The sequence below is a fragment of the Tetrao urogallus genome (assembly GCF_951394365.1).
Source record: "Tetrao urogallus genome assembly, chromosome: 4".
In the NCBI taxonomy this organism is placed as follows: Eukaryota; Metazoa; Chordata; class Aves; order Galliformes; family Phasianidae; genus Tetrao; species Tetrao urogallus.
The window spans coordinates 38,300,121-38,588,478 of NC_136817.1; the positions used below are offsets into that span (position 1 = coordinate 38,300,121).

At 39.2% G+C, this 288,358-nt stretch overlaps 4 protein-coding genes across 9 annotated transcripts; 3 read left to right on the forward strand and 1 right to left on the reverse strand.

Moving 5' to 3' along the window:
* Positions 1-430: 430 nt before the first annotated feature.
* Positions 431-3,577, forward strand: PLA2G12A (phospholipase A2 group XIIA; the record flags this gene model as incomplete). The annotated part of the gene is made up of 4 exons (XM_079534764.1): positions 431-647; positions 1,241-1,317; positions 2,002-2,167; positions 3,459-3,577. The coding sequence occupies 4 exons, from the start codon at positions 431-433 to the stop codon at positions 3,575-3,577; spliced, it is 579 nt and encodes a 192-aa protein (XP_079390890.1).
* Positions 3,578-9,261: 5,684 nt separating this feature from the next.
* Positions 9,262-18,491, forward strand: CASP6 (caspase 6; the record flags this gene model as incomplete). Of its 2 annotated transcripts, XM_079534419.1 has the most annotated exons (8): positions 9,262-9,292; positions 11,175-11,216; positions 12,443-12,485; positions 14,516-14,662; positions 15,106-15,182; positions 15,621-15,796; positions 17,469-17,625; positions 18,253-18,491. In XM_079534419.1, 8 exons carry the CDS (start codon positions 9,262-9,264, stop codon positions 18,489-18,491), a joined length of 912 nt encoding a protein of 303 aa, XP_079390545.1. The 2 variants fall into 2 exon arrangements, with proteins under 2 accessions (XP_079390545.1, XP_079390546.1); XM_079534420.1 differs by lacking the exon at positions 14,516-14,662.
* A 1,725-nt stretch (positions 18,492-20,216) lies between these two features.
* MCUB (mitochondrial calcium uniporter dominant negative subunit beta) lies at positions 20,217-48,900 on the reverse strand (the record flags this gene model as incomplete). The annotated part of the gene is made up of 8 exons (XM_079534574.1): positions 20,217-20,294; positions 21,149-21,265; positions 22,479-22,682; positions 23,522-23,682; positions 23,884-23,988; positions 27,431-27,601; positions 28,177-28,252; positions 48,589-48,900. 8 exons carry the CDS (start codon positions 48,898-48,900, stop codon positions 20,217-20,219), a joined length of 1,224 nt encoding a protein of 407 aa, XP_079390700.1.
* An 18,112-nt stretch (positions 48,901-67,012) lies between these two features.
* Positions 67,013-176,502, forward strand: PDLIM5 (PDZ and LIM domain 5; the record flags this gene model as incomplete). Of its 5 annotated transcripts, none has more annotated exons than XM_079535116.1 (12): positions 67,013-67,108; positions 100,311-100,462; positions 124,928-124,970; positions 126,092-126,507; positions 130,710-130,882; positions 132,468-132,504; positions 151,490-151,665; positions 164,647-164,821; positions 170,622-170,802; positions 171,820-171,940; positions 175,626-175,741; positions 176,413-176,502. In XM_079535116.1, 12 exons carry the CDS (start codon positions 67,013-67,015, stop codon positions 176,500-176,502), a joined length of 1,776 nt encoding a protein of 591 aa, XP_079391242.1. The 5 variants fall into 5 exon arrangements, with proteins under 5 accessions (XP_079391242.1, XP_079391243.1, XP_079391244.1 ...); XM_079535117.1 differs by having other exon boundaries at positions 126,392-126,507; XM_079535118.1 differs by lacking the exons at positions 151,490-151,665; positions 164,647-164,821; positions 170,622-170,802; ... (1 more) ...; positions 175,626-175,741; positions 176,413-176,502 and adding exons at positions 130,398-130,415; positions 133,135-133,317.
* Positions 176,503-288,358: the final 111,856 nt, after the last annotated feature.

A 288,358-nucleotide genomic window follows, 5' to 3' on the forward strand; every position in this document is an offset into this window, starting at 1 on the left:
ACTCCCGCGTGGTTCCACCCTGCCTCGCCTAAGAAGCGCAGAACGCGTTGTTAGAGCAGGGGACTCACAGGGTACCAGTCAGCAGCACAACACTAGGCTTTCGACGCTGAACAAAAGTCCTCCTGCACCGCTCTAATTGCGGCCGCACCGCGCACGCTTGGTGCTGTTACCTAGAAGCGAGTCGCTCGCACGTGGAAAAGCCCCGGAGCAACTCCGCTCCCAGCACCCCACGCGGCGACGCCGGGCCACAAACAGATTCCAGCCGCGCTCCCGCAGCAGGCCACGCCCTGCCCTCAGTCCTGCCCACCGTCGGGGCAGCGCCCACGGGGCCGATGGCGGCGGGCCGGGCCGGGCCGTGCGCGCGAGGCGTTGCGGCCGCGCGGTGGTGGCTTAGCGAGCGCCCGGCGGGGCGGGGTGCTGCTCGGCGGGCATGGCCCGCGCCCTGCTGCTGCTGCTGCTGCTGGCGGGTGCCTGGGTAGGCCCGCGGCCGCCGGCGGCCTGGAGCCAGGAGGCGCCGCAGACCCCGGACTGGAGAATGACGCTGAAAACCATCCGGAACGGCGTGCACAAGATCGACGTGTACCTCAACGCGGCGCTTGACCTGCTGGGCGGCGAGGACGGCCTCTGCCAGTACAAATGCAGCGACGGTGAGACGAGCGGGAGGGCGAGCGGGGACCCCTCCGGCAGCTGTCTGTAGCTCCGAGAGCGGGCTTCGCCGTGCTGCCCTGCCCCGCTCCAGGAGCGGCGGCCTTACCCGCTTCCAGCGGCGTCTGCGGGGAGCCGGTAGCCGGCGGGCTGGCAGGCTGAGCCCGAGCAGCGCCGTGCTTCCTGCCAGGGAGTTGCAAAGGTTAAGCTGAAAACATCAGAGTAGTGTTCTTGATTGCATATAAAGTACCTTAGAGTAAGTTCATTAATTTTTCAAAGAACCTCTGTTTTTTTTTAAGTGTAATCCTATGTGTGATGTATTAGTTTCAGATATTCGAGGCTTTTCTTTTTTTAACTTGAAATCTAAAGTAAATATTTGCTCAGGTGCCTTCTCATTGTTTTATTATTTCTTTATTATTATTTATAATGTGCTTAGTTCTTTCAATTTGATAAGAGTTGCAGACATTCAGGTGCTTATATCAGATGTGCAGCTGGTGCTGTCTCAGGCCCATCAGAATGCCTGCGCTGAGTTTTGACAGTGCTAAAAATCTGGAAAAAAAAAACTTTTTGAAGCACTAGAACCTATCTTTTTCAGGATCAAAGCCCTTTCCTCGCTATGGATATAAGCCTTCGCCACCAAGTGGTTGTGGATCACCTCTATTTGGAGTTCAGGTAAGTCCATTTGGGGGTTTGTGTGTGTGTGTGTGTGTGTGTGTGTGTGTGTGTGTGTGTGTGGTTTTTCATATGCTGATTTTTTCCTTGATCTGGTTGGTGTTTTTCCTCTCACTTTCTAAGGATGAGACAGCACTTGTGTGCTATGTCCCTGCTTTTGTTAGCTTGGGCAATGCTTTGGCAATAATGTGTGGGCAAGGAGCTGGGAGGGGATGCAGTTGAGACAGACTCGGAAGCCAAAGGGATGTTCCCTACCATGTAATATCACTCTCAGCAATAGAACTGTTGTGGATAGAGAAGGGGCAGAGAGGGAGTGTTTCTGAGGGATAGGCTGGGCACGAGGGGTTGGTGAGTGATTGCTTTTGCATGGCTTATTTTGAGTGGCTTTTCCCTTTTCTGCTCACTTATTAAACTTCTGTCTGGAACTGTGCGTTTTCTTGTTTTTGACCTGCCTGTTGTCTACCCTGAGAGGGGCAGGGGTTAAGCAGGCAACTATGTGGGTATTTGCCTGCTAGCTGGGGTCAAACCAGCACAGCTTAGTGAACAGCAAACGATAGAGATAAGTGAATGACAGCTGCTGATTACTTTAGTTTTTGTTTTCTAACTTTTATACTCTATCATGTTCATAGACTCTTTCTTTTCTCTTATACATTACTCATGGTGCATGTGGGATTTTCCCTACAGTTTGACATTGGTATCCCTTTGATGACAAAGTGCTGCAATCACCACGATAGATGTTATGATACTTGTGGCAATAAAAAAAATGACTGTGATGAGCAATTTCAGTCCTGCCTCTCCAAAATTTGCAGAGATGTGCAGAAAACACTTGGTATATCAGAGAATGTACAGGGTAAGTCTGATAAATGCCTTTTTTTTTTTTTTTTTTTTTTTTTTTTGGCCCCTAAGTTTTACTAAGCTTGTCTGGCAAAGAATCTTTTTGCTGCACAATAATGCTACATTTCCATAAACTGTTGCTGTTGTTGTTCTTTCCTTCTGTATGCAGCCAAGATGCAGCTGAGCAATTACACAGCATAGGAAAATTACTAGAGTTAAAACTAACCTTGAGCTGAAAAAATAAGGCTTCCCTTCTAGGATTATCAAAACACACTATAATTGTTGCATTTGCAGTAGTGTAGCTGAATGTTGACTGTTGTGCTGACTGATTTCTAGAGGTCTACTACATATAAACAGTAGGAAAATACTCAATTGTTTCCTTTTGTGAAATGAAGTATTAAAATAATATATTATTATGGTAGAATACTATCCCTTAGTGCATATATTTTAGATTTTTTCCGAACAGTCTATAATCCTGTGATTGCATTTCTTCTGTTTATTGGCCCGCATCTGATCAATACATGACATAACCACACTTAATTTAGACAATGGTTCTTTTTCAATAAAGAGTCCCACTGAAAACAATCAGTTTTTAGAATAAGCCTGTGTTTGAACTTCTCAGATTCACGTAACTGCGAAGAGGTCATCATATTTCTGTATTTCTGCTTTGTCAGAACTGGTGAATATTTATTTACTCATTTCTGTTGAGCTCCTATTAAAGGAGCTTTGCATAAATATGGCTGTTTATGAGGGTGGATAGTGATTAGACAAGGGGGAGGTTTAGGTTAGATATTAGGAGGAAGTTTTTCACACAGAGGGCGGTGACATACTGGAACAGGTTTCCCAAGGAGGCTGTGGATGCCCCATCCCTAGAGGCATTTAAGGTCAGGCTGGATGTGGCTCTAGGCAGCCTAGTCTGGTGGTTGGTAACCCTGCCCCATGGCAGGGTTTGAAACTTGATAATCATTGTGGTCCCTTTCAACCCAGGCCATTCTATGGTTCCGTGATAAATTGGGAAAGTAAAAGGTATAACAGTTCTTTCATCTTTCCAAGACTGAGTGATGCTTTTAACACCAACAACATTCCATAGCCAGTGAATCAGCTTGAGTGTTGTGACTGGTACGTGAAAAATCTTTAATCACAATTTAGCTGATTCTATATCAGTTTATTCTTTTCTTTTGACAGTCTGTTTGCAATGCTCAGAAAAGATTGCTTTTCAAAATCCTTCTCAGTTTGCCAGAGTCATGCCTATTAGTTTTGTATTCTATCTAAAGAGTACTTCTAACTGAATGTCTCTTTGCTTGCAGCTTGTGAATCAATCGTTCAGCTGTTGTTTGATGCAGTTATACACTTAGGATGTAAGCCATACCTTGACAGCCAGAGAGCTTCATGTATGTGTCGCTATGAGGATAAGACAGATCTCTGAAAGGTGTGAATGTCCAGCAGTTAGGAATGAAGTAAAACAACTGGAATGAAACAAATGTTTTACGCTTCTCAGGCCTGACACAAATGCTCTTTTTTTTAAAAAAAGAGACTATCACGAAGTCATCCATAAAAGAGAAGGACCAGTTCATGAAGAATAGGTGCATGAAGACCAGCTTCAGCCCCATCACCCAGATCTCGATGAAGAGGTAGGCTGACTTATCAAAGACTCAAAGACAGAGTCAACAGCCAGATGGAAGTCGCCACTGTATTCCAGGTCTACTCAAAGTTCAGCTCTTTGGGGCAACTCTCCTCATTGCCGACCACCCGCCAGATGAGTCTGATGGCTTTGAAGATGGGCAGGATATTGCCCAGATAGATGTCCCTGAAGCTGAGCTCCTTCAGTACCTTCCCTGTCATCTTGGTCTGGAGCAGCTTCTCAAACTCTGCCTTAATCTTATTCATCACCCAGTTTCTGACTGGGGCCATGCCCCTGAGCTTCCTGAAGAGGAATATGGCATTGAGGAGGTGGCACATCTCATTGCTGGAGGTGGGATCTGGAGAGGGGGTTCTGGCTGCTGTGGTAGCATAGTGCTGGGCTCCAGGCCTGTGGTGAGAGCTGAGGCAGCCAGCACTGATGCCAGCACTGGCTCTGGGGCTGCCTAGCTGCCTGGTATATATGAGGCCATCTTCAGCTCTGGCCATTCTGGGAGGCTCCAGCAAAGAAGCAGGTAGACAGAACCAAGACAGGATGTCATACACCAGCAGCATCATTGCCTCAAGTGCACCAAGCCTCACAGTTGAGAAATGTCTCTGCTTGAGGGGAGATCTTGTCCCTGCAGCCCAGTGCCACACAGGAGAGCTTGAAAAGCTGTTTATGCTGCTCACCAGTTATGGGGTAATATAAATGACTCACAGTCATGCTTTGTTTTTAGGCGCGTGCTCAGTTGGCACTCAGCTGTTGAACCAGGTGCCTTCTATCCATTCTTTCAGCCTCCCAGTTTGAGACAGATTTGTGGTCGTTAAGCTGTGTTAGAGTGTTACCAGTACTGTCCTTCATTGTCTTTCTGTGCAAGGCCTTATGTACAAGGCCAGGCTGAAGGAGGAAGTTGAGAGAAAGAAAGAAGGGGTGGGGGGAGCACACCATCACATGAGTGCTGTCCCTGCGGTGGCAGGAGGGGGTCTGGAGGTTTTCAGGAAATGTGTAGATGCAGCACTTAGGGACATGGTTTAGTGGGCAAGGTGGTGGTGGGTTGATGGTTGGACTAGATGATCTTGGATGCCTTTTCCAACCTTAATGACTTACATTAAACACTGACATGAATGTGTTGGTTTGAAAGTCACTACACTATTCTTCCTTGCGTTTAGAAAATAGAAAAAAAAGTGTTAAGTCTTCCTTACACTACACTTCCTTTACACTACAAATTGGAAAGTGAACTTAGACTCTCGTAGTGTATGTACATTTAGGGTATGGTACTGTAAAACACAAATGCTATTTTCAATTATAAAAAAAAAAAAGGAAACTGCATGGGGGGAAATCAGAGGTGCAGAAGGGTTGAATCTCGGATTATTTCTAATATAGGCCAAGTGCTAGGTTTCCACGCAGCTGATGTATCTGATAGATAACAATAAGTAAGAGAGTTCTGCAGTTAAAATAGCACCTTGAATAGCCCTTCACTTTGAGACCTTCAGATCTCTCTGATGTACTCTGTCCTGTGGTTTGTTTTAAAACAAAGAAAAAAGCCCTAAGCAAGATATATATGTGCACTATATATTTCTAACTGATCGAGTAATTAACTTCTTCAGCACTCTTCAGATAGGTATGTTGATCCTTTTAAGGATTGACTCCTAAAGTGAACAGTTTGTGACCTAAGGATATACTTTTGATTTGACAGAATGCTGGAATGTGGTTGTAATGTTACATAAGTTTAGAAAGGATTCAAGTCTTTATTTTTCAAATTAAACAATGCATTGTGTATTATATGTGTGGAAAGGATATATTGTTCAAAGAGGTTGATCTATATTTTTCTCATGGCACAACTTAGCTACTGTATACATCTTTGCTTTCATTTAGTCCATTCTGATTGAAAACTGGAAGATTCCACAGGTAGGGTCAGTGAGCCCAACAAACCTTTTTATTTAAAATGCCCTCTGTGATGCTGACAGAAATTTGAGCCTTTATTTCTGTCACCTTTTCCCATGACCTCTGTGAGGCTGACGGACATCTGAGCCTTTATTTCTGTCATCTCTTCCATACTGCTCTAGCTGAAATCATCTGATGTCTGAATTATTTGGGGTTTGCCCTCTGTACTGATCTTCTGTTGCTGGTCTCCAGTTGTCAGACCTCAGTTGACTTTTGCTTTGAATCATGTCCTGCTGCCATGATTTGCCTTAGAAATCCACAGAATATGACTGAAAATCAAAGTACTGCATCCATGAGCAGGGAAAATAAACTATGCAGAAAGTTTAAAGTTCACTTAACTCACAGATTACAATGCCATTTCTCTTCTGGAAGTATTTTATATGTTTTTGCTTTACTATTTTTTTGTGTTTTTTTTTTTTTTTTTCCACTGAAGCTTATGGTACATGACACAATATAAGTGTCTTATACAATAAAATTCCTGCCAAAGTACCTTGGCCATGCTTCCTGATTTTATTTTCCTATTTGTGGATATTAAATAACACGGCAAGACACGGCTGCCAAGTTTTACAAAACTATGTCTGAACAACTTGTGGTGCCTTTAAATACAAGGAGATTTTGTCACAGAATTGAAGTGACTCTGTAGTACCCTGATTGTTTAAAATTAAAACATTGATGCAGTGAGTCCAATACAGTGTCATAATTTAGTAAGGTAATTCAAGTAAAAGTGAGCTTCAATTATATGCTTAAATGGACATAGAAGAAAAATTTTCACTGTTGGAAAGCACTGTGTTTTGTTCCTTAATGTATTTACCTGTAAATGCACTGTGAAAACATTTCATAGCTTCCCTCGAACCATTTTTAATACTAAAAAGAGCCTTAATGTTGCTAAATAACACAAATGACACTTTGGTAGTTGTGGAAGCATTTATCTTCTTCCAGAGAGCCTTTGCCTAAGTTTTGTCCGTAGCACGAATTCTTGCTTGTAGTTCCCTGCAAATTATACCAAACGCATCTTACAATGCTAATTCCTAAACTACGATCCTAAAATGAATCAGGGATATTGCACTCTGGATTAGCAGTGTCATTTAACATACTGAGACCTAAACTACCTGCTTAGGGCTACATAACAGATTGCTGCTACAGAGCCCCAGGCTGGGCTCTGCACTTGCTCCTTCATACAGAATTACTGTAGCCAAAAAGTGTAAGGGGCAGCTCCAATAGCAGCTGAGAGAACTACAATTTGCAATAAATAAATAAATCTGGCTAGTAAGAATCTGTTTTACAGCATGAGAAAGGTGCTGAAGTCTGGTAGTTGTATTTTGTTTTGTCTGAATAAACAAAAAGAATTTAAACAATTTTATCTTGATCTCGCTGGCTGCTAGTAGGTTCAGGACAGCGAGTCCAAACATGGGAAAAACAAGTGAAGGCAGTGAGAAATACTCATTGATCCATCACCCAAAAGGAAGCCACCGTGTCCAAAATTCCTTATTTGTAAACAAACGTGTAAAACAAGTCAGACCGGATAAAATACTGAAAATCCCTATCTAGAGCCACCTCCTCTTGTGCCTATAGCAGTGCTGCTCTCTGAGAGCTGCCTCACATGTCAGTACGCCCCAGAGCCCACCAAGCAATGGGCCAGATACACAGTTCAGACCCGTCCTCGTTACAAACCTGCAGAGCTTAGGTACAGAAGGATGGGTTTTTTGGGCACTGGCTTCCATTTATACATGATACAGAATCATAGAATCACCAAGGTTGGAAAAGATCTCCAAGATCATCCAGTCCAACCATCCACCTACCACCAACACTTCCCCACTAAACCATGTCCCTCAGTATGACATCTACACGGTTCATGAACACCTCCAGTGACAGTGACTCAACCACCTCCCTCAACAGTCCGTTCCAGCACCTAACCACATTTTCAGGGAAGAAATTTTTTTTAACCATAACAACATTCAACCTGAATCTTGCCTGGCACAACTTGAGGACGTTCCCTCTCACCCCATTCCTAGTTATGCAGGAGAAGCAGCTAACCCTCACATCACCACAACCTCTTTTTCAGGTAGTTGTAGAGAGTAATAAAGTCTCCCCTGAGCCTCCTCCAGACTGAACAATCCAAGTTCCCTTAGCTGCTTCCTATAACACCTATGCTCCAGACCCATCACAGCTTCACTGCCCTTTTCTGGATACACTCCATGACCTTGATATCTTGTATTGAGGGGTCCAAAACTGAACACAGTACTTGAGGTGCAGCCTCACCAGTGCTGAGAACAGAGAGAGAATCATCTTCCTGCTTCTGCTGGCAATGCTAAGTTCTGATATAAGCCACTGGCCTTCTTGGCCACCTGGGCACACTGCTGGGTCATGCTGAGTCAAGCGCTCGGGTCCATTTCTCCTACAGCCTTCCAGCCACTCTGCCCCAAGCCTGAAGCGCTGCCTGGGGCTGTTGCAACCAAAGTGACACTGACCGGATACTTGGTCTTGTTGAATTTCATCCCACTTACCTCAGCTCAGCAAACCACTGTACTTTGTAGAGCCTTCTTACCCCCAGGCAGACTGACACTTACTCCCAGCTTGGTGTCATCTGCGAACTTACTGTGGGTGCACAGGTCATCAGTCAAGATACTGACCAGGACGGGCCCCAATGTTGACCCCTGGGGGACACCACTCGACAGCTGGATTCAACTCCATTCACCACCACTCTGTGGGCTCTGCCTTCCACTCAGTTCTTTACCCAGAGCAAAGAGAGTACCTGTCCAAGCCACAGGCTGCCAGCTTCTCCAGGAGAATACTGTTGGAGAGTGCCAAAGGCTTTGCTAAAGTCTGAGGAGACTAAGTCGACAGTCTTTCCCTCATCCACCTCATCATCAATCATAGAAGAACATGTTGATCAAACAGTACCTGCCTTCTGTGAACCCATGCTGGTCAGGCCTCATTCCCGTTGTCTTGCACACGCTGCGTGATCTTGTCAAGATGATCTGCTCCATAACCTTTCCTGGCACCGAGGTCAAGCTGGCAGGCTTGTAGTTCCTCAGATCTCTTAAGGACCCTTCCTGTAGCTGGGAGTCACATTGGCAAGCCACCAATCCTCTGCGAGCTCTTCGGTTGACCATGAAAAGGCAGAGGCTGCCCACACACAAGGCCATTCTCTGGGTGCTCTCCCCAGCACCTGAGCTCTGGTCACAGGCTCACCAAAGAGTACTCATGCAGTAACAGACCGAGGTTGCAAATCTGCGAGCTTTCAACTCTGTCAGGCCTTCATTCACGCGAATGTGGGTAACAGAAGCCTTACAGCAGGGGAAACCGTGCACGCCTGTCCCGCCTGGCAGAGCCCTGAGCCTCGCCTGAGCAGCACCGCAGCGCCTCACCGGTCGCAAGGCGCCGCCACTCCGGCGCTGGGCCACGCGAAAGCGCTCCTCTGAGCGCCCTCGGGGCGCATTGGGACGGCCCGCGGCCTGCGCTGCTCCCGCCCCGTTTCCTCCGGAGGCAGCGTGGAGGAGGCGGGCCGGGCCGACACAAGGCGGGCGCGGAGCCGGGCTCTCGACATGTCGGGCGCGGAGCGGCGGCGGGCAGCAGGTAGGCGGGCGGCTGTTAGCGGCCGGCACGCTCCCTGCCCCACGGGTCTCTGCGGGCTGAGGGCAGCGGCGAGACGGAGCCCCGGGCCAGTCCCGGGGAGCGGAGCCGCGGGGTCGCTGTTGCGCTTTGAGGGGGGGGGAACTTGGCCTCCTCCGTCTGCGAAACAAAGGGGTGGGGGGTGGGGGAAGAGGCGGAAACACCGATTTGCATGGGGACCCGGAACGAAAGTACTGGAAGTCCAGGTTACTGCTGGAGATAAGTGCGCTGTCGGTGCAGGGGCGGGAGGGAGCGCAGATGTGGCTGTCAAGGCTGAAACCCTGCCGCTGAGAGGCGCCGGCACCGCTGCGGTCGGTGTTCTTACCGTAAAGCTGATAGATGACTCGGAACCTGCCGCCAAAGCACCCGGTAGTTCAAAATGTAACTACTGCGAACATAAACGAAATTAGTTTCTAAGTCAGTGTTCACTTTCAGAGGAGATGAGCCATATACTGAAAGACTTCTGAAATCTGGACTGCTAAGGTGCAAATGTTGACACCTATAATTTAACTGAGGTGAAACTAGAATGCTTGATATGGTAGAAGCCACGTGCAGGCCGAACAGCTGCAGCAGACGTGGGCTTGGGCCCCTCAGGCTGAAGGGTCCAACGTTTTCTTCTGTGTTGCCCCTTCGTTGAGAGTACTCCCAGTGTCCAGGCACTCAAAGAGGCACTAACATCATCTGACATTGAATGTTTTAAATTTGTAGCCCCTGGCATTCTCTTTTTCAAGCAAGCCTGGCTTCGGTAAAGTGTACTATTTTCCTTGGTGGTAGTTGTATGTTTTTGTTCCCCAGGATCCTGTTAGGCATACACGTGCGTTTCTTGTGCTGTTGGTATTTTCTGAGTATCGTGTCCTTTGGCCTATTAGAAATGTTATGAGATTAAAATACATCCAAAGAACACGTAGCCAGATCTCACTGTGTAGCTCAGTGCATAGCTGAGTTTTAATTCCTTTAAAACAATCCATCTTCACAAGATAAAAGACAAGACAATTCCCCCTTTGAGAACAGTCAATTCTTAGCCTGTGTAAAACAAGCAGACAGTTTGTCATACACCACTTTTTTTGTTTACCTGAATGAAGCTACTGTGGCAGTGAAAAGCTCAAGGCTGGAAACATGCTAAACAGATTTAAAAGAACAAGTAAAACATCTTTCCCAGGTCTCCCTTGGCTCAGGCATTCCATAGTTTTTGTATCTACATGACAGCGTATTCTGTACAAAAGTCTGACTTTAACCTTTTAAAAGTCTGTTGAAGGTTTTGGAAGTGTTTCCTTCCTCCCCCTCTCTTTTAAGTTGAGGCAAAAGTATCAGGTAGGTCTCAGGTACACAGCAAAAAGTGTAAATTTAAACATACAGATCTCTGGCTCATATTATAAACAAAATCACAGGCACAGGTGTTGCCACTACATTCTGTCTGCGCTCATTTTCAACACTTCTGTCATTAGTCTGAGCTGCATGTTGTTTTATGCAAACTGAAATAGCTTTTTATCCATCGCAAGAGGTCACAAGTGATATTTGCAGGACACAAGGCTTGAAAGCATGATCAATATTTACAGATGGGAAGTTTGTGTGTAAATAGCAACACTTTAAAGGCTATGACTTCCTTTAAGCTGTCTCTCAGTCTCCCTTGCTAAGTTCAACATAAGGGCTTGTAAAGTCAGCTCTAGAGCTCCAAGCTTACTCTAGTGTCTTTATGAACATCTCAGTCAATACACACATGCTAATTCATTTTGCTAAAGGCTTTAGTCAGAAGTGAAAAACAAGGACAAAAACTAGGAAAATCATGTATACAAAATAATTTTTAAAATATATGTATATGTGACCATGTCTTTTGTTTTGATTGCAGGCCGTGTCCAGTTGGACAGCAAACCTACATCAACCACCACAGGTACAATACAGCATATAGTTTTCATAATGTGGTTGTTAGTCTCTAGTGATAGTAGTAGAATGATATGATAAGAAGAGCCCACTGAGATGTTTAAGAAAAAATCTAGGTATTTTGGCCTGGCCATCTGCCAAACTTTTAGTTTTGCACCCTCCCAAGATAAGCAGATTCCCAGTTGTTTCCACAATGTTACCTTCATGTGCATTCTGTTACTGGTGATACTTAATTTAGCAGAAGGTATAAATCTTGCATATTTTCAATTGTTACTAACACATATGATTATACTACCTTCTGAGCTCTGCTGAGGCTGCACCTTGAGTGCTGTGTTCAGTTTTGGTCTCCTCATTACAAGAAAGACATCGAGACCATGGAGTGTGTCCAGAGAAGGGCAGTGAAGCTGTAAGAGTGTTCAGTCTGAAGAAGAGGAAGCTCAGGGGAGACCATATCACTCTCTAAAACTGAAAAGAGGTTGTGGTGAGACAGGGGTTAGCCTCTCTCCTGCTTAGCTAGTGATATGATGAGAGGGAATGGCCTCAAGCTGCACGAGGGGACGTTCAGGTTGGATATTAGGAAAACTTTCTTCTCCAAAAGAGCAGCCAGGTGCTGGAACAGGCTGCCCAGGGAGGTGGTTGAGTCACTGTTCCTGGAGGTGATCAAAAAACATTTAGATGTGGTACTAAGAGACATGGTTTAGTAGGGCAATATTGGTGGTAGGTAGGCAGTTGGACTGGATGATCTTGGAGACCTTTTCCAGCCTTGGTGATTTTATGATTCTGTGATTCATAAGCTGCACCCAACCTCAGAGATTGCTCAGTTTTGCATTAGCAGCACTACTGAAGTTAAAAACAAAGTGTATTTTTAGATAATGTAAACTCCTAATTATTGAGCCAAAGAGACTGTTTAAATATAGACTACTAACTCCTTATGTATTCCGAGATCATGATTTATGTATTTAAGTAGCTACAGATAGCTAGCTAAATAAAAAATGTGCACATCTTGACCACCTAAAATTCATATTGTTAGAATCAAAATTTTAAGAACAGCCTCCAAATGTTTGGGGTACAAATGCTAATGAAGTTGTTAAACTGCATGCCTACTTAGCTGATGTGTGAATGAGTTCAATTTGGTTCATCTTTCACACTAATAGCTAAACTTTATGGTTGGATGCACAAGTTCAAACTTTTCCCTTTGAAGATTTGGTGACTAAATCACTTTTTTCTCTCTAACAGATGGAAATCAGAACATCACAGAAGTGGATGCATTTGATATAAGGTACAGTTCTGATGGCAACGATGGAGAGATGGCCTGCTGTGGTCAGCTGACATTTTCCTGGCTTTCATTAGGAATGCATCTGCATTACTCAATCACCCTCCCCATTTACACAACATGTTTTTAGTTCTAGCAACATCAGGTGTAGAACTATCCTTCTTATGATGAAGGCATGCAGAAGGGATTCTTAGGAATGCATTCATGTTATGTTAGGCAATGTGCAGAAAGAATGATAAAAGTACCATCACAATCTATGGACAGTTGGGCAGAACAATAGTGTGTAACACAAGAATATAGTCCTCTATAGAGAGAATGTAGAGATAATGAGATAGTGGTTCCATTAATTTTTCTTGCTCCATCATGCAACATTGTGTAGCCCTGGAAAAGGTAAACTATCTGTCTGGTAGCTTTCTTTGCCTTGTTTACTCAGTGAATACAGCTGAGCAGAGGAAGAATTATGTAGGAGACCATCCTTTAATGGTCCTTTCATGGATCCAAGGATATAAGCCACATATAAATACAAAGGAACAAAAATTACCAGAATCTGAACAAGCTCTGGCACTGACACAGGTGAAATATCAGTCATAATTAAACAGCTAAAGTTGAGCATTTTTGCATTTTATCATGTTAAGTACTCCAAGTGGGGAGAGTGTGATAAAGCATCCCACTTATTTTTCTGACCAGTTTTCCTGGTCAGAGCAGGACTAGCAGATCTAGCACTTCAGAAATCCCCAGCTGGGGATCAGCTGTCCAGAATTCCTGCTCCTTGTTTGAATTCTGCAGGCATTATGAACAGATGTTTTAAGGAGCTGCTCATAGTAAAGTGGAGCAGCACAAATACTTAAACATTTTGGTTGCTTTGTAGTGAAATGAAAACAGAAAAAACACATTTTGGAGTAAACTGTAATCTTTTAAGTAACTTCTGTAAGTGAGTACTCTGAACTTTTTCTAGGAATTGCACCAATACTGAGCATTCTGCAGCAGGAAAAGAAAACAAAACAGTAACATGCCAAATACAGCAGCTCTGCCTACTGACAGTTCTAGGGCAGCATGACCTGGACTGTCATTCTGTAAATCTACAGCACAGGCCTTTTCTCTTGTGAGGAACTATCATCAGAAATATTTTAGCCTCTGTTCCCTGCACCGATGCCTCTATCAACTGAAGCAGCACGATTTGTCTCCCTAGATACAGCCATGCCAAAGCCTGGAAAGGACCCTTTAGGTCTAAGTGTACAGATCACAGCGTGTTAATGCAGACCTCTGTGCTGTGTTTGCTTATAACACAATAAAAGAAACAGAATGCTACTCCAAACATACAAATGCTCTACACATTTGTTGCCTTGATATTTAAAATTTCTCTACTTAGAAGCTGGGTCGGCCATTTGTGCTCTTGCCAATAGTCCCTTGGTTGTAGGGCTCTGTTGGTTGGTTGCTAAACACCAGTCAACAGTTGTACCATCATAGCTTTCATTTTAATCTGTAAATAATACAAACTTCTTGACTTCTCGTAAACAGTATGTATACTACCTCATCAACCAGTATATGGAATATAGGCTGCTGTTTATGATGTGACACTCAGCTCAATTAGAAGAATTGGAAGCAAATTTCACACAGTTAGACTTCCAAATAAATACATATGCACCATATAGCTCTGCTAAAATAATATTTAGCTAAACATGTAACATGGAGAATTGGAGCCAAATCTGAAGTGCACTTCTGTCTGCCTCAATGTGTTATTAATGTGACAGCCTCCTGGAAACAGAAAATACAAATATAGAGAAACCTTTCAACACTCCCTGACAGATCCTTGTCCCCAGCCTAAGCGTGGTTTTACTGAACTGTTTAACATGTCCAAGCTTTCAAAAAATACTTAATGATTTAGGTTCTTTCTAAAATATCACACATTTTAAAGTCTTTTGAAATTGGGATTCTCAGTCTCTAGTCAATTACAACAGTCTCAGCTAGTAGGAATACAGGAAAGGAATTCAATTAGCAACTAACTCATACAGAAAGTTTTCTATCTCTGGCAACAGACAAACGTTTGACCCTGCAGAGCAGTACAAAATGAACCATCAGAGAAGAGGAGTTGCGTTAATCTTCAATCACGAGCACTTTTTTTGGCATTTAAGGCTGCCAGATAGACGTGGGACTTTGGCAGACAGAAACAATCTGAAACGCAGGTAAGAAACTTGGTTTTTCCCCCAAAGCTTAAAAAAAACTGAACTTCAGAAATTGATCTCAAATAAGCAGCTACCTAGCTCTTACGTTTAAGTACAGAAGAAAATATTTTGCAAACAAAAGTGTCTGTGCAATCTCAACAAAGAAAGACATAATTAAAAAAACTTCAAGGGACATTCCTGTATGTCACAGAAACTGCTGGCACAAGTCATACGAGTGCAGCAAGTCCAGACCTCTCTTAGGCCAAAGTCTTCAAAGTAACTTGAATTAGATACTACATATGCACTGGACACCAGTTGGAGTCCAATATCATTTTGAGTTATTTTCATAAACAATGCATAAACATGAATATTAACTGTCTCATAGTGAAAGCTATTGAGTTGGTAGTAATTGATATATAATTTGAGAAAATGTTTTTACTAATATGTTTGTGTTTTAACAATAGTTTGACAGACCTTGGATTTGAAGTCAGAATTTTTGACGATCTGAAAGCAGAAGATGTGCTGCAGGAAGTTTATGAAGGTAGGAGACCATATATTAGTTATGTCTAACTACTGATAGCAGAATTTCTAGACTTACGTTTTCTGTTCTCTATGCTCAGCTAACTTAAAATCTAATTTTCATCCACACTGTTCAACATAAAAAGGGTTTAAGGGTTAAACTTCAGATATTTTTTATTGCAATGTAAGTAAATCTGTGCTGAGAGCTAATGAAGTTGCTGAAAGAAGTTAGCATTCAGCTGGGAGAAGTTAGTAAAATTCTTTTCTTTTTTTACTTTCAGTGGCTTGAGCCATCCTTAATCACTGTGCCTTCAGATCTCTGCAGTCTTATGCTATTTGAAAATACAGTTCACTTGAAAAATAACTGATCTGAGATGAAATTATATGATTCAAATATGCCATGTTTTTTTTGAAAGCGAAGATCACTGTTTAGCTATCTAAAGCGCACTTGATATTTCAGCCTCTCTGGATGACTACAGCAATGCTGACTGCTTTGTTTGTGTGTTCTTGAGTCATGGTGAGAATGATCATGTCTATGCATATGATGCCCAAATCAAAATTGAGACGATCACAAACATGTTCAGAGGAGATAAGTGCCAGAGTCTGGTAGGAAAGCCGAAGATATTTATAATTCAGGTAAGATGTTGTCAGTGTACATTTAATGGCAGAGAAGAAAGTATCACTAGTTTTTGGAGAAATTTGTGCACAGCTTCAGCTCAGTTCCTCCCATTCATACCTCTCATCCATAGGTTAGGCTGAAATAAGTTATCTAATTTTCTTACATTCACTGTTTTCCACCAGGCAAGTTCCTTCACTTGATCATTGAATGACTTGATTATGTTTCTTGTTTTTTGTTGTTGTTTTTATTTCTTTCCACGACCAGTGCTCATCATAGAATTGTTAAGGTTGGAAAAGACCTCTAGTCCATCTGTTTAATTGGCATCTCTAAAAAAAATAAAGTATCATATTAAGGCTTTATTGTCACAAAAATACTGATGGTGCTAAGCGGTCAAACAAAACCCATACAATAACTTCCTATTTCACTCCTTGATTCAAAGGATAATGCAAGCTGGAAAGAATCCCAGGTCTGTGTCCAGCTTCTTGTTTGAAGCAGTTGGACATGGGGTCAATCCAAATTTTTAAGGGCCCATTTTTATGTTACAATTAGTAAACTCAAACAACAAGTTGACTTTTAGTAGACTATAATTCTAGTAGTTATATAGTAATTCTAAGAACTACCTCTTTTCAAATGAAAGGTGACTTAGGCACAAGGCTGCTACAAGTGTCAGCATACTGTTAATTTATTTTTCATTAGGATTTATTCAGCTTTTTTTTTTTTTTTTTAAATCAGACCAAAGATGTAAAAATATTTAAGTATTTCAATTTTGTAATACAAGTTATACTTGGAAATATTAATAAGATACTTATCAAAGAAGCAAATTGCATGAGTTCAGTTCAGGAACGGAGTTCTTTTTCAGCAGAAAGAACAATCAGTATAACACCTTTGGAAATCACAGAGTAAACAGCAAAGACAGAACTTCATCGTGGCAAAGGAAAGGAAATTTTCATATTTCTCCCTTTTGTGATAGCTCTTAAGTAACGCCTGTTGCCTACTTTGTAACTTTTTAAGTGTGCTCTTACTTTCTTTTTCTCCACCTACACTTTCTGCAACACAGACAATCCTCACCTTATTTAATGGCTTATCTTAAAATAATAAATAAATAATTCAGCAACATAATATAACAGCATTTTACAATGGCTGTGCTTCAGAGCATTTATTCCTTGCTGCACTGTCAGGTTTAGGGAGCTATCCTTTCTCTTTCCCTAGCTGGTAAGACTGCATTCGGAGTCTTGTGCCCAGTTCTGAACTCCCCACTACACAAGACACAGACTTAGTGGAATGAGTCTAGTGCACGGCTGTGAAAATTATTAAGGAATCAGAACATCTTTCATATGAGGAGATCTCTTCAATTGTGCATAATGGGTACAAATTAAACATATAGAGCATCTCAGCATGAGAAAACACTTTTTTACTGTGTAGGTGAGCAAATACTGAAAGATATCACACAACTTTGGAGACAGAAGCCAACTGGACATACTCGTGAGCAACCTGCTTTAGCTGACCCTGAGTTTTTATTGGATTTCATCACCAATATTTTAATTGATAGAGAACTACATGGATCTTTATGAATCTACAATTGTAGGTTAGCGTAGAATGCAACACGAGTCCCCTCTGTTTAAAAGTATCGTGGTAACACAGATCAACTTCACAGAGGTGAAAATATAATCATCCTTCTCTCCCCAACAGGCATGTCGAGGTGATAAACATGATGACCCAGTTCTCGTTCAGGATTTAGTAGACAGCAAAGATGAAACCACTATTAACCAGACTGAAGTGGATGCAGCTGGTGTCTATACCCTGCCGGCTGGTGCAGACTTTATTATGTGCTATTCTGTGGCACAAGGTAGAATTCTGTTTTATGTCTGTGTGTCTGATATTTCACTCTAACAAGCTTGAACACTTCCTCATTTTGCAGTCAAAATAATGAGTACAGTTCCACATCATCTGTTTTGCTCCCTGTTAAGTGACATCTGGGAAAGAGCCCCATATGTTAGGAAAAAAAGTAAAAACAACTAAAAACAAATATTCAAAATTGCAGTTAATTTGCCAAACAGAATCATTCTCTTTATAATTTTATTGCTGAGCTGTGTGCTAACAGCAGGCATTCCCCTTTTCTCCTGGACTGTGATATTCTACAGGCTTATCTATTCCCCTATACTATGTGGCTGTACTAACCAGTCCGTCATCTGTCTTGTCCTCAGTCCCATCTGCTGCCATGCAAATTGCAGATACAGTCCTGTGGACAATATGCTACCAGTTCCTAAACTGTATTCCTTTTGGCTAGACTGAGTAAGCGATATCAAAATCCTTCTGTCATTTCCAGTGAGACTGGATAACTTGACATGGTAAGATTTACATTCAGTAGTAATTCCATTAAGTGAAGCTAACCAGGATTTACTGTTGTGAATGTTTTTCAGTGGGAGTGGCTACTTACAACTGAGTATAATTTTATTTTCCTGTTCTACAATAGGTTACTTTTCTCACCGTGAAACTGTAAACGGCTCCTGGTACATTCAAGATTTGTGTGAGGCTCTCAGGAAGCACGGCTCTTCCTTGGAGTTCACAGAACTCCTTACTGTCGTTAACCGAAAAGTTTCTCATCGCAAAGTGGATATGTGCAGAGATATAAATGCTATAGGAAAAAAACAGATTCCTTGTTTTGCTTCAATGTTGACGAAAAAACTGTATTTCCACCCAAAATCTAAGTAGGTTGCTACTTAATAATGACATTCTTTAATGCTCACTGCAGAAGTGAGAAAACTACCATCATCAGATCAGGAGATTAATACTCTAAAAACACCGTGATCAAACCTTATAGTTTGTATATGCAATAGTTTCAAAAATCTTAAGGCAAATTTAAAGCTAATATTGCAGCTCTGTTCATCTCAGGGAATTTGGAAGAAGTTTACTGGTGCTAGATTAGTAACAGGTGCTCAGATTTTATTGAAATTAACTTTTAAGGAAAAAGAAAAAATTTTGCTCAATTTATCTGTTTAGTTATGGCACACTTTTTACTATTTTCAAAACTTTTTAAACACTGTATTAGGTTAGCTTCTCTTGCTCCAAGAGTACGGTTTACAGGAAATATACTTGTAAGGCATCTTTTTATATCTGTGTACAACAGTATCCACCATCTAATTTTTATGCATTTATTGAGGGTGGGTGGTTTTTTTCCTCTCAACACTAAAAACGTACTTAATTCCTTGAGTACAGTTATAGTTCTAATGCACATAAAGGACTTCTTGTGCTGGCGCATAATTTTCATTTGTGGCACAATTAAAGCTTATGGTGCTTTGCATCCTCAGAGGGAAAGAAAGCAGTAGTGAAATAAGGCAGCAAATATCTTGCTTTGGAAAAGCATGATTTTGGGTACAAACATGCTCTATGACAGGGGTAAGCTTATCTACTACACATCACTAAAGCAAATGATTTATATGGTTCAAGTTCACTTGCCACTCTTCTAGGTATCTTTAGGCAGCTCTGAAATATACAATATAAGCAAACCTTGGCACTTCAGAGGTACTGGTGTTGGACCAGACTCTGCCTCCTCTGGGCTCGAGAGATCAGCTGTGCACTGTCATTTTGTATACAGAACTGATAGTATACTTGTCATCATAGGATGTTTCAGGTTGCTACTGTAGCATTAGTAATTGCAATACTTAATAGAAACAATTTTTTAAAAAATTAGTTTTTACATTATTGGTACATAATGCTTAACTCTGGTAGACAGTGGAGAACTCACACTAAGGAAAGTTAATTCACTTTTCTGGGTAAAAAATAATTGACTTACTGGCTCTACTTTAGTTATATCCTTTCATATATTGTGTTCTGAGTCACAGATATTAAGTCTTAATATGGCTACTTTGAAGCTTTGAGTAAATCATGTATTTGTGAATGTTTTTGTAAGTCCTTTCAATAAAATGCAACAACTTTACAGTAAAATGAGTTTGATGTATGTGCTATTTTTTGAGAAACATTGTCTAAAAATAGCTTACTTTTGATGAAAATCTAACCTCCACCAAGGGTGTTATACCAACAAAATGAGCACACAGAGCTAAGGAAAAGGAAAGAACAATTTCAGGGAAAAAAATCCATAATACTTGATGCAGGAGTTAATTACTTGCTAACTGTCTGAAAATGACAACCCCCACTTTAAAGAACATTCCTGAACATCACTTTACCTGGAAGCAGAATGCTTCCATTTTACAAATATGAACTGACAAATACCTGAAGAACTTTGCTTCAGCAGTTTCTTTATAAGACCAAAATCTAAAGCAAAAAACAAACCCAAAGCCATCAAGTAATCAAATCATTTTTATAAATATTTATTGTAACTTTCAAAATTATAGTGGTCAAAAATAGCAAGTTTCTGTATAGTAATTAAATGTTCCTATCAACTCTGAAAGGACAATTCTAACATACACCAAAACAAAGTCAGTCCTTGTTAGTAATTTCCTGGATTGGAAGTCTGAGGTGCAGAGCCTGGCGCAACCGCTTCAAAGATTCTTCTGCCTGCAGTGGGAGAAAGAATGAGTTCATCTTATGCGGCCCTTCATTTTTGCCTTTCTCAGAAGACACTGGTCTCATACAAAAAAGCAGACTACTCAAATGGAGGATGCTCAGCTTTACAGTCCTACTCAGGCCATTCAGTTTCCAGAGAGCAGAAACTGAAACCACTTTCCCACACCCTCTCCAACACACAATCCAAAGTATTATTTTCTTGAAATTGCACTTAAAAAAAAAATCATTCTCACAAGCTATTGAAAAAGCAACAAACTCTAGCCTATGCATGTCCAGCCCACAGGCCACACGCAGCCCTGCTCAGCCCAGCCCACCCTGCAGCTGCACGCTGTGCATTAATGCATTACCATGGCTGTGGCTCTGCCCCACTGAGCAGCCCCAGGCTCACACCCATTGCTAAGCACCAACTGAACCTCGTGTGTGCCATCAGCAATGTATGGGCTGAAACCAGGGCATGGGGAGGGTGCAGTGCAGTGCCGACTCAAGTGATGGCAAATACACTTACGGGTTGCAATACATTGGCTAAATGCAGTTCTCTATTAAAATAGCTGGAAATGTAACAAACATGGGGAGAAGGGGCAGTAGGGCAGTCTAGTGCTCAAAACCTAACTTACGTGTTTGAAATTTAACTTGTGAAAGTCTCCTTCTCTGATGAACTACTGAAGTAGTTTACATGTCAAAAGCAAACACCGTATGCTTATTTTAAAAGTGCAAACTGGTTAATAAGCAATATGCCATTCTGAATGTAAGTAACAAACTCTGAGGTCAGTTTTCCAATAGCTGAGAGTTTACTGAAAAAGTAAAGCCAGAGAAGACCACCCCATTTCAGGATTGTATTTAAATACCTCTGCAAGTTCTTCTTTTAGCTTGTTGTATTGGTCCACATTAAAATGCTGGGCTTTGGATTTCCGGTAGAAGTAGTGAAGGAGCTGCCTGTCTTTGGCAGCAGGGTAAATGTAGTCCTAGCGAAGAAAGAAAGGCACGTATTTGAGGTTAGTGAGAAAAAGGAGTCAGAGAAATTCAGCCTGTTTCACAATTACTTATCTAGTTCCACAGGCATGTACACACATGAGCACAAATACACAAATACAAAATGCTGTTAAGAGACTACACACACAAGTATGCTCTTATTTGTCATAGGGGCCCTCTTAGACACATGCTAGAAATCATTTTTGTAGTCTCTAAAGTAATTTTCTATAATAAGGACACAGCTTGAACCTCATGACTGAAGCCACCTGAGTAAATGGACATGACTTTCCAAGGATTCAGAGAAAGTTCAATTACTGTTTTTTCAAAGAGTTACTTGAAAGTCTCAAGCATTCATGCCAACACTGCTGTTCTAAAAAGACAAGCAGTAATCTGTATAAAGAGATTTATGTGTATCTGGATACATAAAGTAGGAATACCTCTGCCCTTGTTAAAAATCAGTGAGAAGGAATAAAACTAATAAAACTAATAAAACATTCAAAGCCAGTTGTTCCTAAAAACAGACATGTCTCCCCTTTTCACAAATGGAACCTAATATCTCATGAGGTCTGTGGATTCACCAGTATTATGGAAGGAAGCAGTAGCTACTCTTCCACATAACTTCTTAGTAAACAAAGAGTTTTTCCACTACAAATGTTGGACATCAAGATGTCTATTTCGAGAGTAAAGTACAGAACTAAAAAATGAAAAAGAAGCATTCTTCAAAATTTTACAGGATTTCAGGACTAGTCTGCATTATGCAGCTCAGTTAACATCTGGGTGTATTTATTTATGTTATTGTTCAGTGGTTTGCTTCCTGGACACTTGTAAAGCAGTGTTCATTAATTGGTATAGAATTACTAGTTGCTCTCCCTTTACAGCAATGAGCCAGGTACAATTTACTATTCAAGATGATCTACAAAAATTAAAATAAAATGACAGATTTCATTCATCACTTCTCATATCCTGGCTGATGGAGTTTTACAGGTAGTAGTTCTGCTCAGAAGCTGGTTGATAGTGCAGGTGTAACAGTACCTCGCCTGATAACATAAGGCATTTTTATCCAATCCTATCAGAAATCAATCTCAACTCCCTCAATCTGATAGCAAGGTTACTTAATAAATTACATTTTAATCAGAATTCAAGCACTAGGATTTTCAGTTTCTCTACTCCTTCATTTCAGTATTCCAGACAGGAGGGGGAAATCACCTGTTTAGTAAGGACAAAGTAGGCATAGAAAGCCATGGCACTCCCATAGGTGATGAAGTATGTGACCGGCTCCATGATGTCCCACGAATAGACCCACCACGTGAGCCATGCCAATGCTCCACCTTGCACTGACATCAAAGCTAAACCAACCCATAGAAGCCTGGAGGTCTTTGCATCAGCACTGTCCATAATTCTGGCTTTCATCTAGGGTGAAGAAATAAACACAGGAACTTGTTCAAACAAACATTAGTTGAGGAGCTCATCAGTTGCACTGCGTTTATTCCTGCTGGGCTGGATCCTTTCTCAATGCTCTCCTCTTACACACTTACCTTGTGAAGAAAGAAAAGGACTGAAATCCAAGGGCAAACAGATCTCCTGGCTACTGAGCACCAATGTTAATTTTCCCTTCCCACTTCTTGAGATTTACATCTGCTGGATTTCTATTTATCATTAAAAGCAGGTCTTGTTAACACTGAGGCTGGTCCTCACATGTAGCAGGTCCGAAGTCAAGGAAGAGTTTGCTCATCCTATCAGACTCCTGCTTCCTTCCTTCAAGCTGAGTTACCTTAACCTGCCCCAGATCAACATGTATAACTTCATTTCTTAGATTACAGCAACCATTAGTCCCTACAATCTGCCTTTTGACTTGGGACACAGGAAACTGCCACAGATAATTTTTAAGCTCACTGTTGGTTTTTTGTTTTTTGTTTTTTGTTTTCCCCTTTAATAGGTATTCGGAACTCATACAGCCACAGGTGATTAAGTGGGTGTTCAATCCCAATACCAGCCATGCTAAGGCTTGTTCCTGACAGTCTTCTCCAGATGTTGCAGCTTTTAACTAGCTAACATGCACTGCAGGAGAGAAAAAGAACTGAATTGGAAGTTATTTGAACTGTATTTGAATTGACTTTGTTTGCATGACAAAGTACACACTCTATGCATCCATCTGATCATTTTCTATCACAAGACTTACTCCTGTTATGAGGAAATGCTTTTGCACTTAAAAACAGAACAACAACAAAACCACCTCCCTCCCTTCCAACCTGTTCAAGAGGCATCAGCTGTTCTTTCAGGTGGTCCAGTTTCTGTAGCAATTCTCTCTCTTTCTTGATCTGGTGATCTTCTAAATGCAGAGCCACAAACAGTCTGTGAACCAAGGATCTGATATCTTCCATTTCAGTAGCATGCTCACTACTCAGCTTATCTGAAGAGAAAGTGTTTATCATTTCAAAATATTTCAAGAATCTACCCTTCACTGTTCTCTTCCCAGACCTACACCCATGAAAGCAAGACCATCCAATGGTACAAAACCAAAGAGAATTTCTTTTCTCCAGAGAGGTTCCAATTGTCTGAGACATGCCTTTCACTAGATTAAGCCAGACAGTCAGTGCTATTAGGCTCTTACCTTTTACAGGAGTTGACACACTGTACGTTGTGTTGTTGATAACAAGCTTAAAATCATTCATCAGTAAGACCTCCATCAAGGTTGCATCAGAGACCTTGCTACCATCTGCAGAATAAGATTTAAGATCTAGACAGATCATTCTAATCATAAAGAATCTTAAGCGTTAGTGAATCTTTATTAATGTTTGGAAGGGAACTTTGGAAGGGTACTTTTAGTAAATCCTGTAACTGATGCTAAACATTAAAGAGGAACTCAGTGCATAGACTTGAATGCTTTCTCTACCAGCATCATGTGGGCAATCCTCTCAGCTTCATTAGGATTTACTATTATTCTTACTACTATTTCACTATGTTGTCTCCAGTGCTTTTCTCCAATGATTGGCTAAAATTGGAAATTGGCCTGGTTTGGACAGATTTGCATTTCAAGGCAGAAATAGCATTAAAAGAGCTTAGCCACACAGAATCTGGCTCTATACAGGCTTAGCAGACTGCTCCTCTGTGTTGCATACATTTCTCAAACTTAATTTCACCATGCTCTTCTATATTAGCATCTGCATTGGATGCATATTTACATGGATAAAGGACAATATGACTGAAAATCTTGAAAATTCACACATCACAATTATGGCCTTGGAGCATGCACATGAATGTGAAAATATTTTATTCCCCCAGGCATCTCTCACTCTGACAATAATTAAAGTTTATATAGTTGATCATAAAGAAAGAGCCTGCAAGCGTTTCTCATAAGAGACTTTTAAATCCCTGCTCGAGAGAATGTTCCCATGAATCAAAAGGAATGGGCATTTTTGAGTAAGCTTCAGAAAACCAGGCTTGGGGCTTATTTCTAAGAGTTTCAGCAGATGTAAAAATCAGGCCTGTGAATACAAAATTGGTTAGAAGTGTAATAATATTGTCTTCACTACAAGCAGGCTATGATTATGACTAGAATTGACCAATTGGAACTGTAGGGTAGCAGAAAAAATCCATAAATTGTGATGGAAAGACTTGAATTTTGGTTTTGCCACCTACACACCAGTTTGCATCTGCATTTAAACCTACAATAAAGACTTTCTGGAAATTGAAACACCTTCAGAGAGGCGTTACATTCAATTAAAGATTTATGTATTTCCTTAAACAAGTTGTTATAATCAACAGGAACAAGTCTTGTCAGTAGCATTTTTCATATTTTTATTATAGTAAGTATGAACAATACTTGCAATCATTCTGTTTTAATGCCAGTTCTGACTGAGTTAAGATAGCTAGACAAACTGTCCAGTACAAGGCAGACCAGGAGCCACAGAGGCATTAGTATAAAACACTCTAGAGGACCCTTTCCTACTTCTCTCCTATGAAAAAGACTTGCAGGAACTCTACTCCACCAACACCACAGAGTACAAGCCAAGAAAAATATACTGTTCACACCTATTTGCAATGACTATATACTGCAGACAAGGGAAAAACTGAAATCTGCTATCAGGAAAGCTATTGTAGAAGTTTTCTTCCTGCTTTTATACTTCTTCCCTACATTCCCTACTATTTTCTTTTGCAAGAGGTTCTTTCCTGCCTGCTAAGAGGAAACACTGCTGGGACATGAAGGGTCCAAGAGCCAGCAACAAGCCACTCCACATTAGCTGTTTGATCTGGGCTTCACTCCCTGTACATACAGAGGGTGTCTTTGCCAGCCTCTGCGAAGGGGTGCGCAGTAGCAGAAAACAGAAGCTTTATTCTTGAGCGCAATGATCGGACTACTCACCTCACGTGGGTAGGTAAGTAGAACTGGAAGGATTTCAGTTCAGAATTTGAAATGTTAATGTGCCATCCAAATGTTTCTTCCTTCTTCTCTTTTTATAAAGTGTTGTAATAGAACATCAAACGTCATTCGTATGTAAATTAAGGTGACATTTATAAAACGACATTTAAGCAAAAAATGTTCCAAAAAGAAGTGCCACACAGGTTCTTTGTTCTGGATCTGATACACTGCAGATTCATTAACCTATCCAAACCTTTCATTAGCTGAAAAGTTGGAAAGTTTGAGGAGAAGAGTTTGTTTCGTTTTAGAAAATTCCATGCAGACTTTCAGAAAAGTTTACTTTTCCTCCTACGCTTAAGCACAGGTATTTAAAGGTGAACAAAGGGCCACTTTTTGTCTATAGGCATTTTGCCAGACTAACTCTACTGAAAATGAAAGTGAGTCATCAGATAGAGAACTAACATTTTCCATTAAGGCTGAGTTTCATTTAGTGGCTAAATGACACTGAAAAGTATCTCCATTAAATCATACCTTCATAATTTCTCATTAATAATACATTCTTAAATTCAACTCACAATACTTGACCAATAGTTTCTCTTTACAGTATCAGTTTCCTAATGAATTAATCATCTAAGCTGTTCTCTACCCTTACAATTGCCTGGCACCTGAGAATACAGAGTAGAGAATCAAGATATTTTTAATCAAAACAGACAGCATTTGTATTCCAAAGTTGGAGTTTAAAGAGATGACACTAGGTGAAAAGAGCCCAAATTTCTTTACAGTTTGGAATCCGGTGTTCATCTATACCGAAAACGCTAGACTTTTAGGTTTCTCGCAGAAATCATCTTGTATTTCACAAAAGTCTGAAGTTTGCCCTGAAGCAGAATTGTGTAGTTAACATACAAGCTTTTGCAGACCTAACACAGAAGAATGGGGCTCAGCAGTGAATCGCAAATACTTAATTCATGGGTGCTCTTTTGCAGAGATAGCAGTACTGAGAGATACTGTAGGAGAACGTTCTTTGTTAGCCCTGCCTTATCTATCCCACGGAAGAACCATTTTTACTGTGAACTTCCATTGTTAAGGGGAAGCTACTGGCAATGATGATTTGCCACAGTGCTGTCTGAAAATATGGGAGAATCCTACAGAATTATCTTTTCTAGAGACGTTTCTACCTTTGCTGCCCAGTAGACACAGTATTCAAAAAGAACAGCACAAGACCACCCTGCCAGGAAAATCAACTCACACAACTTCCTGCATACAGAAAGCTCATGCACTGTGATCCACACAGATTATATCTCTCCAGAATTTCAGAAAGCTGCCCTTTATCACTGCATGCTTTTTCTGTTTGCTTAGCTCCCAATATGTTTTCCACATGAATTCATATTTGCATTAAGGCAAGCATTCTTCCAGCTTCAGAAAAAACAGAACAACTGACAGACATCTGGAAGAACCAGACTGGTTGCCTTTCAGAATGATCACAGAGGACAAGGATGGAAAAAGATGAAGAAAACCAGAAGAGACATTTATTCAAAAACAGCATGATGAATAGAAGCTATTTGAAAGAGATAACAGAGGAGTCTACTGGGAAGGTTACAGTAGTATGCCCAACTCTGCATTTTACATCAGCTCAAGAGGACTCAGATACTGAATGTGAAACCCAAAAAACATCAGAAGCATTAATCTCAACAGTAACAAAGCAAAATCTGATGCAGGTTTTCAATCATGCTTCAGAGGGGAAGTACAGATGATTTGAACAGGAATTAATTCATTCTGAAGACAGACAAATGTAAGATACCTATTGCAAAGACTTCTGCTTTCACAATTCCTTTATCTTCTCTCTGTACATCCTGCAGAAACGCCCCCACTGTGGCTACCACTGGTTTAACCGCAAACTGGCAGCGTTCTCTTCTTGTAGGCAATGTCAGAGTTATCATGGGAAGACCATGCCTGTAATTAATAGTTACTTCTGGGAAACGAAGAAAAAAATGAAATGAGTGAAAAAGCTGTATTATAAGTTGCAGTTTAAGTTAAAGCTATTTTTAAAGCATGGGATAAATAAAGATCACCACATGGTACATATCCTTAATGAATACAGTGCTTTATCTTCTGGGACATGCTGCTTCATGGCAACCTAAAGCTCCACAGGAAGAAGAGGGGCAGTGCTGAGCTCTGTTCTCTGGTGACAGCAACAGAGCCCAAGGAAACAGCCTGTAACTATGTCAGGGGACAGTTAGGGCTGCCCAGGGCAGTGGTCATGGTGCCAGGTTGCCAGAGTTCAAGAAGCATTTGGACAATGCTCCAGTCAAAGGGTTTGACTTTTGGGTAGTCCTGTGTGGAGCCAGAATTGGACTCCATGATCACTTTGGATCTCTTCCAGCTCAGGGTATTTTATGCTTTATTCTATGCATGTGACACACAATGAACTTGGTCTCGCAGCAGAAGCTGCATCACCCAGCTGAGTTAGGCACTGGCCTGCCTGCTCTCAGCTGACAGTGTTGTGCCTCCTGCTCAGAGAAACTGGCTGACAGTAGATAGCCTTACCGTCAGAGGGCACCAGCATGCTGTAGCAGGCTCCTTCCCGCCGTGCCCAGGTCCCAGCGTGCCTCCAGAGCTGCACCTGCAGCACAGACATGGGAAAATCATTCTAGCAAGGTGAGAATACAAGTTAGCTCATCACAGGCAGCACCAGCTACGCGGATCTATTTCTGTACCATATGACAGGCAAGATGTGCTTCTGAAAAAGCCCTTTCCTTACCAACTCTTATCTAAAAGGCAGAACCATCTTTCCGGAAAGCATGAATGCTGTCAAAGGTATAAGTGACCTATAATTAAACTTTTTGTGCAGCACAGTTTAAATAACTCAGGAAAAAAAAGGGAAGGAAAGAAAGGGGAAAAAATAGTGTTTCTGAAGTGCTTCGTGCAACTCTCTCCTGAAGGCACAGGAGCTCTGCAACACTCAGCTTGTAACAAGACCCAAAACTACATGCATCACTTCACTGCAGTCTCACTGCTGAATCACAAACAGAACATACTCAGTTGTATCAAATAAAACAAGAGCCAGTGCAGCCTGATGGCACTCTTTGCTTCATTACACACCACTAACCACAGTCTAAGCTTTGGCATTCAGGGCATTAAAAAGCAATGCTAACAAGGCAGCTTGCCAAAGCTTGCCAGGCAAAAAGCATTCCCTCTCCAACAGCTGCTGGTGCACTGGGAGAGGTGACCAGGACAAGTTGTTTCCCAGAACAGGTTCAGATGTAACACAGCACAGCACCCTGCAGGCCAAAGCAAGCCCTGCAAGCCAAAGCCCTGTGAAAAAGCACGGAAGGCAAGCTGCAAAGGCAGGACCCACCTGCCTGTAATCCTTATGGGATATATTGATTTGTAAAGAATCCCAGGCTCTACTATTTGAACAGGAGTATCTCCTATTAGGATGAATACAGAATTTATCTGTAAGAAACAAATCTATCACACACTGTGTGATTCAAAGGCACTGACTCCACCCTGGGTTTCTGCCTGGAACAAGCACTGCTTAGGATTTAAAGATAAAAATAAATCACTCTGGGAACGTCCAACACTAAGAAGCTTGTAAATTATAAGCTTCAGGCACCAGAGGCAGTCAGAAACCTACACAACAGCAAAATGCCTAAGCATGCCAGCATTATTAAGCACACAAGCAGCAGCAGTCCCAGAGAGACAAAAAGCTGACAACGCGTACTGTGACTTGCTCACGCCCTCACCTGAGCAAAAGGCTTTCCCTGTAACAGAGCACATGTGTACACACCTACTAGACTCCACCTACAGCGGGCAATTACACACACACACAGAAACATACATAAGGAAACAACATTCAAAATGTGATCTGTTTTTCAGAGAAGATCCTGAAACACACAGAACTGCCACGTGTGATCTTAACAGCTTCCCTTACAACTGTAAATATGTTACTTGTTTGTTCTAATAGATATTTTTTAAAAAGTCACAGTGCAGTAGAGTATAACTGAGTTCCCAACAAGCTCTTTCTACGCAAGAATAACTTGGCAAGGTGAGGGGCTGAGCAATCCTTCTCTGTGCATCTCCAGGTTTGTACCTCATGTTTCAGTGAAGCCACTAAGCCATGAGTTTGCCCCCTACAGCAAAACCACCGTCCCCTTCTCAGTCTGGAACAGCTGCCACTGGAACAGAAATGAAGACAGCCACCACCATAGCTGGAAAGGAAGGCTTGCGCAGGGCAGGGAAAGACCAGAATAGCAATATCACCTTCCTGTTTTAAAATAAATAAATAAACTCTAAAGAAAACAAAAACACACTGCCTAGCTACATAACATTTTCTGGCAGTATCTGTTCTGGCAAGCAATCTTTTAGGGTGTTGTCTGACTGCCTGCTGCAAACTGAAGCTCAAATTTGTGTGTGATGAGTTTGATATGAAAGCCAGCACCATCATCGCTGCAGGAGGCAGCAGGAAAACCTCTCATCTTCCTCTGCACCATGTACGCAAATACAAATCGTAACTCCTGCTCTGTGGAAAATTACAAAGTAGGTAGGGAAGGTAAGAATTTTATTTATATATATATATATATATATGTATATATATATATATATATATATTTCCTTATGAAAAAGTTACCTTGAAATTCTACCAAAAAAAAAAAAAAAAAAAATCACCAGCAGACTCTCTAAGAACACAGAGAGCACCAATGGCTTTATTTCATTTTGGCTTGCCATTCCAAAAGATTATAAAAATAATCTGAATCAAAATGCAGCTGGCCATATTTGAAACCATTTTGACGTGGCTTACAGAAGCGTCAGATGATACAGCAGTTTTGTTATTTCAACAGCAAAGACAGTGTGCTATCCCACAGCTGCCCACTCAGCTGTACTTTCCAGCGCAGGGCTTGCTGTGCCCTTGTGGTCCCAGCAGCACCTCAGCAAAGCTCATCTGTCTTTCTAGTGTCAACACAATGTCAATAGTGCCTCAAGACAAACTCATGAGTGGCCTTTACAAAAAAATACAATGCTACAGTCCCCAGTATCCTCACTTCCTCCTCTCTAAGGTAACAGTAGGAAAATGAAATTAAAAAAACACTGTAATGCAATATGCCACTAAGCATCAGGTTTTTGCCTTTATCTTAAATACGCCGCACTAAATCACAGTAACTAAAAGGCATCTTGCAGCAAGCTCTCCAACAGGCATACTACTGAAACCTACTGACATGTTCCATATTGACTGGTATGGTTTCTGGTTTTTTTTTTTTGGTGTTGGTTTTTGTGTGCATGTTTTTGTTTTGCATTTTGTTTTAAACCTGCAATAAACACAGCCAATGTCCACTTCAGTCTGATTTTTTAAGAGAAGCAAACCAAGCAATCAACTAATTATAGAATAACAAGCTACAATGTGAGAGTCAACTATCCCCAGACATTTCAGAAAGGCTGAAAACCAAAGGAAACACAGTATTTCCTTTTACTATTTTCGTAAACCTTCTTCCCTTTCCCTTCCTACTGAGGAAGGAGACCTAGAAGTCTTTTTGCATCCAAAGTATCAGAAATCTTCCATCTTCATCCAGTTTCAGTCGAGTCTAGCCGTCCAAAAAGCACTATTGTTCCCAACCTACCTCCTTTGGAACAGAAGGAAGGATATAACACCTAGAACTAAGGTTGCAAACCCAAGAGGCTAACATTTGAAGAGAAAGGGATTGTAGCATGGAGAATGTGCTTGTGTTTTATCAAAAACAAAAGCAAATCTACTCTGAGAGCTGCGCCATCTGCTCTCTAACAACACACAGTGAAAAGAGCGGTCTGTCAGCACAGACGGGACTTTTCATTTCGCCCACTGAGTGCATCTTAGCTCTTGTGCTGTGCTTTCTTGATAGAAACCCCAACCCAAAAAACGCTGCAGTATTTGACTTTAAGGATAACAAGAGAGACTTTGTTTTAAAAAATACACTTATAATGTATCTTATTAGATAAGAAAATGGACTAGCTGAATCTTCTCCTACAAAGGTTCAAGAAAGTGCACATCTTAATGCATACAGCTGCTTTCATATCTCTCAGAAACATGCTTCTATTCATCTCTAGGGGAAATAGTAATTCTTCAAATTGCCAGTCAGGAAGAATCTTGTTTATATTGCAGAGATAACAGAAGAGAAATAACAGGGTGCAAAGTCAGATTAATATGATTGCAGCTTTATCACAGTTTTAGCCAACTCCTGTTTTCTTCTTAAAGCACTTCTCAGATTGAAAGCATTGGGCAGCTTGCAACACATAGGAAAAAAAAGACACTATTCAGAAAACAGAACTGCTTGTCAACACTTCCATTTAGAATGGACTCCTCTGCTTGGAATATAACTAGCCGCACCCGTGCCCTAAACCATAAAAAGCAGGGGTTATCTTAATTTATCTAAAAGAGGCACTTTGCAAAATGTATGAATATTGTTTTCTCAGACTTTTCTTTATTTTAACGATGCCTTAAGGCATTTGAAGCTTGGCTGAGCAAAAGTAAAGTACTTGGGAAATCAGATTGATGCCAGGCTTAAAATTAGCACCTGGCAGAGGTAAGAAGGTGAATTAGAAGCACCAGCAGCAGAGGAGTTCCCAGGGATGTTCCTCATGCCTGATTTTCATTAACTTTGCTTGCAGGTAATGCACTGCCAATCAGCTCTGCCAAGCAGACCATAAAAGAGAAGCAGCTGCTGAGGAAGAAAGGAAAGCTGACAGCTCAACAGCATCGCTGTTGCCTCTTCACCATCTCTCCAGCAAGTTTTCATCTCATCTCCACTGCAGGCACAACCAGTTCCTGCCTACAGAGTAGGTACTTAGCCTTATGTCCACGTCTGCCTTGGCCCCAGCATAATTCCAGGGGCAAGTAGCTGCATGCTACACTACTAAAAAAATTTCTCCTTTTTACCTGCAGCAACATTTGTCTAGATAATTATTGAAACACAACAGACCATTAAAAAAATGCCTTTATAATAAACATCCATACCTCTGTTCCTTCATTTCTTGTTAAAGATCTGCCATAGAACTTGCCCAAGCATTTCAGAAATAGAGTTTTGCACAGGCAACTGTGAACGTGTACTTTTCCAAAGGGAGAACAGTTTTCTTTTGATTAGTTGATGGAAAACTGGTTGGAACGGACAGTCTGATCTCAGTATGCTTTTTAACCAATGAAATCAATGGCATAATAAGGCAAGTAAGCAGATGGCTAATTGCTTTCCTTCCAAGAGATTCTGATGGGAAACATCAAAAATATTTTTGAGGCAAACACTCTAAGAACATCCACAGCCAGTAACCAGAGAACTTAAAAACATAATTTTATAGAAACTGCAACAGGTTTTGTCAAAACAACCAGCACCAGCTGCAATATGTAGAGTTACCCAGCCCACCCACCTGTCTTTACTCTGTATTATAAGGCTGATCATTTATTTAACTTTTCTATTGAGCAGGCAATGAGAATGGAAAAACTGAACTTTTCCAGTACAGCTTCCCAAAGGCTTTTTCTAACCTTTGTTATCATAAAAGAAGCAAGTAAGCCCAGCACAGGAAGATGAAAGCCCCCGTGTGCTCTGAATGGTCTGGCACCTGTGCTGGGATGTGCCCACTGAGCTTTTCCCAGAGCAAACTTGCATGTGTGCTTGCTTGCTGCTCATCCAGCACCTTTCAGATCCATTTCTTCTTCCTCTATTCCTATGTTAATTCCCACAGACAGGATGCCATCCAGAGGGATCTAGAGAGGTTTGAGCAGTGGGCCCAGGTGAACCTCATGAGGTTCAACAAATCGAAATGCAAGATCCTGCATTTGGGTCGAGGGAATACCAACACAATACAAGCTGGAGATGAAATAATTGAACACAGCCTGCTGAAAAAGACCTGGGGGTAATGGCAGATGGCAAGCTGGACATGAGCCAGCAATGTGCCCTCACAGCCCAGAAAGCCTACCATATCCTGAGCTGCATCAAAAGAAGCGTGGCCAGCAGGGTGAGGGAGCTGATCAGATTCTATACCGTCACTTCACAGAATCACAGAACAGCCCAGGTTGGAAGGGACCTCAAGGATCATGAATCTCGATGCTATGAATAATTTTTTTCACTCTTTCAAGAGTCCTTGTAGCTTCTTTAAATAGGATTCAGATGTGGCCACTACATATATCCATGTTCTATGTGCCTCACAGGACATCTGCATCCTTCACTTCCAGATAGATCACCTTATTTTTGTTGACATATAATTATTATGATTTTTGAACATATTCAAGTGACATCACCATAGTGTTGAGATGTAGGGATTACACCTCTACATTTTACCAGTAATTGTATTTTGCTCTACAGGCTTATGATGCCCAAACATCAGTAGGTAGGAGCATCTTTCATAGCCTCCTAAAACACACGGCATCACTGAATTCACAGTTACTTTTGTACTGTCACTTCACAGAATCACAGAACAGCCCGGGTTGGAAGGGACCTCAAAGATCATGAATCTCCAACCCCCCTTCCACATGCAGGGCCACCAACCTCCCCATTTAATACTAGACCAGACTGCCCAGGCCCCATCCATTCTGGCCTTGAACACCTCCAGCGATGGAGCATCCACAGCCTCTCTGGGCAGCCTGTTCCAGCACCTCACCACTCTCATAGTAAAGAACTTGGTGACACTTAATAAAAGAACTTAGTCACACTTCAGTGACATCTTGTTTACGAATAAGACAAGTACAATTTAGTAAGTATTACAAACCATTATATTGGTAGCTCCATTAGGCCCTTGCTGGCTCCTCTTTTGGTTTTGTGAATCATTACGACGTAAAATGGACTATGATGTCTTTTGCACAGACTTCTTGTTTAGAAAGAACATGAATTTTCATGAGTTTTACAAAAAGAATTTGCTCCAAGATGATAAATCACAGATGAAATGCAACAGAGATAATAGCAAAAGGTTTCATACAGCACAAGCATAGTAAGTGCTGAAGGATTCCCCGCAATCAGAAGAAACTGCTTATTTTCTTCTCAATCAAGTTGGCCTCTCATTTCCTACTTTCATTGTATCATGTATGATTATCTGCTTCCTTACAAAACTGCCTATCAGGCAGACTCCAGCTTTTGTCAAATGGTGATAGCTGAATTTCTTTTCTCTCTGCTTTCAAATCCTAAGCTGCCAGCTCCAGGCAGTTTTCAGGCAAATCAGTAAGCAGCATTTTAAAAAAGTCGCTTGCTTTTTGTTTCATAATTAGGGCATTCATACTGCCCTACAAGTAACGCTCACGTGTAGGCAAAGTGGAGTCAGAAGTTTCCAAGAAAATCATTTACTGCCTTTAAAGGACTCAGAGACTATTTCTTCCATGGAAAGGCAGGCAACATCAAATGCCTTCCCTTGGCCTAAACTAGACAGCCCTGAAAGCTACATGGACTGTGCTCCTATAGCTGATCAACTCCTAATTCATTGCAAAATTTTCTTCTAGTAAGGAACAGGAACACCATTTTGGGTTAATCCAATAGTATCTACTTCTGTTTTACTGACAATGTTTATTTGTCAACCTCGCAATCAGCCCCAGGATGCATTCCAGCATCCCAAAGCCCATAGCAAGAAAAAGACCTTGTGTGTTGCCTCAGGTAACAAGCTGGAAGCAAGCAGAAGCCATGGGGCAGCAAGTCCTTGCCAGTTAGGCAGAGGCTGAATCCCAGTAGGAAGCCCCACTGTTTTTCCTTGCTCCTTCCTGCTAGATTTCCAGTAGCTTTACACAGGAGCTTATTAGTTGAGAATCATAATAAGCACGATTAAGAGATAACATGAGATATCCAGAGACAAAAACGTTCATTCGTACCAGCCAAGAACACAAAGACATTCACACTGGGGGAGTGACCATGTATCCCAGTGCCACCAAAGCCCACCTGACCAGTGTGGTCAACCAGTAACAAACAAACTGGCAAGTGAAAGAAAATGATGTCAGCGCAGAATCACAAAGATTTCTGCTTGCCATCTGTTCTGTTTCTCCAGCATGCTGCTGCACTGAATAAAAAAGACAGGGCTTCTTTTTTGCCTATGAGATTAAAAAACAGGAATAATGGCTAATAAGGCTTTCCTTGTTTCATAAATTAAACAACACAAGTTTGCCTCTCTGAAAACAGCCACCAGAAGGAAGGCAGAAGCTGATGGATTTAAATGCCCAGCGCTGCCTGTGCCCAGCCAGCAGGGAGCCAGTGAGGTGCTCATGCACATAGGAATACAGCTCTTCCTCCCTTCCCAGGCCACCAGCAACCAGCATGAAGCCTCCTCAAATGGTCCAGAATCACATGCTTGGGTTTGAGATGGCTCCTCAGAACAGCACCTTTGTGACAGAGGGGTGCACACCATACCTATCCCACTGCAAATCTCTTAGCTTTTGCAGTAAGGTGAAACATTGCCATATGTTATTGCATAGAACTCAAATGACAGTTCTCCTCTACTAGAAATAGCTCATCATTCCTTGTATCTCTGAAAACGCACTACACCAGGACATTTAATGTGGATTTTGCAAACTCTGGCAGCTTGATGTCTTTGTCATGCAGTAGTTGTTTTGTCTCACAACTGTCACTGCAGTAAGCATACGTACCAAAGATACGCAGCAACTTAGCTTTAGATTCACTTTCACAGCCTTCGTCTATTTTGCTAAAGGCAGAAAAAAGCTGCAACAAGTGGAAGTGACAAGCAGAGCACACAGGATTAGCTCAGCACTCAGCTCCCCTCCTGTGGCTGCACAGACCAGGCCCACTCCCCTGTCTGACATTGGGTTTTCCTTCCCAATGAGTTGATGAAGTACAGCTAAAAGAGTAAGCTGTCCTGTAAACTTGAGATTCAAGCTGACTATAATACTGCCATTGAGATGAGTGTGGGGATATTGCCAGGCTTGTAAATGCACATTTGCCTGCAGGCACCTAGCACAGCATGATTCACTTTCTGCATGTCCTTCACAACAGATTCAAATAACGCTGACTGTGACTGTTACAAGATGAAGCCAGACTCAATACATTGATGTGGTCACCCTAAAAGGACAAGATTTTTCATTCTAAATATTTATTGGATTGCTGTCTAGCATAGCTCTATGTCCATCCAGTAAAAAATTCCCACGCTCTCCTTGGGGAAAGCATTTAATAGCCAAGAGCATTTCACTCTTGGAGTCACATATGGAATATCCAAGGTCTCCTTCTCACTTCACCCTTATCCCCAGCCACATGCGCAGTTCCTTTCTGTTTTCTATGCTCTTACCTCTTACGCTTGTTGATTTATGAACTTCTGTAGTTACTGCGTAGGCCAGTTACGTGTATTTAATCCTTACTTTTTTTTCCTAATAAATTAAACTCTACAGCTTTTAACCATTGATACTGCACGTGATTTCTCTTCAATGATCAGCGTCTTTGAAGTAATAGGAAACCTGAAGACAAACACAGTATTTCCCTCATTGTACTATACCAACACCGCAGCTCAAGCAGCAACTTGGTTTTCCAGTAGCTCTCACCAAACATTCAGTGTGTTCTGTACCAGGAATTGGACCTTAACTGCCTCCGCTCAAGAAGCAGGCCCCTTTGCAGCCATATCCTGGAGAAACACGATCCCTGCATGCTTTATCACGCTGGGATACTGAGGAGTGAAGAAAAATGAGACCAGGAGCAGCCTGCTGCAGGTAAATAATTAACTATCAGAACAGTGCCAACCTAATTCCCAGCTTGCTTCTCCTCTCCTACGCTTCAGCATGACACCTTGATGTCTGAATCTGGTAGCACAATGTACTCAGTAGCGCAGGCTGGAAGCAAACAGCTCCTACTAGCAGACTACTTTCTTTAAAACTCTTTGGAGGAGACAGAGGGGTGACATTTCCCAGCTATGGATTAAGTGTTCTCTGGCTGGTTATAGACAAGCTGTTGGCCAAATCAGGTCCCTGTGGCCATAGCAGAAAAGGTCAGCAGAAGGCAGCCCTGAATTCTGGTACCTCCCAGCCCTGGTGCTGTTTGCTCCAGAGAATTGCCAGCCCTCCCCTGTCGCTCATGTGCAGTGACAACCCATAGTTACACTGCTTCCGTCAGAAGAATTGTTTTGGTTTTGATTTCTAAATGAGAATTTCACAAACTGCTATTTCATCAGAGCAATGCCAGGATGGCCCCCCAGCAGATGCCTCCAGGTTCACAGCAAGCCATGGATCTTCTCAGCCCAACAGCTGTTGAAGCGCTGTATTCCCTGGATAGCATGGGACTCGCTCTCCAGGCAACTTACGAACATGAGTAAATTTACTCCAGCACTGGTAGCAAAACAGGCCGTTATGTAGCATTTGGCAGCAGGGGAGAAAAAGTGATGCCCCATTTCTTTTTCCTTCAGAGCTCCCAAACCAGGACTAATACCAGTTGTTTGGATTTACCAATTTGAGGACTTTGACTGGGAAATCCCTGCCATGGGAAATGCAGGACCCCAGCACCAGCAAAGTGCCTCTCACAGGAACAGAGCAACTGGGACCAACTCACACCACCTGCTGCTCTGCTGTGATGAGGATCAGCACTGGAGGGGAGCAGCCTTCCTCACAAACACACAGCATGAGAATTCTTGTAAGCCTTTCCCACATTATAACATCTGCACTGTCTTGAGAAAACAGCATGTTGGACAACCTGCAGTAGCCTGCAGTTAACACCTTTATAACTCAGAAGAGCTTTTCTGGAGTACAAAAGATCTGACTTTTTCAAGCATGGCTTACTGACAATCTAGCAAATGAGCAAAAAAGTATCTAATTAGCAATAAGAGAGCCATGTTTGCAAAGTGCTTATCCTGGAAGAAAATACAAGGGAAAGAACAGTCACAGTCTCTGACACCAAAATATTTTGCTGCAATGTGCTTTTGCTGTCTGCCAGTTCCACGAGGGAAGATCTGATAAGGTTTAATGAACGCACTGAAAATCTCTTCATTCACTTGTTCTGTGGGCATGAAGGGCGCAAAGAGACACACCAGTTTCTCCTTGCTTTCCTCATGTCTGTATTTTCCTTTCATGCAGAATAACACTATTTAAGTTAAGAATCTGCCTTCTTCTGCATCTACATTCACATCTGAAGCCTCTGAAGCAATCTGCTAAATGCTCATTTTTAAGCAGAGGCATTAATGCTACAAAACAATTATTTAATCTAAATGGGATATCCTAAACATCTCTGCATTTGTAATTGTAAAAAGGCCAGAGTACGTGCCACACTGAGCAAAGTGCACCAAGTCAGTAACAACACAAACTACTCACTAAATATTGATAGTTTGAGATAAACACCAAAGTCCAGCAGCTCTGTTTCCACCATCTCCTCTGAATAAGCACCTTTGTTCGACATTTCCCTTCCTCTGCACATGTGTTGCTGGGGCTCAATCATAGTTTCTAGAACTCGCACATGAGATTTTCCTGCTGGCTTCCCCTGGAGCACTGTGCTGCTCTGACAGCAGATCCTGACCCTCTGAAGACTGGAAAAGGTGCTATGTATTTTCCTTAAAGCTCAAATCCTTGAGTCAAGGGATGACACAGAGGTCAGAGCTTCTTCCAAAACCTAGGAGCTACTAGGAAAACCACAAAGGCCAACAGCAGTACCTAAGGGCTTGAATTCCAAGTGTTGCACAGCATCCAAAACTATTAGCACATGAATGATCAACATCAGTCTTCAGTCTTTTTGTTCAAGATTGTTCATAACTTCTGATAGCATCTATTTTATTATGTTATTGCATGTAGCTACCTGCAGCACTGCAGTTGGAAATATTCATAACTTGCACAAAAGCTTCTGTAATACATAAAGAGAACTACAAATTACTGATGGTTAATGCCAAGGTAGACCAGAAACACTATAATGGTTTGTGGTGGAGTGCATACTCGTAAGATCGGCCCCCCAACAAGCCCAGAGTGTATTCGTATTTGAAAGGCAGCAAAACCACATTTTTCATCAGCTGGCGTAGGGAATCCCTGACAACAGTAGCATCCCTGCTCACCAGAGGAGTGACAGCCATTGCAGAAGGCAAGGCAACTGTCACACAAGGAAACAAGCTTTTTGAAGTGCAGAAGAATGGCACTATTGTAACAGCTTGCCCAGATTAAAGCCTTATCAGGGTGTGGTCTATATCAGATTATTCTTGTCATATATATATGACATATATACTTTCACTGTCATGAAGGATAGCTTGGGGTCAGCACTCTCAAGAGCATGGATGGCTCAACAGCTGCAATTCACTTGCACAAGGCCTGGGCTCTTTCAAATGACGCAGCTCACTCACTCACCTTTCTAGGATGCCTACAGTCATAAGCACTGCAAGACTAAGCCTGAAACTACACAGCTCTCTCTAGGCCACAATACCCAGTTTTAATACAGCAGAAAGACTGATTACAAATACTAAGCATGCACGCTTTGCTTCTGGCTAAAGATGACAGACCTAAATAGGAACTACACTTTCATATCCTATAGCATGTCAGACTTTATGGCTTCAGATACAGATTGCTCTCATTTCAGATGACTACAATAAAGAACATCAGAGCACACTCTCATAACTAACATTACAATGAGAAAAAAAGTTATGGGAATCTCATTGCAAAAATCTCATGTGTCCTCATATTAAGGTGAGGCTAGCTCCAGCTTTGGAGGAAAAGGAAGGAAAAGACATCATCTTCTTCAAAATAAACTGCTTTTGCTTGAAAGCCATTGCAACTAGCTGAGAAACTGTACCAGCTGGATTGACTGCAAGTAAAAGATGCTGCCATGGTGCCAGTGCCTGGGAACGTGCCCTGGCAGGAATCTTTCGAGATTTTTATTAGGCCTCTCTCAGTTTTGAGAAGAATAAGCCAAGCTGTGAGTCATTCTGCAGCAGGTCATCTCCCAGATCAAAGCCCCCAAGGGTCCACCCATTCTGAACCTTTCCAGTTCCTTGTGCTGCACCCCTTAGCGAGGCTTATGTTTTGAGATACTGAAATGAGAACACTACAGCTTCCAAAAGTTTTCCAAACCAACCAAAGTTACACTGCCAAAATGTATGCCACAAGTGTAAGCGCTGTGACAGCTGAATAGTCTACAAGTCATTTTAGAAGCAGCCTTTGAGAAAGCATGAAGAAGAATCCAGGATACAGCTGGCAGCATACACAGTTAAACAAGAATGGCTGAACTAAAAGAAAACTCGTATCTAGGTTCCATGAGGATTTAACAACAGGGTTTGGTTACCGCACACAAAAGTTCCTCACAAAAGAGCTTCAATACTTGACTCAGTTTTTCCTGTTTGAGCACGCACTGAAGTGAAACCAGAAGAGAGGCACTTTACCTCCCCTCTGGTACGAGAAAAAAACAGATGGCTCAAGATCACGAGTCTCTGTGTCTCAATCCTCTCACAACTCAGACCCAGATTTCCTGCTTTTCATTACCAATATTAGCACAACACTGCTCTTAAGAACCCACTATTATTGACATTGCATTTTTACAACAGGTGTGTTTCTTCCATCAGGCTTCTATTTTTGCACTCGTTTTCATTTTACTGTTTGCAAACTCCTCTTTCAGCTTCTTTTGTTCTCTAGGGCACGGCAGAGATAGGATTTGCAGAAAAGGAAACTGAGCTACCCTGTAGCTAAAAGCACATTTGCCGTCTTCTCAAACATTTTTAGATACTCTAACACATCTTATACTGTGATTAATTTAAAAATTTGCTATTCACCTGTACAGCTGAGGCTAGCCCAAACCTCTGCCCCATTCCCTAAGAAACACTTCTGCACACAGCCTCTGGTCCACCCACCTACTAACCCACCACTGCAACAAAAGGACACAACAAACTCCCCCTCTGCCCCATAGCTGCAGCCCTCAGATACCCCCCTGCTGTAAGGCCAGGTTTATGCCAGCTATGGGAGAGGCAAGGTGTGGAACATGAGAGCCACCGAGGGCCCTAGGAGAGCAAGTGCTCAGGGGCTATTTAAACCCATTGGTAAAGGTGAGGTTTTTTTGGTTGGTTTTTTTTTTTTTTTTTTTTTTTTTTTTTGTTTTTTTCTAAATAAAGAAATAAATAGAAGTCTGTCTTCCACAGATTGCACTATGGGATATGGCATTGCTCTGCTGAGGGGCTGATTCAAAAAGCAAGAAAAGAATATCAAGTAAGAGAGAGTTTGCAAGAGAAGGTAAGAGGATGAGACAGGTCATAAGAAAAAAAAATATATATAGAAAACTTGAACAATGCCATAGCAACATTGCCCTGTGAACATCACAGCATAAAGATGTCAGCCCAACAGGTGACTGCACCTTCCATGGAGAATATTAGTCTTTTGCACAGCAGAACACTCTGCCCCAAGCCTATTTCCTCATGATATATTATATTTGATTTGCCAGGAAGAAGAGCAATGTAATCTCTCCTCATACATGAGACACTTAAAGATGCTTTTGTAATCTTTAATCAACCTCATGGTCTCTTTCTCTACAGTTAAGCAATAACAGAGAGATAGCAGGAAGATGAAACTGTTTCATTGCTCTGCAATGCAGGTAACATTTCATACAAGAAAACACCTCCTTTCCACCTGACTAGAAAGTGAAGGCTGAAGTAATTTTGATCTGAAATGACCAAAGTGCAAATGACAAGATAATTACTTCAAAATTGCTTATCTGAAATTGAGAAAAAAAAGGTTACAATCTTGTCTGTGTATAATGTATTCAATTTTTCTGTCCTTCTGAAGATGCACTGTCTGCTCATTGTGATAAGCGCAGCTTCTAAAAGTGCAAGTTTTCTGTTTTCAAAGCAAACATTTCCTTTTTCATCTGAAGGAGCACTACACATTCCCTCCCCAGCAGCAGGAGGTTGTGCATCACCACACTGGCACAAAGCTCTCTGTTTACCCATGCACTGTCTGCTGACACTTCACACAGCCACGCACAGCACGAGATCAGTCAGCCAGGCATGGATGAAGAACTGGTTCATGGACCAAAAAGAAAAGATACAATATTTAGCAGGCCAACCAATGTTCATTTTTAATTTCTATTCTCTTCTTCAGCTATTGTGTTATAACAGACATAGCCACTCTAATATGAGAGATTTACCTTACAAGTGATGAACTCGACCTTCAGAATCTAAATCCATACTTCCCCAACCCCTGGGGATCATGGACGTCATGTCACACATTCCTTGTGAGCCATCTATCCTCACAGTGAACAGACCACAAATTCCTCATCTACTCAGTCAGCTACAAATGGCACACAGCAGCACATTTATAGAGCAAGTCGATTCTCCCACACTGCAGGAATTAAGGAGCAGCCAGTCTGGCAGACACAAAACACTCTGTGGATGGCATGAAAGAATACCTGCACCTTGAGGTGCAGTGTCAAGATGATCCAGGACATATGAGTCAGACGAGGATGGAAAAAGTCACAGCAAGTGGCAGGCCTGGGAGCGGTCCTCTGCCCATCCTCCCTGCTCCAGTTCAGAGAGCAAATGGCTTAATTGTTTGTTGGGCTCATCGCTTTAGCTTAGGACACTTAGCTTAGGAGACAGCCTGTCTCTTCCTTTCATCTTCCTGGAAAAGAGAAAGGCATCATACCCCAGAGCCAGAGCTGGTGTTAAATGCCCTTAACAGAAAAATCCTGTAATCAACACTGTATCGCAACAAGGCCCAGAAGTGACTGCAGAACACCTGCAGGCCCAGAAGAGCTCATTGCCTTCTCATCTGGCTGCTTTAACTGTGCTGCCAACCAGCAACCCAATGAGAAATTTGCCGCCGACTTGCAAGTATGCAGCCAGGGTGGAAAAGATCCTGGAGAAATCAACTCCAGCTACAGCAATTCAATTCACTTTCCTATAGCTCATTCCCCTTCAGGTGGAGGAAGACAGTGGAATAAATAAATAAATAAATAAATAAATAAATAAATAAATAAATAAATAAATGGATTTATGTTTAACTACATGCTGAGAACAGGTGTACTGCCTGCTTTCTCTCTAGAGCCAAAAGTCTTACAGGAAGGCCTTCAGAAGGTAAAATCTTTACCACAAAACAAACAAACAAACCAACCAAAAGAAACATCAATCCCTTTCATTCTTCTCCCACCCCTTCAGACATAAGTTATTAGGAGCTTTAAACATTTTACCTTTAAGCTTCAAAACAAGATTTTAACACATAAAAAGAACATCCAAAGAAAAGAAAAAAAAGCATTATTAGAAGAGACTAATGTTCTTAAGACACACACTACCTACATTTGTAAACAGCACTAAGTATTAGAGCTCAAGCAGTGATCTGTGGTAAATCTTCAGAGCATCCAAGGCATTTGCAGAGCAATTTTCTCAGACATTCTCTAGAGGTTCAGTATTAATCAGCCTTTTCACAGGTACAAAAAAGAGCCTCATACAGAGCATTGGAAGGAACAGAGCCTGACTGAGATTTTCCTCATCCCATAAAGCACAAAAATGTACTCACACTTACAGCACTGTTTGGATTATCACAGCACCGCTCAAAATGAAATTGCGGCATAATTTCCTGTTACCTCCTTTACAGTGACAGTGAGCCTCATACAGGTACCACTTCATGGCATGACTCCTCTTATCCCCATTTTAAATTGGAAAAAAAAAACAAACCAAACAAACAAAAAAAAAACAACAAAAAAAAAAACACCAAACACCCAAAACATAAAAACAAACGTTGTCAGAAGGGCTACTAATAGGGAGGTACCTACATATGCACTTCCCGTTGCCTGCTAGATATAAGTAGAGTCACTTATTTCCAAACTTCTCAGAAGCACAGCCTATCACTTTGCTATCACATGAGGATGTTCTTCACAATGTATGGCAAAATAATGAACAGCTAGAGCATGCTTAGAAGTACAAAGGATGATGAATTTCCATGATACAGACACATACCTCCAGTATGTACCTCCTATATATCTATCTCCAACATCTCTCTCCAAAAGCACATTTATCAGAGCAAATGCAGCCGTCTCCCAGTTGCTAGACATGGAAAGAGTAAGAGCAGAAAGCATCCAGCTGCCATCCCCAGTGCCATTCTTTTTTTCTGGCATAGATGCAGTGTCCAAAGGCAATGAAATGAACTAGCTGAGATAGGCACACTTCCTGCAGTAGATGACTACGATCTTTTCAACGGTGAAGACATTTGTAAGTTAATATATGGAAGAGTGAACAGCACTTCCATAGACAGTTCCGGGGTGTGCATGGCATTGGTGACATCCTCCAGTAAAAACACAAGGTTTCTGAATTAGAAAACAAGGTTTGGATCATTAAGCAAACTTACATTGTAAGAAGCAGAAAGAAAAGAGGGCGAAGCTCACTGAATGGTCACAATTTCCAGCTCTCAGCTTCAATTATACCTCATTTTCCAAAGGACCTATGAAGACTGCAAATATATAGCAGGGACAAAGCATGCTTAAGAGGAATACTCAACCACCCAAAACACTCAATGGAAACTCACTTCTGTAGCTGCTGTGATTGCTACTTTGGTGGGGCATCTTGGAAGGAGGCAAAAGTTAAAACATAGCAGGGAAAAAAAAACTGAATTATCCTGTGGCTATTCAGGCACATCTAGATTGATACTCCCCAGACTGTCTAAAACCAAAGGATAAACTGGAAATGAGTAATGCTAAAAGTGGTACAGCAGTCTGGAAGAAAACAAGAGTAACTAGACATCATTAACAGGAAGGACAAAACAAAGTTAGGGCCAGCCTGAAGCATGGTGTAGCCAACAGCTTGTCAGCTGAGAGCATTAAAAGAAACATTTTTGACAGATATGGATGATACTGGGAAGGACAAAACCAAAAATACTCACTGCCCTGCTTTCTGCAGGTAACCAAACCCGTGGTTCCCCAACTGGCTGCAATTTGCAACCAGGAAAAATCCTTTCCTCAGTAACAAGCATACATCATTCCCTAAAACAGAAAGAAAACAAAAACTTTTCACAGGCATATTTGCAAACCCACCTTTCAGCTTACACACAACCTTTATTGTGCAGATATGCAACTTAAGGGAATCCCACACATAAAAGCAGGACATTCTCTGAATTAATGATGTTAAACAGAACTAATGCTTCATAAAACAAACAAAGAGTTTTCCCATTTCAGTTCCTTACTCTCAGTACAAGCCATGCCCCTTGCAGGAGACACTGTCACTACACCAGCAACTCCACAATGCACAGAAACAATTTTGCTAAAGGGGACCGTGCAACTGCAAGGGATCCTGATTTTAAAAAGCTACAGGAAATAGCATAACTGAGGCTTCCATGCCAATAGCAGCTGAAATCCCCAGTGCTGCAGGCAGCCTTATACAGATCTCTGCTGCATGAACTAAACCAGGAATCTCATGTATATGAATGGCTGTAAAAAGCAAATCCATTTTAGCTTCTCCACAGTGCCAAATCTGGTATCTAACTAGATTGCGTTAATTTTTTTTTTTTTAAATCAGCCCTTTAAGTGATCTCTGGCTCAGACTGTTTATGAACAGCCAAGAAAAAAGTGAGCTGAAAATTGCCAGTTTGTGTTAAAACGTCTGTTCTCCATCATGATAGAAAAAGAAGAACTCTTCCTCACAAAGAACAGCAGAAGCAGAGCATTTCTCTGAGCACAGAGTTAACACGTGCAAGGCAAGAGGAAGTGAAATAGCTGGCAGCTCTGAAGTTTCAGCACAAACCAAATAGCTGTGGCATTACAAATCCGGGACTCTAACAAAGTGAACCACATCCTTCTGGAAATAAAATTCTGTGTAGCAATAATAAGGCCTGCCCAAAAAACACAACACACTTCACTTTGTCTGAAAAACTACATGTCTATGTAAATGCTGAACACTTCTCAGAACAAAAAAGTCATGCAATACAAATCAACTCCTATAACTTAAAAACCAACTTGATAAAATTAAGTATGATTTCTATAAACTTTATACTGAAAGCATAGCGGCCTTAATCAGAGCCATCAAAGAAGGCTAGGATTTCGGCTAACAGCTGAGCTGAAAAGCTGACAGTTGAGGATCCTGTTCATGATGGCAATTGCTGTTTCACAGAAAAATTTCAGCAAAAATTAGGCATCCCAGGGTGGCTGATTTACCCCCCGGGTAACTTATTTATTAGTAAGAAGCACAGCATACAAACAGATGTTGTGCTCACACATCTGCTCACCAACACAGTAACTCACAAGCACCTCCATGGTATGTGACAACCCTACATAGCCACCAAAATATCACCTCCAGCTTGCCAATGGAAGCCTATGGTCAGTGCCACAGAAGGTGCCTGGGCACGCTGATCTCCATTACAGCTTGTAGCACAAAAGCAAGCTGAAAAACATGGCACTGGAGCACATCAAGGATGAGTGTGACCAGTGCTGAGCACTCCCGCCCTCCTTTCCAGAGCTGCAGCAAAACTCCTCTCGTGCCTGTGACGACAGAGCAGCCAGCAAACAGAACTACCCAAAAACTTAAATGGGGAAACACCATCAAAGAGCCATGCTAGTGTTTAACTAGTGAGATGAACATAATCTGATGCTTTGCTCAACTTCAAAATCTGAAGATCTGAACAGCTGCAGTAATGTGTTTCGCTACTTGAAATTACACCTACAGGCCATTAATTTAACTTTTATGATAACAAATGCGTTAAGTGCCTGAGCTGCTCTACAGAGGCACATTTACAAATTTGAAAGGTGTCCAAAGATGAACACAGGAAGAGGAAAATCAGAAAGCAAGCCTCATGTTGTCATGCTAACGGCTCTGTAGAAAAGTTAAAACTCTTAATTGCACATATAAAAAGTATTTCATGTTAACTTATTCTAAACATTTCCGCTTTAGAAAAGTCCTCAACAGAATCCTTCTCCTTAAATCAGAGTGTAAGAATTTGACTCCTGAACTTTGTCACTGTCATGTTCCTTCCCACTGGGTGACAAAGCAGATCATTCTCCTGCTCATTTTTCCTCCTCCTCCTCCCCTTAGGTTATGCTAGGATGCTTAGGTGCATCTTCATGAACCTTAATCAGTTTTCAGCTTCATCTCAGAAGCCCTAGAAAAGCACAAAGCTTGCATGCAAAGCTGCACCTTGCATAAGTCAGAGGTGATAAACTGAACAAGCAGCATCAGAGCATGATGAATGGCAGTGTAAATGCTCACTGCAAGAGGTAACACATTTTTAGCACTCCACATTTAAACCTTAAGAGATGAAGGTGGCTAAGCCAATATTTATTTTAATTCCCTTCTTAAGTGTCCTCCTAACACAGCCACGATTGAGCTGAGAAAGCTTCTCAGATTAACAGAGTAGGGCCAAATTAATGCTAGGGAATTCTGCAGGTGACTTTTCAAGCACGCTGTGTGCAGTAATCCTTGTCAAGACGCACACATGGAGGTGCTGGGTGTCTCCGAGTGGCCATGGCACCGTGCAGGCTGCACAGCCCCACTCAGGGCTTCCTTCTGCCTGTCACCTCCTGGCCCAGGTCCTCTTTCGGGCAGACGACAGCATCGTGGTCTGCTTCATCACAGCAACACGATCAAGCGCACATGGCATTTCTGCTGTTAAAACGGTCCTCAGGGACTATGGCTCATCCTTTCCTGACAGACAGCCACAGGCCCTGCTAGCTGCCCTGCCTGGTGGCCTGGGAGCATCTGTCAAGCTGCAGCTCCAGCTGCAGCCCGGGCCCAGCACAACACACAACCCCAGGCACTGCACACAACGAAGTTCCGCAGCAACACTTGAGGAAAAGTTTTGGTTGTTTTTTTTTTTCTTTTTCCCTTCCACTCCTATTTCGTAACAGAGCCCCGTAACTCCCCCACCACGCCCCGCGCCTGAAGAACCCCGCTGCTGGGCCCGCGGGCGAGGCGACAGCCGCGGCTGCGGTGGCGGAGCAGCCGCCGCCTGACGCCGGCACCGAGCGCTCCCGGGCGGCCCCACCAGCGGATCGCTCGCTTCCCCCACCCCCCCTCCCCCCCATCACCGGGGTAACCGCCCCGCCCCGCCGCTCCCTGCCAGCGGCTGAACTTCTCCGAGCGGTGCTCCGCCGAACTCACCTGAGGCTCCGAGAGGGGCGGGAGGTCATCCCCTCTGCCCCGCGCCGCCCGGCCGCCCACCAGCAGCCGGAGCAGCCCGTCGCCCGACGGCAGACTCCGCACCGCCCGCCCCAGTCCCGGCAGCATCGCCCCAGACCTCCTCCTCCTCCAGGCTCGGCTCGGGGCGGGCGTGGGCGAGCCCGAGCGGAGGGCGTTTCCTCCGGCGGTGTGTGCGAGGCTCTTCCTTCCCGCCCGCCGTCCGCCTGGCGGTGCGAGCCCCGGGGCGCCGTCCGCCTGCTGCTCGGTCCTGAAAGCGGATTTCAACAGCTGCATTTATAAACAGGGTGAAGAAAAATCCTGGATTTCTCATACTTGAACGCCTGCTGCTTATACAGCTGATAAATAATAGCCCTTTGTCTCGCACTAGGTGATTTACTAGCTAAATTGCCTGGCGTGAGGGAACCTGATTATTACCAACCAGTGCTTCAGCAGAATAAACGCTGTGATAGCACAGAAATGAACAGCTGAGCACAAAAGAAAAACGTCCCAAACGTCCCAAAGTTCAGTATTTTCAAGTGCAGTCAGTTCACAGCAGCAGAATGATTTGCAGAGCAAACTGCAATTGTCATTTACTGCGTATTAGCTTATCCCACCAAATCTTCATGACCACAAACACAGGTTTTGTGCTCAGTGCAGAGCTCTGAAGCGAAAGGGACCCATGGTGTTACAGCAGGGAAAGAGAAAAGTGCTGGATTCAGGTTTTCTCTGCTGTTGGTAATGTTCATCCACAGCAGTACTGCATGCTACAAAACACAGCTGCACCCCATGGTGATGGAAGGCTCTTCAAAACTGCAGATCTGGAAGAGCATTGCTAACATGGCAGAACTCCAGGGGACTAAGACCCCACACTCCTTCAGCTTCCAGCTGGGAAGAAGGAATGCATGTGTCCCTCTCCAGGAAATGGGAAACAAAGTAGTATGTTGTTTCTACAGGCCAAGAGAGCAGGCAGAACGTTTTACCCACTAGGCCTTGCATTGCTGCCGCATTAAAACAATGCCTTTACATCACTGCCACATTAAAACAATGACCTTACCTCTTTGAAAAACCTGTCCTATGTTTATATTTCTCACCTCTCAGATTGCATCATAAGGTAACTTCTGCTTCACTCTAAGAGTGAAGTATTCTGTGGCTTCTTATTTCTTAACCATTTGCTGTAACTTTGCATCTCATACCTCAAAGCTATCTGCAAAACACTTCTAAAGTAGCACCATGCATAACTAACTTTTGACAAAGAAAATCTATATATACATTTAGCAGTACAAAAGTTTACTAGAGAATGAATAGCAACGCTAGTAAAACCAAGAAAATTCTTGTCCTCTGCTCACAGGGGCCCCATCTGAACCCCTGGTTCAAGCAACAACCAGAAGGAATGAAGGGCACTGACATGGAAGCCCAGGTGCTCCAAGTCCCAGTGGATAGTTCTGACATCACATAAGGAGAAGAACTGGTGTCCCACAGGTTGGTACCTGTCATCTAAGCAAAGCACCAATGAATCCCAAAACCAACCACCTAGAGGGCTGAACCTGATTTCAGGCAAGTCTCACTACTTATCCTTAAGCCATTAATAAACAGCCAGAGCTTTCCAGTCACACAAATGAAATCCAGACTCCTACATTTTCACAGAGAAGGTAGCAAATAAAATTCTTCTGATTCTTTTGAATGGGACGACAATACCAAGGCTATTTGCTGTAAAGACAGCAACTTTTTCCACTAGAGAGAATTATATTCCCTCCACAGGCAGAGAACAAAGATCTGTCTTCAAAACAGTAGCAGTAAATATTAGCTTGCTAATCCTCCTGCTGGGGTGGGTATGTGTGTGTGTGTGTGTAAGAGTGAAATGAGACCGATTCCTGACTTACACAAGACAGACAAAAGCTCTGCATTTTCTATGGAGCAGCGGGTCATTCAAGTAAGATTTCCTGACCAGACTGCTGGAAGACATAACACTAAATGGGAAAAGATCTGGATTCTGATTATAGAGATAAATTCTGACTGAAGGAATGGGAAGTGCTTAGATTGGATGGAGGGAGGATCATAAATTGCACTCTTTACTACAGAGCTGCCAGGCTGCCTAGATTGCACTGGAGTATTTATTAAGTCACCAGATACCTGAATTGTGATTGTAAAAGTTGTATCATCATAGTTCCAGGGCCATTTGAGGCCCAGCTGCAGCAGGGACCAGCAGGCCAATCTGCCATCAGTGCGACTATGGAGGAGTTCAGCCTGTGCCCTTGCTGCAGCACCTACACCAACAGCCTCAGCCAGTCTCAAGTACTTCAGCTCCTTGACTGCACTATTAACACAAGCTTAGAAAACCTTTATTAACATACACAATTTTCCTCACTTGGGCAATTGTAATGACCTGCACTAGTCCTTTGAATGACTTAAAATGTGATGCAAAGTACATGTAATGTCATCAGAGTGGGACTAGAATTGGCACTTGTTGGGACCATATCAAAACACCACATCCTTGTATGTGGGCAGCCTTGGCAAAGGCTCCTCACAACGCTCAGGGCTCTCAGTACATTCTGGCTTCTCCCAGAAGCAATATAACAAAACTTGTTTTTTTATAACAGACATTTAGTAAAAGATGCAGGTAGCACCACTAGAATTGACTGTAACAAGAAGTTTGGATGAAAAATAACAGAACAGGGAAAAGACTGGTGTAAGTCACTTCATGCACCACAGGTTGAAATGCATTGCATATCAGGCACCCTACTTCAAGTATTGTCTTAATGAGTACTGCAAGAAGACAGATGAACACCATAAAAAATTTAAACAGAGAAACTGAAATCCAGAGAAAGAAAGATACCAGCACAGCAAAGACAAAGCTGTTGGCTGTCTCCTGCTTACCCCAGCTGACAGCACATTCACAGAAGCTACAGAACATACACAACTTTTCAGAAATAAAAAAGGTTACTATACTTTGTTCACAAAGTAATTAGATTGCAAAACTCTTCATTACAAGAAATGATTATATTTAAAGTCAACAGTGCTATTAAACTGATTAGCAAAAATGCTGACAGGGTGTTTCACTTGTCAAGGTTTAAGCTTACCTCTAAACATGCAAGATACAGAGGAAAGCCAGGTCAGGTTAACCTGCATATTACAAGTTTCTCACACTTCACCCCAGACCATTTGATACCTGTCACTCTCAGGACAGGATCCTGGTGCAGGCTGATCTCTACCACCACTAAATGATCTGGCTGCTGTTCAACAGTTAAGTGGCTGATGGACCCCTCTATTGCTGCTCTTCTCAACAGACACATTCTTCTTGCAGCACCAGAAACAATCCATCCAGGCTGCTTGGGATGTCAGTCATGGTTGCAGAGCCACTTCCCACTCTTTTCTAGAGCTTTCAAAATACATACTTCGGAAGCTGAAAAATTTAATGTTTACTTTCTAAGAATGAATTACAATGTTGTATATAAAAAAAGTATACTTGTTAATTGGGAATAGTAATTTGGATGTGGGGGAGTTCAGAAACTCTCATGGCCTTATTTTGAATTAGGTACTTAAATTAAAAGGTGCTAGACAGAATATACAGTACTTAGAAATGCAGTCATATCAAGAAATAGCTGAAATCAAACATCAAAGAGTTCAGAAGCTGTGCACATGCTTAGCAGCCCTGCTAGAGACGTTCTGGGCACAGACCAACAGGTCCTGTCCCACTTCTCCTTGTTTCTCCCAAGCTCCACACAGGACAAAAATGGCAGTGCATTCAGATGCAAAGAAGTGCACGGAAAAATGCTTTGCAGAAGATGATTGATACACAATAAATAAGTATTTAATTTTCTAGTTATCAAAGTTGCAAAGGAAAGAAACAAAGACCCTGCTAGTGGACATCAATAATCAAGAGTAGAAGACCAGAACAAGAAATTGAAAAAAAAATCTTACAATGGGGTTATTTGTACTTTCACTGCTCTTGTAATAATCTCTTGTACGCTGTACTAATCATGTGAGAATTCACTTGTTACACTTAACCTTTGGACTTTTGGTGAAAATAAATCACCAGAAGCTTGCAAGAAAATAGAAGATACTATTAAGAGATTTCTAATTCTAGTCACTTGTAGTAGTCACTTGTAGTAGTCACTTGTAGTAGTCACTTGTAGTAGTCACTTGTAGTAGTCACTTGTAGTAGTCACTTGTAGTAGTCACTTGTAGTAGTCACTTGTAGTAGTCATAGCAACCTTGCAGACTCCTGTATTTGACTATAAACATAAAATCAATTTAATTGAAACTTCAATTTATTTAAAGGCTGCTGTTTTTTATTCTTGGAAAAAGGCAGGTAAAGATGTATCAGTAAATCATTGTAGTCTCCTTCCTCTCACACATGTACAATTCTCAATACCATTGTACCAAAAAACACGTTACAGTCTCAGAATTACATGGGTCCAATAGCCTTTATATTACCCAGTTGTAGTTGGAAATTTACCTTTGTGATTCTGCAGAAGTGATTAAATACACAAATCAGAAGCAGATATCATGGTGCATTTAAATTGAAATATGCTCTTGTCATCTTTGCAATTACAGTAATTTTTAAGATAGTCTGCTCTGTGGCAAATAGCCTTTGTTACTGCTAAGTCATCTATGAACAAGCACATAAGCACTGAAATCCTGATTTAGAAACAACATTCAGCATTGCCTCATACATTTGTTACATGATAATTTACTAAATGGAATTTTTTTCTCAAGTAATCTTTGGGCAACTTAAACACATTTAGTAAAAGACACAAATTATATTTGCCCCAAACAATGACTTGGTGCTAACCTACAGAATAATACTTGAACAATTTAACCAGGGTAGCTTTTAAAGTATTTGCAAACCATAGTTTAACACGATGGAAAGTGTAACAAAATGGGAGGGTAGAAAGGTCTTAAACTACAGAGAGGGAGGATCTGCTAAGATATAATAGCAGAAGGAAGAGAAATAAAAGGGACCTCCAGGGACAGAGCAACCACAACTTCTCTGGGCAGCCTGTTCCACCACCTCATAATTCTCTCTGTAAAGAACTCCCCCAACATTCAATCTAAACCTTCCCTCCTTGAGCTTAAAACCATTCCCCGTTGTTCTATCACTGCTTATCCTAGTAAAAAATTGATTCCTCTCCTGTTTATAAACCTCTTTTAAATACTGGAAGTCTGCATTGAGGTCTCCTCACAGTCTTCTCCAGGCTGGACAAGGCCAGTTCAGTCAGCTGTTCTTTGCAGGGTAGGTGCTCCAGCCCTCTGGTCATCTCTGTGGCCCTCCTCTGGACCCTCTCCAATGGCTCCACATCTTTCCTATATTGGAGGCCCTAGACCTGAATGCAGTACTCCAGATGTGGCTTCACAAGAGCAGAGTAGAGAGGGACAATCACCTCCCTGTCCCTGTTGGCCACCATCTTTTGATGGAGACCAGGATATCAGTGGCCTTCATGAGCTACACACTGTTGGCTCACATTCATTTTTTCATCCATTGGGACCCCCAGGTCCTTTTTCACAGGGCTACTCTCAAAGAGTTCTTTTCCCAGTCTGTACGCATACCCAGGATTACTCCAACCCAAGTACGAAACTGCACTTTGCTATGTCAAACCTCATTAGGTTCACATGCACCCACCTTTCAAGTTTGTTGAGGTTCCTCTGAATGGCATCCCTTCCTTCTAACGAGTCAACCGCACCCTCAGCTTGGTGTTATCAACAAACTTGCTGAGGGTGCACTCAAGCCCATCATCGATGTCACTGATGAAGATGTTGAAAAGCACCAGTCCCAAGACAGACCCCTGGGGGACACCGCTCGTCACCAGTTCCCACTTGGACACAGTGCCATTCATCATAACCTTCTGTCTATGGTCTTCCAATCGATTTCATATCCACCGAATAGTCCACCCCTAAAATCCGTATCTGTCCAATTTAGAGATAAGGATGTGATGGGAGACCATGTCAGAGGCCTTGCACAAGTCCAGGTAGATGGTAGATGACATTGGTTGTCTTCCCTTTGTCCACCAATATCATCACTCTGTCACAGACAGCCACCAGGTTGGTGAGGCATGACATTCTTTTGGTTAAGCCACACTGTCTGTCTTGGATCACCTGCTCATCCCTCATGGCCTTAACCTGGCTTCTAGGAGGACCTGTTCCATGATCTTCCCAGACATAGAGGTGAGGCTCACCATCCTGTAGTTCCCTGTGTCTTCCTTTCTCTCTCTGTTGTAAACGGGAGTGAATTTCCTTTTTTCCCTCTTCCCAGGGACTTTGCCTAACAGCCACAACTTCGCACATACAGTGGAGAGCAGCTCAGAAACCACATCAGCCAGCTCCTTTAGGACCCTCGGATGCATGTCATCTGGCCCCATAGACTTGTATACATTCAGTCTCATGAAGTGGTCTCAGGCATGCTCTGCCCTTAGAGAGGAGCATGATTTACTCACACAGTTCCCACCTAAAGGCTCAGGGATGTGAGTTTCAGGAACATGAGAAATATGAGAATCCTGGCTGCCAGTGAAGACCAAGGCAAAAAACTCATTTAGTACCTCAGCCTTCGTGATATCTGTTGTAGCCAGTTCTCCTTTCTCATGTACCTCATATCATTTCTCATATCATTTCTCATGATATGCTCTCTTTTGGCCTGCCTATTCTGGCCAATGTACCTATAGAATCCTTTCTAATTATTTTTAATATCCCTTGCTAAGTTTGGTTCCCTCTGTGCCTTGGCTTTCCTAATTCCCCCTCTGCAAGTCCAGACAGCATCCCTGTGTTTTCCCCAGGAGACACATCCTTGTTTTCACAGCTGGTACAATCCCTCCTTTCCCCTCAGTCTAAGCAGCAGGTCCTTACCAAGCCAGTCTGGTTTCCTGCCTCCCCTGCCTCTTTTCTTATTCAGAGAGATGGAGAGCACTTGTGCTCTCAGAAAGGCATCCTTAGAGTAGCCAGCTTTCCTCCACTCCTTTGTCTCTAAGGACAACTTCCCAGGAGATTTCATCCAACAATTCCTTAAACAGTGTAAAGTTTGCTTTCCCCAAAGTTCAGGGTCCTGACCCCACTCTTTGCCAGGCCCATGTTCCTCAAGATCACAAACTCAGACACACCTAGGTGTGGTCATGGCAGCCAAAGCATGGTTGAAAAATCCCAAAGTTCCTGTGGAAGTGTCAGCCTCTCAGCCACTTATTCATTACCTGGGTTTTCCTAGCCCACTCTGTATCCCTTACCACCCATAAAGAATACAAGAAAATACCACTTGTACTCCTGCTCCCTCAGCCAGCTGCTCTAAAGCCCTGAAATCTTTTTTGATAGTTCACAAGCTTCTCTCAATTACTTCATCACTGCCTGCCTGAACTATCAGTAATGAGTAATAGGGAAGTGAACTAGATTTGGGAGTTTTATGGTTATATCCTTGACCCAGGCCCCAGGGAGGCAGCACACTTCCCTATGGGTCAGGTCTGGTCTGCATTCCCTCCATGATGCCCTCCATTCCCCTGAGAAGGGGAACCCTTCTGTCTTTCCCGGCAGAGGCAGTCTTCACACACACAGCTGACCACCTTGCCCCTGGCAACATCTTAGGCAAACCTTCCCTCCCCTCCTCATTCACCTACCCTTCACCATCCAGTGCCTCAAACCTGTTACTAAGGGAAGTGAGGTAGATGGGAAGGGGTTTGCCCATGACACCAAGCCAGGACTGTCTTCCAACTCTCCCCATCTCTTAGGTTCCTGTCCTCTGACTGACAGCGACAGGGCAGGGGGGCATCACTTTTTGGGGGCTATCTCCTTTGCACCTTTCTCTCTAGTATACCAGGGAGTTACTCCACCAATCAGTCGCTCCCACTCCCTGATAGTCCTTAACTTCTCCACCTCCTCCTTAAGCTCTGCCACCACGCCGAGCAGAGGAGACCTGAACAGCCACATTCTTGGGCAGGCCCGCTGTCCGGGTCGCCACAGTCTTCCGGGAGCGACCTCGCCACCTGGTGGAGACTGTGATAAACCTGAGATCTCGGAGACCGCCGGTAGGTGAAGCCAGTCTCCCGGATGAGGAAGGGCAGAGCTTCAGCGCCCCGCCGCACGAGCACCTGCTGCTGCAGTACGCTGCAGGCAGCAAGCACACACTGACCCCTCCCTGCTACGCACCTGACGGATAGCCGCACCGCTGCCCGCCCGCAGGCTTTTTCTAAGGCAAATGGCGTAGGAGCTGTTCCGTTGTCTGCCGGGCAGCTCCGAGTTCTCGGGGTTCCCCTGGCAAAGGAACCTGCCCGAACCGCCCTGTAGTTGGACTGTGTCACTGCGGTTGTGGCCGGGAGGGCTCCGAAGCAGCCGACGTCGGCCACCGACCACCACTGTAGTCACGTCTCACTGAACTGAAGACACGACGCTGAGAAACTAAACTGCAAAGTTTTGTTAGCGTTAAGTCAGGCATACTTTAACTGGGGATATTTCCACCATAAGATGACGTGATTCGGAGTCCATTAGATTTCCACGGTCTGTACATATTCATCACTTACCCGCGTGCTAATTAACATACACACGCATATTCCAGGGGGGTGATTGAGGAGCGGTCCAGTCTTCTACTCCCTGGTCTCTGCTGCCGCCTGGCGTCCTTTTAGCGCCATGACAGCCCAACTCGGCCTTTTCCTTCGCCCACCGCCTTCCTCGCTCCTCCTCTAGGCGGACTTTCTTCATTATCGCACGCTCAGTGGGAGAACGCCTATTACAAGTAATTTATAGGTACCAAAACCCTAACGTTTGCTCACTCAGCACTTGGCCATTATTTCTAAACATCTGCTCGTCCTTGGGCAGAGATAAGTTCAGCAACTTGTCTTTTAATGACATATACTGGGATGTTGGAAAATAAGGAGGATGGAGGGGAGTACCTTGACATCTGCCTGTTGCATCCCAATCTATTCCTGAAGTGAGGCAATTAGGCCTTGCACGGGGGTTCTTTTCACGTTTGATAAGCCTACTTGCATCTTTCCACTGTCGTGTTTAATTTGCAGAAGGTCTCTTGTTAAAATAGAGCAGCCTTGCAACATGCTTTCTAGTCTCTAATGCTACATCCATAACTATTCACAACATCTAAAGGCTGTTATAGTTCTGCAGGCAAGAAATAATCATGACATACAACAACTTAACAGCTATATATCTAAAAGTACACTACTAAAATATGGTGTATATTTATTTCTTCAAATCATCATCAAACAAACAAAAAAATGTCAAATACTGTGCATGAGTGGCTGCGCTTTGAGAATTATTTCTAACATGCCTCAAAACAAAAAAAAAAAAAAAAAAAAAAAAAAAAAACCTGAAATGAAACTATCCTAATTTGAAAATCAGATTGTAAAATCTGGGCTAAATCTGGCTGAAAACCCACCATTAAGGTAACAAAACATTAGCAAGAACAAGGTTTCAGAAAGATTTGTCAGTTATGCCAATTTGCAATTTTAATTTAAAAGATTACAATTTTATTTTAATACCTTTACCTTCATCACTGCAAGTTCATTTATTTCTCCCCCCTTCTTTGTCCCTCTTTATATCACAGCAGAAATCACTGCGTCAGGTCAAACTGGGTAACTACCTGTGTTTACTCTAAATGGCAGACAAAACAAATTACAGAAGCCTGGGCCAAGACAACAGCAGTTTACAAAAAGTAAAATAAGGTTAACAGATACGCTTCCTTTAGGTTAATATGAAGGGAGAGTTTTAGGAACTTCAACTATTGTAACGTAGCTCATTTCAGATTATGCAGTCGTGTTTCCCCCCCCCCTATTCCTTCCCACTCTTCCAGAGATCTGTGAAATAAAGTGGTAAACATGTACTCTTCAATATGTTGTTCAGTGAGAGTCCAGTTGGAAGAACATTATACTTGCATAAATATGAAAACACATGAAAAAGCAAAATATTTTTAATTAGTAAGTCAGTCTTAAATAAATTCACCTAAAATAATTAAATAGAGCAAGAAGTCATGTTCTTTCTATTTGGATTTTTTTCAAGCATGTTTTAGTAGTCAATTTGAGACTGAAACAATTCATCATTGAACACTCAACAATTTCATGCAGTAAGTCTTTTTGTTGTTGTTGTTACATTTTTACATTTTCTTTACAAATGTAATACATACATTATATATTTCATTTCTGCAATTAATTTACTTTAGTGAAATTCTACAACTTTTATGGGGAATTTGCTGAAGTCTTTAGTAAACACAAATTGTTCCTTTCAAAAAGAAATTTGTATAAACAACAACATACAGCACTGCCCTTTGACATCTCTGTTAAGATTCTGTACTTTGAAGGGCTGCCATAACATAAGAAAAAAGGCTTCGAGACACGGCTATAGTAAGAATCAACCATATGGTAGGAAAAGAAATCAAAGGGAATTAATTTTGTAAAGCTATATGCCTAAAGCTGAAAATGAGAGAAAAGCAGGAATAAAATGAGTGGGTGACTCCAGGGTACCTGCGTAGCACTAGGATGTTTTTCTTCAGAGGACAGGGAAATATCATCCCTGGATACATTGAACAAAATGTTTCCAGTTGAGACACTAATTCTGTTACAGAATGCTACATCAGTGAGGTGTCCCCAGGGTGCCGTGTCTCATGTTCAGGGAGAATACAAATCCGAACAGGTGTAAAGAAAGGCGGCTGAGATGGCCAGGAGTGCCACAATCTTTCCTTGCAAACATAGGCGAGGCAAGCGCCACTGCTTAGTCTAGGAAAATGGAAGGTTGACAGGGGATACAATTTCCATCTAAAAATACACAGGAGTGAAACTGCGGGGAGGGAGAGGAGCTATTTAAATTTGTCTGTGACTAAACATAGTCTGGAAATCAGATGCAGGTTACTGGCCATTGAGACAAACAGAGGCAAGGGTGGTCTTCTGATGGGAACAGCTGAGGGGAAAAAAAAAATACAACACTTAAAATGTAAATTCAGCTGGGAAGAAACCCTGTATACCTCGGGCAGGAGAGACAGAGGCTCGGTGATGTTTTGTGTCTGATTCCTGCGTCCATCCAGGTTGTGTACAGGGAGGTGACAGCCTCTGATGGGCAGCTGGAGCTGTGGGATTCTCTGAGGTGCTCGTTGTCCTTTGGTCACTTATATTACTTCTGATTTACATACAATGTTTCAACAAAAATATTGGCCCAGTGCAGGTTTCATTTTTCTGCCTTTGACACCCAGATCTGTGTGGCAGCTAACCTTGCAAAACCAACAAGTAACCAGAGTTTTCACAAGCCACAAGAGGGCTATAAATCACTTTTGTGCTGGTATATAAATATGTGCTGGTGTGTGCAAATTTGGTACAAGTTCTCAAAATGTATAAATATTAACTTTTCCATTTCTTTTTCTCTCCATTCCCCTTGTCAGTAAAGATTAGATGTCTTTTATTTACTGTGGGAACAGCTATTAGTTGCTTTAATACTTTTTTTTTTTTTTTTGGGGGGGGGGGGGGGTGGGGGGGGGGTGGGGGGGAGGAGGAAAGCAGCTAAAATAAGGCCTCCTTGACATGTTCCCAGGTCTCACTGCAGCTCTCATTGACGACTCTTTTTTTTTTTTTCTTTTTTTTTTTCTGTTTTTTTTTCTTTCTTTTTTTTTTCCTCTGAGAAACATAAGTTTAAGGGCTGTTGCAAAGGCCTAGAGAGGCTTCTCTAAGTGCTGTTTCTTTGTATGGATTTACCTAAGTTGTTATAAAATCCAGGTCTGTTCAGTCAGTGAAATAGGCAAACTGTTTTGTTTTTTTTTTCTTTTGTTTCCAAATGTTTGTAAGTGCATTGCTATGCCTGTCGATGCTGTTTCACCAGTTTACACTACCCAGATTTTGGTATCAGCATGCAAAAACCCCACAGAGAATTGGGTGCAGTGAATTGACACAGGAACACAATGGCCAAGCCCCAGAGGGCATCACCTGAGTGCCTCTGGTTGAACTGCAAAGGGCTCTTGGGAAAAGGCTGCATGCAGCTGTGTGACTGAGTTAGAGGTACTGGTGGGAAGAATGCAGGAATGGTGTCATGGTGGAGCTACGTTGGGCTGCTCCTCATCTGCCAGGCAAAGTGCTCATCATGCTCTGGCTTGTACCCGTCCCCTCCCTTGCAATACCTTACAATAAGAGATTATAGGCTTAGCTGCACCTCTTCTCCCGTGGCATTAATTAATATAAACAACTGCAGGGATCACTCTGAAGGTTTGGATGTTTACATGCCAAGCCCTACATAATTGGTAATGGCGGTATATGTCAAACACAGCTTTAACGCTTCACTCAGCAAGCCCTTCCTGCACAGCTGATGGATGGCAATTAGACCACGCCAAGTCAGAGATTCCTGTGCAAACACTTTCCTGTTGTTGAGGAAAAATAGATTTAAAGAGTAAATAGGGTGAATGATTGAAGCAGCTACTCCTGCAACAAGCTGGGCTCTGTTAAGAATGGGAAATATGAACTACGAGGTTTTTCCATTCATCAGTATGGTTTAAGTGATATGTCAGCTCAGGGTAGGGTAATACAGTAGTCAGGAGCTGTGCAGGAATTTGGAAAAACTGGTTTCAATTCTTGGTCTGACATCTGATTCCTAGCACGTATAAATGTTTATTACCTCTGGTCACCAGCTGCAAATGGCAGCTAATGCTTTGCAGCAGAGCTGAGCATGAAGCTGTCCAGGCTGCAGAGCGCTGGGAAGCTTCATATAGGTTTCAGCCCCTAAAACAATCCATGTTAAACATGATAAGGAGGTAACCTAAATTTCCTCAAAAGGCCGCTCTTGTTCCCTGAAGTGAAAATATTGGGTTGGTGTTACATTGATTCAGGCTGGTGTGGAAGAAATGTTGAACCTGCAGCGCGGGCTGTGGCCTGCACATAGGTGGTCCTTCCTTATCTCGGACAGAGGGAATGAAGAAGATTGAAGTAGCTCAAAGTTTCAGTGTGAATGATCAAGATTCAACTGCATCTGCTCAGTTACTGCAAAGAAGTCCAGTAGTAACAAGCACTTATTCCCTTTGTTTACATGGTTTATATAAATTTAGGGGGACATAATAAAAAAGATTTCTTTTATTAGTAACAATTACATTAATAATAATTAAAAAAAAGTGCTATAAAAGAAAAAATCCAAGTGTTGACAAGCTAAAATAAAGAAAAAATCAGGATACAAAAAGACCAGAAATCCACTTATTAAACCACTTATGCCTTATGATGTTAATGTTTTAATCTAATGAAAGCTTAAACCTTAAAGGCTGGGCTGCCCCACAACACCGAGTGAACCAGCTATACAAATTGAAGTTGTAATACAGGAATATGCACCACTGGAAAAACAAGCTGACAAAGGTGAGAGGGTATAGCACACCTGGAGGAATAGCAGGGCTCTGAGAAGTACAAATGAAAAAGGTGAGAAATAGGAGAGCTAAGGTAAACTTTTTTTTAAAATTAATTTTTTTTTTTTCCAACAAAGCTGACTCAAAGTGAATTGCATCAGCACAGCTGTATAGCACTGGTTCCCACCTGTGGAAGGCTTCAAGCTAACTGGAGATACAGTGCTTGACAGAATGTGTGAGATAGGATGTAATTCAGTGCTGGGTATCTTTCCAAATGAGGAATGGGGAAAAAAAAAAAAAAAAAAAAAAAAAAAAAAGAAAGAAAAAAAAGAGAAAGAAGAAATGTATAAGTGCTTCTGTGATACAAGTTGAAAGTAGTTTAGGATTCAGCATGACTCAGGCATAAAAGCTTGCCCTGTCCTAAAGCTGCTGGCTTTAGGAAGCTCCTTAGCTTCTCAAAAGAAAAGTAAAAGCATAAGTAGTAATGTAAGCATTTCCAGTCTGTGTTTCAGGACACAGAAAGAGAATATTAGATTAACTGCTGTTTAACTGAGTATTTTTTCACCATGTACTGTTAATCTGTTCATAATTTATGACTTTTTTTTTGCTTTTGTGAGTGTCTTTTCATACTTCAGGTCTGCAGGTGATATTCTCCATCAAGTTCTGTATTACTGACACCTGAGGCATTTCATTAGCATTTAAATGAACCTTAAGTGCCTAAGTAATTTTGTGATAGGGCTGCATTTGTGTGGCTAGCTGTCTATTGCATTTAATTAAATTCTGGACTTCTTCCTTCCTTGTTCAGAGGAAAAAATGCAAGTTCTGTCTGAAATCCAGCAATAGTAGGAAGAACAAGCAGGCTATAGTTTTGCCTGCTGCCAAGGTTTGTCCTCTACTCACTATCTCTCTTTTCACTATTTAGCCCTAATGAAAAGCTTTCTCAAGAAGGAGAATGTTTGAAAAGTGACCAGGGATGGTGAACTCTCAAACTGTCTCTGGGGCTTATTTGTCACAAAGCAGGGGATGACAGGCTGACAGCTGCGAGCAGCGTAGGCTTTGGCATGGCCTGGCTGTGCACAGTGGCTCTGGGGATGCCTACTGCTCTGTCTCCTTCAGTCCTGGGGGATTAGTCCTGAGATTAATTGTTCAGCTAGCTGAGCAAACAATTCCACTGTAAAGAAAAACTAGTGGCTTCTGGAGAAGTGGAAAGGGTTGTTTTTCCTTGAATGTACCTAGTTGATATCCCAGGCTCATTGAGTGATGGCAGGCTACAGCTCAGCAAGATGGCACAGGGCCACAGTGGCTTTGGGAGTGTCACATGGGCTCTGCTGGGCTGTAGGGTCCTGGGGCTCTTTATTCTCTGATAAATGTAACATTGTGAGAATGACCTAAGGCCCTTGTGACACCATGAAGAATCCCTTGGATGGGGAATTTTTACCTCTGTGAATTAAAACCATGTGAGAGTCTATTGCATAATGGAGATTTTTCAGTTTTGCCTGATTAGAGACACTTAATAAGAAAAGAGCAGGGTGAGGAAGACAGATTTCCAGAAGAGTGGTTCTGCTAAATTGGTGGGGTCTTGGATGTTTTTACTGCTGAGACATCATGTGAGATTCACTCTGCTCAGTCAGCACAGCCAAGAAAATGGACAGCTCAGGGGGATGGCATTAAACAGCTCCATTAAAGCTCATACAACTGGGACTGGGAAGACAAGGGACAGTGTTACTCTGCTCCCAAGCAGGGACAGAAGGACTAGGCAGGATGATGATAAAGGAGTGTGTTGTATTTGCAGTGGATTTAGCGAAGGACTTAAAGCTTTCTTTTGCTTTTTTTTTTTTTTTTTTTTTTTTTTTTTTTTTTTTTCCAAATCCATGCTTGAAGACCAAATTGAAATTATCATGATTGCAGCTGCATGCACTGCTAATGAGGTGTGTCTCTTTCACAACCACTTTTACTTGAGATCACTTGTAGTGAACGTGAAGTATAGAAGGGAACCCTAGACCTCTCCCAGCTGTGACACAGCTAAACCTCTGAGGCAGTGCCACTGCTCTCCACACTGCTTCTCTCAGCTACCAGGCCCCAGTGGTGCAACAGGTCAGCAGAGCATGGTAGCACGCTACCCAGCCAGCAGTCCTGCCTCTGGACCCACTACTGCACAAGCGTCCCTTACTGTCTAAGTTTTGTTTATTCACAGTCAACTTATACACATCTGTTCTCGTGCACTGTTTTGTAGCTTTAACACCTTTTCTGCTCTTCACCACTTTGATGTGACTGAGGTGGTAAACATATCCTCATCCGTCCTCGTGGTGTCCTTGGTAAATAAAGTGAAGCTTTGTTCTTCTTGTAGAAGTTACCTGTAGGATTGCTGTGGCAGTCTACATGGGCTGCACTGTAAGGTTGGGCTGCCCCTTTGCATCAGTTTATACAGCAACTCCTTTCTTCAGGCTGAGGATAGAGTATATATGCGTATACACTCAGTTTCCCCGCCCTCATCATTATCCTTTGGATTTTACAGGTGCGTCTTTAGTTGGATAAAGTTTAAAAAAAAAAAAAAAAAAAAAAAAAAAAGCATTTCCCTGTTAAAAAGTAGTGAATCGGGACTAAAAAAAAAAATAACAATCAAATTCAGATCCTCTCGAGAGCGGTGCGTTAGAGCATTTCCAGCCGCCGGACCGCGGGCACCGCGCTCCGCCCCTGCCCCGTCCCCACCGCGCGGTGCCGGGCTGGGCCGTGCCGTGCCGTGTCGGGGGAGGAGCGGCGGGAGACGGAAGTGAAAACAAGAGCGAGGGACGGAGCCGCTGCCTGGCAGACGCGCCGCGGGTGTCTTCGTCGCTCCGCGCCCCGCAGCGCCGGGCTGGGTGAGTGAGTGGGGTTAGGCGGAGAGGGACTGGGGAAGCCAGAAGGTTGGGGTGAGGCTCGAACTTCGTGCTGCTTCTCGTAACTTGCAAGTTGATTTTTGTTGTAATTTAACTCCGTGTCAGGGTGCCGTTAAGCTGCCCGGGGAGCTCACTGCAGGGTGCGGGACTCAGGTCGCTGCCTTAGGGCTGGAGTTTCGCTCCGGGTCGTTGCGGTGAGGCTGGTGGTTCGGTGCTGTTACTGTCCCGAAGATTGCCTCCTTCTCGTGTTCCCGCTGTTCCGCGTCCCCACGCGTGGTAATGGGCTTTTCTGCCAGGGTTTTGAAATTCCCCCTTCCAGGAGCTGATCCACCGAGCGTTTGGTGAAAACCGACAGAAGTTGCGCAGTTCCTCCGTGGTTGCTCAATGCCCCCTGCACGAAGTGGGGTGCTGAGGCTTAGATGCTGCTCTCATGCTTTGAGAAGTGCAATGAGTTTCCGAGTGATCGCCTCCTTCCTGCTCCGTCTGGGAGGCTGGAGGTGCAGAGTCACGGGGGTGAGAAAGGAGAGAGGAGCGGTGCTGGGAGCCACGCGAGGCATTTCACCAGGCAGCTTCTTTCTCCCCGTTTGTAGCTGCTTCAAACGGCGTGGGGGAAACCATCCTTTTCGAAAGAAATTTAATCTTTTCCTGAAGCTGTTGCTACAAATAGTTGTTACTTTTTTTTTTTTTTTTTTTTTTTTTTTTTTAAACCTGATTACGAGACCTTTGGATCCTTCTTATGGGTAAAGCCTTCTGCTGGTGCCCGTGAACGACGCGTGTACTGCTCACTGTACATAGTGTGGTTTCTTGATATTCCCAGTGTATGGTGACCTGTTACTGTGGTGTCTTTCATTCACAGGGAATGAAAATAATTCTCCCTTTCCTGAGGGAGGAAATCTGTAACTAACTGAAATCCCCTTTCAGAAGAAATTAGCAAAGTTGTACTTCTTGCTTCAGTGGTGAGCAAGCCCCCTGAGAGCTCAAACTTTCTTTTCTTCTCACCCTCTCCAGCAGCAGAAAGACCTGGGGGTGGGGAGGGGGAGGAGGAGGAGACGAAGAGCGGTGGCATTTACCATGCCGAGGATTTTGGGGTATGTTGAGCCAGTGTTGGGGCTAGAACTGCCAAGGTAGCTCTGAATCCTGGTTTCCACACCTCGGGCGGTCCATTGGACTTGGGTACATTTGCAGACCCTTCCGCCTCAAAACTTAAAATCCCTCTGCAGTGCACGGTGAGGTCAGGCTGGGTTTGGGGCGTGCAGCCCACTCGCAGCAGTGTGCCCGTGGTGCCACCTTAAATGTCAGCACAGGAGCTGGAATCTGGCCGTACCGCGGTGTAGGCTTACAGCCCGCTGTGCTGTGTTCTTTGCCTTACTTCAACCATACCAAAATAGTCGGGATCCACTACCTAAGATGTCATTGTAATGTTACTTATCTGAGGTGAAACTGAAGCCCTTATCTCTGGCGCTGGGCAGCAATTAAGTGCGGAGGTTGCCTTTTAAAGGTAATTTGTTGCTCGCATTGATGTGGAAGGGAGGGAGACGCTGGAGTTTTGCTCTGAGTTTTTTTTTTTTCTTTCCTCTCACTGTTACGATGTGGCTGTTGGTATTTTAATTTAATTTGCAGTTTTCGTTTGAGGCTTGGTGTTAAGATCTGTCATGTCTGTAGCATTGTTTTGTCAATGCGAAGTTATGCTGTAGAACTAAAAGTCACAGGGTTTTTATTTTCTTCTGGTTAACTTCAAAGTTGTGACATTTTGATGTTGTACTGAAAGTGTCAAACCATAATGTGTTGGGAAACAAGTTCTGAGCTGATGACATGGCAGCATGTGATATTCATTTTGTCAGAGACAAATGTGCCAATGATGGTAACTTCTTCCATACTTGGGATGCTATCAATTCATGCTTGTCTCAGCACTGAGGTTTATTTTTTTTTCCCCCACAGTATTCTATCAGATATTTGACAAATACTTTTTACTGTGTGCTTTTCTTGAGATACAAGAATTTCAACACCAGAAACCTTGAAAGTAGGAAGAGCATGTTACCAGCTCCCTGTGTTTCTTCCTAATCAATTCAGCACAGCAAAACATGGGAATGAAAGTACAAGTAATGGCAGACTTTGTGTAGATTTTTGGCTGTCCTTATACTATGGAGAGCAGTAGGGAGTGCTTTTTGTTTTTTATCTTCCTTAATTTAAAAGTGTAATCCTCTTCTGCAGGCATCAAGTCCTTAGCTTGGATCCTTGAATACTGAACACCATGAGCAACTACAGCGTGTCTTTGGTTGGCCCAGCTCCTTGGGGTTTCAGGCTTCAAGGTGGCAAGGATTTCAACATGCCCCTGTCCATCTCTCGGGTGAGTGTGTTCTCCCCTCTGCTTGTGCTTGGGTATCCATCGTGCTGCAGTCAGCCTGCAGCCTTCTTCAGACTACAAAGCCTTGAGCTGTGTGTGCTGGGCTCAATTTGCACTGTGGTGTGGGGGTCTGGGAAAATACATCTTTGTTGTCTGAAGGTTCCAAGGAAATTTTACATCTCCATTTAAAGTCTAATCTGTGTTCTCATCTATGCAACAAAACAGGCAGAAAGCACCCTTGAATTCCCCTCCCTGCTCACCCTCAGAAAGTTGTGACATGAGGAAGGAGGCTGGCAGGAAATGGGCAATTTTCTGCCTGTGCAGTTCACATGGGAGGCAGCGGGGGAGAATCACTCATGTTCCCATTGTTTATTCAGCAGTTCTTAACAGTTGGAGAATCTTTTGGTGTCTGTTCTTTCAAATCCCACTATTTGCAATAAGCTGCACTTAAGAAACGGGAGTTATAAACGGTAATTCATGGGTATGTGCCTGGGTGGAAATACTGCTTTCTCAAGAGTTTTTTTTTATGCAGCAAGTGCTCTTAACTGATGTTCACAGGAGTGTTTTATAGAGTATGTGCTCTTAACTGATACTGAAAGGATTTGAGGAACTAAGTCAAAACAAATGTGATCTTTGTATCCAGGCATTATTTACCAGTTCCCAGCTTTTGAAATGGCTTTTTTTTTTTTTTTTTTTTTAGTGATGAATTTTCTTTCTATGTGGGCTGAGTTTCAAAGCCTTCCTCAGATGACTAAAACACTTAATTTACATCGCACGGGGACTAAATTTTATTATTTAAAATAATAAACCTATTGAATTTATGTGAGTACTGGAAATCTCTGGGTGAAGAGTTATGGCTCTGGACTCCAGCACCTTTAAACTGTGCTTTGCGCGGTGGAAGCATTCATATATAAACGACTTCTTCTTTGCCAGCAGCCTGCCTCCCCCTCCTGCGTATTTATGCAGTTTAGTGACAAAGATTAATTATTTTTTACACCTGTTGGGACTGCAGAATTCCTGGGAGAGGGAGCAGGTTTCTATTTGGGTTTATGCATCATGGCAATATTTTTAGCTAATCTCAACTAGCGATTTGCAGCCTGCCAGTTCATTTAGACTTGGCTAATCTTAGTCACCTGTGGATTATTATTTTTTTTTTTTTTGTGGCTGGGGTAAAGTGGAGAGCTGTGAAAATACCTGTGTACAGATAATATCTGAACTGAAAGGGGCTGAACTACAGTTTATTCCCAAATTCTCAGAATTTTCAAGCTGAGCTATAACTTGGTTTCTCGTTCAGCATCTGGTTACTCCTGCAGCAACACGATGCTTGAAGTGGGAATGTTCTTCCAATGTGATGGCTGAAGGACTACTGTAGCAAGGAAAGTTTTTAGAAGCATGGACTGTTGCCACCATGGGGTGTTTGCAGGCGGTACTGATGAGCAGCTCTGGGCCGTAGGCAGGAAGACACAATGATCAGCCAATTTTAGTAACAGGAACGCTTGTTTTTTTGTAAGGGGCTCTGCCATCCTGGAGAGCCACAGTGCAACCTGGCTGCTAAGCATATTTGCCATCTGAAAATTTCTATAGAGGAAACAAATGAATTTAAATTAGTCTAGATGAGTATTTTATCACATGAATTAAATGTGCTGTTTGTATGGAGTAGCAGGAAGGAATCAGCCTAAACAGCTGCGTTTAAAAGCCTGAATTATGGGATTCCCTAATGACAAGTGTCAGTGCTCATGTCAGCAGATCATAATGAAAAATGGGTTCTGAGGTGGTTTTAAGGTTCTAAACGTACACGGAGAGGGGAAGAACAATACCCCATTCACGTGTTGGACCTCAGCTCTGTTTTCTGACTGAGTCATTTCTTTTTATTTGGAGTTAAGGACATCCAGATTTTGCACTTCTCTAGTGTAACGACAACAACACTTTTCAATCAAAAAAGCATTTAGGCTGGTATGCCAGTCCAGCTTTGGTCTGGTAGCTGGAAGAATTCGATGCTGTGTTCCTGGTATGCTAGAACAGCCTGTACCATTCACCCCCACCCCTTCTTTTCCTGACAAAGTATAAATGCCTTCCTGCATCTGAAAACCACTAATTAAATTATTTTAGCTAACAGTAATGAGGCAGTAGAATTATGTTCTTTGGCAAGGAGGACTTTTTTTTTTTTCCCTTATATTTTTGCTCTTGATGCTGAGGATGAATCCGGCTGTTTTACTGAGGGCTAATTTCCTGCTTTAGTTTAGTTTTGGCTCCTTGAATTTAAGTTCAAATAAAGTGCAGTTTATGAAGCATAGGGAGTACTTTGTTTTTGAATGCTGTTTATCCAAAAAGCTAATGTCTTATTACTGATAATGGGAACAACATTTCATAGGCTTCCTGGAGAAAGCTTTCAGTAATTCGTTTGGCTTGCAATGGTATGCCATTTCAGTGGGAGTGGTAGTTGCCTCTAGGTGGTAAAGCCAATCTGTTTTTTCGTTCTACTGTTTTTTTTGTGTTTGCTTGTTTCTTTTCCCCTAACACTAGTACACTGTAGATGTATTTGCCACATCATAACCACAGTTTATCTATTATAGTGCTTCAAAATTGCTGCATATATAGCTGCAAACATCTCACAGTAAGTAGTGTACACCATGTTGGGCATATCCTTGTAGGTACTGGCATGAATCAATGTGTGCAGTGCTTGGAGCTGCATGCACTTGTATATGACTGGACTTTAACTAGGTGGCTCCTTGCAAAGGAACTCTATCCAGTGCCATTATGTGGGTCAGAAATAGACACGTAGCAGGAGGTAGTGTGTTGGGAGTGGTTGTTCTAGGTTTGTGCTACAGGTGTGGAGCAGAGATGTTGCTCTCACAAGAGAGTCCTCACTGGAGAGGAAGTTGCTCTATGAGTTTAAAAAAAAAAACAAAATTGATCTTTGCCCTTGAACCAGGAATGAAGGGCGGGCTGAGGTTGTAGATCTCCCTCTTCTACTAACAATAAACCATTCGAGTGGCTCAAGCTACCACATGCTGCTGTACTGTGAGGCTTCCAGGTATTTAATTCTGAAGTGGCATTTGTATAATTAGAGGCTGCAAGCTATGGCCAGTTAACTCATGCTGAAGAAAGTAGAAATTGCAGGAGATGACATGTGCAAACTAACATTACTGAGATGCTGTCCTCACTTGTTCCTTGTGGTGTTTTACATTAATTGAAGGAGCAAGGAAAACATTTGTTTGAAACCAGTGCTGTAATGCAAAATAAAAAAGTGGAAACCTAGAGCAAGTAATAACTAATTACTTTGGGATGCAAATTTTATTTTTAGCTATTGTAGGAAATGTCTGAGTTTCCCTATGAAAGCAAAAACTTAATACCTGTCCATCTTTCTAATACATGCAGTTATGTGAAATTACTTTTGTCATCATGCAACTTGATGCAAATGAATTGATCATCTCTGAATCAATGCAGGCCACTACACAGGCAGCTGCTTATTTGGCATCTCCTTCTCAAGCTTCAGTTAGCAGTTTCTTGCTAGGTGCTTGGGACATGAGGAAGTGTCTCCATTCTTTGGTATTCACCTACTGTAAGAATTGCATCTAAGACCCTCATTATTTCTCAATTATTTCCATGTAAAGTTTGTTTCCCAGTTGCTAAATATCAGCTGGACCAAAAAAAGTTGGTCAAAATATTTGAAATGGTGTTATTTCACTTTCAGTTTGCCAATACTGAATGAATTGCTATGACTAACATCTATGCACATCTGAGGTCCTGGATGAATCCTAGTGATGTTTCTGTTACATCCATTTGGATGTATTAATCTCTTTAGATTTTGCATTAATATTATGTCTGTATTACTTTGAGGGTGATTTATTTAGTCCTCAGTGCTCAATAAACATAACTAGAATAAATTTGGTAAACATAGCAGTTTTGGCAATTGTATTCCTACAGTTGCCTTCTGCAGAATGAAATGAGTAGCCCTTGGTACTGAAGGATTATTCATTAATGTGGTAATGAACTGACAGGTTTAGGTATTCATTCTAAATGCGTTCCTGAAACATTTGTAACATACCAAAATAGAGACACAAGTCTTGCAGCGAAGTCTGTAAACAATTCTTATCTCAGTTTTATGACAGTAATTGCTGCCAGAAACAAGGAAATACTGAAGTGATACTATAGCAGTGTACGAGAGTTGCTCTGAAAGCAATGCCACCTACTTTATCACGTTGACCCACAACATCAGAAGTGGATGTTGATGGTATGGCTGTAGAAGCTGAACCTTTCCATCAATGTTCCCTTACATTTTGTTGCTGTGTGAAAGATGGCAGCTGAGAAGCAGTCTGACAAAATGACTTCTGACATGGAACTGCACTTGAAGCAAAGGTGTGGAACTGAGTTCCTACGTGTAGGGAAAAAAATGGAACCCATTGGCTTTTTTTTTTCTATCAGAAATCCCCTCAGAAATAGCCCTGTATTTTTGCATTTATTCACATATCAAGTACATTTTTCCTTGTTTTTGTGGCAAGGTTGTAGCTGATGAACGACTCATGATAATGAATTTGTCAGCATGCAGCAACCCCAGGGAACAGGTAGACAAGCAGCCCACCTTGGGATGAAGTGGAGAATGAGTATGCATGCAGCATATCAGTAGCTCAATCTGTGTCCCATGTGAGCATGCTGAAATTCTTCATGCTGGTGTCAGATGATCATCACTAGAGCAATTGCCCTCCTTCACATTCCTATTTTTCCATCCTTCCTACCCAGGTATCCATGTGGCTATCTATTAAGTCTATGGGGATGGAGCATATGTATGCTCTTTGCATAATATTTGTTTATACAGAAGCTTGGCCTTTGGTCTTCCTAATGTTAGGAAGCAAACGATTTGATTGTCATTAACATCTGTGAAAATTAATTTTAATGATAATTAAATAAAACAGTGGCGTGAATAGACCCCAGGTATGCCAGCTTAGATTGGCTAGAATTTGGCTGAGCCCTTTGTTTGGTGTGATTATTATTATTTTTTTAAGCCATATGTGTTGTTTTCAGTGAAATAAAGTTGTGGGCTTTTTGTTTTGTTTTGGTTTATTTTGGTATAAAATAAACTATTACAGTGGGGGACTAGGGAAATGGTCTTTCCAGCAGCATGTGTAACAGGAGAGAAACACTAGAACAACTGGTGGCCTGGCCAGTGATAATTGTGTTGGAAACTTTATGCTCTGTCCTGGAAGCTCCTGCAAGCTACTAACTAAGCCCTAACTGGCAGCTGCTGGCATTGCTGTGCTCCTGGGAGTTGTTCCTGAGTGGTGATGGTTTCCACAAAACATGGCTTCAAATGTTTTCCATTACTGTAACTTGCATTGCTCTGGTTTTCTGGTAGACTTATTTTACAGTGTGTCATTTTGAAATGTAAAAATTCTTATATGTGTCCAATGAAACCATGAGCTGTTGAAAGTGTTGCGCATCTCTGGGAAGAGTCTCAAGCCAGGAAGTAGGGTAAGAGGTGTGTGTAGGAATAGGTAGTCAGTCTGTATCTTAAAATTCATGGAGGATATCTGATCATCAAAGACTTGTGAACTGTAAGAGAAGTTCATGTGTAGGAGATAATGTCTGGTAATGAAATGGGACTTCTGTCATCTGTTGTTTTTTTAATCTCTATTTTTATTGGGGAAATTTTTAAAAAGGAAATACTGAAAGTTGATAGATCCAAAAGCATTTTGGATGTTGAACTTGGTATTTCCAAGATAAGATTTGGGGAAAAAAAATCTGTTAAATCTCCATCTTGTTTCAAGTCTCTTTGTCTTCTTTGTCTTTATTTTATGGTCTAAAATTTCTTAGCCTCCTATTTATTTCCATAGAAACTACAACAGATTCAAAGAGCACATAATAAAATAGGAGGCATTACTTTTAGAGCAGCCCTCATAAAATTAGCAAGTTTTCTGAAGGTCTTAAGAGCATGATGTAGTGCTTCAGGGTTTGCAGAGCTGCCTGCAAGCAGTGTCCTCCTTGAAAGAATTTCACTTGAAGATGGGAGGAGAGATCCCTTTGTATGGCTGTAATTTACCAGTTGCCTCCCTTTTCAGCACTATTCAATCTTTGTGTTGAAAGTTGGAAAAAAGTTTGTTTTCCCAAACTGTTTGTTTTCCTTCCCTTGCTGTGTAGTTTAAAGCAAGACAGAGCATCCCTGAAGGGAGAAGGGAAAGTAGAAGCGAGGCTGTAGGGTAAGAGGCAGGAGAAACATGTCTATATCTCATCTGTCCTTGTTCTTATTTGGCAGACAACCTCCTCAGACTTAGTAGGAAGCAAACTTAATCTAAATAGTTCCTGTACTGATGTAATTCCCCCAAAAGTGAATTTAACTGTCATATCAGGGAAGAAAAGGAACCTACAAGTTTGTGGCTAAGGGATATCTGACTTCATGTGTCAACATATTATTTTTTTGTTTAAGGATGCTGGTAACTTCTTTTTTAACTTATAAGTGACTGTTGTAGTTACAGTACGAGCATTACAAGTGAAATGTTTTATGATGGAGAAACTGAAGTTTGTTTATAGCATCCACTTTTGAAAGACAGATGTAGTGGAAAAAATAAACTGTAATTAGAAACTCAGAGTAGATGAAAAATTGGCAGGCTGTCTAGAGGCTAAAAAGTAAGGTCACTCATTAAATAGAAACTGGGGAGAAAAATAATTTAAAAAAAAAAAAAAAAAAAAAGTATTTTCTTTGTGAGTATCTGACCCTGGAGGCTTGACAACTTCTGTCGACTTCCCCACCATTTTCAGCTGCTATTTTTAGTGTGACTGTTTTTCTCATTATTCATTGGCTGATGGCTATCAGAAGGCATTGTGAGAAGAGACATGGTGGTGAAAGATTTGTTTATTTGGTTTTGGTACGGAGCCAGCAGATAACATTGTTAATTTTTTGCATTTGTTTTGACATTTTAAGAATAGATTTCATATGTTATCAATGTAAGGGAAAGTGTGAGAGAAAACTGTCTATTCTGGGCCTGAAACAGTGAGAAATAAAAGTATGTTAGTATTCTTCCTGGCAGTGGTCAAGAAGGGATTGGAAATGGGATTGAGAGTTATCTGAATATGAGAAATGGAAGTATAGGTGACTCTTCCAAGAATAGAGGCACTGGAAAGGGAAATAGCTCCTGGGGCTGGTGTTACCCAAGTTTGTGGATGACATAAGGCTTCAGGGAAGTAAAAGAAAGAAAATGTAACTAAAATATTTGTTTAGGGTGCCTTACTGTAAGGGATCCACAAGCTGAATTTATGGAGTGAGTTATTGTGTGTTCTTAGACAAGTTGGCATAGGTGAAAGATAAAGGTTGTGAACATTTGCAGCTCAGCAAAGGACTCTGTGTCAGTAGCTTCTGTTACCATCTGGCCTTAAATCTTTGTTGGTGTAGAAGACTTGATAATAATCCAGCTGTTCTCTTATGAGATGCTGAAGATGGAGCAGCTAGGTAGAAGATTGGGTGTCACAAACTTCACTAGTCTGGTTTAAAACTGAGAAGCTATGACTGTGGATATATAAATAGATGACTGTAAGATATACTGGTCTAGATTAGGATTGCAATCCTATTCTTGGTCAAGATAACCCAATAAATCAGTTTTGTAATTGCATTCACTTCAAGGTGCCCTTGCTGAAGTTATTTTCTTCAGTAGTGTGGTCATGCTGGCTTCATCCTTCTTCAGCTGGAGTGTGATAGTGTCTGTGTTTGTACTGAACAGTGGCCTTTCCTACAACCTACTTAAAGCTAGATGCGTGTGGGAATGAAGCTCAGAAAAAGAGGGAGAAAGAACAAACACTGATGCTTTAGGTTTGGCTGAGGTATGAGGAGGTGTAAGCACCAGCCAGCTGCATGCTGCACAGACCTTATGATTTCTAGCTGAGTAGTCACAATCACTCTTAATGTTACAAATCTAATTTAAATGACTTCCTTAATTCAACAGAAGGGATATTTTTACTCTGTTTTTCCATGTCTCTGCTTCATCAGTCACTCATCTTTCAGCGCTGTCAGATATGTGGGATGAGCTCACAGAGTAGCTCTTTGTCAGTCAGAGACACCAATGCAGTCCCACCACACAGTCTCTTATGTATGTTAATCTAAGCAGGGAGGTACTGTGAAGAGGAAAAATAGCATGTTATAAACTGAAGACCATACCATGACACATCTCTTCAGTTATCTTCAAAGCAGATGAGAAAGTGCAGCACCAAGGTAATACGCTCAGTAGTTTTGGTGTAAAGTAAAGCCAGTAGACATGAGCACAGAAACTTCTGCTATTAGTGCTCTATTTTTACTTAATAGTAAAAATGATAGTCATTGGAGTTTTATAATCCAAAAAAGTTGGAGTGAAGCTGGTGACACTTGGACGACTGTTCTGCCTATCTTTCTTCCCTGTCAAGCTTTGTAATTCAACAAGCATTGCATTCCCATTCAAAATACGAAGGTGCTATGCATTCCATGAGTGGTTTTTGTTTTTCCATTAAAGTAAGCCAGAAATTTCCCAGTAGATTAATCCATATTTTTCCCTATAGGATGTTATTATTACATTTTGTCTCATTCAGAATTAAATTTGTACCTTAGAAAGTTCTGCTTAAACAGTTTAGCAGAAGTAAAAGTAAGGCTAAACAATATCTCATTGCTGAAAGTATTAAAAAGTGGGAGCTGTAATGACTGCTGTCAGCTTTGTCTGTAACAAAGCCCTGAAATGAAATGCAATGCAATGCCTTGTGTGAAATGCCTTAGACTTAAAAAACACGTCTGCCAGGTCTTCAGTAGTCCTGTTGGAAAGGTCAAATGATTTGCCTGTTAGCTGGACATGAAAGAATTCGGCTTATCCTGGTCTATATTAAGGAATGACCTGATGTGACATTTAGTTCTTTCTCTACCGAGTGGTTGAACAATGTCAAGTACTTAGAATGGGAAGACAACAGAAATTTATTTTGTGTTATTTCATGGTTATTTTAAAGGCTCTTGAATAGTGATTGAGGTGCAAAGCCTGGGTAAGTATTGGCAGTATCGCTTTCGGGAGAGTAAAATTCCCTGCCAAGTTTCTGTATTTAACTAATGGGATCACCTGCATGTATCCCTAACATTTATTGAATCTGGGCAGGAAATGACCCAAGTGCCTCTGCTAAGTGTGTTATTGTATTGGTAGCAATACCATTTGGGTTTTTTTTTTTTAAGCAAGGAGTGCAATAGGATAAAGACAAAACACTTAATGTGAAGGCTGCAGACATAAATACAAATGTATTTTTGTTATTAAAAAAAGGTTTTGCTTTGCTGGAAACTCCAGCTGTGAAATGTTTTCATTTAGAAACTTTAGAAAGAAGAAATAGCTTTTCTGTGTGAGCAATCTCTTTGCCAGACAGTATGGCTGAATCTACAAATGAGATCTGTAATATGTCTGTTACTAATAATTTTTTCCCTACTGTACAACTTACATGTGACAAGTCAGTGTCCAGTGCAACTAGTAAGTTAAGCTTTTCATTCTTTCTTGTAAAGCAGGAGGCCAACATTCAATTTATTTATTTATGAAGGGGCATTGTTTGTTTCTGCAACTTGTTGATGTATTTAGGCAGTTTTTCCTGTAATGCTCTACATTTTTACTTAATGCCTTTTTATTTGTTTATTTTAGAAAGATCACCAGTGAAGCTCTGTAAACCAGAATGTTTGTGGAGTTGAGTTGGGCTTCCATCTATTAGAAGGAAAGGGAAATTGAAGGCTTGTAAACCTTTAAACATAAAATATATGTTGGTCATGTAAATAATATTGTTTCCTTTTGGCACTCTGTAGCTCCTCATCCGATCTTAAATGTTCTGCATCCGTACCTCTTAAGAGGATTCTCTATATGCTGTTTTATGTGGCTGAGTAGCTGTTATTTCAGAAGTGAAAAGACTTCTCCAAAAATGCATATTTTGGCAAGCAGGGTATATTCAACCCTCAGTTGTCAAGGCTCTTGTCCTTTCTGGGGGACTTGTGCTTGTCCCCTTTCTTGAGGGATTGATGGCAATGCAGACACTGGTCTAGGGATACAACCTACTTGACAAAGGAAGCAGTGGTTGGGGAGCAGTCAACACTGTTTCTTATCCGGCAACCTAGTTCTTTCAAATTTTTGTCAAAGTTGAATAAATTGTCTTTGCGTAGATAGGAAGAAGGGCAAAGAACAAAACAAATAGAACCACTGAATAGAAGGAACCCACAAGGATGCCTGAGTCCAGCTCCTGGACATTGGCAGCTCGCTTAAGAGCTCATGTAATACCAAATAAATCTTCTACACGTGAACTTCCCCCTACCTCTATACCAGTGGTAACTGGCTGGAAAGAGATGATAGAAGAGGACCTGTGTCTGCATTTCCATCAGCACCCTAAGCAGGTGTAATAGGTGGCACTGGGGTATTATTATCCCAACCAGGGCAGGTGTCTGGGGACAAGACAGTCTGAAAGTGCTGAGGCCAGGCTTGCTAGGACACGTCTGTTGGTGTACTAAGCTGTGAAAACTGCCCCCCAAGTGCTTATTAAATTACAGCTTTTGTCAGTTACGGATGCAATCTGCTCTCTCTACTTTCCAGCTGTCATACTCTGGCAACTGGGTATAAGTAAAAGTCATTGTAGCAGAGGCTTTCATGAATCCCTTTTGAGAATATACTCAATTAATAAATAAAGCTTTTTAGCTCTTGTGTGGCTTGAGCATAATCCTGTAAATGCCGAGAGCTTAGGCCTTGGTGCCACAAAAATATTTGAGCAGTAGTATGATTTTAGACATGCAGGTTGTGTTTGTGAGGTGTTTTGTTGTTTTTTTTTGTGGTGTCTTTTTTTTTTTTTTTTTTTTTTTTTTTTAACTCAAAGCTCAGCTGATGCTGGTGTTAGTTGCTGCTCAGCACCCTGCTGTGCTGGCTCTTCAATTTGCCATTACCAGAAGGAGTCATTGGCTAGCTTGGAGGTGAAAATGAACTCTTCCCAGCCAACTTTCTGCTTTCTCTCAAGTTGGTACTTCTTGTTGTGTGTTAGCCACAAGAAAACTGGCTAGCAGAGAGATTGGTATGATGTCCAGAGAACTAATTATAAACATATCTTTAAGCCGGTCAGTCTCCATCTCTGAAACTATAATGCTAAATGAAGGGGTGCAAGAACATTTGGGGGAGAAACTCTCAAAAACCATGGTGGTGGTGTCTTACATCATGGAAACCCTGTACAGATGCTCTAGCACCTTGTCAAGTGAGAAATTAGAACCTTAAAGCTGGTCCTTTTTAGGTAATTTTATAAAGCTGCCTTTTCTGAACTATTCACTACAATGACTGAGCTTACAAACAATAAATAGCTGAATAGCATTTTTTGGCTGAAAGAATGCTTCTTGTATGTGTCTGGAAATGCTGTCCACTTGCAACATGAAAAACTAGTGATGTGTGCCTAAATCTTCCAGGCTGGAGTTCTTACTGTATTGCTGGGGAGATGAGCATCACTGACCCTCTTATGTTGGAGGGCATTTGATACTCTCTGGTTGGCCAACTAACTTCTTTGTTGAGGGTATTTCTTCCATTGGCGCATCTATATTTGAGCTTCAAAAAAGTGGAAACTGATGATTATTGGAAATTCATATGACATTAATTTGTTTGGATTTGTGGCCTGATTAAAATTGCTGCTGCTTCAGTCAACAGCCCAGATCAGCTTATAGCTCTGCCCTGGATGGCGTGGGAATAAATAACTGGAAATTGCTCACAGGAAGCTCTGATTACAGCAGTCAAAGCAAGGATTTTAGGCAAACTCATCTGTGCTGTCACTCTGCTATCCCCAACCTATCAAATAAGGTTTTGGACTTTTGTCCTGCTGACTACCCAATACAAGCCCCCCTTTATCCTACAGCACAGATCTGTTCCTTGGAAGAAACTCATGGATAATTTGAGGGGCTGAGAGTTTAGAGGAGAGAGCTGAAACTTACAAGAGGTGATATTTCACGGAGGAAAAGTATCTGGAATAAGGGGATAAAGACAAGCTTCGTGCTATTGGTGACTGCTGCATTTCAAGGATAGCATAGGCTTGAGAAGGGCGGCATGCAAATTATTCAGATAAAAGTGCAATGACAGTTATGTAATATTAGCAACAGTTCTGGGAAATGCGATACACAACAATGGGTACTGCAGGCTAGGAAATACTTAACATGGCATTTAAAATTGTGAACTGCTCAAACTCATTCAAACCTGTTTATAGTGGCATATGTTTTTACATTCTGCCAAACAGATTAGATCCTTCCAATTTGTCACCTGCTTTTTAAAAAAATTTTAACTGTGAAGTGGAAGGTAGTTTTGCAAGAATACAGTCTATATTTCCTTCAGGTTTTTTTGTGGTGGCTTTTTTTCCCCTCTGCCTTTCTTAGCCTGTGATGCTTGTCCTTCTCTTGAAATAAGTCTGTCAGATGTTTTTGCTCTTAGTTTGTTTTCTAAGAGAATTTCCATTCAGTAGTCGATATTAATTGTGGTGCTTAGCAAGGTTTAGCTTTCAGAAAAGCATATGATGGGAATGGAATTAATGGATTAATAAGAGCTAGGTATTTAAAACAATCAAACAAAACCAAAACAAACTAAATCCCTGTTAAAATATACACAAGATATTTGTCAGAAAGTTGTGAATAACAAATGAGGAAAGCTTTGGGCCCTGTGTGCTAGATGCCTTAATTGTTTACAGGGGTGACTCGTTTAAAAGTTCTTGTCTCTGTTTTTAGTGTTACAAATTCTGCATTCTGAGACTGTATCCACCCTTTTCTTTCCAGTTTTCCCTCCCCTTACTAGGCTGCCTTGTGTTGTGGCCCATCCCAGCTTTACTGTGCCCAGCTCTGGGTTTTCTGCTAGCCAAAAAAGCAGGCAGGCTTGTGTTGCTAGTACTGTTGCATTAAATGCTTCTACACAGAGAAACAAGCTGCTCTTTCAGGAACCAATTTATGTAGCCTAGAAGTGAAGTGTTTGTTGAAGTCTCTCAAAAGATATCTCTGTGGCCATCCCTTTCCATGTGGCAGTGTAACAGAGCCAAGTTTGTTTCGCCAGTTGGTAGTGACGTGGCTGTGAATAGGGCAGCAAAGGGGAGGATAGGTGAGGAGCTCCTCAGCAATCTCCCCAGGTAGACATTGCTCACTGCCCCAGCTGTTTTTGAGCTCTCTCTTTCTGTCTTCCTTCACGCTCGAATGATGGTCCAACAGCAACCCTTGGAACCCTTCCCTTTGGGGGGAAGACTGCTCTATGTCTAGACAATAGAAAAACCCAGAGTTGCTTTTACTGGTGCCTTCCTTTGATTTCGCAGTGAAATTCTGGGAGGTGAGCAGAGGAGGCTGCTATGCCCAAAGTGCTTTGCGTTGCCGTGCTTGTATCAAAATCTGGATGTAATTTACATCGTCTAAATAATCCCTTAGTGTTACATGAAGTGTTCAAGAAAATTAAGCTTAAAAACCCAAGGAAACCTCAGAGTGTATCTTGGCATGAAAATCGTGAGATTAGAAAACACTTCTTATTTCTAGGGCCTGACTCATGGTTTCTGAATGCATGAGGGTGGCAATGCTTGCTCCTATGGTCATGTAGCATTATAAATATTTCAGGACTTTAGGGCACAGAGCTTTGCCAAATATTTTTCTAGTGTTCATTTTATTCCTCCTAATTCCCAAAACAAATTACAGCAGCTTGTTTATAACTTGATTGTGTGTAATTAAACAAGCAGAATGTAAAATCTATTTCTGAAAAGGGTGTATCAAATCTAGGTATTTAAATCAATTAGATAGCGAATGAAATGTTGCTGGTTGTCTGAAAATTGCTTTATCAGGATGTGGTGCATGCTGTTCAGTGTATATTGAAGTGAATTGCACAGCAGCTGGCTTGCTAGAGATATTCAGAAATAAACAGACTGTGGCATGTGTAGTAGAATTTGACCCTGTTAGGAAAATAAGTAGGGCAGTGTCCGCTCAGAATGGTGACTCCTGCCTGTGCCAGCACCATATATGAAGCAAATGAAAAGAAGCATATGCTTACTTCTCTAGTTTGTTCATCATGAGTATGTTAGTGTGTGGAAAAACTCACAAAATCAAACTGCTGTGTGCACAGGTAGAATAAGCCCTCAAACTTGCAGGAGTTCCCGGACCACCTTCACTTATTTCTCTGACCTGAAAAGGACAATTCTTTAGCCAGAGAAAACATGTTTTGCTCCTGAAAATGTACTTGCTTGTTTGCTGTTTTCACAAGCGTGAGTGGGAAATCCTTGGAATCGGGAACGGTGTGTTGCAGGCAAGATGCTGAGCAAATATTGGGAGAAGTAGATACACAGAGAGGTTTAGGTTATTCTTGTGTAAGTTATCTAGGAAGTATGTTACTCAATCAAATTTGCAATGTTTTAAAAGGTAATACCTGAGCTCATTTTTCGTGGCTGGTCCCAGTCACTATAAACTATACAGATTTGCAATACAGGAAAATTAGCAGTTTCAATTTCTTCAGGGAAGAAAGAGAAATATTTATGGCATGTACCTTATGTCTCCATATGCTTTTGTTTAAAATAGGTGACTTACAGTAGAGTGTAACCAGTAGGTGAACACAGCACACCACAGTTATCACTCAGACATAATTTTGACTGTTACGTGTGATGTGTTTATTTTGAAAACTGAATTTCAATCTCAGAATGGAGTTTATATTGTACAGTTTAAATTCTCTTGAATATTTTTTAAACTAACCGATTGTAGGAAAAATTGGATTAATACGTTGCCTTTAAGATCAACTCTATCCATAATATCTTTTCCTTTCTTCATTTGCTTCACTTTCTATATAGAAGAATATGACAGTTGGCATGATGCCTTCTCTTTGAATCACACAGTTTAACATTTCTGGCAGCTGGATGGACATGGAAAGCTATGAAGTGACAAATCTGTTTCTCATACCTTTTGTAGACTGTTTTTTATCAGATGGAAAAATGTTAATATCTACTGAACTTTCCTCCTTTGGCTCACCCAGACAGTAATTCGCTATAGCATTTCCTGTATGTTGTCTGTTGGTATGGAGCTCGTGCTTGCTGTCCTTGCTGCATTACAGAGCTGCACTGAGGTGCTGCATCATCCCCGGGCTTCTACCCAAGCGTTGGGGTAGGACAGTCTCACACTTGCACCATATGAGTGGGAGAGTGCTCTAGAAGACTTCTGCAATGGAAGTTATCCATCATCTAAAATAAAATCTTATGTAAAACTGGGAAAACAGCTTCACTTTCAGTATTTGTTGCAGTGCTGTTGATGATGTTTCCCACATGTATCTGCAAACAAAACTGCTAAAAGTTTCAGGAATTTTTTGGTCAAACTGCAGTCAGCCTAGAAAGACTTTAAAAGAAAAGTTGTCGCTCTTGTGATTTCACTGGCTACTTTCCCCAAAAAGAAGAGTTGAGACAGCTCCAAGTTTTCCACGTTAAAATATATTTTGATACTAGTAAGTGAATATTTTTTTGAGATGAATAGGACTTTTGTTTTCAGCAAAATTTTACTCACTTACTGTTTAAGTATTTTGGCTTCAGAAACCAGCAGAGTAATGAAGAACGTGGCATAGAACTAATTTGGCAGTTGAATAAATATTTTCTATGGGCTACGTGAAGAATTTTGTTTGTGGGCAAATACATGGTTCTAGCCAGTTCTGCTGTAGTGCTTTAACGCCTAAGCAGATGGTGAACTTTGAGCCCTTGAACACCAGAGTATTGGGATCTATATGCATGGGCTGGAGGGATATTTTCCTATAAGCAATTACCAAAATGATTTTACCTTCTATTCCTTTTCTTCTCTGCTTGTGCGCTTAAATACTAACTCTGCACACACTTGAGCCTTCCTAATGCTGACACACAGCCTTGCTATAGGGCTGAGGGCTTTTTTGTGATGGAACAGTGAGAAGTAATGAAAAGCAACTCAGAGGTTCCACCTCTGGCATGGAGTGATGATAGTACCTGCAGGAAAATCATGCACACCTCCTTTTCTGAGAGCAGCTGGAGGGTCCTGTCTAACAGCTTTCCTTGGCTAAACCACTCAAGTGGTTTATTTATTAAAAAGATATTGTGCTAAGCCCAGAACTCCAATTTCTTTGGCTTTTTAGTTAATAAATGTTTCTCTACTAAAGCTGCTCTTTCTTAACTCTTCTTTTACTTTTGTTGCTCTTTTGCTCTTTTGCTTTGCCACAAACTGAAATAGGAAGGTGATTTTAGCCTTGCAAGCATGCCTTGCCCTTCCATTTCGCTGCTGGTTTTGAACACTGCTGAAGCTGTATTGTCTTGTCTACTCTCCAATTTTTCTAAGGCTTGGACCTCTCCTCAGACCTCAAATATTTTCACATGGAAAAAAGAAAATCTTACATTAGTTGAGCCAGGCTAAAAATAAAAGTGACGACCACACCCTTGAGGGAGAGATGAGATGCTATATCTTCTGAGAGATAGTTTACTGAAAAATTTACTTTGCTTCTACTTAACTGTTCTGAGCTATGAATGAATTTTGAAATTTTGTTAAGGCCATTATTTTCTTTTGTCAAAATATCTTGAAGTTCTTAATTGATTTTTATTTTTTTAGTTGTTGCAAGGCAGATTCTGTCTTGTCTTGTCTTGACGCTCACTGCAACCTTTGGTTCAAGACCAGAAACTTGCTCATGAGAAAAAGAAATATATTCTTTGGCAATCCCATGGGAAGAGTGTGGCTCAGCCTGCATCCCACAGGGCAACTTCATTCATGCAGCAACAGTTTACTACAGCCTCACCATTCTATATGACAGCATGGCCAAAAATAGTAGTTTAATTATGCTCAAATTTACTGTGAAAACCAGCTTATTTAACAGTTGCCAAACTGTTTTTTTGGTTTTTTTTGTGTGTGTTTTCAAGACTCTTCCTCATTTTTTTTCTCACTGTGCTCTCAAAGGAGCAGTGATGAGCCAAACTGAACGCCACTGAAAAATGAGTGACAAAGGTCTCTTTTTTTTTTTTTATTTCTATGCTCTTTTAAAATATAACAATGTTTTTTGTATACTTGATCTTTTTTTTTTTTTTTTCCTCCTGTTGCCAAGATTTTTGCAATACCTGAGTAGTCTCTAAAGGGAACTATTCACTAGCTGTATTGTGAGGATAATGGTTTATTTCATATAATTTATTTAGGGCTTTTTTTAATGTGAAATGACAGTGTTTTCTTAACATGTGAAGCAATAGTGATTTGAAATGATTCAATATTTTGCTTTTTCCACACCTGCCTTTAGTGTCGCTGGCAATTTCACTGTTTTGAGACACTGTCTATTGCCTAGACTGTGTCCTGATGTCCTGCCTCACCCAACCTTATGCACAGCATGTGATGTTCGTGTTTCTGACATCCATGCTGGCACTCCCTGCCTTCCACCCATACTTTTCTGTGCTGCTGAAGCAATTGATGCTTTCCTTAGTTCTGCTTTAAAGAAAATTTTGCTGACTGCTGGAAAGCTATGAAGGCCCAAGCTATAAATCTGAGGAGTGTTTGTAAACTGGGAGAGGAAGGGACGCATTCTACAAAATATTAAAATGTTTATAGACAGATCTAAAGTGTGAGAGAATGTGAAGCACCGTAAATATAGTGAGTTTGCAACTGAATTTCATTTGTCCGTAGTAATGTCTTGAACCCAAGACTCTTAACAAACAACTCTTGCATTTTCTACTTCCTTGGGATGCCTGGATCTGCACATTCATATTTGGCAGAAGAGTAAACTAAAAGTTGTCATTCTCAGAAATGGAGCCTGGCAGCCTGCTTTGTTTCACCAGAGGGCTGGAAACGGACCTAAAAGTTCACTGTCAAGCAGAACTGTAATGTAATCCCCAGGCAGTGTATTGACATGACGTGCCAGCTCGATGTGCTGGGGTTTTAAATAACTTGCATTCATCTCCCCAGAGTATGCGAGGAAAGTTTAGCCCCTTGCTGAGCAGCCCATACCAAAGTTGGAGCTCACTGTCCAACACGTAGCTCCAGGGGCACGTGTGTCTGTCTTGGGGGCTCCCTGATGTTGCTAGGTCTGGTTTGCTGCTGAGTTCCCATGGTTTTTTGGGTTAGACCTTTTGTTGGTTTTTTAGAACTGAAACAGAGTGACAGCTCTAGAGGAGAGCTCGTTTCTTGTGCTGTATGTGCCTGTAGATTGATGTTCTTGTTGCTTTCCCCCCAAGGTATCTCTATATTAAGTTAGAGACTGTTTATTTTTATTTGCAGATGTTCCATATAACTAAAATGGCATTTGACTGAAATAAAATTTTTAGGTGGCCTGCTTAAATGTCCTCAAATTAGAAACTAATACTTAAAAATATATAATGGTGCAGAGTTTAAATCAGAGGATGCTTGTGCTAGTAAAGTTTTCATTCCACCAACTAAAAAAAGAGATCAAATGAGTGGAAAAATACCTAGCAGTATTTTCCTTCAGGGAACAGATCCATTTGGCTGTAAGGCTAATGCTAATTTCTTCAAACCGTGTGTCTCAGAAACTCAGAGCTTGCCGAGGATTTCTTCTGTGGGGATTTGCATTTGCATCTTTCTCAGTGTTACACCAAACTCTCTTCTAGTTTAGGAGGTGGGAGCTTCCTCTGAGGTTGCAAGTGTCATTAGTGGGCCGGTATGGTTTAGTGAGCTCTACAACCCATCTCTAATAATAACCCTGTGTAGGAGGGCGGTCTGCAGTCTGTCTGTTCTGCCACAGCCCTGCCATGCACTGACCCTGTGTTCTTCCCAGCCCGTATGCCCCTGCTCATCTGTTCACGTGCTGTGCTAAAACAGCAGAAAGCCATACTTTGTTACAGCCGTGTGAGACGGTCAGCTTTACTATTAGGATCCCCAGAATTAGGATTCTGGGTGAATTATGAGTAACTGCAGGTCTTTTTGCTATTAAAAACTTCAAAGTTAGTTTTGTAAACTGGAGGTTAGCACATTCTTGTTTTGTTTTGGTGATGTTTGCCTAATCCAACCCCAACGATGTGAATTTCTGCACCTGTGCTGGGAAATAAACTTTCCCTTCTTCCTGGCTTGAGATAGCTTCAGACTTAAAGGGAGATGCTCTGCAGTGCAGCTTTGTGATGCTTCATTTACAAAAACTTATTTCCTTTAAAAGTGTTCTTTTCTTCATCTTCCTGTATGCCTATTTGTATGCAGTGGTTCTGGGTCGCGCACATATAGATCCCGTTCTTCTCCCAGGCTCCTATGGGTGTGCCGAGCTGCTTTGCTTTCCAACAGATTGTACTTGTCAGTGCTGCCCCAGCTGCAGCTCAGGCTGTTGAGTACTGAGTCAGTCCTGTCTTCAGGCTGGTGAAAACCTGGCTTTTTTGCTGCAGCGAGAGGAGTGACAGCTATTTTGTGTTCACTGAGTGCTGTACCTCGTATTTAGTAAGTGCTGGTGACAGGAACTGAGCTGCAGGGAGGTCTGGTGAAACCTTGGACAGGTTAACCACCATGCCTTCTGATGCTTGAATTCAGACTTTCAGTTGCACCAGAATTTTCGTGTATCTGCTTGCTACTTCTTTTATTTTGTTTGCGTTAGTAGCTTTGTCTGCTCTGGAGGAAAAAGGGGAAGATCATGTTCTGCTTTAAGCTTTGTTTATTCAGAAAAGACATTCTCCTTCCTCTCAATTTAATTGGAATGTGGAGGAAACTTGCTCCCTTGGTACACTTCTTGTGCTTCTGTCATTATATCTGTGCTTTATCTGCTCTCAGTTCTCAAAGCTTGGGTTTCCTTGCTGCAATTATGTACAGCAGGTTAAAGAGGTGTACTTGGTTTCCTTATGCATCTGAAGGGCTTGCAATGTAAGTGCCTCTGCTGTTAACATAGGGGTGTCATGCTCTTCAGCTTGAACCACAGCAGCAGAATACTATGCTGCCAGTGCTGTTCTATCCCCTGGCATGTTTAGTTATTGAGAGACGTCCTTCAGAGGTAATTAAACATGTAGTAAATTTCATGGTAGTAAGGAGTTCCTATAAATGGGAGGCTGAAGCCCTCTTTGTCCTCAAGGGAAGAATAATGCCTGAAAGCAACAGGGGCAATTCAGCTCGTTGCTCCGCAGAATGAACCGGGGCCTGTTCTGTAGGAAGGCTCTCTCTTATTTTCATGTGTAGTCTCAAGGCTGTAGTTTGGGTAGGAGGGGCCCAAGGGTTCTTGGATTGGGGGGGGGATTAAGTGTACAGTTAATCAGTCAGAACCAGATCTATGAGGATTGTTGTCACTTCTGTGACCAAGGTTTCTGTCCAGAACTCGGGCCACGTTGTGGTGTATTGGTTTCAGGGAGTTGTTCAGGCACATTTCATCTGCATTTCTGTAGGAGCTTACCCCTCAAATCCTTCTCTTGCAACAGAGACCTCCAGTTACATGAGTTTTCTTGTAATAAGGGATTGGACTTTGGGTTAAAGTCATAAATTCCATTTCAGTTCACATTCCAAGTAATCTACATGTTGCAAGATGGATGATCAGTGTATTAATTCAGCCAAGTTACTCTGCTGAGTCACAAGATACTTTTATGTGAATACGGGGAAAAAAAAAAAAAGCTCTAAATCCACACAAGCCTAGTATCCCCTCACCTTGTCTATGAGTGGGAATGAAGGGATGCTTCAGAGATGTTTTATTTGCAAGGTCTCCAGCTTTATTTGTTTTCCGTCTTCAGCTCACATCAGTTTTGCTTGTTCTCTGTGCAGTTTGCTTCTGTTCATCTCTGTGCTCAGAAGGCAGAGTAGTCTGTATTCTGTGAGGAAACTGGGATAGTGAGGTTCTGAGACATGAATTGTATTTCATCTGTGGCATCTCAAGCCTGTTAAACTAAATAGTTATTTTAGTAGCATGTTCTTTGTTTCTAGTTGAGAAGTTCATACTCTCGTTCACTTCCTGTGGCCATGTGGTTGTGCATTGGTGGCTTGTAGCATTGTTCCCAGAGATGAAAACGTGTGCATAAAGGAGCATTGCATTCTTCACCAGTTACTGCCCAAAGAGATTTAGGTGTGGTTATTGCCCCTGAAACTGGAGGAAGGTGAAAAAACATTTCTGTCAGTGTTATTGCTGTTCTTGTTCAGGATTCACTGCTACTTATAACCAGTTGCAAGACTTCTGCTGATACTAGTAGCAGCTTAGTTTACCTGTAGTTGTTCCAGGTTAGCTTGAATTATTTTAGTATGTGTAAGTTTCTTCTCAACAACAAAATAATTCCAGTATAAAATTTGAGTAAGGAATTAATATTTTTATAGCCATTTCAGTGTTTATATGTTTACATGTTTACGTACCATATGATTCTATTTCTTCAAAAGTCTTATCACAACATGTTTCTGTTAATGCATGGAAAATCCTATGTTGTCAGCATCAAAACTATGTTTAGGTATGCCGTAACTGTGCTATGTTGCCATTTAAATCTAGCAGCTCAGGAGGCAGAGAAGCCATTTCTGCCTGGGAAAGCCATCCTGCCCCTGGACTTGAGATGCAGGTTGTAACTGAACACGGGTAGAGGTATTAAACACTTCCAGACTGCTCAGCCTTTGCGGTGGCCAGGCAGGTGGCTTGCGTAATTAGAAGTTATCTGATGCCTCCTAATAGGTGGCTGGAAAGGAATGTATGAAGCTGTTAATTTTGAGGAAGACATGATGAATGGCTGTGTGAAGACCTCATAACCTTCTGTATCTTTTTTTTTAATTGCCTTGCTGAACCCATTTGGCTTTTAGAAAGTGACTGCATAAGAACGTCATATAGATGTGGAAAAAGCCTGCTCCTAAAGTGGGTTCATTAAACCAATTTGCAAATATGCAAACAATGCATTTTAGGATCAGAATGTTGTGATCCTTGATGTCACTAGCTCACGTGGCAGTTAGACGTAGCTTGCCAAAGGTCACTGGCTGCATGTTGGATCTCACTTTCTGCCTCCGTACGTGTGTTTATTTTTGCCTTCCACCTACAAGAGCAGGCATGGCATTGCTGTTTAATGATGGTCTTGAGTGGGGAACCATCAGATCTTTTTTGTTCTTTTGGTGACTATTCCTTGATAGCCTTTGAGCAGTGCATCATATCCTGGCTAGTGGTAGTTGGACAGGGGAAGAGGAAGAAGGACTGAAATATTTCTACTTCGTATTTTACTATGTTCTCAAACTAAAGGTGGAACCTCATCAATTTTGGAAACTATTCCCCATCTCACCACAGTATATGGGGTGGGCAGGGGGAGGTGTCTTTCCCCCATTCAGGCAGTGGGCACCTGCATCTTCTGCTGAGCTGGGTAGCAGGTCCAGCTTGGGTAAGCATCTAGATGGCAATGAGCATGAAGTTGGCACAGCTCTGCTAGGGCAGCACTCCTCTGCTTCCCAAGATGTTTCTTGGATTTCTCATTTCTTTTTTTACCTCAGTAGATGAAAAGATGTGCTTTTGAGAGGCTGTTATCTACCTAGTTTTTCTTGAAGATTTGTTCTAAATACCAGATTCATTTGAAAATACTTTTTTTTCATTTGTTTGAGGGTACAGTGCATAAAATCTCACTGCTGCCTTCAACAGTCTTGCTCATATGGAGCCCACTGACTCCTATGCAATTTATTATTATTTTGTAGTTACTTGCATTTAACAGAAAAAGGAGGAGGGGAAAAATGCTAAAACCTGCGAAGATTCTGTATTATCTGTCCTGGATCAGGTTGGAGAAAAGAGTGAGTGAGTTTCGGTATTGTGTTGTTTAGACTGGAATTGTTGCCCATATTTATCTATAATCTGCACTGAATTTTTTAAAGTGGTCTTGTTTTTACTCCCAAAATTCAAGACTGGAAATATTTAAATGTTATCCTCCTGAGATGTGATCACAATGTAAACTTTGCAGTGAAAATTTAGGGGGGATTTTTTTCCAGAACTGAGTTTCAAGTGTCTTGACTTGTAGGATAGAGTCCAGATGTCATGGCATGTAAAGGAAAATATAAAGAAATTATACCCAGCATGAGGGTCTTCATTTTGCTGTCAGACTATTTGTCCTGAATAGCTTCCAATTTCTCTGGAGAAGTGCTTTTTGTCAAGCACTGCCTAAAAAGAAAAGCTGATCGTCTTCGTGTGGCCATTTCATACAGGTCCCCAGTGGAGAGGAAGAATGCCCTTAAATTTGTGTGTGTGGCTATGTTTTTAAAAACAAAAACAACAACAACAACAACAACAACAACAAAAATGATGAAACAAACTATAAAGGGGGTGTGTGTGTGCAACACTTTCTATTGTAAAGTATACATTGCTTTAAAAACAACCCCATGCACCTGGATCTGTGTAGACTGAAGTAATGTAAAAGTCATGTTTAAAGTCAAGTAAACCAAAGCCGTGTTGTTTGTGTGTATATGTATGGAATCTACAAATGCAAAATTAAATTTGAAATTGTTATATGTGCTCATGAGCTTTTTTAGCTTGTGGGAAGGACTTTTGTGTCTTAGCTGTAAACAGCTGGTATGAATTTATTAAACAATATACAACTCCTTTAAAATGTGTTTCTTATTTTCTTAGGGTTTTTATTGGACTTCTTTCTGCAATACTTTGGGTTTTCAGTCAATAAGTGTCTGTCTAAAAGTAAATGTCTGCTCTAATATTCCCTTGACATATAAAAAGCTAGATATCCACTAGCTTTTAATGTCTCCTATTTCTCTTTTATTTCTTTGTGCTAGAAGTTTTGCTTGACAAATGCTGGAAGTTCTCTGTCTCTTGCTTTAAGTGAAAGCACATACGTGTAGGAATCTTTTTGTTGTTCTGGCATAGGTAATATTTAAAAAAAGAAAACAAAATCGCCTATGTGATGGTGATGCAGTATATCTTCTCTTCTTTCAAGCTACATTGAAAAGTTGCTGCCTTTCATTTGCGATATTTGCAGGACTGGTCATGGATTCTCTGACCTGTTGCAAAACTTGCCAGCCAGTCCCTTCCTTCTTGTTTCTCGCTAGCACAATTTCCTCCCTTTTGGTCTGGGGTGCTCCCCAAGTCCTATTTGATATGGTTGCCACAAGACTTCCTTCACTGTCTGTTGAATTGATTCACCCTTCTCCTTCATCCTCTAAAGCGATCTCTTCTTACATTTAATAAAAATGTATTGATCTTCCAGTCCCATTTATATTCCTCACATCTACTTTGCCTCTCCTGGTCAGGACTTATGTCACTAACTGTGAATAAATTCACTTTTTTTTTTCTACATGTGACTCCTAAATGTATCATATGTGATTCTGTAGTGATTCCCATAGCAGCGTATGGGTTTAGCTTTGAAAGTGGACTTCTGCAGAAATTCCAGTAGAATTTTGGTTTGAGATAATGTTCAGGTGAGCTGTTCTCCCTGTACAGATTCTACCCATTAGATAGACTGACAGTGTTTGAACTTGCCTCTGTTTTCCTCTTTACTTACGTGGTACAGCTTATCATTATCTAAATTATATTGTCTTTGAAACAAGACTTCCCTATGTGTTTGTGCATGCCTATGAAAGTGAAGCAGCAGATCATGAGACAGCGTAGTAGCGTTTTCTTGCCACTAGTGAAGGGCTATTTCTTTCAGGTCAGGTTTCAGTTCATGCTTCTCCACTTACTTTCTCTGTTTGCATTTGCTTTCACATGTGGGATTGTTTCACGAGTAGCATTTCCTTCACACTTCTGCAACATGCAAGACTCCTCTGCATCCCTCAGGTCAACTTCCTACAGGAAGGACTAACAGAATAAAATGTTAATCTGTTTGGTTTCCTGTAGAAGAGGACATCCTGGAAAATGCAGGACAATGATGTTGCATTTGATGCATAAAAGGCGTGTCTCATTGTTTAGGACTAAATAATAGGCTTGAAAATCATATGGAATCAAGATGATGTTCAATCAGTTGAATTTTATCATCTATAAATGAGTGATGATAATTCTGTTTGGGAAAGGACAATTTGCACCACTGTATGCAGTGCAGGGATCTTCATGTGTATTGCCTTCATGCTGTGGGAATGGATGCCGTCTGCCCTCCTTGATGAGCAAGGCCCTGACTGCTACCTCTGTGAGCATTTTGGAGTCAGCAGTGCTTCTCACTGTTGTAAAAACAGTGTACTGGGAACTCCTGTTATGATGCAAACCATGTGGCTCCTAAGGTGATGTCTCTTCAAGAGCCCCAAGCAATTGCATGCTTCAGTTGTGGAATTAATTTGTGTTGGATGCACAAAAATCTTTGGAAGGGAGTCTCCATAGACATAAAGCATGTGAGTGCTCTAGCTCTTACAAGAAGTTTACATAGCATTGCTAGCTATGTTTTTATTCTGTTTCCTCTTTCTGTCTCTCTGAGAAATTAAGTAGGCAGTAATTTTTACCCACTGGCATATATTCTCCCAGGGAGAAGCCTGAATTAGTTCTGTAAACTGTATGAACAGAAGAATAATCTTCAGGGAGTAGCCAGCCAGTTAAAATAAAAAGAGCTCTGGGGCACACTGACAGTATGGGAACCGAGCCTTCTGAGACTAAGCTTTGCAAAATCTTCTAATTTGTACTCCAAAATATCTGCAGGCGTTCTAGCACTTAGCTGTAAGTCATTTTCTGTCATTGAAGTATTTGGAGGAATTGCCCACCTTCTTTCAAATTCAGCTGTAGCTGCAATATCTGAATTATTTGCCCTTATCCTTTTGACAATTTGATTTCTGACACTGCAACTTTATTTCTCCCCGAAATCAGAACATTAATTGGATCTTGTTATTCAGGAAGCCTAGGGGTTTTACCTGTCTCATTTCAGTGATGACCTGTTTGCTTTCCTCAGTGCTTTTGGTGGTGCAGAAAAGCAACACCAGTTACTTAGCCTTGCCATAGAGATACACATCCATAGAAGAGTTTCTTTATTCCTTTTGTGAACTGGGTGGAAGTTTTGATTCATGTTGGTAGTTCTTTGAATCCCAGTGGACGTTTCTAGATTTTAGCTTGTGTTTCAGTACCTGAATAACATCTTTAGGCTACATATAAACACATTTATTTATGTTGGAATTTATTGCTGGGTTTGTTTAGTTAATTACTTCCCTCTTCCTAGAGAAGTTAAGCATGTCTGTGAAAGTGAAGCAGCTGATGGCACTGTCTCTGAAGCTGCCACAGTGCAGCAGTTGAGCTGTCAGAGGGAGGTGGCATGGACAAAACCTGCTTTGGAAGATCAGGGCTGTGAGGAAACCACCATCAGCCAAGCTGTGACAAGTGAGGAATGGTACCAGCTAATAACCGTTCTGGCAGCAGCATCTGGAAACCATGCCTGCTTATTAGCAACCTATTCTGGAGCAAGCAAGGGAAGCTCTGGGCTTGTTCTTCTGTTTCACCCCCTGGCATCAGTGGATCTGTTCAGTGTCAGATGATGAAAAGCAGAAGACAGCCTATTCAAAAGACCTGTACACTGTGCAGTTATCCTATTCTCTAAACTATTAATTAATATTTTTAGATCCTATTTGCCATCAGCTCAATCGTGTGCAAGAGTAATTTACACTGTGTGATGCCACCTCTTTTTTTCAGCAGCCATCTATCTCCTTGTGCTCCTTTGAAGATAAATGGCAGAACTAAGAATGAAATGTGAGGAGTGGTTTTGTGGGTTGCTCCCAAGCAAGATGCTTGAATGCCTGTGGGCTCCCTGCATCCTCTCTTTGTGGGCTGCAGTGAGTTGAAGGGCTGTCTTGGGTAATCTTCAGCCAAACGGCTGCTGTGCTGCAGCTGAGGAGAAGGGCTGAAGAAGAGCAGGATGCCCTGTGAGAACAGGCTGGGATGCAGCGTGTTCCTCTCACTGGGATGGTAGCTGGCAGAGGGGTGCAGAATAAGGCTGAGAAGTACAGTTGATGCTTTGCTTTATGTATTGTCTTCAGTGATGGTTGGCATGATATGTTCACCTCAGACTGCAGCGTTAGTCTGGGAGCACTCCTAGGGCTGCAGGGAGACGAACACAAATGATGGGAGCACAGGGCAGAGGGAGAGGTGAGGACAGGGCTTCCTGGTAATGGAAGAAATGGGCCACAGCAAAATGCTCTAGGAATTGAAGTTTTTTGGTTTTTTTTTTTTCTTTTTAACCTAAGCTCTGGTTGCTTTGGAGAAAGTCTTCAGCGTAGTTATAGGGCCGCCTCATAACCCCTTTTGTAATCAGTTGTGTCAGCGGTTTCCACTGCAAACCCTGTATTAGAGCACTTATACCTCAGCTGTATAAATTTGATCTGGACTTTAAAACTGCCATGTACGTTCTTGATTTGGAAGCAAGTACGAAGGCTGGCTGGCTAATCTGTTGGCTATGTGAATAATATGGCAGTAGTAAAGGCTGTGAGGAATACGATCCAGCTCTCAGTTTCCAGTGAGAGCTGAAGAAGCTCATTTGCCACAAAGAGCAGGTGCTCCCATGACTCTTTCAGAAACTTTTTTTTTTTTTTCATGAAGAAGTGGTAATGTAGATTCCAAAGCCTTTTAGAAGGCCTGAGTTTAGGTGGGGTTTTTGTTTCTGATTTGCAGGGGAGAAACAGCTTGGACAAGCTGCTGCACTAGTTAGGGCTGGCTGGAGCACAGCACTGAGCTGTTTGTACTCAAAGGTTTGCATGTCAGATCGCAGGGTGATGTGCTGCTTTATCTTTGGGTTTCTTTGTGTGGGGCAAGGGTCTATTCCCTGAGTTTTCAGTAAACCACAAAAGGGCTGCTTCTGAGCATGCTTGGAGCTCTGTGTGCATGTGAGAGCACGCTGTTAAATGCTGCTGCTACATCGTGCTTTGCTCAGGTGAAGCAGGGTCAGCAATCAACAACAGAGTAACAGGTCACAGTGTAAATGGTAGTGTCTGCGTGTGTTACAGCAGAGAGAGAGAGCCCCTGTGGCTGGGACTGCTATGTGCAAAAGCAGGATGATATCTGATGAAGAGGTTGCAAAGCCACAAACAAATCAAACAGATAAAGTTCTCCCGTAACATTAATTCTGTAAGTGTGTATGCTGCTTGTTTTTCATGTGTTTTGTTTCGATATTCTAATGTGAGTAAGGGTGTAGGCTGAAAGGGAAGCAGGAATGGTAGTAATTAATGGTTGTTGTCTGGTTGACTTCTGTTGTGTTTATCCAGTTCTTGAATTACTATAGGCAAAAGTGCATTAGAAGTGCTGGAAAGATAAAAATCAAACTGGAGAGAACCCTTAAAGTTTTAAATTCAGAGTAAACAATTCCATTCTAGGAGTGTGGAAGTTACATCTGATGTTGAAGGCTTTTTTGCATCATCAGGGAAAGCATTATTTGCTGTCGGACTACAAAATAGTCTCTGGCAAAGTGGTTGTGATGCAGCACCAGGCAAGCTGCTGGTAGCTACAGTTGATTCAGGGCAGGTAGTATAGGAAAGACAAAAGGCAGCATCCATCTTTGTATATAGCCCTTTGTCTTATGGATAACTGCAGTCTAGGTATTTCATTTGTTACTGCATAAAAGCTAAGTAACAGGATGGCCCAAATAAGAGATATTTGTCAAGCTTTCTTCATAGTCATGTGAGGGAAAACAAATGGTTATAAGCTAATTAGGAATGAGTTAAACTACAAATTGCATTGATTTGGAGATAGGTGTGCATGTATGTGTGCACATACAATTTTCCTGAAAAGAATATTATCTTAAAATATCTCTGGAAAGCAAAAGAGGTACATTTATTTTTCTCCCTCTCATCTCCTTTTTTATTTTTTTAAATGCTGTTTATTAAAAAAAACAAAAGATAAAAGATGAGCTAAAATTTAGCTCAACAAAATGGCTTTATTGCAGTGTGATTTGGCCTGCTTGCTTTTAGAAATTGGAAGGGTATAACTGTGCTGGGATTACTTTCCACTGCCTTTGAAGTTCATCCTGGATCAAGAACTAGTTTACTTTTGTTTTATCTTAGTTTGGAACGTAGATTAGAACAATGTTTGCAGCTTGGAAATTCTGCTGTTTAAAAACAACAGCAATGAAAAGAACTTGGAGATCAAACAAAGCTGAAGTCTAATATTAGATGGATGATTTTATAAGTGTTTATTAGAAAGTGTCCAGAGTGTGGATGGCATAGACTGGGTTTTGACTTTCAACCACGGAGCTGGGGGCTGCTGTGAGACTGAGAGGAGGTTTGCTGCCAGGGCTGTGGGGATGATTGGCCTCGGCAGGTGCCTGGTCATGAAATGTCTCTCCTGCTTGCCTCCTTACTTCCCAAAGGATATGGAAATGGAGCTCAGTAGGAGCAAATAGTGGCAGTTTCATAGTTTTAGAAGTATTCTATGTAACATCAAAAACAAAACTAAACTTTTTTTTATCCCTAATTCATACTTGATTTAAAAAATTTTGAAAACTCATATTGTAAATGCAGAATTAAAAACGGATTCATAAAGGATTGCAAGGATGTTTGTGCTGCTTAGAAATCTGTTTGACTTGCAGATAGCGTGTCTTACAATTTTAATGCCGTACTCTTCTGTACATATACCTTGTTGCATTATTTCTGTTTGTTGTTTAGGCATATTTAAACATGCATATGTTTTAATTATATCCTTTCTTCATACTAGGATTTCTGCATTAGTTTTTGGCTTTTTGTCCATCAGTCTATTGGTATTTTGGTCTTTAAGCATATGTAACACTGTAGTTCACCTCTGACTGATGCAGGCTCATCTTACTAACTTCATAGCTAAAGTTAAATGTGCAGTATAAAGACCAAACCACTCATACAAGACAAGTGCTGTGTAAAAGTAGATATGATTTATGAATAGCACTCCAGGTTTTCTTATATATTGGCACCTGTATTTTTATTTTATTTTTTTGTAGAACTTCAATATCGGTTGGATTTTTTCAAGTTCTGAATTTAAAAACAGAAATAATTGGAATTAGTGGTGTGGAATATGTAGGGAATCTTTGATTTATTTTTGGTTTGAATACTTACACAGTAATATGTACACAAATCTCAATATGTGTATGAACTTACTGTTTGTAATGGTAATGTGCTGTTAGAGAAACAAAGAGATGTCAAAACTGAGATTCCTGGAAGTAAAAATACATCTGCAGTCCATAACTCTTTCAGTGTTCGAGTTCCTACTGATGTATTCAGTGTAGATGTTTATTTTTATTTAGGTATCTGTTAATGCTCTGTATGCTCTGAGTATATTGCTCTTTTCAGTATCTGTAGCAAAGCTTGCTCTGTAGCTTCAGTATGAGATGAACAGATGCTTGATGAACCAGGGATGCTGGCAGGCACTGCCAGGGCAGAGTCATGCTGAGCTGAGATTTCCTAGAAGTACCAACCTCTCCTCTCATTAGTCAGATCTCTGATCCCAAATCAGTGAGTGCTATTTGGAAGTTTTATCCACTCTATCTAGATAAGGAGATTAGTGCACTGGCATCCCTCTGCCTGCATGGTTCAGCCATTAACAGTCCAGTAATTTGTTAATTCAGTCGTGTCTGTGATCTCTTCATCTCTAAGGCAGATTCGATTCCTTGCCTGCCCACCAGGTCTCATGGACACAGACAGAAGCTTACCTTGCTTTCTGGAACGTGCTGCTTTCTTCCCAAGATGGACTTCTCAATGACATTTTTAATGACTTTTTGCCCAGGGCTCACTTCTGAAATACAATTTTGCAGCTCCCTCTCATTAAGGCATACAGAGAACTTCGTTACAAGATGACGAATATTTAAGAGTGGCCTCTTCGAATATCACTCTGACTCTGTTTTGTTATGTGTTGGCACTGTAATTAGACAAAAAAAAAAAAAAAGTGTTCTTTTTGTTTTACTTTACACTTTTCCAGATCATAAGCACGCCTCCCCAATGAAAATATTCACTCTGAAGCCTGCTTTTTGATGTTTTGCTGCTTACCTGCTTTTAGGTTGCTCTTTTCATCACCAATTACATCATATGTGGATTATGCCCATTTATGTATATTCTGAGAAAGCTGGATTTTTATTAACTTCAGCAGTCCAGCTACTAGGCATGGTGATCCTTCTGACCTTTAGCTTTTAATGCCCTGACGTTCCATTCCCTTTTGCAGACGTTGCTGACAAATGTCAGCCTGCTGTAATGTAGCGATTTAGAGAACTGTTTACTGTGGTTTTCCCCTCGCCAAGATTTAAGGATCTTCTCTATAAATAACTATGTTGGTCATAGCTTTCTGCATGCTAATGGGATTCCCTGAACTGGGTTTTATCGTCATTAGGTCTCTTCACTGAAAGTTGGGTCTGAACACCAATTTTTTTGGAGAAATTCTGAGTTTGATGTTGAAGTCTTTTGGAAATTGTTTTACCACAGAAATCGTAATTCTGAGTAATGTAGCAAGTCCAGAAGCTTTCAAAAATAAGAGCATCATTTTTTTCCTGTTTTCTCCTAGTCTTGCTTGCGTGAAACTTGCTCTGCTGCCTTCCATTTATTAGCATGCTTCACTTTCATCTCCGGGTAAAATAATTGTGTTGACCTGTCACGGTGAGGGACAAACTGCTCTTCTGAACCTTAGGAGATTGCAAGTCTTCCTACTTCTCCTGCTTCCCCTTTCACAAAGATAATGCATTTCATAAAACTAACACCAAACTGGAAGATTTATCAGGTTTTATTTGAGTTTTTGGCTAATGTTTTGAGTGGTTGATGATCGCTACTTCAAATGTCTGTGTGATAGAGACTGATGTGGGAAAGTGTGAGCTGCAGCCCACCAAATGTAAAAGCTTCTGCTTTCAGTGAATGTTGTCAAATTAAGAGGTTTGGGGGCTATTGCATTTGCATTTTCCTTGTAGCATTATGCAAAAGTGTCTTCAGATGCTGTCAGATATACATCCTAGCTGTTGTGCATCATCCCTGAGATTTTAGGAAAGCCATAACCACATCTGATAGGCTGATGGGGTACTTCCCACAGGTTTATTAAGAGGTGACACTGTTCCTTGTGTCACTGTTTGTATACAAATACAAAAAGTGAGTCTCTCATATTCAGTGTGTTTGTACCCCCTTGCCACAGACTGATTTCAAGAGCTAGCCTTGTTTCTCTTGTTGGAAAAGTAAATGAGGGGTAGATTAGTGATTTGTCATTGTTGAAAGGCGTAACTTCCTGATAGCTGCTGGATGCAGTACAGGAGAGACTGCAGGCAACTCAGATGAGGGCCTTCATTTTGCTTTCCCTTGGGCAGCTGCTTGATTTACAGCAATTGGAGTTCTCTTTGGGCCATACTTTTGGAAATGAAGGCAAAGTAATTGTGTTACTTGCAGTACCTCCCTAAAAGTAGTGATTTCTTCAAGAAACCGACTCATGCTTGCATGCAAAGTAGACATGGGGTTTTACATACATGGCCAAAAAGTAAAAGCTTGTCTGCTGTAAGAGAGAAATATGAGTACAAAGAGGGAATTTGCACCATGTAGGACTGTTTTCAATAGCTAGTTACAAAGTGCTCAACAGATTGAGGACCATGAGTATAAATCAGTATGTAAATCTTACCATGGATTGCTGGTTTTTTTTTTTTTTTTTTTGTGTGTGTGTGTGTGTCCTTGGGAATAAAGCTGGTGGCATCAGATGAAAAGATTAATTTATTGTTCAGTCAGAGTCAGTAACGTGATATTTACAAAAGTTTTTGTTGTTAGAGTGCTCCATTAAAGTGGACCAAAGGCAGCTGAGCTGAACTTCAGCAGTGACCTTGATCAAAGAGTCAGACTTTTCAAGAATCCTTTCTTATTCTGTTTTGAATATACTGCGGGTCACTGCAGCTATAAACCAAGAATGAGTCAAAACAAAATTCTGTAACTGGCCTGTCTGTAATGTTGAACTTTTGACTTTCTTGTAGTTGCATCTTGGGGGGAAAGATAGCTTCACCGTTAATAAAGACTTTCATATGTATAACCAACTATTGACAAATGCATAAACTTTGAGGAGATGGATTAGATTGAAAAACTAGAATTGAAAAACCTGACTTACAGCCTTTCTTTCACCCATGTGAGAAATCTCAGATGTGAAGAGATAATAGACTGAAGCTTGCAACCAGGAAATTTTATGAGCCTATCCCTGCTTGCCTTTCTAGGTGAATGTGCATAGCTGTCATCCAGTCAATGAGGAGTGTGGTTTTGAAAAATAGATAATACCATGCAATGCTTTTCCTGTCATTAACATGAAATAAAAACATGAATTTATAAACAATGCTTCACCAAAAAGATGGTACATACACTGCAACATCCACAAAAACAAGCTTATAGAGAAGAAACTCAAACTTTTTCCATTTTTTATGACCAAACATCATATAAGTTATTTTCCTTTGTTCAGAGAATATAAGCATAAGGTATTTAAGTCTCTCATTTGCCCTTCTTGTGGCATTTCAGCTTAACGACGGTGGAAAAGCAGCCCGAGCACACGTGGGGATCGGTGACGTGGTTCTCACCATTGATGGGATAAGTACAGATGGGATGACTCATCTAGAAGCACAAAACAAGATCAAGGCATGTACAGGCAATCTGAATATGACTTTGCAAAGGTAAGGAAGCTTTTTCTTTCTTTTTTTTTTTTTTTAAAGGAGAATTAATCATTATGATAGCAGATGTTTGGAGGCTAAAACCATGTAAGTAGTTTGGCAAAGTGCTTGGAGTTAAGTGGCCTTCATTTGAAGATACACTACTGTAACTTGAAATGTCTTGATTTATAGCATTTCAGAAAACATATTAGTTGGTAATTACTTGAGTAGCAGAGAGTTTGCCAACCTCATGTCACCTCTTCCACATTGTATGATGTCTAGCTACTCCTTGAACTTCAGTTTTGTTAATAGTTTTCTATTAAAAATAAACCTGACCAGCCTTTTTTCTCTCTCTTCTAGTTGACTGAGGGTACTTTTTGTGTCAGGTCCTACGTTATTTTTGTTCCTACACTTCCACTTACTCCATTACATATTGCAGGAAGTTTAAAAAATAAGCTGAATGACACTGTGGAAGCAGTCAGTAGCAGCTAATGTGGCAGACCAGAGCCTTTCAGAGGCCAGCAATACTTTTGGTTGAAGTATGTTGTGATGAAAGTTTCTTGAAAAAATTGCAATGAGATTGCGTTACTTCAAATGATGACTATTTGCTAGCACTTGTTTAAAACAACTTTTTTTTTTTTTTTTTTATAAAGTATTTTGGAACCTACTACTAGGGGGAATCTTAGGAGGCATAACAACACTATTAGTAGAAGATCTGAACCTGTTTTTGGTTAATAAGTTGATACTGCGAGTAAATCATTAGAAAATGTGCAGAATTAAGGTATAAAAAGCAGTGAAATAGAGCAAGGTAAAATACCCACTCTTCCACAAAGCTGAACTGTGTATTGGATGTTGGCTGGGGAAGGGTGTTCGGTTTTAGTGCAGATAAAAGTGAAGTACAACACTGTCCAGTTCCTGGAATTCTGCTGGTTTGGTAAATAGTTGACTTTGGCACGTGGCTATTGGGTACCTGCAGCAAAATCTCTCTGCTGCTGAATGATGGATTTTTTCTTTTCTTTTTTTTTTCAGTCAGCCCTTGAGTTACACAGATGAAAATACTGCAGCTTGGTGTCAGAGGTGGTTCCCAAAGTGGTAATGCAGTTGTACAAAATTGCAGCTTCCCTTGGGAACTGCATTTACCACTATAGATTGGTTGGGCCAATCTGCTTGTTCCTAAAACTTCTTGAATTTCAGCATATTGCTCTTAGGGCATGGGGCTATGTTCTGGGAGAGGTTGGAAAAGTGGAGCGGAATGCTCACATGCTCATTGTTGGAACTGAAGCAGGAAGAGCCAAAATAACTGCCATTGTACCCTGCTGATTGCTGCTGTGCCTTCCTTCAGCAACGCAGTTCAACAGTGAGTGTTGGTTGAGCCCCATATCAATATTGCCTCACCAGTTTCTGCTACCTTTCTGAACAAGTTATCCTTCCTTTCAATAAGAAAAGGAACATCCCTGTCAGAGAGTATGAAAATAAATTAAAAAAAAAAAAAAAGGACATGGCTGTAGTCTGAGGAACATCATGGGTGGTGGTGGTGGTACACAACATTACAAGACATGTAGTTGAATTTGTGTGTGAACACTCTCTTTTCTGAGAGGGTACAGTTTCAGCCCTGCTTGCTGATTCTTTTTTTTGTCTGTTGTCCTGCTGTGCTTTGGTCTTTAGCTGTTCTTAATGAGCGATTCCTTTTGCTCAGCCTCTGAAGAAAGGATTATCTTATGGTGTGGTTCATGCCTGGGGCATTTTCTCCAGTGAAACTTGTAAAGTTGCCATTAAGAGTTTCTTGATGAAACAACCCACCAGTGGAATCATACACATTAGTGTGTCATTATTTTTTGGGTTTTTAACAAGGCAAGCAGGTCATTTGGAAATGCCTCACTTTCCAGGAGTCCACTCAGTCACAACTGCAGGAAACCATGAGTGAGGTTTGACCCACTTTTGCCTGTCATTTTAAATCGATTGGTGAGGTTAATATCAGATATCAGAAAGAAACAGCAGGTGTGTCCCATTCAGGCAGTAACTTGCCTGGTTGGGCACAGAGATGACTGCTGTGATTTAAAAATTGAATTAATCATGAGTTAACCCAGTCGTCTCCTGTTCTCACCCTTCCTACCTTGCTCAGGAACTGACTCATGGGTTTTGTCTGCTACCTGACAGCTGAAGGCTGAGTTGGGATCAGACAATCAGAGATCAAAGAAATAGCCTCAGCCCCAGTATCTGGGAGTGGGACGGATGTCCTGTCTTGAGGTGGTGCTTCTCTGCAGTCCCATGGGCTCAGCTGTTTCTAATTTTGCTTGGATCTCATGAAACCAAAGCCATGGGCAGTGCACTCCCAGCTCTCCTGCCTGTGAGGGATTTGCTTTGTTGGTTTGTTTATTCTTTTTAGTCTGGAAAAAAGCGCTTTGCAAAGTTGGATAGACTCACGCTAGCTGCAGATGCTGCTTGCCCATGGGAAGAATGGCTTGTGGCTATAAATGGGGTGGTGAACTAAGATTTTAATACTGAGGGATTTCCGTAATTACATTCTTCTGTTCCTACCTCTTCTCTCAAAACTACATAGAGTATTCTGAGACATTATTGCTCCTCTCCAAGATTAAAGAGAAGCTGTGAATGTGAAACGGCATTGGTCTCTAAATTATTTGTCAATACCACTGATAAGAAAACTTAAGACAACTTCTTAAAAAATAAATTAAAAAAAAAAAAAAAAAAAACCACTTGAATTTTTATATACTTCTGCTAATTGATAGCTACAGTGCAAGAATGCTGAAGTTAGTCCTAAAAGCATATATAAATGTCTAGATAATGCCCCAGTTTTTTGCCATTTTAAAGGAAAACAGTGATTAGTGAGTGCCAGGAAAACGGAGTGTTACAGCTTGAGCTAATGGCTTTTGCAGTGTCCATGTTTGGTGAAGGTAGTATAGGAACCTGAATATATTTCCACTTGGTGCTTTTTTTTGTGGTAATACTTACTAACCTTTGTGATAAATGGTAGGAAGTACTCTACTTTCATCTATGGATGCCTGCTTTACCCTTCATTGGTTATAATTTGATACAGTTTTATGTGATTTCAAATATGTGGAAGTAAACATGCTTATGGAGACTTTAGTGAGAAGTGAAAATAGAGGCAAGATGGGAAAAAATTACTGGGTACACTACCAGCCTCACAATGGAGATTTCTATGCAACTCGCTTGTGAGAGAATAAATAAAATGAACAGAGCAATTGCTATTTGCAAGTAAAACTTACATAGCTGTAGCTTTTATATCTACATATATATATATATCTACATAAATACACAACAAAGACAAGAGAGAAGTCTTTATGATCAACTTCCTTATCATAGATATTTTAATTTGGTACAACTCTGTCAGGTTTTTATTTGACTTTCCCTATTTTTAGTGCAAAATGGAAAAAATGAAGAGAAGGAAATTAAGGTGCAAGAAGTAACTTGCCTGGAAGGCATATTTAAAGCCATGCCTTCTGAAACTTTACATCTTAAAGGGGCATGTTTATGGAGGCAGTTGTGCATGTATTGAAAAATCAAATTAGCTGTTTTGTAACCGAATGTCAGTGCAATACTTGAAGAGGGGAGAATAAAAGCTTCCTTTCTTCATGTGTAAGGCTACATCACATGCTGTTTTTTATATATTCACTCGTTTGTTACTGAAGGAATTGGTATTATAGCTGTCATAATTAAAATTCCACTTTGTTTGGAGATTGCTTAAATACAAATAGATAAGACTTTGGTTGCCTGCTGTACGCAGCTGGAGGTTCTCAACGTTTCCATTGCTGGGAAGTGTGTTCAGGTAATGTCTTTAAAACTGATTAGCTCTGGACACAGGTTTTGTTGGTTAGCATGAAAGTTATAATTTCATTTCACAATTTTTGAAATATCATTTGTAGATGTTTTGTTCATTTTTTCCTATTACATATGGCTAAAAAATTCTCCTTTTATAACATATGATTTTACCTTCTATTTAATGTTTTCTTTCTTCATATATATATATATTTTTAAGAAACATTAAATGTGTTTTATAGTTAAGAATTATTTCGTTATGATATTTATCCCTTCCTCCCAGAGACCTTGCTCTTTTGCACCCCAGTATTTTATTTTTCTGTTAAAGTCCTTTCGTGGTTCCCATGAGGACAGATGGAAACCAGATGCTTGCTTTTTGAATATCAACTTTAGTAACTTAGCATGGGCTTCCATAAATAAACTTGTAAGTTACTGAACAGCTGAGAGCCACCACCAATTTTAAATATTGTTTTTGGGGACTATTTCTCCAGACTCATGCCTTAGTTATTTTTTGGAATGGAGAAAGCTGAAGATCATGTATTTCTACTGTTACGTGACACCATGATTCCCATGAAACTTCTGGAAAAAGTGGCAACGAGCAGTGCATGGATTAAGAAGAAACAGTAGAGAAAATCCTGGAAGGCACTGGTGGTTTTTTTACTTTTAAAATGTGGAATTTATTTACCTTTCTAATTCATAAAACAGATCTTCATAGTGAGAAAACGGTGCTACTTCTGAAGGAGTTTTTTTCATCTCTCTCTGAGAACAGGAACAGAAAGCTATGGAGCCAATTCACTTGGGAAGAACCCTTGAGGATGTTTGTTATTTACTTTTCTATCACCTTACAGCCATACTTTAGAAATCTTTTGGGTGCTGTGTGTCAACACAGAGTGGTTTCTCTAATGCTGCTTCCATTTCTGCAGTGGTTGAGTTCGTGGATTTTTTACAAACGAAAGTGGGGTATTGCAATGCAGCCAATGAATTTCAGAGATGCCTATGGGATTTTTGGTTTTGTTTTTCTGAATTTTTAGGACCACGGGGCTACCCAGAAGTTTGAGGTGAGGCTAGAGCCAGCTGGGCAATTTGATATCCATAGTAGCAAGACAAATTTGGAGGCAAAATTCAGATGAGCCTTAAGACTGAGTTCTGCAGTTAATAAACCAAATGTCTACACCAGTGACACTTATTTTATCTGCTTTCCTGAATATGATATCTTTATTAGCAGATGTTTACAGCATTCTTCCTCATCTCAGATTTTCCTTCAGGAAATATGAAGTCTAGACTTCCAGCTTAAGAACAGCTGAAATTCTCATGATTTGAGGTGGGATTATAAGGAAAAATATTATGGATCATTTGATTTGTGTTTTGTAAGATGATTTTTCAAATTATCCATTTCAGAAAGGGCTGTCTGCAGTAAGATTAGCTCAGTATGCCTTTTAATAACCATTTTCATTGTTCCCAATATTATATTTAGTAGAAAACAACAAAATGTTTTTATCATTTATTGTATAAAGAACCCTGATCTGCTAGGGCACAGGAGGAAGAGCTTTTTGCTGTGAGGCATATGTTTTCTGACAAACTGTGTGGATAAAGTGTATGATCTTGCTTTTGTTTTGAATTTGGGAAGTGAGATTATAAGAGACTTTTTCTTGCTTTGCTCCTTAGGTATAGACTGTCTGTAAACAATTTTGACTCAAAAAAAGAAATGTCAGAGGTGCTGGAAATAGTACTGTGGATCCCAAGATCTGCCCTGAGTCATCAGTACAGAAATCAGTACTGGAATTCCTAAATGTTAAAAGTTCATATAGCCTCCAGAGAGAAGGGAGTGAAAACAGTATAACTGTTAAATAAAATGACAGAAGTAGTGATATAATAAAAATAATAATTTAAGAAGGGAACCTCTAGAAGAATTACAAGTGTAGAAAGGATTTCAGACTATTAATAATACAAGTTTCACTTTAGGTGATAGTTAAGGCTTGTACTTTACGGTTTATGAGTCATGGATTGCTTGGGGTGGATATTTTGTTTCCACAAACCATATAAGGATAAACTTTTAAGAAAGCTATGGCAAGAATGCATTAGGAAGTCTTATTTTTCTCCTACTTTGGTTTACTAGTCATCATTGTTTCCCTTACATAGGCATTTTTGTTTTAGTTTTTTTCTTCAGTGATTTGCTTTTCTAGCATATAAAAGATGGCTTTGTTTCCCTTGCTAGTTGAATGTAGGCATTAAATTGGTTTAAAGGATCACAACTTGAGTTTGAAGAATCTCAAATTGAGCCACATTTTTCTAAGTATCATAATTTTTTTATTTTTTTATTTTTGCTGGAGTTCTTTTTTCTGTAACAGAAATACTTGTATAACTCTTCTTTCAAGGATGTCTGCACTGAATGTCTGCATGATCAGGCAAGAAAAGCAGTAATGCAAGGCAAAATAAAACACAGCAGTCACCAAACAGTTCAACCCAATATACTATAAGAGCTATTTTATTCTGTATTTTCATAAATCTGGAAGCTTTGAAGCAGGAGAAGTGTGCCAACAGTACTGTAATGGAGTTAGTCTGTTAGACCTTCGGATTTGCTTCATGATGTTGTACTGCTCAGCAGGACTGAGGAGAAATGCCAGTGCCAAGCTGGGATCCACCTGACCTCCTGCACCAGTGCAGATAATTGGTATGAGGAAAAGGTAATTCAAGGCTGCGTGCTTCCTGGCAGGAAAGTCACCTAGTGTTTTGGTCAGCCTGCCCTTTGGGTTTGGCAGTAGCTTGACCTGCAGGAGAAACATAGCATATTGCAGTGCAAGCAACTGAGTGACCCTTGTGCCTCATTTTGAAATTAAGCAGCACTGGGAAGGCAGCTGTCCACTGAATTAGAAGTTAATGGAGATGCTCTGGTTCCTCCTTCACACGCAGATGTGCTCTTGTGTTCTTGGTGTTTGCACTTTTTTCTTTTTAACTGGAGCCAGGTTAGAAAGTTTTTGCTCCTCATGTAGCAGCTGAACAGGTTTTGCTGGCTAAGCCATGCCTTTGGGAAGTCTGGCTGCAAACTAAATAAATGCAAGGGGTACAGCTCTTGCTTCTAGCTGGAATTCAAAACCTTTTGTTGTGCACAGCATTTTGCTGCATGTCAACTAGCAATTAGATGAACCACAAAATATGCTGCAGATAAACAAACTGAACAGACTAAAGACTTGCCTTGAAGTTCAAAAGGGAGTTGCTGGGGTGAAAATGTAAGGTTTCAGGGTAAAAATAGAGTTCAGTGATCCATTTTATTTTTGTTGGGGTCATACCTGTGCATCTGCTAGGTGGGTGGGAGTGAGGGCTGGCAAAATAGAGGCCTTCCACATATTTTCTGCCACAGAGCCTTGCTGGGGATCTGTAGAGCTGCAAGGATGAAAATATGTAAATGTATTTTGGTAATAAAGGATCATAAACCCCATAGTAAATATATAGAGGACAATGCCAGGTACTATGGGTAGGTCATAATTTACTGAGCACCTTAAATGTTTCTGTCAACAGTACTCTAGCTGAAATATGATGATTGATTTACATCTCTGAAGACAGAAACAAACTGTGATAATTTAATCAAATATATTTTACCCAAAGCAACGTAATTAGTTTGAAATACCTGAAAATTAGAACAACTCTCTTGATGCCAGTGTGTGCACTCTTCCAGAATGTGAAGAAGCAGAGTTGAGCGATTATCTCTGTGGGCAGCAGGGAATTCTCTAATGTATTCCACATGGTCAAACTTCTGTTTTAACGTGTACAGCAAGAACTAATGTTTGCAAGCTGAAATTTAATACTCAAAATGTATCTAGGAAGGTTGCAGTGGTAACTACTGTTACTAGGAATCTGACTACTGCCTAATAGAAATCTCCAGATTGCAAATTCCTTGGGTCAGTTTTGCTTGTCTGTTAAATTGATTCATATTCCCAGTGCTGAAAAGCCTTCTCATTGCTATGGAAGCGTGGAACCAGATCTTGCAATTTATGTTTGAACGTCCTCAGTTTGAAGATGTTCAGATCAATTTCATGCAGTGCAACTTCATTTTGAAGTGTTTGATAGCGTGGATGCTTCTAATTGGTAAACTGAATGGCTTTCTAAGCATTAAATATATGTATTTTGGGAAAAATGCAGATACCAAGTCATAGAATACTTCTGATTTTTGTTTGCAAATATACAATAGCATGTAGCTTCCAAGTTTGGTCCTGCTTTTTGGTTTATATGCAGAGAAGATTCACAGCTGTGTTTCGGGGTGATGTGTGTTTCTTTCCACTTAAAATTAATCCTTGGTGTAAAACATATGTGGGGTTTGTTTGTTTATTAATGAGTGATAGGTCATTTAAAAAGTTATATTGTTTAGGATATTTTTTTTTCATTTGAAGCAATGGTCATAGAGTGTTACGGTCCAAGAGGCCACTGAAAGAATTCCGATTTTCATTTCTGTGTCTTGTAATAAACTTCCACAGCTTGCACAGTGATAGTGACATATGCTGCATAAGCACTGCAACATTTTTGTTTCTTCAGGAATACTATCTGTTGTGCAAAGCACCTAATTACAACTTCACAACTAGTTACAACTTTTTTTTGAGAATGTTAGTGTTTGCAAAATATTTTCTGTAAGCAATCTTGATATTTCAGGTATTCTATTTGTCAGAGCTGATTTAGTTTTTAAATGTGTAATTTCTAGTGCCATTTCTGGATTTCTTGCTGATTTCATGCTTCATGCGTGAATTTGCTTCAGCATTTTATCTCCTAAAACTGTAGAAGTTTCCTCTTTTTCTTGCACAGGTAACATATATTTACTGTTCACACTGTAAAATCTGACCTTGCTTGAAAACTATTGAGGCTCCAAGGATTTCAGTGGAAAATACTACATAAGTTACCATGATGACCATTCAATTAAGGATGACCATTGCCAATCATTTTTGCTTAATTGAAGTGCTTGTTCTTCCTCTCGTCAAAAACTCCCAAGGGAAATATTGACTATTACATGTCTTCCTACAATTCAGTAATGACATAATTCTACTTTGAACTGCTAAATAGTATTTGGTGCCCATATTTCACTTCCCAAAGAGAAGTTTCCTATGAGAGAGTAAGATGAGGAGAAAGCTGTGCTCTTGGAAGCTCTGTTACAGAGATTAATTGCCCTGTAAAATGTCCTAATGAGTTGCATCTGTTAAGGCTGCTGTTACCTCAGTATTAGAAGTAAAATTGAGCTTTGCTTGTGGCTTGAATGACATAGCCATATATACACTGATTTTACATCCCCCCCTAGCTCACATTTTCCAATAGGACATGTTTTGGCCTGACACTGTTGAGTAGATTTATTTTGGTGGACGTGTTCTGGTCTGAAGCTTGAACAATAATAGAATGGAAAAATGGCAGAGACAGTTTCCTCTGAAAGGGGAGCACATTGGATCTGTGAACCTGTTAGTCTGGTGGCCAGACTCGTCCTAGCTGGTACCCGATGATTCAGTGGAAAAGGGAGGTGAAAGTAAACCATGCTGAGAACTGCTCTGTGTAACTCCTGTGTGGTGAAAATCTAGCTGCTTGCGCAAGAGATTGGGGATTATCATATGTGCTTGTAGCTAACAATTAAATGGGGGTCCCATGTATGTTGGTTCCTATATCAATGTGACAGTCACCTTAGACAGGCTGACAGCATCAAACTGTTTCTGCTGTGTGAAAATGGGAAGTATGTGCTCACTTTTTTTTTTTTTTTTTTCCTTTAGCTCTGTGCATGGCGCATCTTTGCTTTCACTTAGCACATGGTGCATTATCACTTACATAGAAGCAGCAACCCCCTGTTTTTTAGTTTTTCAGATAAGTTCAACTGAGCTTAATGTGAACAACTTGTTTGGTGTATGCTTTATAAAATATTGGCACTGAGGTCTGAGCTTTTTACCAGCACTCTTGTGTAAACTGAGTATACTTTGTCATTAAAACGCAATTTGCAAATGATTTCAATCTGTCACATTTGAATTCACAACAGATTTAAATGCTTTCATATTTTGGATCTTAAATGTTCATCTTAATGCCTTGCAACTAAGTTCTAAGCTTATAATGGCAGCTAAGTATTTTTCTCCTATTATTTTGGCAAGCTTTAATATCCTAACTTAGTTAATTTTTACCAGCATACTGTTAAATTACCGTTGGGTTGGGAAAACAAAAAACGCTTGAGCAGCTAGTGTTGTGTGAATATATCTGAGCAGAAAACCCTCCAAAATAAAAACTAATGGTTTAGAAACCTTGAGATCGTCACAGATTTCAGAGAGAATTTGTCAGCAGGTGAGAGCCTCCAAGCCAATGTTTGTTGTTAAACTCTGGATAATTAAGTTGGCAATTAAATGGGTTACCTGAAAGACAGTTGTTTTGAGGGACTTGCTTCTTCTGACTCATCTGTTACCTGTACTTAAGCTATGACCACTGCTACACAAGGAACATTTCAGCAGAAAGGAATGAATTGTGGCAGCTGTGTGAGCTTCAGAAAAGGGAACTTTAAACACTCACTTTTGGTGGAAAAACAGCCCAAACCAGAGTAGTTAGTTTATTGTTCGCGCAGTGTCACTTATAACTACTAAAATTTGATGTGAAAAACAGAACATAGAATACATTCTTGAAATGTATTACAGAGTTCAGAAAGCCAAAGTTAATGAACACAGTGACTTCAGAGATAACTAATGCTTCTCAATTACAAACAGATTATTTTTCCTTCACATACAAAGCCAAGTCCATGTGAGCAGGCTAAGTTTCAGTGGCACATGGAGCCACTAAATACATGTACTGTGCTAAGTGTAACGTAACAGTTTTTTAAGAACAAAAACAGGTAATCTTTCCATTCCAAGCCTTTCAATTAGTGAAATTCATAAATGTGCCTGCTGTTGATACTGATCTTAAAGTCCTTTGGCCAAAAGTGTTGCCAGCTATCTCCTTTCCATGTTTTGGATGAAAGGTAAGAGCTCAGAAAGTTATTTGTTTTTCATTAAGATTTGTTAATCCATGAAGTATCACCCCATTAAGGTGACAGTGAAATGAACACCAAGAGAAGCGTGATTTTTACCATACCTTCTCCTGGTATAAAAAATGAGCAATGTGTATAATGTAGCCATACACAAAGAGAGTATGTTAGTAGTATTTTTGTACCAATTACTCTTCTTGAAGAGATTGAAGGGAGCAGAAAGAGATTTTTTTAGAGCAAAAACAAACAAAAAAATAGATTGTTATGCAACCACACAAGTGAGAGGAGGTGGAATGTCAGTGCTAAAACCAATATTATATCAACTCGATGCTGTCGCTGGTTGTTCAAAAAAAAAAAGTACTTGGAGAAATTGGAAATGCATTTAATGTGCTCTTAAGTGGGTACTAATCTGGTGGATTTATCTCAGTAGGGAAGATGGCTTCCTATCTTAGATATGTTTATTTTCAAACTTTAAATAACAAAAGTGCTTTGAAATAAAATACAGTTAAGTTTTAAATTTCTCTTGAGATGGAAAAAAGCCCTTTGTTTAATGAAGAAGACTTCATCTGATGTTAAAGATAATAAAGCCCGAGGCACATAGCAGGCTTCCTGGAGTAACATAATACCTTGCAGGGCTGGACCCGAACTGTTTCTGCCATAAGCCAATATTTGGCAGACTCAGGCCATCTTCGATCAAGACATGAGTAAAGGAAGCTGAGACAATTTTGTTTGTTGTTTTTTTTTCTTGTCTTTTTGAAACAGAGGTGGAGAAGGTTGTAGTTTTCTGTGAGGCTCTGTCTGAAGATATAATTTCAAAGATTTTTATTTTAAACCTATACCTTTAATTTTGATCATGAATATTTTTCTTGGCTTAATTTTGTTTTTTTCCTCTCCCCCCCACTACTTTACCATTAGTGAAAGCCTTCTTATTAGAATGAGATATTATAGGTAGCTGCTCGCTGTGTGTGAGGCCTAAAGGAAGTATGGGGGTGAGCTGCAGCAATTGCAAACATTGCGTATTTACTCTTCCCTGCCCTGTTCATGAGGTAATTCACCCAAATGATTCTGTTCTTAAAAAATGCCAAGAATTCGTCTGATTCTTCCTATGACACACCAAGTTGCTGCTTTTTGCTGTTGTGTTTTTTTTCTTAAATACCACAGAAGACTTTCATCATGAGTCACTAAATCATTGTTGCTTTTTTGAATTTTTCAGTGTGTTTTTTTTTTTTTTTTTTTTTTTTTTTAAATCTGTATGCCTGCCTATCTATGGTTGGTTTTGTTTTGTTTGTTTATTATTGCCCTTCTTGAAGGGGATCCATCAGACTTGACTGCTACCCATTTAGGTAAAACGTGGAACAGAAGATACAGTATATGCTATTAGTGGTCCAATACTATCCCCTGCTATATGTTACTGTGGTTTGCTAATGACCATACAAAGAAGCAAGAGGGGGCGGTGGGAAAGGCTCCGTGGCCCAAGTTTGTGGTATTTATGGTACGCCCTCACTCCATCATCTACAGTGTTAGATGTGGAAGTGTTTCACTGTGGGATTAAGGGAACCCAAGCACTTGCAGTAATTTCAAATTTGGCCAGTTCTAGAGATGCAGAAAACCTTTATGAAGGGTTTTAGTCCTGAGGACCAGCCCTAGTGGGAGCTCTCCAAAGGTTATTGTACATGTGGCTTATCACGTTTTCTCTTGGAGATAACAGTAGACCCAAGAAAAGCATTTTGGTGGCTCACCTCAGTATCTTTTACTAAAAAAAGAGCATTCATATGTAATAATTTGCAGAAGCAAATTAGCATGAAACTACTTTTAAAGAACATTTCTTGTAATCTGATCCAGTGCTTTCAGAACTCCTGTGCTTCAAGTAAAGAATTTAAATGTTTCCTTAACACCATTCTCATTCGATTTTCTTGCTAGTGCTGTTGAAAAAGGATGTAGGATTATCTGTATAAATGGTCTCCAGGGTGATTTGCCATTCACTGCTATGGATGAAACTCCTTTCCACTCCTAATTTGACCTGTGCAACCTATCCAGTACCTTTTTGAATGTCAGAGACTTGTCAGCATGCATGTTATGGTATCATTAATTTATTTTAAGCTTCATTCTTAGCTATAGAGTGAAAAATTTAAGGAAACAATGTGAAGTTGGCCACAGTTTATCTTCAAGTCTTAAAATAACACAGATACCTCAGAGAGAGTGGCATGATCTTTAGTGACATTTTAATTCTGTTGGCACGCTTCAAAATAGCCAGCTGGGACATAACGGATAGACTTCAGTTTTGAAGCCTTGCAGTTACCATCTGAATGCCAAACTTTTGAGGAGCAAAATACTGCGTTTATATATAGATGAAACAAGCTGTAATCAGACTGGCCTCACCACGTATGCCAGTAATTGGTAACAGCTGCATTAGAACAATGCAGCTGTTAAAACTGCTCCACGCCCCTGAATACATTTATTTGTTTGGTCCGAAGATCACTCATGGGTGTATTGGTATGCTTTTCTTCAGGATATGGAGAATTACTTGGGATGCATTCATTTGAGTAAATCAGTCCTTGGTTATGTTTTAAGGGAGTGTGTGTTCGGCATAAGCAGACTCATAGAGGTTGAAAAAGTAATCCAAAGTCCTTTTCCTATAGCAAATAAATAGTATCTTCCCCTGGAGATCTTAGGCATTTGGAAATAAGCGTCGCTGTAGTGAAGTTATCCAGTGGTTGTGTGTATGTTGTCCAGTATGCTGCTGCAAAACGTCCTCCCAGGTGTTAGCCATATCTACAAAAAGCACAGTACAGCTAAAGATATATGCACTCTTCTATTTCACCTTGATCAATTTTGTTTGCGTGATGTGCCTGGCCGCTTGTTACTCAGAAGCCCAAAAAGTGTCAGGCCAAACCTTGAGATATTTTGCATGGGAGTAGGTGAAAATATTGGAAGACAAGATGTTCAGATCTGTCAAGATAAGCTGTCTCTGTCTATGTCTGACCCTTTTCTGTGGAATTGATAATTTGAGCTCTACAAAGTATTTATTAGAAAGATGCAGTTATGGAAGAATTGTTGGGTTTGTTTTGGTTTTGCAAATTGCCCCTCCCTTGTTTTTATGCCAAACATGGCTACTGGGTTAGAGCAAGTCTGATCTCTGTGGAAAGAGTCACCATATTCAATTAAGTGAAAAAGCAAAACCCTTAAAGCTGTACATACCAGCAACTTTACCAGCAACCAGACTGAATTTTGCGTTGTGCGAGGCTATGAAGCACTCAAAGATCTCTTCATAGTAATTGAATCTGAAGTTGAGGGGAGATGGCTCTTACATATATTACTGCCTGCACAAAAATTTGCCTTGATCGTGTTTTTCTCTGCCATGTTTTCTACTGGAGTTGTTCTTGGAGGAAAGCTTTAATAGCCTTGGATCAACTGCAAAAAGTTGTGGTTTTTTTTTTTTTTTTTTTTTTTTTTTTTTTCCCCACAGTAAGAAGGCCAGTAGCAAAACTATCAATGCCTTTAACCAGGAGATGTAGGGAAAGGCCGCAGCTCTGAGAAATTTCACTTTGGAAGTTGTATGTGCTCCATGTGAACATAGAAGTGTACATCTCATTTTGTCTTCATAACTGATTTGCAAACAACCAGATTGCATGCATCTCAAGACTAACGTGAATGTACTACCTGTACTGCTTTGGGACACTGAGCAATAGTTCTTCCTCATCCTCCCTAATAATTCCACGTGTTAATAACAACCCATCAGAAAGTCAAGGAAGCAACAGCTTTATGCAAATGTTAGGTAAAGCTTTCTTGCTGCTGCTTTTTATTCTCCAGTGCTGGTATTAGTCAAACGCCCATTGAATTCAATAGCTTAATGAGACTGCCAGAAAGACAGCAGGTTTAAATAATGGCTGCTTGTCCCAAGTCCAAAAGTTTTCTGATCAAAAAGTTTCGAAGCATGTTGGTTTCCTTCCCAGAACCTGAAGTAGCCTTGGGATTTGGGAGTCATTTGGCAGCCATGCATGAACAGTGGTGCTTCCTGTGTTCCTGGCCAAGGCTAGAGAAATGGAAAAGCTTACATTTTGGAAAATGGAAACATTACTTAAAAAGCGATCCTTCTCACCTGTGAGTTTGAATAGTATGTGAGTACATTTGGGAGTGGAACTTTTGTCATTTTTTTTCTGAGAAAATGTGAAGATTTTCATACTTCATACAATATCTTGATTGTGTGATATACTTAATGGCTTTTTTTTCACTTTTTTTTTTTTTTTTAAATCAACTTCATCTTGTTCCTGTTATCTGAGTATTAAGAGCGGGAGAAAAATAATTTCCTTGTGTTCTCTCTGAGGCACCTTGTCTGACCCAAAGACACCACAATTTAACCTACCTTGATCTGCTCATCACTTTTTTCTTTGGTAAACATGAATTAGCTTGTTGTTTAGGTGCCACAAGTGATGTTACTTGTTTTCTATTTACACTTTTTTTCCTCAAATAAAGCACTTGCCCAACAGCTGTTATTTGCCTCTGAAAAGCACATCTCTCTTACCTGCAAGGTTTATGATGCCAACTTGCAGACATTCTTTAATTATAAAAGGCTATGTGATGATCTGTCAAGGGACAGTTGTCTCTAAATGGATTAAAAGAAGATTTCATGGTTTAAAAATGGCCTCTGTCCTTTATATGCTGAAAATAGTCCAAGTTGGTTGAGAGAGATAGTGCTAAAATAAGATATAGCAAGTAAATGCTTTGTTTTTTAATTTCAGATAGTAGTTTGCATCTCTTTGAATGCAGGAAGTAAAAGCTGGGGGGGAAAAAAACAAACAGGGTGAATATGTGAACTGATTGGTGGTGGTAGATAAACTGTTCCTGCATCTGCCCACAGGAAAAAATGAGACACTGTTTAAATAAAACCAGTCCTGTGCCATGCAAGATCATCTCTCAGCTGTTGAGAATCAAAATTGCAGTGCCCTGACTCATCAATAGGACTTTCTACTTCATTCTGGTAGACAATGTAATGAGAACAAATTGAAGATTGTATGGTTTTTTGAAAGATGGTGGTAGTATCTTGAAAGTATAACAGCTTAAGACAGATAGGATTTGTGATAATGCTGGGAAAAGCTGTCAGATTTTCAGGTATATGTATTCTTCTAGGGGTCTGAAATGGAGATAAGTTTTACTAGGGAGGCATCACTTGCACTCTTTAACAGAAAGATAAGTGTCAAGCTACAAGCTTTCAATAGGGAGGAAAGGTAGTTGCAGTGATGCAGAACTGTAGGACATAAAGAAATGAAAGAAATTTCTTTCTCCAGATCAATTTTTAGTTCATTTGCTTTAGTTTGTTATTCACCTGCAAGGGGGGCAAAATAAAATAAAATACAAATATTTTTTTCCAGTACAGACAGACTCCTCAGAAAGCTTTTTTTTCCCCTTTTTCTTTTAAACTAGTGCCTTTGAAAAATTCCAGGCTATTGTAAGTAGTAAGCCATGTCTGTGGCACAGAACCACAAAACCCCATGAGGTAATAAAAACATTTATCGTGCCTGTCACAAGTTACTTACTTCTGTCTTGCCTAAGAACAGAATTAATGGTTTCAGCATGGTGAAAAGATTTCTGCAAGTTTTGTTACTGTCAGTATTTTGCATCAGTGATTAGTTGCTCACAAAACAGTTAATTGCCTCATGTGTTGCATGAGCGCTTTGAATGGTATCCCCTAAGTATTGCGAGCAGTAAAAGCTGTTTTTCTAAAGCTAGACTGTGAGAAGGGAAAACTCTTTATTGAGTCTGAGTCAGATGGCATTGTTCATTTTTCTTTTCTTTCCCAGTTGCTGCAAATAACCAGAAGATTTACAACCATGTGCTTTTATGCACCTTTACTTAAACAGTGGGAGAGTTTCCATTATAATTAGTTCCTTGTTGTGTTGACTACAGGAGTTAAAGAGCAGTAGTCTTCCCAAATAGTTGATCTTTTTTGCTTAGCTTTTACAGTAGACGATTTCTAGCTGCAGACCTTGCTCTGGCTGATTCTCTTTGGCTTCCCTTGGAGATAGGTGTGGTTAGATCTACGGGCCAAGGCTGAGCTGAGGCCTTCCATACCCTAAAATGTAGATATGATACTTAGAGGTTTTCTTATAAGACTTCTTTTACATTAAAGCTTTTAGTAATCTAAAGCAATTAACAACAACAAAAAAAAAGCTGGTTAGTCAGAATGGAACACAACTTTTCTCAAAATGATAAACTTCCATAACTGGTGACATTAAATATATTTAACATATGAACAACACATGGAAGTAATAAAAGTCAAGAAAAACGAAGACAGAAGGTAGGTGCAAGGTGGAGAAGTAAGCTACTGACAACTGCATGCTTATTAAACTCATCCTGCAATGAATCTACAGAGTGTCTGCAGGGCTTCAGCTCTGCTTTCTCTGCAGCTGATACCTCCCACTCACCCCAGGTGTGTGGTGCAGAGGGACAGGAGAGAGGAAGCTGGGTGGTGCTCCTTTTAGGGACAGCCTGGATGTCTTGTGCATCTTTATTGGTAATTTCTGCTGTATCTGTCTTTTCTGGACTAGTCCCAGGCTCAGTAGCATTCTGCCAACCATACAATTGCAGAAGGCTCTTTGTATATCCACATGGTTGAGATGATATGCAGTTCCAAACACCACACTATCACTGATGGTAAAATAGAGATTTTAGTGCAGAGCTAAACTGACTCAAATTCAGAAGCTGTAGCATTCCAGTATGATCACTGAGTCAACAAGAAACAGGAGGCATGAGTGTAGATTGAAGACATCTGGGAGACATTGCTGGGGACTGTGTGAGTGATGCTGCTTCCTGCTCTGGTGACGCAGTGGAGGACATGGCTCCTCTTTGTTACAGCTGCCTGACATCTCAGACACTGAGCTTTCATCCTATTAAGTGTGCTTCCATAACGTTTCACTCCAAGTTTGTCACAAACCTAATGGGTGACCTGCTTTTTAGAGAAGAATTTAATTTCTGTAGGACAGAAGATATAGTAGACTAATGGCTCTCTAAGTTGCCAGATTCTTCAGTTGAGAGATAAAACTTGAAATAAATGTTCCTTCCCAAACATACACTTATTAAGAAAAAAAAGATTAAAAAAAAAACCATAATAATGTTATATTGAGGATTGAATAGCTGTTTGTCATGAATTTTCTAATTAAAAAAAAAAATGCCCCTATACTTTCAAGTTTATTTAAACTGCATTTTGTACAAAGGAGATAATTCAAATATTAGTCACCATATCATGGAAGGCACTAGAAAAAAAATACTAGGTTGTAGTGTCAAATCTCCTAAATTACAACCTGGATTTGATGACAGACTGAAGTCAACATGAAGTCAAGCAGCTTTGGAGGAAGAAGATGATCTGTGAGTTGTCTGGATCTATGCTTTTCATTAAGCTGGCTATTTTTGAAATGTAGCTTGCTGTGTTAGAGTTAAGATCTATGAAGTTCTTCTTAAGAAAACTAGAAGTTGAGGTATAGCTGCTTGAAGGCTTTTTGTTCCATCTTGATACTTGCGCTGAACTGTCATGTGGATAACATTACTTGGCCAGGCAGCTTTAGAAACGCTAAATAAGATACAAATAGTAAATAGTTACAACAAGACATAATGGATAGAAATAATCACTGTTGCTGAAGGGAATGCATGGGCAAGTCTAATAGACAAGATATTATTTTTCCATTGTTTGTGAGTAGCAAAGCTGTGGCAAGGAGAGATTCTTGCCACCTGAAGTAGATGTCAGGACTTGGACACCCTGAGTTGTATGCAGATGTAACACAAAGGCTGTAGTTGGTAGCAGGGGAACTTTTCCTGTCTCAGTTCTGGTCATGGAATCATAAGTAGGTATGGACGAATATATTCCTCCTGGTCCATTCCTGATCATATGCATGGTACCTGCAGGTTTTTAAACTTCTGCTTCTAAAAAGTACTTGTGAATCTCTGTCAGTCAGAAGGTAAGTGAGATGTATTTCACAGCATTTCTTCCTTAGCTTTTAGTTTGGTTTTGGCTTTGTCTTAATAAAATAAAATATTATCTGAGTGCACTTAAATTTTCTTTACAAATGTATTCGGTAGGGCTGCCACAGACCACAGGAATGAGACTATGAGCAGTGGTTGCCTTTGGGAGGTCTTGAAAACAACTAATCCTTTGTGGGCTGGAATACCGAAGCAAAGGGCAATTTCTTCCTCTCCTGAAATGTCAGCACTGTTTATTTTAACACGTAATAATGAAATCCCAAACCTTATTTAAATTTCAAGGATCTACATTTGGCTTGGCCAACTATCAAATGAGCAGTAAAACAAGCACATAATTTTACTTTCTTTTACCTGACTTCATTTTATCTTCATCTGAAGTGCTGGGAGGGCTCACAGTGTGCGGATATAAAGGTATTACATAGTATATGCCAGATGCAAAATGCTGACATGCACATTATATTAAATCTCCCTCTTTAAACTTAATGAAAACAGAATATGTGTTGAATGACTTATAAGCTAATGTTCATAGGCTACGTGTAAGAAAGCACTGTTTCAGAGATGACAAATATTATCTTGACATACTAACCTATGAAGGAATAAATGCCAATCTTCTAGGAGTATTCCATTGGATATAGCTCAGCAAAGATGGGATGCCTTAAGCTCTAAAGGACAACTCTTTCAAAGTTGGGTTTAAAGATGCTAGTTGTTTATAAATAAGTAAATAAAATCACCCATCTGGCTGAACAGCTCTTTTTTTGCATTTCAGATGCAAACTGAGTATCCACAGAAACTTCATTAGAAGCACACTGGAGTTTGTGTTTTAACATTTAAGTTTGAAAGATCCTGGAAGCAAGATTTACAGACTGATTTTATAGGGCAAGAGAAGAAATATGCATTTTTAATGTAATAATTAGCTTGTAATGTAAGAATGTGACATTAGCACTAAGACTTACTATATATGGTGTCTGAATTACCACTATTTTTGTAAAAAACAGATGGGCATCCAATCTTCATCCTTTCATATTTGTTACGATTTCACCTGTTGAGCTAAGTGAAAACTAGCATACTGAACTAGAACAAAAAGAATGACTTAGGGGAGAGAGAAAGTGATATAGCCATTACAGCAGCCTGTTAGTGTTCTGCCAGGCACGATGGCCAAAGTATAGGTTTGAAAACATTGCAGTGTTTCTTAAAAAGGAGTAAAAAACGTCATCTTCCTTTTACAGTGACTGTAGTGCTTTCCAGTTCTCATCTAGCTCTGCTTAATGATAATTTTTCTGCCTCTTCTTCTTCATGTATAGGGATGTGCACAGGGCTGCTGTTGCTGGGCTGCAAATATTTGTCCCAGCAATGTCTCTGAAATGCCAGCATGCCAACTTGTGCCACCTGGCACAGTGTGTGCAATCCTACAAGTTGTGGGAAGTGCAGTTGCATGTTATTTTCCTTCCTGGCAGATGACTGAAATTATTTACATAAGGCAACCATTTCTGATATATTCTGTATATACTGCAACAAGAAGCAAACTTGAGAATGCTCTTCTGTTCTTGCAATGCAGAGATGGTAGAAATTGAATTGTCTGCAATAGGGAAAGGGCTTTGCACTAAGGGAAAAATATATTTGGATTATTCTTTTTTTTTTCTTTCTTTAAATTATATCTGCATTTGTTTTTATTCAGATAACCCCTAGTAAAAGTCATAATTTAGTATTTACAATGCTAAGTATTTTCTGCTTGTCATTTTCTTGTTTTCATGCAGGCCAGCTAATTTATGAAAAGCAAATGCATTTAGCTTTCTGCCCTGTCAACTGATATCTAGAAATATATGAGTCAAAAACATTAACAAAACAGAACTGCGGACTACAATGGCAAAACCATTAAAAGCTAAGGTTTTCAGCAAGAAGATCTGAGCATTGACTTTTCAGGGATGTTGTATCTGCTGCCAGAATCTGTCCTGACTGTACAGCTAGGGAACAGGAGTTCTTTTCGCAAAATGAGAGGGGAAAAAAAAAATCTATCTTCCTTCCTCCTATTAGAATTTTTCACTTCAGACCAACAAATCCAATTTGCAGAAATTGACTTCACTTTACTAATTAAAATTTTGCAACCTCTCACTGCTGTATCTGAGACTAGAATTCATAAGCAATCTTTTAAATTTCAGAGTAAAAAAAAAAAAAAAAAAGCCAAAAACACAGTACCTGTATGAATGCTGGTGTTGTGTTCAGTTACCTCCTTGAGGTTTACCTTAAAGGAGTGATGGGACCTTAATGGAATGGAGGAGAAATACTCTGAAAGGTATCTTCTGGTTTACCAGATTTACCAGCTGGGTGTTGGGGCCTCTGAAAAATTTTGTTTTGCCTTAAATTTAATTCCTTAACACTCATCAGTGAGATTATGGTGTTTATATTGATGACTGATTTTTAGAGATATTATACCAAGTTGCACAGCTCAAAGCATTACTTGGGGGTTTCCAAGTATTAGTAATTTTGAAAGGATTTGGTTGTATTATGTCTTCTCAATGGGTGAAATACTTGGAAGAGTGAATTAATAAAAGGAGAATTTAAAGAATGAATGTTTTTTGCTGGGCACCCTTCTTACAGTGATGAGCAAACTAATTCATTTTCCTAATAAGGCTGTGCTGGAAGTTGAATGTTGGAATTACATTAAATGTCACAAAAGTATTCATTGGAGAGAAACAGCTTGTAGGATGTTGGGAAAGTAAATTTGAACATGTTTTTCTGGTTGAAATGAACTGTTTATGCAGACTAAGTATAGCCCTTTTATTGAAAGAACAAACAACTTTGATGGAGAAGTGCAAAAATATTGTGCACTTTCATTTTCAGCATCCCAGCTGTCACTAACTGATGAATGTTGCCTGTATTTCCATTGTCTAAAATAATTTATAAGAAGCTTAACAATGCAGTCTGGAACTCAATCCAGCAACCATTAGGGAAGGTTTTGTGGTTTTTGTGCACTGTTTATAATAAGCATTTATTGCTGAGCTTTTGTGTCTGTTTTGTTTGTACATAACCAGAATTTTACATAAACTAATATACTGAATTGCCATCTTTAAATCATTCAGAAAATACCCTGCTGTTCTACTTTTCTAATGAGTATTAACAAGACAAGAATGTTATCTTATTCTGGAAGCCTGCATCGTCAGGTATTAATACACTCTGTTTAATTAAACTAGCATGAAATTGCTAGGTGAAAAGCTAGGTTTTAACAGCTAAGAAAATGATCAAGAATGTGCAGTTAAAATGTTTCATTTTACTCTGCAGATTTCTTAATATCTGTCTTTATTTCCAAGGACAGCAATCAAGATGTAATCCCTGAAGCAGTTAGTTTCTTAAATGTGTTGGACATGTTTTGCTCTTCAGTTTGAACTGTGCATTTCCTCTTGTACTGTCTTGTCTAACCACTGTACATTTTTCACATTCAGATCCTGGTGGCTCAGTTTGCTGGATGAGCATTTTCTTTATGCTGTACTGGATAAATCAAAGATTTTAGTCTGACAGTGGTCTGAATTTGACATGGCCAAGTGTTTGAAGTATGTCTGGGACACAGACTTATGTCCTTGTTTCAAGTATGTTTGGGGGAATTAAAGTTGTTGTGCTGTCTGCTGTCTGATTCCAGTAATAAAAGAACATTGGGAACAGTGTAGTTATCAAGACTTTTTTTTAATGCATTTTTTTCTTCTTGGTGGATGAATTTTGAAAAGTAGAAGCAGGGATTGAAATTTTGCTAAATGCTATGATGAATTCAAAGCAAACTTGTGCTGCAAACTGGAATTTATTTATTTTTAAAACAACCAAGAAAAAGATGCATTTCCCTTATAGATCGGAACTGCAGGATCAAGCATAAGCAAGGAGAAACTTTTCTTCTCAGCTCTGAAATAAGGAGTTGATCTGAGTAGTGAATATCTTACTACTCCTAAGCGTTAGGCTAGTTTAATCCATATTTTAAAAGTTCCAAGTTTATTAACAAATGCATACCTAAAACATAGAACAAGATGCATATTTTCTGCTAACTCTAGTCTTTAAAAAGAAAAGGCTTCCATATGTGTTGTTACATTTATGTTGCTTTTGTTGCTGCAAATTGACAACTCTGCAATTAAGAGTGATTAATGATGCACCCTGGTGCTTTGGAGGGCTGGAGGCCAGAATTCTCATAGGCTGGAAACTCTGTGGGAAACAGGAGAACAGAGCTCTTCTTCAGAGTGGGGAAATCCCTCTCTCTGAGAATTATTGTTGATGTGGACATGATGTGTGTCAGCTGTGATGCACAAATGATAAAGGCAAAGTGCAGAAGATGATGATCTTGCACTCTGTAGTTGCGCTTTGTTTTTTCCTGCTTGTTATTGTTTTATCACTTTTTCAGCTTGTTTGCCAATGTAGCATGTGAATTATATGCATCTCCCTTTTTTATAAGTGAGTTCCTGAACCTGAATGGCTGAAAGGCTGTTGTTGAAATTGGATGAGCACTGAGGACTAAATGGCTTAAAGGAAGGAGTAAACATTTTAAACAATTAAAAAAGAAAAAAGATATTTGTTAAGAGTTGAGAAGACTTCAGTTAAGCAGACTGGGTATGCCTACTTCAAATCTGTCTCATACAATAGGAGTGTTTAATGAAAATGTATTCTCTGCTGATCTCAAAATAAACAAGCCTTTTTTTTTTTTTTTTTTTTCCTCAGCAGCAAAGTATCTTTCAGAAATGTTAATCCAGCTTCAGTTCTGCGAGCACCTGCTTAGAAGGTTCTTAGGAAGTCAAAGTTGTGCAATTTTTAGGCAGGATATAACAACTCTTCTTCAGTCATTCAAGGATCCAGCTTTTCTGAGCAGCTACCAAATATGGCCGGAAATGTTTTGAAATGTGTCAGGAAGCCACTTTTCTACCAAAACATCAACAGAAAGCTGAAGTATATCAGCAATGATGTTATCAGACAAAATGTCAGTGGGTTGAACTTTTTCTTGATTTGACTGTCTTTGTGAAATTGTAGAGTATTAGTGTATTTTTGCACACATGTACTTGCAAATCTAAAAAAAATACAAAAAAAAAAAAAAGAGATTCTTTTACTGTCCTGTGTTACCAGTTCAGAACTTGTCATTTCTTTATCTTCATCCTTTCCGTTACAATATTTCCTTTGCTTTCTACCACCCAGTGGTAGTTTCAATGCACTCATTGTTTGAAAGGCTTTTTTTTTTTTTTTTTTTTTTTTTTTTTTTTTTTTTTTTGCTATCTGCTGTGGAATTCAAATGACATTAACCTCATCTTTGAAGACCGAGTACCAAAAGTGGCACGCTGTATTTTTTAATTTAAGTCATTCAGAAGGATTGCTGTTGTTTTAAAAGGAAGCTTTCCATTTTAAGCCTAGATAAGGGTTATGCACTTGAGAATGCAACTTATCTGACCAGAACTTTTGAGTTACACGATATATCCTCTAATGAAAGGAAGGAAAACAACAACCAAATTTCAACTAATGTCTCCTTTCTGATGATATGATGTTATGAATTTCTAAGTGAAATAGCACTTGGTGATGCATGCCAGAGTTCCTAACTTTGCGTCTGGATTAGTTCATCCAGTTTGTTTTTCCTTCTGCCCTGTATTTACCAGATATATAACTTGAATACTTCTTGTTTCCTTTAAAGGAAACAAAATGGTACAATTTATAAATCTGTGGGCATATGTGGTGAGTTGGGAAAGGGAAATACTTAAATATTGAAGCCTTTGTTTTTGTAATTATGTATATGTTTTTTTCTCTTCCAGAGTGGCTTCTGCAACAAAACCTGATCTTATTCATGTACCAAAGGTATGTTCATCATCACAACCAAGAAATGTAGCGTGTAGCACTAACTGTTACCCATCTGTTAAATAGTACAGCACGCTTTATTTCCACATCTTTTTTCTCTCCAAAAAGAATTGAGAAACCTGGTAATGAGCATCCATAAACAAACAAACAAATAAATAAATAAATGTTATCTTCTAGCTTTTAGAACTTTTTTGAAAAATCATGCTGAATTTTTGTCTATATCCTGAAGGGAGAAACTCTTTTTCATTTTCATCTGCCATTGCTCTAAAGGCAATGACTTTATAGAAAGAGGGGAAAAAAAGAACAAACTGTTGCTTTCTTGCATCCCTGACCCTGGGATAACCACAGTTTTCTTTTCCCACATGACTGTAGTATATCAAGTGTTATCAGTCTTATATTTTTCCCATCTGGAAGCTATAACCTGTGTTGACCTTGGGTTATGTATCTGTGACCCAACCACTCATGTGGCACCTGGTCCTGGAGTCTCAAGTAAGGACAGGAGTGGGTCTGAAGTTTGGCTGGAGAAACTTTTGTCCTTGTAGTCAGCAGAGTGCAACTAGAAAAGCCAACTTGGTTCTAAAGCATTGGCCTCTGACAAATGAGCTTCAGGGCCCTGGTTCCTCCCTTCAGGCCCCTATCAACAGATCAGTGTATACCGTGTGTTCATATGCACGCACATGATCCTAGCTTATGAGGAATGTGCGTTTCTCAAACTGGATTTGGAAGTGGAATGTGGATTTCTAAAAACACTAATATTTTCCACATGAATTATCCATTGGGTTTTGCAGTGGAGCAGTGCTTAACTTTGTCTTGAATTTGATTTGTGTAGTGTCTGTTTTGGATGCAGTGAGAAAATTAAGCATCGTGGTCTTTGATTTTTGACCATGCACGCACAGATCATTCCCTTTCTTAAATGCATGGCTCACTTTTTCCACAGATTTCTTGACTGCACTCTCACTTGCTTCTATGATGCTCATACCTCTTCTTTGCTTCATGCTAGGCAGGTTATTTCCCTCAGCAGCACTGAAAATACCTGCTGAGGAATGTGCATGTGGTTGGTGTGGTTTTGTGTGTTTCTTTTTTTTTTTTTTTTTTTTTTTTTTTTTTTTTATCTTGCATAGGGAGAACCTAAAGAAGTAGTTAAGCCTGTGCCTGTTGCCTCTGCTGCTGCATCCAAAGTCACTGCCATGGCCAGTGTGGCTTACAATAAGACCCCGAGGCCATTTGGAGCTGTGGCCTCCTCAAAAGTCACCTCCATCCCGTCACCGTCCTCTGCCTTCACCCCAGCCCAGGCGGCACCCATGCTCCCCACCCCGGCCCCATTTGCTGCACCAGGACTGCATGTTAACGCCAAGCCTAATGCTGATGGGCGGCCGCCCACGCCGAGCACTGCTAAACCTGCCGTTAATGTCCCACGGCAGCCTGCCACGCACAATGCCGCCCCAGGCGGCCATGTCGGCGACAACACCCAGGAGCTAGCGGAGGGGCTGCGACGAGGATTCAGAGAGAACCAGGGTGACAATAAACAGCAAAATGGGTAGGTGGGATTTTTTTTTGCTGTGAGGGTCTCTTCCTCGCAGGAAAAAAGCTGAGCTTGTTCAAGTGCCAAGTAAAACACATCTCAGGTGTGCTGTCCAATTACCAGAAGCAAATTTCTGAGGAATTAGCGTGCCTTCAGAAAGGGGTGCCTTTGAAGGGCTGAGTCTGTGAGGATTTAATTCTGAAAATATGTCCATTTGTAGTGTCACACCTAAATTGCAGCAGACCACACCAAAATTTGTTGTATCATGATGTGTTTTCAGACCATGCAACAAGCCCAGTATTCATTTGGACACCTGTCTCACTGTTTATGTTGGGTCCCAATGCAGAGGTTGAAAGCAGCAGGCACTTGGAGGTGCAGAGCCGCCTGGCAAGAAGGATTGTTGACCTTCAGCATTGATTGTGATGACTGTCTTCTTGCTTTTTGACTTTTCTTGACTTATCTTCAATTTCATGAACTTGAAGCCTAAAACTTATTATTAATATTTCCCATTCCTCGAAGGGAAAGGGCGAGGCCTGGTGCACATCTCATCCAATCTCCTCTCGGCCTGAGTATACGAGGAAATCTGCAGAAAAGTAGCCATCCATATCAGCTAAAATAAAAGATCACAGTTTCAAGTAATCATCTCCTGGAAAGGAAAATTTAGGCACCTATTCCCCTAAAATTGCAGTACAAATATTTTCCATATGCATATTTATATAATGCTGCCCATATGGATTTTATATTACTCTGTTGTCATGGTGCCTTCAAGGCCGATCTTTAACAGATGATGGAAGGAATCCATAGTGCTTAGTGATCGGACGAGAGCAGGAGATCCCAAGGACTTGTTCTTGAATACACATTGCCAGACTGTCTTTGTCTTCCCAGGAATGTGTCTTTATCGAATAGTATGTAAGGAGCATTCAAAAGTAGTAATTGGTATTGAAAAAGCTGAACAGTAGCAACAAAATTAAGTTTTCTGGAAGGAAGTGCTGGAGGTGTAAGCACTTAACAATCAAGATAGAATGACTGAATGCATGCTGATACCTTCCTTGCCTTATGTTTAGAGATGGGTGAATAATACTGACTGAGGCTGGTAGGTTGGGAAATTCCTGTTTGCTGCCAGCCTTGCTTATCTAGTTTGGGCAATCTTGAAGACGTTTGCAGCGGAAAAGGAACAAAAAAAAATCGGCTAAACTGTATTATATCTTCCCTACGACAGTGCTTTAAGTCTGTAACTCAGTTTAAGTAAGAATTAAATACTAGTCTTGGAATCCTGAAATAGGAAACAAGTAAAGAAATATTAAAGAGATTATGCTCATCTGCAGCTACCTGACTGACTTTGTTTTACTTAGTTAACTATTACTGTAGAAATGTAAGTTTGCTATGTAAAACCACAACCCCATTTAATGTGGAATTTGACACTTGTGATATAATAGTGAAGGCTTTAAATTATTGATCAGACTGAAATAAATTCCATTTTACTTCTTGTATACTTGCATCTTGCTCATAGATAGCACTGCTGAGCAAGTAGAATTCTTCAGACTTAGCTTAATACTCAGAAGTTGTTTTTTTCCTTCCTTCCTTCTCACTTCCCTCAAATAATGTTTGGTATATAAACTATTTGCCTTCACTTCAGGAAGTTTTGTTTTTCCTTGTTTACTCCTGGCATAAATAGAGAGCAATTTGTCCTCACTAGGCTACGTGCAATTAAATTTTGTTGTTACTTTCTTGCCAACTCTCACATGAAAATGTGCCTGCTGCTTTAAAAAAGGTAAGATGTTCATAGACTTCACTCAGTTTAAGTTCAGGTGGGCTAAATTTTTCCTTTATAGGTTCTCTTGATGGTTTAAGTTTTGACTCTTTATGTGACTACCAGAACTTGGATTTGGAAGATCCTGTAATATTTCAAGAAGCAGAGAATGTATTAACAAGTCAAATACCTTTTTTCCCTTGCAGATAACAACAATGACAAAGTTAGTATCAACAGCACTGGAGTTGAATTATGGTCGTTTTTTTTTGTTGTTGGAATAACCAGCATGTATTTTTGTTTTGCAAACAAAACAATATTATATAAAACTCTTGCAGAGTTTTATATTTAAAATTTTGGCAAAACAGCTTCAGCTTCCTTATAACTACTTAGTGTAATAAATGATTTGTCTGCATTGGACATGATGTGATCTTGCTTTTCACTGTGTTAAACTGCAGTATTTTTTAAAACTATTCCACAAAACATTTGTGCAGTGTTTGTGTGTATTGATAGATTCTTGATGCACCTATAGCTAGTTGGTGTCAGCAATACAACCGGTGAATGATGAAATACAGTATAAAAGGGAAAATGATCTGAGGAGTATGGAATGAAAGGCCAGATGTTGAATTCATACCACAAAATTAAGAATGACATGGAATATGATTATGACTGATTGTGATTTTATTGGCTTATTTTTTCTTCTCTTGCCTCAAGAATGAGTCAAGGCTCAGTCTGCCTCATCGAATATTCCTTTGCCTCTGGCACCACCTCGTGCCTCAGTGGCTCATTACTAGTAGACCATTAAGCCATAAGAAAGAAAGTAAAAGGAGAGAAATCAGTAGGGTATTTTAATTGTCATGCCATTATCATCAAATATAAAGGACTTAATTCACTGTGACAGTTGCTAGAATGCAGTCAATAATATTATTCTAATGCTATTACAGCATGTAAATAATTACATTTCCATGTAACGCTATACCTTTAAGTACTGCTTTAGTTTTCAGACTTGATTCTCACTATTAACTGTTTTATTGCTTTACTTCACTTTCTTTGGATTTACTTTACTCCATCCTGGAAATGACACTGTCCTTGTTCCTATACCCCTCCCTCTGTAGTAACCTGGCGAGGCACATTTCCTTCACTAATGCTGTGTGTCCTTAAATGCAATCATTTGCTATAATTTTGAATGATAGGTTTCCTATCATTCAAATGTTGTCTATTCTTTTAAGCTGAAGTATTTGTTAATGCATTCCACTGAACAGATCTAATTATTTCCTGATGGCAATTAATAATGTACAAAATTCTCATTCACATTTTTAATCTTTACCAAAAGCACTTCGGACACTAATGATGCAGTAAGTAGTAGCAAAAAAATAGGAGTAACTTTTAAAGGGTTGGGTTGTTTTTATTTCATTATTATTATTTTTAATAGAATTATAATTTCTTAGGAGCTAGTTTTGCACAGGTCATCTCTTATAAACTTTGTTTAAAAAAAAAAAAAAGAGTACAGGTATAGGTTCTGAGAGATTAATGCTTTGAGATAACTAATGTGGAATTTAGGAATAATATATGTAGTAGGAATTTTCTGTTACTGCTCTTAAGCTAATCAGTGTTGTTACATTTTCTTTGGATCAGTTACTTAAAGTAAGGCTTCAGAATCCTGTATTCACCGAAGTCCACTGTTCAGGGGTTGGTCATATAATAGCACATACTAAGGAGAAGCATTTCAGATAAAAATCATTACCCCATTTTCTTTTACTTTTGGAGAGGGTATCAAGACTCTATAGCTTCCCGTTGTGCTTTAGAGCATGTTTACCTACAATTTCATCCAGCTATGATCCAGGTCATACCAATTGCAAAAGACTTTGTGTGTGTGGGTGGCCTTGTGCAGTTTTTTGCCTCCTGTGAATGAAGGGAAGAGTTTGTCCAGGGCACTTGATAAGTGAATAGACTACTGGACTTTATTAAAACAAGCATATTCACCTATTATTTCAATGCCCTTTCAATATACTTTCCCCCCAAAATTAATTCAGTAGAATAACTAGCTGCACATTTTTTGTTTCAAACTTCTTACTTTATTTCTTTTTTTCTTTTTTCTCTTTTTTCCTGTTTACACTGGGAAAACTTTTTCTTGCTGTGTTATTCTGTCATCTCCAAGGAAAATCCCACCCAAACGGTAAATGTTTAACTATGTATCTTGATAATACTGTCTTTTACAGTTTCAAATGTTCCAATAATGATGCAAAAGAAAATATTTTATTTGGATTAGAATAGTTATCAAATTGTATTTTTGTTCAGAGAAATGAGCCTGTGTTCAGATGTGTTTGTAGAGCTCACTGCTATGTTCAGTCTCAGAAGTTGACTTTAAATGCTGTGAAAAGCCAGATCTGCCCATGTCTTTGTAGTTACCCTAACCTAGATGATTCTTGAAGAAGCTTTTAGCTCATATTCTCTTCTCTCTTAAACACAGCCCACCACGGAAGCACATTGTGGATACCTATACGGAGTTCTACCACACCCCTACTCACAGCGATGCCAGCAAGAAGCGGCTGATCGAAGACACTGAAGACTGGCATCCCCGGACAGGCACTACCCAGTCACGCTCTTTTCGCATCCTTGCCCAGATCACCGGCACTGATCATAGTGAGTAGCTTCATGAGGAAATAAAATTAAAGGCTGCGGGAAGATAGGTGTTTTTTAAAGCTGGTGGGGGAAATAATAAGGTGGTTCAGTCACACTTACTAGTTTTCTCCTCTTGGACAATAAATCAAGGAGGCAGAAGACAGTTTCAGAAGACTATAGTAGGAAGTTGTTTTTATAGAACTCTTCAAATTCCTAGGTTACTTAAAATATATGCATTAGTAGACATTACTTCTTATTGATTTGAGTAACAGTACATTCTAGATAGATATTAAAGTTACCTTTTTCTACTCCTAAAATAGTTGGCAAATATGTATTTGCCGTTTCTTTCTTACTCTGCACGACCAAAATGGCACTGCTTCTGTTCAAATGCAGTACTTCAGAAAGTGGAGAGAAAAACTAAAGCTTTTTACAGAAAATCTTTGATGATTGTATAAAGGTATGCAATCTGTAATGATTTAACTACTCAGGAGCACAATTCCATAGCTCCTCAGTTTATTCTTGGGGCATGTTTTCATCCTCTACTTACAATATAATATGTCTATATTTATTGTAGATTGAAACTGAAAATGCAGAGAAGATCTTTCCCAGTCACATAATTTTATGGTGGATCTTGAATTTCTCTTTATGCTCTTGGTTGTGGTTTATTGGCTGATATCTGTAAAATTATATAAAAGTTATTAGAAATTGTGTCAGAATGTTTGATGTCTGTCATGTTCAGACAGATAGCTTATGGAAAGGTTGATAATTTCATTTTTTTCCTGCTTTTTACATCTAGTGCTATGATAAGTGAATATTTTAATAATAATAAAATAAAGGCGGTGAGTAAAGCGGGCTCCCTCCCTGGGGGCAGATTTGATTAAATCAGCTATCAGTTCTCTGGCAGAATTACTCTAGAGACCAATGAGAATATCTCACTGAATGAGGTTTAGTGTCTTTGTGTGATACACCATTCTGAATTCAGACAGTTAATAGTTTGTTTGATAGTCCTGTGTTGTACTAGTCTAGTATTGCATTATTATCTTTCTTTGAATTCTGTCCCTGTCAGAATGAGAACTCAATATCAAATAATATATGTGTTCTGATCTAGTATTGATAAATAATCACTTTACTAAATATTACAAAGGTGCGGTTGCAACTATATTTGCCAAACTTAAAACCAGGTGAGATTTTATGTTATTCTGCCTGCAGCCCTCTAGCACCTCGATGAGTCATAGCCTTACAGACAGGTGCTTGAACTTCACCCCATTCAAACCCTGTGGATGTTTGTCCATAAGAGTTGCCTCCAAAATCCCACTCTTTCTTCTCAACTTCCTTTCTCTTACTTTCTCAATGCCAACATGGACAGCGGGCCAAAAGACGTGACAGAGACCAGCAGAACCACTTTACAGTAATTGTGCTGGCAAAGGGGCTCTTCGAGTTTATAGACATATCTCATTTCCCATAGGGCACATTTAGAATCGAGGAATCCAAACACGACTTGTTGTAATTTCCTGCTGGGGTGAATATTTTGGCACAGGGAAGAATCTCGGTGTTTGGCAGTGCTGTTTTGTGCCTTAGGAAGTCAAATTTTTCTGTTTTCTTGCAGTGAAAGAACCAGAACATGAAGGTTCAAAGAAGTCTAAGTGAGTCAATGTTTTACATTATTACTTTAATACTTTGCATGTCTTATTTTATAACTGGTAGTGTTACTTTTGCATTTGTGTGAAGTTTGAGTGTTTTTAAAATATTGCTGCTTTTGCCTTGTAATTCAGCATGTAAAAATCAAGACCTTTCTGTATAGACCAATCTTTTAAAATCCCTGTTTGTACAGTCCAGTATTAATATTTGTGCAGAGGTTTGAGTTTTTCCAAAAAATTGGGCTGTTTTGCTTTTCTGTGCAAGGTCAGCTTGTCAACATGTTTTCTTTTTCTAAATCTAACCAGGCATTTTTGATTTGCAAGTGTGTATCGGGTTTCAAGATGTAGCTGGAAAATATTACTGTTCTAGTCTGAATGAGGGTCAGCTGTCTCCTTGGTTTGGGATAAGTGCTGTTTGATATGAGGACGATGCAGTGGCTAAATCTTACTGTTTGTGAAGTTGGAAGTCTTCCTACTGGCATTATCTAACACTGGAGGCAACAGTTTGAAGGACAGGAAGGAGATGTATGGATATAAGTAGTGCATGGAGATTGCATGCCCACTTGTGCAACTGCTTGAGATAAACTTTCTTTCTTTCTCTTTTTCTTATTTTTCTTCTGTCACTTCTTTCCACAGGGAAAAGCTCCCCATCCACGTCTTTAGCCCCAAATATACAAAATTACGTGACTGGCACCATGAAGTCTCAGCACGTGTTCTTAATGTCCAGTGATTTTACCCAAGTTGCAAAAAGCAAAATACAAACACTTCCTTTCTTCTTTTCCATCTGCTTTGCAAAAATAAAGTAGAAAATGTATTTCATTAGCCTCACTAAGAGAGAAATTCTAGCCTTTTCTATACTTTTCTAACACTTTCCTACTGATGTATAAAAACTGAGATGAAAATGTTTTTGTGCTAGTCACTAGTTAACAAAAACAAACAAACAAACAAACACATACTTATCACAGAACAACTTGGGTTTCCCAGTGAGGGGGAGAAGATGGCTGTTGCAGTTCTTTTTGTCTCGAAAGAGTCATTTGCATTGCTAAGTTTGAGTTACTGTAGGTTGTTAGCAGAAAACAGTGAACGAGAGAATATGAAATGGTATTACTTTGATTTAGGGGTAGGGGAAGAGGAAGAAGAGGGCTGAATGCATTTACTTCAGACTGTGGTACTTAACAGGATAATTGTCTTGGATTTCATTAGATTTTCAGCAAGTCAAATTTAGAGTGGTTGTAAATGTTTTACAAAGTAGAACAAGAAGACTGCTTTTAATTGAATGAAAGTAGTAATAATAATAAACTGTTGCCAGTTGCCAATCCAAGTGCAAGCTAAATATAAAGATTCTGCAGGTTATAGTGAACTGTTCATATTTTAGAAAAGCTAGAATAAAACAAGCAGAATGTTGCTGTGTACCTTACCTGTAAGAGCTTCAACACATAGCTTCTAACAAGAGCAAGACAAGACAGTAGTATTTATTTATTTCAGAGTGAAGCTCTTAGGATTTCTAGTGTTTATAAAAGCTTCATGGCTCTGTGGTTCTCCTGTAAAATAATGTATTATAGTAGCTACACTTCATTAATTTATGCTTTCTGAAGCTTGAAGAGTATTTTAATAAAAGTTGCTTTTAACGTAGTGATGTCTCTTTTCTTTTGAGTCTCTTGGACTCCTCGAGTAGTCTGCTCATGCAAAAAGCTGTAAATTCATTACACCTTCACCAACTGTAGCAAGAGGAACAATCACATCCATGCTAGTATGCCTAGAAACTCTCTGAACTCTACGAAAGTATACAAGTACCAGAGCTTATAATCATATTTGAAATGTGTTACTTTTTTTTTGTGTTTTCAAAATTGATACAAGATTTACAGAAACTGATAAAATGATTGACCTTTTGTGTGACTGCAGGAGTAAGAATTCGATTAAGTAAACTTTACCATCACCATTAAGTAAAACTCACCATCATCAAAAATGCTACATTTTTTTGAATCGCAGAAGTTTCAACCCTCATATGGGAATTGTGAGGCACGTATACAAGCCCAATTGCTCATAAGCATTTCATGAGAATTGTTGCAATTGGCTTATAGTTTCTGAAGCTTATCTAAAAGTTGTTCTTATGAAATTGGTCTTGTAAACAGATTGATGTTCACAGAAAGCACTTATGTAGAAATGGGTGGTGGGGTTTTGGGGGATTTTTTTTTTTTGTTTGGTTGTTTTTGTTTTAATTGCACAAGTTGGAAAACTGAAAGGGATTGACACATTTAATGAAGATATTTTATGCCTATATTTCCTTTCCAGGTGGTTTATACTGATATACAGTATAGTATCTTACTGTATTTGTCACTTTATCTTTAGGGAAAAAAAAACAGAGAATGGAGAGCTCAGGTAACAGCCAAGTTATCTACTGCTAACAATCACTGATACGAATGCATAACATTGCACAGCATAGAGTACAACTATATTTACACCAGTAATGACAGACTAAGGCATCTCACTTATTACACACCTTTTGGTTTAACTCCTTAGGGAATGAATGGGGAAAGTACTTCAATAATTTCACTGAAGGCTGTTTTGATTAGAAGTGCCAATCAGTTTGTCTTTACCACATAACTCAGTTGTCCAAGTACTATGTTACTAAAACTATATGTTACTGAAGAGCACATACACTGCCATGTAATCAAGTAACAGAATATTGTGTATTGATTTAGGAAAGTGAAACTGTGTGTGAAAATTATTATGCTTGGTTTAAAAAATTTCTTATGAATGAAAAAGAAAACAGAAGTTTCTGAGGCTATCATTACAATGAAAATCACGAGAGATTATCACTTAGATTCTCTGTGAAGTATTTTTCATAAGGATAGAATGGTTTTGGCCTTAGAGTATTTCTGTGTTTGGAAGATATTCCTGAATGAGAGTTAGTGAGCTTTCCTTCATTTGAAGGATGAGTTACTTTAGTTAGACACAAGTGAAAAAGCCTCCCTGGACAATCCAAAGCATAGAAGTCTCTGTTTTAATTACAAGTAAACATAGGCAATCACAGTCTGTCTATTTTGAGTATGAGTATGGTTTGAGTAAGGCTACCTAAAGTTTTATATTTTTATGAATTCATAGTAACAAAAAACTAGTCCCCAAAAACGTAATATGAACATGTAAAACATATTTCATTTAGTACTATGAAGTTATCTCTTCTCCCAGCATCCCCATTACACAACACCAAAGATTTTGGGCTTTGTTACTGTTTCCAAAATAATTGACAGCTTTTCCATTTGGATGTGGATGACATGCCTTAGCTCACATCTTCCTGGTATGCATCAGAAAAACATTTTGAAGATGTTTTTGATATAAATGAATTGGCTTAAATATGAATGATCACCTAAAAGAGAGAACATAACAAAAAATGGCATAGGAACTTGTCTTCCATCAGTAATCTACTGACAAATATCACAACTTAATACTACAGCTTTATGGACACTGTCCAAGACAAACGCCACATGGGCTTTTAAGTATTACTGTCTCTCCCTAAACTGCTGCTCCTAGGGATATTTAAGTGAATAAAACAGATGTATATATAATATGAGCAAAAGCTCCATTGTCACCCAGGCTTTGGAGATACCATCTGTACCAGAATTTCCATCAACATCTTTAGTTCCTATAAGGTCTGCTCCCTGATCATTTCTATGCTATCTGTTCTTTAATTTTCAGCACTTAGGATGGGTCCCTGCTTTATTAAGATTCTTAGTTCTGCATGCTAATTCAAATAAATAAAATGAAACAAACTCATGTGGCTACCTTAATCTGCTCTAAGCTTGTGGTTGTTCACTTTTACTTTTTTATATTACAATAAGATTTCTGGTGGGTGTTTTTCTTTAAGTAGAGATCCACCATTACAGTATTTTCTAGATTATTTTCTTGTCTGGAAAAAAAGGGGGGGGAGGGGAGGCTGAGAGGCTGAAATGCGTAATGTAATCTTCACAAAACTAGAATCCTAAATAGTCACATCAAATAGTAAATATTTGATGTACTCGGGGAGTACATTGGGGAGTGAGTACCACCAGCATTTTTGACTGTTTCTTTTCCTGCATTTCCTAAAAATTTTTTCATCACATAATGTGATGTTCCATATTTATCAGTGGAAAATACTGCTTAGCTTTCTGTCTTGATAAGCAGCAGGATGCTTCTCACCCTTCACTAAAAGTGTGACAATTCTTAGGAGTGTTGTGCATCATTTTATCTCCTATTTTTATTTCACTATAAACTGCAGTGATTTTTTGTTTTTACAATTCACTAACGTTTTGAAGCACTATGTATCCTGTCCAGCACACTATTTCAGTATGGATTTAAAATCTTTGTATGTTTTCTTATTGTGAATGGAGTGAAAATGATGCTAGACCAGAGTCTGCAGCCACTTTTCTGCCGATAGCAGAGTCCTCCCCTGGCAGTGTCCCATCTTTCAGACTCACTGAACACATTGATGCAACAGCTCCTGGGAGGTAAATCTTTCAGATTTCATTATCTTGTGGGAAGGAGAGCTGCCTGTCATGCACTTAAACTTGTCTTTTTAATCTGCCATTCATTAGCGACATTCCTGGAAATGGTAGGAAAGGAATGGAGAAGAGAAATGAAAAAAAAAAAAAAAAATGCTAAGCAGATTCATGAACAATTTTGTGGATATGTGTTCAAATATGACGCAGTGCTTAAGGCAGTTATTTGAAATTTAGTAAGGGAAAGTCTAGTTTCTATCTAGCTATAGATACATTGTCAGTGGGGCTGCTTTTTTTCCCTGAATCGCTTAACAGCTCAAACTGGCAAATTTTCTGTCATTGGCCTTGGATAGCTTCAATGGCACTATTCTTGATATTTTGGAGATCATCTTTGGATCTAGGTCTTGTGACAGTGATTAGAGTTGTTTTTTAATACTACTATTGAAGGTCCATAGCATTTTCTGATAGATTGTGTATCGCAGTTCTAAGCGAAATGTGGACCTCTTTCTTTTCCTTCTATTTTATTTTCCTCCTTAACCCTTTGAACACGAAAGTAAAGACAGATTCTTGTCAACATTTGCACTCAGTTACTGTGCTCTCGGAGAAAAAAACACTTGGAGGAGATGATAGGATACGCGTTTTCTCAGTTGTTTCTGTTCTTTGAGAGAGACATGGGTGACAGCTTTTTACAAAATGCATAATGGCTGTTAATTTTTTTTTTTTTTTTGGAAGGCATCCTGAGATCTGACAACTGCATAAGGTACAGCGCTGTATCCTTGCAGACAGTGCTGTCAGAGTAGAAGTTTAGATTACTTCTGTGCAAGGCTGAGCAATTAACATTTCAGAATGTGTACTGCACGGGTGCTGCTTTCTGCTTTGCTACAGAGATTGTTACAGACACAAGTATTTCAAATTTCAGGGTTTGGTTTTTTTTTTTTTAGTTTAGTTACAGTAATGTTTGGCAGCCCGTTAGCAGCTGCCTACTGATGTGTTAGGTACTATGCTACTTGTTCCTCACCAGAGTGTGCAGCTACATTTCAGTATGTTGAGATAGTTTTTCCCCTCTTTCTCACCTAGTATTAGCTCATTTCAAATATAACATGCAGCATTTAAGAGGGAAATTTATATACTGATAAACAGTGTACAATGGTAGCATATTAATTTGAGGCAAAGTTATTGTAACTGTATTTAATCTGAAAATCTGGTTGAGGGTGAGAGCTGAAGTATTTATGCAAGCAGTAAAAAAGTAGATTAATATTTCTTGCTTGGAATGAGCTGGAGACAGAAGAATTAGAATTGAATGTGGGAAGGAGAATGTAAACTACCTGATGAAACTACAGAGTGTTTTTTTTCTCAAGTTGAGATAATTTGTATAGCAATTATATTTGGTGTTTATATTTTGTTGTTGAGTCAGTGTTGCTACTTACAATGCTCTTTAGGATTGAGAGTACATCCAAAACAGGTCTCCAGTAATCCTATATTTTTTAAAGTGGCAACTATCAGAAATCCATGGTGCCATTATCAGATTTTTAATAATGCAGATGTGGTCCATCCAAAAGTCAGTAGACTTGTTTTTGCCTCTAAAGCCCTGCATTTACTGTCAGTGACTAGCATAGATATTTATTTTCCTAATGGGCTCTGTCTTTTCTTGGCTGAAACTCTGTGATTTGTACCACCCACTACCAAACCACCAAGAAAGAGAAAGATCTTGCTGTGAAATGTAAGAAGGGCCTGGATGCGATTACTGGATTACAGCTAGGTTCTCTGCTTATAAAGCAGACTCCATTGTATAAAACATAATGCTTTTTTTAATTGTAGTTTTATGTCTTTAATGAAAGCTTAAAGTAGATATATGGCAATGTAGCCAATTACTATAATTTGTAGCATATTATTACTCAATATCATATATGCAATATCCTCCTATAAGCTTAACAGCAGTGAAATATTTAGGAGCAGTTACAGCCTTTCCAGGAAGTTTCAAAAAATCACCTTAAATGGTCATCCTGGCAACTTCAGACTCTGTAACTTCAGACCACAGAATCTGGCACTTCCTGAGAAATAAAACTAATATAAAGCAGAACCAGTGCCAGCAAATTGTTAGATTACTGTATTATATAAAAACCTTTTTATAAGCTTACAGACCTACTTTATCCTTTCATTAATGAAATTATTCCTGATAGTCAGAGTTAGCAATAAGTAGAAGGTATTAATCCGGATTTTTGTTGCGTATATTCTGATTAGTGCAGAGCTAACAATATTCTGTACAGAAACTCCAAAAGTCATTCCTTATTCCTTTTCTAACTGCTGCCAAAGTAAGTGAGAAATGGAAATGCAGTAAGTATGTACGTCTGAATAAAATTTGGAGACTGCTTGCTCTCCTTTTGGAGCATATCCCCATTGTTATTCATTTCTCTTCTCCTTTTATATTTCAAGTTCCTTTTTATGACTTATGAAGCTCTACAAAGATGTTTTATGAAGTTATGAACTACTTGAGGGCAATTACAGAAAAGGCCAGAATCTGCGTGCTCTGCATTTGTTGTGAATTGTTTTATCTGCTTCTGTACTTCCCTAAAGTCCGACAGATTACCTTTTTGTCGGGTCTGACATTTCTACATTGATTTTCCTAAATAAATTGCCTCATCTGTAGTCATCATGTAAAAAAGGAACCTTGCAAAGATGGGAGCTGCTTATTTAGTTGAGAAGTGAGTGTCAGGCTGGGGGAAAGGGGTGTCCCAGGCTACCTGAACCAAAACTGCCAGATCTTTTATGGTTGTCTTGCTTTCATTACAAGCAGGAAGAAATTAAATATGGGGGAAAACATTGCTTTTCTTTAATAAATGCTACTTGTCCTTCTTTTTTTTTTTTTTTTTTTTTACTTCAGTAGACTTTTGTTTGAGAATCCTTTGGAGGCCTTACTCAAGTGTGAACTTCATCCCCTTGCAACTAATCAGGTTTTAAACACCAACAGCCAAGTAGCCACAGTGTCTAAAGTGATATCTCCTTACACTAGATAGAGTCTCTAGTATGCAGACTGTGCTCTTTTTCAAGTGTATTATATATTTTTGAGTAATTACTTAGAACTACCCATTTTTTTACAGTTTTTTTACAGACTCATGGGGGTTGGAAGGGACTTCTTGAGATCCCTCTAAAGCAGGTTCCCTTGTGCAGGATACACAGGAAAGCATCCAAGTGGGTTTTGAATATCTACAGAGAAGGAGATTCCATAGTCTCTCAGGGCAAGTTGTTCCACCACTTTATCACCCTCAGGTTCACCTCCCTAGTACTGCTTCTGGCCACTCATCTTTTAATGCATCCAGGACAGCATTGGCCTTGGCTCATGGCCAACCTGTTGGTCACCAGAACAACTACATTATCCTCTGCAGAGCTTCTTTCCAGCAGATCAACCGCTACTGTGTGCTTGTGGTTATTTCTCCCCAGATGTAGGACTCTGCTTGCTCTGGTTGAACCTCATCAGTATCCTCTCTGTTCAACTCTCCATGGTTAAGCAAGACTAGTTTTAAGTTTCAAACTTCATCTAAAAATATGCTCCAAAGAATGCATTTCAGCATAGTCTAATTTCCAAAGGATTAATATTTTATTCCTGGGGAAGAAAAAGAAACTTTCAAGAGCTACTTACTACTGTTTTTATAACAGAGGATGCAGGAACACCAACTAGAAGGAGTTGTCTGTTACTGATCAGTATTTAAAAATTAGATGGGAAATTATGCGCATGTATTCTCATTACAATTACCTTTTATCAAATTAACATCAACTAGGGAAATAACTGCGGAGTTGCCCTCTCCTGATGCATCAGTCCTTTTGCCAAGCACCGCTGGCACAGAGCCTCCTCTCCCTGCAAAGTGCAGTGTGGCTACACAGACCCCAGAGCCCCCTCTGCCCACCCCTACGGCCATGCAGCCACCTTTTGCAGCCCCATCTGTGGAAGCGACTCCTGTTGTGCCTCCTCGTCCTGCCAGGTACAAGGATACCCACTGTTAAGAGTCACAATCAAAGCCTTATTTTAATATATGATTTCATCTGATGATGATGATGATTATTATTATTATTATTTTTAATGTTAATGCTGTCAAGCTGGAGCAGTCCTTAGCCACCTCCTGACTTTCATGGTGCTCTGGAGATTAATATAGCAACTAGCAACTGGAATAGCTATTAAGCAAAAATTGATAAAGTAAATCAGAAGTTAGAGTGACCTTCAGATGGGGGAAGATAAAGTTATAGATTAGAGAGCTGATAGGAAAGTAACTTTTCTAGGAAGTTGATGATGTTATTCACCTTCCCAGCAAAGTTTTGTCACTTCTGTTATAAAATGTACATTTCTGAATTGTCCAGTAACCAGAAGTTTCTGGAGTAGAGTACAAGCATTGACTTGTGAAGTGGCAGAATGTTAATTATTCCTACTAGTTACCAGCAGGGAAAGATAGCTTCCCTCTTTTCCACTATTACCAACTCCACCAAAAGAGGGAGAAAAATTAAACAATAAGGCTTTATTGGAGTGGACACTGGATATAAGAATGGAGATTTGTGTATCTGGGTTCATTCAATTTTAATGAACAATGTGTTTGACCTTTGTAACATGCAGATTGGCATGCTAGAATTAATAATCAAAGATGTTGAACTATACTTGTTTTTTTATTGACTAAGGAGTGCTTGTAGAAATCCTTAAATGAACTTCTCCGAGCTTTAGTTAGCATCTCCAGAAGTATAATTAGTGTCTGATTTATGATTTTTTTTTCTCCTACTGCTTTTGGGCAGGCATGATGCATCTGTGCCTACTTCCGAAACAAATGCTTTTGGTAATATCTCAAGCTGTCAGTCTAAATCGTCCATAAGTCACACAAGGTAAATCTTTCAAGGCGTAGCTATGGCAGACTCCTTGGTTGTATACAGCATTTTCAGGCAGGATTTCTACATGTAAATCCAAGACACGCTGTATCATGTAGTTGTATAAATGGAGGTATTTAGAGTCTTTTTTGAAGTGATTTAAAAAATACACAGCAATTCTGTGGGTAATCTTGAAATTTTAAAACAGAGCTTGAATTAAATATCACCAGTGTAGAACTGATTTTGGTGTCAGCGTTATTTTTGCCTCTTCATGTTCCTTCCAACTGGATAGTAATTAGGGGAAATACTAAGGGGTGGGAGAAGCGTGCTGAAGTTGTATCAGTGAATATCCCAATGTTTTTATGTTTATTTATTCTGAAAACATGGAATGAGCTAATTGACTTCCATGACTTTTTCCATCAACCCATGGAGAATGAGATCAGTCATGGGCAGAGGGTTCAGTGGGAACAAGCCAAGGGTGAGGCGTAGCCTAGAATGGGCAACTGAAGGGCTGGTAAATGCTGATCTCTGACTTGATGAGTGGAAACTTATTTGTAGGTAAAACCAGAATTGCTGTTTCCTGTGTTACTGTTCAAGTAGCTAACACATTGCCCTGAGATCTTTGGGAGCTGGTAACCTATGGTAGCATCACTTTCCAGTAGTTAATGCTATATAGTATTATACTGTTTCTCTGTCAATCTTTTCTGCTTTCTTTGTTTTCTCTGTTGGTTCAAAGTTTGTGTGCTAGAACAGAATTTCTGGGAAGTCCTTCAGGAAGTCTGGCCAAGCTTGGACCTGCTCCTGTTCCAGTTTTTTCTCCTTTCAAGCAGAGATCAAAAATTAAGCGTATGGCTGCTGCTGCCGTGTCTGCTGCCATTGCTGTTCATGCCAGGTAGAGATCAACTCTGAAAGGAACCTTTCATAGCTTGGCTTAAGAATATTAAAGTTCTTTCACAATACTGTGGTAGGCAAGTAGTTAGAATATTTCCAAAGCTCCTGTGTCCTTTTATTTTACTCCAATCTGCTGCTCTGAATCTCGATGAGTAATTCTACCTTCCTGATCTTTATGGACATCCATGTTGTGGTTCAGTCAGTAAACCAACTGAAAATAACAACTGTTGTACAGATGACAAAGAACAATCTGCATCTGTCAATAGCTTTTGGATCTGAAGACTACAACTAGAGAGCTGCAACTAAATCTTTATCTTTTTATTTATACTGCTCTTTATAAGGGATTACTTAGACCAGTGGTCTCAACTTTGTTGGTTATGCACATACATCAGTAAAAAAATATATATATGTATTTTTGAACATGCATTCCCAATATATGTATATTTTTTTAATTTCTTAACTGTATACATGACCTATTGTACTAATATACATATCCATACATTATGGACAATACACAAAGCCAGATAGTTTAAAAAAAAAAAAAGAAAGAGGGAAAAGATTAAATAAGCCTTTAAAAATTATTTTATTAAAGATCAAAAAAAAAAAAAAGATAAATATGTTTCTCATACTGTGGTGAGTTTTCTTGCACCACATTGGAGTGTGTGCACACTACTTTGAAGACCACTTATTTGAATGGCATTTCTCAGTTCATTTTATCCATACTGCTGTAGAACCTTCAGAATTTTTCATTTATTTGACTTTTCAGTTAATCCCAGCCAACCTGAAATCTGTTCAGTCAACTAATTTCTTACATGGTCTTTTCAAATGCTTATTAGGCTCTCAGAACCTAGTGCTTACCGCTTGCTCTTGGATGCCCTGCTCATCACCCCTGTCACTAAACCTCCTCTACAAGCCAGCAGGCCCTCCAGGAAGTCAACGAGTGCTCTGGAGTTGCCAAACAGCAAGAGGTATTGTCCTGGTGTTGCATGGAGTTGACACTGAGGACTTGCAAAGAACTGGCTTCCATTTCAAAGCCTGTTTCTGTTCTCTGCATGTTTTCAGCAGTCTGCCTGTTGTGGACTTTGGCATAATATACCCAGCCCCAGACCCTGTTGGTTTCACCTGTTTGCAGAACAAATCTGCACCCTGGTCCTGTCAGTGCTATTCGTGTAAATCCACCATACTAAGTCTAGGTGGGCATCTGGTGCACTTCTGAGAGGCACAGTACTGTTTGTGTTGTGTTGGTTGGCACTATTACTAAGTAGCTGACTGGAGAAGAAATGGCATTCTGGCTTGAAAGCTCTACCCAGATGAATTATTTGCAATGATTTCTTGGGCAGCTGTATGTTAGGCTGAGAGCGTTCCTGGGACGCTGCTATTTTTCAAAGCTCGTTTTTAATGTAAGAAATCAAATAACTGACGTGTGCAGCAAATAAGTCCTTTAAAAATTATTTGCTGTCCAGGCTCTTTGTTCCAACTCTGATTCTGTTCAGTGCACAGGACGTTTTGTACTTGTTTCCTGACCACAGCTATGTTAACACCAGCTCCTATGAAAAGCTGATGCTTTGTAATCAGCTTTAGCCTCAGAGGGGAAAATCTTTGGCAGATTAAGGGCAGTATATATTAAGCTGTGCTAAGGGAGACGTAATCTATGCATTTTCATGTGCTTACTTGCATTTTCACAGGAGTAATACATTCAGGAGATAAGGCCCAATTAAAGATAGAGCTGAACACCACTTGATATTAAAAAAGTGTTATGTATTAGTCATTTGCCTCCTTCTTCATAGCTTCCATGGTGACTTGAGTCACAGAAAAAGGCTAAAGTAGCCCTGACTTTTGGGAGGAAAATAGTGTTACTAGACACGAAGATAATGTTAAGCTGTATCAAAATTTTCCTTTTTGTGTGCTCCAAAAGAAAAATTCTCCTTAGCAATTCTGATGCCTGTGCAACACAGATGAAATCCAAGGCATGCTGCCAGCAAGACTTTATCTATGTTATGTATTTGCTTATACTTCAGTAGAGGAAATAATGATGGTGAAAATTCTCTGAGTCTCGTTTACTCACTGATGTTCTATGTTTGTGGCATAAGCTGCATGTGAAGTTAGCTTGTTACAAGAATGTAAACATTTCAGTTGCAGAATGTGAAGCTGTCTTTGTTTATCCACTTTTTGCTCACGAGTCAAGTAGAAACTCTCCTGATTTGGGAAGTGCACTTTCGGAGATGTAAATGCATAAATAACTGATGTTGATATAAAGCTTGCACACAACATACTAGGGTAACAGCGTCTAATTTCATTGTCGTCTCGGGCTGTCAGTGCCACTTAAGGAAGAAGAGATTGCCACTAGATGGAGCCATGGAAATAAGGCTCTGTGATGCCTCATCATAACTAGGGAAGGAACACAGTCTCATTGTATAGGCTGAAAAACATGTAGTAAAAGCAGAGGCAAAAGGCAAATTATGCTTATAGTTACCTCAGAAGAAGAAAGGGTAAGTTTAGGTTGGATATCAGGAAACACTTCTTTACAGAAAGGGTTGTTAAGCACTGGAATAGGCTCCCAGGGTGGTTGAGTCACCATCCCTGGATGTGTTTAAAAACTGATTGGATGTGGTGCTCAGGGGCGTTATTAGTGGAGGGTTGCTAGTTAGGGTAGTATGGTTAGGTCATGGTTGGACTTGATGGTCTTTAAGGTCTTTTCCAACCTGAGTGATTCTATGATTCTATGATAAACTGGATATTAAAATGTCTTTGCATTACTATCAGTCTAATGACATGTAATATCTGCACAAATACAGTGCTGAAAAGTTATTTTAAACAACAGCTCACTTAATGACACAATACAATAGCTGGTGTGTGAGTAGAGCTAAAATCTTATGTCCGTAAAGAGATGAGGGTATGGTGTCATATGATACACTGACTTGTTCAAAAAACAACTGGCACAACCGAGACAGCCAAGGTAAATAAGCTTCAACAACTTCAAGTTTTCAGTTTTCTAGGTCTATGTTAAATACTTTTCACAAAAGGGTAATGAATCTATTTTATTGAGATAGCTTATGTTTGCATTGTCTTTAGGGAAGAACAGAAGGTGGTTGTAAATACAACAAAAACAGCACTTAGGTCTTGTTCTGCAGGAGAGTTGCTCTGGAATTATTTCTATTGAATCTCTTTCACTTCATCTCTATTCTGAAAAGCTTGCTGTCTGAAGCATTACTGTACTGCATAGCTTTTGGAAAGTTTGGCATTTTTCTGACTAATGCAATATCTGTTAACTGGCTTGAAGTAATGTTAAACATCTACACATTTTGTTCCTCTGCCAGATCCCTCAGAATGTGTTCTGTTTTGTTGTTGTATAATGTATCCATGCAGTCTTTTACAAACTGGTCATCCTGTTGGCAATGGATCCTTAAGTTTTATAGGGTTTGGTGATAATTCTTTTTTAATCCCCAACCCCTCACACCAAAACTGCATATATAAACCAAAGGAACCAATGTCTTTAATATCTTGACTCTCCAAGAATTTTAAAAGTTTTTCCCTAAAATTAAACCACATGATAAAAAAGTCCCTGAAGTTTTGGGAAACATTAGCACGTATAGATGTAGATGTGACTTTTGCTTTAGGTACCTGACCCAATGTAGTGCACAATTACTTGACAAGAGGACAGTCTGAACCTGTGGGAGAATATTTATTCTGAAAGAAGTTCTGAATTCTTTTTGTGCAGACCACTGCTTACGTAAGGGTAATGTATGTCCTTACTGTAACTTGATATGGAAAAACTTCTGCCCACACGGCTTTCTCTACTCTTTTATTTTATTTTGCACTTTTTTTTCCTTCTTGTAAATTACTGGGACACTGCTAGGCTAAAACAAAATGTAAATGCCATTTTTAGAAGTTGAATGTGACTCTGGGCTTTGCAGTACAAATGTATTTTGGAATACATTTAGCACTTAGTATTTCTCGTGTTTTTGCAAGAGCATAAGACAACTGCCTTCCCTCATTTGTGGGGTTTTATAATTCCCATGCCTGGCTTTTCCTGATATCTGATATTGTGCATGTATCTTCAGGTAATGTGTATGTGGATACCAGGCAAGATATGTCATGAGTTATATACGACTTAAACAGTGTAACTAACAGCAAGAACTGAGATTTTATGATCAAGTTTTATCCCAGCTGTGCTGATATCCTGCTGTATGTAACTCTTTGGAGAGGCATTTCTGCAACAGTATACTTAGCCCTAGAGACCAGAACTCATTCTTTCCTGACTGCTACATTTCAAAGTTTATTCAGTATAAATGCCTCAAAAATCTCATATTAAAAGTTTCTCATTTCTTCAGAGCTGTATCAAGCATTGTGCATACATTTTAGGAGTTATATAAATTCCTGCACTATATACTCTATGCCTGCTTGGGATGAACAGGTAACTGGCAGGCAGTAATGTTTAACACAAAGGAACTCTTACTAGTTTGTTTATGTATATATATTTGTTATAGACTCTTTAAAGCAGAATCGAGGCTATCACATTCCACTCGGTTGTGCCAAGAACCAAGAAGAATGATTTGCTCACATTTTTCTTTTTCTTTCTTTCTTTTTTTTTTTTCTTTGTCTTGTTTTTGTCTTAAAAGATTTATTGTTCATAGGGGAAAATAACCTCACAGAATTCCTGGCCATATGAAGAAAGCTCTTACAGACTCTTAGATGTTATGTGACCTTTCTTGTCAGCGAGCTGCTTCAGACCCCATGGGATTCGTTCCAATTCGCACAGCTTTCTGGGCAACAAGTGGGAGTGAAAATATCATTTGTAACCCAGAGAACTATTTGGAAAATACTGATGTACCAGACTGAGTTACTAATACATGCTGAGACTTGGTTGATGATGTTTACAGATGGATACCTTACTATCCTGAACTTGCATTAGAAAAAGTCTGTTCAGGAAAGTCTGAGATTTGTCTCTTGTTACCATTTCAGCAGCGCTAGAACTTATATGATGGCCTGTATTTAATTTTCTGCTAGGAGCACAGCTCTTCCTTTGGCTAACAACAGCATGAGACATAGTTATTTTTTTTAAAGCATGTATTTCTGATACACAGCTCTGTACAAGAGTTTCCTTTTAAGGATGAACGGAGGTTTAGGCATCTATAACCCCCCATACCATCTATTTTTCTTCTCTTTGCTTTTTGAAGAGAGGGAAGAGAGGGCGTCAAAACGCCTGAATATGTTCAGGAGGATTTTCCAGTGCTAATTTTATAGAATACTTCTGAAGTGTTCTTAGCACCTGATTTTCAAAAGGAAGCATGGCTGCAGATATCTAGGAGCTATCTCTGAGAAACTGATCCTCGTTTCACATGTGGCCTGGACCTGCTTCCTTCCACACATGCTGCCCACTCATCACCTCTCTATTGCATCTAGTAAGCTCTCAGTACCTTGTACCATCTTTCTTATAATGAATATTACTCTTCTGGCTACATCTAGGAACATGTGTCTTTTGTATTTTGGAGAGACCAAGTGTTCTTCTACCCTAAGTCTAGAAGAACATTTCCAATGATAACATATGTTAACTTTCAATGTGGACTTTTTTCTTGCTATAAGTATTAATTAGGTGGAGAATGAATCATTTGAATTATAAAACAAAGGTAAAAGATTAAAACTAGAGGTAGAAGCTAGGCTTGACATTAATGACAGTAGAAGTGTTTTGACATCAGAATAACCTGAACATTTTCAGTGTTGTTTGGAAAGTCTGAGAAGGCTACTTATGTGGAATTTGGTAAATACACAAGGTTCATAATTCCTTCTTCAATTTTCTAATGAAAAATGAACTGCAGTTCTTTTCCATAATCAATTCATTTCTTTCAGATACATAACAATGTATTAATAATATTAATAAAGTCGGATAAAAATAGTTTAAGTTTGAATGCTTTCTGACATAAAAGGAGTGAGTAAAATGTTTAGGAATTACTTCTGAAGCATGAATTTAAGTAAGTTTAGCTTGTAAAAGGTGGAATATCTCTGGGGTTCTTTAAAAGTGAGACAAATATATGGATGTATCTTTCTCTCTAAGGAAAACACTGCACACATCTCCTAGGCAATTGTGTTAAATGAGAAGCTAAAATTTAGGTAGACCAGTGTACGCACTGTTTGCTGCAGCCCACTGCTGGTAGGCATTGATACACAGGAGAGATGTGTCAAGCTGTAGTAATTAGCAACTTGCCTATTAAATTAACTGGCTGCAGTGCAGGCTTGGATTTATTCAACTCTTACTTGAAAAATAGAGGCACAAAGTGCAAAGGGTGTTCAAGATCTGTCAGAAATTTTGAGGCTAGCCTGATGCCCTCTGCCAATGTCATGGCTTCAAGTTTTTCACTTGGGAAGCTTGTCTCATAGCATGCAATCTATCTCAGGTGGTCAAATACCTGGGTTTATCATTGTCTTTTAGTTTAGGGTCTTTAGAATTGCCTTTTGCTGTCTTTTTGTTTTCTAAATGAAAACCTAAATGTCTCCAGCTATCTGTTGGTTTAGGAAGTCACATGCCATGTCATCCACAACCTTGAGAATTCAACCATGGAGCTAGTGATGGTGAAGGTAGAAGTTGGCATTCCACCTAGCCTTGTAGGCATGAGTCAGTGTCTATTCCCTCACTTACACTTGTAATACTGCTATTTGGCAAACACAGGCATGAAGCAGAATTTCCATCTTGACATCTCCCTTTCTTTCCTCCAAAATGGTTGTACATGAGAGGCCTCAAAGGCAGCACTTTGCCAGCTGCGCACCTCAGCTGTTTTCTATGTGATGTCCTTCAGGAGATGTGTTGCATAAAGGTGAAATTCCAGCCTTTGGTGACTGTGTTTGGAAAGCTGATGTTCGTTTTTGAACAGCCTTATATGGATATGAAATCCAGTGGATGGAGATTACTGACCTTATGAGAGAGTCTTACTCATTAAGTAGCCTCTTCTGTGTAAAAGCAGCTGTATTCAGCAGGATTCTCTTATTTATGTTTTTGGACAAAGGCAATAAAATAGAAGCTGGACTCAAAAAGTGATTTGACAAGTAGTGATGAGTCTTTTGGATGGAGAAACAAGCTTGTCTTATTTATGCTTCAATAGAAAAAGACCAACGTTGCTTTGAAGTAATCTTGAAGTTGTAATGGGGTTCCAGCCTGAAGCAGGTATATTGAATCATTGAGTGGTTTATGTTGGAAGGGACCTTTAAGATCATGTAGTTCCAACCTTTCTGCTTTAGACAGGGATGCCTCCCATTAGACCAGGTTGCTCAAAGCCTCATCCATGCTTCAGGGAGGGGGCATCCACAATTTCACTGGGCAACCTGTTCCAGTGTCTCACACCCGGATGTCACAGCACAGAATTTCTTCCTAATACGTAGTCTAAATCTACCCTTTTCCAGTTTAAAACCATTTCTCCTTGTTCTGTCACTGCACGTCCTTATAAAAAGTCCCTCCCCAGCTTTCTTGTAGACTTTCAGATACTGGTAAGCTGTTATAAGATCCCCCTGGAATTTTCTTTTCACTAGGCTAAAGAGCCCCATCTCTCTCAGTCTGTCCTTGTAGGGGAGGTTCTCCAGCCCTCTGATCATCTTCATTGCCCTTCTCTGTACCCACTCCAGCAGTTCGATATCCTTTTTGTGTTGGGGGCTCCAGAACTGGATGCAGTACTCCAGGTGAAGTCTCATGAAAACAGAGGGGAAGAATCACATCCCTGACCCTGCTGATCACACTTCTCTTGATTCAATCCAGGATAGAGTTGGCCTTCTGTGCTGCAAGAGCACACTGCCAACATATGTTGAATCTTGCATGAACCAACACCTCAAATATTTCTCAACAGCTCTGCTTTCAACCCATTCTCCACCCAAACTGTTTCGGTGCTTGAGATTGTCCCAACCCAGGTGCACTTGACCTTGTTGAACTTCATGAGCTGGTCATTGGCCCACCTCTCAAGCCTGTCCAGGTCCCTCTGGGTGGCATCCCTTCCCTGTAGCACATCAACTGCACCACTCAGCTTGGTGTCATCTGCAAATTTGCTGAGGTTGCGCTTGATCCCACTGTCCATGTTGCCTACAAAGACATTAAAAAGCCCCGGTCCCACCACCAGTTCCTGTGGAATTGGACATTGAGCCACTGGCCACGACTCTCTGAGTGCAACCATCCAGCCAGCTCCTTATCCAGCGAGTGGACCATTGGTTTGATGAGTTATGTGTCAAATGATCTCAACAACTTAGAATGGCACTTTTGTGACAGTGAAGTTACAGATAGTTTTTTCTGGAAGCCAGTCTCCTAAACTACTTTGTCAGCAGCATTGAGCTGCTGCATAACGTCTTCCTATCCTTTTTCTTTCAGTCTGCAAAGGCATTTTTATTCAGTACCTCTACTTCCTCAGAATCTGTTGTTAAAAAGACTTGTATGCTAAGCTTTTGAGAAGTCTAAAGTACTCTGTAAATGCCTCAGATGTCTGAATATCTTTTAGCATTTGAATGTAACAGAATGCACTTTGTGCTTCACTGGACTTGTAAGCACTGCATGTAGGAAATCAACCGGAGAATCAGCGACAGCTATCTCTATTAGCAAAAGTCTTTAATTGCAATAGCTATTGCTCACTAAACTGAACATTCAGATATACTCTTTTCATTGTGAAACTTGTTAACCCCGTAAATATGGAGACAAAAATCAAGGTTGGTAATTTATGTTTTGGCCTCATAATGTGTCTGAATGCTTGCATGCTATATGGTCAAGGCACTACTTGACCATACATCCTATTTCTTTCTCCCTCATTTCTAAACAGTGATTCCGTGGAGCCTACCCCACCTGCCACTTCAGTGAGGAATGTGTCTGCTAGCCACGAAAGCCCAGATGCTAAACCTACCCCCACCAACAATGCCACATCTCCTTCAGCACCGAAGCCAACAGGACCCCCAAGCAGTGCCAAGTACTCAGGCTGGCAGCCTCCAAGCCAAGCAGGTAACTTGCAGTGAGGTATTTTCTTGTTTGGTTAAAGACCCTCAGAGAGCTCAGTAAGATATGCATGATCAGAGGTGTAAGAGCAGCAGCCTTCAAAGGGCTGCTCGTGTGTTTTGAGTAGAAGCAATTTTGTTTAGCAAAAGGAAGAACAGCACAGAAGCTCTGCTAAATGAGTATCCTTATGAAAGTAGCCTTTTAGATGTAATTGGTTTCACAAACAGGCAAAATCCAATGTCTCTGACCTTCTGTCAAAATTGTGTATAACAATCACATATGTACAAATACAATTTTAACTTGGTATTCCCCATATGACTGTAAATTCAACAGAACATATTCTTTGTGATTTCAAGGAGTATATCAACAGAGATACGTGTTCCCAAGTGATCTCCTCTGAAGTCAATGTTAAAAAAATAAAAAAGGAAAAAAAGACTAAAACATGAAAATGGCTATGTATTTCGCATTTGCAGACTTTATTCATGGAGGATGCCAATGTTATCCAATTTATGACATAAGGGTTTATTTACAGCTGGGTTCTTATAATGATCACTAGCATGGCTGTTGCATTTGAGTGAAGTTTTGTGATTTTTTATTGCTTTGTAGCAACACTGAAATGTTTGGAAAACATGCTTTTTTCCTTATGGAAGCTCCTGTCTTATTACTGTATGCATTTCAAGAAATACAATATGTGTAATTCTGTATATATTTTTTCATAATATTATATGCAGTGATTTTAGGTAATCTCTTAATGTAACTTGTTTCTTAAATTGAATCTGTCTTTGATGCTGAACTAAACTTTAGTATTAATTTCAAAGGAACCGGGAAATCTGTATTACTAATTAAATTTAGACTGCAGATTTTCTGGTAATAATGAGATGAATACTATCAATTCTCCTTCTGAAAAGGGATGTAATGTTAAAATTCCTTTTTCTTTTTTCTTTTTTCCTTAAGTTTTACTCTTAAAGATTTTCCTTCTTTAAAGTATACCCAGCCCAGAAAGGGATCTGCAGAGGTCATAGCATAAAAATAAAGATAAAACATATGGTGTATAATGGAGCCTTTGGCACATATGGCTTAAAATTACTGCGAACCTGGTGACAAATAGACATTTTGAACATGCAATACTGCTATGGAGCCTCGAGATGGCAATATGCTGTCATTTCTATACTACCCTGTCAAACATCTTAAAGACAAGGTAAAGAATTACATCAAATTTTGTTTTCTGACTTTGAGTTAGAAAAATCTTTTTAAAGTTACTTTTGGTTGCATGTACTTCAGGCAAGCATTGTGGGAATATGATAATCCCTCATTTTTAGAAGTGACTGCGTTACACGTTTGGTGTAACTCCTTTCTCTGTCCCACAAAGGGATTAATTTCTTTCATTTGCACAAAAAACAAACTAACTAAAACAAACTAACCAACCACCACAATAGTCAACTTTGAGTTTCAACAGTACCACACCCATTTTCAGTATATTGTTAGGTATTTCACAGCAATTCCTACTATTGTGCTTTACCATTAATGCAAGTATTGTTTGAAATAACTTTTTGAGGTGCTGATGACTGCTGCGTGATGGAGAGAGATAAGTAAGGATGAATTAAATTTCACTTTATTCTGTACATCTGTGGAAATCTGGGCCTCTGCTCTGGATGATTTGAAAATCTCTTCTTTCGCTTTAGGAGTATCAAGTAGATCAGTGAGGGTAAAAGCTAGGCATGCAGATTTGGTTGATATACGCTAGAAAAGCTCAAAAAATAATCCAAACAACTTTGTGTGAAATTTCAACATATTTTAAATATCTTTTTAATGTAGAAGTTGTGACAGAATTGCAAAGTCCACAGTTAGTTATTAGAACTTGTATCTGACTCTTGCTTTTTTCATCACTTTCAGGAATTTGCAGGTTTTACATGTATACATATTGAATCAGAATTTTATTTTAAAAAGTTCAAAGTTTATATAAAACAGCTTTCAAGGCATCTACGCTAAGATCTGGCAGTCCAAAATGAAGGTATGAACCTGCCACACTGGGAGATGCAACCAGGTCACTTGAACCCAAGATTTGAGCCAGTTATGATCAGTGCTGTTCCCCACAGCAGCAGGCACAAGGGAAGAGGCTGACCATGCAAGATGTTGGGTAACAAATACCTTTTTGGACAAACAAAGGTAGAGAAATACAGCCCATTCCTTGCATCCCTGTTGAGGATGATGTGCAGTGATAGAAAAGGTGGTTCTGAGAATATGAGAACTTTGTTGTCTTGCTTTATGCTTTGTGCTAGAAAACCTGAGAATATCTTGCCTCAAGTTCACTGCCAAAAAAGTGAAGTCATTACCTGCTTCAGAAATACCGAGGGAGCAAGAAATAAAATGTGCAGTAGAGAGAGAGATTGAAAACCTAATGCTTCCTAAAGTGGACAGCCAGTCTGTACTCTTTCCTATTCATGGAGCTTCTTTCTGAAATGTAAATGTAAAATGGACATTTTGGAAATGTCAAAATGCCCTTTTTTCTTCCTTCTATTTTTTCTCCCTTCTTAAATTATTTGACTTCATTGGTCTGGAGGTACCTTCATCTGCCCATGTGTGAGGAAGTGATGCACTTAGCCACTCACTTGGCGAGCTTCTTAAGTTGAAAAAGAAGAAAAAAAAAAAAAAAAAAGAAAAGAAAAAAGCAACATTTCTTGATTTCACTGAGATTGTGACAGCTGCCTAGGAATCTTAAGCTTGTATGGAGGTTCTAAAAGTTTCACTGCAAGCTGGGCCCATAGACCTGTCATGAGGTCACCCTTGGCTTTTTCTGTCACATGCTGCCCCAGTCACTCAGTAATGCAAAACTAGCAGTTAAAAGAGACCTAAACGTGGTTACAGCAGTGTTACAGCAGAGACTGATGGCAGTCTTTCTCAGGCATGTATTTCACAAAAACAAAAATTCCCATGGTTTTATTGTGCCTACGCTTGCTTAGTTAGGCTGAAACCAGCAGTCTGACAAGTAAAACCTTTTAATTAGCTGAGTATTTTGGTAAAATTAGTCAAATGTGGAAGAAAGACTATAACTGTTTCAGGGCGTATTTGGATTTCAGTCACTAATTCTGCTGTTTGTTTGCAGTCTGTGAGCTTGGCATTTCTTTTCAAGTAAAATGCCAGCGCTTCACAGGCCAAGCAAAATTTGGCCTTGCAGGTTGTGGATCTGACAAAATTTTAAACAAATAGAAACATTTCCCTTTGAGTCTAATTGATTTCATAGTTGTAGTCTAGCGTGGGAAATAGGAATGAAGGCATAGTCTTATGCAAATGTGTATCAGTATGCTATTAATAATAGAAACTCCTTTGGAGTACAGTTTTGTAGTGCTAGTCATACTCACTCTTCTAATGAATATTGTACATAGTAAGTACTAAGTTGCTTCCATAGTAAAGCAGACATGTTACAGGATTTTGTTTGTGTCTGGGAAAGATGTAGTCTGCTGTTTTATGGCATAAATATTTCCAGTGATTTTATTTATTAAGGTGTCCAACTACACATATTAGTCATTTAGTCAGAAGGCATCCTTATGCCTTTAGCTGGCATCTCCCTTTCCTGGATAGGCTATCAGAGAATATCCTTAATATTAAGAAAAGTTGTGTGGCTTCTTGTGTTTGGTTTTGGCTTAGATTTGTTTTTTTTTTGTTGTTGTTTTATGATTATGCTGAGAGGTTTGAAAGTGCAAAAACTGTCTACAATGTGTGGCTCACATAGTGAACTTGGAGATACCCCAGGTATAGGTTTTCTCAGTGCAGGTGTCAACCTTGATCCAAGTGATCTTGCAGTGATAGCATCTATAGAGCTCAGTTATCCTTGATGCTGTAGAATGCTGCTTGCAGGGTATCTGTGAACACTTGTGCTAAACATGGGAGCACCATATGTTCCCTGATGGCAAGCTTCTGCCCTCCCCAGGGGAGCATTTGGTTTATTCTCCTGGGCAGTAGCATGAAAATTGTTTCAGATGTCTGTGCATCAGTGTGCCCTTCTCAAGCTCTCCTCCTTAAAATCTGTAGTGACCTCCTTAAAGAGCAAGATTTCATTTTTTTCTGTGAAACAACTTGGAGTGCTGTGAGTGGTAGTGAACACTGAGAATGGCAAGAGCCAGTCTAGATCTTGTGATTGGTTCCCAACTTGCTGAAATGAGTGGAGTAATTTTATAAGGTTAAAATGAGATCTGTATTGTTGCCTGTAGAAAGTTTTCTGTGGGATGGTATTATGGATTAAAGGTGTTCTTTTTTTGTTGCTGTTTGTTTGTTTCGAGAGCATCTGGAAAAGATGTTCAGTTAGGCATAATTGTTCTACTATTCTTAGTTTTCAAATTCCAGCAAATCACAATGTTAGTTACCCAGTATGAAAGTAACACAATACAGTGTCCTTTTCTGGAATTAAATCCTAATGTTGCAGAATTCTTTAGTGCTTTGGTAAAGGAAATGGTGGATAGCTACCCCACTCTTTCTTGTATGCTCACAGAAGCTGGATAAACATGGTAAAAGCCTGACTTGACAAATCAAGTTTGATCTTTGGCGTACTGGGTGTACAAGGATCTCAACATCCAGAGGAAGTGTGACATGTACATGATGAAGTGATGATACACGCCACAGTTGACAAGAACACTCTTGCTATTTGTTGCAGTAAGTCAAATTGTGGTCACTACTGTGTGAAGTTTATTGGCTAGGGTTTATAGCAAACCTCAGTTTGTTTTTCTCAAGTTATGATGTTCCTTTTGAGCTCCCACCAGAAAGAGAGAAGCTTTTGACAAGATTATTGTATTCAAGCAACAGCAACAAAATTCCCGCCAGTGGCCTAGCACCATCACAGCCCACCCGTAGCCTAGATGCACTGAGTTATTTTACTATTTTGTAGCTAACTTTTGTAACTTATGCTGCACCATTCACCCTCAAGGAACGCCGAAGCATTTGCAGTCTTGACACCACGTGCAAGCACAGGCACTGCTTCTGCCCACCATGCAGGCACTTCTTTGGTGACACATAACAGCTGCTTCTCAGCACACTGTAACACCCCACAGCATCTTGAAAGGAAGTGAATAGCACCGTGTCAAATTGAAACTGTTGGGACAATTTAAGAAAGCACAATTATCCAATAAATACAGTTACACAAACTGGAGTTTGGCCAGGAGACAGACTGTCTTTTGGAATGGGCAGCAGGATCTTTGATGATCAGAAGTCAGGAGTGTAGGACCACGCTTCTTATGCAAGATCACCTTCTTGAAGATGCTGTTGTCAGATATCAAGCTGCTGGCATGGTGCTGACCTGTGTGGGCAGAGCCTTGCTTTGCTGGTGGGCTCCAGCAGAACCATTGCCTGAAGTCAGTGTAACTGGAGGCCACAAAAGTCAGCAAACTTCTTGGAGGGGAGGGTTTGCCATATGCACTGGCCTTCCTCCTGAGCATGAGGATGGAGTGGGAAGGGTTTGTGAAAGAAGCGTCCAAAGCTTGCAGTGTTAGGTGACCAGCTAGCTGTTTTTGCTAACCTCCTTATTCCCAGGGTTTCTCTCAGCCCAATACCTCTGGGATATGTAATCCTCTTCCAGTAGGGCTGGTCAGACATGTCAGCATATTCTGCAATACCCGCAACTGTCAGTTGCCTAATCCTGAGCCAGCACATGTGTTAAGCACATGCTCCATTCAGCAGGGGGAACACACTTGGAAACTAACTGTAAGCATTGAAAAATTGCTCCCCAGGCAACTTTGTTTGAAAAATTCTGCTATTTCCTTGCAGTTGTTTTCATGTGTTTGATAGACTTGCCTTTACCATCTCTGGAGTTATCCTTAGCGTGCTGTCTTGCAGCATTTTTTTTTCTGCTTCCCAATCCCTTGATAATATTGGAACGTTGAAAACAGAATAAAATACAAACCTGCTCCTAGGTGTGACTTGACATCCTGTCCTGCATGTACCACCAGTTTGGGTCTTTGTGTTTTTCTTTGTGACTTAGTCTGCAAAAGTTTGTTAAGGTAAATGTGTCAGAATTGAGATCGTATCAGCCTTGGGATCAAATGGCATGGAGCTAAAGAGAAGAGAAATGGGGGTACTGAGATTTACTCTGCTGTGGCAAAATGCTTATACTTCCAGTAAAGACTTACTAAAGGTCCATAAAGGAGTTGCCTGTAGCACTTTAACTTCATTTTTCTGTGCTTTAATAGTTATTTTCTCTACATGCACGTGCGTTACAGGTTGCCCTGACAGGATAAGTCTGTGGCCTATCACCTTTGTGTGGCAAAGACAACATTACCTTGTTCATAAAGTCCTGAGCTTTCTTTATTGTTATCCAGTGCCACTTTGTTTCCTTTGCCGAACAGGAGAATAAAGCTAGGACTAATTACTAGGGGGTTAAGGAACTGCATGCCCATTGAGGACAATGGTGTGAATATGGGGGAGAAACTGGAATAATACTTCAACTTAAGGCAAATTCTTAAATTGTTGATGAGCTATAAATGATCCAAAAATAATAGACAGTTCCAGTATTTTTCACTGAAAAAGTCTGTTAAAGTTTGCCCCTCTGTGATGCAGTTGCTGTTCATAGAAAAAAGAAAGGCTTGTCCATAAAAGTGATATATTGACAGGTCAAAACACAAAAGCTTCCTGATTCTGGTGTATGGACTGTTTTTCTTATTAATTTTTCATCTAATCTAAATGATTATATTGTCATATGACAGCAAAGCACAAGAATTTATTCTTACAAGTTAAGTAATGTGAACTTGGACTTAGCCAAGCAAAACCCATTGTGAAACCAGAGTGATTTATAAATGTCAACCTTAATTTGATGGTAATGTGAAATTGTAACTCCTGCAGACATGGTGAAAACTAGAATATATTTTTAAAACTTGAATGTTGATATTTAAGGAGTGGGTCTTAGTAATGATAGAGATGTGTACTTTGTGCTTATTGGAGGCAGAATGGCCTACTACACAATACTGGATCTGCTGAACAGAAACTCACCTTTCTGTAACAAATTGATATTTTGAAGTTTTTCCTGTGGTCCAATATTGCTATTTCATGTGCTATTGCACCAAACTTTTGTACGCGTAAAATAATTGTAGGCACAAATCAGACAGATTCATGCTCTTTTCTCCAGTCATTAAAAAGGAGGTGGGGAGACTATTTGTCTCTGATTATTTCATACCCTCTAAGTGAGAACATTCACCAGTCTTCAAGATTAGATATTCATTGCCTTTGATTTCTTAAAAAATTACTAGTCTGTTGTCACATACAGATTTGTCTGATAGTTTCTCCTTAATTTGCAGCCTGCACCACTGCTGGTGCCAACTCAGAAGAGTGTGTGGATCATTTGGAAGTTATCATTAGTAATTGTACAACAAATGAAAAGTCAGTATTTCTTTGTCAGATATGGTCTTATCACTATGCAAGCTTAAACATCAGCTCTATGAAAACAGCAGATAAAGGACCAGACTGTCCTGCTCTGCTCAGGCATAGTCAAGCTATCAAAGTCAAAACAGGAGCTCAGAATGAGAGAAGCAAAATATTATCTGCAGAAGGCCACAAATGAAGTTCTGAACTGTCACTGGAGAGAAATAAAAATCTGTTGTACAGGGGAATGAGGAGGGCTTCATTTTCTTTTCCTTGAGGCACATATTCAGTAATAGCTCTGCCAGTTGTGCCAAATTTGTGATGGTATGTGACATAGCAAATCACAAGGAGACACACTGAGCAAGCCAAAACCACTATACTCATTTTAATTAAAGATCCTTTACAGCTAATTTAGTCGGAACCTTTGCAGTTGAAAGGCTGGTCGCTAGCACAGGAACTGGCCCCTGCAGTCGCAGAGATTGCTGAAATTGGGCCGCACTCGCACCTGTTGTGATTTTCCACGGAGCACATACCAGCCTTCACCAGTATTTAAAGAAATGATAATGGTTTAATCCTTCCTGTTCTGCCTTTAATCAGCGGTGGGCTTTTAACTTTGTGTATGCTTCCAAGACTGCAGCAAGCGAAGGGAGAACTGCTGAACATGACATTTTCCACCTCCCCCACCCCCCCTTTTTTTTCTTCTTTCTCCTTCTTGCTAGTCCCATAGTTTTCTCCATTTAACTTGTACGATTTCACGCAGGCCCGGGAATGGATAGGGTGTTATATATGGTTAATGTAACGAGCTGACAGCAGAGCTTTTCAGACGCGTTGCTTCATCCGGCCATCTGTTTGAGTTGGAGGAAAGAGCTGGAAGATTTCTTACTGTACAGATATATTAAGAGAAGTCAGAAAATTGGACATATGAACCTTTATATTTTCCATTAATAATACAGTAGTTTGATAGCAGTGTATAAATCACCGAGTTAGAACACTTTAAAATGAAGTTCTGGCACTCCCACCAGTTAAAGTAGCACTGTTATTTATAGATATTACATGAAGCCTGATGTTATGTTTAAGTGAGCGTTAAACAGTTCAGGCTGTTGTATTGTTGCTATGCACCAGAGAACCTCTGTCAAAGTGACTTTGGCACCGCTGCGTATCCGCCTTTCTCCCTTTGTCTTAAAAATCTTTTGCTTGTGTTTGTAGTTATCCATGTGTTCAGCAATGGAACAGCCTATTGTTAGTGAAACAAGGGCAAAGTCACACTGGGATTTTTAGAAAGAAAAAGCCAGTTCTCCACCTTGCCTAAAACTTTGTTAAATATTAAACTGGCCATACCAAGGAGTTCAGTAAAAACAAACATTGAGGGTTTGCAGAACTTGAATCTAATAAAGTAGAAAGTTAATAGTCAGGTACGGAGTTTTGTCTTCTGGAAAAAGCAGCTATAGCTATGACAATGCACAAGTGAAAATCAACGGTGCTTTGAAAGGTTTAACTAAAGAGAGAATGAAGGTGCAGGCCTGCAGAACTCCAAAATTTAGCCACAGAGGTCTTTGCTGTGACTTGAAGAGAGCGTGAGCCTCTCTGACACTCAGGGTGGAATTGATCCTGACTACATATATAATTCCTATGAATTGTCGTGTTTTGATTATAATGTATGTATTTTTTATTATGTACAGCACTAATATTTCAGAGCCCCCCTGCAAGTTGCTGCATTCTATCCTACTGCGTGCCAGAAATGGTCAGAAAATCTACAGCGAGATGCTGTGGGGCATACAGCGTTGCTCTCTGTCCCCTCCCTGTAGGTCATCTTTTGAAATCACAAGCCTGTGAGCACTTTGCCAGAGCTTGGGTACCAGCTCTGTGAGAACAGAGCTGCTGGCAGATCCAACAGTATGTATTTCTCCTTGTGTGCTTGGTCTTTTCATCTTTTCATTGTTGAACCTGTCTACTCATTTTTAAAAGAATTTGGAAGCAAAACTACCTCCTTTCTGCAGCCTCTTCCCTACAACAAATCTGCAGTCCACAGTATTTCCAAAGGAAAGCATCAGTTAACGGCAACCCATCCCCAAGCTTTGATACCAAAGGGAGAGAGTAAAAAGCAAAGTATAAAGTATGAACTGCAGGAGGGCTCATAATGATGGCCGGAGTTGAGTGGGTGAGAGGCTTAGGCTGAGTGTGAGAATTCGTACCCACCTTGCTATTACTTGTGTGCCACAGTAAAAGCTCTGTTTGCAAAGGAAAAGCCTGTGGAAATTTTTAGGGGCTGATGTTTTACTTTAAATGATGCCTTTGTGTTTGAAAACTAGAGGATCTGTTTAAGCAACCAAAAGTTAATAAGTAAATAAACAAGTTAGGCTTCTTCCACAGTAAAACAGAGCTTAGAACCAAATTCAGTCTGAAAAGTTTCAAAGGGAATAGGGAATAAAACAGAGGAAAAAATCAGAAACTCTAACAGTTGTCTTCCTCCCTGTAATCCATGCAATCTTGCTTGATATAAGAATTGACTAGCTTTTAAACAAGGAGGGCTAGTCAGAAAAAATCAGTGTTCACTCTGAAAGAGAAAATATGCCTAATACTTGAAATTCTGTAACACCAGGTTGAAGAAAGCTTAAAAAAAAAAAAAAAAGGCAATTCATATAGATTATAAGCAGGCAACTATTAGTGTTACAGACAAACAACAACAATAAAAACCCACTCACCTCTACCAACAAAAAATGCTCTTTGGTGTTGCAGTGAGAGCAATAAGCCTTTGCTAGAATTACTGGAGTGTTAATGGCATGCTTCTGGCCTACAGAAGGATACAAGTGGTCAATAAAATCTGTCTGCAGGCTGGTGTTCAGATGGTAATCATGAAGATAAGAGTCTGAGGCAAATCAAACAGCGAGAAAGAAGGAAGAATAGATAGTGGAAAAAAAAAGTCTTGTAGAACAACTGTGGGAGTTTTACAAAAAGAAAAAACAACAGTGTAGTGTATGTTCTGAAATAGCTATTAGTATACGTTACTGATCTATTTTCTGGTTTGGGCATTGAGCTTGAGTTCATTCACTTCAACTGAGATAGAGTGGGTCCACCTTCCTTCACTAGTCCTCAATGCCCAAATTGCTATTGCTTAGGCCACAGCAATACAATACTAACTTGCATATTTTATAGCATGGTTCATGCTTAAGAGAATTTTTATTTTATCATACGGTCATTAGTAAACCAACATTGTCTCTCAAACTGATGAATAGTCATCTTCTCCTCTAGTATGCTCTATGTAATTCAGGAATTACAGGTGATTTGTCTAACAACTCTTAGGAGAGTTTATACAGATAAATCCTGATCAGTAGTGATTTTAAAGCTGGGCAGAGCTCCAAGAAGCATCATTCATGAATACAACATTAATAGAAGCAGTAATGAGACCAAAGAAAAGGAGGCGATTGCGGTGTTTATACTTATTCTTGCTTCAAGCAAGCTGAAGAGTGGTTGCTATTGTTGTTTTTTAACTACATGGTGCAAAGAAGAGCTAGCTGATGTTTTGGGATTCAGCAGATAAATGCATGTTAGCAATATACTGGAAGTTATATTGCAATTTGATTTATGAAGAAAACAATGTTAAAACAGGTTTTGTTTTAATGTGTATTTTTTTTTTGTCTTCTTGTGAAATAGGACCTGAAAATTAGAAGGCAATGTGTGAAAATATGAAAGTGCTATTAATCTTCAAAACCATTCTTCCATCATTCCCATTTTTATTCTTCCTAAGTTTTCAGGTTAGCAGCTATTTATCTAGAATGAACTACAGTAGCAGAGTGACTTGTTCAAAAGCACATGCTTGTGAGGTGCATATTTCTGAATACTTTCTACTCAGTGATGCTGAATGTCTTTATACTCAAGATGTTATTCATTAATTATATATTATACATAGATGGTAGTCTTAATATTAAAAACAACAACAACAAAAACTAACAACTGGGAATATGGAATGCTTTTTGCTATTTCAAATACTGAAAGGCATTAAAAAAATATATATCTTAAAATGACCTGATTTGAGAAAATTTGGTGAACCAGCCAGTTAGACAAAATAAGTGTGTGACTGTTATATTGCTTCTTCATATAGAGGAAAAAATAAGAAAAAGTAGGATATGTGGATTAATACCAGGCATAATTACAGTACAAAAGCGTTGGTGTTAAAAAAGGCTCTGTTACCTTAGTGCACCGATGTGCAGGAGGATAACCTTTTTTTCCTTTTAATTAGCATTCAATGAATTTATTTTATTAAATTGTGTAGTGTGCAGTAAGAAAATTCAACAGACAGTGCAACCTATTAGTATTCATTCTGACTTAAGTTTATCTGTGAACTGGTATGCTGCACTGATCTGAGCAGGGAAAGTCATTTGCATCTTTTTGAGAGGGTAAAGATAGTGTGAAACAATTTTTCATCTTATCCCTGGAAGATGATTTAAAAGGTAAGGGTGAAAGCACAAAGGTTAGCACAAAGGTTAATGGGTCCACAAACTCATTATTTTCCATAAAAAGTATTGGTGAAGCAGATACCCGCACTGTATATTACAGTGTTGCATCTTTGCAACAGAAGCATTGTCCCATGCTGTCAGACATGTCTGTAGTTGCTTGGTTGTTACTTTCTGACCAGACACATCTTAATATCTCTTTTTGATTTGCATGGCTTAATATGGTTGTAATAAAGCCAGGACACAGAATAAACAATCATGGTTTTGCTTGCCTCTGATTACAAAAAAAGACACTATGGAAACACGGGGTTGTTTAGTTTCTTTTGTTGGTGGTGGTGTTTTTTTTTACTTTGAAACAGAATTCTCCACTTGACGGGAGTAGCTACTCCCATAACCATCTACTGCTGTGATCTGTGTGTTACCAAGCTAGACGTATCTGTAAAGGAGAAAGAAAAGCAGAGAAGTATTTCTTTCTTCATCACCCTTGGCAACAGGTGTCTATGCATTTCATTTTTGTAAATGCATTTTTCAAACTCCATAAAAGCTTATGCCTATGACCTTGAAAAATAGAATGTAATTGCAAGTCTGTGGATGTATACACTTATGGAAATGTCTGGATTTTATGTCAGAGACAAAACTTTTCTAAAGGGATGTGAACACTGCTGTAATGCTTCAGATTGTCAGTGTTTAGTGAGCTAGCCTAGTGTTTAAATTTGATTTAGAAATATGTTTTCCTTACACAGTACTGTATTTTATGTTTCTATATGTGCTATGTTGAATGTATATTCTTATTTATTCTGTTGATAATGATGGATGATCTTTTCTACTTAATGTAAAATGCTTTGAGTAGCTATATCATATTTTCTTGTTTTTGTTCATACACTGATATTCTTGGCTTTGGGTTTTGTATCTGAAGCAAAATAATGCCTTCACAGGCTGTACATTCTTTCACATGTTGAAATTTGTCCACTGTTTTTACAAGCTAGCTAAAACTGTTCTGTGTTATTTCATGGGTGTTCTGTAAGTACAGTCTTACTGGTGGAGGAGGAAGGAAAAATGCCAGTTTTATAATTTGTTGCTTTAAGTAGGCAGGCATACACCAAGCTGGACAAATTCTACCTGTTGCTTGTATTTCAGAATCATTTACTTGGTACTGAAAGACAGTTTCTAAATACTTTTGGCACTCTTTTTGCAGCTCCTGCCAGTGGATGGACATCAAACAGTATTAAAACATTTGGAACAACTGCTCCAAGTCAGAAGTTTGAAACAGCTCCTCAGCTAACAGAGCAGGACACATTGGTTCAGAGGGCAGAGCATATTCCTGCAGGAAAGCGTACTCCAATGTGTGCACAGTGCAATCAAGTCATTAGGTTCGTATCTACTCATCTGCTCTCTGATATCAAAACTTCGCTTTGCTTTCATTGATTTTGATTCCTCAGTCACAAGAGTTGTATGGTTCCACTTCATTTTCGGAGAACATCAGTTTTGTAAGTGGTTTATCTAGAAAACCTAAGAATGAGAGAAAATTATGGAGGGAGAATATTGCAAATGTTGGAAAACACCGAAAACGTTGTGTCACATCCTTGCCATGCATTTTACAGAGATTTAGAAAGCTGGGTGGAGTAGGGCAAAAATAAATGCAAAAGAAGAGTAAGGTAGTTAGTTCTCACTTTCACATCGTTGCCAGTAAAACTGGAAAATGAGCAAGCTGGAAACAAATGAGAGTACAGGGAAACCAAATGCAAACTAACATCACAAAAGCCAATTTATTAACCAGAATTTCTAAATGAGAGGAGGAAAGATAGCAGGCTCCAGCTATGCAAGATAAGTAAGGAATACAGTTTTAACAATTGCTAGGATTGGTTTAGTTATAACTTGCTAATACATTTCAAGTTTCAAGGGTCTTTGTGGGCTCTCTGGCATTTGGGTAGTTAGTGTCCTTGACTTGTATAATATCAATGGAAAGGATTAATCAACAGAATACACAAAAATGAGTTTGCTAATTGACATAAATAAATTTTGTTCAATCTCCTAGATATTCTATGTTTAGTCAGAATTTCATATGGAGGAAGAAATGACTCTTGGACTGCACTGTTCTGTCAATGAGTTTTGAAAATTAGATGTGATTATCTTAGCACTTTTCATGTCAGTGTGCAAATCCTCCTTGATTTTCATCTGACTGTGATTTTGGAGGGATTATTAGATGATTATTAATATATTAGGTGAAATATATTCTTTTAAGATATCATCTTTGTTGTGCTGTTGAACTACAAGAGCAAAGTAATGTACTGTAGCATTTATTTTTTTTCCACCTGTGTTCATGTTTTCAGTGAACAACATAGGAGAGCATGCACTATATTTCACCATGGTTAAAGGAAGAAACTTGTTTGATTAGAAAAATGATGTGTATCTATAAGATGTGTAGATTTCACTCAGCATAATAGAAAATCAAGCTTTCTATGATGGACTTTTTAGGTTTCTCAAACCCTTGCTTGAACTCTGCATCGAAAATTCATCTGACTGATCACTTCTTTCTAGGGTTGAATCAAGTCCAACTTGCTGGCTTCCATTAGATATCTGTTCCGATATTTCACTACTAGCTCCATTAACAAAAGTTAATTTAGGGGATTATTTGCTAACTCTCCTGTGGAGTTCTGGAGAAGATTTTCCTATTTTAATTCTATATGACAAGGGAATAAAAATATGTTATCTCAACGTCTTTGAAGCAACAGAAAAGAAAAAAAAAAAACACATAAATTTTGAATGCAAATGTACATGATCTCCAATCCTAATCTTATGCTTCACTGCAAAATGAAAGATTAGTATCAAAAAGGCCTTTGCACTTTTTGGAAGAGATTCATCTGATAATTACTATATTCATTTTTAGCAGTTTGACTTCTTTGTTCTCTGAGCGATGGAGAGCTTTGAATTCATCTAGTACTATGTGAGAAAATGTATACTTTCATTTTTGTCATTAACATTTCCATTTAAAAGTAATACGAACACAGCACTTATACAATATGCTGCATCTTTATGCAGAATCTTCAGGGCCTTTTACAGAACCTGTAGTTTAGCAGGGTTTGCTTTTGCTCTGTACTGTAGGCTCTCACGGCACAGTCCACCTATCACTCCTGAGTGCTCTTCTCAGTACTTACAACACAAGCTGCTGTTCTCTCCTTTAATCACCATTGAAAAGGAAATGAGCTTCAGCCCTGCGAGTATGGGAGTGTAGTTGTCTAGAAGCAGCCTTTGTTCCTTAGTGATCACATATGGAGAAAGGAATGAGCCCTACTTGACAGTACTTAAACCATTGTCACCTACTGAAAGTGACACCTCTTTACGAATAGTAACGGATACTCACGTCTTTCCCTAAATTGTAGTCATTGTTTAAATCTTAATACTTCTTCATATGTTAAATGCCATCTCAATTATTAAAAGCAAGCATTGTTTCATTTGTGGATGAGTTTTCATGTTAATCAATATCAATTATACCAAATGTTCACAGTCTACAGTGAATTTGAAAGATTGCAAAGGCATTTTGGTTTCAAGTTTTATCATAATTACAGTTCATGCCCTTAGTGGTCATGTTACCTATGAAAAGGTAGGAGGAGGATTAAGTGACACTGCACTGTGCATCTGTTTTGAAGCCAGAATGTGTTGTGAAATTGGTTACTTTACACGAAGGCATTGAATGACCGTGGCTAGTTAAGCCAAAACCAAAGGCATCTGATAACTTTTTAATATATCTTTAATTATTGATACAGTGATTGTATGAAGATTTCAAGTTCTTCCACAGCTTCAGTAAGTAAGCTTTTATTTCCGTGTCTGTAAGTATCAAGTTGGAGGCAAACTAAATTTCTCTTGATCTACTTGCTGCGTTAGTCTGATGAACTCCTGACATTTTCTGATGAAGACTTCTGGTTATCAGGCAGTCTCACTGAGTGCTTCAGTGCAGAGTTCACTCTGCCTTTTTAAGTCCAAATGTGTTTTCCCTGTATCTAGTCTGAGAATGTTTCTTAAGTGTGTCTGCATCTGAATGGTGATTTGCTTTTGTCACCTTTTCATGGATCTTAATATCTTAAAGGTACTAGGGAAAAAGTACAAATGGTGCTTCCCTTCAGCATCTTCCATACATCCATATCCCATCTCCATGTATGTCATTATATATCATGATATTTTCAAATGAGGAGAAAAAGAATAGTTAACTACAAAACAATTGGCCTCACCAATTCACCAGATGTGGAAATCCTTTTGATCTTTCTACCACCAAATTTCAGTTCTGGATTTCTATCATAATCGAAGACACATGAGAAGCTAGATTATTGCCATACTAATACATCATGAACGTATTGATAAAGTTATACATAGTTACAAATGGAAAAATACTGAAATTATCCTTACATTCTTTGTACATTACTTACTTTTCGTTCCAATTTGACCCTGTTTCATTGCTACATATGGGACCCAGATGTTATACATGGCTACCAAATATATGTACCTAGTGATCCTTTGGGATGTAACAGTATGCAACTACTGATGTAAATACACCGGAATCTCTTAAAAAATAATAATAATAATAAAGTTACTACTGTTTGCCTCCATCTGTGGGTTTGGTTCATGAAGTCTTAGATTGTAATGTCAGCAGTTAGCATTTGAAGCTAGCTTGGAACGAAGGTGCATTCATAGCCAACTGTTGCTAGTTACGTTACCATTCCTTATCATCAACTGGAAGCAACATGTTTTTTGAGCTCCACTTGTAAAATTTGACTAGTTTACTAAAAGATAGTTGACAGAAAGGGGTTGTTGTTGTTGTTTTGTTAATGTACATGAAAGGACAAAGTCATTTGTAGCCATCTTCCTAGCATTTCCTGCTCTGGATACTTCCCATCAGGGTGCATGGCTGTGCCAAATTAGGCATTTTAACTCCTTTTTGAATGAAAGCAGGGAAATAAATTCCTTTGATAACTGAAAGTTATCGTTTTGATCATGAAAGTATGCAGAGACCAGGAACACCTCCAAGTTTTGAATATCATGTTTTAGTTTTTTACATGGCAGGTGTTTATTTTTTTCCAATTTTTTTTTTCTTCCCACATGCTTTGGGGCAGCTTTTAAGTAAGAGGCATCATTAAGCTGCAATGTCAGTTTGACATGTTTAAACTATGGCCTGATTAAAAGTGAAATCACATTTAGAAAGTGCTCCTCTGGACACATGTGCAGATGGAGCAAGCCTGCTAATGGAACACCTAGGAAACATTGTGCAGGGCACGGCCACGGCTTCCTGGGGACTTTTGGGAATGAAACTCTGTAGATGCACTCTTGCGCACTTTCCGTCTGGGGTCCTACATGCTGTCTTGAATGGCTAACCTCAATATGTCAGAACTGTAAACTGTGGAGAGCTAAATGTTGCAGATGTTGTAAAAATTCCTTCCCCTCTGGTCGCTAGCATGCTTTCTTTCCATTTCATAACTAACCAGGCCTATCATTGCAGTGCAGATGGCCAGAAACTCAATCCTGCCTGTAGCACAGAGAGAGCCTCTTCAATGTCAGTCCTGTCTTAATGAATCTATTAAATTAGCCTGTGCTGACACTGCACCAGGAGAGTGCTTTGTTGTACACAAGGACTTGTATTGTTTGATCGGTACATAACTGAAAGGGCACTGATGCAGAAAGGTGCTTGTATGGCAGCAGGAGGGTATCAGGTTAGGTCAGTGTTTGCACTGTTCAGGCATCCACTGGGATCCCCAGGCTCACTCCTTGAGGGCTGGGAGCTACTCCACGAACTGTTTCACTGCTTTCTTTATGATAATCAGAGGTAAATGGAAGAAACTGCTTCAGTATCGTCTTCATTGCAGCATACACATGAATCTGCTTCAGTCTCTCTGTCTTTGACTTCTCCTCCTGTTGAAAATATATGACATTCTCCAGAGAAAACATAGAAAAGAAAGAAAAATAATTATCTGTTCCTCCCAAAGGCATCACTTTCTGCTCATTTATTTTCTTATCTAACGATCAGCACAATCGTGGAAACAAACTTTCAGGTTTTTGTTTCTATTGTTGTCATTTCTTTGCTCATAGGAGAATGTTTGTCTTATAGAAAAACATCTTTGTTTCTTAATCGGTTTCAAAAATTGTTTAGCAAATAGGGTGGTGACACTAGCTAATACTTAGCACTTCTTCTGCAGTGAAGTATTAGATCAGGAAAAAATCCTGGCTTGTTACTGTAAGAATGGTATCTTTATTAGTGGTATCACAGAAGTATGAAATTTGATGCAAGAAATGACTTGAGCCACAGTGTTCACTTAAAACGCAAATTCTGAAAGGTTGAGTGTTGGTGGGACTCAGGAGGCACCTCATTAAAGTAAATATTTTTGGTGAAGAAATTAGGCATGCTGATTACGTTTTCAATTGAATGCTGATGCAGGGATGTATGCCAGAGAGTTGTGACTTAAAAACTAAGATGTTTGTTTGCATAGAAATGGCAGATTTCATTTTGTGCATTAACCATATTGCTTTTGCTAGACAAATGCTTTGTGTTTGGGGGAAGGGGAAGGGAGAAGAACTTCTGTTCTTGAAGAAAATGGTCCAATATTAATTAGCTTCTGGGGAAAACAAACTCACAAAAAGCAACTGAATGGTCTATCTTGCAAAAAACTTGCTGTATAAGGACAGCTACGGAATTTTTGTTTTACAAGAAAATGTTGTAATTGGCTCTCAGTGGAGTCAAGGGTACTTTAACATTTGTGGCCTTGATACAATTACATGCTGGAAGAGAGCTGATGGTATCACTGAGTCTGTTTGCAGTAGATAGAAACAGCTGGGAACATGGAACAATTTTATTTTTATTTTTCTTTTTCTTTTTTTTTTCCCCTTTTCCTTAGTAGCCACTTCAGCATTGTACTCAATGCAACACTAAAACAGGATTTCTGAAATGCCATGAAGTGAAAAGAATTAGTTGTTACTGGGGTCATGGGTCTCTGGGAGATAGTACCATGCGAATAGCACTAGTTGACATTTGGCACTTTCTCACAATCCCATCCAAGGGAAGAGGAGTGGAGCAATACCATACTGTGAACAGTGTGATGGTGTTGCAGAGGTAAATTAGAAGCTTCAGCAGGAATCACATCAATCACTTCAATGACATTTGCTAACTAATCTTTTCTTCCTAACCAGAGGACCTTTCTTGGTGGCCCTGGGGAAGTCATGGCACCCAGAGGAATTTAACTGTGCTCACTGCAAGACTTCCATGGCTTACATTGGATTTGTGGAAGAGAAAGGGGCTCTGTACTGTGAGGTCTGCTATGAGAAGTTCTTCGCACCTGAGTGTTCCAAGTGCCAGAGGAAGATCCTTGGAGTAAGTGATCAGTGGCTAACCCAAACTTTAGTGAGAGCATTAACTACTGTGTTCGCTGCATCTCAGTAATGAAATTCTTAGTCTGTATTCCTCCAGATGTACCCTGGCATACCTCTTATGTTCCCATCACATATGGAGCGTGTATATATAAATATATGTATATATTAAACGTTGAGCCTTTTCAGTCTCTCTCTAATGTTTTGATAGTGGTGTAGTCTCATTTGATCTTTCAAGTTAAGCCCCTGTTTTCATTAATCTGTTCTGTAACTGTTTGCTATTACTAGCTTTTCTTCAGCAAAATGCTTTTAATTGGCAGCTCTTTGCAGAAAAAATGGAAAAAAAAAGAAAGGAAAATAAATAATCCTCCTTAACCAAACTGGACACTGGGAAACACACTGGTTGGCTAGACTTGAAATAGTGAAATATTCCCTATGGTAATGCTAATAGAAAGATGTATTATCCCACTCGGCACTAATATTACTAATTTGAGCCTGCCAGCTCATTGCTCGCTGCTTTATTGCAGAAATTGCGTGTCTGTACTCTTATGCAACTGGGGTTATGCAGGGCTTTGGCAGCATGGTTCTCAAGTCATATTTGGCGTTATATTGTCTTCCAAAACAGCACAGAGCAGTAATAATTTTCACTTGCATGATAATTTACGATTAACTATTCACAGACTTCAGGAGATGTCAAAGATACTTCTTCTCATACTTCAGGGGACTGTTGTAGATAAGATCCTAAGTAAGATGAAGAAGGGGAGCAAATGAGCTGTTAAATATGTCAGGCTCCTGGTTTTTTGGTAGGTTTATGTACAATTGTTTCTGACAAATAAGGAAATGTGCCATAAATAAATCACTATATAGAGTTTAATATCAGCAGAAACTGCATGCACAGTATTCAAAGTAGCAGTAGGAAGCAAAGTATTCTTGAAACGTACCAAGTGTGGAAGCACTGTCACCACAATCTAGTCGTCACATCAAAATAATGTGTTAATAACTCTCTTTCTAATCCCCACAGGAAGTAATAAATGCTTTGAAACAAACTTGGCATGTTTCCTGCTTCGTGTGTGTGGCCTGTCATAACCCCATCCGCAATAATGTCTTCCACTTAGAAGATGGTGATCCCTACTGTGAGACGGGTAAGAAGTAACATAAGCAAAGATTAGTGCAGCTGTGCAGAGAAACAGCTTAATAAGGTTTAAAAAATAATATTAATTCTTTTTTTCTCAAGCTTCACTTTGGTATAGAAGCGTCCTAGCAAATTCGTATAACTTTGGAATTTCAGTTCACGCTAACAACAAATGTAGTAGACACTTAAAGTTTGCAGTGAGTTTCTTTTGCAGAAAAGATGGTAAGAACATATTCATTGGTTTCAGTAGGAGCAGACTTCTTGTCACTGGTTTTACTTGTTGTTTCTTTTAAGTTCTCAACTGTAGGTATCGGTGATACAGCAAAGCATTTTAAGTTGATTTTCTGGTTGGCTTTAAAATAGTTGATCTGCTTATTTACAAAATGAGCAAATATCTGTAGAGCAATGTGCTTTTCTTTGAATAGCCTTATTCACAGTGGGGAGGCTACTTCCAAGAGCAAGCAGTCTGCCCAGGAAGTGTTTGCAGATTCAGCGAAACATAAGGTTAGGATAAAAATAAAAAAGTAAATAAGGACACCGGGAGAAAAATACAGTGATAGGAGTATAGCATATGAAAGCCTGTTGAGCAGTAATATGTGAAAAATGTGGCAAAGAAATTCAGTTTTTTGTTTTTGTTTTTATGGGTTTTTTTAGTTTTGTTTTGTTAGCACTTCCAGCTAATTGTATCTTCCTATATGATTAACATGAACATTTTTCATTTATATCAATTCCTTAGTTTTCTTAAAAATTCCCTTGTACTATTTTGTGCTAGGGCAGAAATAGATGTTATCTGTAAAAAAAGTTCCACGTAGAATAAAAACAATATATTAGATTTGTCTATTTTTGCACAGTGCATTATTTACATCTGTGTCAGAATTGTCAGACAAAGTTTTTCCATGTTTTTCCTTTACTATAAGGAGCATTGCTTTTTTACCAAGTGGTGGAAGTAGTTTGACTGGGAAGAAATCTAGTTTGAAATCCTAATAAATTCTTTGAAGCTGAGATTTCCTTCCAAGTTGATCCCTCAGCTGTTCAAAGTGGGTGCTATGAAGAATAATAGACGCTGAATGGGTGAAGAAGGCAGGCAAAATTTATCCATATTTTCTGTTGGAGCAGATTTGATGAGGTATTGGCAGATGTGAAAGGACAAAGTAGATTACTGCTAATTCAGTTACACAAGTAGGGTAACATGTTGCTCCTATTGGATTTGTGGAGCAGCACAGGAAATGGATATACAAGCAGCATCCTCCAGTGTGACAGCATGGTGAAATTTCATCCTGAAACTGTCTGAAGCCCCTGATCTTGGAGCTATTTGATGATTCAAAAATAGTACCAGAGGGATCGATTACTCCCCTTTGGGTGGAAAGCTCATGACTGGGTTTGTTCTGCTAACACTGAATTCTTGTTCCTCTCACCAAATGACCCATATGTTGTGCAGTGCATTGATTTGTGCTACTGTTACAGCTCCCTTGCACAAAATGCATGCTTTTCTGTGCTCCAAGCAGGAAACGTGGATAAAAGGTCAAGAATATTATACTATTTGTGAAATTTATTTCTGAGATAAAAGGTCCTAGTGCAAGTTAAGGCAGACACATTCTGCAAGATGCTGTTGACAGTGATGTGCTGAGATGGCTCTGGCTCTCTAACTAGATGTTAATTTGAGATGTATGCATTCTTCAAAGACTTTCAGTCCAGCTGGAGTTAAGGGCCTGTAACTAACTTTAAAGGAATAGGGAGTAAATATCACTGCCAAATTTCCTTCTTCCTAATGCAATGAAGGGTTCTAATTTTAAATTTGTATTTGAAATTGTCACACTGATGGTTATCAGTATGAGGGAGCTTTAATCTGCAAAAAGTTCAATTTTATTTTCTTTTATTTGAGTGCTAAAATTTAATTAAACGTGCAAACGTCTACAACTTTAAAATATAACAGTTCAGAGTTAGTAACCTAGTTTTGAAAATGCTGCATGCAGGGAGAACTGTATTATTATATGAGAAGTGTGTTGGAAAACTTCTGTGGTATCACAGTTTGAGCATGTGAAAGAAAGATGATGCCCTTCATTCTGCCTTATCTATTGCTCTTTCTTCAGAAGAAAAGCCAATAAAGTTAGTAACACAAACCATAGTGCACGTTACAAAATGTTGTAATGGCTGGCACCTGGAAAATATCAGTAGAAGATTGTGTGAACATGAATGTGAAGAGCTGAGACAGCATGGTCATGAGACCTTGCCCTTCAGAGGTTTTGGATGGAGGTGTTCTACCATTTGATATTTTCACTGTCTGTCTTCTTCTTAACATTTCCAAATTCATTCCAACAGCATAGACTAAGGAAAGAAATTGGTGAAGGTGTTTCTTGCCACTGATGGCTTTTCTTGTCCAGATGATGCTCTTTGAGGTCACTATAGAAAACACTGTTTTACTGAGGTGAAACAGGACTCTCCCTGTGCTGGGCACACATGATAAATCTCTGTTGTCACTGCAGCAATTAACACTGCGGCACATATCTCTCAATAATCAAGCAAAAGAACAGAATCTCCTTGTAGCCTCCTTGCTGCTCCTTTTAAGGCTTCCTGATGAAGGGCCTCAATATCTGATTTCCCTGGAAGTCTGGAGTGTTACTATAAAGGATACAGTTAAAAGCTTCATTAGAGTTGTCACATTATAATCCATTTTATGAAGATGTAATATTATGTGACATTATACATTTGGTGTGACAGCTTGCTGATCCCAATTTTTTTTCATGTTAGAGCCATAGTGCTATTGTGTTCTGTGCAAGAAAAAGCACTGAAAGTAGAAATAAACAGGAAAGACCAGACAACTTGAATTGAAGTTTACGTCTGCACAGATTGAAAGTGGAGGGCTGCAGTGTCTCATGGTCCATAATATGGGTCTGCACAGAGAAGCAACTTTCCCATGCAAGAGGGAATGTGAGGATGTGGAAGGTTGTATGTGCCTCTCACCCAACTTCACACATATCTCTTGCCCTGCTCTCTTTTTCAAGCTCTCCACTGCCATAAAAATAATGGTATGAATACTTTCCGACTATGCTAGTTGCTAATAACCATCCTGATGCCATAGTGGTACTTTTTGTTAAATGCAATAAGTATACTGGCTAAAGCCCCTGGGTTTTTTTTTTTGGTTGTGTTTTAAAGACCCATGAAATAAGCTCTAGTGACTGGAAGACTCTGACTTGTTATACATTGCTATATTCTGTTTAGGATGGGAGGCTAAATATTGTATGATTTTGTGTAAAACAATCTAGGACAAATATTGTGCCAGAATGCAACCAAGGAGGTTTGTCATGTAAGCAGGCAGCATGAAACCAGGGCATGCTTTCAAAGCACAATCTGAGAGAACGTAAGTAGCAGGCAGGGTCTGCACTGGTGCCCTGCAGGGAGTGCATTCCCCCTCCTGCTGAGCACTCTATTGTTCTCAAGGAAATGAAACACCAAGGAGATGGAAGCAGTGCTCATTCTGCTCAGTTGAAAGGATAAGAAGGGGAAGAGAACTGAATGACCAATGAAAGGAGGATATCCCTTTCTTTCAGTCTAGGTCCTCTTTATACTGTGTACCTAATATTACAAAACTCAACGAGTGCAGACCCACTGCCACTGAAAGAAAAGCACAAAGATTTCTAGGGGTCAGTCTTGCTTTTCTGTGTATACTTCATCTTAAAAATTTGTGTTTGCTGCAGATTACTATGCCCTCTTCGGTACTATGTGCCACGGCTGTGAATTCCCCATTGAAGCTGGAGACAGGTTCCTTGAAGCCCTGGGCCACACTTGGCATGACACTTGCTTTGTATGTTCGGTAAGTAAAGCTATTCTACTTTTTAAACAAACCCATGGCGGCAGTACTTGTGCTAACCTGACTGATATGGGAGTTACAGCTAAAATGCCTTTCAGTCCTCAGAACCCAAACAAAAAGCACTTTCACAGTTATTTGGAAGGTATGTTGCTATTGTGAGCCTTTGGCACCCGTCCAGATGCTTTGGCCTGAGTTGCAGCCCTGTGTCTCCTAGCATTTAACCCTTGACATTTACTTCCCTAAAACAAACGTTTAAGGCCATAAAGGAACAGGCTGCATTTCTTAGGTATCAAGAGTGCTTTTGACATAAAGATACTGTAGCCAAAGTATGATCTTGTAAGATTCTGTGGCATTCTCTCTTACTGTCTCTCTCTCTCACACACACACACAAACACACACACCCCCACACACCCCAAAATCCTGTTATCCTGCTGGTGGGATAAATTTTTGTAAATGCTGCTCCAAGTTAAGAACCTATCGACTTAAAGCAGGCTATGCTTGCATTGACCATTAACTCTGCATCACAGAGAATACCCCTGAGAAAAATGGTAATAATTGTTAGGCTTTGAATATACTTTTACATACTACAGTGCCATGACTAGGCATTCTGAATAATGTGTAGTGCAATTCATCTGTCTGAATTGGGTGTTGTTTTCTTTCTGATCCCATTTCAGGTATGTAATGACAGTTTGGAGGGTCAGACTTTCTTCTCGAAGAAGGACAAGCCACTTTGCAAGAAACATGCTCACTCTATCAACATCTAATTCTTGGAGCTCATCTTGTTTAGCAAGTATACTGAGCAGAAGGAAAGGCCAAAATGTCTGTGTTCAATAATTGGTTAAAATTATTTATATATGCTATGTTAAAAATGGAAGAGAAATGTGGAAAGTTTAGGTGTTTGTACACTATTTTTAAAGTCCTTATCAGTTAGGGATTTGCTTCATAAAAAGATGGGAATTGGGAATCGAACCCAAGCCAAACTATTAGAGTGCCTTTACATCTGTGCTTGGCGTATTATCAGGTTCATGATTTTATGACCACATTTATATATACTTACATATGAGAAGGGAAACTTCTCTAAAAATAAATAGCTGATACTAATGTGTTGGTTTTGCTGCTGTTCAACAAACAAAATGAGATTGGCTTCAGTGATCCAGATCACTTTATTTTGCTGATGTTTTCTAAAGTGTATCTAGAAGTACTGAAGCTAAACTCCTTTAAAAAGGAACTCAAAGCAAAAATAGGCTTACTTGATATGTATGCAGTTCAACAACGAATAATTTCATCTGATGCTCTGATATATGAAGCCGTATCTGCGCCTTTAGCAGTGAGGTCTCTGATGGGCCTGCAGAGTACGTATGTTTTTACAAAGCAATTAAGCATAGGTGGCAACACGAGCAAACAGGAGTGACTTAGAAAAGGCCACTTGAAAGAAAGCGTAGATGGGATACTGTTCCTTACATCATGGCATGTACTACCAGAACACTAGCCAAAACAAAGTGCTAGTTGAGTTGCATTTGACAAGACAGAAATGTCAGATTAGATCTTCAGTACAAGGAACTGGGAGTCTTCTGTTCACAGCTGAAGTTTTAGGAAGTTTTCAGTGCCTTGGGAAGGAAATCACATTTAATCTATGCATAAAAGTGTTTATAACTTAAATGTGATGCTTTGGTGTTTAATGAGGGAAACTTCTGAAATGCAACTGAGGATATTGTTTTTCTCTTAGTGCACTATTTATGATGTAGCTTATAAATACGTATATTGGTGGTGTGCCAGGTAGTGTACTGAAAACTTATTTTCTTGCTCAGCTGTTAATATTTTTATTAGTTTTGCTTTTTTCTCTCCTTTCCAGCAGATGCAAGGAATATTTTGTTAAATAATGTAACATTGAGTCAAGCAGCCCAGTATTTCTTAGTTCTTGCAGGGGAAAGGAGACAATACTGCCATTTATGCATTTATTGCAAGCCAGGAGATTTTGCCAATCCTGTATGAATTTCACTTCCACAAAGAGAGTCAGCACGAGACCTGTGCACTGGCTAATTTTCACTTGTCTTCAAATTAGGGCTCAAGTGGTATGCAGTAATAGTAAGCATATAGGGGAGGGGTGATGACCCTCTGCGTGGGATGAATTTACTCCAGCAGAGTTGCACAACAGAGGATGTCCTCTTGGGGCTATATTAGATTTCTGATGCAAAATATATTTATGTGCTATTAAATTCAACTGAGATTTTAGAGCTGAATTGTGTTAGGCTTCAGTGCTCTTTCCAACACACATTCAAAATGACCATTTGGCCATTTAGTGGTCAGGTTTTTTGTTTGTTTTCTTCTGATTTCTTTTTTTTTTTGTTTGGATTTTTGTTGTTGTTGTTTGTTTTTCTAAATGATAAAAAGAAGAAGTTTAGACATAAATTCATGGGAAAAAATACAAAAAAATACTATGGTTAAGTAAGAGGGAATGTCAACAAAAGAGGGGGGGAAAATGCACCAAAATTGCTATACTGAAAGATGGAAAGGTATTTCTTTATAATTCAGTTAAACAGATTCACACGATGGGCTGTTTCATTTTTTTCACTTTATTTCCTGAGGATGTTTTTCTTCGACACTACTGTTTCATTTTTAACTTCTGGTGGTATGGAAGAAATGTCACAAAGCTGTTTAAGATGTTTATACTATTATAGATGTACCCTTCTGTGAGTCTGCCTGAAAATCAAAAAGGTGGAAGCTGAATGGATGAGATAACAGCAATATGAGCCAGTTTACTTTTAAAAAAAATGGAATGTGGGAAAACGAGACCTAAGAGCTAGGTATCCATACAGCTACATTGCACATGTTTGAGGGGAGAGGATAGGAGTGCACAGGGTAAGGTGGTATTTTCTGCAGTTCAAACCTTGCAATTTCTAAGTAGGATAGAAGCTCTTCAGTGGGCGCGAAGTTTGTCAATGTTCTTACAGTCAATTTGATTTTTTTCCTTTTTTCTTCTTCTTCTTCTTCTTTTTTTTTTTTTTTTTAAATTTTAGGTTCGTAATTTTTATTGGGTTTATATTTCTTAATTCATATGCTCTAGTATTTGGACTTTCACAGTTGTTAGTGAATTTGAGGACAAGCGCCTGAAAGGCTCCATTAGGACTGCTTCATTTAGCTGCTTTGTGTTTTAGCTTTTGGTATGTTTATTTGTTTAAAATTTAAAAAGGAAGCATAGAATCACCGATATATAATGAGTATTTAATGGCTTTCTCAAATTATCTAAATCAACTAAGACAAAAAGGAAAATATTGTTTGTTGTTATTTTAATAAGTGAGATTTTAGTAGAGCACTTTATAATAATGCCATATATCTCACTGAATATTTATTACTTTTTTGTTGTTTAGGACTATTTCATACTGGTTGTTTTATTTGTCAGCCTGCATACTTACCTCTGGAATCTTTTGGCGTGTCAATGTGCGTGTATTTATGTATACTTACCTAGGTATGTATGTGTGTACATTGAGACATACATATTTGTGCACATATGCATACATATATTTGATTGAAGACTTGACATGGCAAAAATCAGAGCAGTTTCATTATCATTTGATTTTGCTTGCTTGTTTTTAAAATTCCCAGCTTCATAAAATAGATCTATATCATTCATGTTTTGAGGCAAATTTAGAAAGTCAGGAAACTCTTGTTAGTAACCTAACTACTGTAGGCTTTTGCATGCATTTTCAGCCAGTAATTCCTTTTTCTTCCAAAACTGTGTTGAGAGAATTGGATTTAACTCTGTTTGAAATTAGAAGATCTTTATAACTAAATAATTGAATCATGATGAGTATTTCAGTAAATTGTAACTAAATGATTCAGAGTTATGTGTAAATATAATAAATGCTTAATATAACAATGCAATAAACTTATAAACAAAAGTTAAGTAATGGTTAATTATGTGTCTGTCTGTTCAGCTACACACCTGTCTCCTTATGGAGCTACACACAAATGAGTTAGAAGGGGAAATATATCCATTCACAGATTAATTTCTTGCGTTTCCTTTTTTTAATTGTTGTTTATTGTTTTACTCTGAACAATCTGCTGGTTTTTTTCCCAGCAATTTGCTTGTTTGTCTTTAAAAGGTTTGAGCATTGCATTTTTGGTTGTTCACATTTGAAATTTAATAATATATTTCTTAAAAGCCACAATCAAAAAGTATAAAAAAGAGAACTCTCTATCTGTCTGTGGTTGTTTTGCAGTTGCTGGACTTTTGTTCTGATTCAGTCAGTAAAGAAAGTCATGACTGTACACACGAATAAATATTATTTGAGCTGCTTATTCTTCAAGTAAGATTGAAAGGTTTTTTGCACAAAAAAGAACCTGGGTTTTCTGGTGGATAGCAAGTTGACCATGAAGCCAGTGCAATGTCCCTGTGAAAAGACCACTGCCTTCCAGGGACACACTAGGCAGAGCCTTGCCAGCAGGTCAAGGCCTTCTCACCAGTACAAGGGAGACGTACACACACTGGAGCAAGTCCAGTGAGGAGCCAGAAATATGATGAAGGATTTAGAGCATGGTTTAGTGATGAAACTAGGTAGTTGAGCTTGATAATCTTGAAGGTCTTTTCCAACTCAAATTATTCCACAATTCTGTCTCTCCTCTGGGGAGGGGCTGAGATAGATGGGATAGTTCCTCCTGGAGAGGAGAAGGCTCAGGGATCTTGCCAACATGGGGGGAGTAAAGATAATGGAAACAAGTCCTGATCACTGGTATCTTGTGACAAGGAACTGTGGGTGGTCAGGTACTGGCACAGTTGCGCAAGGAGGTTGTGGATTTCTCTGTCCTTGAAGATTTGCAAAACCTGACTGATCGTGGTCACCTGCTCTGAACAGGGGACTAGACAAGGTCCCTTCATTTTGAAAGGTGGATGGACAAAGACACACCCTTCCAAGCCTTGGTGTGATTGATTCTCCATCTTCTAAAGTTGGAAGTAATCTTCTAAAGTTGGAAGTAAGTACTGAACACTGTGAAATATGTAACAATGTAAAACTCAGATTTGGCTGATTGCTATTTATTTGTATCCTTTACTTCTATTCCACCACCCAGATAGAATACTTTACAACGTTTGTTTAAATGTGTTTTATATTTTTATATGTTCAGACTGTTCAAGGCAATACTATCTGCTCTGACAAGCACTATCTGATGCTGTACTTAGCCTTGGCACAAAGCGTTCTCTGCTTTCATTGCAGGATTCTTAGCCATCAACTATAACATGGCCAATTACTTCATGATAACACTGGTCTCGTAAAACTTTCCTTAGCTGAATCTCTCTTAACTAGGCAAATGTGCTGTTATTTTCTACCTTTATTTACACAAGCAAAGGAAAACACTGCACATAGCTCTATAAAATTTAGAGGCAACTTTACAGAAAACTTGCCTCCCCTTCAGCGTTTAGGCTATGAATGAGACAAATGCAAGTCTATTTGCAAACAGTATATTAAACTCCAGAAGCCAAACTTTTAAAGGCATCAGGTCTGCATTTGACGTTTTAATGGCAAAGGTTTGGTTTCTATCAATCACGTCATGTAACATTTAAATGCACCGACAAAAATAAGAAATCTGTCATTCATTCATTAAAACACTGTAATCCTGTGTAAGATTTATAGGCTTAAAAGTCAACAGTGTGTTTTCACAGTAAATCCACTTTCACTGCTCAGCACAGAACAAATCTCTCTGTCACTCAAAATGTTTGCTGGTCAAAATGAGCAGTATGAGATCTTCAAAGGGTTTCTCACAAAATTGCATATAAATCCTTTTACCAGCAAAGGCTCGATTTAGGTTTGAGTTTTACTTTCTCAGGACATTGGCTAATATCTTGTTCTCAGACAAGATCTTGGTTATATCAAAAACACGTAGGGCCTAATTTATTATTAGTGGTCTGGTGTTAATTAGGGGGAATTACCAGAAATAGTTCGCTTGATGGAAATTTATTATGGGATCACACTTTACTGATGGCAAAATAGGAGTCACTGAAAGAGTGCAGCTCCTTCTCATAACCAACTAATTAATAAGGTGCCAAAATTCCTCTGAGAAAGGGTTTGGTCCTAACTATGGGAACCTCACAGAGCAAATGGTTCCTATGCAGTATTTAAAATTTAAAAGAGGAAAAGAAAGGAGAAAGAGCTGCCCAGCAGAAGTCTCAAAGTGGTATGGCTTTTTCTTGAATTTATGAGAGAAAATATTTAGCTGTGCTTCTAACTTCTCATTAAAGAATTGCTTTTCCCAGACAAAAAAAAAAAAAAAAAAAAAAACAAAAAAACCACCAAAAAACACCAAAAAACATAGCAGCAGCAAGTTTATCATCTCATTTGGTATTCCTGAACTTGGTTTGCAGTTTTCCTTGTACATACTGCAAGCTACAGCTCATGATTTCATTAACTAGCTTATAACAAGCTTTTGTATTGCTCTTTATTACTGCCCCTAAAGGTCTCTTTCTTCATCGTTTGCCACGAAGGTTGGCATAGTTAGGAAACTTGTGCTTATGACTGAAAAAAATAGGGCAAAGTACTCAGCACTGTGATAAGGCCAAATATAACATGTCTATGGCAGTTTGGGGATAGAAAACCACTGTCTGTTATTAATGGTTACAGGAAAGTCTTGTACCAGAATGGCAAATTATAATAGTATGGAGCACAAGCAAAATATCTCTAAAGAAATTTAAAATCACTGTACTAAAAGTTACATGTGGCTCTCTTGGACAAAATATATTCCACAAGATTTTTTCCAAAATATTTAAGATAGTAAGGTATGCAAGTTGTAATAAAACACTTCTGTATTTGCACTGGAAATATCTTTAGCTATTTAAAAAAATATTCTTTTCTTTTTTTTTTTTTTCTGGATTCTTAGTATACTCTGAAAATATGTATTGTCACATTGTATTCTGAGCAGGGCTCATATTTTCCACATTATCACAGTTAAGTCCTGTTCAGTATTCATGCCTTCGCCTTGCTTTTTCTTACTACTGGGCAGTGCTATTGTTTGTTTTAAAATATTTCAGCACAAGATAATCCTGTCAAGGTGTGTCCTTTGTTTGTCTTCATGATGCATCAATGAAATGTGAAAAGTTCCTTTAGCAAATATAAACTTCCTCTAAATTTTGTCATGCTTTCCAAAGCATCAAGTTTTCCCACCCAGAAGTTTCCACTGGAAAAGTAACTTAAGATACCAGATCAAAGTAGTAATTACATCCCACATAAACTCTTTCCCTTGAAACCCATCAGGTAAAAGAAAAGCATATAAGTGCAAATGTAGCATTACATTCATTGATAACCTAGGTGAATACGGTCTCGTTTATTTCAACTTAACCCCCCTTCAAATAAAATAGAACTAGTATCAAAGCTATATTAATTTTATCATTTTCTTTCCCCAGTTAGTGAGATCAGAACTAAAAGGGGATGTGGGCCCTTGGTTTTAGTGAGGTTTCCTTAACTAATGTCACAAAAGCTATTCAAAGGAAAGCTACAGTTTGGTGGATGACAAACAGTTGAGTACTACAGCATCCAGAAGTAAGTGATTATGGTAACCTCATTACCACAAGTAATACTGCTTAAAACAGTGTTATTTCATTTGTCAAATCTCAAATTTTCAGTTAAAGAGAAAATAAGATCCTCCTCAGCCCACTCTAGCTACTTGCTGATTCAATGAAATGTGGAATTCTTACACACTTCCACATAAATACATTTCTTAGTTCTTACCTAGTAATCAGGATCATCATTATACTCTAAGAATAAATAAAAAGAAAAGTTAAATCTTAATTTTGCTCCATGAATAAACTAAATTATTGGTGTTTGTACTGAACTGCAGTTCTCTTAGATCTCTCATTAAGAGCTTTCAAAAATTACTTCAGCATTACTTCAAATTCACTTTCATTATTTAAAGACTTGTCTGTGACACATACTGCAGTAACTTACCTACTTCTCCTGCGTGCGAAGAACAAATAATACTTCATAAGGCAAGACTTTTATTTTTGTTTTTCATAGAGAAGACCTGCTTGTTTTTGTGTATTCTTATCCCGTGCCTGTTTCTGGAGACAAAGAAGGGTATAAAATAGAGTACATTAACATTCACAGCACCTATGGCTGATTAACCACAATTTTCTTTAAGCAAACCAAGTGCAGTCAATCTGTTGTATCACTTTTTTTCCCATGTGGGAAAGCTCTACTGACAATCAGTTGAGCGTTACAGGGAATTTCTGACCAGTGATATATGGAGAAACAAATACGCTGAGCTTTCTCTGAAATACAGCAGTGTGTGTCAACATCAGTAAAATTACAGTAAAACTACAATCTGTCATTAAGTCTCACATGTTCCTCCTTATGTATATTTTCCCAAATCTGCAGCTAATCAACTGTTTGCTCCTGCTTTCACTGAAACGCCTCTTATAGTTGGCTAGAGGCTTCCTCTGCAACATTTGGAGAGAGGTTACTTCTTTATAGTCTCTTCTTTCATTTTTTCCAAAAGGTTTTGTGCAGATTCTTGGCGGAGATCAGCCCTGATGAAGCCTGTGATGCTCTCCCAAAAAATCAGCAATATCACATTTTCTTTTTCAAAGCTTCTCCATTACAAAAGCTCTAAAGCTTTGGCAAAGGTTTCCTAATACCAAACAGATTCATCTTCTAGACAGTTATGTGATCATAGTAGGAGAATGAGATATCACGTATTTTTCTTTTCAATGAGAATTAGCATTTAGGATTGCAATGTCTTGTGGGAGCATTGCATGGCTCGTTAGACAGTATTATGGTACTGCAGGGAAACAGTCACAATTTGGAACATGACAAATGTAGTAACTGTAGCATTCCTTTATGAAAAGAGACAAGCTGGTAATGTTGCTATTTACTTGAGATATCCCACAGATGGTATTATCTGCCTATGTAGTTTACATTTGTAATATATATTATGTATGGGAATGTTATTTCATATTGAAGACTAAGTTATTGTCAGCCTCTGGTGCTCAGGAATTAAAAGCAGTGCTAGCTTGTGCTATAAGATCAGAGCCACCACTACTTCAATCACCCAAGCTATAAATATGTTGTTGTTGGATGTTTGTTTCTTTTATATTATATATATATCAACATACGCCTGAAAAGAGGTGGCTTTTATATTTTTATCATGTTGTGAATTGTAATGAACTGATGTACTGAGAAATTATGCATTCATTTAAAAACCTATAGTATTAATTATTGTTGTTTAAGAAAAAAACACTGAAATGTTTTTTGCACTGACTCAGACCTTACTCATTTGGAATCTCTTACTGTCATGGGGAACATGTTTCTAAAATATCGTGAAGGAGATTTTCCTCTTTTTTTCCCAGAAGAGTGATTAGAGGCTGCAGGCCAGTGCTGGCCCAGGTCTGTTTGTCACAAACCGTCAATGATTTCTTCTTCAGAAAAGGCAAAGTTCCTCCAGAGCTTCAGTGCCTTTGGGCGTGAGTGGGAGCTCAGTATTTGCTCCTTACAGGTTGGGCTATGGCTCTGGCACACAAAGGATGCATAGAGGTGAAAATCATTCTGTGATGGATTACCTCTTGCACTCAGGCTCCAGCCTCTTCCCTTGCATAGATGATAATTTTTTGTATACCCAGAACAAAATCGACCCAGTGAGATGGCTGTTCAAACTATTGCTTCTCCTCTCTTCTTGTTCTTTTGGGCCGCATCGTGCCATCCTGTCACTGCAGAGGTCACTGTTGATTGCAATCTCAGGCCTTGTCATTGCTAAGTCAATGCAGAACATGATTTGATTCCCAAGCAGACTCTCCCTCACAGGTTTGCAAACTCAACCAGGAAGGCAAATGGTGCTCCAAAGTAGATTCTTCCATCAGGCATTGGAGATGCTGGTGACAGCATTGGCTATTCTGTCCTTCACATCTTTCCATGGTATGTGGTTATCCCCCATCTAAATGTGACATGTTGCACACAGTTTGGACAGACTTTACCTGTCTGTAGACCAGCCTCTGGTGTTGTCACCAAAGGAGAACAGTGCAGACAACCCCAGCACTGGCTGTTTTACCACTCCAACACTCATTGCCCTTCACAGCATCAGAATTGGTGTAAAGCAGGTCTGCACAGTGGTCCTAGGACATAAGTTGCATCAGAAATTCAGAGCAGCAGGAATCAAATGCAGAAGCAAAAGAATTGGTTTATTTCTTCAATGTGTGTACAGATTACTAACTGGGGGAATCTAAATGGGCAAACTGATTTGGCACAGGATTTCTTTGTCAGCCTTGTCAGGCTGAATTTTGTGAGGGGACATGAAGTATGGATAAAGAATATTTAACTATTCTCAGAAGCAAGCAGACAGAGATGTTAGAGATGTTCCTAACATCTAACATCCTAGAGATGTTCCGGTGGGACAGAACTTTTCTTCGCTCTCTATCCGACATTTTTATTCATCATCAAATTGTGCATATTTTTCTTCTGCCAGCTTTTTTCTTTTAGGTCAAATAGCTCTTTTGTCTTCATATGACATACCTGTGAGATCAAACAAATCTTTTTTTTTCTTGTCATTGTTGTTCCTGGGCTACCCAGAGGCTGAAGTGAGCTTTGTTTAACATTATCAGTGCTGTCCACTGCTTCAGATTGCAGCATTCCATCCTGTGCTGTCTGTAGGCAGCAGAACTATTTCCGTCTTCCTAATGGCTTTGCTTCTGTGAATTGCTACCAGCTTCTGGCACGGCCACCTCTGCTAAAGGCCACATGGAGTCTTCACAGAGCAAGCATGAAGTACTTCCTCTTGCAGTGCCCCAGTCTGCAGATTCCACATCCTCCTCTGTGTCAGCTGGAGGTGAATAACAGCACAAAGAATCCCAGAGCTAATCCGGTAGTTGATCCCCTGCTTTGTCACTATGTCAGCACTGCTGAGTTTGGAGTTCCTATCCATCTGGAAGGGATCCTCATGCTTTCCCTCCCAGGTGCTGTGGTGATGGTGGGAGCTGCAGCCTCATTTACCTCTTTTAAATAAATACCCTTATTTTCCTAAAGCCAGGTTGAAGTTGGAAGGGACCTTTGGAGGTCAACTGGTAGAGCTCCTGCTCAGCCCTGTTTAACCCTGGCTGGCTCATGGGGTAGGTAAGGATCGTTCCCCTGAAAGCACATGGGATGAATCTGCAGCATGCTTTAACACATGCAGCATTTTCAGTGCATAGGATGAAAGCGATGGTTTAACCCAGAGATGCGTATGTGCTCACAGAGGGAATGGGTAGAGGCAGCAATTCAGCTGTCAGATTATTCTGTTTTAGAGCCACCATGACATCACCTGTATATTCAGCTCCTTTTACCACTACTAACGTGGCAGCTCAGTAAAGAATATATATTTTAATGATACAAGAAAATGTTTCTCCACCTGCTGCCCCTCATTTGTTTAGGAAGCAGTTTCTAAGAACTGTGTGCTCTCACGAAGCTGTAAGATCTCTCAGGTACTCAGCAGATGATTTTCGGCTGCTGTGTCCTCTGCTGTACTTTGACTTGGCTCTCAGTGTAACATTTCAATTAATCCTATTTTAATTATTTGCCTATGAGAAAAGCTCCCAGAATGATAGCTGCCTGTGAAGAGAAAATGACTATTTACAGATGAACCTGGTGATATAATCATGTTAAATGAGCCCAACAATCCCCATAGTAAGCTACTATTTTCATTTCGTTACTATACATGCGTTGGTGCTAGCAAATAGCAACTTCCAAAAACAATTAATGGAAAGAAGTTTTGCTTGTAAATAATCAGCCATCTTAGGGAATACCCATCCAAGTTTCCAGTGTATCACTGGAAATTTGGATCCATGTCTCACCCACACCAGGCTATGAGGGACTGCCTTCAGGCAGCGCTCCCATTTCATCCTGTTGAGCTTCTCTGAATGAGGGTGGTTCCTTTGGAAACAAGTGTGCACACAGGTGATCAAAGGCTGCTGTGTGAGGAGGGCTGAACAGGTGCTGTCTGCTCCCCAGCTTCAGAGGCTGTGACTTCCCAACCTTCCCAGTGTTCTCTCAGCGTAATACAATCTGTACAGCAAAGACACATGCTGCTGTGGTGTTCATATGCACGATCTGCTCTGGTTCAAAGCTCAAACTGTTCAGAGGTTTGGAGTGTAAAAATAAATCCAGGGGGAGATTTATTAGAAGGTAAAGGCCACACACAGCAGTCAATGGTACACCCTAACTGGAGTGATGGCAGTAATGGCTAGTGGGTGCGTGAGTGCAATTGCAGAAACAGAGTTCTCTATAGTTAAAGATACACCAAGCTTCCTCTTAATTTTTTCCTCTGCAAGAATAGATCAAACTATACAGCTAACTACACACAAGGAAAAGGCTTTCTCTAAGGAGGGAGAGATAAATAGTAGTCAATTTCCTCCAATAAGCAGAAATTAAGTAATTTTAAATTCTACCAGAAGTTTGGGATAAGATCCATCCAAGTATTCAACTTTATGTTAAAGATTTGGTTTTTGTCTTGGACATAAAAAGCTGGAGCAAAACTAATATAGCTGAGAAAGAGGCTAATTATGAAGCCTTTTTCGCATATGGAAATTCTATTTAATAAAAATCATTCTGAAACATCACTAGGTTCTTAACAATTGGCCAGAAGGAGATGCACATAGAGATGGAGAAGGAATTGTTGATCTTGGAGAAGAAGTGATTTTGACATCTCAATCAAAACAGGATCAAAGAGGAAATTGCTTTCAGGTGATGTAAGCTAAATATTTTGCTTTTTCTTCTGTTCCACCCCCTGTGTAGCTTGGATGGAAGCATTAGCTTCAATTTCTCATAAGGAAAATTAACTAGAGTTATTAAGCAAGCTGTTTATTTTGTATTAGTTCCAACCACCCTGGTTTTAATTATCTTTCCTTTATTATGGTTGTCATATGGATAATATTATGCAGATGTATACAAAGAATAGAAAACTTCATGCTCTGAATTGTAAAGACGATGAGCATAAAATCCAACTAGCAGCCTTTCTCTCATTCTTGTTCATTAAGTCCGGATTTAGGCACTCTGTTACAGTAAAATGTATGGCCTTTTGACTTGTGAACTGGATGCAAGACAATGTCCGTTGGACTAAGCTGGAGACTGCAGGCAGCACAACACTTGCTGGAAGCACAACATTCGGTGCCTGGAACCCAGCAGAGCCCTTAAACATGGACTTCTTCTTAAACATGAAAGAAGTCTTCTTGAAGATAGGTGCTTTATTACATTCTGACTACAAGCAGTGTGCCACAGACATCTTTAAATTAATATTTGTAAAGCAATTTCATTAATATATAGCTCCTAGCTTTTTTATTATTGTTTTGAAATTCAGCAGACTACTTATCTTCCTTGCAGACCTCAACTATGCACATTTTCTAAGCTCTTTACATTTGTCAGCTTATGTGGAAGTTTTCTTTGTTAAAATGATTCACAATGTTATTTTTCCATATAGTCAGATTTGTGGAAGCTAGCAAGACTAAGTGATCTTGAATCAGTGTGATCACAGATTCCAGCACAAATCTGAAATTATGGCCTGCCCAAGGACGTGGTGGAGTGGCTGTCCCTGGCAGTGTTCAAGAGTCTGGATGACGTGCTGCATGATATGGTTTAGTAGCTTGTGGTGGCAATGGTGATGAGGAGACGGTTGGACTAGATGATCTTATAGGTCATTTCCAACCTTGTGATTCTATGATTCTATGAATCTTATAAGAGTTGCATCTACCTAATTGCCAGGAGTGACAATTTTGAATTCTGGACCAGTGGTAAATTTAGTATTTGCCATTTTTAATCACTGCATGGCTAAAAGCGTCTGCATCCACTGAGGCTGTGCTATCTTGATGTTTCCCAGGCTCAAACTTACATCCCAGATGTTTTGTGTGTAAAGCAGCTACCCCCAAGACCAGAGCAGTAGCCTCTCATTGAATGGAGGTATGAGATGGCAAATTTGATGTTACTGATCTAGAAATGAACAGGTACAAGCTGACAGGAAAGATGTGTGCTGGAAATAGAGGAGGAATGGATATTTAGAGATGCTGTGAAGCAAAAAGAAGCTGGTTGGGTCAGAGTCTGGTCCAGACCCAGCAGATGGAACCTGTCCATTTTTTGGCTGCACCTCTGATACTTCTGTTTGGGCTAAGGTGAAAATTATCTTGGGTGAGCCTCAGCCATGCTCTGAGGCTGCACCACAGCTGCATCTCCTGGATGGCATGGTTATCTCCCAAATTGTCTGTGAGAAACCAAATGAGGATGAGTTAAATAAGTATATCTATTTCTTGTCACTCATAATATATGCAGATAATGGGTTAGGATATGGTTGTCTTCTTAAGAGAAAATGTCTGCTTAAGAGAAACTGACTACTATTTTTCTAGGACATATTTTAAAGTACAGTTAAACTCAAAAAGGAGGGGCAACACCTTCCATTTGGTCAGATATTTGTGCTCATATTAGAGAGAGACTCCATGTGTCATGTCCTTGGCTTTGTTCATTGCTTAGTCCATGGGAGAATTAGTTTCCATTCCAAACTGCCACACAGAAGCCAAAAGCACTCACTTGGAACTGACTCCAACAAAATATCAGAGGAGGTTGTATCCAGGTAGTGACAAGCAGCCACTGACCTGTTGGGAAATGCAGCAATTGGACCACCTTAACATGGGAGAATTAGTTTCAACTTTTAAAACCTCTCACGAGAATTACACTGTGTGCAAGAAACACATCTCCTGCAGTTTTACAAGTGAGTATTAGGTGCCCCCAATGCACCAGGGCACAATAAGAAAAAAGGTTTACAGAGAAATTTAATTCAGTGGCAAATAGCTCTAGCAAAAGCAATATCCCTAAGGTTGCTTGGACCACTTGGCAACTTTGTAATAAGACCTATAACTAGGCAGAGAAGTGGATGGAACTTTGCAAATAAACCGTGCTCTGTTGCTCTAATGCAGAAAGTGCACAGGCAGAGCTACAGGTGCTGTCCAAGCCTCCCAGGTTCCTCAGCAGTAGGAAGGTAACATTTGCACAGGGATTACCTAGGAAGAACTGAAGTAAAATTATTTAATTCTAAATACTGGAAACTATTTTTGTTGTTGTTGTTGTTGCTGCTGTTCTTTCTTTCCAAAAAAACATACGAGAGGGTGTAATGGCATTGAATGTTTCTTTAAGTTTTATTGAAGAAACTGAAGATAAAATTGCTATATAAAATAATATTCTATTGCATTCTCTCGAATTTGGAGTCTCTGAATTATACGCTGCTGGTGTAACTTATAAATGTCAAAGCCTTTCTTAGCAGGTTTCACCTGTAATATATTTAACGTATGGCACTTATGCATAGCCAAAATTACCCTTCCCAAATAAGTTTCAGCAGGGATTTACAGCCCTTGTTACAAGAATAGTTCATGCTGGCACGTGGTGTGAGTTTACCCAAGTGGACCGAGATGAAGGGAAGTGTTACCTCAGATCTTGATATGATTATTTGTCCATCTGTGTAGTCCTTCTTTGAATACTGCCAGGATAGGAAACATAAAATTGCTTCTAAATGTCAAAGTCTTTAAGTAAAAAATAAACAAAAGAGTGAAGTCTGAAGCTAATATTGCAGGGGAAATAAAAATAGGGATGAAACTATAGCTAAAGACTTTGATACAATTAGTCAAAAGTTAGTGAAACCAAAATTCAAGTTCTGAGTGTTTATGATGGGAAGCAGTTAAAATGTTCTTCTGCTTACCAGCTACATGTTGCAATGGTTAACAGTGCTAGAATTGGTTGGATTTTTTTGCAAAATGCTAAAATTGTCAAACTAAAATGAGAGAGGTGGCTGGGATGCATGTGGCAGCTCCCCATACTGCCTCCGCTTGTCCATTCTAAGCAGGAAAGGAACTAAAGTGAAGTCCACTCCCTTAAATTTTGAGTGTAGATTCTACTTACTACTTCTTGCCCAGGCACTGGAGACTTTAGTCAAAATCTTGTGCCTTGTATTGCTGATGTGAGCTGCAAAGTGCTAAAGCAGGGCAGATGAAAGAGGCAGGTCTGTGAAGGTAGTGCCACTTATCAGCATTTCAGTCCCATCCTCTCAGCTGCATCACAGGCTCCTGTGGCAGCGCAGGAGCCAGCCTGACTGTCCCCCGCACCTCACACCAACTGTCTGCAGATCCAGCCAAAGAAAATATGCCCCAAAAGGCAGGAAGGTTAGATCATTTGTTGCTTATAGCCTGCGGTCTTTGTTCACGACAGCTACTATATTGGGAGTTTTCTTGGAAAACATAGTTATAAGTGGTAATTGGAGTTCTCAGAAATATCATTGTAACTCTCCATAACAGATGTAAGCACACTCAGGCTCTGATCACCATTTCCAGCATTGCTCTCATCTTTAAGGCACTCTTAGGCTTACTTCCTCCCTGCAGACAATAGATGCAGGGCTACAAACACACAACTGAAGAACAGGATTTGTCCCACATGTTTCAACACTTGTCACATCTCTCCAGAGATGCTCATCAGCCAACATGAAGTGCCTGTATTTGCATACTGAAGGCAAATGTGCCCATGCAGGCATCAGCCTGCAGACATCCAGTGCTGATCCAAAAGAAGGGATAACTTTCGTTGTTGCCATTGTTTGCTACAGAGAATGGAAAGTAAAATGGATTTAATGGGAGATTTTTCTGAAACCAAACCAGTTAATGAAGAAAATTTCTTCATTTAGAATATGCCATTGGCTACTTATGAACAGAGAAATGGGAATTGAAAGGGATATCACACTTTAGTTTTAACTAGTGGTCTGCAGTCACTTTCTTTGGATATCCTCTTTCCTAGCTGATATTTCCCCTGATTTATTTCATTGCTGAGTGGATCATTTCAGTGAGTTTTATATAAGTCCACTTGGCTATTTTACAGTTCTCTGCATGTTTCAATATATTCCACTGTTAAAAATTTTAAAAGTAGGTGGGGAAAGAGGAAATTTCTGGTTAATATATAACAATTTCTGAAGTCAATGTGCCTGGACTCAATTTTTCAGGGCATTTTTCCAGACACTAATGATGCCAAAGAATAAAAATAGCCAACTAGCAGGACCTTAACTGCAAACTCTGCTGCAACCCAGCAGAAGTTTCATGACCCTTGTCAGGCCCTTTTCTACCATAATTGGGGACAAAAACTATCACAGGCACACAGAAAAAAGTGCTATATGAAGCTGCTGTACACGACTACGCCTGCTACATCAGAAGGATCTGAAATTAAAGCAAAAATTCTTATTGGTAATGTTAGAACAATCCTGGCTGACCAAAAAATCTAGCTGAATTTTGCCCATGAGAATACTGAAAACTTCAGCTGAGCATTTGTATTCATTTACAGTTGGCAACAGGAAGGTCAGCAATCTCCATTCAGACACCAGGTGGGACATTATTGCTACACATGCTGTGGAAAGAGATAAGTCTGGAGCCAGCGTATGAAATCACAGGGGTTTCAGGTAAGTTCACATTCAACTGATGAGTGAGAAATCTTGGAACTGACAGATACTCATGTCTGAACACGTATATTTTGGATTGTAAAGGCTTATATTGATAATTTTTTTTGTATAAAAAGCTCAACTAATGAAAAATTAAATGGGCAAAAATAGGAATGTGGAACTTGGGTCTGTTCTTCAGGTGTTTTTATTCTCTGTCTTTTGAGAAAATGTGGTAAAAGGTGTACATCTCTAAAAGAGTACATTTGTGGGTTTGCCTGCAAGATTTATTGCATTTTATTTAAAGAATGTATATTTTATCTGGGATATTTTGCCCAGGGAGGTTATTCAGCCTCCATTCTTGGAAGTTTTTGAGATCTAAATAAATAGCATCCGGAGCAACCTGACCTGACTCAAAGCAAGTGTTTGGTCTGAGAATCTCCTGAGGTCCCTTCCAAGGCAGATTGTCCTGTGTTACTACCTCAAAGACAAAAAAGGATGACTTTGATATCACGCGTTTAGTCAAAACTTTGTGTGTTTGTGTGCAAGAAATCGTTTTCTTTATGGAAAGCAAGGGCTTCGCATTCATATATAATTTTATACACTTTCCAGGAAATGTTGCTGAAAATATCATATCAAACCACCTTCCATTTCATTAATAGTTTTCTATGATTTTAGGTGTGAATGAAAATATTACAAAATGTGGAAGTTAAATAAATGACGAAACACAAGAGCTGTTAATGACTGTCTAGCTTGGCAAATGAAGCAACATAATAGTGTGAACTATATTAGCTTAGTAGGTTGAGCCATGCATATTGTTGATAATATTCTGTGCAGAATAAACATTATGGGCTGTGCAAAAGAAGCTATAGCAAAAGTAGAAAGCCTGATCCAGAACAATCGTGGGACTACCTCATTCATTCCATGTACGAATTGTCCCAGATGCCAAATATTCTCTATGAAATTTTTATGGATATCTTTATTTTTATTATTGGTTTGGCTGATAAGATGGTACCTGTGCTGCTAGTTCTCATTATAGAATTTTTTTCCTGTCAATTACTTTGTATTAATTATACATATTTCTGATCATATATCTGAAGGAAAATAGAGGTATAAGACACTGGATGTGAAATCTTATGTTTTTGCCATTCATAATATTTCAGACTCTTCAGCAAAATATTATTTTGCTTGGCCAAAGCTGTTAAAATAAGCACAGGGAAGAGGCTCTATTCCTTGCTCTGTGTGTGCACATAACTTGTTTTAGCCTGACTGCAGCCCCATATACCCACAGAGGCAATATAACATATACTAGCTGAGCAGCTGAAAGGTAAGGAAATTCAACAGTGAGGAGAAAATAAAATTTGCTAAAGAGGAAAATTCTGCAGAGTATTTAATGATTCAAAGTCACTTAGACCTCAGCTGTTTGGGGTTTGAAGGTAAAAAAATGAAGCTACATGTGCTTTCTGTAAAATTTCTTCCATCTGGTCCAAATAGGAAGCCAAACTTTTTTGTGATCTGATTAGTTATGAATTTTTCAAACATGTTTTTTATGGATTCATTCAGAGTTTATTGTGACGTATTGCAGAGGTCATGGTAGAAGTCAATGTAAATAGATTAAACTACAGTTCTTGTTCAAAGAGAGGCAGGTATGCATTCATTGGAGTAATCCCAGTCTACTGACTTCCCAGCCTTTGGGGCTTTTCAAATTGCAAAGGGAAAAATCTTCATCTGCTTCTGCCTTTCAATGTCCCTATCGAGTTATCAATCCACACAGAGCTACCCAAACCCTCTTATTTCACAGGCTGAAGGTAGAAGGATCCCAACTAAGAGAAAGTCAGAGCAGCATCTCCAGGAGATGCTTTGCATCTTTTGGATCCTTAAGCAGCCATCTGACTTCAGAATAATACCACAGGAGAGACCCTTATTTTTCTTGGTAAAGTTAAATCTAATGGATTGCAATTCCAGTGGGGGGGATGGTGGGTTGGTCAGGCAATTACTAGGGCAGCTGCAGTTTTGCTAAATGATCAACAATCTTTACAAGGAAGGTGTAGAGCAGAGAAGATGGATTGAGAAACTTGAAGGAAATAATAACTTCTGATGATTCTCCTATATTTATTTGACTTTTGGTGTATGTTCTGTGTCTTCTGGCCACATGAAGAAGTGATAGATCAGATGTATTCAAAAAGTTTGAGGTATGTTTTTTAGCCTGGTAGATTACTGAAAAGATGTCTCATTCTGAGGATGCTTTACCATAACTGTATTAGAAACACATTATTCATAGGCTTCATGCAGCTCGAGACTTCTTTTTGCAATGTACAGTATAGACATTTCACGAAGACTGCTTTAAGCCTCATAATTGTTCATAATGCTTGAGGAAGGAGAACAGTAAAAAGCAGGAGGAAATCAATAGTGTGGTGGTAATGGAAAATATTTCCTACTCTTGGTATTCATGGGAAGCAGATAATCACTGTGACCCCCATGAAGTACATGAAAATAGATTATTCCTGTTTACCTCAGTGATTTGTCTATAGTACTAAAAAAGAAAGTTTTCTGTTTTGCAAGGAGGTAGGCATAGACTTAGGAAAAGAATTGCTCCTGCATTTGGTGGTAGGACTAGGTATAATGTTACTTTTGAGAAAGAATTTGCAATAGGCATCGTCTGAAGAGTTGATTTTGAAACCAAGATTTTGCCGTAAGAATTCACTGCCCAAAACAAGGAGAAACGCAAGTTAATACAGATGGAATAATTCAGGTCTTTTTTTTTAATATAAAAATCAGTTCTGAGATAAAGTAAGAAATATTCATTTCTACATTTGATCTCCATTGTTTGCAGAACTGAACACAAAATCCAATATATCCCACAATTTTTCAGTGCTCAGAAGTAGTTTTGTCACTATGAGACTCTCCTTTGCATCTGCCCATGATAAATAAGTTGCTCAAGTGCTGGAGGTTAAAACAAGGGAGAAAATGAACATAACTTCAGAATGTACTTTGAATATTTAAAATTTAGAAAAATTAATAAGAGTTGTTCAATAGACAAGGACAGAATGCTAATTGATTTCTTCGTATTTGCCAAATTATCACACTTGTATTGTGTATTATATCCCATACATAGTGAGCTTGTGGGTATAATATATACATAATACATATGTGTGTGTAAATGTGTGCATGTGATTCCATAAAATGAAACTACTTGCATATTTTTTCCTCGGTTATGCCCAGCACATTCATTTAATTATTCAGCAAGGACACACATTACCAAGTTCGTTGGCCATTTTCTTTTATTTCTTTTTTTTCATAAAATCTTTGATTCTTTCTGGCACTGATTCATATAGTCAGTAGAATACATTTAATGGGCCAAAGGCATTTTTATTACCCTTTAAAATTTTAACAGAGTTTCTCTATAATTTCTCCACATGTAGTATTTGTTTATTTTTGTATATTTCTGGTATAAAGTAGTGACATTGTGGTGTTAGGTTTTATTGCCCTGGCACTGTCATCATTAAAGATGTATCAATCCTTTCATTATTTGCCTGAATTTTTAGGGACTTATATTCTGGACAGAGATATTCATTCCCAGCGAGTCTTTCAATACAAATGCCCCACTAAGATGCAAATCACTATTTTCTTTAATTAAGTTTAAAAGAAATTGGTTTGGTAACTTCAAACAGAGCAAAATCTGCTTTGAAATGATTTTTTTACAAGCACGATAGAATATATATATATTTTTAACAGTTGAGAGACTGATCCGTCATTTCTGAGACACTTACTTATCTCAGTTGTTATGGGAATTAGTCTGAGACATGACTGAGCAGCTTAGCCTTAGCTTTGCCAGCACATGAGAAATGCAAGTGTGCTGCACAAAAAGAATAAAGACATAGTTGTTTCTTATAGGCACAGATGCAAACTGAAATGCACAGAACGTGTGAATTTTTCTCATATGCTACAAACAGTTGGACAAAGTATTACACATTGTGAGTTATCTCAAATCAAAGTAACATCTTTAGCCACAGAATCATATCTGTTATCTGTTTTCATTAACAACACTGGTTTGCTTTTACTTGCAGGTATCCTGCCAATTAAATATATTGAATAGTACTTTATTCAACAAATTTTAGAAAAGTATCAGTCAGTTACTTGGACTTTTTTTAATAAAATCCATGAGCACAAGGCTGCACTGAAGCATGTTACTTGTATTCAGAGTCAAATGTCAATATCTGAGTTTTGACAGGGGGAGATGTCTGATTCCGGGAGTTTCAGTGTATGTATTATGTATGTTACGTATGTATCAACATACAAGTATAATAAACCAAAGGTATTAGGAATGTAAAGGAGAGCACTCTACAGAGCATCTTAATCAGTTTGCACAACACATCATCTATTTTGCATCTGTGGTAGGACAAATTACTGACAAATAAGTAGGGTGCAGTGAACTAGCTACTCATATTACATGATAGCTTCAAGTGATGGAGGATGACTAAGTGCAGCATCAACTATTTTTTTCCCTCCTAAAGATTAGTCCTTTGTATTTTTGGTAAATGCCTTCTGGGGCTGCATTTAGCCTTGTTTCACATAAAAATTACCCTCCCCAGAAAGCTGTGGGGCAGTGCACAGCTGTAAAGCAGGGCAGAAGCTCCTGTTTATCACTGATTTCCTTGTCTAGAGCACAGATACAATGCTTGCCTATCCTTGCAAGATGGGGATCTGTGGTGTGGAATATAATGCTTCATAAATCACAGCATATAATCTTTTGCTGATTGTTTAAGTGCTGGTCCCAAATGATGTTGGTTGATGAAGAACTAATCTGAGCTTGGGTAAGCAAAAGAAGCCATCAGATTCCTGCTGACATTTGGAATCTGCTGTCTCAGAAACCGTCATTTTTAATGCATGACTGAAAGCTTTATTTCAATTAGGGTTTTGTGTCATTGGCTACTAGCTGTGATGCCACGGAGTTTGCTGTGACAGGGTACTCCCTTTTCCCAGACCAGAGTCTCCACTGAGTCCCTTGACAGTCTGCCAAGCTCTGCAACTGGAATGTGTGAAGTTCAGTTTCAAAACAGTTTCTTTTTCATGCTTGTTTTGATCTAGTATGTGAAACAGGTCTCTGCTTTTGTTACAGGACTCTTGTTCATTCTCGGCAGGTTTAAATTCATTATATTATCTAGCAGCATCAGGTGATTGCCTAGGAATAAATTGCAGATGCACCTCTTGAGATATAGAATTCTTCGTTACAGCCATGTATATTTCTTGGTAAATTAACAGCCACTGCTATACTATCAGAGTGGTGGTGACAATGGCATTTTATAAAACTAAAAGGAGACATAATTTGTCTGAAGGAGTGTGATTCAGTACTGTCCTGTATCTTAAGAATGATGGGAAAAGTATTTTCTCTGCTACAGCCACACTAGCATGGCCATTCTTCATTGCATAACCACACCTCAGGATTGCCCTTTCCTACATTGGTTGTAGCTACTGCCAGTATTAGTCTGGTGTCACAGAATCACAGAATCACAGAATTGTAGGGGTTGGAGGAGACCTCCAGAGATCATCGACTCCAACCTTGCCAAAACAGGTTCCTTACACCATGTCACACAAGTAGGCATCCAGGCGGGTCTTGAACATCTCCAGAGAAGGAGACTCCACAACCTTCCTGAGCAGCCTGTTCCAGTGCTCCGTCACCCTCACTGTAAAGAAGTTCTTGTGCACATTTGTGCAGAACTTCCTATGCTGCAGTTTCTGGCTGTTTCCCCTTGTCCTGTCTCCACATATTGCTGAAAACAATCTGGCTTTGCCACTCTCCCCCCACACCTCAGATATTTATAGACCTGGATCAGGTCCGCTCTCAGTCTTCTTTTCTCAAGGCTAAACAGACCCAGTTCACTCAGCCTTTCTTCATAGGGAAGATGCTCCAGGCCCTTCACCATCTTTGTGGCCCTCCGCTGGATTCTTTCCAAGAGATCCCTGTCTGTTTTGTACTGGGGAGCCCAGAACTGGACAAAGTACTCCAGATGAGGCCTCACCAGGGCAGAGTAGACAGGGAGGATCACCTCCCATTTTTCATTTACATGCTGCTGTGCTGTGAAAAGATGCTGTCTGGCTGACTTGCCATTACAGCATGTTACACAACTTCTCTTGTCGCTAATCTACAAAAGATGACCACTGATCCAAGTGAATGGATGAAATCCTTCAGTTTGAAGAGCTTTGAGGCTGGAGTTTGGGCATTCATTCCTATTGTTGACATAGTGGAAAAGCCAACCGCTGTGCACTTCAGAAACTTGGAAAGAACTATGAAAATTGGCATATTTTCAATCTTTTATTTTTAATTTTATTTTTTTAAGAATAATTTACAGAGAATGGCTGTCTGCTACTGTTACTAGTAAGCACTGAAGACACAAGAGCCATTAAAGGGTATAAGAAGTTCAATTCAAAATTTCTCCAGAAAAGTTTACTAAGCTGATACTGGACTCCAGAGGTACCTGACCTCTCCAAGTACTCACCTGTTTGGTGTTCATTTCTCCAGATGTGTGGGTATCTCTGAAAATTTTACCATTTCTCTAATTTTCTCAAGACTGAGAATCTTGGCTGTTAGCATAGAAGTGAAAAACATCAGAGTCCTCAAAAAAAAGTGTATCTTTCCACTGATGCTCTCAGGGCCAACTATACAGTAGCATCGGGATCCCCAAAATGCAGTATAATCATTAACTGTGCAAGCTGGTTCAAAGTGGTATACAAGTTTGAATAGAGCTGGGTGGTCATTAGTGAAGATACCTGCTCCCACGAATGATAATTCCCTCAAAAAAACCAAATCATTTAAAAGCTCTCCTAGAGGTTTTACTTCATTGTATGTCTTCCTCAGAAAAATGTCTGATATTTGTACTGAAAGTGGTAGGTTCCTCAAAAATTGAAGTAATGGCTGCTACTGCCTTCTAACATGTAGCTGAAGGAAAAGACCTTCTTTTATGTAATGCCATCCTTGTCAGTTTATCCATCAAGTGAGAGGATGAATTTATTTCTTTCTGTTTGTGAAAGGAATTTAAAGTCAGAATATTCCTCCTCTGAAAATCATCCTAGAGAATGTGCTATAGGCTTTTATGTTGGTTTTTTTTTTTTTTTTAATTTAACCTCTAAGCAAAATAATATTAACAATTTCAGATTCACTGTCCTGGAGGAGATATGTGATTTTATAGCCTACAGTGCAGCGCTTCCACATGAGGAGTGTTTGGGGCTATCATTTATTTTTCCCACATCATTTGTGTATTTCACAGCAAGTAATCCTTGAACAAGTTGACAGGCAAGTTTTTCAATATGTAGGTAGGCCTACACCTTCTTTTTTCCTTCTCAATCCATTGCAGATCATTGGAACTAGAAGAGTCATATTGCAGATGACTGCCTTTCAAGGAATGGATAGCAAATGCGATGAGACCGCTCTGACTTTCTTCCCCGTTGTTCCTCAGATGTTTGCACTTCTGAGGCCCCAGATTCTTCCACTCCATGATGAGGTACTTGTGCCAAGGAAAACACAAGGCTTTACAGCTCCAAGTCCTTCACTGTGTCTGAACTCCAGTTTTCTACCTCAAGCGTTAGGGGTCTGTCTTTGAATTACATTCTGGGGTAAAAGAGCCTTATGCCCTCTGCATGTAATGAAGGTGAGAAGAAAGGTTCTTTTTAGTCCATCACCACATATTCCAGAGGCAGACATAAAATAACTCTTAGCTTTGTCTGCCACTGTATAGCAACTGTTCTTCATGCAGATGTTAGTGTGTGACAGATCAACTACAGACAGTTCTACAATCAACCTTCACTAAATTATTTGCAGGTTCCTCCTGTAGACCAACAGTTGGCAAGAAGGCTTCCAAACCTGGCTAATGTTTAATAGGCATTGTCTTGAGGATAATAAATGAAAGAACATCTGTGCTTAATACTTCATCTTTCAGAAATTCTCTGCATTCCACAGATGTGAAATGAGATCTCTCATAAGAGAGCAGCACCTTTGAATTCCTCTAACTACTCTAACAAGTAACTTGATGACCACAAGAAAACGACTTGGAAGATAAGCCTTCTTTGAATATTAAACTAAATAATTAACTTAGTAATAGTGGTTGCTTTATAAAAGTTCCCAATGTATTGTTCATAATTTTTCCTAGCAGCCTCATATTTTCAATTTGGCATACAAAGCTAACATTTTTATCAAAAATCTGTTCTGTATGTGTCAAAATTCTGTTTGCTCTACATCCATAGGTTTCACTATTTTTAACATTGTTGAATCCCAAGGTTTTTCCAGACAGAATGAGAATCCGCTCAGAAATAATGCATATTTCAGATCACTGCATATGAAATTGCTCTTTATTTGTTCCTCTGTAGTTCTTCTGGAGTGATTTTCCACTTTTCTTGGCTGAAAACTGCTTATCTGAATGTATTGCTGCACTAGGTAGGGTGTGCTCTTTTTACCAGGAATAATCGTTCTCTGGGAATGGCTAAGCTGTCACAAGCAGATATGGGAATAAAGGGCTATGAAGGTTCTTTTTTTTTTTTTTTTTTTAATGTTCATACTCATCTCTTCATAAAAATCTGATTCAGAATGTTAATTTACTAAAAAAAATATAAATCAATTTAAACACCATACATTTGTCACTTGTGAGTCTGATGTTGACAATACTGGCATTGTCCTGATTTGTACACCTAGATAAAACAGCTTTTATCTTACAAAAAAAAAAAAAAAAAAAAAAAAAAAGGATTTAATGTACCTAAAATAACAGGCATTTGTTTTTAAGGGAAAGCTGTGTTTGTACACAGTCAGTACAGCAACACATTGCTTGATGGTTTCATGCTCATTTTTAACAGATACAAAGAAAAGAAGGGCAACATATCTGTTGCTGAAGTTAATGTAAGAGTAACTTCAAATTGTAGTGAATTCAAAGTAAGATTCATGCTATCTATTTCTTATTTGTTTGCATATTTCTCTGTGAAGGATCAGCACTTCTTTTGCCTCAGTACTTTGCTAATGTATGAGGAGAGCTCTGGTCACTGCTAGAGCTGGCTAAGACATCTATTTTGCCTGCCCAGGGAAGCACAGTCGATAACCATCTCTGAAGATGACACCTTTAGCTGAAGCCAAATATATATGCATGTTGATTTTCTTACCTGGAGATTTGTATATAGCTTGAAACTTTAGCTATCTGTCTGGAGAGAAGAATCCATAAGTCTTTCTGATGTTGTCTTCTTTTGTGGATAGTTTTGGTAGTAAGTACTTGGAGCTGGAATGATAGAGAATTTCAAAGGGCTCCAGTGAGACCAAGCATTAATACAATACTTTTTTTTCCAGAAAAAGGCAAAAGAAAATCTGAGTGCTATCAATTGTAGATGATGATGATGGTGATGATGATGATGATTATTATTATTATCTAAGATATTTTACTAAATTTTAGGGCAAAATAATAGCTGTATGACCTGATCTTTTATATATTATTGGTCAATATCTTCTTATCCATTACTCCCTAAGAGCAGCCGTGAAGTTGAAATTATTGATGTTCACTACAATTAGAGAGTAAAATGAGAACATTTTACAAACAGTAGTGACCTACTAAATGGCAAGAAAGGAAAATATAGGTAACTGATGCAGGGAGGTGACCGTGCCCTGCTCTGCAGAAAAAAAATAAAAAGAATGAAAGATATGAAGTTATTAGATGTTGAGGAGCATCTGGACATCTGTGCATGCATGTGGAAAGATACCCCTTTCTCAGTTTTTTCAAGCAACCAGCTAAAGTTCTGAATCCTGAAAGTGATGAGAGCAGAGTCTACACAAACAGGAGCATTCTGCAACAAATGGAGAATTTTCTCAGGTTAAAAGGTCTTTGCCCAGGCAGGAGAGACTTCTGCGCAGTTAGCTCTGTGCAGTTATAAAACCCACCTGGAGCATGTCCAGATTCTTCCTATCAAAATTTCAGGCAATGTCCTGCAATAGTCCCCAGAGCAGAGGAACAGAGAGGCAGGAGATTCACAGGCAGGGTGGTAGCCCAAGCTAAGCAAAGAACTGTTTTGTTTGACATTTTGCCCAAGGTTTGTAGCAGAAAGAAAAAGCTTTGACCTGTAAGAAACCTTGGGTGTGGTGGAAAGTGCTTCCTGGGCTGGGGGAAACAGGCAAGCCGCCTACACATAAGCTGTCAGCTGCCTTGGGCATGGTTGAACAAATATGTGGGCTCTGGCTGAAGAGTGATAATGATAGGAAATATTTTGGATGGACTCATGTTTAATGATTTTCAGGATTACTCAGGTGTTCTTGTTTTAAGGCTTCAGAAAAATTATTATTAATGACTGTGGGAATAATCCTATGCAATAAATGTGGACGATGCTTTGGGATAAGCAAAACTGTACATGGATGACTGAAATTTTTAATATATAATATAAGCACAATCTATTGTGGTAGTGTTCACTGATGGGGTGACAGGCCATTTGCAGAAATATGCAAATCCTAACAAGTAGGTATGGTACAATTGCAGTTAAGGCTCCTGAAGCACAGCATCATTACTCACTGCCAATGTGCTACATAGACTATGTAGCACAAGACAGTGGGCATTTGAGAGCACAGTGATGAGTATGAAAATTCTCATGAGATAGGTAGGGATTAGGTGATAACTGTCCTAATGCTATGGTTGTAATGTTTGTCTTGTCTCTACCTTTTTTGCTGAAGATCTTTCTTCCTTCCATCAGAAAAGATCAAACCCTTTCCTTAGGACAGAATGTGTGAATTTTAACATGCCCATCTTCCAAAATTTCTTGCAGGAAATATGTGTAATTTTTTTTCTTTCCTTCAATCAATCCAGGTTTTAAATGTCACATTGAAATACACACCCATATCTCCCCTCAGACAAGTGAGAGCTTTCAAAATAACCTGAAACTGAGTGTCTCCTAAATGGGAACATTTTGGCCCAACTGTAGTATTCCAGGGCACTTTTTTTTTTTTTTTTTTGTAATTTATTCCTAAAAAAAATAAAGGTTTTTTTCTGCTATCAAGATTAGAAAATCTACCAGCAATTATCTCACTAAGAATTGTAAGTTGAAGTACAGAGATTCTGTATGGACTTCTCAGCATTGAGGAATTTTATGATTTATACAAACTGCACTCTGTTATTGTTTCTTAGCAAAGCATTGATTTCTTCTCACAGCTTAGCATTTTCTCCTCTGGCTGCTGGAATTCAGCCATTCCCATGTTTATTTCCTGGGTGGTATATCACTTTTTAATGTCTGCATCCAGAGGACAGGTGACACCTGTTCTTGATCCCCAGAGAAGCATATAGTTTAAGACTGCCCATGTTTGTAATGATCAGGCAGCACCCTCAGAAAACTTTTGTCACTATATAACCACTAAGTTACCTGCAAAAACTATTTTATGTGTGTTTCATCACCATTTTGTTGCAAGTAGATTTCTGTATTAGAGGTAAATGGGAAATAAACAATGACTTGCCTGACTGTCATGTTTGCTACCTGATTTTCTGTCTTTCTTCACATCTATGGCCACTAGAAGGGACAGGAACTTGCTGTTTATTAGGATTCCTTGTCACATCCACAGCTTCTGCTCATACTGCTCTGTCCTTCCATGCTACTTTGAAGAAAATGAGGATCTTTTATAATCTGAAATCTTTCACAAAAAAGGACAGAAGTAAGCTGTGGATGCATCCATATGTTACTTTCCACCTGGAAGATTAGCAATGAATTTTGAAGAGCACTTGACTCAATTTGTCCTCTTCTTACATGTTCTTCTTGCGTACCAAAACATCCTGGATCAGAGAGCACACTTATTTAAAATCACATAGTTTATTAGCTGTGCTATAGCTGACCACAATTTATTTCCCCTTTTTGTGAGATTTTAATAATTCATTGGACTACACTGCATTTACTTATCTTGTGCTGCTCTTGTCTCACTTTGGAGACTATGGGAGATACTTCTGTATATCCCACACAGACATTTTGATAGCACATAAATATCATAAATACAGTATGTAGAATAGAATGTTTCAATCCAGAGAACAGTAAAGATATCTTAGGAACCATATACAACTGGTCCAAAAATCAAATCTAAAACATGACATTATCACTAGTGGGAACTCTGGAATGAGAGACCACTGTAATAGACTTCAGCAGTACTTTTTTTCTGTATGTTTCAATGTTGGTAAATGAAGTGTATATTTTTGAACTGATATGTCTTCTAGGGGATTGGTATAACTCATGAGTCTTGTGTCTGCATAAAGAAAATCCCATTAGGGAATTTGAATACAGTTTTATCTGTTATTATAAATAGTAATGTTTCATGATTAGATGACTTCATATTTACTAATTGGCAAAATGCAACTATATTTTGCTTAGACACCTGATCCTGAGGGTAATCTTGTTGTTTGCTGATGATTTAACAAGGAATTAGAATTCTAAACAGCTGTAAAACATACTCAGAAATATTTGTCCTTGACCAAATCACAGCTTTGAGTTTATTTTTAATCTCTGTAAAAGAGATTTGATAAACCACAGAAATTGGCTATGAGTTTTGCACCTGCCATGACTTACTATTTGAGATTTGTCTTTCTACTGTTGTAAGATACCAAGTGTATTTATGCCAGTTTACATAGTGCAGTCTGTTCTCTTAACTGCTTCAGTATAAAGTACCTGTAGCTTTTAAATTTAATGACTTTCAGAACACTTTAAAAAAATACATCTTGAAAGCAGAGAGAAAATCAACAGTGTATTGTTTTATTTTGATGTAACTGGAGAAGCTGCCTGCAGACCAAGCATCATCAGCTGTTCCCTTTCAGCGCAAATGAAGTGAGATAACTTGTCCTTGGGACCTTGAAAGTCTCAACTCTTTGTTTGGATTTACAGAACACAGTTTTCCCATGGAAAAGAACAAATTGGGGAATGATGTCTAGTCTTACAGTAATCTTGTGAATTTCACAGCTATCCTGGTTTTACTGCATTCTGTGAGCCCCAACCATGCTAATGATCCTTAATTGCCTAGTGTGGTCCCACCTGAGACTACCACACCACACACCCTGACCGTATTTAAGCTCAGCTTTGAATGCTCTCTCCTTCCTTTGAACTATGTATCTTCAATCTTTGTTTCTAGTTATCTCTAACAATGTCTCCTGCTGCTCCTACCTGGGCCTGGCTTCCTCTAGCTATGGTTACTATTGGGCCTGGATCTACCCGCTACGTACCCTGTGGAATGTGGTGCTATGGGACAAGGGCATGCCTGTAATGGATGATTCTTGGTTCTCCCAGCTGCCTGATGCTTTGATCTTGCAACTTCACATATCATACTGTTGTGGGGCAGAACAAAGGTGTAAAATGGAACACAGGAAAGGAATAGCCAAAAGCAACTTGAGCTCTTGGTAGGTGTCTGTCCACTTGGTGAGTATGTGTGTGACCATAATCTGGGCTAGCCTACTGGCCTTTACTTGGGCTTTCCAGGGGTGGTGTGGGATGCTTCAAGAAAATGAAGTTGTAGAAAAGTCATGTTTATCCTGTAGATTGGTGCACAGTGTGTGATAATTCTAAAGGACATTTCTGAAGTGTGGTTCCTGGGCTTTTTGTTTCTCAGTATATACTAAATTGGAGAAAAAACAGGGAGGAGGGAATGAGGGTACAGCTTGAGAATTCACTGGCCCCAGCCTTGGTGGCAGAGTGAGAGACTGAATAGGTCTTTGGCACTGCTGTGACCAGGCAAATGCTGATTAACATGGCTTCTCTTTTTAAACATAACGGCAAAATAAATTTAGCACAAATGAGTCAGACCTCAGATTTTTTGAATTTGTGAACTGAGAAGTCAGAATCCAAGTCTGAAATGGGATTTCAATGTATTTCTGTCTTTTTAGTCAAACTGAATCTGTTATCTCTGTTTCAGATTATCTGTAAGATAGAGTTTTGTGCTGTAGTGATAAAATCTTAGCATGCTGATTCTCTACGTGAAAATAAAGTTAACCTTACCACAACATTCCCATGGTGTAATTTTCTGTGCAGCTCTTGCATTCCTGATTACTGCCACATGCAACTTTAATTTTTTAATGACTGCTGTTTATTGAGGCTGGTGATATTTCTATTCAGCTGGGTATTGGATATTAGAGATGTATTGTTGGCTTGTTTTTCTTCTTCTTGCTGTGATGTTAGTTTTTATTCTTGCATAGACTTTTTTAGGTTATGTTTTACTTCAACAGAAAGCCTTTGATTCGTATTTGCTCTTTTCTTCTGGTGTAGTGAAAAAGCTGAAGACATACTTTGCTTTAATAATTCTACAGAATTAGACACTAGTAATGAATATTTGCATATATGAACTATTTGTAACTAACCTCATCCTGGTGTATTTAATAGCTTCCTTTACTAATAGTTGTAGCTCATCTGAAGAAAAATAAAAAGCCCTTATCATCCACTTTTTGTGACTAAGTTTTAAAAGAATATAATCAGCAATAGTTTACGTGCTTGCTGGGTAACACCGGGTGTTAAGCAGGAGAGAAGGCTGAGGTTTGCTTCCAAAGGATTCTTGAGAAGTGACTTAGAAACATGGCTTAGAGGGTAATTGCTTTTCCATCATAATTTTTTTTAAAGGAGAGTGATTTTCCAGGTGTTTGATAAACACTTGGTTAAATAATGTCTACAGTCAAATGCTCAATGAAAGTCTATGTTTGAAAAATAGCAATTGCAAAGAAAAGGGAAAAAGAAGCCATTCCAGTGGCATTCTACTTCACTCAAAAAGAATGTAAGAGCTTGTAATCAAAGAGTTATAGGAGCTAAGCATTTACCCATTGCTGACTGCATCCAGTGGTGAGCTGCAAGGCAGTAGCAACTGTTTTCCATTTTATGGCTGAGATATTCATGCAGTAAATAATTATTTCTTTTACACAGTTCTTCAAAAAGCATTTCATATTGTATAACACTGCTTTTCCTAATCTGGAGATATAAAGTCCAAACCAGATCCACTGTGGAAAAATAAAGTCATATTTTTCAAATTATTTTTCTGTAATATGCCACTGTCTCTACAGGGCATCTTATAGGAATAGTAGTGTTTCTATGTTGTGGTAGTCATAAGTACTGGAGGAATGCTGAGACTTTAATAGGAGAGGTCTTAAACCTGTTTTGCATTCCAGCAGTGGTTTGGGCTTTCTCTCTCTTCAAGACAACAACAAAAAATTATATATAGAATCATAGAGTCATGGAGGTTAGAAAAGACATACAAGATCATCCAGTTCAAATGTCTACCTATCACCAATAGTTATGAATCCTTACTACATCTGCTGTATCTTTAGATTTAAAACCAATTCTTGCACCTGCTAGGCTTTAATTCTTCTGAGAGTTGCTTTCTGCACTCAGCATAAACATGCCCACCAAAGCATATTCGTGTCAGTCCTTTGTGCCTCTTCCCTTCCATTTGAATTGTCCCAAGCAGTGATCCAAGTGGGGCTTGGATGCTGCCCTCAACTTCCTATCTGATATCTAAATTATAACAAGGCCACTCCATCATGAGAAATTATGGACCATAAAGGCCTGAGCAGAAAGGCTTTTATAGACTGTGTATCAGCATTGTGAAATATCCAGAATTGGCAGGAACTGGTGCTGTGCAGTATAATCTCTTCTTCAACTTGAGAACTGGAAGTGTGGCATAAGGATATTAAATATTTTATCCATGTGACAGATGGAAATATAAGGGACAGCTTCTTTGTTAAGCACTGGAAGGTTCCCCAGAGAAGTGGTTGAGTCACCATCCCTGAATGTGTTTAAAAACTGTTTGGACATGGAGCTCAAGACATGATTTAGCAGAGGGTTGTTAGTTAGGGTAGTATGGTTAGGTCATAGTTGGACTTGATGATCTTTAAGGTCTTTTCCAACATGAGCGATTCCATGATTCTAATGTGCTGCTGCTTTTGTTTTTATAATAATAGGAAAATGTTTAAAGGATTTGTGTAATTCTAATGCAGAAATAGCTGTATTTCACTAGAAGTTCTCTCTGTACTATGCTCCTGAGAAGGCTGTATTCTTACAGCTAGTGTGTTCTCATAAGTCTTGATAAGCAGTCTTATTAAACAAAATAGAATGCATATCAGATTTAGGTAATAGCAGAGAGAAATATGTTTCTCAATGTGTCTTGTTTGCTCCAGACCCACATAGAAGGTACCAAGCCAAAGTTTACTGCTCTAGAGGATGTGATCACAGGACGTGGGGAAAGCTGTTCAAGATGAAATAGGTTGTTTGCAATGAAGGGGAGCAGAGGATGAATGCATCTATATCTTATTTACAAACAGGGACTGCTAACAGACATGCAGCAAGTGTGCAAAGATCTGTAGTTTTATCCAGTTCTAAGATGTTTTGGAGTGGTGGTTAGAGAGTAGATCAGCTTTGGGCAACTTTTATTCTTGGTATCTTGGCAGCTTAGAGAGGCAATTTTCAGTTTATTATGTCCTTATTATGAAATAAGACCATCTATTGTAAGTGGCTGTCACGGAGTTGACCAGATCAATCCATGTCCGCGACAGGGGCGACAGGCCTCTGCCCTCCCCCCCCACCCCAGTCCCACAAAAAATGGGAAGGAAGGAAGGGAGGAAAAGAGCAGCGGCAACAATCTATGGAGGAAAACTTATTTTACTATAATATCGGAATACAAGATAACACAATATATACAATTTAATTGAAATTGAGATTAATAAATCAGACAAGATGAGAGAGAGAGTTCCCGGGACCGATTCAAACCTGAAAAGCTTGGAACGGCTAGGAAAGCACCCTCCAGCACCCACTGCAAGGCAGCAAGAGAGCGCCCCCCCCACCCGGAAGGGCCAGATCCCGTGACTGCTGTAATGTACAGGGATAGGTACTTGGAATTGGGGCAGTGACACTTTAATGCCCTGTACACTACATGATGTTTTGATGTGGAATACTGAAACCCAAAAATAAAAAAATAATAATAAAAAAAAAAAAACAGAAAAACATAGAACCATGACATTCCACCCCTTATTCTACATCATTACATCATGCTTAAAATATATACACATATATACACAAACAAACAAAAAATGATTAAAATGCATTACTCACACATGGCTATATATATATATATGTATGTATGTATATACATAGAATTAGTAACTGCACTCCCCCAGCATCAAGTTTCCTTGTGGTACACATTGAACATCCCCATTCTTCTGCATTACCCACCAAGTGGATCCTGGTCCCTGGGCAAAAACTGTACCACGGAGAGGTTTGCCCTTTCCAGAAGCTGGAAGAATCCAAACTGCCTTTCCTAACATGTTCTTTACATGTACGACAGGGACTTTATCTCCTTCTACGGTATGTAGGGAACTGGATTGGTTAGGACCATCACGATTGATAGATCCTCTGGTATTGACTAACCAGGTAGCTTCTGCCAAATGCTTCTCCCAGTGCTTAAATGTTCCACCACCCAGTGCTTTTAGCATCGTTTTTAACAACCCATTGTATCGTTCAATTTTACCAGAGGCTGGTGCATGATAGGGAATATGGTAAATCCACTCAATGCCGTGATCTTTGGCCCAAGTATTTACAAGAGAATTTTTGAAATGAGTCCCATTATCTGACTCAATCCTTTCTGGGGTGCCATGTCGCCACAGGACTTGTTTCTCGAGACCCAGTATGGTGTTTCGGGCGGTAGCATGGGGTACTGCATATGTTTCGAGCCACCCAGTGGTTGCCTCCACCATGGTAAGCACATAATGCTTACCATTGCGAGATCGTGGCAAGGTGATATAATCAACCTGCCATGCCTCCCCATATTTGTACTTTTGCCATCGCCCTTCCTCCCAGAGAGGTTTCATCCTCTTGGCTTGTTTGATGATGGCACATGTTTCACAGTTATGAATAACCTGTGTAATGGCATCCATAGTTAAGTCCACCCCTCGGTCTCTAGCCCATTTGTATGTTGCATCTCTCCCTTGATGACCTGAGGTCTCATGGGCCCATCGAGCTAGAAATAATTCACCCTTGTTCTGCCAGTCCAGGTCTATTTGAGCCACCTCAATTTTGGCAGCTCGGTCTACCTGATGGTTGTTTTGCTGTTCTTCAGTAGCCCGACTCTTGGGCACATGAGCATCTACATGGCGCACTTTTACAACCATATTCTTTGTTCGGGCAGCAATGTCTTTCCACAGTTCAGCAGCCCAAATAGGTTTACCCCTTCTTTGCCAGTTATTTTGCTCCCACTGCTGTAACCACCCCCATAAGGCATTTGCCACCATCCATGAGTCAGTGTAAAGATAGAGCATTGGCCACCTCTCCCGTTCAGCGACATCTAAGGCCAGTTGGACAGCCTTTACCTCTGCAAATTGGCTTGATTCGCCTTTCCCTTCAGTGGCCTCTGCAACTTGTCGTGTGGGGCTCCACACAGCAGATTTCCATCTGCGATGCTTTCCCACAATACGACACGATCCATCTGTGAACAGGGCATATTTCTTTTCATTCTCTGATAGTTCATTGTATGGTGGGGCCTCTTTAGCACGAGCTACCTCTTCTCCTGGTGGTGTTCCAAACTTTTTACCTTCAGGCCAGTCCATGATGACCTCTAGGATTCCTGGACGGCTGAGGTTCCCCATCCGTGCTCGTTGTGTAATCAGTGCAATCCACTTACTCCAAGTGGCATCAGTAGCATGATGGGTGGGGGGAACCTTTCCCTTGAACATCCAGTTCAGCACTGGCAGTCGAGGTGCCAGAAGGAGCTGTGTGTCAGTACCGACTACTTCAGAAGCAGCCCGAACCCCCTCATATGCAGCTAAGATCTCCTTTTCAGTTGGAGTGTAGTGCTCTTCAGACCCTCTGTACGCCCGACTCCAGAATCCCAGGGGTCGGCCTCGGGTCTCTCCTGAGGCTCTTTGCCACAAACTCCAAGTGGGACCGTTCTCTCCAGCAGCAGTATAGAGGATGTTCTTTATACCCTGTCCCGTCCGTACTGGCCCTAGGGCCACGGCACGGGCTATCTCCTGTTTAATTTGTTCAAAAGCCTGCTGCTGCTCAGGGCCCCATGTAAACTCATTTCTCATTCGCGTCACATAATAAAGGGGGCTTACAATGAGGCTGTAGTTTGGAACGTGCATTCTCCAAAAGCCTACTGCACCCAGAAAAGATTGTGTCTCTCTTTTGCTAGTGGGTGGAGACATAGCAGTGATTTTGTCGATCACATCTGTCGGGATGTGACGACGGCCGTCTTGCCACTTTATACCTAGGAACTGAATCTCCTGGGCAGGTCCTTTCACTTTGCTTCGCTTAATAGCAAAACCAGCACTCAGAAGAATTTGGATCATTTGCTCTCCTTTTGTGAAGACTTCTTCTGCTGTATCACCCCACACAATGATGTCATCAATGTACTGCAGGTGCTCAGGAGCACTGCCCTGTTCCAATACAGTTTGGACCAACCCATGGCAAATGGTTGGGCTGTGTTTCCACCCCTGGGGCAAACGGTTCCAGGTATACTGAATGCCCCTCCATGTGAAAGCAAATTGTGGCTTACATTCTTCGGCCAAAGGAATGGAAAAGAAGGCATTAGCAATGTCAATGGTGGCATACCATTTGGCCGCTTTTGACTCCAGTTCATACTGGAGTTCTAACATGTCCGGCACAGCAGCACTCAGTGGGGGTGTGACTTCATTCAGGCCACGGTAGTCCACCGTCAGCCTCCATTCTCCACTGGCTTTACGCACTGGCCATATGGGGCTGTTAAAAGGCGAGTGAGTTTTGCTGATCACTCCCTGGCTCTCTAAGAGCAGAGAGAAAAAAAGATTCGTTCTAAAAGCTAAAAAACAGTCGTGCCCCACGTTGGGCGCCAAAAATCTGTCACGGAGTTGACCAGATCAATCCATGTCCGCGACAGGGGCGACAGGCCTCTGCCCTCCCCCCCATCCCACTCCCACAAAAAATGGGAAGGAAGGAAGGGAGGAAAAGAGCAGCGGCAACAATCTATGGAGGAAAACTTATTTTACTATAATATCGGAATACAAGATAACACAATATATACAATTTAATTGAAATTGAGATTAATAAATCAGACAAGATGAGAGAGAGAGTTCCCGGGACCGATTCAAACCTGAAAAGCTTGGAACGGCTAGGAAAGCACCCTCCAGCACCCACTGCAAGGCAGCAAGAGAGCGCCCCCCCCACCCGGAAGGGCCAGATCCCGTGACTGCTGTAATGTACAGGGATAGGTACTTGGAATTGGGGCAGTGACACTTTAATGCCCTGTACACTACATGATGTTTTGATGTGGAATACTGAAACCCAAAAATAAAAAAATAATAATAAAAAAAAAAAAACAGAAAAACATAGAACCATGACAGTGGCTTAATAGTTAAGCACTAAAATGAGAATTTAAAACACTATTTTTCACTGGACAAATGTCCGTCCTCTTTCTTTTTTTGATCTTGCTTTTGGAACATAGTGGGTGAGAAAAAAAATTGTAGTTGGGTTTCTGTGTGGTGTCCGCTGGCTTCTTAAAGGGTTTCTATTATTTCAGTGTTTATTCTTCCAAATCTTATCTGCACCAATAAGCACAAAGTGGCTTGAAACATCCATTTACTCTGTGGTCCTGGATTTAAAGAAATATCTTAACACAGCTTTTGGTAGATGCAACCTCTTTCAGTTTCCCATTTTCCTTTGTCAGTGAAACCTCCAAACCCAAGCAGTGCCCTAACAACATGTTTATTTATGTTCTTTATGAAGAACAAAATGCCTGTTGGGTCTCTGTGTTGAAACTGCAGTATGTTTGAGGAGATAGCTTCCCAGAACTTTCTTCCATCTGCCCACGATGAGGGTCTCCACTGTGAGAACTCTGGGGGAGAAACAGAAATTTTCCCTCACTCCTCAGATGATTCTGGCTTGTATGCAACAGCTGGGCTAGAGGAGGAAAGACTGCCTCTCCACCCTATGTGAGCAACAGTTGGAGAGAAAAAAGCCCTTTTATTGTAATCAGACAGTGGAAATTATATGCGAGCAGTGATTTTTTTCTTTAATATTATTTACTTCTGAGTTGTTTGGTTACTGGTTTTATGACAGATAATTGTTTTTCTTTCCCGTTAATAGCGTTATAAAGATTTAAGTTCTTTTATTATTACATTTCTTTGTTTTAGAAGAGAAACTGTAATAGCAGGACTTGCCCCAAATGACTGGCTTTCTTGAATATTCAAAACCCAGCTGAATCCACTGCCAATGCGTAGGGGGAATTTAAAATGATGAATATCGTAAGTCTGAGTATGAAGACTTGGAAGAGTTGGGGGATGGAGGGCAGGAGATGTATTGAGCGATTCCTGAGCACATTCATTAACTCTTCAAAATATTTTCTTGCCAAGAGTTTCCTGATTTTTTTTTTTTTTTTTTTTTTTTTTTTTTTTTTTTAGAATGAACTTGAGACAAAGGACCTTTCTTCTTTTATGAACATTGTGTTCATTGGGATTCACCTGATGCAATACTCTGTCATTAACTCATCAAAGGGCTGACTCCTTGGAGCTTCATCAGCAGAAAGCCAGGAGACCAAAGCACTGGAAATCATTTCTGCATTGCAAAGGAGAAAAGCAGTCCAATGGATTATATGACATGGCAGATCTTGAAAGTGCAGCACACAGAGGAAGGAAGGAGTGTCATAAATACAAGGGTATTTGGCTGTTATTTTTAGAGTTGACTGACAGATAACCACGTAGCTGTGATGTGTGTGGGGAGCACTAGTGGAATAGTGCTGGAGATGGTTATAGTCTGATGTAACTCCTGTGTGATGACAACTCCCTGGCTTGTAGTTGGGCTTTATCCCTGACATGCAATGTTCTACACGTCAGCTTTCTTTTGTTTTCCCCGGCTTGTTTCTCTTTGCTTTCCACACCAAACAACAATGAACAAATGGAAATGATCGTTTTAGTAGATAATGAATGTCATTTGTATTTTTACGCATTCTACTTTCAGCATAGGAGAAATGTACTGTACGGTTGGGCAAAATGGGTGCCCACAAGTGAAAGGAAACCAATTTTTTATTTTTTTTCAAGTGCCTGTTCCTTTCCTTTGGAACAATGTAAGAGCCTTCTCAGCATGGGGTTGCTCCGTGGTGGGTGGGTCACTGGTGTACAAACTGAATACTCCTCCTACTCCTGTTCTCCAGATCAAGGCTGACACACTTAGAAAAAGGCAGAACAAGCTCAAAGGAAGATTTCAAAAGAGAAATGCATCCTTTTTCTCTGTGAATTCTGCTGCTTTTTGTCTGTGTTCCCATCAAGGTCTCCTTTCCAGGTATTAGTCATGTAGTGCTCTGGATAACAGTAAATAAACAGTTCTGAGAATTTCCTATTGCAGCTTCAAGTCTCAGCCTGTATGCTTATTTTGATGTCTTGAAGAATATCTAGCCCTCTTTCTGTCATTCTGCAAAAGGTGGAATTTCATCTTCTTTGGTAATGCAGCTGCGTTTAGGGAGAACTGCTGTTACTGCACTAAATTACTCGGCTCACGCACTCGAGAAAGCCTGTCCCTTTTCAAGGATTTAAATCCAAGTGGAAATCTCCCTAATATTAAATAACATTACAGTATAGGAAAAAAGGAATAGTTTACATCTATACTTGTACAGGATTAACAAACAGTAAATATAGAACACATCTAATGTGCGATTCCTAAATTAAGGAGATGCAAGAGGAAGAGAATGCATAAAATCAATCTGTAATAGGGAAATAAAATTACTATTATCAAAGAATGATGACAGACTTAATTAACACCTGTTGGATTAGGTTTCAGAGAAGTGATCAAAGAAAATACTTGAGCACAAAACAAGCTGCATAGTAAGTGTTCAGTAGATCAAAACATTTAAAAATATTTCAAAGAAGTATGAGATGTAAAAGGTGAAAAAAAAATTAGGGATTATATGAGGATTATGCTGAAACTTGACTAAAGGACAAGCACTCCTGAACAAATAACATTACATTAAGCTAATTAGAGTTCAGAATATGAAATTGTTAAAGTTTGCTATCTCAGCTGTTTCTTTAAACTGGAAGAGGGATTAATCCATATTATAAAAATACTTAGTGGTTCAGAGGGCAGAAGCTATAAAATACTGCTGAAGGTTGGAAAAATAATAACAAAATCCACCAAAAAATGGAGTCTGAAGTCCCAGTCTTTGAAATGCCCTGACACGTGAAGAGCTATTTGTGTGAGCAAATTTGCTGAACTCAAGTGCACGGCTTGTATCAGTAAGGCAACATGTGTACATAGGTGCTTTGGGATGTACCCTAAATCCATGGTATTTTGTCTGCAGTTAGACTGAGTATTTTGACTGAAGCTAAAACATTAAAAATAAATCAGAGGATATTCTTCCTTGCTGCTGTTGTCCTAGAGAAAGACATAAGTTCTACTTCTATATCTTCTTAAAAGACTGCGCTATAAACTTTCTTATTTAGTAAAGAGGTCCAGCCTTCAGTTCTGAAAGCTTTCAAACCCCATTTAAATTAGTAAGAACTGTGAGTGCCAGAAACCCATAGGGATAGGAGCCCAGCACATTGAAACTTGCAGAGGATGTTATGGCTGACTGCTGGCTCCTTTTGCTGGTAGAAGATGCTGAGGCAGGCAGCCAGCTGCTCTCCCCAGGAGGGAGTTAGTCCCTGGATCTCAGTTTGGGAACTGTTGTCTTAAATAAATCTTTTCAAATACAGAGCCTTTTATGTTCTTTCCAGTTCTCCAACCTTCTCACAATTACCATTTCACATGGGAAGCATGTACCCTTTCTTCTTGCTCCTCTCCTTATGTTGAGATGAGTTTTCAGTGTTTTACTCCAGTTGTAATACATATGCATACGTAATACATATGCACTTATGTATTTGATTCAGATGGCAGAGGGAGGTAACAAGAAGCACATTTAAGTCTGAGTTTGTAGTGTCTGCACAGCAAACACAAAATAAGACTGTGCTGTATATATATATATATATATATATATATAAAGCACAATTTGAGTCTAGAGATTATATGTGGATCTTCTCTTGGTTAGTGTGTTTTACTTATAGTATGCTTATTAAAAAAAGAAAATTGCACAAATGATCAGTATACATGACAAATAAAACTCCTGGAAAAAAATAAATATGGTAATTATCTTTTTCTTGAGCTGGCTGATGGAGTGTTTAATTGTTTGACTATCAAAATACACTATACCTCCAGCAAACCAACAGTAAGAGAGCTATCAGCTATAATCTATGTAAACAAAAACAAATGAAATTTGGTATTTGGAAATGTAATAACCTTACAGAACTGTAAGAAAGCTATGAAATATTGTATGCTCCTGTATGCACTGTGAGGAGCAAAGTCTACTTAATCCGGCATCATGACTCTTTCTTTCTGTGTTGCTGAAACCTGCAACTTTGGTAGGACAGAAAAAAAGAAAAATGTTAAGGATAGGGAAATAAATCAGTTGCGTGTGGTTTTTTTTTTCCCCTTTTGTGGAATACATAGGGCCATTGAATGACAAACAGATTTTTTTGTTTATTATGTAGTTCCTTCTAAGACAGGGAGAATGCTACTGTTTGGGGAACGGTAGAGCATTAGCTTATAGAACAGGAAGAATTGTGTTGTCTAAACATAGACATAAGGTGAAGAGATCACACAATATTTGTTATTCCACTGGATGGTTTATTTGCATATGTTTAGTGGGAGTTCTCTGCTGAAAAAAATACAGCATCTGAGGGAAGCGGAGAGGAATGGTGTAGTTCTCAGTGCTTTGAGGTCAGGAAGGTGAAAGCTTGCTGAAAACTTTGCCAGGAGGCTTGAGCATTTTTGTGGTTTCATCTGTTTACCTTAGCTATGATAGAAGACTTAGGCAATTACTAGGCAGACTCAATCAGTGTCTTGTTCAGAAATACTACCACCTCCCTTGCAGTATCATCACTGGTAGCTCAGTATTTTAAGTTTTTTTCATTCAAGTGTTGTTTTAACGAGGTCTGATATAATTAGGAGATAAAGAATGGTGGCTGAAGTGATCCATTTAGAAATGATTAGTAGGAGGTTGTGAAGGGGAAGCTCTTGCTTTCATTAGAGCTCAGCGTAGGACTGAATAGCTTCTGTGGTTGCTGATTCACAGCAGCTCTAGAGGGCATGCCTCTCTGAAGAGTTGCTGTATATTTTCAAGGAAATTGGTAAACAAATCCTGCTTCGTTTTGGCTGCGTGCTGGCATTGTAGCAGTATAGCACAAGTCCTTGAGTCTCGTACTCAAGATATCTAATTATTTTTGTGCTTCAAATACAACCACACTTTTCAGCCTCTCAGTTCTCCAGTGTGAAGCAAAGGTGTTCCTAACACCTCTTGTCTCATTGCCAACTATTTAATTTTACAACAACTTTTCAATTCTGTTGCATATTTCTTTTATTCCCTTCCTATTTATTTTTATCTCTTCTCCCCTTTCACCCCTCTCTTTATTACTTCCTGAGGTGTTTTTTTTTCTCCCCACCACCTCAGTGAACTGTTTCTAGGTTTCCCTTGCCAGGGCAGCATGGGGTAGCTATTCAGCTGCTTTCCAGCAAAGCAAGTACATCTATTTGTCTCTGTCTTCCTGCAGCAGGCAAACAGAAGAGAAAAACCAATTAAAAAGTGAAGTGTATTTTCTGAGAGAGAAACTTGGGGCTCACAATAGGCAATATACCTGTGTTATAATGAGCTGTGGCTAGGATACAGGCCAGAAAAGTGTGGAACATGAAGTGCACAATGATCACTTGTATGCACAGATTTTACTAAATAGCTGTCCAGAAATCTCACTGGAGCAAGTTTTGTCCTCAGTTTTTCAGTGTTTTCACATCTTGTCTCAACTGGTATTAAGCCTTTCTCACAGTATTTCATCACTCCTGGCTTTGGTTTTGACTGAGGTGCGTGAAAATAATAATAAAAAAGTCAATGCTGTTAGCTCTTTACATCACTGAAGTCTGGGTATAAGAACAGGGAGAGGTGTGCTGAAAGAAGCTCTCCTCCCTCCTTGATGCTAGTTTGCTCATTCTTTCATATATAGCTGCCCCAAAACATTTACACCGTCTTCTCTATCTTCTACAAGTGGAGTGCTCTCAGCCAAAGGAAGATGGATCGTTGGTGTGGATATGAATGTATTAATTCTCCCAGAAAGTTAGGCAGACTGCTAACTCTGCCAAGTGTGGGAAATAGAAGCTACCCATGAGGCTGGGGTAATGCGTGTCCATGTTATCAGAGAGCAGCTCAGGAGGGCTGCTGTCTGAATTGGCTGGTGCTGAGAAATTGGTGCTCAGGCTGCGGTATTTGACCCAGCTGTGGTCTGGCCCTGGCACATAGGGTGCTGGTGGGATCCTTTTTTTTATCTTACTGCTTGCACTGTGTGCTGAGGCTGCTTCAGAGCTGCTTCAGTGTGTTTCTGGTGCACGCTAAAACAGAACTGTAGTCAAGCCTCAGGTATTCCCATTTTGAGCTCACCTTTTTCTCGGAGCTCAAACTTCATCATGTGTTATGACAGACGTAACTGTGGTCTCAAGCTTTTACTAGACCAGAACTGCTGATCACTTATTTTCTCATCAATCCCAGCAAAGCAGCAATAACATGATACTGAGCACCCAGGGCTGAAAGTTCAATTGTGCTTGTGAGTGCTGACTGCTGGTGAGGTGTGGTATGAGCTACAGCAGGAATACCTATAGAGAGGACCGTGGTGCAGCATACATTTTGCAGCAGACTGATGCTATAAATGCTCCACAATGTAGAGAATGGTTTGGGTTGGAAGATGGGTGGGGATAGCTTCCACTAGATCAGGCTGCTCAGGGCCCCTGGCTACAACCTCCAGAGATGGGGTAGCCACTGCTTCTTTGGGCAACCTGTTCCAGTGTCTCACCACCCTCACAGTGGAGTTCCTCCCGTATATGAGGTAAACCTGCCCCCTTTCAGTTTGAAGCCGTTCCCCCGGTCCTGTCACTTCGCTCTCCGATTAGGGGTCTCTCTCCATCTCCCCACAAGTCCCTTTGGGTGCCGGGGGCCATCAGCCGGGGCCGCGCGGCCGCCCCTCGGTCCGGGGGTGCAGCCCCCGCGGTGCGGGCCCCAGGGCGGCGGCGGGGCGCAGCGGCGGAGCGCCGGCTGCCCGCGGGGGGGCGGCGGCCGCTTTCGGCGACGGAGCGCGGGGCTGAGCGAGCACTAGTGGGAGCTGGAGAGGGCAAGAGGAGGGGAACAACGAAAAAAATCCCCGACCCAAGTAGAGCGGCCGCGGTGCAGCGGGCGAGGCGGCGCCGACGAGCGGTAAGGACGACGTTAAAGGGACGGCTGCCCTGCAGCCCCGGGGCTGCTCGGTAGCAGGCGGGGGCTGCTCGGGCCGCCCCTTGCCACAGGCCGGCGGTGCAGGGAGCCTCCAGCGCTCCCCGAACGCTGATCTGTGTGGTTTTGTAATTTGGGGATGGTGGAGAACGGGGCCAATCGGTGGGAAAGGACGCGACGGTGCGGGCCGGTGGTTCGGGGCAGCTGCGGAGCTCCGTCACGTGCGGTGGAGCGGCGTGAGCGCCGGCGTGCCCTCCGGGTCGGATCACTCGGTAACTTCGGGCTCGCTTTGAGACCGCCCGATGGATGCAGATTAAAGGAAGCCTGGCCGATAAGGAGACCGTGGGGGGGCACAAACCCCGAGGTCTGTCCTGCGTCGTGACAGCGCGACGCCGGAGTGAGGACAGGGCAGGAATGTAGGGATAACGCCCCGGAACGCGCTCAGCGTGCAGCCGCTCATCTGCAGCGCGGTTCCGTCCGGGAGCGGGTGTCTTTGCAGCCCGTATCGATCTTCCCTTTCCACGGACAGCTTGGATGGCCCCTGACCCTGGGTAAACTTTCTGCATTCACACCGTGGCAAGGATGTCTGTGCTTTAACTCTGTGCTGTGTCAAAACCCACATCTTTGTCTGGTAGCGTTGGTGGTGAAGGATTGGTCCTCTTTCCTTCTTGTGCCACTCACGTTCGTATAAACACACCGTTTTTCCTCTCCTCCTTTTCATCCTCTCTCTTGCTTCGTTTAAAGCTGATCTTACGGAAAACTGATTTCGCCACGTGTTTGTTTGGTTTTGAGAGTGGATCATTTAGAACCCTGATGTTAAGAGTCAGGACACTGAGAGTGGCATTGCCCACAGAGGTGGCTCACCTTTGTCAGAATCTGTGCAGACTCTCACTCCTTCCTCCTGGCATGGGCTGTATGTGCAGAGGTGGATGCCTTTCAAAGTTGCTTTAAAAGCAACTGGAAAAATCAAAGCAGCATTTTAACATTAGAGTGACATGATGAATTCATAATAAACTGAAAATCCTCTGGTTAATGTGTTGAAACTTTGTTATGAAACAGTTTTGCAGTTGTTTCAAAACAAGGAATCCACCACAATAAACACCATAGAAGGGCCATGATTGCCTTCCCACAGCCTGCTGCCCAGCCTGGCTTCAGCAAACTACTCTTGATTTACAGTTGTGCATCTGGGGACTTTGGGATAGTTGTGTCTGTATCTCCTATTTTCTGTGTGAATCCCTGAGCTGATACTGTGTGGGTCGGTGTAACAAATGCTGGAGCTTCAAGATAGCACTTCAGTACACAATTTTAAGGACTCGAGCAAGTTCATTTGAATTGTTGTGCTTGTGCTATTGAAATGATGCATGTGCAGGATGCTTTGCTTTATGGAGCTCTTGCAGCATCAAGCCCTCAGGTCTTAAAAATCCTTTTAAAGGGATTTGGTTGGTAATAATGTAAACCGACAGATATGCAAAGGCTGTTCCCAGAGTCTCATCTTTCCTGCCTGTTTCTGTCATTCTTCCCTGTATATTGTTTTTTAGAAAACAAGAGTTTCAATGTGTGAGACATAATATCTGTTGCCAGGTGCAAGGAAACAATGGGACAGAGCCTGATGCTCAGGTGGGAAATGACGTTACTACTCCCAAGAAATGATAGTAATTTTTTTTTTTTTTGGATGAATGCTTATGAGCTGTTCTGTTTCTTAACTACTGACTAAAAAATATTTACCTAGTGAGTAAATCCTGTGGAGAAGGAACTGCTTTGTAATGCCTTACCTACACAGTATCTGAGGCAGTGAGCTGTGAGTGAGGGCTGTCTGTGTCTCACGGACACCATGTAGGTCATAACATTTGGATAAAATATGGAATAAACTAGAAAGTCACCCTAAAACTTGTGACAGGTATTTTCTCCTGCCTATAGGGTAGTTGCAAGGGTAGAATAATGCATAGGTAGACACACGTTGTCATTATTCTACTGAAGAAATTGGTTAGATTTTATGGGGACATCAGTATTCAAATCATTCATGCCAAAGTGAAATAGATCACCATATTGTAAATAATGTAAATATTTAGCAGAATTAAATAAATTAGTTGTACTTAGTACAGCAGATTATAAAATATATTTTACAGACTCATTTGGATTTTGTGTTTGTTTTATTTTTAATATATGAACTACTGTTTTATACTCCTTGAAAAAACTGGAGGTGTTGCTGCTGATAGGCCAAAGTAGGAGAAAAGTGATTAGAAAACATTCTTGAACTGAGGTTGCACATGCCAAATGGGTCTCTTCATTAATTCCTGCAGCAGCGTGTGTTTCAGACTGAGCTTGCTTTTGATAAGTACTTCACTCTTTCTACTCTGTGTCTGGTGGAGGTAGCAAAAATGTAACGAGGACTATGTGATAAGGTTTCCAAAAAGTCAACAAATTGTGACATTCTGATGATATTTGAAAATTGGACTGTGCTTTTTATCAGCGATCTTGTTCTTTTGAGCGTGTGAAAGGAGAAAGATTTCTCTATTACAGCTTCTGTAAGGGTTGACTTTTTGTAATAAGGAAGTGATTTTTAGGTAACTATAATACTCTATAATGTTTGATTGCATTAAACTGTATTTGTCATGCGTTACATCTACATTACTGAGTTTACTTTTCTCTGCTCACAATGTCAGCATCTCATCAAGCTGTAAAGAAATTCCTGTGTGATCAGTTATTCTTTATGATCAGTTCAAGCCATGCTGTGTGTGCACAAGCAGCTGTGCGTGCTCACACCAGCAGCATACACACAGAGGTGCGTAGCTGTGTCTCTGCTATTCAGGCAATATGTTTTAATTCCTCCCACCCACAGAATGCATTGTAGGGTTTTGATAGAAAGTAAGACCAAAGAAGTCTATGTTCTTATGCATTGCATCTCCAGACTGATTCCCTGATAGGAGAGCAGTAAGTTCCTGCTCCAGCTTCTCTCCTCATGGTGCTGTGCTTTCAGTCCAGCTGCCTGCTTTTCTGCCTCTTGTCAGAGTGAATATCTCTGAAAGCTCTAAACCTTTGTCAGATTTGGTTATAATTGGCCAATTGCCTCAAAACTTGTAAGAGTGGGTCTGGCAGGCATGTTTATCCACAGATAAGCAAGTCTAAACATTTCCTTGGGAAAGCAGGCAGAAAGTTATTTTCTATCTGAGCCATGTGTAGAGCAAGTCCTCATCTAGAGGGGAAATGGCCAGCAGGATGGGTGTGTTCATAAAAGCCTAAATGACCATTTCACTCCCTATATTCATAATTATCTGTTGTGGCTTATAGAACTACAGATATGAGTCCACAGAATTTGAGGAGATGTGCGCAAATCACTGAATGCAATAAGGGGAAAAGCCTAGAGTTGTGGTTTGGGTGCAGGGAAGAACATCCCTGAAGATAAGTTCTCTATTTAAAGCTTCCATAAAGTTGTATTTCAAGTAGCATATGAACTGCAGTATGCGACAACTTGAATGTACACTGATGTTTAGAAGTTTTTTTCCACAGAAATTGATTTTATTACATGTTGAAAATTAATCCAGTGTTAGTGTCAAAATATATTGCTAAGAATCTCTACATTTTATATTACTAAGCCAAAGACTGTAGTTTCTCATACAAGCACGAATAAAGGCACATACTTAAAATGCAAGTTCTTTCAAATTACCTCATTTTGTAACACAGATGTAACTGTTCCCACCTGAAAGAAAAGCAAAATTTGGTTAGAATTCAGAAAGATTTCACATGTAAAGCCTAAAATCCAGAATGGCTTGTGTATATGATTAGCCACTTAAAAGGAAAGTATTTAAAAGGTTAAGTTATCCAAGACTTATTCCCTGAAGCTACAAACATATTTGCTCATGCATAACTTCACTGAGGAATCCTTAAGTGAACAAAATTATGTACTTGCATGTTTGTAGAATTGAGACCTTAATTAGCTCTAGGTTAATTTCCCTTTTTCCTAATTAAAAACACAGAGGTCAATTAAGGATCAGGTAAGACTTTAATTCCTTCAGGACTATCTTCCTTATCAGAAATAGGTGTTCTGATATATATTTCATTATAATCTCTGACCTTTTCTCCAACTTACTTTCTTTTATTCTTACTAGTTTGGTACAAGGAAGTACTTGCATTTAAAATAGACTCTGTAAAGGTGAACTGTTGAAATACACATTGTTTTCTGGGGGAGAAATACCATGGGCAAAATAACAGATTTATTCACACTGGACTGGTAATGTGTATTTGAGCAGGGATTTGCTAGGTTTCTTATCTGTCTTAAATATGTGAATACAGCTTGATTTGTAAACTGAGTCAAATATAATTTAAATTGTCATGTGTGTGTGCAGTTTCCTCTTTCTTCATCAGAAGTGATGACGAACACAAATATGCATGTAAAGTATAGTGCAGAGGGTACAGTAATACGGTCTGAATCTTCGCTAGTCAGATTTGATTCTGCTCCTGATGACTGTAGGCTCTGTACATACGTAAGAAGATTTGGACAGGGCAAACAAATTCTTGCTTCTGTGCCAGCTGTATTGCAAAATCAGGACAGCATAATGGAGATAAAGCTAATTAGCTATTTGCATTTGCTACTGAAGTTGGAGAAACAGTTTTTTTCCTATCAGGGAATTTTTCTCCAGGCATAACTATCCGGTAGAGTTTGTTAAAATGAATGTAGTAAGACTTTTGTAGCCTGCAGAAATACAATTAATTTCATACAAGCATCATAGACTTGCTTTATTAATAGGCAGGTCTTGTAGGGTCTTGTCCTGGAGAATCGAAGTGAAGAAACCTTTCAAACTGAGCTGGGTCCTGGTGCTTCAAGGAGATGGCACTTCCATATGGCTCTGCATCTCAATTTGTCAGGTGGGATGCAGGCACAAATACCTCTGAAGGTGTTCAGAGACCCTGAATCAAGACAGAGATCAACTCCAAGCTACTACTTTAATGAACAGAGTGAAACTTCTGTTGCTCAGCGGATTGCATCAGTACAGGTTAGCGGATGACCTGCTGGAGATGAGCTCTGCAGGGAAGGATCTGGGGGTCCTGGTGGATAACAGGTTGGCCATGAGCCAGCAGTGTGCCGTGGTGGCCAAGAAGGCCAGTGCTATCCTGGGGTGCATTAACAAGAGTGTGGCCCGCAGGTAGAGAGCTGTGATCTTCCCCTCTACTCTGCCCTGATTAGACAACATCTGGAGTACTGTGTCCAGTTCTGGGCTCCCCAGTTTGCTAGAAGGAGACTAGCGAAGGGCCACAAAGATGATTAAGGACCTGGAACATCTCTCCTATGAGGAAAGGCCAAGTAACCGGGGTCTGTTCAGCATGGGGGAAAGAAGATGAGAGGGGATCTGATTAATGTTTATAAACATCTAAAGGGAACTGTGAGGCAAATGGATGAGGCCAGGCTTTTCTTGGTGATGTGTAGTGATAGGACAGGGAATAATGGCCTAAAACTTGAACATAGGAAGTTCTGTACTAACATGTGGAAGAACTTCTTTACAGAAAGGATAACAGAGTACTGGAAGATGTTGCCCAGAGAAGATGTGGAGTCTCTTTCTTTGGAGATATTCAAGACTCGTCTGGATGCCTATCTGATCTATTTAAGGGTGTCTGCTTTGGCAGGGGGGTTGGACTTGATGACCTCTTCAGGTCACTTCCAACCCCTGTAGTTCTGTGATTCTGTGACTGCCTTATGCTTTCATATTTAGAAATACTGATAATTTATTCTTCCTTTTTTTCACAAGCATTCCTAAGCAGCTGTTCAGGACCGCTACATCCAACACCTTGCAAATATTATGAATGTAAAATCTTGAATCTGCATTGTATTTAGGATTTCAAATATAAATATCATTTCTGTCTGGGAGATGATAAGAAATGCATTGACGTAGGATTGCCAGTATGCTTTTTGTGCTCAAAATTCTGACTGCCTCAATCTGTGGTTTTCACAGGACACCCATTACTGTCACGTGAAGTGAGCTTCTTATGCTGGGAAACATTTCTCCCACTGTATTAAACTCCTTTTCCAAGTTTACTTTGGCACATATGTAACTGCATTACTTTAGATAAAAGGAAAAACATTTTCCTCTAGAAATTTTGAATTAATTGGAATTGGATGGTAAATCCTGTGGATGTATTAAGGGTTAAATCTTTTTAAATAGGACATGTAATCTATGCTTACCAGCAGTACATGAGAAGCAGTGACATTGCATAGATGCATGCTTGTATTTTATGGAACAGGATATTTTTTTCCTGACAGCTGCTGCAGCAGCAGGCAGATCCATATTTCTGCATTTAGAGAGAAGAGTATACTTCTAACTTGAAGCTAAATAATTTTTCTCTGATATTTTTCTATTGCAACAGGTTAGGCTTCTCTATCTCTCTCTACAAATAAGTCAGGGGGTTACAATGTTGTTTGTCTGTTTGGTGCAATAGGGATGTTACTGAGTGAGAACCTGCAGAAATCACTCATTACTTCAATTAAAATTAAAGAACATAAAAATAAGCTTTTACTTTTTTGCTCTGAAATCTATTGATAAGGAGTCATCAAGCTTTTCTGTAACTGTATAATGGAATTTTTCAGGACTATTTCATTTTGAGTGAAGTTTGCTTTCTTGACAAAAACTGGCATGTGATCTGTATTACATGCGAGCTGTGATTTGAACTAGTAGTTTTCTTATTACTTGCATTTTTTTTAAGATTTAGTGGAAGTCTTTGGTTATTTAAGAATCATGGCTTTCTTTTGAGAAACAGAAGCAAAGTGACAAAAAGAAGAGATTCTAGTCCTCATGGTTGTAAACTGCATTCTTATTTTTGAGGCTTGGATCTTTGATCGTTTGACTCGTATGTGTAATGTCATTAGATATACTTAATTTGTGCATAAATGTTTTATTAGCTTTCTGCAAAAGTGTAGATTTTATATTTCATGCAGAACTGAATTTTTCTTATTCACCTTGCCAGTGTAGGCAATGTGACTTGGAATGGTGTGAAGAAATGAGAGCTAGTCCAAAGGGTTTGATCTATTTTTATACTGACCTTCTGCTCTCAAATGTTACACATATATTTGAAATTATTAATTTCAATGGCATTTCTTTCCTTAGTAGCATTTCAGCTATTTCTACAAACCATTATTGGCATTTCTTTTGTCTTGCTGTAAATTTAATAAAAGTTCGAACTGCCTGGCTGACTTTTGTAAATGGATATATTCTTATGGGTGTAGTGATTGATACTAAATCTTTTCAGAAGTTTGTGGACTCTTTGTATGCAAGTAGGAGTTGTCTTACCTGTATTGAAAAATCTTTTAAAATGTGTTTTTAAGTGCTAGTCATACTGAAATACTGACCTTGGCTTAAAGTAAGAAGTGAACTGCAAATAGTCCAGTTGACTAAATGCTGTGCTCTGATGGTAGTTTATGATTTGAGGGCCGAGTTAAACTTTTAGAAGTGGTTTCCCATAAAACTAAGGACCTAAGTGAGCAATCATTTTGGGAACTGTTGGAGCATTGGGAACTGAGGAGCTGCTATGACTGGCTCGGTTTTTTTTTTTTTTGTTTTGTTTTGTTTTGTTTTTTGTTTTTTTTTCCCCCTTAATCTTTTTTTTTTTTTCTTGCTGAGTTTCTATCATTCCTAGTGGTGTTCTGACATAACTTACTATGCTGTCTTCAAGCTATCCTCAAGCAGAGTGATGCAACTGGGTGAAGTCTGAGTTGGCCTAATTGGTTAATGAACAAATAAACTGTTGAAAATGGTAAGTTTTCTCAAACTCCACTCTTCTCTGTGGAGAATAAGCAACACTCTCAAACAATACTTCATATGTGTTCAAGAGTAGGGAAGGAAAGTGCTTGAATATTTTGTGTGCAACTAATTTCCTACACTCTGTGTGTGTGTGTGCGTATATACATATACTATAAATTGAAAATAATGGAAGAAAGGAGGGAGAGTTATGCAGGAGGAGTCCTGCAAAATTATTGCATTTGGTTTTGGTCTTATGAATAGACTAACTGATAGTGGTGGTGTAACAGAGCTTAACGTGTGATGAGTAGATAGTGCTGGTGGTAGGTGCTCAGATTCTGCTGGACTGAAGTGTTGCATTGCTGTTTCAGCAGAATGAAACAAATCTTGCACATTGTGTGAAAGCTCAGCCATGATTCTGTGAGGCATTGGCAAAGGAAAGTGCTTCCATCCCAAGTTGGAAGAGAAAAAGCAAATGGAAGAGTTTGCTGAGGGAAGTCAGGACTGCTACTACTTAATTTTTTCCAGGCTGACTAAGGGCAGGAAGGATGGATTACTGGAAGCAGCAGCTGTATGTATGTGGTAGTAATGGTTATAGATTTGTAACAAAGTGTTCCTCTTTTCATCCAGACTTCGTTGTTGACCCTTTCTTGCAGTCTGAACTTTGTGTAGATGCGACAGCTATAATGAAGACATCTTGTAATGAACAGCATGATTTTTTTTTTCTTATTTAGGTTGTTTCTCTTAAACCAGCATAGACTGAAATAGTAAAATCATACTTCAGTCTAGAGGAAAAGTCTTCCCTTTCAATGGAATTGTGAACTGGACAGTCTTTTAAGTCATTTTGAGTTTGGCTGACTTATTTCCAAGCATACACATGCATAATTTATACTTGTTACCTATGAGTATTCAGCACCTCTACAGATGAAATGTACCACCTTTCTTATTTCACTTGTGTTCTGCAAGTTAATATACAGATTTGTCAGCCCTTTGAACTACCCCAGGTGATGATTTAGGTTTTTTTTTTCCAGAGAAAACATGCTAACTTACAGGTGATTTTCTCACTGTAATAGGTGTTGGTCCAGTTGCATCTACTCTCTAGATACAGAAAATGCAAGCAAGTTAAACAGTGTAATTAATTAGTTTCTTTCCTCTTTGTGGAGATGCAGAACAGTTGCTAGCAGCTTGAAACTACATTTTAATGTCCTTGAACTCTTTAAGCCATATCTTCAAATAAGGGAGATGCGGGGGTGGAAGGAATGATACATGAATTTCAAAAGCTGTGGGAAACTTGCAGCACAGAACAACCTTTTCTAAATCATGTCTTTCTCTGAAGTGTATGAGATGAGGGGTATGACCACAGGCTGCAATCTTGCAAATGACTGTATGTGAAAGAGGGCAACTAGGGTGACTTTCATCCCACTGTGAGGCATTGCCAAGCACATCACATAGATCTATGTGATAATCTTTGCTGAATGAGGAAGGAAGCCTTATGATTGTGATGGTGATACCACGTATTCTGGGGTGGCATTGGGAAATGCAATCGTAGGCTGTGGCACAAGGGATATGTGAAGTCATTAATTTTAGGGATTTGTTACATTTTTTTTTCCTACTGCCTTTTGGCCCACACACGACTTTTGGCCACGGATGCTGCCTTTTCCAGCAGATGGCCTATTGCATGAATATAATGTAGGAGGCTTTCTGAGACTGCTAGTGTAGTAAACCATTCTGCACATATTCCTAAATTCCCTTAGCATGTTTCAAAGAAACTGGGTATGTGTCTGTAAACCTAGGATGTCATTGCCCTTCTTTGTCCTCTGGTACAGCAGAATTGTAGCTCTGGAAGAAGCTATGGTTGAACAAAGAGGGCAATTAATGCAGATTTTGCCTCCTCTCTTTCTAAAACAGGAAAACAGGTTAGAAGAGCTGCTAAATGTTTTTTTTTTTAACTGCAAAACAGGATCAGCATCTGCTCTAGAGAGGCCTTGACATTTTGTTAATCCATACTGCCCAAGATTTAGTTTGAAATGAGATAAATAACTGGTTTTGCAATTAAAAACTGGCACTAATGACTTTTAAAGACAGTTCCCTCTCCAATTATCTGACTTCTGTAATGTCATTAACCTGTCAGCTGTGGTGCATTTCAAGTCAAAGGTTTCCATTACTATAAGTATGTATAATTTAGGAGGTACAAGGATATTTTTTGTATTTTGTTAAGAGCAATATAAGTACAAAGTGATCTGGGCTGTTGCGTATACTTTTAAGTTAGCTGTCCACATTTAAATCCATTCATTTATTTATATGATATTTCCTCCATAGGACTCAGAGAGAGAAAATGTTGAAAGGAAATGTTTTTTGAGACACTCGTATATCTGGGTTAAATATTTCACTGTGACATTTGTTATGTTAATGCTCCCAGAATGCAATTGCATTAGCTGTTGAAAGAAACAAATATAATAACCAAACCAACCAACCAGACCAAAATAAATAGAAGTATTGAAAAGTACCTTTTGAAAGTGTAATTAAAATATCTTTTAAAATGTGTTGCAAATGACAACTCCTTAATTCATTACTGAGAATAAAATAAACTCTGTATCATTAATGGAATAAAGAATTGATGGAGGTGGTTCTGTTAATTTGGTGCAATATTTGAGCAAAGCTTCCATTTAAGCCTTCCTTTCTTCCTGCATTCTTTCAGTTCTATTCCAGGGACTAGCCTCTTCTGTCCACTGGAATCTATTTTTTTCTATTGGCATAGAGGAACCAAGTGACATTCTCTTGAGATCATTATTTACAGGAGGGGGGGGGGGGGGGGGAAGTGTATGCAAAACAATGTGTTCATTTTCTTCATGAGAGGTAGAGAGAAGCCCTGTTTATCCTCTGTGGCATAGAGAACCATCGTGTGTGCTTTATTTCTATAGTTTTCTTTTTCTGATCTAGATTTTGAGGTATTCCCTGTTCTTTGGAAAATAATGCTTGGGCAAAATCCTCAATTGCAACTTCGAGTTCTTTTAGTGCAGTTTCCAGTAAACATGGATTCTATGACTTGCTATATTTTGCAATGCTACAGCAGTGAAATGGGCCCATATAAACTTCTTCATTCTTTGAGCAGCACCATTCCATATGTCCATTTAATAGATATCCTGAAGATAATTTTCTTGGGTCCTATGCCCTGCTTTAACTTTAAAGCTGCAGTGTTTGTTTTCTGTAGGAATCCATATGATACTGTAATTGTGCTGGAAGTAGGGCCTCATACTAGTGAAAATGCAAACAACATTGGGATCTGTTTTGAGAGCATCTCAATAAGTTTCTGTCTACTTTGAGTACTGAAGTACTGATTTTTTTATTTTTATAATGTTCCTTTTCCTTCATGTTTGAGATTTACATTTACATTACATTTATTTGAGAGAGAACTTTTCTTGAAATAGTTCCTCTTAAAACTACTTTCAACAGATGGTCACCAAAATCTGCAAGGCCCAGCTGATGGGACAGTGAGGTCTGGCTTTCAGGGCAGAAGGAATTTATTTTTCTCTCCTCTACACTGAATTTTATGATATTTAGGTCTTTGGAGTATTCATCCCTGTCTTTTAAGTTTATTTCATGTGGGCTATATGGTTTGGCACTCAACGGAGGGGAATCCCAGAAGACATAGTAAATGACAAAGATGGGGATTATTGTAAGCCTCATCCTAGGAAAGTAGGCTATGAAATGAAGTGTGTGCACGTAGTTTGCTTGAAAAATATCTCAAGTTTTTTCCCCAGAAAACTTACCTTACCCTTCTGATGCGTCTTTGTAAACGTGGAAAAATCTTTTTGCCCTGTCAGAATTTGGAGTCTGTACAGGTAAGCTTGTGAGGTGTGATTATGAATCAACATGGACTTGAAGGTGAGGGGCATGGTGTGAGACTGAACAGTTGAGTCTGTGTTCACATTGAAAATATGCAGAATAAGCATTTGGCTCTGTTTATTCAGATTTAAGGTCTAGTCTTAAAAACTGACCCTGCAGAGATCAGTGTCAAGGTTGCCCTTGTAATTTCAGCCAGATAAGTAGATGCTTGATGCAGTGGAATTGTAGACGCTACACACATGATTTACAAGGAAAGAATGACAATGGATTATATGAAAGGTCTGAAACTGAAGCGACAGCTGATTTTGTTCAGTTCGAAATGACCCTGCCAAAATAGGCAAATGATATCACAGACTGGAAGGTCATTCCTTCTTAGCCAACTTTTAAAATATGTTAATATGTAGAAAATATGCTTTGAAACTCAATTGATGATGAATAAGCCACTTGTGAGAAATGAGCATCCTTAGCTGATCAGAAATATTCAAAACTTCTGAATAACTTTATGTTAAGTGATGCAGTCATGTCCTGCACTGCTATTGGCAGGTACCATACCCATGGTGTATTTTCTAGTGTCCTATTCCACTTGACTGAAAAATCTGAAATTACAGAAATTATACAACTTCACTTAATTATTTTTATAGACCTTGAGAGAGAGCTGTGTCATTTGTCTTATTTATTTTTCCTTAATGAGACTTTTCTGGTTTTAATTCTTTTGCCATCAGCCTTGAAAATAAATCTCAATAAAAAGAAGCAGCAATATAGGAAGTCAATTTTCTTTTTTATGATGTGCAAATAACTTGTAGCTTTGGATAGATTACTCTGTGTATTCTCCCATTTCAATAGACAAACCGTGAGTCTGACCAAATCTAGAGGCACTTCCTATTTATGGCCAAGAAATTTTTAGGGTGGATTCTCTTTCCTTCTGTTACTTTCCCAGGATAAAAAGAAACTTTTGTTTAATCACATGGAGGCCCAGTTTTACAAACTTCGGTCCATTTTTTCATGTTGTGTCCTAAATCCACTTCTGAGATAGAGGTGGAGATACCACAAGAACCCAACTCAGAAGAGGCATCACTTAGTACTGGGAGGATGCTTTCCCTTTTCTATTTTTCTCTGCTTTGACTGAGAATCTGATGACCAGCTGTGGGATAACAAGACTATGCTTTAAAAAACCCTCTTTTATCTATTCCCTATAACATTTACTATTGTTGCACACTCTTAATCAATTGACGTATGGTGTCACAGTAATATCTTCATCTTTTGTTCAGTATGGTATGTAGTCAACTATTAATCTCCCCTCAGAAATCTTCCTTCACCACTTGAGCAGGTTTTATTGTTGTTCTTACGCTATGAATTCTCCAAATTTTCTGTATATCTTTGGTATCAGAAGCCATGCTGGTGCTTCTCAGTGTTTGTCCGTCCTGGACTATGTTGCGGAATTTAACAATGTAGGCCATGTGCAAGTGAAGATCACCTAGGAGACGTTTTCCTCCTCACCACAAAACACAGTTTGGTTGTACTGAAGTCTACTGACCTTTATTTCCCTAGCTGCAAAGCTCTAGAAGTTTGTGCATTACAGTTAGTAAAAGCACAATTTTCACTCATCAGCTATAAAATAATTTTAATATTCACTGGTTGTACTGCAGTTCTGAGTTTGTTAGCTGTGAAAATAACATGCACTTTGGACGTAATCCATTTTTCATTTCATAATTTTCCATGCTTTTTGTTAAGTACAATATTGACTAAATTTCTCTCATCCCTTAGGAGAAGTTCAGGATTAGTAAACTGCTTAGAATAAAGAAATAAAGTGCATATTTAAAATAGAGTAATTCCTTTAGCATTGTTTTTTCATTTTGACGTATTGCTTTTCTACTGTATTCATTAAAAAAAAAAAAAAAGTTACTTTGAGTGCAGTAATCTATTAAAACTCTTTTTTGCTGTGGTGTGTTTATACACACAGCCCTTTTGTGTTTCCACTTTGCAGCTGTGAATGGCCACTTAAGTGAGTTCCCTGCACATGTGCAGGAGCTCACTGGCTGCCTCATGCCCCTCTGCAGGTCTTCCATAGGCAAGGTGCCTTTGTGGGGAGCAAATTCTGATGGTCCTTTCTTGCATGTGTATATTTTAACTCCTATTAAATAAACAACTTTGAGTTCTACACAGGTTGTAAGGTCTACTCTGTTTTGGAATAGAAGTTGTGTTTATTTTTGTTTCCCATGCTGGAAAATGAGCAGTGTTTTTGCAGAGGAATCTTTTGTGGCTCATGAGATTCATGTGGATGGGGATGCTTGTTAGGTATGTGTGTGTAGACTTCCTGTAGGTACTGGCACTTTTTGAGGTTATGAATTCTCTTAGGAGAGCTGTGGCCATACATACAACCTTTAGTTACAGCTGTATGCCAAGTGCATCCAATGTATGCAAAGCACAGTTTTGTTGTTTAATTTTAGATGTGTCTGCAGATTTGCCTTTTTCTTGATAATATCCTTTTTATCCAGCTGTCTTGCCTCTGACTTTCTAAGGGTTCAAAAAAAATGATGGATCATCAACTGGGCTAGCTGTTACAAGAAGTTTATTGTGGCTGTGAAAGTGTCTTGCATAACTTAAGCTTATCCAGAGCAAATTGTATTTCAAACATTGCCTTTGCTCTGGACTCCAGTGGACTCCAACTGTTCCGCTGAACTTTTTCTTTTTTAATCATTTTCCTGGAAGGCAGGGTAGAAGTGTTGAGACTACAGATTCTTTTATCTAGGATAAATTTTCAAAGAGCTTCATTGTTGGTGTTTTTTTTTTTTTTTTTTTAACGTTACTCAACTTATTCTCTTTTATGCTTGCTATGTAATGTACATGGAAATCACTTACTGCAGGATCATACTTAGCAGCTGGTTAAACTCTATGTTTCTTTCAAGGTCTTCTGCAAAACTTCAAAGTTTCAATAGTCTTAAAGCAAAAATAATGCTCAAGTATCAAAGGGAGAAATGGTTGGTGTGCTTGATAAATGTTGGTGCTGTTTTGAGTGCTTCCATGTTGACCCAAACACAGCTCACTTCTTTAGAATGTGTGCTCATATTTATGTTACCTTTCTCTATGATTCTTTATAAAGGATTTTTGTCTGTTTAAGAAAAAAAATTATCGGTGGATAAGTTTAAAGTTAGGTTTCAAATGTGCTTGACAGGCAAATGTATCTTGATTTTGCTATTTTTAAAAGTTCATTTATGAACTGCCTTTAATCTACTGAAGGAAATGAAGATGTTTATATTATGTCATTGGGTTCTTATTAGCTGCTTGCTTGTTTCTTAATAGGACCATAATTTCATTTGGCAAGTGAAAGCCTTGTCTTACCACCCTGTTACCTCTGTCTCTGTTTGCAAAGCCGAAGGGGTTTTTGTTCCCAAAATGTTATATTTAAAAGTAAAACAAGAAACCCCTAGACAAAATAATTTGAGCAGCGCCTCTTCACTAGGTTGGCAGGAAGGGCTCAGTACTTTGAGAATAATGTTCCTAGGCCCCAGGGAGTCCTTGGCTTGCTTAGTGTTGCCCTCAGCACTGCCAGAGCAGCCAGTTTAAAACCAGCTCTGACCTAAGGGTAGGGGTATGGCTGGGTCACAGCTCTTCAGAACGTAGTGCAAGAATATTTGGGTGAAAATAAGGTAAAATCCCTTGGCTTAAGGGTTACAAAAGACTTATTATTACTATAATTATTAATACTATCATTATTTGTTTGTAAGTGGAAAATTAATGTGGACCTCTCTTGAATTTAAGAGTTATTCCTCCTCTCACAGTTATAGATATACTTTTAATTTACTTTGAGAGAGCTTACGAAATGTAATAGTTGAACTAGGAACTTACTCTCACACCAGTGAAGTCCTTTACTGTTTCCTGCTTACTAGGTTTTCTAATAGTCTGTACTGTCAGAGAATGGTGTATGAGCTTATGCTTTTTATTTATGTCATTCTGTGTCATTGTACTGGTAACTAAAGCACTCTAGAATTTCTGTGTAATGTTTAGTGGGGAAAAGTCCCTTCTGATATCTCAGAATTATGATAATGATGAAGTGCCTTACTAAAAAACCTACCCAAATACAAGTCCTACTGCATTTGTGAGGTACTTTTAAATGGCATAGGAATTTTGAGAAACTACTTGTTCAACAGCATGTGGATATTTAACATAATCTATACTTCCAGACCCAGGTTAAAATTATCTTTGTGATTTTTGACTAGTTGTTTGAGAGCTACAAAAAACTAACCTGTTTAGATGTTTGGTTCTAGATGACGGTACTGTTATTTTTCCTACAATATGCAGAAATCACACCCCCTCCATTACAATGTATTATCATGTAATTTAATCTCCTTTAGTAGCAGCAAGCATTCTCATTATCTTGAAAAATGAGGGTTCTGACTCTTACACTGAATTCCTTTGGTTGCCAAAGCATATTTTTAAAAATTATTATTTAAGAATGATGTAAGATGCAGAGGTTAAACTGTGCCTTCCACAAGTTTATGGACGTCAACATCAAATTAAGCTTAAGTTTCCTTCCATATTTATGAAAAGTTCCACATGGAAGCTTTGCTCCACCAGAAGCTACCTAGAGTAAATCCCCTTGTTTGAGGCTTCTGTTCCAGTCTTTCCCCACCAGTGGATACAGAAGACTTTCTGGGTTGTTTCCCAGTTCTCTGCTTTTTCATCTGTCATATTGTTCCTTTCATAAAAGTAGCATATTTTGTCTCCTAAATAGTGAAAGCTTTCAGTGTTTTCTATGTGAGAGGATGTTTTCAGATGCTGACCTGTGAAGCCATGAGGAACTTTTTGTGAACATCATCATCACTGATTCATACACAGTGTTTGGCATTACTCTTAGGAAAAATGCAGTGTTTATGCTTTCTGCTACTTGTGCATTCCTCCTTTGATATGCTGGTAGACAGCAATTCAATGCCCTCTTTTGCTAAGGTATGTTAGCAAAGACAAGCAAAGCTTGTGTCTCTCTTTGTGTGTTTTGTGTTTTACTTCTTGATTGCTCCTCAGTGAATATAGATGCAGCATGATCACAAAAAGCACAAAGTGGGGAAGTGTGCATTGGCATGTCCCTCTTTCTAGGGTCAAGAATCAAGCAGCTAGTGGACTTGTGCAGAGAAGGGCAAGGAATTGCAAAATGATTTGATGAATTTTGAATGTCTGATATCCTCAGTGCAGAGCCAAATTAGATTTGTGGTGTGACATTTTTTCATCCTTTCCTCTTCCTGCCAAGGTTAATTGGCCTGTGCATGTGTCTGTCCAGAAATTCCAGGAATCAGGATGGGACTCAAGTTATGTGGTGTGGCAGTGATCCTCGACCATGGGAGTGGCTCTGGTTAGCCTTCCCAGCTGAATATCACATCCTGCTTTCACAGTACCTACTTTTTTCCTCTAGTCAGCCTGAATCAATATTCTCCTTTTTCCATAGTTAGGAGCACATCTTATCTTGTGATCACTGTTCACTTTGTTGAGATTCAGAGAGATACTAGGCTGGATGCTACTGAGAACAAATTCGCAAGGGCAACTCAGTGTTGTAAAAACTCTCTTCCCCTTGTTGATTTACTATAAGATGCCTTCAGGAGCTAGATGACCTGTATTACCATATACTTTCTCCCCATTGCAACGCAGCCATTTGGTCCAGCTTGCAAAGCGCACAGGGTCAGATCCACAGCTATGCCCACCTTCTGAACATATCTAAAGTGACTGTAAGCCAAACACAGACTAATTATAATGGAGTACTATGATGATATTGAACCTCTTAGACAATAGTTTGTGTGGTTCTCCTGTTCACAAAACACTGCTTTGCAATCTGTTCCTCCTGCTTTGGTAAAGCAGAGGGGATGTCTAGGTGGGCTCATTCCAATAGCAGAGGAGATGTGAGAAACACAGGAGTAGAGAGGGGCATGGATCAGTGGTGAATTGTTAATGTGTTATGGGTTTAGAAGTAGGATGCTTCTCCCAAGTTGTAAATGTGATATTGTACACTTTTAGCCAGAAAATTGAAATGCCTGTCACAGAATTGACAAAAAAGGACTGAGGGAGAAGAGGACACAAAACATGCCTATAATGGGAGAATCTGATATTTCTATTCTCACAATCTGTTTGCATTTTTCCCACCACTTCATTTTTTTTCACCTTCCTTTTATTACTTTAATATTTTTCCTTTTTAAGATAGCACTTTGAATGTAAATAGAGTTACAACAATACTTTCATTGTGAAGCATCTTCCATCACACTTCCCTGCAGTGAAGTATAGCAGAAATTAATGCAAATAAATCTTTGTCTGAATCCAGACTTGATTCAGCATATCTGCTGCTTTACCAGCACATTATTCATAGTTTACACGATACTTACTTGAAAGCAATATATGTAATACATGTCATTATATCATATATAGAGCTCTGAAAACATGTCCTTTTATTATTCTACTTAGTAGTTCAGATTGTGATGTGCAAATATTTTTAAGTCGTGTGCCGAGGCAGTGAGCTCTTTGTTAGATCCAATTAGACTTTCTCCCTTCATAGAGTGTGAGGCTCTAAAGTGGTGTTATGCTTGGCCATAGACAAACTCAATCCAGTCAGCTGGAACTCTTAACATCAGCTTTCTGTGATCTGAAGGTATTGAGCCACTGATGTATGTTTACATTCAGCAAGTCTAGCATCCAGTGCAAGCAGCAATAGCCAAGCCACTTGTCTAGTGTAATGTGTGATATGTCAGTGCATTTCAAAATTACTGCATGCATACAAGCTAGCGTACAGTAACGCTTTCATCCACAAAACTGTCTATCTCCTCTCCTGGTAATGAACATGTATTTAAGAAATCTTTTTTTTTTTTTTTTCTTTCCCCCCTCTCTCTCCCGATTCTCTTCCACTGTAAATCACTGATTTCAAAATTTACTGATTGCCAACTACTTTGTTGGCAACAACTTACTTTTTAGTAAGGCTTATTATGAGGTTTAGTGTTAGAAAAGGATTGAGAAATTCAGCTTTAGGTCAGATGCTAAACACACCGGTACAGATGAAATAAAATACTTTCAAATATTACTGATTGCTTTTCTCTCAATGCATTCTTGTTCCACAAAGTAGGAACAAAGTTATTTGCTGTTGATGATTTTTCTTTAGTATGAATGGCAAATGTCTTAAATCTAATCCAAGTTTTGCTGGCTTTCCTGGGAGTTTATGCAAAGATCGGAATAGTTCCATGCTACAGAAAACTGCAGCATCAAAATGATTCTTTAGCCTTATCAGACACGTAAATGATGCTTTAAAAAAAGATTTCCCATCTGTGCACATTTCTTTATCTTTCATTAAATCTGTTTTAACTTAATAGGGCCCCAAATGTTTTCATGTAGTCTTATTATCATCTTTTTGATAAAATGTTGCTTATCAGTGACCGTAAGCAATCAGTTTCTTAGAAAACTCGCCTGAAGAAGTGAATTAAAAAGTAATACTTTCACTCTCCTGTGTTATGACATGCCACGTACTCAGTGCAATAGATGGCTGAGCTGCAGTCTCCACAGCCACCTGGTAAATATATCCCTGAGAAAATTTTCCAAAGACTATTGTAAGTGATACTGGTACACTTAACCAAACAGGCACCTAGGAAATAAATAGGACAGAAATTGTATGATGAAATTATATCTGTTCCAAATTAGACCCTTTAAAAACCTGCTACTTCTTTCAATAAATTTATTACTGACTCTTAGAGAAAATAAAACTCCCAGTGCAAAGAGAAGGAAAATGCAGATGGGCTCAGAGCAGTGCATCTTACCCCAGGTTTTTCTTTTCATTCCTCTTCCCAGGCAGTGGCCCAGAGTGAATTTTTCATGAGGGCAGGCTTCCCCCCAAAGTGTTTGGCCACCTCACAGTTCTCATTAATATCAGTCTGAATATTTAGGTGTCTAAATAAAGAGTTAGCTGCTTAATTTCCAGCGCATGTTTTCAAACACTTTGGCCAGCATTTGTAAAGTGAGCCTTTGTTTTGCTGCCTAACTGCACTCTTCAAGCCTTATAAATCCACTTTGCGGTTGGAAATGGTATCTTAGTCTTGGCAAGGCAGCACATTCTCCTGACCTGTCTCAATGTGCAGTGGACTTCTGCAGCTGTTTATGCTGACTGGAGAACCCTGCTTATCATCCTGATGCTTCAGACAGCTGTTGTGGAGAGAGGCCAAGTCCTGCCTCTAGAAGGAGTTCCTATTTATCTTGCAGGCCTGACTGTATGGCTATGGCATAAAAGAGCCATGAATGAGAGATAGGAATAGCCCTCTGAGGAACAGCTCAGTGGAAGATGCTGTAGAGAGGTGATGGCATTGTTCGGTTCTGCATCATGGAGCTTTGAAGGCATACTGAACAAAAGAAGATACAGTGCGTGTCTTTTTGTTCAGCATGGCACAACGGCTCTTGGCTGCAGAAGAGTTTCTAATCAGGTAGGGTCAACAGCTCCCTGCAACTTTTGAAGGCCTTCCCTAGGTGTCATGAATGCATGAGAGCAGCTTGGTCAGAGTGCAGGACTCCTGGGACCAAGCAAGGTCATTCTCCATTTCCAGTTCAGACCAATACAGAGTTTGTTTACCAGAAGTCAGACCCAATATCAAAGCTTAAGTTTTTCAAAGCTACACTTAGAAGTATCAAAAAAAAAAAGTTTTTCTTTTTTTCCAACATAAAAGAGTTTTTGTACTACTACTGCTTTTATAGTTATGAGGGAGAGTCTGAATCCTTGCTTTGATTTTACTTTTTCTTCTCCTGTGACTGTGAGTAGAGGAAATATTTTCCATTTCTGTGTCAATAGACTTGTTCCTACCCTGTATACCATGCTTCAGATGCCCACCTGTGAAACTCAGTGGCCACTTGCTTCTTCTTAAGAAAAGTGACTCTGCAATGGCTAACTCTTCCTCCAGAGCTGATGATGATGGGTCAGACTTGACAAGTGCTCAATTTTAGTCAAACTCCTTTCAATCCAAAAAAAAGGTAAGGCAGACAATGTTGAACCAATACCTGTGAATAACCCATCATCAGGTTGTTCCTGTTTTCTCCTGCAAGCTCTCAGAAAAAGCCAAATGCTGAATGCTACATAACATGTATAGTGTTCCTTTACCTTGGAAAGAAATCTAAAAAAATTGCAGGTACAGCCTCATTTTAGTGAAATATGCAGAGACAGGCTGTATAATCAAGATGTTATAATCACAATACAATTGTGTATAATCAATAGATATCAAGATGTTATAATCACAATATAATCAAGAGAATTAGGCAAAGTAGACAATGATCACAAAAGAAAATAAGTGGAAGAGCTTACCCTTTGGTTGAGCTCACCAGAAAACACCAAGAGAGGTGATCTCCAGAAGAGATCCTTCCCCTCTGGTAGCCAGCTCTTAAATAGGTCTAGGAGGGGTGGAGCCTGGCTCCACCCCTTCCGGCAGCACAGGTGAATTGCCTTCACCTGTGCTCCTCTGGCTGACTCATGGCTCGCCTCAGGTGATCAATCAGAGGTTCAGGCCGTGACTCAGCAGTTCCCATACACAGGCACATATTTAAATTTTCTGGATAGCTATGTCTGAACTGGATTCTTGGCAAACTTGTATAAATGGTACCAGTTATACCTCAGTTTTCCTTTTACATTCTTAAGGATGAGAGTATCGTAAAACACTGAGCGTAATACATTTTATTTAGTGCCTAGCTAAAGTTTCAGTTTGTGGTAGTTCTTAACTTTGATTTAAGTGAGAATTTTAGGGCTTCCAAACAATTACTGAGAGCTGCAGTTGTAGAGTGAGGCACTTAGTTGTGTTCTGATGTATCGTACATTGATTTGTCCCTCAACTGAATTCCAGCAAGTTTTTTTGCCCTAAAAAAAAGGCAACAGTGGGAGATATTAATAAACGCTCTCAAATGTAACTGGTAAATGCATGTCAGAAGTGTGCAAACTGATCAAGCGGATATTTATATATCGTTGGTTGTGTCTTTTTGTTTGTGGATTTTGATACCTGCACGCTCAAGAAGAATTTGCATGGTTAGTGTTGCTGAAAATATGCTCCTTTGAATTTCAAAAAGAAGCTAATAAGCTTTTATGCTAACTTTTTTAGTCAGAACAATATAAGATGGTTTATTTTACTCTGTTAGCTAAAACATACATTTTTGTATTCCTTTAGGTACATGAAATGTTGCATTCCATTATTTGAGTGTATATAGTTTAAACAAAGCACTTTTTATATAAGGCTTGTTCAAGTATTGATTTTTATGAAGCCAAATTCTAGTATTATGCCAAAGCTAGTAGAAAAGTTACTAAGGCTAACAGCAACATAATTTTAGCCCTGCACCCATTCCTAACTAAAAATATTTGTGAAACTCAGCAATGAAAGTAAAGTGATGTGGGCCTTACTATAGGACAATGTAATTCTTCATTAAAAAAATTACAAAACAAAGCTTGTTAAAACATTCTTATTTCTGTAAAACATCTGTTCATAAATCACTGTTATCAGGAGAATTTTTTGTCAGTTTTAATTCTTCCATTAAAAAAAAAAAAAAAAAAATATTGACCTAATGTCCTGATAGTCTTGTTGTGTATTGCATGATTGTCTTGTCATGTTCTCCTGCAAGTTTTTATTGTAATTTTTCAATGATAAAATGTTAAGTGATGAGCTAAAATTGTTAGAATCTGATTTGTAGTGCTCATACTTGAGCCATGTTTTTCTCTTGCTTTGTTCTTTGCTTTTCCAAGACTCACCAGACCCATATAATGCAATGCTTTGCTTTCTTTCAGACTTGCTGAAGATACACAAGCTATTCACTGCTTCACTCATCTCCTTCCTCACTGGTGCCTAGCATATAGCTATAATCTGATTTGTATTTGCAAAACTAACAATAAGCTTTTTGTCTTGTGGCCAGGTTATTAAATATTTAAGGTGAACTCTCTGAACATAAAACACTCAGTTATTCAAAAACTTTTGCATTTGACTTCCTTTGTTTAAATAATGGTTTATGTCTAGCACCATTTATTTAAACGTGACTGTGCAGGGCAGTGTGAATGGTAGAGGAATTCTTTAGGAAAGATTTATATGAGCAAAAGGCTAAATGCAAACTCATGGATAATCTTTGATCATACTGCTACTGATTTATTCATTAAATTAATGGATGATTATGGCTGATGAAGCTAATTGCACCTTACTAGTGACATTTGTAGTCTTTTAAAATACCTGTTCTTCCTGCTTACTGTAATGTAGGCAGAAGTCCTCATTCAGGTTAAAGGTGGTCTGCACATCCTGGTTTTCTCCCTTTCTGTGGCACTTTCTTCTAACTAAACATCTGCTAATAACTCCAGAGTTGGTCAGACTGCAATGCTTCAAGGACAGAACCAGTCTGCCAAATTTAACTGTACAGACTCTACAGAAACAACAAGTAATTTTTTAGAAGTGAGCATTACTTCAGTACTAGTGCATTTGCCCTCTGTTTATATTAATTGTTTTGTTTTAGAGGAAGCAGCAGACATTTTTTTCCTTCTTCTTTGAGCCTTCTTAAATCACTGGTATCTTAATCTGTAGGAGTCCCACAGAGTAATGTGGCTGATTAAAATAAGTAATAAGCATTTTATTTTGTATTGAGTGTAATTTTTGTTTTCAGTAGATTAGAAAGGTGCTATATAGGGGGAAGTGCTATAATAGGGTTTTGTTTGTTTGTTTTTGTGGTGTTTTTACAGCATTTTCTTATACTAGTAAACACCAGGTTTTGCCTACCATTTTTTTGATGCTGCTTCTGTTTTTGATCACACTCCTAAATCTAAGGGTTAAAAGATTTACTGGTACAAAGCTATTAATTTTACCACAGCAAGAAAGAGGAAATCCATCTGTAACACTTTTAATTACATTTCAGTTTCCCTTGAGTTGCTTAATGTTTGATGACATTTTCTGAGGTTATATTACAATGTATATTGTGATCAAGAGAGGAACGGGAGGAGTGCTCTCCTTAGGAAGAGTGTAATATACTCTTCTGCGCAGTGTTGCACCACAAGAAGTTTTGTGGAATTAGAAGATTGTAAGCAACTTGTTTTGGTAGACCTGTAACATTGCTCTAGGGAAGATGATATTTTGCATGAACTTTTCCTGAAACAGATATACAAGTTAGAAAATATACCTCAAAGTCTCTGCAGCTTTGATTTATATGTGCTTCAAATTCTAAGAGCCAGCAACAGGTCATACAAAGATATCCTATTGTCCATCCGCTCATGTAGCTGAAGATGCTGCTGTTTTCATTGCTTTCTGCATAACTGGAGAGGTGATAGAACTGTTCCTTTCCTTTGGGTGCTCCCACATTCACCCTAAGTAAAATCAGAACAAATGGTTGATTGTTTGTTTCTATTTTTAATTTTTTTGTTGTCATTTTTAAATTAGGTTCTGATACCACAGCTATTCAAGCTCATAGTAGCTTTGAGAGCATATGAATAATCTCTCAGTTAAATGATAAAATGATATGAATAGTTACTTTAATGCTTTGGACAGTGGAAAATAGTAGCAAGTGATGATGTCTTGAGGGCAGAGCTTGATTTTTGAGAGAATGTTTGCATCCCTAGTGTGACTGAATCCTTGTGCTGGATATTACTTCTATTAATAGTGGAGTGGTGGAGGTCTTCAGAGGTCTTTAAACAAAGGAGAGGAAAATCTGTGTTGAAGAGGAAAAACAGGGACACTCACCAAATAAGGTTGTTCACACTGACATGTTCAGTACCTCTGAAAAAACCCAAGGCACAGAAATGGATGGAATTCTTCTCAGGCAGTATATAAATTTACAAGCCAGTTACTACCACATACTTCCCTCTTTCCTGAGCCTTCATGAAAAGAGGAAACACAGGCTGTGAAAGTTAACAAGAACCATTTGAAGGCCTCTTTCTTCCAAAGCAGAAGGGAAGAAAGAACACTTTGGTCTTTTCACATTGATTACCTTCATGTTACACGTTCAGGAAAGAGTACATTCCACCACATCTGCTTCAGTCTTGGTTGAGAAATAGACTTCAATTTTCCATTCCTGGAACTGTATTTTCCCTTTGGTTTACAGAATTTAGCTGCTTGCCACAGCCTAAGAACCCAGCCTGGCTCTGTTCATGTAAATATTATGCATGAGGCACCAACATACTGGTGCCATAACTGTCCAATAACACCTCTATAGAGCCACAGACATGTACACTGTAGTGTCTCAGATAAAATGCTCAAGGAATTTTCAATTAAAGTCTATTAAATATATGCAACTTCCCTGTTCCATGCATCTTTAACAGGACAAATCCTTGCTAACTTGTTAAAAGTTATAAGTTCTCTGCTCCTTTTATTCTCTTTTCACAGTCTCAAGTTTTTTTTTTTGAATGCTTTCTTTTGAAAAATAAAGCTTAGATTCTTCCCCCTTTCCCCCCTTGTCATTTGTTTTGATATTCATAGTCTGTTGGTTTTTTTTTTTTTTTTTTTTTTTTTTTTTGCTTTTCTCTAGTTCATCTACTGACCACGCGTTCTTTCCTAAAAGTAGATGATTCTCAGTGTTTGATTTATTTCTCTAGTTGTTTACTCAGTGGACATAAAGCTATTGGAAAATTCAAATATGGAAACATTTCCTCTCAGTTTGAGCATTTATATTTTATCTGAGTAGGTTTTTTTAATAGCAGACCTTTGAGAGTTGGAATAAAAAGTCCAATAAAACAGATCAAAGAACCAACATTTATGAGAACTATATATTGAAAGAGACTTTTGAAATCTATTGTTTAAATTACTTTTCCTTTTGGGACAACTGCAAAAGTACTTAATAAGGTGGTTTAGAACAAGAGCTGGAAGGAAGTAAAAGAATTCTAAGTATTTTCTTACTTTCCACTTGTTATGAAGAGCAGTTCATTGCTCTGCCAAGTCTGCTTTCAGTTTGGTTGTTTAGTTCAGATAGAAGCCCCAGAAGTTTTCTGTCCAAAGAAAAATTTATGATACAAACAAAAAATTATTTCCATCTTGCAAATTTGTGTGTATGACTGTTCTATGTGTCCTAGCTTTAGTATTACCGAAAGTATCCCTACGTCCATCTCAAGGCTGCACTTAAAGATATACCATTATTTTTTAGGTCTGTAAATAGGGATATTAAAGAGAAAAAAACAGGTACACATTGGATTAGCAGTCTGCTATGGTTTGAAGAGAAAGGAGTGTTAGAATAGATTCAAAAAACAAACAACAGTGAAAGAACAGACAGAACTTCTTGACTAAAAAAGATTATGAGATGTGCCAGAGTAGAGAATCTGCTAAGCTAGTAAGGTGGCTTTTCACTAACTGCTTATTTAAGGCTTTGGCCTTATTCTCATAGTTCAGACAGATGTCGTATAGCCTCCCCGCAGGGCATAAATGTAACCTTGCCCTGCCTGATGGGCAGACCCCTGTTCCACACCACTGGTGGGACCAAGTGAGGCAAGCTAAATGATCACAACAGTACCAGGCTCATTCTTGTACTGGCACAAGCTAAACCTAACTACAGAGAGGTTGTCCAGCATTTGTGAAAGTTAGCATGTCTTTTTCAGAAATGCCCAAATATTACTGAAAGGATACAGTGTGAACAATCCACACCTTAGATTCCGTGTTTTGTTTTGTTTTGTTTTTTAAAAAAGGTTTTCTTGAAGCCAAAGTAGTCCAGTCACATCTTCCTGTCTGATAGAAAAGTCATCTGCCTGCACTACAGGCAGACAAATTTCAGCCTCTTTTTGCATGGTTTGTTTAGTTCTACGAGGTTATTCAACAAGAACTGACAGAACTGAGTCTGATTCCCATAAAAAGGTTTTAAAAATAGATGTCTGAATTCCTTTGAACATCTTAATATTTGGGTGTACAGGATTTAGGTTTTGACACTCATTCTGCTCATTCCAATGAGACCTACCTTCCTTGTAAGGGAAATGCAAGCAGATTTACATGTGATCAGATAGAATTGATATTAAATAGTTTAATACTTTAAATATAAAAATCTCCATGTTTATTATATCATAATGAAGTAAAAAATGTGAGCAACCAGTTGTGGAAATTCACGCGCAGTGAAACAGAGTTTGTATGTGTTTTTGGTATCTTTTCTGTTTATTTACTTGTTTCTTTGTTTTAATGTTTTTGTGCTTGCAAGAGGAAGTCATTCTCTCAGTTTGTCTTGCTGGGCTATTTTTGCTTAGTAACTTTTTTCTTTCTTTGTGTCTTTTTCTGAGAGATGCTCTCTACTCCTTTAGCACTCTTAAGACCTCCTCTGTCATTAGTTTGTATTCAGCTTTCCGGGGCATGAATGGCCAGATTTGTGTTCTCTCCTGAAGTACTTTAGCACTAACATTTTCCTCTCTCTGCTGGATATACCACTCCTGATAAGTGCTTAGATTATATTTGCCTTTGACACGTATAGATTATATTGGAAGGTTACAATCAATGAGTTATCAACAAATATTGCCAACAAGATATTTTACCCCCAGAAATTTTCCTAGTTGATAAGTAACCTTATTTTCTGATATTTCCAGAAACAGTATTTTTTGCTATTGGACTTACATGCTCAGGCATCTCAAAGTAACCCATTAAACTCTATTATATTCTGTATGCTCAGGCATCTCAAAGTAACCCATTAAACTCTATTATATTCTGTATGGCACTTCTACTTGTTGATCTTATCTCTAAGCTTTGTGTTATAAGCTGGTTTTGATAAGATACTTCTGGGTATTTTTCTTGCTAAGATCATTGATTAAGTTACCAAATGAAATGGTTTTCTGAACAAATATTTGTAGAAGCCCAGTAATAATCTCAACATGTTGCATGCTTATTCTTTTTAAAACTCCATAGTCAATTAAGTCCATTCCTTTATACTGCTGATGTATACTTCAGGTTTCCCCTTTGTTTCTAGGCTCAATAAGAATTAGTCACACGATCATATGCTTTATTGAAGGCCAAATAAATGATTTCTACTAGAGATGCTCGTATTTAAAATAGAAAAAGAAGTAAAATTTAAATGTTTTGTTTGTTTGTTTGTTTTTTGGAAATGCAGGTACAAGTTTATTCATCTGTATTTTTTACTTGCATCTCTTCAGTACTTTTTTTTTTCTTTTTTCTTTTTTGTCTCCTCTGAATAATTGTCCTGGAGCCATGCATTTTGCTTAGATCAGACTTAGTGGACTCTTTCCAGATTACATTTTTTCTTTCTTAAGTATAGGTATTATGTTTGCCATTTTTGATCAGATAGCACCATCCTCAGTATTGGAGAGCTATTAAAATATTTTCTTCACCACTTCCTGCTTTTTGTGCCAGGGTTTCCAGAACTCTGGGATATGAATTATCTAGTCCTAAAATGAGTTTATTAAATTCTGTTGAATTGAGTAGTTACGCTGGTTGTGTTTATTTTCATGTCCATTAGCAGTAATGACAGTAATTAATCTCAAAGAATAAAGTACAATTTTCACTTTATAAGTTCCTAAATTAAAAACACCTATTTGGTAATTCACATTCTCCAGAAATCTTGGATATTGCCTGGTAAACATTCCTTAAAACTGCCTGTAGAACTCACTGGCCTGTTGCTGTTATCCAAGAAGCCATAAAAAGCACAAGCCAATTGACAATAAATGTACCATACGTTTCCCAGAAATTTAAAATCATGGGCTGAAGAGTCATTTGGCAGGAGAGTGGACATTCTCTTCTTTGGATTTTGATTTAAGTTTTGGCTTGTGTTCATACTGTTGGCTTTTGACATTTCTTTAGTACATCAGAATGAAAATGGACACCTTGAAATCTTGTGTGGGGCATTTTTCTTTTCATGTATCTCTGTTCCAGCTCATTGGGAGTATTGCTGTCCTTCCCATTTCCTTTTGTCCTAAACTTAGGTCTTAGTGCTTCTGTGTTTTGCTGTCATCTCCTTTATAGTCTTTCCAGGCTCTTGCAGTCTTCCAGTCATTGCCCGAGTTCTTTTGCAGCTTTCTCATCTTTCCATTAGGGCCTGTGAATTACTGCAATTTTCTTTTGATGACTTGATGATTTGAAGACCTTACTGCAGAAGTTCAGTTGCTAGTAGTGCTTCCTATTACATAACAGGATTGGGAACAGCAGAAAATGTGCAATGCTATTAGTGTACCAGCTGTCAGGGTATAGATGTGAAGGCTTAGAATGTTCCACACTTACATATGGAGAATGCCTCGTTTTCCCTTTTGGTGTGAAAGGAGGAAATAGTGCATTAGACCTGCCATTGAGGAGGTCTCTTTCAGTGCTGTGTTCCCATGAAAAGCCACGGTCAACCATTGCCTTGGCCAGAAATGTCCTCTCTGGGGTTACTCAAGTTACTGGCAGCATTGATTGGAGCCCTTTCTGTTTTAAAGCGTTGGGAGCTAGTTTATGGCTGGCTGTCTTTCTGGGTGGACAAGATGTGATTTAACACATACTTTTCATTGCAAGACCACCCAACTACGGTGCTCTGAGGGAGAGAGCTGTGGTGCTTGACCATGTTTTTATATGTTGTATTGATATGTATTGGCTGTGAGAGTATCTGGTTACACATTTGAGCACTCCCTGGTTGTTCTTTAATTGCTTCTGTTTTGCTCATGGATGCTTAATGTGTAATCTTGACTGCTATGCTGAACTCTTATTACTTAAGCTGTTGGGAACCTGTGCTCAGCATTAAATGCACAGCTGGTACAGCTGTGGCTACCTCACTCTGCCACTGTGGAAGCTGCTAGTCTCGCCAAGGAGCAAGCTTGCCAGAGCACTGACCTGTAAAGTGAATTGCTTTAATATAGGGGCCGAGGAAAGCACTCCAGCACATAGCTGCTCCAGTAGAGCTTGTGATGGTGTGAATGCAGTGCAGAAACCCTCTAATTCCCTCCCGTGCTGTGGGAGCTCTGTTTCTAATAAGGTTCGGTGAAAAGGTTTAGCAAGTGTGGAATGGAGTTACAAGGGTCTAAATTGACTGCTACGGGGTCTTTTAGGTTAGCAGCTGTTTCTTGATCATCCAAACAAACCAAGCAGGCATTGGTTGAGACAGCTCTAGTCCCTGATAGGGAAAAAGCTTACCAGCAAGAGCCAGATCATTACCTCATGTAGTTGTACAGCTTGTTGTCTGACCTGGTATTGCTGCAGCAAACCAGAAAGTTTGGAACAGGGGCAAAACCGTGCTGGAGCCTCTTATGCAATCTAATGAAAGTCTAAAGCAGCTATTCACTATACATATACTTCAAATGAATTTATACTATATGTAGCATACTCTATGCCAAATCAGGGGTGTTGTTCAATAAGAAAGCATGGGAAAAACATATAATGAGGAAAATGGATCAAGACAAGCCACTCTGGGCCAGGGTTTTTGCAGAGCAATTCTCTACCTTCAAGAAACCTAGCTTGACTATCTGTCCAGCCAGGCATGTGGGTTTTGTCCACAGAACAAAAGCGCAGGACCTGCCAAAACCACAGGTTGAATTGCAACAGGCTGTTTTTTCTTTCTTCTAGCAGAGAAGGCAGCTGCTGGGGAACTGTCTGAAGAAAGTAGACTAATGGGGGAAACCAGTTAGGGATATACAAGGATGTACTGCTTTTGCTTTCTTGATATGTATGTTTATGAAATGATGTGCCAATGTGGCATTTATTCTTATAGTGACAAAGTGACAAGCTTTACTTGTGTCTGCTTGTTGCTGTGGTTGGAGTGCAACCCCCATGCAGGAGTGTTCCTCCTAATTTTCTGAATTGATAATGCCAATCTCCCAATTTACTTTTGCAGCTGGATAGGAAACGTGGTCCAAACTCTGTGATCCCCAAGCCTGTTTTGCATTGCTAGCATTGGTTTACAATAGGCAAGTTTTAAATTTACTATTTTACTGCCCACTTGGAGCCACTGTAGTTCCCAAACATTTTGAAGGAAAGCTGCTAGTTACCCTTTTGTAAAACAAGCATCTTGGTTACAAGAACAGAGACTTGATCATGATTTAAAAAAAAAATAAAATAGGGGCACTGAAGCAATAGAACATGGCCATGGACATAAGCCTTTATCTTAAGCTTTTGTTAGTCAGAGTAAATTTCAAAACTGAGACCTGGTCTGGTAGAATATTTCCGCTGAAGTGTTGTTTCTCAGATATTATTCCTGAGTTCTTGAGTTTCTTTTTGTGGGATGTGTTAACTTTCTGCCTACAGCAATCTCAGGAACCCTCTGATTTCCCTGCAAATATGTGTTATTACCCAAGTGCTGCACATCTGTGAGACTATTCTGCTCTACTGGAGAATATGATTAGTCTTGGGTGTAGATGTCTTTCAGTTCTGTTTGCACTTTTTCTAAGGAAAACCTATTGATTGTAGTTAGTGTTCCATTCTGCAAACACAAAGCATATTTTTTTTTTTTTATTAAGTCAAGGTCAGCAGAGCTTGTAACATGAACTTTTTCGTAGCTACCTAATGGCTTATGTATTATGTAGAATTTTTTTTAAATGTCTTTTTTAATTTAAAATTATCTAATGCAGTTCTGCAGAAAGTTCTACATGGTATATTTAAAATGCTAGTGCCTGACTTGTATGATTCAATTTCTTCTCTGACTTTGTTTTGAAGGAGTTTGTAAATAAAAATTTGCTTTGTTCATAGCAAGTGAGCATCCCTGCAACGGCAGGAATATCTTCTACATGGGGAATCATGAAACATGCCTCATTTTTCTGCTAAATAGGCAATTTTACTTCCTAGGGTTGGCAATATACTTCTTAAAATATTCTGCAGGATATTTACAACCTGCTATAGAAGGACAAAAGTTGTTTTTCTTTGAATCAGTTGAATCAATCTCCCTTTTTATTTTTTTAATATTTTGAAAGACATAACTATTTCATACAGTTCGTAATAAAGGTATGAGTAATTCTTCCTGTAATTTGGCAGAAATTATTTTTGGAGTAAACTTTCCACACCATAGGGGGCTTTCTTAGAAATTATGAGGCAGAACCTAATTCTGAAAGGTAAAAAAAAAAAATAAAAATGTACTAAGTCTGGCTCTGGTTATTTTCCCTAAACAACTGTGAATAGAGGAGAATCTGCAGGAGAAGGGGTCTTTTTAATTTTTGTTCTCTATGCAATTATTTGTTTTTATTCAGTCTTATTTCTGTTTATTCCTGTTTTTCTGAAAAGAAGCAGAAACAAAAAAAACCTCCCACCTTTACATATGTAGCCATTTATGTGACTTTTGTGTGTACGTTGCCTGTCAAGGTTCAGTAGGATGCATCGTGGGTCTTGGTCTTTGCCTGGAGGAACTTGGGGAGTCACTGTCGTGCCCGTTCAGTCTTGGTGCCCAGATGCCCTGTACATAAGGTACAGGCAGTGAGGATGTAATTTGAATATAATCCCCTAGAAAGCTACTTGGAAATACTGTTGAATGAGACCATTGCTGGTAGTTTGAAGAGAATGGATAAAGTTGTGTTCCTCAGGAATTTTTATTTAAAATACTATTAGAACCTGCACACTGTAATAATCTGAACATGCAGTCCAACAAGAGGCAGATAGAATTCTTTGAGTAGGAAGAGGCACTTAAAGGTCATCTTTTCTAATTCTCCTGCAGTGAATAGGGACATCTGCAGCTAGATCAGGTTGCTCAGAGCCCCATCCAGCTTGGCCTTGATTGTGTCTGGGAATGGCACATCCACCACATCTCTGAGCAACCTGTTCTGGAGGTTCACTATGTTCACTATCATAAAAAACTTCCTCCTTATATCCAATCTAAATCTCCCTCTTCTAGTTTGAAACCTTTCCCCTTATCACAAAAGACCCTGCTAAAGAGTCTGTCATCTTCCTATAGCCCTTCTTTAGATACTGAAAGGCCACTATCAGATCTCCCTGGAGTCTTCTTTTCCCCAAGCTGAACAGCTCCAGCTCTCTCAGCCTGTCCTCCTCATGGGAGAGGCATTCCATCTCTTGGATCATTTTTGTGGCCTTCCTCTGACACTCCCCAATGGGTCCATGTCTCTCCTGTACTGAGGACTTTACATCTGGATGCAGTACTCCAGGTGAGGCCTTACCAGCACAGAGTAGAGGGTCAGGATCACCTCCCTCACCCAGCTAGCCATGCTTCTTTGAATGCAGCCCAGGATATGATTGGGTTTCTGGGCTCTGAAGACACATTGCCATCTCATTTCCAGCTTACAGATTTATTCTTTCATTATTCTTTCTCCCAAGTAATAGACACACAAATAGTTTTTCGCTCTTAGAATCAGGAATTCTTTGAGTTTATCTTCGTATATAGAAACTGAATTGCTGTTTTTCAGATTTTAGTGAAGGACAACAATTTTATGTGAAGCAGAAAATTTGAGTGAGATGTATGTAAAGATAAACATCATTTGGAGATTTCAGAACACAATGTCTAATTCTATTTTGATGCGTCCAATGCAACCTCACAAATTCCCTCATTGCATTTGTATGGGAGCTGTCAATCACAACCTGAACCTCTGATTGACCATCTGAGGCAAACAATGAGTCAGCCACAGGAGCACAGGTGAAGGCAATTCACCTGTGCTACCGGAAGGGGTGGGGTCTGTCCCCACCTCTCCTGGATTCCTTTTAAGTGCTGACTGCTGGTAAGGAAAGTTCTCTTTCTGGAGATCGTTCTTCGTTGAGTTTATTGCGTGCCTACAACATTGGTGAGCATTTTTCATTTATTATTTTTCATTGCAATAATCCTACTTAGCCTAACCTCTGTGTATCTATTGATTGTATAACATTGGAGTAACTCCTAGTGACAGAAATTACCTAAGTAGAGAACATGTGTTTAGCCTCTTCAGTGCTTTCTTGAGTAGCCAGATGCCTGTAACATGTCCTGTTGAAAACTTCTTTAGTGGCTGACAAAAATTATCACTGCATGTGGTGTCTGTAATGCCAATTTCTTAACTTAGAGTTTGTGTTCTTTTCCTTTCTCTATCTTTAGTAGCTCAGGGCAGCTTTGGAGCACCTGTGATTGGTGCGAACTAGCAGAGCTGTAGCAAACTGTGCAGATACCTGCAGTGTGTTTACAGGTGGTGCTGATAAGGCTGATTGCACGCAATTCTCCTTAGAATCCAGCATAATGGTTGTGTCATACAGTTTGCTGAGGTGAAACAGAGGTTGAAAGGATATAACAGATTTTTTCTTTTCCTGCTCCAGTTTTAATTTGTTAGCACACCTGCAGATCTGGCATTTGTTTTGTTGTTTGCTTCTCCTCTTTTCAATATATATATAAATGGCTCACTGGAGGCAAGACTGCCTCCAGTTTTATTTCCAGCTAACTTCACTCTGTGCTGCTGCTTTTTTTCCATCCAGCCTCACCACTCCATCCTTTTTCTTCTCTCTTTAAGTAGTTTGCAAGAGGGAATTGGTGAATGCTGGTCTTGGAAATCTCTACAGAAAACAAGAATTTAACACACTATTCATTTACAAGTTATTTTCAATGTCCAAACGTAAGGATAGATGTCTCAGAGCTGGTAAGAGGAACACAGTTTATCATTCCACAGGGACAAAACATGAAGAGCGTGACATCTGGAAAGTTTGATAATATAAATATGAACAACTGGAAACAGATGGATAATGAGGGGCTCATCTCCTACTACATGTCTTCCTGCTTTAAGAAAATGCAAAGTCTGCTTTTACTACCTGGCAATATTTTTAAAAGGGCTTGCTGTATCACAGAGGAAGTTGATAATAAAGAAACAGAATTCTTCTGTTCGCTGTGGGGCTAGGATTTATTCACACAGGTGAGTAAGAGCATTGGGTCAAATGATTCAAAATCAGTTACTTAACAACTAAGCTTTAGAAGAAATAACTTATGAAGGTGATAAATGCACAGAAAGTGTTGTACCATTTGCATAACATCAGCTAAGTCAGGAGTTGCAGGGATCAGTAGAACTAATATTAATTATTATATAGTATTAATATTGATAATTACTCTTAAAGTAATTATACATAATATTAATGTATTAACATAACTACTCTCATAATTAGTAACATAATTGCTTATGTAATTATTGTGTTAAATCCTTATCCATCCAAGTGAGAACTGATTAATGCTAATGACACCAGCGTGTCAAATTGGTAATAACTTCCTGGGGATGACTCCAAATCGTGTGCTGTGTTATTTGGAGGTGGCAATTTGAAGGTGAGATGACAGCCACAATTAAATTATCCCTTCACCTGCTTTAGTTAGACATGTTCATATTCAGGAATACTAATTGAAACAAACAAACACTAAAACCCCTCCATCTTATTTGCCCTCTTTTTTCTAACCTTCCTTTCTACTGTCAGTAAATGCTGTCTGAGATCACTTCCTTGGTCACTTCTGCTTCCTAGCAAAAGCTTACTGGAGTGGCTGCCTGTGAGAATGCTATTAAAGAGTGTAGGTTTAAACACATGGGCTTTGCGTTTCCATAATGCTTGAGTACACAATGAGGTAACTCTGTAAATGGAAGTTGCTTCATAAATCAAACCATATATTATTTGATGTTTTAAATATTCTGCAAAGAACCAAATTACAAGAAATACAGATGAGCAAGTCTCTTCTGAAAAATGAAATCTAAGAAGATACCAGATGCTTGCTTTTATTGGATCCATTAAATTACCTTAGGAAATCTGGTTTTCTAATTGTAGGTTTTGCAGGTGAAATCTGGAAAACAACTGGTGATCAGGGGATTTAAGATAAGTGGAGGCGAGCAGGTACAGCAGGTTTCTGTTTTCCTTAATCATATGCATTTTGAAAATACTAATACTTAACTAATCTCTAGAGCCCAAAAACATTCTTGGGTTTACACAGGGAGTTGCTGCAGGGGTACTGCCCTGTGTGTGGGTTGGAGGTGAGGGTGGACTGCTGGCTGCAGCTGACCAGGGCTGTTGTGCGCTGCTGGGTCAGAGATGAAGCTGCAACGAGAAGAAAAGGTGCTTTTCTTGCTCTGTAGGAGTTCTGCAGTACTTTGGCAAGGTCGAAAGTCAGTTTGATGCTTCTTGGTAACTTTGGATTTCCAAAGCACTAACAGCTATACCTAAGTGTTGAATTTACCTTTTTCCCTCCCCCTCTTAATGGTAATTGTAATTAGAATGAAAGTTACATAGCTAATCTGCGAGTGGTTATTTTCTTTGCTTCACATTGCACAACTAATCAGACTAAGTGCTAGCTGTTGCAGATGCTGTTCTTGCAGAGGATACTTACATCACATACTGGATATGAGATAAGTCCATGATGTTTTATACTTGTTCTGATACACAGGAACCTTGTGCAGAAAGCTGAAGCAATTGCTCTTGCTTACAGAGAATGCTTTGCCATTAGCAGTGCCAAGGGGCTATTGTAAATGAATGGACTGGCAGTTTAAATTCCACCTCCCAATTTCAACTATAGAAATCTCATGGTCAGTGTGTTCTCCAGTGGGCAGTTATTGAGCTGTGACAAAAATAACAAGAGATGTTGTTTCCCATCTTAAAGTATGCATCACGATTATTCGCAAACAAAGCATATTAGTGTTGGTGAGCTTTTTTTAGGTACCATTTTAGCTTTGAGTGTTGAAATGTTATTGTACACTGACAGCTTATTTTGAGTGAAATATTCCTGTGAACCTTCAATGCAGGCAACATATTCAATCAAAACTAAGAGTTTGCTGAATCAGGACCTTAGTTTCTTTCTACTGAGCAGCACAGAGAGTTCACAAGTAGGTTTGTTTTGGCACCTTTTCATTAGATCCTGTTGTAAACAACAGGTGTGTGCTGTCATACTTTCCTTCAGCGAAAAATAAAGTAAAATTTGACTATGCATACTTTTTTCAGATTGTTTTTAACAAATGTCTCAAAAGTATTGAACAGCTTTATTTAGACTAGTGTTTATTTCTTATCAAATGTAAGTTTCCAAAACTTACATTCAAACATATCAATTGTATGCTATTTTATTTTATGCAAATTTACAAGATGCTTTATTCTTTAATAAAAACATTATTTACATATTATGTACAGGTACATTATGAGGGAAGTCTGCATCCACCCTGATTCTATTTAAGCCTTTTGCTTTTTAACACATGGCTTTATCTTCTAAAATACATTTATCTTTAGAGGTGTTGAGTGATGCTTAAGAAGAGAAATGTTTAGAATGCTTCAGTGATTGACACCATCCGCTTTGACTACAGCTCATCTTTTACAAACCCTGGCTATGAATATGTCAACGTTGAGCAAAGGTAGTTTAGCTCTGTGAAGCAGAAAAGAAACCTCAAGCCTACTGCGGGGAAACTTGATGTTTAAAGTTAGGCTGCTTCTGGCATTCCTGTTGTAAAACAGCAGAACTTGACTTGTCAGTAAGCAAAATGTTCAAGCCTGGCTCATTTGCATCTTTGTAAAAGGTGACCAATTTCAGTATCAAAACAAAGAAATTGCTGATGCAAAAAGTTGAACTCCTCCTCCAGACACTAGGGAAGGGGAAGGAACCGAAAAGACAGACATCATTTGGGACAGCATCTGGTGTTTTGCATCACTGAGCTGTGATTATGACAGTGGTGAGTAGTATCCTTTGGAAAGAAAACATACATAGGTCACTCTGAAAGTAATGCCTCATATTGATTTTGATGAAGACTAACAACTACAAAGAGCAAAATAACACAACAGAGTAAGTTCTCAGCTACAGAACACTGGTTTTCAACATAATCACTACTATTAGCCACAGATGAATTGATCGACATGTTCTTCATTTTGTGCTGTGACATCTATGTATGGCCATCTGGAATGTTGCTTGCCTTTTGCATTGCTGTTGTTATTGCTGAAATGCACCACCCACCACCTAGCTGTGCTGACATCCACTGTTTGGTCTCCATAAATGCTCAGCTAGCAGCAGTAAGTGTCAATGCTATTTATTCCACGTGGAGGAATTCAGTGACACACCTTTACTTCATACGTGCTCCTATGCTGTTTTGCCCCTCTGCTGTCATCTGTCACATGGCTAGAAAATGTAACAATATTGGTGGGAAGGTTCAACCTCTCCTGACATACTGCCAGTATCTGCCTCTGATGATGTGGGCCAGCATAATGAAACAGGAGGCATTACTTTTGGAGCAGCCCCATAATTAATAGTAAGATATAATGACCCAAATGCTAAGTATAAAAAAAGATATTAGTTCCTTTGTAGTGAAGAAAGTATGTGAGTACTGTTAGTCGTTGTGTAACGCTTGTCCCATAGGACAGAAAGGTCAGAGAGACTTTGGACTTCTCTAGTGCTTCCATGAAGTGTGGAACGTCTTCTGAACTGGAAGTAAAGATTTGATATTTTAATTCCATCTCCATCCTCTAAGTGTTATCAATATAAACTGAACTAAGTGAGAAGCAGTCAGAAAACTAGTTTGAGCAGCAAAAAACTTATATCTAATCTTGAATAATTTGTATTTTACCTTGAAGAAGATGCTTAGGAAATCCTTTTAAGATGCTCCCTGATCTCTTCATAGCTTTGGATGTGGAAAGATCAGGATGGTTAGGAATAGTGTCTGAAACATAAAACATCCTGACCTTTGCACTAGGTTGTCTATTTAATGCTTGCCTTCTTTACAGATGCCTATTTCGATTTATTGACCATCTGTGTTGAGGAGTGAGATGTTAATGCAACCCTGGAGAAAAATTACCAAGCAAAGGACCACTTTGGGAGAATTCTAAAAATATTTAAAACCCAGTTAGGGTGGCTTTGAGGCTTTTTTTTTTCCTTAGGAAACTTGAAAGTTTAAAAAAAAAAAAGGAATAGCAGAAAAGCTTGTGTAAAGCAAAATTCTTTATTCATTACCTGTGGTCGTTCCAATTTAGATTTATTTTGGCTCTATAGTGGTCAGTGTTAAATTCTTTGTCATTGAAATGCTCTTTCTGCATTTTTATATTGTCTTTGTATATTTTAGAGTACAGTGATTTCTTATACTTTTATATCTCATAAAATGGGATAAGCAGTGCATAAAATAAAGGTTTAGAGGAGAAGAACTATTTTAACTTAGAACACTGAACTGGTCACAGGAGCGTTGGTATTTCTGCTATATTTCCCTTCTTTCCCCATTCCTTGGCTGCATAGATGGCCTGCAGTATAAAATTCAGCAAAGCAATTATCCTGGTTACATATCAGACAACTGAATTCATGTTTCATGAACAGCTATAATTCTACTATTTATTATTTTGAGAGTTTAATGTGTGTATATAAATATATTGTCCCTTTCATGAGCTTTTGATGTTGCATATTTTTTTAACCAAAATTTTAGAATTTGCTTGCCAGACTTCATCAATTGCACTATTTGCAATGAGTAGTGAAGTAGTTGTTTTCCAATACACAGACTTTGAATTAGTGCCCACGACCTTCATTATGAAAAACTTCTATCAATACTTTCATATCAAAAACCAAAGACAGGCCATGGTTGAACAAAATCAGAGACTTATTAATAATGACAAGAAATAGGCTTTTATTTAGGTGTCTTATAAATTACTGGTGGCAAATTAATGCAGTTGACTGTGAATAGCTTTTCAATTTGACATGCGCTTTGCATACAATTGAATATAAGTAGTAAAGGACAAATTCTTTGCAATAATCAAACTCCACGAAGTATTTGAGAAAAATAAATGCTTTCTGTCATAGGTTTCCAAATTTTACCCAAGTCTTGTCGATATAATTATGGTTTAGGAGACATTTTAAGTGCTAGTTGAACCTTTAAGCTGTGTTTCCTCCGGAATAATTACCGGATGTGAAAATGGCCAAATGAAATGCGTATTCACAGAGATTAATCAAATTAGTTAAGCTACTGTTACCTTATGCTTAATTTATATTGTATGCACAGTTACAAACAGACTGTAACAGCATGTGGGTTTTTTCCTATTTTTTTCATACTTGCTGAAGTGTTGTCTTATGTTTTTTACTTGCTATATTATGTGAACTGCTTAAAAAAGCCTTTTAGAGCCTAGCAGGTAGTTGAATTTCAGACTGGCTCTGTTTAAAACAAAACAGTAGTCTTTGAAGCTCCATAATTTTTTTTCTGAAAATAACAGTAGTGGAATTGATTCCATCACCTTCTAAAGAAACAAGTTGAAAGAGAAATGTCTTGGTTAGTAGTCCAGACATCAAATGTATTCTGAAAGCATTTGAAATCAAGCTAGAGTCAGCCATAGTGGAGGTAGGGAAAGCTAATATAAATCACTTCTCAGTCTGCACTGCCAAAGTTGATTGAAAAGTTAAAAATGAAGACTAAGTATGGAGCAAAGTAGAGCATTTAACTTTATTTAAAGAATGTTAATAATACTGGTATCTTTAAGTAAAGCATTTAAGTGAGCTGTCTTATAAAACTGGTTTGATATTTTCAAAAGTAAATAATGCGTTGTCTTTCTGGCATCTTCAGTTCTGATCTGTGAAGAAAAACATATTGGCCTCAGTCTCAGAAAATAGATTACCAGAAAAACTTCTGTTTAGAAGTTGGGCAGAACTTGAAATTAGCTTATTAGACAATACTGTGGGAGCAACCAGTCACATGTGAATGGTGTTCAGGTGTTTTGTGTGGAGTGATTCTTGATGTAGCGTGTTCCAGCTGCAGCGACTGTAAGTGTTGTCCAGGGGAGTAGGAGCATACAGCAGTGGTCTTGAGGAGCAGCAGTTAGCTATGGCTCATGGAGATCTTAGTGGCTGTCTGCTTCAGAAGTGTTGCTGTAAGGTGTACAGATCACACTGCTCATCCTCTATATGTTCTGAGAATTTTGGGGCAGTGAATGGGCCCCATAGAGCCCTGAGCATGGGACATCTTGGAGGAGCTGGGTCTCTTAGGGCATGGTGGATGTACAAAAAATGTCTATGCACACTCAAAAAACCATATAAATATATAAAGAATTGTTCCCAGGCGTCTGTCTTTTTTTTTTTTTTTTTTTTTTGCAGACCTTTAAAATTCCAACATAGGCTTACAGTAAATCCTCTTAATAGAAATTTCTTTATTCAGCGATTTTGTTTTGAATGTAGGACCATTTGGATAAACCTGTTTTCCTCTTGCATAACGTACCTTTAGTGAACTATTTTAATATTTTAAGATACTGTTTTAATTTGGTTTAGAATTAATATTTGTTTCAGTGGTTACTGCAGACAATGAAAAGGAGGCCTTGTTTTTTTCTTTAAGGGCATGGAAGTATAAATGCAAAGGAGATTAAAAATCAATTATTAAATCCAGATTTCCTTTATTCTCATTTAATTTAAGTTTACCTCTCTTTGATGACTTCCTGTTAAAGTATTACACTAATATAGGAAATTAAAGATTTTCCTTATATACATTTCTGTATCATTTGAGTTACAGGATTTCTCATCTCTTTCCTGAAAAATGTATTTAATTAGTCCACTTATAAATTATAGTCTTATAAATTAGTTTCATGTATTCTTATAAATTAGCATTTACAAGAGAGATGTCTGGACAGAGAGGATACATCTTATTTCTGCATACCTGTGTGTGTATATATATATATCTGTATATATTTTTTGTTAATCTTTTATTAATTATACTAAATTTATTTTAAGATAGAAATCTGCCTTTGCACCTTGTAGTAGGGTGCAGACACCAGAGGCAGATATTTCACTGGAGATGCATGTAGACCTGTGGAAAAAAAAGGATCACTAAACATGCAATCCAAATGAAAACGATGTTATAAATGTGGGGTATTTGGCCAAAGAGTGTATATGTATGCATCGCTGTGATACTGTGATGGCATAAGAGAGTTTATGGGCACAGCTGTGTGTGCTGAGGTGAGACGCTTCAGTTGGGAAATCACATACTATGCTATCTTTCATCTTTTTGTCACAATGGCTTTTGTTACTTAAGTAGTTTTTAAAGAAGAAAATGAAGAAATACAAAGGCTGGTTGAAGGGAAATAATCTTAGCAAATCATTAACATAAAGAAATATAATAAAGTGCTAAGAAAAAGGAGAGACTGTAGAACTGGGATGTTGACTGTTCTCTGTGCTTGTCAAAGGACATTAGAATACCATGCTTGAAGTATTTGGCTAAAATTTTAGACGTGGTTTTAGGATAGGCTTTTCTAAGAATACATCATTTGAATTGAAATGATGAGACTTCTAGTACTTATTGGAATATAAGTGCCTTTTGAAAATGTGCTCAAACTTCTATCAGATTTTTTAAAGTTATAGAATAACCAATTATTAGCCAGTTGTTGCACTTATGGGAATTGTGAATTTCTGGAAAATATTCCTCTGTTTTCTAAGAAATAAAGTTCTGCTCTGTTCTAGGGAATTCATCTGGAAAAAAAAGGTTTCTTTGGGGGTGATGGGGACCATCTGTGGAATTCCAAGTATGTGGAAAACCTGGAACAGAGATGGGCAAAAACTACATTGGGAGGCAGTGGATTGAGGATAGGTCACTTTGGTAACCTTGCTTTGAGGAAAGGTCTGAATGCAAGTACTGACCTATCGACCTTTAATTATTCAAGGGTAATGTTATGTGCTTTTCATGCCTAAGTGGTATTTCCATGTCATAATGCTTCTAATCATTCCCAATTTTCATACTGTTTCCATATATGTTTACTTTTTTGTGCGTATGCGGCAGACAAAACTGGTGACTGTTATATCGTATGCAACCCCTATAGTTCAAGAACACTTAGCTCTGAAGTAAAGACAGGTGAAAGGAAATGCCCCAAGATTCAATTAACAAATTACATTCTACTGCAGTGTATTAGTAACTTGCTTTATACTGTACTAAGGTGCATTTTTTCCATTTGTTAACAAATTACTTAGTACAATTTTTTTCTTCTAGAACAGTGAAGGCTGTTCAGATGGGTGGAGACCTGGCTGTCATTTCTCTTGCAGCTTAATGTGGCAACTGGATTATATCATTTAAGACAGGACTTCTGCCCCTGCTTTCCCCTAGTTCACCCCATTTTATTTACAGTATGCAGTGAATAGGTGTTTTTAAAAGAAACCACAGAGCACTTTCTTGTATGAAGTCTACAAAAGAAGAGTGGTTCCTTTTTTATAAACGGTAATAGCATATCATGTTGTAAATAAGGGAGGGTTTAGAAATTATTCTGATTTTTATGCAGAATTTCACAACTTCCTTACTTTTCACTATGTCAGTCTAAAAAGACCTTTAATTCTATCTCCTGTGGGTTTTTCTCCCCATCTATTTCCATTTTTAGCATTATTAAAACAAACAACAACAACAACAATCAACAAATACTGAAGTTTTGTAACATTTTTGTAACCATTTCTCATAGATATTTCTTTCATGCTGGAGCTATCATAATCATCTGTATTTTAATTTATTTCACTTCTGATGAAATCCTTTCCTTTTAAAGGAAAAGGTTTTGAATTTATGGAGACATACCTGGAAGGGATTTTAGGTGTCTTACTGGGTAGTATTTATTCCATAGTTTTAACCTACTGTATGAATATCGAATTACAGGTTAAGCAGTGAAGGTGGCTCTACCTTACACGTATGTTAGGTGGATTGCAAGTTACAGCACAGGGTATGTGTTTGGAAGAGGAATGGTTGACACATTTTTCAGTTGACAGCAAGCATATCAAGTACTTTTTGTGCTTTAAATATTCCTATGTGCTTTAGCCATCAACAACCCATGATTTCATGTTCTGTCTTCTGTAATGTGCCTTGGTGTAAGGTATCGAAGCCACTTTCATGGAGCATGTAATGCTCTGCTTTTGGTACATAACTAGTGCTTTTTCTAACATATCTATTAAAAGTGTCCATAAACTCTAGGTGGAAAATGTAGTTGCACTGGCTAGGCATTTCTGCAAGTAATGCCAGCCAATCTTTGTGTCGAGAACAAAATAGGTCTTTTGAGTCTTATCTGTGCCTGAGACTGGAAATGAATTTCCAGTTGTTAATTGTAGGTGGATGCCACAGTTACATTTTTTTAACCTTACTTCTCTGAAATGTAACTTTGTACTCTTCCCTTAAGCTTACCTGCATCAAACCTACCTGGGTAGTTGCTTCAAGAAGTGTAAACAGGTGACTCAATACACGTGGTTTTTATAGTACCTTTTCTCTATCACTTCTCCATGGAAAACAACTCTGGAGTGTCTCAAGTACTAATTTTAGACTGGCTAGAATACAGTGTTCCAATATTGACTATGCTGATTAGTCTCAATAGAGCCATGTAAATCTGGAGAATATTTGTTTGTACTTGAACTTCATAAAAATATTTAAAAGTTGACTCTGTTCTAAGCACTGACATTTGTTTATAATCCTGGTTTCTTTTCCATGAAGTGGGAACAAATACAGTGGTACTGCATTTCTTCTGATAGGGATGCATTGAAATCCTTTGAAGTGCAGTGGATTATTAAGTGTGTATTGTAGCTGTTCATCAGCCTTTTGAAAATCAAAGACTTATGCAATTGAGAATTTATAGAATTTATGATTTGATCTTAAAGCAAAATACCCTCCAAAATATTCAAAACAAAACCAAAAATCAATTACAATGTTAATCAGTGGCCTCTCTTGTCATCTCATTTGTTTATGGTTGTTTAATCCTGGGATAAATCTGTCCTATTCTCTTCAACGATGTGTTCAAGTCAGCTTCCGAGCTTCTCTGCTTTCAGAGCACGGTGAAAGCCTGTGGGAGATAACAGATAAATGGAAGCCACTGCTCTTGACCCTTTCCCACCTGTATGATGGATTAGTAGTGAATTCTCAAGTCCTCTGTGCAGACAAGAGGAGCAGCAATGACTTCATGATATTCGGAGTTGTTCTACTAGAGAGGTATCCCTATGCCTCCTGTGCAGTTCAGGAGGTGGATGAATGACTGGATGAATGACAAAAGGGTTGCAAGGTCTTTGCACTCCAGTCCTGCTGCTTGTCAGCTGCATTTCTTTCACAGAATCACAGAATGGCTAGGGTTGGAAGGTACATCAAGGATCATGAATCTCCTACCCCCCATCACATGCAGAGCCACCAACCTCCCCATTTAATGCTAGATCACGCTGCCCAGGGCCCCATCCAGCCTGGTCTTGAACACCTCCAGGGATGGGGCATCCACAACATCTCTAGGAAGCCTGTTCCAGCACCTCAGCATTCTCTCTGTCAAGAATTTCCCCCTAACATTCAACCTAATTCTCCACTCCCTCAACTTCAAACCATTTCCTCTTGTCCTGCTGTTGTCTTGTACCTGCAAGCTGCATGGGGGAAGCAGAGGAAGCTTTCTTATGGCTTGCAGTAATTCTGCATGCATGAGAGCAGTTGCAGCAAATACTGAAACCCAATTCATTCTATGTCTTTAACACTGGGAATGTAACTCTGCCTTTCGTATTGGAATGGTAGTTTAGTCTTGTTGTACCAAGAAAACATTTGCATGTGTTTGTCCAAAAGACACATACACACGCACACATATATATATACGTGTCTGTATGTAGGTATATATAACAAACATGCATATAAAAGTACACACGTATATGTATTTTGTACTTCCCTTGAAAACAGATGGATCAAGTTTCACACTGGATATTTAGCTAAATACTTGTCCTAATAGAGAGCAGAAATGGCTCAGTGTATAAATGGCTGGATAGCATGAAGTGCTGTGCATGAAAAGCACGTAATCTGTGGTTGTGGGAAAGTATGAGTAAGAATGGAGGGACAAACCAAAGCAGACAAGGACTTCACTGTATGTGAGATCACCCTTAATTTTAATACCTTCACCTTGGAGAGTCTCTCAGACAACTTGCAGCATTATAACTACAGAAAAACTGAATAGAACATTACTGGAATGGTTTCAAATAGATTTGCCTTCAGTCTATGGCAAAGTTGCAGTGGTTTTATTTCTGTAATAGTATAACTATGTCTTAGTAAAGGACTTTGTGTTTTCCTGATAACATAAGCACTGGGAGCCTTCGGGTACCTGGGAAAACCGTGGGGGAAATTTTAGTCTTAGAGGCAAGATGGTGGTTTGCCAGTGCTGTGAGTTATAATTTTCCCTTCTGGTTGATAGAACGTGGGATATAAGACTTCATGGTGTGTCACTGATGGCTACTTTCCTGTGGAACCACTTTTTTTCCAAAGTCTAGTTTAGTTTCTCTTGAGCAGAAGATTTATTTGTACCTTTCGGTTATTCTTTTTTATTTATATACATTTTTAATTTGGTGTCTTCCATTTGTTTCATTGACATGCCACTATAAAATTGTAAGTTTGAAATGGTATTGCAGAAATTTTGGATGATTCTGTCCCACATAAAGAATGAAATTATTTAAGAAACAAGTAGTTTAACAGCAGAGGAAAAGTGGATTTAATACAAGTTGTAGTGATATTACTAAGGTTGCTAGTACTCATTAACAGATAGCCTCACAGTTTGTTTCAAAAACAGGAAGAACCTATGCTCTTGCAGCAACTAGATAACGATGATATACTGACCTGTTTATATCAGGTAGATAAGGAAGTTCTGCTTGAATAAGCTAACTTTGTGAAATCAAATATTGTGTGATCAAGGCAAGGAGCTAACTGAGCATGCATAAATACTGAGTTTGCCCAGTGAACACAGTGAGGAAGAGATCTGACTTCATTCCAAGGGTCTTGGGATCACCACCACAAAAAGACTGAGCTTGTGCAAGGAGACAGAACCCTCTATTAATGATTTTGAGGAAAGTACTGAATATGTATGTACTACTGAGAAAAGCTTTTGCATATGTAAGACAAGTAATGTATATAAGATGAAGATCTTTTGTGCAAGTTATGCACGGTAGGTGGAGAATGTCCCCAGTGCATCCAGTGCTGATAAGAAAGAATGCCTGCTTTCTAAGCTTTATAGTATCAGATTCAGTTTCAGATGGAATGCTCTTATTTTTTCAATCAATGTTGTGAGCTTACTCAGCTCCATGCCTACATTGCAATCATATTTTTTCCCTGATAAAACATGTAGGTACAAATGATTGCAAATGCATTAAATCAATTTCATTCTATCATAGCTTTCTGTCATTTGCAAACTAAACCCACTGATGAAAACTGATGTCAAGTAAAGTTATGTTTCTGCAGTCAAATTGCACATTTATTTATGCTGTGCTTATATGTGTTACAAAAGAGTTCCTCATGGACTTTTTCATTAGAATCCAATCTTTTTGCCTGACAGAGGATGCATCACGTGAAATCTTGCAGCTCCTCATATTGTAGCACTTTTCTATAATCTGTCTCTCTTAGAAGCTTTCTAATGGCATCTATTCATTTTCTCAATAGATTTTAAATACTACTGATCCTGAGCAATTTGTTTAATAAGGCCCCAACTATCTGTGTAATTATTCCAATCTGTGCCTCTTTCTCAGCTTTTGCCTGCAAGGCTGATAAATGGGGCAAGGGGAAAAGGGCAGCCTCCTGCTCCAGGCTTCAGGGCACTGGTCCCACTTTGTCTCTGGCATTCCCAATGGGGAACTCCCTTTGAAAGGGCTGCTGTGACAGAACGTGCAGGAGAGCTATGGAAATATTATTCAGCTTTATTTAAGAAGTCTAAAATAATATCAGTCGTGGCAAACTGCTTCCTTATCTTGTGAAATATTACATTTTTATGACTACTGTATCGTTTCCCAGCATTTTGCTGCCATAGTATCACCTTACTCATGAAATCCATGATTATATCAGGAACAGAGTGAAGTTTCTCTCTTTGTGCTTGCAGGGTTAAAGAGGAATGATAAATTTGGTCTGGATTATAGGCGTTTTTTATGCAATTTAGAGTGAATGCTAATGATGAATCATCTTCATATGTTTATAGACACTGACCTTTTTAGCTGCTGTTTTGGTTATGCACAATTATGAGATCAGATACATGGATATCAAATCTTGGTTACATGGTGTGCAGAAGCACAGTAGAAGTTGTACTGCACGTCTTTTCTGTATTTGTTTCCCAATACTTTCTAGACTTTTCTGTCTTTCTGAGAATAAAATAAGGAAAAGATGTTATGCATTTTAACTCAGCCCAGACTGGTAGCATATGGTCAAATGCCAGCTGAAACATTTTTTGTTCAGTGTCACCTTTAGATCAGAAAATTAAACGTGAAATATATTAAGGAAAAGAATAGAAAGTACTCTCAAATAAGAAAGCATGCTTTTTAGTAGCTGGAAGGTTACATGCAGTGTCATGGTTAAAACAAGATTATAGACCTACCTTGTCTAAAGTGAATGTACCTCCATTTGTATATTTAACATTATCTCAGCATGGGCAAATTTTTCTTCTTGGGAAGTTCAAAAAACAAAACAAAAAGACTTGCTTTATGCTTATCCAAGACCTTTGCCTTTTTTGTTCAGGAACGGTTTATTGGTTTGGTTTTTTTTCTTTTTTCTTTCATTCTGTTTATATATGTCCATGAAGTTTGCATTTTCTTCATTGAAGCACTTGTGGCTGTGGATGGTGTTACCATCCTCTCCTCCAAATACTTCCCATGAGAAGGCAGAAATCAAGTGCTCTGTGGGAGACAGGATTAAGCTAGGTTTTCTGGAAAATGATCACCTTTGAGATAAAAGCCAAAGTCATTACTTTTGAGCCTGTAAGTAATTCTCTTATGACTCTAAAACCTTTGCTCCAGAGGAAAAGTTTACTTTAGCCTAGACTTTAGAGTAGGATTTAAATTAGTATTGAATTATATATTATACTTCAGTTTTTAATCCTAAAATTGCTGTGCTTGTTTGTGATCTGCATTCCTTTGACCTCAGAGGTTTATGCCCCTTACTGGGGAGCAACCTTCTGCTGTACTGCCAAGCAGCTGCCAGGTAAGTAATCCTGCAAAGACTTGCATTGCAAATGGATAGACTTACCCCCTCTCACAGTGATGCTGCAGGACTGAAGGGGAAAAAGTGAATTAGAGCAATGGTATTGCACATCAGTGTTCTGAAATACTAATATGGAGTGTCCGGGAATCAAGTAGCTTAAAGTACCTTTTCAACCTGTAGCTTTGTGTGAACACCAGGCAAACCTTTAGGATCTATAAACAAAATCAGTATTTCAGAAATCATATGACCTTATGCACATAGCCTGATGCGAGTGGAAGGGTTGGATCTCCAGTATTCCTTTTGAACATCAGATTATAACAACTGGAGGACAACATATATTCTAAAAGAAAAAGGATAGGTACTTGAATAAGAACATTATCTGCAAATCCGTTTTGTTCAATGATGACCTTGCGAAAGTTTTACTGTTCCAGTATTGTGAAGGAAATGATTAATATTTGGCCACTGTTTGGGATAGGAATGAAATTGAGACATTCTGCAACTCTTGAATTGGTGTTGATATGTGTAAAACTACTTCAGATAAGATAAGCAGTGACATAGTAAAGATTTCATAGGAGCTGTCTAAATGAATAATTTCTTTTTTGCATTCTAGTGTGCTAATGGAGTGGTTAATTATACAGATTTGTGAAAGAAGAAAAAGCTCTGGTCCTCCTGTTTCTCCTTGTCTCTGTGTTCTTGTGCCTTTGTTCAGTCTGTGAAATTGTTTTTTCTTACAATGCAAGAATGTAGAACATTGTTTCTCCTCTATCTTCTTCAGCATCCTTGTGTAGCTGTTGTTCCATCTTCATTTTCACTTGCTTCCAGCCTCAAGGTATAGTTTTCCAGGCTAGTCTTCAGTCCTACAGCTGTCTGGAAAAGCTTTTGCTGAGGACTTCATTAAAACTTGCGTGACTTTATCTTCAGAACCCTGCATAAAACTAATCTTGATCTCCATGCTACTTGTGAGGCAGTTGATCTCTCCCTAAGATTTATGATCTCTGCCATAAAAGTTTCAGCTGACTCCCTTTGTATTGTATGGTTTCCCGTGCTTATTGCAACAAGGAGGAGTGATCCTTAGTGTATCAGGCATGTTAATTATTTGAGTGTCCATTATTATTTTTATTAATGTGTATCACATTGTTTCATTATTCCATGGTCCCAGTTAAGATGTGATGGAAACCTGTGTGGTCAAAGATTCCACAGCAGATTGCAGTGCTACTAGGTTCTATAAACTGACACACATAAAAGTGTAATAATTTTCCTTGTGAAACAGTGTTGTTGAGTATTTTATTACCAGTTCACTGCCTCTTCAAGGGACATTTACCATGCAGTAAATACATGACTAATTATATACCATCAGTGGACTTTTTTTTTTCCAGATATCATTAGATTGTTACCTGTCACAGCAGAATTGGAAGGTCTGTATTGCTTTGTAATGAATTAAATCTTTCAGAATATCAGTAATCATTTTAAAAACTTATTTGCCCACAGGGTGGAGTTCATTTCTTTTCTTCTTGGAAGCTGAATAGCAGAAAGGGGCATTTCAGCTTTTCCTGATAAAGGTAAGACAGCATCCATTGATATGATAAGACCCAGTTCATTATCATGAGCTCATAGAAAGTTTGTCAATGGAGGGTTTGTTTATTCTATGTTTGGTGTTTTTTTTTTTTTTGTTCAAGTTCTGTGCTTTATAGTAAGTTCGGTGTGTGATAACATAAGTTGCATTGGGAATGGAATGTGTAATTTTACCACAGGTATCAGTAAAAGCACTGAAGATAAGCAAGCACATGTAGATCAACATGACAAAGTGGATAGCAATTTGTTCTACCATTGAAGCTTGTGACATTTTCCATATGTTGTTCAACTGGCCTGCCCAACTGTTGTCCATAATACTTACACATATTCAGTGAGAACTCTTTAAATAAGTGAGAAGAGGCACGGACAACTCTTCTTAAGGACGATGTACTGACTTTCTCTGTATTGCTGCATGAGAGCTAAAAGTCTTAAGACCTATTTAAATTGTGATATGCCTTCAAAAATAAGTAGCAAATGCCTATCCCACTTCTTGTTATTGGAAATAGAGATGAGGATAAAGTTCTGGAAATCTCCTCTGAGATGTTTTTCCCGATGATCTTTGCTTTCCATTGTGCTAAAATATCTTTCTATAACTGCTACAGAACATGTTAGAAAGATTTAAAGGTGCAGAGTGTAACTTAGTATTGACATGCTAGCTGCACATTTTGATGCCAAAATTAGCATAAAGCTATTGGCTTTCTTTATCTCCTTTTGGCGAATTTTGAAAGGTATCTATAGGCAAGTTTAGTTTGGATGACTGCAAAGATTTGTGTTGTCTATTTTAACAAAGACCACACTTGTAGCAGATTGTTCATCTGTGTGTCCTGCATGCTGTGCCATACAGGTAGGCCCTGCAAAACAATTCTGTTGCAAGACTTTACCAGTTTACACATGCTTACTATACTATAGTTTGCATCTAGAAAGAGATCGAGCTATAATCTTCATGCCTTTGAGGTTGTATAGGCTGGTAGACATGAAGAGTTACATTGCCTTCCTGCTTAGCAAACTATACAGAAAAACATATTTTTGGTATAAACGTTTTCTTTCAGATTCTTTGACTGGTTTATGAAATTATGGTTTGTCTTTGATCACCTATTCCCTGATAATATAAAAAATTCTCTTGACTTCAGTAAAATTCTTCAAATGTACCTTGGTGCAACTCCTCTCCCCTTCCCTTGCATCTCATGAAGCTGTTGCCCCTCATTTCAAAAGTTCACATTTTATCACTGTTCTTTTTTGTTTACTCAGTGTGCATAATCTCAAAGGCTAAACTGCTTTTGGGTGAATTCTAAATCAATCCTGAAAGGGGAGAGAAATTTTCCTGCTGAAGTGGTACATCTCTTGGAGGACTTGTGGACCCTTAGTAAAGGAATCTGTTTCAGTGTTAGACTGCTAAAGACACGGGGAAAAATTCCTATGCTAACATACATAAAACTGTATTAATAATAATTTAGAGATAAATTAATATGGCCTAAACTTAATCTCATTCTAGCAAAACCTATGTTGAAGGAAATGAGAATTTACTGGGTTAGGATCTAATTGAGTTTGTTTTTTTTCTCTCTTTAATTTTTTTATTCTTCTCTGCATTGGAGAACTCATTTCAAATATATTTAAATATATAGTAGTACTGTGTCTAATGTGTTAGTTTGTTGGTTAGAGGCCAATAACTTCCTACTGTAAGAGTCAAAGTCCCAAACTGTAATGATACAGAATGCTCTTGCATAATAATGATAATAATAATTATTATTATTATTTGCATTGAATCAGAGTTGTTCCTCCTTGGAGACTATGGTTCTTGTGCATCCATTAAAAATTTCCTGGTGATATCTGTAATAGGTTAGATCCAGCTCAATGCACTTCTTTCTTTATTTGGAAAAATTAGATATGTTTGCAGTCCCTGGGGTGTTTGGTTCCCTGTAGGTGCACAAAGCAGCCTGTGCAACAGATTAGCAAGTCTTTGCATGGGCTTGGTTACTCCATGGGAGTGTAGAAGCTAGTTTATACTCCAAGCTTATCAGTAGACAGCTGGGTTTAGGAATTATATTTATTGATAGAAATTCCCAAATGTGATCAGTGACAGATTTGGTTCTTGTCTGCAATGAATCAATGCTCATGTAGATTTGTGGGAGGAACTTAAGCTGTACAAGGTAGAATCACTGAATAGTATCGCTGAAAAAAAAGTACATTATAATTTATGAGCTCTCATACTTCACTGTACCATAACAATTCTTTCAGGTTAAATACTCTTGCAGTATCTGTAGGTTTCATGAAGAAAAATATCTTAGCTATACCCTGACTTCAACCCCTGGTCTGCTGCAAAAAGACTGTCTTTGAACACTAAGTTAATTTAGATTTTTTTTGACATTACATGCTTCCACCGTATATGCTGGAAGTTTTAAACTCTAAGAATTGTGTATAATGATAGTACAAATAGTTTGACGACTGACAATGCAAGTGGACTGCAAATTCAGTTATGCTTTCTGCTGGGAGCAGACCAAGTTAATGCTTTAGAATAGTATTATAACTCAAGCCTCAAGGAGGCTGAGGGAGGAGGAGGGTCAGAAATTGTCGTTCATCTTCCCTATGTCTTTTCCTTTCCTCAGATATAATTAACAGTGTAATTTTTTTAATCATAATGTAGTTTAAGTGCAAACTTGACAGTCCTTCCCATGTGTGTCTTAATTCTTTTTTCCCTGGCCTTTTTTAAAAGTCATGAATTTTTGGGGGCAGAAACAATCTTCATATTAGTCTGTTTTAGAGCAGAACACAATTTTTTTGCTTATTCTTCCCACTGAACAGGGCTGTGTCAGAAAGCGAAGGCTATCCCCAGTAATAATATTTGTCTCAAAGGAGCTTGACCTTCTCTGTGATGTTATTGGAAACAAAATGCAGGAATGCATAATATCACAAATGGAGCAAGGAAAATAGGATGGTTGTTTTCCTTAAATATGAGCAGATCACTGACACTGCTCAAATGTTTGTTCTACTGGGGGAGCCTAACTTTCCAGGTAGTTAGACATTTTCTTGACTTGCTTATTTTGGATATTTTCACAAATTGATTGTAATCCAATTATCAAAGTATAATGTCAGGCCTCAGAAACAGACAGTAACTGCTGTTGAAAATATTTATTGCAACTCTTCCATTTAAGGAGCACTGAAAGACAAATGCTGTTTATACTTCATTTATTGCATATAGCTGACAGCAGAGTCGATGAATTGATGAAACATGCAGTGGCTAGGAATCATCCTTCTGAAGATGTTCTCAGAACTTTCAGATTACTAATAAATAGCTTAGTTGCATGTTATGATGCAACAGAGCAAGGCTGATCTGTGTGGAAAATTATGCAAGATAACACCTTGTTACCTTTCCTGTTCCACATTATAAATAAGTAGTTCATTTCAGATCACTGGTAAGCAACTTTCAGCTTGGAAATGTGAATAATAAAAGACATTTGTCTTGAGGAATGTATTTGGTTAACATACATCTCTTTCTCATGTTGTTGCTGGTTTTCTTTTGTGTCTGAAAGTCGATTAGTACAGGTGATGGAGTGAGGGAGAAGAGATATTACCCACCAGGTAAATTTAACTGCAGTTGAAAAACTGTGTGTTTACGATTGACTCTTATGTTGGGTTAGAGAAAGAATTAGCTCCCGAGAAAACTCTAGAAAAATGGAGGAGTAATGCTTAACTTTAGCTATAGCTATATTCTTTTAGAGTAGGGATGAGGAGTCAGTGCCTGCTGACAGGTGAGGTACAGGATTTGGGAGGGGCCAAACTAATCCTAAGAGAATGCATGACTTAATGTGCTCTTTTAGCAAGGGATGAAAAAAGGGAAAGATGGGCGGTTAGTGGCTGATTTATTACTCAACTTGGAAGAATTGAAGCTTTGGGAAGGTTGGGAATGAGATTTTCTTGAGGGAATCACACAGTGCGTGGAAGAATCACTATCCAAAGTATTGGCTTTGATGTGATCCAAAGAAAAAATCTGTGATATCCTGTGGAACAATGAATAATTTTCATTATGAATGCACGTCTTGGGGGTCTGTGAAGTTGTGCACCCACTTCTGGGAAGGTGATGGGTGGCAAGTTGAGAGTAAAATAGGAAGAAGCTGTGTAAGAGTTGATTTTTTGCTGACTAAGCATATTTTAACTGGATTCCTGAATATCAGTGTTAAAATATTGACATCGTCAACCAATGCTTACTGGAATAACAGAAATTGCTTTGGAAATAAGCTGGTGGTTGCAGTTTCCTGTCTCTAATGATGACTACCTAATGCTCAAAAATTTGATGTGATGTGTCGAAATAGTAAAGTAGAAGCACTGTGATAATGTACTGGTTTGAAATCAGTGGGACTGAAGGACACAGTTAAAATAAATCACATGTTGCTCCCCTGAATAGTGGTAACTGAACTTTGAATACATTTCTAGGGAATGTATTTGAAATGGTAGCACAGCCTTTCATGATGTGATTGGGATGTTGAGGTATTTAACAGCCAAATTTGGCTTGAAATACTGCATGTTGATTATCATTGCTTTGCCTGCAGTTCAATTATTTGGATAATATATTGCACAATCTATTGGCATGTTGAATGCATATGAGTGTTTCTGGAGGTGAACAAACGGGAATACTTATTTGCTAATCATGACTCAAAGAGAAAGGATTAAGCCTTCTGTAGAGATCAGACTGCTGCATTGAGAAAATCAAAGTCCACGTTCATGAGCTAAACCATGTTTGACATATTAGACTTTGATTTCTCCAGGAGACGCTATGGTATTTGGTTGTGTTTTTTAAAAACCACAAGTGTAAATTAGAACAAGCTAATTTTATAATTATTCCCCACAGACACACAAGTAATTTAGTCTCAAACATGTTTGTTTTATAAAGACACAATCATTCAAAAAAAAGAAGTGCTGAGAAACCACAAGTGGTTTGAGCAATAGAGGCTTAGAGCTTTTGCAAACATGCACGTGTTTAAAATGTGGTTGTATTTGTTTAAAAGCTGTGGAGTACTCTGTCTTTCTTTGTGGCTTCGTGACTGTCCTTAGGAGAGACTAAGAAACTGAGGTGTTGTTATGGTGATGGCAACATTAGTCACTAATTTATGTTAAATTCCAGGAAAGCACTCCGTTTTTCAGGCTTAAGGAACTCAGAACATAATCATATTATTTTAAGATGCTGCTGGAGCAGAGACTGCTCATGAGACCAAATTGAGAATGGGACTTTAAAAAAAAAATTTTTAAATCCTGATATTTGATACATTGTTTGTTCTGAAGGAACAGGGATACCACTTAAGTATAGATATAGATATATATACTTTTTCCTGTCTCTGTAGCTTGAGAAATTGATCGTTGACAGAATTTGAAAAGGGCGCTACATACCAGTGTGTTAAAATAAAGTTTATAGGTATAACCTGTATATAAATCTCTAGAAAGATCCTTAGATATGATACACTGATCTTTATAATGACTACATTAACATGTTTATTGACTCACATCAGTTCTCTGAGAGATACGGACATGACTTAAAAGGAAACAAACATCGGATAATGACAGAAGTTAAATGCCCTACATTGTCTTATGCAAGATATAATGTGGTGTTTTTTTTTTTTTTTAATTTTCAGTAGTAATGACAATAGCAGTACAATTTAGAGATGATCACGCTCAAAAGCTCTGCACTGAGAGCAGTAATCTTCTACCAGCTACTTAGTATTTTCTTCTTTTACCAGCAAAGATTAAGGTAGCAACTTGAGTTTGGCTGCCTTGAGCTCTCAAAGGTGAATTTTAACTTGCTTCCCTTCTTTAAGGTACTTCTTAAATAAACCTATATTCATATTTTTGCAAGTATTACTATTTCTTTTTTTTTTGTTTTGAGGGGAAAAAAAAAGAGAGCTCTGTTGGTTTTGGTGTGGTTATATATATATATATATATATATATACACACACACACAGGTTGTTTTAAGTATCTATACTTGCAGTTATTTCCTATGGTGCAGATACAAAACAGATGTCTAAGTACACCTAGGTAACAAACAGATTTTTTGCATTTCCTGTGTGAATTTTTAGAATCAAATAACTAATCCTAGATCAGGCAATGTATCATGTTCTAAATCCAAGTGTCTTGCTTCATACAATTCTGGAATAAGTTATCTAGCTGTATTTGAGGTATACTGCAGCTGGAACTGATATTTAAATCTTTATTCCTAGGTTATTTTTGAAAGACCTTCTGGAATCAGGCACCACATTTTTCAATAATGGGATTTAGGACTATAACTTCATATAAGCTTGTAAAATTTCAAGCCCTGTTCAAAATAGAATATTAGAGTTGGGAAGCCAAGGTAACTTGAATTACAAAAAAACAACCAAACAAAAACAGTTAGTAAAATTAAATACTAGACCTTTCTAGCAATTTCCTTAATTTCTAGTACTAAATGGTGGCAAGTATTTTCCAAATGGATCAGTTGGTTTCTTAAGTGAGTATTTATTTTCAGTCTTTCAGTTTCGAGAATTCATTCACTTCAGGCAACTTTAGGCTCAGTATAACATAGTAAAATATATTTAGAACTTTCATCTGATTTCTATATAAGTTTCTTAATACTTTAAGTTCATTAGTTTTGTGAAAAGTACCAGTTTCACAGCTGCAGTGAAAAATCAGATATTTAACTTAAGAAATATAGTCCTAATGAGAATAGAGTTTAGTGGATTGAGGAAAAGAATTCTTTTAAATTTCCACATCAAACTTCTGCATTGACTTATTTTGTTCTGATCTGCAATGTTTTAATACTGGTCCCCAGGCTACCAAACTAATCTAAAACAGGGACTCCAAACCTTGGTCTTTGGTCAACAGTCCAAGTCATTGCTCTTTGCTCTAATAGTTATGCCTTCATATTTACGTTTCCTATCAGCAAATGTGTGTTTTAAATCACTGAGTGCAGATTTCAAGATTTCATCCTAAATTTGAGAACCTTATGCAGCAAAGATTCTGTGTGCTGTATCCTCAGTCAGCAGTATGACTCCCATTGGTGCCAGTTGGTCAGAGCCTTTGCTGGCAATTCTTCTCTATTATGTCACTTTGTTAATTTATATGCTATGAACATGATTTTGTGGTTTTAGTCCCTAAAGTCCTGCTTTTGAGCTCTTGCAGGAATGTGTGTGAGATGTAATTTCAAAGTTATAATGTAGGTGCACCATTTCACAGTTTTCATCTAAAAAAATATTCGCAGCTGAAGTATTTGTTCACAACTGAATATAAAATCCTCAAATGTCTTCATCTTCAAATTGGTGTTTTACTTTTAATAGTTACCAAAGATAAGTGCTGTTTATGCATGTTTAGTATCAGTTTTAATGCTAAATATTTATGCATTTAGTTTTCTGTTTGTTATCTGCAATATTCGTTTTATTCATTTTGATTTAAAATATTTTATGCCTCTAATATACCTTATGGTTCTTGAGTTTAGATGTTGGGCTTACAGTTTTTGGAATACCAATTTTGACAGGTGGGAATTAATGTTCCATGAAGTCTTTGTAGTTCTTTGTTGTGCAAGGAAGATGGAATAGGTGACTTTTTTTTTTTATTTGAGTGACTTTTTGCCTGTATTTAGCCATTTATGTTTGTTATGAATGTCATCATTCACGATAAAAAATAAATATAATGAATATTGAAGGGCATAAAAGAAACTTTCATTATTTTGTAATGAAACTAAGCATTACACTTTTAAAACAGCAGCAATCACACAAAGCCTACGAGTAAAATTATTCAGCATATATTTCTAGCATTTGTAGGCATATGAATAATTGGACTAGACACTACTGCTATGAAGGAGAGAAAGGAAGAATCTTAGCAGATGTGGTACCTTGTGAAGAGAGCCTCAGGGCCTTAAGTAGACATTTCTCACTTCCTTTTAGTTTCACATAGCCATTCAGCATGGGAATTCTTGTTCCCTTTTTTTTTTTTTTTTTTTTGCATGATCACCCTTCAGTGTTTTTAAATTGTAAACATAGTAAGTTTTTGCTTCAAAGACCACCTAAAGAACATCTTCTGTGAGGTTCATAACATTGACTGTGAGAAAATAAAGTTTTGATAGCTGAAAAGAGAGGGAGGGAGAAAGGAAAAAGGACTAAACCACTAGCTACTCCTATGAGAATTCCTAGCTCTGTCAATACAAAGATACAAGCATAAGTATGTATGCTGGATCTTTTGACAAAATAAAAAGACCACTGAACAATAGGAGGTGGTAGGTACAGAAACCTAGGAAGCTATTTCCATAATTCCATGGAATAAAAATGCTTATAAGTGACAGATAAATTTTTCAAAACTCTAAAGCAATACATTTTATTTTAAAAGTATTTCATTCTAGTTGTAATTAATGATACTTTATAGGTGTTGCATTTCTAGTAGTGCAAAATATATTAGCTTTCTAAAGACTCTATCTGAATGTATATTCAAAGAACTTTTTATTCAGTTTTCCTCCATTAGTCTATATGCAGTTAAAAGCTACAATTAAAATGCCATCTCAGATATTTGAGCATTGAATTTGTTCAAGGTTTTCAGATCTGTGTCCAAAAGATTTAAAAAAAAAAAAAAAAAAAAGGCGAGAAAATAATTATACAGTACTTCAAACACAGTACATGCTCCTGTTTGGCTGCCAAAATTACCCTTATTTAAAATGATAGAGATTTACAATACTTGTGTGTGTGGTGGACAAATGGAAATGAAAATGTAATTGCAAACACTCATCAAAACCTCCAGCTTTCACTTAGCTTCAGTTGAAGTACAGTTTATTATGAAGCGATGCAGTAAAGCTGGTAGGATGGCTCTGTATCTCTTCTGCTTTTTTGTGCTATGAAGTTTTTGCAACCTTTGTAGAGTAACGGGGTAATGTGAAGCTGCAGTTACCATCTCAATGAGCCATGGCTTAAGACTATTTTTACTATATACTGAATATTAGTATATCAATTTGATATTCAATATGTGAACAGTATTGAAGTAAGTTTGTCAGCTAACAGTTGTCAGGGAACAGTCTGAGATTTTTCCCCTCTCATTACAGTAAAGATGAAGTTTTTCTCACTTTTTAATGAGGGACAGCTTTCTTTCCTCCTTTCCCACAACCTCTCCTCCAACACCGATCTTGCTGTCCTTAGTTGTCATAATGTAAACAGTTTTTGTAAATGGGAGTCAGACTATAAGGTAAATTTCCATTTAAAAATATTATCATTTTTTCAATATTTTATTGCATGTTCTATCTATCTATGTCAGATGATGGTGCAGTATAATTTCATATTAGGAAATGCTATTAACAAAGGGTTAAAAGTTTTCTCCTTTGCTTTTATTTTATCTTAAACATCAGTGTTTTCAAATTTCGGTCAATTTGTGGGCTTCTTGCAGTAGATGTGGGGTTGGTGAAGATTGTTGAAGATAAATGCAGGCCAGTTAAAGCAGTTCATCTCTAAGAAAAAAAGGTGATCATGTGGAAAATGTGATCATGAGAAAACTATGAGAGGAAAAATAATTGTCATGTTCCAAATGCACGTGGATGTGCACACACATTTCTTCCATGTATAATCACATTACAGTCCAGGCTAAAGTGAACAGAGCAGTCTATGTAGATAAGTAATCCCTGCAATGTGGAATGTAGGAGGCGAAAAGCACTGCTGAACATCAATTGATTTATCTTTTATAGCATTCTATGAATAAATACACTTGAAAATAAGCTCTCCAGGATTTACATTTATGTGTAGTTGCAGTACTGTCAAGAATTTCAGTGTATTCTCTTGTCTTGACTCTGAACTTCTGAAGCCTTTGTTCAGATATAGTCATCATTTATATTTATAAATTTGGCATCCAAATATCCACCGGTAACAGTTTGCATCAAAGAAATTCAAACCAAATGTGCAGATTTAAAACAATTTATAGAACACATTTATCTAGTTTGGACCCACTTATTCATGCAATAATTATTCATAAAGGGTTTTGCACAACTGTTTTTTACAGTTTTGCTGTTCGTAAATAGCAGTCAGATTGGCAGGAGAGGATTTTGTAGGCTGTTCTGGCAGTATGAACACAAGTAGGCAACATCAGTGCTCAGGCAGGAGAATTTGATGCACAAGATAAACCCTGTATAAACTAACAAGCATATCCCTTGGCTGTATGAAAGAAGATGACAGCTGTAAGGTCACATTAAAGTTCTGAATTGTTTAGGAAAGCTGATGTCTTCCAGCTGGGAAACATCACACAGACAGTTCAGAATATACCAAAGTTTTGGTTTAACAGAAACAGAAAGTCAACCTGGGTAACTTATCTGCTGTGTTCCCTTGAGCCAGTTCTTCAGAAAGGAGAGTAAGATCTCTCATTAGTCATTGTTGCCACTTGTGAGTTATTAATTTATTATGCTCTTTTATGTCTGTATGTATTTTAGTAAATAGTACTTAGATTAAAGTTAAGTGTATGTATTTGTAAAACCAGATGGATTGGACTTTCCCTGAAAGTTAAGCTTTTTGCCTCTTAGTAAGGCTGGTACCATTCACATATGTGTAAAACAACTCTCCTTCCCTGCTTTCTGTGACAGGTTTGGTAGAGCTAGAAGCAAGACTAATGGTTGATGATAAGAGCAAGTTGCAGAAACTCAAATTCCATTTTTTTTTTTTTGGCGTTTTTATTAACAAATCAAGAGCCTGTGTGTACTGGATAACTTCAGTTGAACTTGGTAGAAATTCATATACCTGCCTCTGTACTCGCAAAGAGGATGCTTCCACAGTGTCCTGTCCCAGAGCTGTGGGTATACAGTCATGGAGTGGTCAGAAAAGTGTTGCATGAGAACTGAAGGATCGTAACATGTACATTTAGCATAGTTGCTTTACTAAGTGTGCTTTCTGCTTTTGATGCCAATACAGTGTGTCTTTGTGTTGATATAAACAGGAACCCTGGAAATACAGATGCTGCATAATCAACTTCTCCAAAACTCGTGAATGCAACTGTGTCCTTAATTTAGCAAAGTTAGCTGGGATGCAGGAACTGGCACTGCTTGAATAGTAGGTGAGTGAACTCAGCTTTTTGGAAAGTCATTAGCCCAGTCCAGTGCCTGATTTAGTGGTATTCAACCCTGTCCATGGAAGGGGGTTGTAACTAGAATGTCTTTGTCTCTTCCAACTCAGACCATTCTATGATTCTATGATAAGATAGGTACATTTTGAAGTTTCAGGTGTGCTTTTCATTTGAGTTGTCTTTAGATCAATCAAATATATTCTCTTGCTGCTGTGGTTTGTCTAGGAGTACTGTAGTTAAAGGTCTGATTTCATTGTGCCTTAGGCAACTGCTTCACTATTTTTGAAGTGTTGGATTCAGTCAAAAATGGAGGGGGGAAACAAAGAAAAGCCCAGGAAATCTCACTGTGGATTTTGATATTTTTCAGGGCTCCAGGCAAGCAAGGGGATGACATAAAATTAAGATGCATATTTTGGTTAGTGCTTTGGCTATGCTAACAAGGCAAATATAATAATTAGATAAAATTCAGTTTTAATTTCTCTTTTGGTTTCTCATTAGGTTTTGCCTTTGGGTATAGTCAGCTGCAGCATGATTTTACAATTTATCATGTTGAAAAAGATTCAAGCTTTGGCATGAAAAGCCTTCTGGAAGAGTGAAGGCTCTCTGGGAAGGGTGGGTCCTTGAAGAAGGAGCTCCAGAAACAACCAAACCTGTAGAAAACTTGGCTTGTTAATACAGTGTTACCCTTCACGTGCTGTCTCTTGACTCTTGACTAGTCTGAACTCCAGCGTTTCTTTGGAAGTTATCTTGTTCTCTCCAGATCCAGTTTTGCTTGACCAATGGAAGTGTCTCAGCATAGCAGTATTTTGGTAGTTTCTGCAGTAGTTCTGTAAGGAGGAGGGTGAAAACTTCGTAGAAAGAAGTGGAAGCTTTGGAAAGCATGCATGCAGGTGGAAAGTGCCCTGGAAGGTGACCTCCATCAGACTGTTTAACATTGCAGCCACTGGGATTACCTTCTATGTATATAAGCTGTAAATAAATGAATAGCCATAGTAATGGGTTATTAGTTTTTCACCCTTTCCTCTTTAAGAGAAATCTGAGGCGTAGTTGCAATATTGCTACTAAACATGACAAGAAATCTTTACCAAGGCTCTGTTCTTTTTTGATTTTTTTTTTTTAATTTTTTAAATGCCAAAAAAGGAAGATTGTGGTGCTGCCAGTGAACATGACTTACAGAGCAGAGTGAAGAGAAAAGCCCACTAGATACATCAAGGAGGTTTTTTTCCCTTCATCCTTTGCCTAGAACAGCGGTGAAGTGGACTTCCCATTCTCAGGTCCCTTGTCATTGTAGGTATCTGAAGGCTGTAAAGTGGCAGCTGGAAAAGTGAATTTAGTTTCACTACTTTGTCTGTGAACACGGATCTTCGTGAGCAGCAGTGACTGCTGCCATTGTTGATCCCACTGATCAGCTCTGGTGCCACATGAAGAGTTTTCCTGCCTGGAGCCTCTGAGGTTGGTGTTTGAAGCTGAAGAAATCTGAGAAGCAAAGAGGGTCATCTAGTAAGTAACACGTGGTTATTATTTTAAAAACCGGCCAATAAATAAATAGATACCTACCAAACAGACAATGTTGGTAGGAAAGGGTTTTTTTGGGGGGTGGAGGCATCTAAAGGGAAAAAAGGTGAAAAGAGAGATGAAAATAGAGATGAAAAAAGAGAGAAGTTGATTGTGGCTTTTTCATTTCCCACTTAATCACAGTCATATGTCAGGCTGCCTGAAATGAGGAGGAAGGGAGGGAAGGCTGTTGAAATCTGTAACGTGCTGGAATTCGATGAGTGCGTGGTGTGCTGTGGTAACTCCTGTGGCTTGATTCTGCCCTGATGAATGGAGCCTTTCCAGAGCTGCCAAGCCCAAAGCAAATGTGGTCAGGGATTTATTACGAAATATACCGAGCTTTGGCATGGGGCTAATTGTGTATAACAAGAAATGTGCTGGAAACTCAGACCTGAAAGGTGACAAATGCAGAAAGTATTCTGTATCTGATGCTGGTGAAAGAGGTTTTGTGTAAGGGACTGTCTGTATGCCTGTGCTTTTTGCTAATGAACTCCCAAACATTACCACTTGTTTTCTTGTTAATAGTTCAAGATAAATGTGGATTTCTTGCTTTTGATATTTATTTCAGAGCCAACATAGAAAGAGTAGTCACTATATGGCTAAAATAGCTGTAATTCTCAAAGCAAGCGGTGGGAGCTGTTCACAAAACATCTGATGCACATGTCCAAGGAGATGGTAGAATAGCAAGTTGTGTGAATGAATAGCAACAAAATACTGGTTTTGAGAGTTTGTAACTGAATATGAACTTTTCAGAAACAGCCAAAGTGTGAAGCGCTGGCCTTGAAGATGTTCTGTTCAGTGTCTTCAAGGGACTGAAGACAAAATTGTGTAGCATGACTGGTTTTAAATTTTATTAGTTCTGAAGCATCCCAGAATGCCTTGTGTTCATTGTGGAGAATATAATTTTGCTACAGTAATATTTAATCCAGTGGAAAACATCTTGCTCCTTTTTAGCACCGTTTTCTGTTCTTGGTTTGTACAATAGTTGCTTTTTAAAATCTTGCACGAGTCTGTGGCATCAGATGTAGTTAAGCTTCATGTCTGTGGCCATGCCAAGGTAAGGAACACTGCGTGTATCTTTGGTAACTTGTGCCCTGTTCAATCTGACTGACCCTCCCCTGATGCAGGTCCATGGGTTTATGTCTTTACTCTGAATGGGTCACCAATAGTAGCTTGTTGTGCAAATACTGATACAAGAGCTGATATGGTGTGTAGAATAAATGTCATAAAATTGCCCAAGCACAGAGATCTCTAAAGTAAGGAATGCTTGTAATATCTATCAGTTCTTTTCAGGTTTCTAAGAATGTTAGAAATGTGGAAGAGTTTTAATGTCAGAATAATAGAATCATAGAATCACCAAAGTTGGAAAAGACTCTGAAATCATCCAGTCTGAGTGTCCATCTACCACTAATATTACTTCACTAAATCAAGTCCCTTAGCACCACAATGGTAGTGTAAGATTTCTAATGATGCAACTGGTTAGGTCTGAACATGTACAAAGATGCATCTGAGAGACTGAGAAAAACAAAAAGGAAAATGAGAACAGAACCAGAGAGAGAAATTCTCTCAAGATGTCTAGAATATTCCATACTTTGGGGTAGAAATACTTTCATATATGCAAGTTGCAGTAGCTTTTGTACACATTACAACTTCTTATCCTTTTACTGAAGTTGGCAGGAAATTTCTGTTTTATTTAATCAGAACTGAAGTAGGATGTGAGCAAGGGATGATGCTGAAGGATGAAAAGCAAATGATACTGTAAGTCATCATTTGCAGAGACAAAATGGATGCACAGCAGATCATAAGGCTTTCTGATCTCTACAGTGTTCCTTCTTGCTGCCCTTTTAGCAGTCCTGCAGTGTCGGGAGGAGAGGATGCTGAATCTTGCACTCCTGGTTTTCCTACACAAGCAGATGAAATGGCATATGTGGAAGAAGATAAACTGACATTTTCAAACTAATTTTTGCTAAATGATAGACAAGTTAATCCCTCTGATTTCCTGTTCCCAGCATAAAACAGTTTAAGGATTCATGAAAGATACAGTTTTCACTCTAAAAACATTCTCCAATTTTGTGGTTTTTTTCTGAGGAAATGTTTTCCTTTTCAGTTTGTATTTCTGATAAACACGTGGAAAGAATGAACATACAATACTATTAATTACCCAAGCAAAAAATAATAATGAATAGGAGTGTAATCACGGGCTAGCTGTTAAAAGAAGAGGAATAAGTTTATTGTTAACAGACAGTGTAAAATTTGAGAGATTCATCAAACAGCTTCCAGCAGTGTTCTCTGACAGATGAATGTGAATCAGGAGCATGTAAAAGTGCTTTTAAAGACTGCAGTAAAGATGGAATAAGTGTGTGGAGAAGATGCTGAATGTCTGAAACAAAAATAGGGGAGACTTAAGACTTAATTATTTTCCCATATTAAGTATCACTAAAAAGTGAAACTTTTACATGTCTTTTAGACACGTTACTGTTGCTGCAAGTTTACAGATAATACCAATTATATATGTGACTTGGCACCAAAACCAGATATACTGCCTCTGGCCTGGAATTATTAGAGAGAAGGAAAGTATAGGTGACTCAGTGAGGCAGGTTTTTGTTTACAGAATTCTGGGTTTTTGCAAATATACCAATACACACTTCATTATCTTAAATGTGAATTTCAGATGAAATGTTAGTGGTTTCTAATATGAGCAACACAAGGTGGTTCTGTGATAACACATTAATAGACTAGAAGCATAAAAGCAAACCTCTTGTGAAATTGAAAGCTCTGCAAAGGTGATTTATGTTACAAATATGGCCTATACTTTTAATGTAAAATCAAATTACCAGTGTTACATGTGTGAACATCTAATACAGTCAAAAATTGAGGTACATGAGACCAGGGCTAGAGTAGGCACAAGCTGGGTTTCTAACAGTGATGGGGGATTATGTAGCTTTGTAAGGGCTGCCTGTAAAATGTGAGTATCACAGTAACATTACAATTGCATGTTGAGATGATTGGCTTTCAACTAGATAGATGTTAGCTGGTCAGAGATGAGAGGCTATTAGCTTGGGAAGTGCTGCTGGAGAAACTTAAAGGAAAATAGTCATGCAGATGTTTCTCATTCACATGTGTGGAGTGGGGAAAAAAAGTTTTTAAAATGAAAAAGAAAAACAAACAAAAAACCAACAAGAACAAATGTAGCAGAAATGCTAAGTTATGGCTTGAACCAGTGATTGAACACCTGGTGGGAACGCAGGGCCAATCCAGGAGAGCTCAGGTGCATGCAATGGACTTGAGTGGCCAGAAGGAGTGGAGTTGATTGATTGATGAGTCTTTTAATGACTCATCAATAACTTCAGTAACTGCACCAAATACACAAAACCAAGTGACAAAAGGAATGTGAAATGTAGCATTTGAGCAAAGATGCCACATAGAGTTCTCAGCTGTCTATCTACTTGCCTGGAGCCTGTGTGTTTTTATGGGTTGCATGCTCAGAGGCTTCAGAATTGAGGGGGAAAGGTGGAGTTTCAGAGCTGAAAGCACCTCTGAGACAGCGTCCTATGTCTTGACTTATATGCTGAGTCTCATGCCAGTTATTCTCTGGGAAGTCTATCACCAGATCTCTTTTTCTTTGTTCATTTTAATAAAGCTAGTTATAGCAGGTACAAAATTTAAAGTACAGCTTCATAAGTATTAGCCAAAACAGCTTCCTTGTGCATGTGCAGAGTGATGTGAAGCAACAGCACACCTCATCAGCTGGTGTAAATCTTTTTCTGCTGATTAAATCTGCATGTTGAGCTGCCCCAGCTGAGTCAACAAAATTGTGAAGGGCATGTGAAGACAGGGAACTTTTGGGTTTTTTCTTATTATTTATCATTTCTGCTGCCATGTTGCTTAAGACCTCCACCCTGCTTTGTGTCCTTTGCAATACAGTGTGAAATCACAGTCTGCTCCAGCCACTGGTAGGAAACGTACTTCCTCACTCTGTCTGTAGTGATGCTGGGAGTAATATACAAGTAACTGCGGACTGCCAGTTTGTGCTTCCCTGTGTGTTGTGAGGAAAAGCTGGGTGACCAGTATTGGTCAGATAAATATCAGCTTACTCACTATAAACATTACTTCAGCTAAAATTGGGTTTGTTGGCCAGTTTTGCCTAGATGCCAAGTGATGATGCTGTATGAATAACAGCCCTGCCAGTGCAGTTGCAGTTAACCATTTCTGCCTGCTTTCTGCAGCTCTGATGAATATCCAGGGCTGGGAGTGTGCAGCACCAGTAATTTATTGCCAGCTGTTCTGCTACAGCTGCCGTGGAGAGCCACAGGTTCCTACTGCAAGGTCTTGACATGCAGCTGCTTTGCTCAGGCCATGGCTGGGGAGGTGGGTGGTGGGCAGAAGAGGGGGTTAGGAATAACCTGCCCATTGTGATCTTTGGAGCCTTTATGTAAACACGACAGGAATGAAATCAACGTGGGCTTTTTTTTTTTTTTTTTTTTTTCATTTGGAGACCTGTATAGCATCCAACCATAACATTCCTGGCTGGGCCATGCGCTCTGGTGCAGAAAGGCACTACAGTGTGGGGGATCAGGCCTGTGGATCTGAGTCAGTGCCTGCTTTGTGCATGGCTCCAGTGTTTTACATTAGCTGAACCAAGGGTGGATTTTTGCACTGTGACCGTAAAGGATGGAAAAAGGAGGGAAAAAAAAAAAAAAAAAAAAAAAAAAGAAAAGACAGTGATCGTGGGGAGCAAAATGGCTGCTATAGTAGCAGTGAACTGAAATAACAATATTTGTCTATCGCTGGAATGATGGGGTCTTGGGTGTAATAGAAAGTGTTAATAAAAAGAACCTCCTTTCTTCCTTGCTTTTGACTTTTAAAAAAATGTGTTAACATGGAAACAGCTTAATCTGGAAAGAAGTAGTTTAATATTAGCAGCCTGCTTTGTTTTACTAAGTGACATTTTACTCATTTCTGTACTTACCAAGAAATTTGTCTAGAACTATTTATCTTGTGAGACAGTGATGTGGTGACACACCATTTTTGTGAAATTTAAAGTTCTTATACTTGTGCAGTTCTTGCCTCAAGTGAGAATGTGGCTGTACATTTTCTGTCTGTTTCGAGGATCTTCATTTCATTCCACTGGTGTCAGCACCTCTCTAAATTGGTGCCAAATCTACAGAGTATTGTGCAGAAGTGCCCTCTGGTGTTGGGGCACGTGCTTGCTTTCAGAAATCCGGGTCAAGAAGGCAGAAGCCACTTACTCTGCCTCAAAGTTGCTGATTCTTTGCATGCTGCAGGATCAGACTGTGCAATCCTTTCACTGCTCATTATGCCACGTTGTTTAAGAAACATGACAACACAACAGATGCTCTGCTCCTCATTGGTTCTGTTTTGATCTGAGGCATCTTGGTGATGGCTCCACCACACAATTCTGTAGCTTCATCTTTTGCTGGTCCTGCCACTGTTGTAGATAGCTATAAATCTCACCCAAGCACTTTACTCGTCAGAAAAGGCTCAGTGTAGGGTAGAAGTCTGCAGGCCTGTTCTTTCATTGCAATTACAACCACAGAGGAGAAAAATCACAGAATGGTTGAGA